At 38.0% G+C, this 286,085-nt stretch overlaps 20 protein-coding genes, 1 non-coding gene and 1 pseudogene across 33 annotated transcripts; 9 read left to right on the forward strand and 13 right to left on the reverse strand.

The window, feature by feature from the left end:
• Positions 1–6,414: 6,414 nt before the first annotated feature.
• Positions 6,415–14,984, forward strand: LOC137948041 (ASI1-immunoprecipitated protein 2-like). Of its 4 annotated transcripts, none has more exons than XM_068793958.1 (10): positions 6,415–6,750; positions 7,238–7,315; positions 9,754–10,770; positions 10,951–11,036; positions 11,183–11,739; positions 11,843–12,259; positions 12,395–13,010; positions 13,111–13,344; positions 13,444–13,568; positions 13,683–14,984. In XM_068793958.1, the coding sequence occupies exons 1-10, from the start codon at positions 6,682–6,684 to the stop codon at positions 14,633–14,635; spliced, it is 4,152 nt and encodes a 1,383-aa protein (XP_068650059.1). In that variant the 5' UTR covers positions 6,415–6,681; the 3' UTR covers positions 14,636–14,984. The 4 variants fall into 4 exon arrangements, with proteins under 4 accessions (XP_068650059.1, XP_068650060.1, XP_068650062.1 ...); XM_068793959.1 differs by having other exon boundaries at positions 6,668–6,750; positions 7,248–7,315; XM_068793961.1 differs by lacking the exon at positions 6,415–6,750 and adding an exon at positions 9,367–9,642 and having other exon boundaries at positions 7,260–7,315.
• A 3,977-nt stretch (positions 14,985–18,961) lies between these two features.
• On the reverse strand, positions 18,962–22,514 carry LOC137948217 (uncharacterized). Its single transcript, XM_068794219.1, has 5 exons — positions 22,426–22,514; positions 21,556–21,685; positions 19,723–19,816; positions 19,424–19,504; positions 18,962–19,296 (listed from the first exon to the last, which is right to left on the reverse strand). The coding sequence occupies exons 1-5, from the start codon at positions 22,457–22,459 to the stop codon at positions 19,150–19,152; spliced, it is 486 nt and encodes a 161-aa protein (XP_068650320.1). The 5' UTR covers positions 22,460–22,514; the 3' UTR covers positions 18,962–19,149.
• Positions 22,515–24,706: 2,192 nt separating this feature from the next.
• Positions 24,707–27,627, forward strand: LOC137948457 (mitochondrial carnitine/acylcarnitine carrier-like protein). 2 transcript variants are annotated; one of them, XM_068794542.1, is made up of 5 exons: positions 24,707–25,064; positions 25,154–25,232; positions 25,685–26,076; positions 26,594–27,101; positions 27,199–27,627. In XM_068794542.1, the coding sequence occupies exons 3-4, from the start codon at positions 25,685–25,687 to the stop codon at positions 27,093–27,095; spliced, it is 894 nt and encodes a 297-aa protein (XP_068650643.1). In that variant the 5' UTR covers positions 24,707–25,064; positions 25,154–25,232; the 3' UTR covers positions 27,096–27,101; positions 27,199–27,627. The 2 variants fall into 2 exon arrangements, with proteins under 2 accessions (XP_068650643.1, XP_068650642.1); XM_068794541.1 differs by having other exon boundaries at positions 24,708–25,064; positions 26,594–27,627.
• Positions 27,628–29,711: 2,084 nt separating this feature from the next.
• On the forward strand, positions 29,712–29,797 carry TRNAM-CAU (transfer RNA methionine (anticodon CAU)). The gene is given in 2 exon segments: positions 29,712–29,749; positions 29,762–29,797. It is a non-coding gene; the product is annotated as a tRNA-Met (tRNA).
• Positions 29,798–31,932: 2,135 nt separating this feature from the next.
• Positions 31,933–32,794, reverse strand: LOC137948662 (abscisic acid receptor PYR1-like). The gene has a single exon (XM_068794776.1). It carries the CDS (start codon positions 32,734–32,736, stop codon positions 32,125–32,127), a length of 612 nt encoding a protein of 203 aa, XP_068650877.1. The 5' UTR covers positions 32,737–32,794; the 3' UTR covers positions 31,933–32,124.
• A 2,574-nt stretch (positions 32,795–35,368) lies between these two features.
• LOC137949083 (RPM1 interacting protein 13-like) lies at positions 35,369–36,872 on the reverse strand. The gene is made up of 3 exons (XM_068795357.1): positions 36,517–36,872; positions 36,228–36,314; positions 35,369–36,066 (listed from the first exon to the last, which is right to left on the reverse strand). Exons 1-3 carry the CDS (start codon positions 36,772–36,774, stop codon positions 35,677–35,679), a joined length of 735 nt encoding a protein of 244 aa, XP_068651458.1. The 5' UTR covers positions 36,775–36,872; the 3' UTR covers positions 35,369–35,676.
• A 1,198-nt stretch (positions 36,873–38,070) lies between these two features.
• LOC137949038 (uncharacterized) lies at positions 38,071–48,386 on the reverse strand. Its single transcript, XM_068795296.1, has 2 exons — positions 48,013–48,386; positions 38,071–38,415 (listed from the first exon to the last, which is right to left on the reverse strand). Exons 1-2 carry the CDS (start codon positions 48,159–48,161, stop codon positions 38,295–38,297), a joined length of 270 nt encoding a protein of 89 aa, XP_068651397.1. The 5' UTR covers positions 48,162–48,386; the 3' UTR covers positions 38,071–38,294.
• A 1,089-nt stretch (positions 48,387–49,475) lies between these two features.
• Positions 49,476–53,133, reverse strand: LOC137948266 (zinc finger CCCH domain-containing protein 56-like). Its single transcript, XM_068794285.1, has 2 exons — positions 51,630–53,133; positions 49,476–50,275 (listed from the first exon to the last, which is right to left on the reverse strand). The coding sequence occupies exons 1-2, from the start codon at positions 52,423–52,425 to the stop codon at positions 49,980–49,982; spliced, it is 1,092 nt and encodes a 363-aa protein (XP_068650386.1). The 5' UTR covers positions 52,426–53,133; the 3' UTR covers positions 49,476–49,979.
• Positions 53,134–53,492: 359 nt separating this feature from the next.
• Positions 53,493–56,994, reverse strand: LOC137947576 (uncharacterized). Its single transcript, XM_068793378.1, has 5 exons — positions 56,599–56,994; positions 55,835–56,097; positions 54,603–54,720; positions 54,129–54,337; positions 53,493–54,035 (listed from the first exon to the last, which is right to left on the reverse strand). Exons 1-5 carry the CDS (start codon positions 56,950–56,952, stop codon positions 53,600–53,602), a joined length of 1,380 nt encoding a protein of 459 aa, XP_068649479.1. The 5' UTR covers positions 56,953–56,994; the 3' UTR covers positions 53,493–53,599.
• Positions 56,995–59,903: 2,909 nt separating this feature from the next.
• LOC137947577 (GTP-binding protein YPTM2) lies at positions 59,904–65,553 on the forward strand. The gene is made up of 8 exons (XM_068793379.1): positions 59,904–60,090; positions 62,990–63,062; positions 64,029–64,076; positions 64,174–64,221; positions 64,337–64,408; positions 64,507–64,662; positions 64,990–65,093; positions 65,232–65,553. Exons 1-8 carry the CDS (start codon positions 60,077–60,079, stop codon positions 65,326–65,328), a joined length of 612 nt encoding a protein of 203 aa, XP_068649480.1. The 5' UTR covers positions 59,904–60,076; the 3' UTR covers positions 65,329–65,553.
• Positions 65,554–66,619: 1,066 nt separating this feature from the next.
• On the reverse strand, positions 66,620–70,354 carry LOC137947880 (RGG repeats nuclear RNA binding protein A-like). Its single transcript, XM_068793703.1, has 7 exons — positions 69,939–70,354; positions 68,876–69,185; positions 68,710–68,778; positions 68,460–68,589; positions 67,618–67,776; positions 67,472–67,528; positions 66,620–67,091 (listed from the first exon to the last, which is right to left on the reverse strand). The coding sequence occupies exons 1-7, from the start codon at positions 70,120–70,122 to the stop codon at positions 66,915–66,917; spliced, it is 1,086 nt and encodes a 361-aa protein (XP_068649804.1). The 5' UTR covers positions 70,123–70,354; the 3' UTR covers positions 66,620–66,914.
• Positions 70,355–72,400: 2,046 nt separating this feature from the next.
• LOC137948935 (conserved oligomeric Golgi complex subunit 4-like) lies at positions 72,401–83,545 on the forward strand. Of its 2 annotated transcripts, XM_068795159.1 has the most exons (3): positions 72,401–73,811; positions 73,896–74,159; positions 82,881–83,545. In XM_068795159.1, the coding sequence occupies exons 1-3, from the start codon at positions 72,567–72,569 to the stop codon at positions 83,508–83,510; spliced, it is 2,139 nt and encodes a 712-aa protein (XP_068651260.1). In that variant the 5' UTR covers positions 72,401–72,566; the 3' UTR covers positions 83,511–83,545. The 2 variants fall into 2 exon arrangements, with proteins under 2 accessions (XP_068651260.1, XP_068651259.1); XM_068795158.1 differs by having other exon boundaries at positions 72,401–74,159.
• Positions 83,546–85,939: 2,394 nt separating this feature from the next.
• LOC137948058 (glycine--tRNA ligase, chloroplastic/mitochondrial 2) lies at positions 85,940–166,931 on the reverse strand. Its single transcript, XM_068793979.1, has 36 exons — positions 166,618–166,931; positions 158,048–158,098; positions 156,955–157,022; positions 156,791–156,872; positions 154,848–154,911; positions 153,897–153,952; positions 146,092–146,169; positions 145,865–145,939; positions 145,692–145,762; positions 145,437–145,553; positions 145,027–145,128; positions 143,939–144,065; positions 142,640–142,723; positions 142,311–142,397; positions 141,788–141,889; positions 140,493–140,556; positions 140,266–140,321; positions 124,873–124,944; positions 124,296–124,378; positions 118,801–118,849; positions 117,343–117,405; positions 117,050–117,139; positions 116,729–116,815; positions 115,255–115,329; positions 115,098–115,156; positions 114,909–115,002; positions 114,157–114,375; positions 108,940–109,034; positions 95,551–95,641; positions 95,280–95,384; positions 95,165–95,203; positions 94,990–95,079; positions 92,019–92,120; positions 91,545–91,626; positions 87,988–88,073; positions 85,940–86,474 (listed from the first exon to the last, which is right to left on the reverse strand). Exons 1-36 carry the CDS (start codon positions 166,867–166,869, stop codon positions 86,376–86,378), a joined length of 3,216 nt encoding a protein of 1,071 aa, XP_068650080.1. The 5' UTR covers positions 166,870–166,931; the 3' UTR covers positions 85,940–86,375.
• Positions 166,932–173,643: 6,712 nt separating this feature from the next.
• On the forward strand, positions 173,644–183,210 carry LOC137948791 (uncharacterized). 2 transcript variants are annotated; one of them, XM_068794962.1, is made up of 7 exons: positions 173,644–173,940; positions 179,231–179,269; positions 180,182–180,319; positions 181,390–181,529; positions 181,723–181,832; positions 182,234–182,343; positions 182,588–183,210. In XM_068794962.1, the coding sequence occupies exons 1-7, from the start codon at positions 173,803–173,805 to the stop codon at positions 182,990–182,992; spliced, it is 1,080 nt and encodes a 359-aa protein (XP_068651063.1). In that variant the 5' UTR covers positions 173,644–173,802; the 3' UTR covers positions 182,993–183,210. The 2 variants fall into 2 exon arrangements, with proteins under 2 accessions (XP_068651063.1, XP_068651064.1); XM_068794963.1 differs by having other exon boundaries at positions 182,246–182,343.
• Positions 183,211–188,648: 5,438 nt separating this feature from the next.
• On the reverse strand, positions 188,649–191,731 carry LOC137948952 (transcription factor KUA1-like). 2 transcript variants are annotated; one of them, XM_068795183.1, is made up of 5 exons: positions 191,334–191,731; positions 189,942–190,153; positions 189,771–189,866; positions 189,568–189,678; positions 188,649–189,219 (listed from the first exon to the last, which is right to left on the reverse strand). In XM_068795183.1, the coding sequence occupies exons 1-5, from the start codon at positions 191,584–191,586 to the stop codon at positions 188,908–188,910; spliced, it is 984 nt and encodes a 327-aa protein (XP_068651284.1). In that variant the 5' UTR covers positions 191,587–191,731; the 3' UTR covers positions 188,649–188,907. The 2 variants fall into 2 exon arrangements, with proteins under 2 accessions (XP_068651284.1, XP_068651283.1); XM_068795182.1 differs by having other exon boundaries at positions 189,568–189,681.
• A 3,423-nt stretch (positions 191,732–195,154) lies between these two features.
• Positions 195,155–196,917, reverse strand: LOC137948965 (phospholipase A1-Ibeta2, chloroplastic). Its single transcript, XM_068795200.1, has one exon. The coding sequence runs from the start codon at positions 196,851–196,853 to the stop codon at positions 195,282–195,284; it is 1,572 nt and encodes a 523-aa protein (XP_068651301.1). The 5' UTR covers positions 196,854–196,917; the 3' UTR covers positions 195,155–195,281.
• Positions 196,918–231,065: 34,148 nt separating this feature from the next.
• On the reverse strand, positions 231,066–232,307 carry LOC137948567 (phospholipase A(1) DAD1, chloroplastic-like). The gene has a single exon (XM_068794654.1). It carries the CDS (start codon positions 232,305–232,307, stop codon positions 231,066–231,068), a length of 1,242 nt encoding a protein of 413 aa, XP_068650755.1.
• A 5,687-nt stretch (positions 232,308–237,994) lies between these two features.
• On the reverse strand, positions 237,995–244,185 carry LOC137948711 (large ribosomal subunit protein mL54-like). 3 transcript variants are annotated; one of them, XM_068794859.1, is made up of 2 exons: positions 244,092–244,185; positions 237,995–238,673 (listed from the first exon to the last, which is right to left on the reverse strand). In XM_068794859.1, the coding sequence occupies exon 2, from the start codon at positions 238,669–238,671 to the stop codon at positions 238,279–238,281; it is 393 nt and encodes a 130-aa protein (XP_068650960.1). In that variant the 5' UTR covers positions 238,672–238,673; positions 244,092–244,185; the 3' UTR covers positions 237,995–238,278. The 3 variants fall into 3 exon arrangements, with proteins under 3 accessions (XP_068650960.1, XP_068650962.1, XP_068650961.1); XM_068794861.1 differs by lacking the exon at positions 244,092–244,185 and adding an exon at positions 243,190–243,200; XM_068794860.1 differs by lacking the exon at positions 244,092–244,185 and adding an exon at positions 242,571–242,666.
• LOC137948568 (pentatricopeptide repeat-containing protein At3g04130, mitochondrial-like) lies at positions 240,928–242,547 on the reverse strand (annotated as a pseudogene).
• An 11,640-nt stretch (positions 244,186–255,825) lies between the features above and the next one.
• LOC137947936 (polycomb group protein EMF2B-like) lies at positions 255,826–275,164 on the forward strand. 4 transcript variants are annotated; one of them, XM_068793796.1, is made up of 22 exons: positions 255,826–255,920; positions 256,739–256,954; positions 257,755–257,923; positions 258,053–258,108; positions 260,495–260,609; positions 260,789–260,948; positions 261,026–261,091; positions 261,175–261,314; positions 261,587–261,649; positions 261,820–261,938; positions 262,581–262,645; positions 263,110–263,162; positions 263,274–263,327; positions 263,417–263,476; positions 268,057–268,103; positions 268,570–268,793; positions 269,012–269,273; positions 269,360–269,408; positions 269,606–269,689; positions 270,136–270,215; positions 270,317–270,406; positions 274,655–275,164. In XM_068793796.1, the coding sequence occupies exons 2-22, from the start codon at positions 256,920–256,922 to the stop codon at positions 274,776–274,778; spliced, it is 2,115 nt and encodes a 704-aa protein (XP_068649897.1). In that variant the 5' UTR covers positions 255,826–255,920; positions 256,739–256,919; the 3' UTR covers positions 274,779–275,164. The 4 variants fall into 4 exon arrangements, with proteins under 4 accessions (XP_068649897.1, XP_068649899.1, XP_068649900.1 ...); XM_068793798.1 differs by having other exon boundaries at positions 261,823–261,938; XM_068793799.1 differs by having other exon boundaries at positions 261,587–261,646; positions 261,823–261,938.
• Positions 275,165–276,320: 1,156 nt separating this feature from the next.
• LOC137948569 (uncharacterized) lies at positions 276,321–278,122 on the forward strand. The gene is made up of 4 exons (XM_068794655.1): positions 276,321–276,410; positions 276,521–276,554; positions 276,646–276,839; positions 277,095–278,122. The coding sequence occupies exons 1-4, from the start codon at positions 276,321–276,323 to the stop codon at positions 277,806–277,808; spliced, it is 1,032 nt and encodes a 343-aa protein (XP_068650756.1). The 3' UTR covers positions 277,809–278,122.
• A 5,185-nt stretch (positions 278,123–283,307) lies between these two features.
• LOC137948572 (zinc finger CCCH domain-containing protein 37-like) lies at positions 283,308–283,646 on the forward strand. The gene has a single exon (XM_068794659.1). The coding sequence runs from the start codon at positions 283,308–283,310 to the stop codon at positions 283,644–283,646; it is 339 nt and encodes a 112-aa protein (XP_068650760.1).
• Positions 283,647–286,085: the final 2,439 nt, after the last annotated feature.

The raw sequence follows: 286,085 nt of genomic DNA on the forward strand, positions 1-286,085 counted from the left end.
TGAGAATCAGTCATATCCTCCTGTTTCTCAACATTAATTGAGGGTGGATTGACGGTCGCCCAATCAGGCTTTACCATGGAGTTTCTAGCATGAATCCACAAGGTGGTTCTAACCACCACAGTAAATGCACAATTGAGGCTCAGTGTAGGAATAGATCCGTTCGACTACCTCTATTGCAGCTTCCTCTTGTATTTCTGCCACATCCTCGAAATGGGGATGATGTACCCCAATTACCAGAGAACATAATTGATGGAGCATAAATTGGAGAAGGAGGAGATGGATCAGGAATCCGTAACAACGTAGCACTGATGTCATCAAAAGAGGGAAGGGCAGAGGAACTAAGAAGCTGAGTCTTAGCCACCTCTAGATACGACTTAATATTGGTAAGGCAAATAGCCGCTGCCAGGGTCCCTCACTGTTTTTTCTTGGACAGCAATTTCGGTAGAGTATAGTTGAGAAATTTTCCATTGCCTCATGTATGGAAGCATCCAAGATGGAAGGCAGCTATGGATGAAGAAATGCATACATTATATGAAAATCAAACAAGGACATTGGCATCGCTCCCAAGAGGGAAAAGATCGGTTGGTTGCAAATGGGTTTTTTTGGTGAAACACAACCCAGATGGGTCAGTTGCTCGCTTTAAAGCACACCTGGTTGCAAAAGGTTATACTCAGTGTTATGGGATAGATTAGGAAGAAACTATCTCTCTAGTTGTAAAATTGAACTCAGTACGTATCATCCTCTTTATTGCTGCTAACTCATCTTAGCCAGTATATCAGCTCGATGTAAAAAATACATTTTTAAATGGTGATATACGTGAAGAAATTTATATGGTCCAACCACTAGGATATGTGGTTAAGGGGGAGTCCGTATGCCGATTAAAGAAATCTTTATATGGGCTTAAACAATCCCCTCGGGCCTAGTTTGATAAATTCAGTCATGCACTTCTACGATTTGGCTTTCATAGGTGCTCAATTGATCACTCAGTATCTGTTAAAGATACTATCAAAGGGAAGATATTATTGGCTGTGTATGTTGATGATATTATCTTGACTGAAAATGATGCTCAAATATACAAAAAGTGAAGAATATTATATGTAAAGAGTTCAAGATTAAATATTTGGGAAAGCTCAAATATTTTTTGGGTATAGAAGTTCTTCAGTCAAATCATGGAATAGTATTGTCTCAAAGAAAATACGTCTTGGATCTTCTTGAAGAAACAGAAATGAAGGGCTATAGACCAGTTGATACACCTATGGATGCAAATGAAAAATTGTGTGCCACAACCGGAGAAGATGATGACACTAGCAAATATCAAAGACTTGTGAAAAAATTGATTTATCTCATGCTAACCAGGCCAGATATATCATATGTTGTGAGTGTGGTAAGCCAATTCATGCACAAACCACAAATTACTCATTGGAAAACATTGGAGAGAATACTAAGATACTTAAAAGGTGCTCCAGGAAGAGGATTGCTATATAAACAACATGGTCACTTCAATATAGAAGGCTTCTCAGATGCAGATTGGGTTGGATCACCCGATGATAGAAAATCTATGTATGGGTAATGTACCCTTGTTCGGGGAAAACTTGGTCACATGGAAAAGCTAAAAGCAAAACGTGGTTGCAAGATCTAGTGCTGAAGCAGAATACCGAGCTATGTCCCACACTGTAAGTGAACTTTTATGGATAAAGACTCTTCTTACCGAATTGGGATTTTATAAAGGAGGCTTTAATGGCTTTAATGGCCTACATTGTGATAATCAAATAGCTATTCACATTACGTCAAATTCAGTCTTCTATGAAAGAACTAAACATATTGAACTGGATTATCATTTTATACGGGAAAAGTTTCAAGCAGGAATAATTTCTCTTAAGTATGTTTCATCTCAAGAGCAATTAGTTGATATCCTCACCAAACCACTAACATCCAAAATTCTATCTTATATAGGTGGCAAGTTGGGTATTTATGATGTATTTTCTCCTCAAGCCTTTTCCTCTCTTTGGAAAAACGTCCAACCACCCTCTCTTCTCCCTTGACGCATTTTCTCCTTCCCTTAATCCAAACTCTCCTCTCTAAAGTCCTTCTCCTTTCTCCATCTTCTCTCTCTTCTCTCTTTCTTCTTTCACGTTAACCTAGAGTCATTCTCACGGGGTTCTAACTTCTACACTTTCTTGAGAGACCGCATGTCTAAGATAGTCGACTTTTTATGAAACGAAAGTGCACTTGGATATTTTGAAACACAATAATCACATTTTGAGTATTTTTATTTATTCCATTCCTTTGCATTCATATAATTTTTTACCATTTAATCAATAAAGTTAATCTAATAAATATCCATGCACCAACTAAAATTTTATTATCAGTTAGTGTTTTATTTATGTAATTTATTAGTTATTATCAAATCAATTAATTATTTACTCTTTTATTTTATATTTTAATTCTAATTATTTACAAAGTAATGGGCTTGGCATTTTCTCTTCTTCCTTTAATGGTTTCTTGTCTTCACATTATTTTAATTTTTTATTTTAATAATTCAACAAAATTATGGAGTAAATACACCATTGACTCTACAAAGATATCAATGAAGGAAAAACAAAGAAACATACTTAAATATTTGATATTATTATTATTATTATTATTATTATTATTATTATTATTATTATTATTATTATTATTATTATTATAGAAATAAAAAAGACAATAATTATATTCATTTGAATTTATAGATTATGGCAAATACCTGGAATTGCAGGGTATCGACGGGAACCTCTCGGTGCCGGAGAAGAGACAGTCCATTGAAGAAGCATCAAATGGACACGACTAAAAACGTTCCAACGCGGGTGTTTCATGGAACCCGGAACGCAGTTTCTGAATCCATTCAACATCCTGCAGTCACCGGTTTCCGCACTCCATGAAAGACTTCAAAATAAGCAGAAAACCATTCTAATTTCCACGCCGAGTCTTCAAGCTTTTTGGCTTACGTAATTACAGAAGAATTGGTCTGAGTAAACTATCTTTTAGAGAAGAGACGATTCACGTCATCTGACTGCTCTCTTTCTGCCTGGCTTTTCTTCCTCTCACTTGTCAAAGTGCCCCAGTTCCCACGTTAAAGATTTAAAGAGACGTTACCTTCTCAAGTTTTCAACAAACAGATGGCGATATTTTGTATTTACTCGATTGCTTTAATCCAGTTTGTTTTTGGTTTTTTTTTTTTTTGGTTTTTCTGGCTGTACTTGGTGAAGAACAACTTGAACAGCTTTACTAGTATTAAACGATTCGTCTGACATTTCATAAATCATACACGGTTCAGTAATTCCAGTTTCCTTGCTCGTTCAAGTTCCAGCTCTCGTGCACGTAACTGTAAACAAACATTTCAAGAAATATTATTGTCTCTTGCAATGAAACTCCCGGAAGATCTAAACCAGCTCCCAGATCTAGTTTAAGAAGATTCATTTGACTCTGGATTTCTTGAGAGAGATCAATTAAGGTCTCGGGAAGTTAAAGTGTCATCTAGGTTGTGGAATATAGTTTACTATAAGATTATAAGGACTCTAGTCTAATATAAGAGTCGAGAACTCTAACAATGTAAGAGTAGTCTTCATCTTTGGAAGCTGGAAATAGCATTAATGGAGTATTAGGTCATTCATATTTCTAAAATCATACTCAAAATCATCGTATATAAGTTTTAAACGGGTTTTAAAATTATAGTAAAATTTTTCACCAAATATAAACTTCATTTGAATGAGGAAGTGTTTTACTCACTTTCTCAAATCCTTTTAAACTTCCTCATTCATTTTTCATTCTCATTCTAGTTAAAGCTCCAAATTCATTTGCCAATTTGTGCTTAAAAGTTCGGAAGAATAAGAATCTCTACTAGGAGTGGTGTAGTTGTCTCTCTGCATGGTTGTAAGTTTTCTTTAAGTTTTCTTTTCCACTTTTATATTTTGATTCTTCCTTGTAAAGTTTGTCTGGAACATTTAATCTAGAGTGTGAGCTGTCTAGAGTAAAAAGTCTAGAGAGAGTTCTAGTTACGATTGAAATCTAGCTTTCGTAAGAAAATTCTACTAGAGAGAGATGTTGGGTGTACAATTATGGATTTCATCGATTGGACCTAAATGAGTCATGGATTCTTTTGTAATTTCACTAGGGAATATCGATAAAATATTTTTTTTACCTCATTTTGTGAATATGTGCATTCATCTTTCAAGGTGATCATTTATTTTGATTGCACAATAAAATGTTAAAATTGATACTTCACACTTAATTCACCACCCCTCCAAACCGACCATTTTGTTAGGTAGAGCTTTCACCATTTTTATGCAATTTTTATAGTATGTTATATTTATACTTTTATATATTATATAAAATCAAACTATATTATTTTATATTTTTTTATATTTATATAAATATATGATATCATAATAATATGTTCTTTACATTTTTTAATTGATTTAAAAAAACATTTTTAAAAATATAAAATTATTATTTAATATTTTTAAAATTTATTGTAATTTATATTATTTTTATGCTTATGTTATATAATATTGGCAACTTGGACACATTATATAATTTCATTTGTCATAAATTCAAACAAGAATTATTGCTAATGTCATCCCTATTTTTATCATCCAATATTAAAATCCTATAATTCAAAAAAGAGTTATTTTTGTTGGGCAATAACCGACCTTGTAACTCTAAGAAAAACATAATCCAATCAATTCACCCTGAGTTTTTGCATGTAGGATTTAATCAAGTTGATCAAGTAACTTGTCCCATCCCAAACTTTTTCTTAAATCTAGGTGTGAATTGTAAATCCAATAAAAATCACAAAAAATTATATAATGCATATTAAAATTATTTTTAATTATTATCCATTAGAGAGAATAGGTGAGATGATGCCAAATAAATAGAATTTACTCATTTTTCAGATATACTAAATCGCACCCCTATAGGATAGGAATTGGAAAAGATGGACAGAATATCTCTTCAAGTCGAGCTTCTAAATTGAGGTACTCTAAATACCTTGTGAACGAAGTCGACTCATCTGTACATATATAATCTGCATATGGACCATTTAAAATGCTTAATTTAAGCAAATTTGTTTTTTTTTTGTGTGGTAAATTGTTCTTTATTTTTCCCGTTTCATTGTAATTTTATATCTCTAGGTCCTGTCAGTGCCTTTTCCAGGAACCATTGAAAAAATATTTCTAGTAAAAATATGTTTCCAGGGGCCACTAGTATATCATGTTTCCTATAAACACTTTTCTAGTTTGCAATTCTTACCAGGAAAATCATATGATATTTCAGGTAAGATGGGTCGGAAAACTGTATGATTTTTGTTTTTTGAATAAGTATAGTAATGTATAAGATTGATTATTGATCTTTATTTATTTCCTTGAAAAAAAACACTACTAGATCCATTCAATTTAAATTAGAAATTTATCAAAAAAATCATGCAAATTTCCTAGTAAGGTACGAATAGGATTTTATTTGAATGTGTATCTAAGGAAAAATATTTTTATTTTTACATAGGATATAAATTTTCAACCATGGGCACTAATGGGGTTTGTTGCAGGAAATCCTTAGACCTAACCAATCACCTAGTGAGGCTTGAATAGTATATAAACAGAATGAAATAAACTATTCAATATCTTTTACACTTATATTCAATATTAGTATTATTGATATATAAAATAAAACATTTCAATTTCATCTAATAAACGATAAATAGGTAATCGGGTGAAATTACTGAATTGCCTAATCAAATAGTTATATTAAAAAAATAATAATAAATAAATAAAAGGTAAACGAGTAAAAATTGGAAGTGATGAATCCGTCATGTGGCATGCTTTTGTGTTGCATCTCTTCTTCATGCCTAGTGCATGGGATGCAACATTATATGTTGATTTAGTCGGTCTCCAACCCGAACCATGCAAAAAAGGCACTTAATAAATGATGTCTTTCCTTGTTTGGGTCCTCTACGGTTTCAGGCCGGTTGACATGTCATGCCAACATCTTTTTTTATTACAGATTTCAGGCTGGAAACTCAATGCCACCGATCTATGCTGTGACCGATAGCGAACATCCACCGTTCGATGATAGAAAAGGTTTCAGTTTCAATTAAATTAGAATAACAGATTTTGCTCGAATGTGAATGTGACTCGTTGACGTGGGACCGTGGGTCCCACCGACGGCGCGAATGTGACTCATGTGCACCTTGGTACGTGTCGTTGTAGAGGCACGCTGGGTGGCTCGTGCGAGACCGAAACGGCACACCGCTGCTTTCCGCCCTTTTGCCACAGAAAAGAAAAAATAAATAGGGTTTTAAAATCACGAAATTGGGCGCTCGAGAAATCCAGAGGTTTTTTTTTTTTTTTTTTTTTCCACCCCCGTTTTAGAGATTTTGCAGCAGCAACAGCACACGCTTCTCTGTACTCTTCTTCCTTTCTCTCTCTCCGTCTCAGATCCGCTAAAAAATTTTCATCACTCTCCGTCGCGCACGTTAACCCTCTGCCAATACCTAATCTGCGTTAGCATCTGCAGCATTTCGCCCTGATTTCCTCTTCTTTTTCTACACCGCTGCGTCTTGCGGAGGCTAACGTCCGGACGGCAAACCCTAATCTGTTGGACATGGAGCGCAATTAATCCGATCGATCGACCGTTCTCTGATTGATTATGACGAAGCGGAAGGAGCGGACCCTAAAGCAGCTGTATCATATCACTCGGAAGATTACACAACCGGAGGCATGTAAAGATGTTGATAATTAGGGTTATCTGGGCTTCTTGAATATTCGATTACTCTCTTTTTTGTTTACCGATTGCCCTTCGGTGTCTGTTCGTTGTTTTTTCTTTATTGGATTGTGACATTCGTCGCGGAAATATTGTGTACGGGTTGGTTTTATTTGGGTTTGATCTTATTGGAAGGGGACGGAATAATTCTTATTGGTACTTTTAACCTTTTAACAGTTTGCTTTCGGGAATTAGGTTTCTTATCAGTATTGTTTATTTTTCTTGTTGAGAGGGGAAGTATGGTGGTTTTCTTTTCTTTTCTTTTTTATATAATCTTGGAGACATATCTTCTTAGGATGGTTTCTCTGATGAATCTGACTGAGCTGATTAATTTTATCCTCTGTTTCTTTAGTTTCTGCTTTGTTATTTGTATTACAGATTCTTTCCTCATTTTTCTTTTCCATTGGAAGGTAACTTACGTGGTTCTTTATTTTCTTTTTAGATCACACCAGTCTTGAGAGGGTGTTTTCGTATACAAGGACCCATGGACGAGGCGGACCAAGAACTTAGGGGAAATAAGGTAAAGATTATTTGAAGGGGACCATATTCATGGTCGAATATGGGTATTAGTCATCTTAGGTTTCAAGAATCTCATAATTAGAATTTTCAAGTACCACTGAATGCAATTCTCTTCCAATCTTGTTGACTGCTTGAAATTCGTTTTAGCCATTTTCAGCTTTTTCAAGACTTACTCCTTCAGTCTCTGTGTCTCATCTAAGGGGACAAAGTGCCTGACTTCCTATTGATAAATAGACAGCTTGGTGTGAATGGCTTTCTTTTTGTAGCATTAGAGTCGTTTATTTTGAGTTACAATCTGGGTTTTGTTGGTTTTCTGAGCGTCCATCGTATCTGACTCTTTTATGTTACCATCTCTGGAGATTGCATAATGATCACTTTGCGGACACTTTATATTTGTCTCATCCAAAGTCTGGTGGCCGTTAGCATGCTAGAAATTTTTTGTTTTCTTTAAATGTAGGGTGAGTTGATTGTCACTATTCCCTTGTAGGTCTTAGTTGTTGTTTCCTGGAGCAGGGGGAAGGTAGATAAAGAGCCTGAGAGGATTGCTTTATTCCTTGTAGACATGTCTTGGGAGTCTAATGGGGATTGATCCACTTTTCTGAGTCCTAGTTCTTCACTTTTACTGGTCATAGTTATCCTTTTTTTCCTTTTAAATTTGTACTTTGAAAGTTTTGTGACTGTTTTCCGTATTTTCTTCCCTTGTGTTTTCAATGAGGTGTATCTTCTTATTTATTTATGAAACTGATCAGCCATTTGATAAAATAGTAGTTCCTGTTAGGAGGGAAATGGATCGGAGTCTGGGAAATGAGTGGTATTAGTTTGTGTAAAAAATCTTTTAGAAATAATTTATCACGACTTGGAAATTTTGAGGTATTGAGTTGCCTATGTATTAGGATTCGCCTTTTATGTGTTATTCATAAAGAGCTCATACCATCCTAAATACAATTGCTCCTTGGATTGTTCTTGGGTTTTTATGCTGGGTGTGAAAAAGATTCCTTTTTAGACAACTGGATCTTGTTGAATACTTTTCTCTTACTCTATTTCTTATAGTCCCAGCAAAAATAATTGATCTGTGTATGAACATTAAAAATGCAAAAATGGAAATTTGGTGCAGAATCAGCAAATTTTGTGATTCTCAGTTTGGAATTATTTTTTTATCGCTCTTTCATAAAATTTTTATCAGCTATTCCAAAGAAAATGTTATATATGGGGTCTTTACCTCTAATGCTTAGTGGCTTTGGAAATAGACAAGACAAAAAGTAAAAGGAAAATAGCTGGACTTCTCTTATACAGTGAGAAATATTTAATAGAGTGGAGGCAAAAATGTGGGTGAAGTCAGGACATACTTTTCTTTTTTAAAGAAGGGCTTTTTTAAAAATTTAAACATAATTGTAATGCATTTTAGCTAAACTTCTTTCTTGGCCTTGTTAAATTGTCTAGATGGCAGGACATGGGGTCATCAAGAGAAATTCTGGAGTTGATTTTAATTTTAAGTCATGATAGTTTTAGGGATGCAATAAATTGGTACCATTGGATATTCCATTGATATTCACTTTTTTGCTTTTTTAGCACCTATGGTTGTTCATACCGTAACAGGGTTTCCCATGGAGACTCTCACTGGTTAAGTTGTGGTGTCATTATTTATAGATAGTATTACGGTATCTACTAAAGGCAAGTTTTCTTTTCTTTGGGGGTTCATTTCACATTTCTTAAATTGCTTCATGATTTTATATCACCATGGGAGGTTTCTATTGAGGCTCTTGCTGGTTAAATTTTAGTGTCATTATTTCTAGACAATAATACAGTATCTACTAAGGGCAAGTTTTCTTTCATTTGGGGTTGATTTCACATGTCTTAAGTTGCTCGAAGATTTGAAATCAATTCATCAAAATGTTGACTTTGGCAAAAGTGTTTTGTAGCTTGAAATGTACAATTTTCTCTTGGACCAACCATACCTGATTTGGAGCTGTTTTGGTACTAGGGTTCTTGAGAAGGAATTTCACAATAGGGAGTTACATTATGTTTTTCTCTGATACAAGTTGTTTCTGGCAGTGACTTCTATTGTTCCTGGGCTAAACTCATTAAGTTATCTTGATGATTGATGTGGATGTTTTCCAACTTTCAAAGATCGGTATGTGGTTTATTAGTTGATTGGTAAACTTCTATTTAGATCATTTCGATGACTACTATGGGTGTAGTATACTCGGGAATGCAAAAAATACTCAGGTGCACTCACAAAAAATGCAAAAATGCATTTGTACATGTGTGCAGGGACAGGCACTTGAACACATTCACATGGAAAGACATCTTGGCTTATATATATGCTAGGTTTTGGATCCACTTTTATTGTCTACAGCAGCATTTTAGGTTTTAACGGTTCCAGTTCTCTGTTATGTCTACTGATTTTATTATGTGCTATTGATTTCTTGCTCCTAATAGGATGCTGTTGTAGCTGAGAAAAGATTGTATAAAGGTTCTGCAAGTGATAATTTTCACATGAGAGCAGAGTCTGGAACATGTGATGTGTGTGCAGCTCCTTGCTCATCTTGTATGCACACCAATTCTACATTATCAGTGATGGAATCTAAGATAGAGGATGAATGCTCTAATGAAGTCTGTGGAGAAAAAGAAAGTAGTCTTTGTCAGAGTAAAGGTTGTGATGACAGGCAAGCCACAGCCAGTGAAACAAGTAACCTTATGAGTGCCAGCTCAAGCCATGGTTCCTTCTCTGAAAATGCTGAAAGCAATGCAACTGTAAAGATTTTTGATACATTTGAAGATGCAGAGGGGATTCCACCATTATCCAAAGGTGGAGGCCTTGGGGAAGATCAAAGAGGCAGATCCTGCGGTGTCTCTTTTCAGGGTGGTGTGCATGTGTCTCCATGTAAGCACACTCCCTCTGTTTTGGGCCAAAGATCAATGTCAAGGAAATATGATCAGAAGGGTCTAGATTGTCATGGCGATAATTTATCATGTGTTACTGGTGTCAGAGACTCTATTACCTCTTCTAGGAAAGAGGATTCTGGTATTTCTTCTGGAACTCCTTACTCTTGTGTCAAGTCAGGCCCTATTGAAATGCTTCCATCCAAATTTAAAATTGGAGATTCAAAAGAGTTGGTTGAATCTCAACGTGAATTATCTGAATCTTCAAAGTTACATGGCCAAGAAACTGGCAGTGGTAGTGTTCAGAAATTTGCTCTTCCCAGTATTGGTGATAACAAATCAAGTCTGGCGAGAAGTACCTCATCTGCAGGAGCATTGATGAAAATCCACCCATGCTTGGAAACTGAGTCTGGTGACAGTGAGAATGTGCCTTCTAAGGCGAGAGAATCTCTAGGCATTCACATTCAAACTAAAGATAGCGTTTCACTCTATGGAGAAACAAAAACACAGAAACTTTCGTCTCAGCTGGGCTCTGACAGTGAACCATCTGGATCGGATATTCTGGAAGATGATGTGAGTTTGCTTTGAGAAGCTATTTTTTGTTTTGTTTTCATCAAAGTTTGTCATGCACTTTGTACCTCTAATGGTCATTCTTTTTATTGTGCTAAAAGTTTCTGCATCTTGTGTTAGTTTCACCATAGGTAGTTATGTCTTTGAAATCATAAAGTTGATGAAAAATAGTTGGTTCAACAGGTCAAGGTCTGTGATATTTGTGGAGATACAGGTCGAGAGGATTTGCTTGCTATTTGTAGTAGATGTAGTGATGGTGCTGAACACACGTAAGTCCTATATTTGAGATATATAGTAATCATCAAAACCCTTTATTTTGGGCTTTTCTTTTAGAAGAGGACGTCACTTGAATTATTTTAAAATATTAAAATAGCCAATTTACATTTGTGAGAATAACATTTTTTTTCTCAATCAGCTATTGCATGCAAATTATGCTGGATAAAGTTCCAGAGGGTGACTGGCTGTGTGAAGGCTGCAAGCTCAAGGAGGATGCAGAAAATGAAAAAACTGCAAAACATGAAAATGATGATGTATCTGGAAAAAATGAATTAGCAACTTATTCAAAATTGCCATCTTTGAGTGGCCAGAGTCAGCACAATGGGCCTACTTTTAATCAAAAAGATAGGCTGCAGCCCAAGTTGTCCAAGTTGCCCAAGCTGGATATGAAACCACAAGAAGCGGAAGGAGGTCGCTTAAAGTCTGTCATGAGTCCTCTATCAGCTAAGAGACAAGCTGACAGTATGGAAGTTTCCTCAAAGCCAAAGAGACAGGCTATTGAAACTATTGTTGCATCTAATTGCAAAAGAACTTCTTTGACCCGAGAGTGTTCATTCAAGAGCTTGGATGCTGGGAAGTCGAAACCTGTCCAAATTCAGCCTGCCAACAACAACCATCTTCAGGAATCTTTTCAATCTCTTGCGGCCTCTAGTCCCAGCTCATCAAGGATAGGCACACGACTTCTGTCACCTAAGGGCAAGTCCATGTTCCTTGTAATGTTTGCCTAAGGTGGTTCAATAACTATGTTTGCTACCTCCCCCAATCTATACTGAAATATAGCTCTGTGGTCTTTTTACAGGTTCACTCTCAATGTCAAATGCATTCAGCAGTATAAACTCAAAGCCTAAAGTCAAGCAGGTCGTAGATGACTTGGGTCAAAAGCAAAAATTGGACAAAGAACTGGGTATTATAGATGCTAAAAAAGAGGGGTTAAACCGTATTCTAAATAAGTCATCGTCGTTAAAAATCACAAGCATGGGTCGTTCAAATGCCAATGACCTAAAGGCTAAGATGCAGACTTCTAATGCCTCACGAGCCGAGCCTGCGAGAGGATTGAAGTTTGCTAAAGAGAAACAGCCATTGGAAGGGAGGACTACTTTGAAACCAGAGCGCCCCATGGTCAATTCTGCACCTACCACTCCCAGTAATCAGTCTTTTCCAAAGCTTGATTCAGCTATTGCTGGTGTGAATAAAGCATTCGAACCTGCTATATCAGGTATGCTGCTACTACTCTTATACTTCAAATAAAAAAATTTATTGGAACTTATTTTCCTGTTTAAATTTGAAATAGATTCATTTTTTGTCATTTGGTCTTATAACATTTCTTTCTTACCTGTGTTCCTGTCCTTAGGTGGAGGTGGTGAAGAGAAGAAGCTGCCAACATCCAATGGTCTGTGCAACTCCGAGGAACAAAAGCCATATCATTTTGGACAAAGGGAGGATGCCAAGCCAAAAGAAATCTCCTCCCTCAGTGGATCCCAGTCGGCCATTTCTACTGGGATTAGGGTTGTCCGATGTTTCAAATGTAATGAAGCTGGACACAGTGCACAGTTTTGCACATCTAGTAATCTTCGTGCTTCAGCACTTAAGGCTCCAACGGCAAGGAAATCAAGGGAAGGTGTACAGAAAAGCAGCAAATGGAAAGATGTAGTGCAGGCTGCTATGTCAAAGAATGCAAGGCATAAGACTACGAATAAACTGCCTGACAAGTTTGATGAGCAGTCCATGTCAAGCACTGATTTAAGTTCCGAAGCAGCTACCAGTAAAGATCAATTGTGTAGTTCTTCAAGCTGTTTGAGAAATTTCTCTTATCTTGAATCAGCACAACCTTCTAAAGAGGTGGACCAGATGCCCTCAATCTCTAGTGAGTGTATGTCTTGGACAACAAGAATGTCAAGTCAGACTTCTGAACTGGGCCAACAACTGAGGATTTCGGCCACCATCCCAGAGCATGACTACATATGGCAGTATGAACCATCTTCTTTTTCAAAGTTATGAATTTTGGTTTGTTGAAGGATCAATATTACTTGTAGTTTTGCTGAGTTTCTGAATTTATATTGCTTGCAGGGGTAGTTTCGAAGTGCAGAGAAGTGGTGGAAGGTGCCCTGAGTTCTTCAATGGACTTCAAGCACACTTATCTAGCTTTGCCTCACCAAAAGTCCCAGAAGCTGTAAACAAGTTTCCTCCCAAAGTGCAGGTGGTGGAGGTGCCTCGCCTGAACTCATGGCCTATACAGTTTCAGAGAAGGGGTGCTTGCGAAGATAATATTGCTCTTTATTTCTTTGCAAAAGATCTAGGGAGGTACTCTTTTGTGCTTATCGTTTATACCCTTTATTCATCTGATGTGTATGCTAATTTCTGATGCCTATTTTGATTTCTCTTCTGGTTTTCATGGGTCAGTTATGAAAGGTGCTATAAGAAGTTGGTAGAGAATATGATTAAGAATGATTTAGCTCTCAAAGCGAATTTTAATGGGATTGATCTTTTAGTATTTCCTTCAAACCAGTTGCCAGAGAAAGCTCATCGTAAGTTAAATGGTCCCAACCTTGCCACAAGCATGCCTGTTGTTTGATCTTAAGATAATACTAAGAATAACATTTGGGAATTTTTTGACTAAGCAAATTTATTGGCTTGTCCAGGCTGGAACAGATTATTCTACCTTTGGGGTGTGTTCAGAGAAAGGAAGGAAAATGGTGCAGAACCCCTTCCATCTTCTCAGAAACATGTCTGTTTGGATGGTTTAGGTGTGGATCACACAGTAGGAGAAAGAGGAACCAGTAGGAATGACACAAGTAGAGAGAAGATCCAGGAGCTAGAGAACGGGGTGGATAATGGACACAACACAGAGATGGATGTTCAGAGGGATCCAATTAAGAATGTAGAATACAGCTTGGAGTTCAGGATCAGCAGAAAGCGGCCTCGCTCAAATTGTTTAGAGACCATGTCAGAAGCTCCTGTTGAAACATCTAGAGCAAGTCAATCAAAGACATGGAAAGAAAAGGCAGATTGTACTCAGGAGTACGATGGGGAAAAAGATCATAAGCAGAAGAGTTACAGTGTATTACCTTTCAAGGATAGTTCTCATGTAGACAGAATTTCTTGCAGGACAAACTCAGACTCTAGCTTCTTAAAAGTGGAGCAGGAAGGAGATCATCTCTGTGGTGTAACCCTGTTTCCGGGGACTTTAAGGGCCACTGAAAGGTCATTCTTTCCAGTGGATTTTGGTCCAGTCAAGGATAATAAGTTGGAATCAACATCCTGGAACATGGTCTCATTAAAAGACGACCCTGCGGAACCAGACCTTCCAAATCTTGAACTTGCATTGGGTGGTGAAAAGAAGTCATGTAAGAAAGAGGTTCTACCCTTGTTTCTTCAATTGATAGAAGAAAAGAGTACCAACAAGAAGACTGAGCGTCTCATAGATGACGGTGTTGATGAAGCTTCAGCGGCTCTTTCACTCTCTCTTGCGTTTCCTGGCCCAGAGAAAAAACCAACAACAGTGAAGCCTGCTTCAAAAACTGAGCAACTCTTACCTGAAAGCAGACATGTCAATACCTCTCTCTTACTCTTTGGTGGCTTTACTGATACCTGATTCCCATAAAAACACATCCCCTTGTAAAGTGAATGACGTATGGATGCCTTGTCAAAAGCATCCATGGGTATTAGCGTGCCCGTCCTCTCATATGTTCATAACATACAAAAAAAATTTCCTTTTTTTTTTTTTTTTTTTCCTCCATTTTACCTTGTACCCCACTTTTCTGGGTTCTTGGTTTTGGGTGCAGAGAGTCACGGCTTTTGTATATAAGAGATGGAAGGCCGAAGTCTTGTACCGTGCGGGGCTCTTTTCACTAGTGTCTGTAAGTCATGTCCAATTTACACATTTTCGTTTGTCACCTTACTTTGTTTTACTTGGTGTATAAAGATGGCAGATTGTAGTACCATTAGAATGAGCAGCATCTAGCTAGGTAGGTAGGTATATTTTGATTTGCTAGCTATCTAGCGATAAAATTGTCTCGACCCACAACTTATTTGTATATACGGGTCAGTCACCAAAGTAAGTGTTGGAGGCTGTATCTGTTTATCTACCTGTGTAATGCGGATGCCTGCTGAAGCTTCCAATGGATCTGTTGTTGAAGAAACACTGAGATTTCATTGTTGGTGTTACCCCAGTGATACGTGAAAAACTGTCCACCTGGTGCTTGTATTTCTCAATATGATACGTAGATTATTTGATACAGTTCAAATTTCATTAAGCATTATATATTTACATATAACAGATTTTTTTTTTTTAAACTGAAACACGTATCGGAAATCTCGAGTTCTGATGGTCTGAACTCTGTTGAACAAGAAAATGTTATAAGCTGCGTAGCCTTTGATTGTGATTTCAGTAGAGGGGTCTACCATCTTTTGCTCTGTAAATCATATGAAGTGATCAACGACAATGTGAAATGATTCGAATTAGAGTGTCAGTACAGCTACTCCTCTCTGGTCTTTGAAACAGGGATTGTCCTGGGTTTAGAGAAAGAGCTGCTGATGCCTGATGAGACGAAGCAAAATCATTGTTAAGGCTTCTGGGTAGTTGACTAGTTGACTAGTTGTGTTCATCTCACTCAAACACAAGTGACATGGCATCCATATTTCATTCATTGTACGAGGGATGTGTATTTATTGGAACCTGGTTTCTGAGAGAGAATCGTAGTTGAAATTACAATAGAGATTCCAACTCTCTTTGACCACATGTAGCTCAATACATGATTTTTACAAATCCAATTGTCTATTAGATTCTAACTCTAGCTATGCCTTTCTATAGGCTCTACAAGTTCTAGATGAACCTATAACAAATTCAATAAAAAAAACGTAAAAATATACTTTTACTTGGAGAGATGGTTCTCCTTGAGAGATTCAAACTTCCTCTTCCTTCACACCACGATGTGAAATGATGAAGGAGTTTTGACTATGTGAATGCAATTATTTAATGAAAGAGAAATGAAAATTTTCAAAGTGTGAGACTTTTTCTTGTACTCTAAAGCACTTTCAAAGGGATTTTACAAGTTTGAGAATAATGGCTAGAGTATTTGCCAATAAATACTCATTAATTTCTCAATACAAGGTTTAGTGGGATATTTATAGCTTCCCTAACTCAAACTAGCTATTATTTGCCCGTTTGCAAAAATCAGCATATTAATTGATCGATCAATCAATCATAATGGTTTTTTTTTTTTGTCAGACAATGACTTATTGATCAATTGACTAATTGATCAATATATTACCATTGGTCCAAAAAAGTTAAGTTGATTGATCGTTGATAAGGGGATGATCGATCAATCAGAACTCCCTCTGGCTATTTATTTCAAGTATGATTGATCATGCTTTATGTGCCTTACTGGCAAGATTATATCTGATCAATCAATCATGTGGGACGATCGATCAATCGATTATGGTTGATCGATCATGCTTTATATTTCTAGCTTGCTTAGTTTTGAATGGTCGATCATTACCAGTGGTTGATCGATAATTCTAATACCAGTTCAACAATGTAGACTTTGAAAACATGAGAATATTTTTCTCTGAGTGCTCTAGCATGTTCAAAATGATGTTCCTAAACATATCTAAGTGAAAATTATGACATAAAGCTCCGATTTTACATTTGTACTTAAAGAGGGAGTTTAAAATACTCTCTTACATAAGTGACTAAGTTTGGACATTTTAACTATTACTCTTGAACTACACTCTTCTCGTTATTTTCTTCCTTGTGGGTACTTCTTCAAGAGACGTCATTCAATGGTGCTTAAGGTCTTGAGTTATGCTTGATTGTTTTGAAGTTTTTAGACCTCAAGATGCATTTATTTTCGAAGGTGAAGTTTCTAAAATACTTAGATTTTCAAGTTGTTAGATCAATTAAGTTTTATTATTATCAAAAGCAACATAAAAGTCAACCTACGGTCAACAACTAAGCTATTCAAACAGTGTGTTGTCTATGATGAAACTACTTCCAATCTTTTTCTTTTGACCGTTCAAATATTTCATAGTCATTCAAACAGTTATGCTCTACCATTCTTTAATGAGACTTTTTAAGTATTATTTGCACTCTCACATCAATGAATTAGTTGCTAAGTATTTTTTATCATAAAAATTCACTTAAAAGGAGATCTTGAGACCAACATTCTCCCCCATGCAAGGGAATATAAAAATTTAAGTGGACAAGTGCTTATCCATGAAGGTACTTGAAAAAATTTCCCTTGAGTTCAATGCACAGATTTATGTTGTTTGTTTACCTCATGATTGAGTTTTAATTGAAATTTTATATGCTTTTTTTTATCCTCTTTTTGACATTAACCAAAGAGAAGTAAAAAAAAATCAAAGTCATACAAAAATAAGATTGACACACAACCATGAAATTGTTTATTTCATTCATAATTCAAAACAAAATGAGAGGGTCTAGAGGCCACATGTCTCAGTACATGAATGAATAAAACAAATGCTAAGACCAAGGCCTTCTGAGAGGCAGTGTGGACAATCCCTGTCAAGCTCCTCCAATATAGTAACAAATTGTTTTGTTATGGTGTCTGAAATGTGGGTTGCAAAAGTGGCAGCTGCAAATTCCCTCCTCTACCCGTTGTTTGTGGTCATCCCGGATGCATTCACTACAAGAGTAGGAATGAACTAAGGAAGCTCCTCAACTGCTCTCTCGTGGGTTGGAGTCCTCTCTTCTATTGTAAGCCTTTGATGTGTAAGCTTCTTAGCCTCCAAAATGGAAGATCTCTTTTCTTTTCCTCTTTCTTCTTTCAATCTCAGCCTTTTCTTCTCCAGCTTTTTTGACTTCTTTGCTGGCAATTGATTTCTCTTTTAATTTATACCTTCCTCTCTTTGTGTTATTTTTTCCCTCAACATCTTTGTTGGCATTCACCTCATCCATGTACGAGCTTGATTTCTTCTTTCTTTTGCTCATGTGAGCAACCCTAGCAAAAAAATCAGCCACCATTTGCAGATTTTTCCGTTGAATTTTCCTATCAATCCCATTTCACTTCCAAGTTCATCTATTCAAATAAATAAAGAGGGATGAGGGGAATCAGAGGCACACAACACATATCAAGGCATAATCACCAATTAAGATGCCAAACAGAGGATTTTCGATCTAAATTTTAACGAGATAACAAATTTCATTTTCAAGGTGAGGAGATTACGAAATTTACTAAGGTTCAAATTCTAATGCCCAAGGGAGATTCAAAATTTTGCCCAATATTGATTGAGTTTTATATGGTTCAACTTTTATGTTCAATATTCAAAGAGAGAGTTTAACTGAGACACGCTGATGGTATAATGTTTTAAGCACAATAAAAAACCAAGTACATATAATTAAATTCTCATAAAGCCATCCATGGACAAAAATAAAAATCAAGGCAAAACAATGTGATTTCAGATGCCATGAGGGGTTTTAAATTTTCATAGTACAATCATTGAGAGATTCTATGGAAAAGCGAATGCCTGAATTGCATCAGGTACATTCAAAACACACCTTTTAGAGAGATAGTCAACTTAGACAAAGCTTATTTATGCTTAGACTTCAACTTAAGGATGAGAATCAATACCAGAAAAAATACATGTAGAGAATCAAGTCATGTGGTTTTATTGCATAGAACAATTGATTCAATTTTCTATGAAATGAAATCCTCAAGACCTTAAATGGAAACCAAAACACATGACCATTTGGTTCCAATGAATGACTATCAAAAAATATATATGCCTATCATGTCTATTAGCAGCTCTTGGCTCAAGAACCAATATGCTATCCCATAGCAAACATTCCTAAGAACCAAGTTTCTTATTTTAAGCTTGGTTCCTATGAAACTGATGGTGTTGTTCTAAGTAGTCTAAATTCCAACCCAAAATATGTAATCCACAAGAATCTCTCTAGAACTTGAGAAAAGACAAGCATTTCAAAACTCACTGAGGCAAAGTGTTTCTCATCCCCATGGCTAGAGCGTTATCCAGAACCCTGCCATCCGAGTGAAGTCAGATGCCAGGACTAGAACTTGACTGTATGGGTTCCTTAAAAACAGAACTTGTCAATTTATCAAATACACGATGCATATAGGTAACAGACATCTACAATGCAGCTTCCACTTCAGAGTCGGTCTCGATTTGCACAATGGGTTCCTTTGGTTCACTATTACCACCTCTCAGGCGTGACGATACATTATCAATTGCAGAATTGAGCTGGCCAATCTTTGCATTAAGAGTCTGCCGGGTTTTCTGCATGTTCAAAATAAAATGAATAGCCTGCTATTTAAAAGAATGAAAAAGATTTTTTTTTTTTTTTGTGGAATAAGAAGCCTTTGGATCTTAATGCCATATTTTTCAAATAAGAGAGGAATCTCACCTCTAAACCTTCATCATAGTATGTTGGTCGTTTAGCCCTACGAAACCCATATTCATCCTCATTCAGTATGGATCTCCTGATCTGCTTAACAAGGAAACGCCTGTCAGATTGAAGGCTCCTGAGCATTTTAACCTTTATTAGTAGAATGATGTAAATTGTTCAGGAGGTCTGACTGCCCATGACATTCAGTACACCCCAAACTTTGGTTCCTAATCAGGGATAACTTAGCAATAGACCCTGATAACAGCAGAAACTATTCAGATGAATGCAGTAGCAAAGATATAACACTAAGATATGACCTGTGGAGCAAACACATATGCAAGTGACCCAAAGATTGCCCCTCCCAGAAGGAACCCAGCAACAAAGTCCCCACCTCCACCTCCAGAACCATCACTGCATGCATGAAGAAAACAAAATGGTATGATACAAATAACATAGTTTCCACAAATATCTTCTGTGAGTAAAGAAAAAACAAAGAGGCTTAATTCCGCACTTGTAGCATCCTTGAAACTTTGTACATCATCTACCATCTTTTCTTTTCAGGATAGGTCAAGCAGGGTTTGGAAATGTTATCTCAATGTGTGAATCAGGATTCGACCCCAGAGAGTGAGAGCACCAAAGCCCTCATTCACCATATATTGTCTATTTCTGTCTGACAAAACCTTCACTTCTTTACATTTCAAGAAAAAAAATATTCACTTCTTCTAAGAAGACACAGCAACTGAATATTCCACCATTACAAGAAGTCAGAAGTATAAGCACATAAAAAAGTTAATGAAGAAGCCACTGAGTAGAGATCTAGTAACTTGTCCCATAGCAAGACCAGCAGCTCGAGGGTTTGCTCGACTACGGATGTTTAAATATTAGGATATCAGAGAGGTCCTTGATTGCATCTCATCAGCTCAGTATATTTTGGGAACAGCATTAGCCCAGAGACCATTCTATAAGAGATGATTCTCCAAGTTTGTATATAGTTCATTGTCACTGCTTTTTCTTTATCTCCTAAGCTACCAAGTTTCATGTTGTCTATTTCTTTCTTTTCTTTCTTTTTTTCCTCTATTCAACAAATTGAATGAGAAAGGAATAAAAAAAAATCTATTCCGATAATGAGTCCCAAACCATCATATGTTGAGTTTTAAAGGGTGTCACACTTTGTATTGACACAGAGATTCTCTTGAGAGCAAGGAAAATTAAAAGTTCACCCAACCCCAATCCATGAATGAAACACTGACTATTCAACAAAAACTATAAAAGCCAAAAAAGTATAAATTGATATGTTTGGCACCAAATTATACAAAAAATGTCAAAGTAGATTGATGGATTCTAGTGATCAACAGGAAATATAGTAATCAATATTTATGGTAAACATGTGAACTGGGCACTTGGCAGCAGCGTACAAAGAAGTAGAGAGAGATGAGAGAGACGAGGCACAGTGTTCATCTGTCTTTTTTCTCTCCCTTGTGAGACACCTTTCAATGGAACCCACTACCACAATGAGGACCGTCTTTTTCCTTGTCTTGTTTTAATATATGACAGTTTCCAGAAACACAAGTGGGGACCCTTTCCACTCTCATTCTTTCCCTACTTATTCGCCTACAAAACTACTTATATGCTATTGTATCATATTACGCATGCTTAAATGTTTATTTCTGTTTTAATAGAACATATTCTAAATTCAGCAATTAATTCTTCACTTGGAAACACATAACATTCACAACTAGCACATGTTGGCTACTCCGATTAAAGTGTCAGTATAACCTCAGAACTGCACAAAACAAGTTTGATGTTCACCACCTCATTAATAGAAATCAATTGCAACATGGTTATAGAAAATGAGAGTTGCTTACGCTAGAGGCATCATGGATTCTTTTATTACAAAAGACACATTCAATCAAGCCATTCGTTTGCTAGCATAAGTACATACAGAAACTGTTAACTTAAGGTCTGATTAAGTAGAAGGCAGTCTATAAGAATTAAAAAATAATAACTCATATGCGATTATTTGGTTCTTGTAATAACTTCCAACTTTTAATTTCCAGAAAGAGCACCTTCCACCCTACCCCCAGTTAATTTCCCTTGCTAATCAAATAATATATCTTATTAAGAAAGTCTGAAAGCTGAGAGTATCATACTTGTACTCTGCGCAAACAGAGAGGCATGGTCTTGATTGGCTCAATTTTCTTCCAAATGCTACTTTCACCGGCCTCCCAAAAGTGTTGAGCTTTGTGGACTGAAGGTCGATTGACTTGAAATGAGAACCATCTGAAAATAAAAATAAGTGAAAGCAAGATAACCAACTATCAAACAGTTTACAGCTATTTGACAAAAGAAACAACCTTACCAAAGTTGATGCAGAAAACTGAAGCATATTCTATATGTTCAAACTCGCCTTAATTTTTAAAAACATAAAAAAGGTTTAAAAAAAAAAAACACATAAATTTTTTCAATGAACGATCAGAATACATTTTCAAGGCTCGTTATCGGGAACGATTGACCTCTTTACTCTTACACGAGACAGGAATTTGATATTTTTGAGGATTCGGAATTTACATTTATGGGACAATGGGAGGCAAAATGGCTCAGAACATTTATGCTTAAATTCCAAATTATTATAACATACTTGCAAAGTATAAAAAAGGAGAAGTCTGAGTTAATAATTGGTAACAAAACCAGATTCAAAATTTCCCTGGAAAAGAACATGAACTTAATTCTAGAAGCCAATTATATTCTGATACGATACACATCGCAGCAATCCTTTTGTACGCGATGCATCATATAGTTCGTAGAACGTTAATCGCTGCAAATCTTCAATATGTGTAATATAAACAGCATGCATCCTCCGGTTCACACATGGAGGAAAAAGGAAAATACACTGTATATAGACAGCGTTCCGTGATCCACAGATCAACTCGAAGAAACACTAAAACCCTAAGCAACATGGAGATCAGGAGAGATTATCATCCAGACGAGACATGGTAGCTCATAAGAAAGAGACGACTTACTGGAAATTGAAACCGCAGAAGCGGAAACGGCCATGGTACCTTGCGCAAGCTGGACAGAGGCTGAAGAGAGGCTACCAGAGTAATTTGCAGAAAAGAAGTGCAGGACTTGGAGCACGCCATAAATACCCTCTGCCTGAATCGCGGGAGTCCGTCCGTCGATCCGTCATTGTAAACGGGTCCTACGACCCGGCTTTCAATGAACAGGGTTCCGAATCCGAACACATTTCTAGGTTTTTTCGTGTCAGAGTTATGTCCGAAGCTATCGCTATTGACCTTACTCGAGTCACATAATATAACAAATAAATAAATCAGATAATAATAAAATAATTACACAATAATTAAAAATAGAAAATCACTATGCTCTTCAAAATGAAAAAAAATAAAATAAAATGTCTAATATTTTAGAGTAATATATGATTATTTACTTAAGAAGTTAATTAATGTTACTTAAAATTAAATAAATAAGTTATCTATAATTAATATTAAAAAGTAATTTAATTATTAAATAAATTAAAATTTTCAATTCGATTCAAAGTAAATAAAATTAAAACTAAATTAAGTTATTTTGTGCAAATATCATTATTAATATTTACGTAAAATATTATTAATAAAAAGTTAGAATAATAAATTAATATGAAAATAAAATTAATAAGACACATTTAAGATTAATCTAGCATGACTCAAGAAGATTTTATCTTGATTGCATGTAGAGGCTTCAACGATGGTAACAAAGTAGTGGCCAATAAAATTAATTAAGTTTTGTAGCATTGCAAACACAATTTGAGTTCATTCTTATTTCTCATCGAGGTGGCAGGGTGCAAATTCCACTTCCCCCACCTGAACAAGATATATGACTCTTATTTTTTCCCACTTCTTCTCTTTTTGTAGAACCTTCCTACAAAACTGTGTAGGGGTGGCACCAAACTAAACTGACTCACAAACTGTTCGAGCTTGGCTCGAAAAAACATCAGCTTAGTTCAGTTTTTACTTGAACTCGGTTTGAGCTCAAACTTCAAATAAGGTTCGTTAAGTATAACAAGCTAAACTCAAGATTTTCTAAACTCATCTTGTTAGCTCGTGAGCCAACTCGTTGGCATAGATTTTTTTTTATGAAAATACCTTTTACTCTAATTGCTCTGATCAATTCCCTATTTAGTTGTTTGATAATTGCTCTTATTTACCTCAAACCTCAAAGACGATCGATCGTTTAACCCTTGTGGGTCCCTCAACATTTAATGTTGTTGTTTGCTAATAGAATAAACATTGTTGATGGAGGTGTTTGTTCTTTCTTTTAGGTCTATTAAGTTGGTTACATTAGTATGCTCCATTGCAAAGTCTTCAACTCCTCTCTAATAGTTTTTTGCAGTTCAATGGTACTAATTCATCATAATATTCTTTTTATATATTTTTATAATTTTAAATACAGGTTGGAACTCAAAACCGACTCGAGCTCAAAACTAGGTTAAACTATTTGGGCTTGAGATTGATTCCAATTTTCGACTCAAAGCTATGCCACCCCTAATATTATGTTACCTACGTGTTACCTCTTTTGCTTTGCTTTGCTTTGGTAACCCTTAAGTGGTGTTCTCCCTTTGATTTGATCAGAGTTTCATACACTCGACTTTATCGCGACCATTGATTGAGCTTTTGATATTTCTAATCAACATTGATTTCAATTGAAACTTTGATTTTGACTATTGATCAATGCGAATGATCTAGACCATTGATTAAGGGTCTCTTGTCCTCAAAGAAGGAACCTTTTTTTTACTTGCAAAATAAAAGAGAGGAGGAAGGGTGAAAGAGTATGGAGAGAGGTAAAACAAAAGAAAAAGGTAGAAGCCTTGAAAATATTAAAAATGGTGAAGGATGGTTTAGGTCACTGGTTTTTTTAAAAACAGGAGCGTGCATTGGTTAGAAATTATGAAGAATTAAATCGCCCAACCGAGCCAGATCGTGCGATTTTATGCTGAAACCGTTTATTTTTAATGTAGAAACCAGAAAAAGGATTTGGTTCTGGTTTTGAGAAAACTGGTGTAGATCCATAAAAAATAAAGGGCTAACTGCTAAGTAGGTGTAATAAATCCTTCAGAATATGATCTGCAGGGTTTTTTTGGAGAAATTATAAGAAAGATAAATCGACGAGGCTATGTTCAAAGAGTTTTTTTTTTTTTTTTTTATATAGAAACATTTTCTAATAAAAAACTGGTAAAAAAATATGATTAATATGAAAGATTGACTAGTTTTGTGATGAAACATTTCATGGAAATCTTACTCGTTCATGCTGATCTGCCTGCATCTAGCGTCAGACGGCCAGGAGTCGAGATTCACCTTGTCGGATCTTCCGCCCCTCGCCCACGTCAGTCGTTTTTTTATTTTCCTTGCCTAGTATTTCTGTGCTTCAGAAAAACTTATCTGGGTTACTTGCGACCGTCAGGCATCTATCCTTAAAAAGTTTCTCGTGGCTAGAGTTCATGACAGTGTCTATTCATGGAGATTCTCCAATTGGAATCAACACAACGCGTCTTGAGTTCTTCTCTTTTAAGGAAAATAAGAAGAGAGACAAGCTGTAGGAGAAAGGATTCGTTTTCGTTTCTGTGACGGGTCCCTGGATGAGTAGAACTATTGGTCCCTATCATTAGGTAACTTATTCGTACTTTTTATTTTCTTTTTCTTTTGCTTTAAAGATTCAAATGTTTGTTCATTTCTCGTTTCTTCGTTTGGTTTTCAGCCGAAGATTGTGACTTTCCGGCTTATAGCGTTCTTCTGTTCCTGGATTGCAGTTCTTTTTGCAGAGAATCTTGCGTACGGTAATTCTTTTTGCTGAGCTCCAGATCTGAATCCTACCTTGAAAATGTTGGTGCTTAAGAAGTTATTTCAATGATTCTATGCTCTTCTATATTCTTCTGTAATCGATGTAACTCCATAGTTTTATTTAGCAGTGCATCTTTGTAATTGCTATTAGCAGAGCTGCTTGAACAATAAAATGTGAGATTGGGTTTTGTTGCCAACAGCACTTACCCTTGTTCTGTTCTGTGTAGTTTTCAGTAAACTATATATAAAAAAATAAAAAAAAATTCTCTCATCTGATGCTCCTGACACTATGCCTGATCAATCATGGACAAGGTTGCTAGATATATGTTTTCTGTTTGTGTTTCAGGGGTGAGCATTGTTCAAGTAGGATTGTTGTTAAAATATCTGCGTGAAATTATATCTTTAAAAGAATGCTTCACATTCTTATAGAAATTTCTGAATGCAACAGATGGGGGATGTAGCCAAAGATTTGACTGCTGGGACTGTTGGTGGTGCTGCACAGTTGATATGTGGCCATCCCTTTGACACCATCAAAGTCAAACTCCAAAGTCAACCAGCCCCTCTACCAGGGCAACTCCCCAAGTATTCCGGTGCCATGGATGCTGTTAAGCAGACAATTGCAGCAGAAGGCCCCAGGGGCTTGTATAAGGGGATGGGAGCTCCACTTGCTACTGTGGCAGCCTTCAATGCAGTCCTCTTCACAGTGAGGGGGCAAATGGAGGCTCTCTTGAGGTATGAACCTGGTGCTCCTCTTTCAGTCAACCAGCAGATAGTCTGTGGGGCAGGTGCTGGAGTTGCTGTGTCCTTTCTTGCATGTCCTACCGAGTTGATCAAGTGCAGGTCAGTGGTTATTAAATATGTGTTTCGTTTCCAAAATCTGATCCATCATTTAGCCTTTTTCTGGATCCTCCATTTAGGAGAATGGATTCTAGTTCAACGTATTTACTCTCTAGGTATACAAGAAGTTTGCTGTACTGGGCATCTCCTATTTCAGAAATGAAAAAACAAGCATAACACTTGGTTGTGGCTTTTGTATGTTTTGGCAGCACATGTAAGTGGAGCCAAATATGGGAGATCCAAGTGGAACATTTGGATTTGCTCGTCTTTGTGACTGTTATTTTGCTCCTCATGGAGGTTCTCTAATCTGAGAGATTGAAAACATGTAGTTGGCCAAAGTTATATTTCAATTGTCAGTTTGGTTCTTCCTGTTGTATTATCTTGCAAGTACTTTGGCATGGTTGGCCTAGAAATCTGTTGCCCTTGCCACAATATCTTTCAGATGCATACCCTACTCAAGGGGGTTCTATACTTCTAAATACTAACTCGGTCTTTTTTATTTTATTCACAATAACCCCAGGTTACAAGCCCAGAGTGCGTTGGCAGATTCTGGCACATCTACTGGTGCAGTAAAATATGGGGGTCCAATAGATGTAGCAAAGCATGTAATCAGATCAGAAGGAGGTGTTAGGGGCTTATTTAAAGGCTTGGTTCCCACCTTGGCACGCGAAGTGCCTGGAAATGCCATTATGTTCGGTGTGTATGAAGCTCTTAAACAGCACTTTGCTGGGGGATCTGACACTTCAGAGCTTGGGAGGGGCTCTTTAATTGTGGCTGGAGGCTTGGCTGGGGCTTCCTTTTGGGCAACAGTTTATCCTACTGATGTTGTGAAGAGTGTGATTCAAGTTGATGACTTCAGGAACCCTAAATTCTCAGGTACCTTTCATGCTTTCAGGAAGATTTCGGCATCAGAGGGAGTAAAAGGCCTTTACAAAGGGTTTGGGCCTGCCATGGCTCGAAGTGTTCCAGCAAATGCAGCTTGTTTCTTGGCATATGAGGTGACTAGGTCAAGTTTGGGATGAATTGAGGTGAAGTTTTGACTTTTCATCTTTTGATTTGTCTTTATTTTTTAACTCTCAAAAAAGAGCAAAAGAAAAACTAATGTCTGATTGACTGCTTACACAGGGTTTATTTATGCATTCTTCATTTTCCCATCTGTTTCATTTCTCAAGTAATTGCCTGTCTTAAGTTATCCTTTTCTAAAGTTTATGAGTTTTCGAATGTTGTTCTTCCAGTGGATATTCATTATGTAAGGGGACTCCCTGTAAGATATACATATTTTTAGTTTAAAGTTGCTCTTGAAGCAGTTACTTGAGTTTGCAGATCTGCACACCTGGAGCTGGCTTCCCTAATATAGTTAAGTCCTGTTGGCTCTGCTGAAGCATTTCTAATATAATTCAGACTGACTACCCCTGGAGCCTTGTTCTATTATTAGTTGAACCACCAAAGCTGCATATTATCCACCCTTCGTGTAGATTCTTCTATTTCCCTTTGCTTTCTTTTCATTAAATGTTAACACTTACAATAGCTATGAAAGCATTTTCTTCCTTTGTTGTTTATTTCACATTTATATTATCTTTTTGAGAAAATCACTACATCAGCTTCTATTTAAGAGATTGATGAAGTAGCTCAATAAGAGAAGACGAGAAAGGCCTATGACACAATGCTAAAAACAACTCTCGGATGGAAGAATTTTTCAAGGTTGCAAATGAAATTCAAGCTCTGAGGGAGAACAATATGAAGAAGCAAATTTGAGATAATAATATAAATACATGTTCAATATGCTTTTCTAGGTCAACTTTCAGGTAGCTATAGTAAATGTGAGACATAATAAAAATACATGATCAATAGATTTTACCTCTTGTTCAATTTTTGGGTAATGCTAATGTCTAGAGAAAACAGGTAGGCAAGTTAGGCCCTGTTAGTGCCTTTTCTAGGAAATTCTGGAAAGACATTTATAGTATAAATACATTTTTAAGGACCATTAATGCCTCTTGTTTCTTGGAAACACTTTTCTAGTAGGAAATTCTTACTAGGTGCAAGAGAGGTAGGGGCAACCACCGTTATTTTTCTGCTACTAGAGGAGGTTGATCAACCCTCACTTGGTGCCTTGCCCCTTCCTGGTCAGGGAAGAGGGGAAAGGGCGTCCTTCCTCTTCGCCTTTGATCCCTATAAGAATAAAAAGCAAAGGTGAGAAGGGTGGTTACCCTTTCTTTTTTCATTTGATAAGGGCTGATTGGCCCCTCCAAGAGTAGAAAAAGGGGGAGGGTGGCTGCCATTCCCACCTCTACTCTCATTTTTGATAGGGCGCTTCCTTTCCCATAGGGTTTTCCAGACAAATCGACAGCAGTGGGTTGAATTGATGGCTTCCCAATGGTTGAGATTCCCAGACCGTGCTCCAACCGATTCACGGTCATCATTGTTTGCCACACAACATCCATTCAGTATCCTGCCCATGAGAACAGAGAAAAAGCTCAACAAAACTATTTCATGATAATTGTGCGATGGAACTAGTAGGAGCATCAGTAACTCGTTTGAACAAGATAAAGGCCACTAATTCCGCGTCTGGAGTTAAAACAAAGAAGATGGGAGATGAGAAGCTGCTGGCAAAGACCGTACCTTATCTGCGGAGAGAGCATCAGTGCATATGTTACTAATCAGCTGAGAATTCACCTGAAATGGAAATGTAAAAATTTTGGACATAAAATTGAGAAATTAGCTCTGAGATGCCGGATCAGGATGCAATGAATCAAGATTCAGTGCTATTGTAATGTACGAGCACAAAAGAATACAGCAGTGACCTGTAGAAGCAGAAATCAAAATAATGTTGTTATGTTGCTGTTGCCATTAAGGCATTACGTTCTTTTCTCTATATGATTCTCTGCTACACAGAAAATATCGTACTCTGCCCTTTCTCTTTTCTTTTATGTGGGTTCCAAAGAGACCCTTAGTGTAACAAAATGAAAGGAAGGAGACAAAAGTAGTACAAACTAGAATGGGAGAGAAGATAGTAATTATAGGAGCCACAGCCCTTTTTTCTCTTTTGATTAACAATATTCTTATCATGCTAAGGAGTTAGAGAATGGAAGAATTACACTCTAAAAAAGAAAATGTGGCAATAGTCTTATGAAATTTGATAAAAAAAAAACAACAAGAGGAGTGACACCACTTTGCTATTCTACAAGAGATGCATTTCTCTCCATAATTACAAAAATACCCTCCAATCTCACAACAAAATACTACTAGAAGAAAGGATATTTGATTGCACTTTCCATAAGACACACTAACACAAGAACTATATTTTGTAGAGCAGTTGATTGGGGTCCAATTTTCTTTCTCTATCCCTATCCATATGTCATGTACTTTTCAAATGTCATCCCCCTTATTCTTCTTTGGTGGTCAAGATAGGGGGAGTAAGCCATGGATGCATTTATGAAATATTGTACAATTTACAACACCACCACATTTGTCTTAGGTTTGAATGATTCAATGGATGCATTTAAGAATGGTTTAAGCTGATGTTGGCCAATGAAACTGATGAGAAACCATAAAATAATTTCGTTAGATAATTAAATTATAATGAAAACGTAAAATATAATTTTAGTAATTTAATAATATATCGGAGTTATCATCGAAATGGGGTGGTGGCGCAGTTGGCTAGCGCGTAGGTCTCATAGCTAAGAGAGTGATCCTGAGGTCGAGAGTTCGAGCCTCTCTCACCCCAAGTCTATAGTTTTTCATTCTTGTCCTCCCTTTGATGTAATAATCTGATTCCATTATTGTTGCAGAGGAAGCCATTTTCGAGATCCTTGGAGATACGACAGATATCTAGAAAGCTCAAGTTTAATCGGGTGAGAACGACAAAGACGATCGATTATGGTATCATTCAGGAGGTAAGCATCCCAAGAATCTCTTTTTAATCTGTAGAATGAGACAAACTGACGGTACAGACAACTCGAAGTGAAAATCAAAGAAAAAACTACTAGATCCTAAACGTTTTCCCATTCTTGTTGTGATCGATCTCTCTGAACAATTTCTTTAGGTTGTTGTCGATCATGCGGACTCGAAATATAAAACAAAAAACTATCAGTATGAGGAGTTTCAATCAACAGTCGTGATCGTATTCCATCCTTGATAATCGTTTTCTTATTCCGAATCTTCACCTTTCACAAATGAAAAAGGCACGCATTGATGACCACTCACCATGCATCACATTTCCACTTCTTCCGGACAATGAAGGGCTTCCTCTACCTTGGAAACAAGCATGTAGCAAAAGGTGAACTTACTCTCAGACAGAATATTTTTCAATAATGGAGACTTTAAGGGGTTACGTCATTGCAGAGCTCTTCCTGGGCCTTGGCGAACCAGCCGGATTTAAAAATTCGCAGACAGCACATGCTAAGAAAAAGAGCTTTTCCCTTTCTTTTTCTCCCTTCCATTAGCAGCATCAGTGCCGCATCTTCGCCGGGTATTAAATAAAATGGTTACTGTTCTTGCCTGTTACAGTGCCGGAGTTCTTGAATCCGATCGATTGATCTTTGATAATCAACGAACAGACTCACCCTTTTCACGCTAGCAAGGCAAGAATTCGAGATAAACAGAGGCACGACCGCCGTCATCACCGTCCCAAGACTTTGATCAGAGACGAAGCGACTCTTGCTTCCCACCTAGAAGAGAGCTCCACCGCTCCTGGCGTCAACTATTCGAGGTCGCGATAGCTTAATCCCTGCGTTATTAATGTAATCATGAGACATCTTCTCAACAGAACGCATGGTTCACGAGGGAGTTTAAGGCGATGTGACCACCAACTGCCGACTGCCTGACAGAGCTGGTGAAGAAGAACCAGGATAGTACTCTGCGGACGGACCCCACGTATCTCCACGAACTGCTCCCAGAACGGGAAAGGGGGGATCCCTGTTCGGGGTGAAAAGACGGCCCGGGAATCAACCACTGCGACCAAAAATCTCGATTCCGACATTGCTGAATTTCGACTGCTCGGAGTCGCCTTCTTTCCGTTCTCTGAATTCCGAATAGCAGCAACGGTTTTGTGGTGTGTACGCTTGCAGGGAGATGCCCATAATCATGTGAAATTGGAGAAATTTCCATTTTGGCGAGTGACGAGATTGCCTTATCAAGGGTTTCGTTCGTTTTGGGAGAATCTTCTGACGATGCCACCTGTGAAAACCACTCGGCTCGATGTACGCTCCCCTCTTCCAACAACAAATTCAAGGACTGCGGATTTGCGATTTCTTCTTGATCCGATAACCTCCTCAATCTCGAGATGACAGGAACTACAGTGAAACCCTAACTATGTCACCGTTATCGCTTCGTTTACAGTCATTGAATAATGGTGTCTGTCGGACTGAAGATGAGGAGAGAATCGGAGAACCATTCTGGGTTCCGAAGCGGGATGTGCAAAGAAGATCCCAGTGACTCTCTGCAGAAAAAATGAAAAAAGACGAAGAAAAATGCTTCCACAAGAGTAAACTCGAAGAAAAACAAAAGGGAGCATTTACGGTGCACGCTGAACGAATTTGAGTCCACACACGTACAAAGCTTTTGTGCTCTACGGAAATTTTCGACAAACACAATACCAGTTTCTCCACCACAAAGAAAGGTCACAGTTGTACAAAAGGAGAGAGCAGAAACGGGAAAACATAAAAGACAAAGGAAATTACGGAGACCTCCATTGTTTTTCTTGAAAGTGACACGAACACCCACCTCAGTCACAGAGGCGTTATTGCCGCCGTTTCGATATTGGTTGTTTGCCCAATGAAAGGAACTATGACACTGCTTTCCTCCAATTAAAGGAGCCACAACAGTCACCAGATCACCACCTCTGTAAATGATCTGATGATGCCCATCATGTTCTCCGGCACCTACTCATAACATTTCTAAATGGAATGAAAACAGACGAAGAAAGAAAGAAAGAAAGAGACAGGGCATGCCAGTCCTTTTCTTTAGCAAAAGGAGGGCTATGTAATTACCCAAGAAAAAAGCAGGAAAAACGAAACCAAAAACTTCCCCCAGTTTTTCTGTCTTCCTCGTCTTTCACGGTTCTGTTTTCCCGTCTTTAGCCATTCCTTCAGCGACGGATTTGAGCTTCTGTAGATTCAGCTTCACGACGGTGTCCGCAAACATCCGAGTATCCTCCTCCGTGTTCCCTTCCGGCACATCAACGACGTACGATTCCAAAGCAACGCACCAGATCTTCCCTTCCCCCTTAAACTCGTTCGCCGTCGTCACCGACTTGTAGTTCCTCAACCGATGCTCCCCTCCGATTATGCTGAATCCCACAACGTGATGTTCTTCGTCCAGTACATCCAACCTCTCCATGCTGGTACTCGCCGGCAGTCCTGAGATGACGTTGACCTCACGGATACACCCCTCCACTATCCGATCGCCCTTGAACGCGCAGCTCTTGATGAAGTGCTTGTACTCCTGAGGCCTGTCGAATTTCCGAACGATGGACCAGACGGTGTCCAACGGGGCGTAAACCCGCTGTGCCAGGAGGGAACAGCATTGCCCCGTCTCGGACATGCTGTAAGTGTGGTAATCGCGGATACAGGTCTTCAGCTCCTCGAATTCCCCTTCCATGATCCCGCTCGGGATCGGGTAATCGAAATCCGCCTTCGATTTAGAGGTCTCCCCGTCTTCCTCCATTACCGCCGAATCCTCAAGCAGGCGAGAGAGAAAGGAAGAGAGAGAGAAAGCAACGGGAGAGAAGGAGAGGAGGGCGATACTTATTGTAATTTTAAGGGAAAAGAAAATAAAGAAAAAGGGAAAAAAAAAGCCAGGGATATATTTCTAGATCTTTATTAAATATTAAAGTAATATAATAATTCCAGTCCTCTCTCCTTGATGCGGATGAGTTGGCTCGGACATTTTCATACTTTGGTTCATTACTGCTGAAGCGCCGAGTTGGGACGAGTCACAAAAGCCCATCGTAGTGTTTTTCTCGCTTGCGCCGTTTGTGGCCCATGAGACCAGCCTTCTGTCCTTATGGGCCCGGGGTGACCAAGTCAAAGATAGCTTTCCCCTTTTTTGGGTCGATTAATTGCTAACTAAGTGTTTTTATTCAACGCCGTCGTCGTCGTCTTTCTACCTCGGAGTCGTCCACCGGAGCTACCAGAGACCGTGCATGGAAGAACGAAGGAGGCGGAATCGCATATAGAAAAAATGGAAGATTAGGAGGAGGCCGGCGGGCGATAATTCTTCTTTCTGTCCTCCTATTGACATTGGAAGACTGGGATTTCACGGTCAAGAGACAAATTGAGAGACCTTTTGACCGTTCTAGGTGGAGAAAGGTGTTCTTGTCTCGAGCTGTGAACTTCCTCCACTGAATCCGAACTCATTCAGTAGCTTTGTAGTATGACAGCGAGCAAAGCCGCCACCACTTTCTTTGGTGAAGATTGGAACTGTCCAGATGGGTTTGAGGAAGAGGGATTCTTCCCCTTTTTCTGTCGGCGACTGTCGAGGAACCCACTGAAGGGTTTTTTGTCTCGTCTGCGTGAAGGGGGTTGCTTTACCGAGTGGGACGTTCGCCATCGCTTGAGAAAGACGGAGAGACACGAGAGACTTCGACCAGACGCGTTTGTAAAATACTCACGAGTAATATAAAAATACTTATTTAGTTTAGGTTATATCGGTGAAGAAAGAGGGAAAGACAATGCAGGTGTCGTAATGGATGGCTGGAGGCGAGGCAGGGTGGCGTGTGGCGTGTCAAATTGTCGGCGGTCGAAAAGGGTTACGATAAGGTCGGCATGAAATTGCATATGGATACGAGTGATCACCGGGGTGGCTTCGAACAGAGCCGGCTTATGAGCGGCTCGAGTTTGGCTCGGTGCCGATTCAATTCCTTATGTTATCTATCGAGTTCTATAGTTCGAACTTTGAAATCAGCTTATTTACCTTAACAAGCCGAGCTCGACTGAAGCCAGGTTCAGTTCATTGGCTCACGAGCCAGCTCGAGGTGAGTCGGGATCGATATCGGATCGGGAGAGGGGGAGTGGGACTGGGACAGGGAGCAAGAGCGAGGGGGGGGGAAAAAAAAATTTTCCCCCTTGTCACCGCCGAGCCCCTCCCGTTGGCCATTGTCGCCGCCGTAGACAGTTGTTCGTCGGCCGCCTCTGTGGCCGTTCATTTAATTTCTTCCTCTCTTCGTCGTCACCGCTGCTTTTGTCGCAGTAGTCATCCCCGACGACATGTCCTCCCCGACACCGTAACCCCCTTCCCTCCTCGTCGTCACAGAAAACCAAAACCAGGGGAGAAATAATCTCCCCCCTCCCTCGCGCGAAAATGATTTCGCACATGCGAGATTATAAAGTAAAAAAAAAATTCCATAAACTCTCATTTCTCATAGCTTTTGAAAAAATTAAAAATACACTTTATAGAAATAAGTTTCTATGAACTATTAGTGTCTCATGTTTTTTTAAAATATTTTTTTAATTGAAAATTCTTATTAAAAATCATATAATTTTCTAACTAAGATTTTCCTACCAATATGGGGTAAAAAACTGTATAAAATTTTTTTGAATAAATATTTATGTTGTAATACTTTTAGCTTGAAGCAATTTTCATTGTAATATTGTGTTTGACATTTTATTTGATTAAAAATTTATCGATAAGTATAATAATATATTAGATTGATTATTAATTTTTATTTATTTCTCTAGAATATGCAATAAAAGGTCCATTTAACTTTCCTAATAAAATTTTAAAATATTTTTTTAATTTTCTAATAAGTCACTAAAATTAATAGGATTTTATTTAAAGTTTTTTTTGGGAATATGTATCATAGAAAAAATATTTTTAATTTTTCTTAGAATATAAATTTTAATCTAGGGCACTAAGGAGGCCATAGTAAATTTATGGCCAAATTCAAAAATTAAATTTCTGTAATGTATAAACAATTTTATGGAGTATTTATGCATGTATTATGTATATAAATTATATCCAATTTTAAGTAGAGGTTATACCGAATTTTATATAAGTATTATATACATAGATTATGCTCAATTTTAAGTAAAAGTCATGCCCCCAATCTTATACACGTATTATATATATATATATATAAAGGTTATGCCCAATTTTATATAAAATATATACATAATTTTATATATAATTTATTTTATATATTTTTTTAAATTTTTTTTAAATATATGTTAAAGTTCGAGTTCGGCTCGAACTCGGTTAAAAATTTTGGGCTCAAAGATCGATAGAAGCTCGGCTTGAAATATTTAAATCAAGCTCGGGTCGGGTTCGGCTTCCCTTTGAAATTGTTTATTTGAGGAAATCCAGGTCCAAAAAAATATGTACAAAGACGATTAATCCAAATAATTAAAAAAAAGATGAAAATCGCCAACCTAAGTCATGTTACGTAATTAATGTCTAAGTGGCCGCTCTATTGTTGTCCTCCATGTCTTCTCTCCCTACTCCGGCATGGTTCGACTGTGACTGCCTGAGACTCCTGTTTTCGTTCATTTCTTCCATAACCCATCTTAAATTGGACCTTCTGGCCGGTATAGAGGCCGCCGACCCTGTAACTCTAGGACAGAATCGAGGTATGGTGTATGAAGACATCTCTACTGCCATCATCCGAGATTATGAATCCGTAGCCCTTATTATCGCTGAACCCTTCCACTGTTCCGTCAATCTTCCGCGTCCCTGGGCGCTCGACGTCCTGTTGTATCTACAGCTTCCATCGCGATCATATTTGCTGTTCTGGTAACTACTTCGATCTTGATCTTCCCCACCACCATTATGGGGAATTGCAGAAACAGGGTTCGCACGAGGCCGAACAAACTCGATGGCCACTGCAACCTCATTGCGAGGGATTTCATACTCTACACTGTCGCCCCGCGAGAGTTGTCCTCGTGCTTCGCGCCTGAGATTCTTCCATTCACGATCATTTTCCGATGCATGACAGTGTTCTGGTTCGGACCCCTTCCAATCTTTACAAGGAGCTTTTATATCACAAACGTAGCAGTAGCACTGTATCAATTGATAATTATAAAAATCAGCACTAGCGGAATAGTTTACGAGCAGCAGAAAAGAATTGGTTTCACTCTACAAAACTTTGGGGGGTTTATAGTGGAAAGAACCAATGGTTTTTCTCTAGTGCAAAGCAGACACGGATCCTTCCGACTCGTTACCTGTTCGCAGTAGCTTTCATGAGGGGTTCTGCTAAAAGAAAATTTGACGCAGTGCTGCCTTGGATGTGGATAGTCTCTACATGCAACCTGCGAGACCACACCATCGAAATATGAATCCACAAGCTCGGTGCAAATTTTGAAAGGTTTCGTTCGGGACAGTCTTCACTGCCACAAAAACAAAGAAAAAAAAAGGTTTCTTTTTCGCCCCCAAACAGAACAGAACAAAAACAAAATCAAGAAAATGAATCAGGAGTTTTTTTATGTTGCTTTCTTCCTTAATTCCATTAACCTGGCCACGTTCCGCAATGACAGAGAGATCTTGATCAGGTTCGTCAACAGAAAGCTTCTTGGAGAGATAAGCGGTGTCAAAGGGATTGAAATCTAAGATAACACAATCCAATTCTTCCATGTCTTTCACTCCCTTCATCCCAGATTTTCTCTCTTTTTTTATTGGCCCCTTCTTCCCAGTTTTGCCCATCCGCTCGCCTTCAGCATCATCGTCCGAAGACCAAATCTCGATCACCATCATTCCCTCCCTTCCTAGCATCACCTATGACCGTTGCCGAACGGAATCGAGCGAACCAGCGACTGCGGAGCTGCGAAGACGTAATGGAATACGGTACGTTTCCGGTAATAAGAAGTAAGAACAGAGGCGCTCCGCAGTCGACATATAAAAGGAATGTGACCATTCTGTCATCCCGTTTAAATTTTAGAAAGCAGCAGAGTCGGTCTAGCGAGTCCGTGCCCGCCATGTGCCGTCCTCCGGTCAGGTTTTCAGGGAAATCGATTTGACCCGACCGAAAATTTTCAAATTTGACTTCGAGGTTTCACGGTTCCGAGACGACGTGGATAAAAAATCCGGTTGAATTTTAGGTTGGAAAGAGGTTTTCCCAAAACGGACATGCGGGACGAATGTTACGGTCTTGAGTTGCTCTGATACTAAAATATTAAGCACTTAACTAATACTATCTACAAGACGGACCTAACTAAAATATTAAGCACTTAACTAATACTATCTACAAGACGGACCTAACTAGATTGGGTCGAATTCAGGCTTAGCATTTCAAGTTTTTTTTTTGGGTTAGTATTTTTAGGGTCGGAGTTCAAGGTTGGGTTAGGTTTTTAGAAAATGGGGCCGTGATTCAATCCATGTGTAAAATTATAATTACTTTCAAACTAAAATTAATGATTTAATATCTATGACAATGCTATAGAATATTTTTAATTTTTAATTTTTTAAATAATTATAATTTTTTATTTTTCTAAAGGCTGAAACAAATAATGACGAAGAGGAAAAAGAGGGATAAAGTATTAAAAATTAATTTTAAAATTTAATTAAATATTATTTTAATAGTACTTAGTGTTAACATATTCTATTTCTTATAGTTTAATATTTTCTTTGAAATTTAAATTATAATCAATTAAATAAACTTTAATATTAAAATTTTAAGCTATTTAAATAGTAATTAATTTTTTATGTTTAAAATTTTTAACAAGAAAAAATTAGTTTTTTGTTGAAAAGATTTAATTATATAAGAAAGAGTCAAATGCAATATAGATTTAGGGCCTGTTAGTGCCCAGCGTAAGTGAAACCCGATCCAATCCAACTTAAAAACCTTAGGTTTGGGTTCCAAGTTTTACCCTATAAAGCAAATATAGGGAAAAAAAATGAACAAATTGAGTTTCAAGTTAAAGACGGGTTTTCCCAAACTCGACCCACGAGTTTTAAGTCCAACATAACATGCTAACAACTCAAAAGGCAGGTCAGTCCAAGGATTATCAAACAACAAACTAGAATTATATCATCTAACTGAAATGAACAAGAAAGATTAGTGTTTAAAGATAAAATTTCTATTTATTTAGGTTTTCTAGAATAGAGTAGGGACATTAGTATCCTTCTATTATTTTTTTATGTTATAAATAGAAGAGAAGAGGGAAAGCTAAGAATTCTCTTCTAATTTTAACATGAATTGTTTTCCCAACTCGTTTCTTCTCTCCCATGTTCTAGCTCCTCTCTCCCATGCCTTCAACCTTTGCTTCTTCTCATGCATTCATGAGTTTTCACAATTAGTCATCATATGAAACATGGAAATCTGTCATGCAACCGGAAGCATCTGGGTCTTCTGCTCCACAACAGTCATAGAACTTGGCAGCATAAGGAGGATCATCTGGTCCCAGTTCATAGTACCTTCAACAAAACGTATAGCAACAGCTAAGTATTAGGGAAAGGGATGCTTCCTTGGTAATTTCCACAATAAAGCAAAGAGGCGTCTGATCTAGCATTTGTTATAAGAACTAGTTCCATTGGAAAGGTTAGCCAATATGCTGATTCTTGCTTCCTATTGGCCACATTTGTCTCACTGAACCCCAGGTAGTGTTTTTCATCATTATCAAACCTTGTCTTAACAATGTTGGCATCATCATCCTCCCTACTATTGTTTGGTATCTCAATCATTAGGTTGGCCTTCTTCAAGATTTTTTTTTTACCATTGAAGCAAAGGCCCAAACCACTTCATCAAGTCTTTCCTCATTTATCTTTTGCCTTTCTGCCCCTACAACTGATATTTACAAAAATTCTTTAACTGGTTCATGAGTTGCCCCCCTAACTAAAATTTTCTGACCATACCAGATGACATGGATGACGAAAGTTAAATGTTACTTGATACTTAGAAACATGCAGACATCCAGTTGCACTGACGACTTAGCGTCTACATGTATTTCCATCTCCAGAAACCTTTTGAGTACCCAGACCAGCATTGGCTTCCCAACCATTTTTTGAACAAATATTGTCCTAACTTTATGACAAAAGAACTTTATATCTATGTTCATAAAGTATTCAAGAATTTTTTTTTAAAAAGTTAAAAATTTACATATACAAACCTCATCAAGAAACCCTTACACAACGGATTTCTCAGTAACATGCTTGAGTGTTTTAACTTTAACCATTTGATGCTTGATAGCCTGCCTACAAGAATGACAGGAGCCCACATTTCACTGTTTGAAGCGGGTTTGAATTCCATGTTTGCCATCTCATAAAGAAACAATAATTTCATTTATTAAAATACTGGTATAATTAAAATACTGGTATAAGGTTGGCTATTTCACATTCTCATATGAATCTCATTAAGTTACAACAAACTAGACTTCATCTTAGGACTCTAATTTTCAATTTTCATTGAATTCTGACTTGTATTTATGAAGTTATAAATGTGTTTGTTCAGAAGGGCAGAATTGTCCGTTCCTTTGTAATTTTTACTTAGTGTGAGATAATTAAAAAAGAGAGCTCGATTTCTGAGCCCTCATTCAAGGCAGCCTCCAGTGCTGCTTCTTCCTCTCTCTCAACTCTTTCCTTTTTCCCCCTTCTTCTCCTTTAATCCTTTCTATATTGCAACTTTACATGGTATTGGAGCGATAGAAGCTGACTTTGGGAGGTTCTTCTACACTTCTTGGGTTCTCTCCACAGTTTTGTGATCCCTACAGAAGGTTCTTCAAACAATCTCTCCACCGGAAGGGTAAATGTCAGACTCTTCCTTATTTTTTCCGGTCATTACCATTTGGTTGATGGTCTCTGTTAATAATTAAGCAGTTATTATGTTTTACGGGCCCTACAGGGTTCTCAATTGGATTTTCTGCTCCATCCATGCCTGCATCACCTTCACTGTGCCTGTGTCACCTCTTGCCTGCTTACATCAGCCCTTGTTGTTGATGTTTTAGATTGAAATTTGTGGTGATTGATAGTAAAATTGGAAGTTGTGAGTATTATTGCTCATTTTGTCCATTGTGGTTGTGCCCTAATTTGGAAGTGTGGACCCACTTGACATTCAGAGGGTGGAGTTTGTTTTCAGATTAAGTGTATCACCTTGGGTACATTTGTATTGTATTTTAAATCAAGCAAACATGTTGTTGTCATTAAGTCTTAACATTCCATTTAGATTATTCAGTAAAGTTGAATGGGTCAAATTACTAGAACTGGTCCAAATTTGTTCTCATGTTTTTAAAGGCAAAAAGGAAGGCCAAATATTTAAGGAGTAATCCTTCTAATCCCATAACTTGAAAATTGAGAGGTAGAAGACAATCAAGTGAGGACTAGGTTGATCAGTAGCATAGAATCAAGATATAGTGATCAGATCTTGAGTTTGATTACACTGACTTCAATCTTGTCTTAGGAAAGCAATTTGTTAGAAAATATGAATCGTATGTCTACTATTTTAACATGCAAAGAGGAGCAGTCACTGACTATTTTACAAAGAGATAAGGATGCTTTGCACGAAATTAGTACTTTCCATCTTTTTAATATGAATGCAAATGATATCGTAAGGAGAAAAATCAAATTCAGGTGGCAAGGTTTCTAGATAGTCTTAGATCTGAGTATAATTCAATTCAGGCACGGTTGTTAACTAATAATGATGTGACTACTCTAGAACAAACATTTAACCATGTCATTCGAGAAGAACGAGTAGTGGCAGGTAAAAGTGAAACAGATACAAGAATCACTTATGCAACTGCCCCTCAACCTCCACTCATCATTTAGTAAGTCTGAGATCCAAGGTCGTGGAGGCAATAGTATTTTTTTTTTTTGATGAAGATGTAATTTTATTTAAAAGAAGGAAGAGAAAACTACAAAACTACAAAAGCGGAGGGCGCAAATCCTTTACAACGAGAGATTGCAGGAAAGCTCCCTCCTTGGCAAGCACATCTGCTGCCGAATTAGCAGATCTCGGAATGTGAGACATACAAGAAAAGGAAGAAACAATATTCAAAATCTCCTGGAATACATCCCAATGCCTCCATGGGGGAGAAGAATTGCACTGGCACCAACCAATCACCACCTTGGAATCTCCTTCGATGTGAATAGGCCCACTACATTTGTCTTCGAACACCCGCAATCCATTAAGAAAGCCATGTAATTCTGCCGACATTGAGTCGGATATGCCTAATGAACCAGCATAGGAAAAACATTGATTCCCAGTTGAGTATGAAATGACGCCTCCAAATCCCGCGATCCCGGGATTTCCAAGAGAAGATCCATCAAAGTTTAGTTTTAGGTAGCCAGTTTCCGGAGGGGTCCATTCCTGCATAGCTGGGATTTTAGCTCCAATGTGCATCCTCGCCAAATTGCTCCAGTTGTCTCGAATGTCAGTGCCTTTGAAAGAGGAGAGGGTTTTTTTTGTCAATAACCAGGTTGATATTTGCCCTATCACTCTATCAACAATTCTAGCCTCAGATTCGCTTTTAGCATCAAACCGCCTTCTATTCCGTTCATTCCAAAACTCCCATGGAACGAAGCTAGCACAAACTGAGATAATCAATTTACCGAGGCCAGGAAGGAGATATCCCAACATCGACTTGCAAAAGCTTATCAGGTCGACAGTAGTACAAAATTGAATCTCCAATTTGCTTAAAATAGAGGTCCACACAGTCCATGAGAACTGACACTGATGAAGAGTATGACTAGTGGATTCATCTTCATTGTGGCAGAAAGGGCATAGTGGATCTATAGATGGGTGACCTCTTCTTCTGAGCACATCAGCCATGAGAATTTTACTTTGACAGGCACTCCACATGAAAAATTTTACCTTAGGGGGGGCACATAGATTCCAGACGAAGTTGATGTCATGCTCCCTTTGCGTCGGATCCCAACCGTTGATGTATCCATATGCCGAAGCAACTGAGAATTTCCCACTTTTGTCAGGCCACCAAATGAGCTTGTCTTCATTGGAAGGCCAAATTCTGACATGATTCAAAGCATCTAAGAGGCTGCTGGCTTCCATGGCCTCCATGTCTGTTAAACCCCTTCGGGGGTGTAGGTTCATATTCCCTCCCTCAAAAGCATCCGCACCTGTAATTTCCTTGTGAGTGGAGAGAAGGAAAAGAGTGCTAAAAGAGTTCCATAAAGGTGCCTGTCCTGTCCACCAGTCATCCCAGAATTTAAGAGATCTTCCATTACCCACAAAAAATCTACAGGCTGATGAGAAATTCTGAAGAAGCAAAAAAATAGATCTCCATATTGAGGATAGTCCTCTCCGGTTTCCTCCAGCCATCCACCATAGCATATTCCAGCCCAACTTGACGCAAACCATATCCTTCCAAAGATTGGAGGAATTTGTGTTGTACTTCCAAATCCATTTAAGCATTAAGGCTTTGTTCATTTCTTTTGATTTTCGAAGCCCTAGTCCTCCCAATCTTTTAGGTAAGCAGACTTCATTCCATTTGACCAAATGATATTTAAAAGAGTCACTTGATCCTCTCCATAGGAATCTTCTTTTCATTTTATCTATGACTTTGCAAACTGAGGATGGGCAAGGCAGAAAAGATAGTGCATAGTTTGGGATGCCAGCAATACAAGATTTAAGGAGAATTAGTCTGCCTGCCTTACTAGGTAACCGCCCCTTCCAACTAGCTAACCTGGATTCAATCTTTTCAACCACTGGGATCCACAGATTTTGGGAAATACGCCCATGAAACAGAGGAAGACCAAGATACTTTGCTGGAAGCGTAGCCGTAGAGCATCCAAATAGGTTTGCCATCTCTTCAAGGTCTTTTGGGCTCACATTAAAACCAATGAGAGAGGTCTTCCTCCAATTTACTTTCTGACCTGATGCAATTTCAAAGAGCCCTAATACTGCTTTTATCCTCCTAGCAATATCCATATCACCGGTGCCAAAAATTATGGTATCATCCACATATTGCAAAATCGGTATATTGAAGGCCTGTTGAGAACTGGTTAGGAGAGTCGTGGAGGCAATAGTAGATGTTGTGGAGGCAGCAGTAGTGGTCGTGGAGGCAGTAGTAGAGGTCGTGGAGGCAATATTAGAGGTCGTGGAGGCAGTAGTAGAGGTCGTGGTAGAGACCCATCTATTCGAGGCCATCAACATAGTGATAGAGGGGATAGAAAATGCATTCATTATGACTGAACAAACCACTATTCTGATAAATACCGAAAAAAGTTTGGAAAGCCAGCATGGGCAAACTCCACTAGGACAGGCAGAGACTATGTTTTATATATTAGTCCACATGACGAAATTTAGAAACTACACCAGAGGCTTGGTCAATTGACCTTACACCTACACCACTACTACTATGATTGAACTGGACTCCTCTTCCTAAGCAAGTGCCACAATGGTGAGCATAGGCATGTCAACACTGAATCCGTCTCATTCTCCCTCCTAGATCATTGATTCAAGAACGTCCACACATATGTTAGGTATGTCTTCTTTGTTTCAGTCTATCTCTCCTTCTCAGTCTTATCATCATGTTACTTTAGTTGATGGATCTACCTCCCTAAGACAGGGGGAGGCTACTACGGACACTATGCCTCAGATATCAATGAATTTTATTCTATTTGTTCCAAACTTTCTTATCAATCTTTTGTCTATTAATCATATCACTAAATCTCTAAATTATTCTATAACTTCCTCTTCTACTTGTGTTTTTTAGGACTTACAAACGAAGAGGATGAATGGTTTCAGACATAAGAAAGGATGACTCTACTTGCTGGATGATGTATCAATTCCAAATATTGTGGTTATTATAACTAAAGATTCTTTGTACCTATGCCACTTTCTCCGTGCCTATGCCACTTGCATTGGGGACATCCATCACCAACTAACTTTCAGTAGTCCTTTCTATCTTTGCCAGCTAATCTTACCATTGATTTTAAGTCATGTCAACTTGGAAAACATCGTCGAGCTAATTCTTTGCTAGTTCTAGTCATACGTCTTGAGTTTTTGAATTAATCAATGGGTGGGATCCATGTCAAGTCTCTAGTCCTTTTGGTTTTAAGTATTTTATTTCCTTATAAATGATTTTAGCAAAGTAACTTGGGTATATCTCTTGAGAGAGAAATCCAAAGCCTTTGATGTATTTAAGAAATTTTTCAATGAATCAAAAAATCAACTTGACACCAATGTTCATTATTTTCGTACGGATAATGACCTTGAGTTTCTCAATCACAAGTTTACTTTCTTTTGTATTTTACATGGTGTTACTCATCAAATTTCCTGCATACATTCTCCCCAACAAAATGGGGTTGCTGCCACAAAAACATGCATCTTCTTGAAGTTTCTTAACCAATCGTATGACATCGTCTATTTTGCAAAGACAAGTTCGTATGCAGGTTTTAAAACCATAGTGTAAATTTTTTTATGTTCTTCCTCGTATCTTCAGGTCTACGTGTTTTATTCATTTGTTCAATACCTCTATGGAGAAATTGTCTCCTCGCACTTTTAAATGTGTTTTTCTAGCCTATTTTCATCATCGGAAAGGATATGTATTATGATCTTGTTAAGCGTAAGACATATATTTTTTATGATGTTACATTTTTTGAGAACGCTCCTAGTTTAAGTCCTCTACTAATTCTCAGTTGTCATTTGATCCTTCTCTAGATAACCCAGTGTCTATTGTTTTTATGGATGTACCAATTGTAAGTTTCTCTCCGCCACTTCAAGTGTGCAATCAATGTTCTCATCATCAATTACCAACACCAATGGCTCCTGATGTTCCAACTCACAAGGCTCCTCCTCAAGAACAATCGTCTTCCTCTTTGCCTACATGTCCAATTCCTCTTTGCCTACATGTCCAATTCCTTCTAATTTAGATTTTCACAGTGTTTCTCTTCCCATATTGAAATATGTCTCTTGATTTTTTGTCACCTTCCTACTAGTCCTTGGTTTTGTCATTATCTTTGTCCCTTATATCTCATTCAGTGCAGGATATTATGGCTTCACCCGAGTGAAAACAAGCTATGGATAAGGTGATGAATGCTTTGGTGTCTAGGGTGGCGTGGAGTCTTCGTAATCTACCTACAAGGGTTGCTTGCATGGGATATTGTTGGGTGTACACAATTAAGTACAAAGCAAATGGGACCATTGATCGGTACAAGACTAGATTCGTGGCAAAGGATATACCCAAACCTTTAGTATTGATGTGTTTGAAACGTTTGGTTTACTCAACTTACCTCAATTCGTATTTTGGTTTCTATGGTTGTTAACAAAGGACAGTCATTATTTCAACTGAATGTTAAAAATGCATTCTTGTATGGTGATTTAAAGGAGGAGGTTTATATAGAAGAATCTCCTGAGTATGTTGTTCAGTGGGAGATAGGGAAAGAGTGCGGGTTACATAAGGTATTTATGGACTGAAGCAAAGTGCCAAAGCGTGTTTGAAAATTTCAGCAACATGGTGATGCAACTTGGTTTTTATAAGGACCATTGTGACCATTCTATATTTTTATTGAAAAGAAAGACTAGGATTGTCGTTTTGGTTGTATACGTGGATGACATTGTTTTATCTTAAAGTGACTTTGAAGGAATTGAGCAAGTAAAAACGTATTTGACCACACATTTTCAAACTAAGGATTTAGGACAATTGAAATATTTCCTTGGAATTGAGGTGGCTCAAAGCAAACAATGTGTTGTTTTATCTCAAAGAAAGTACATCTTGCATATGCCGTAAAGTGTATGGTCTCTTGGGTGCACGACCAATGCATACTCCCATGGAAGTCAATGCTAGACTTCATGATTCTTAAAGTCCTATACTTAAGGACAAGATACAATATAGATATCCAGTAAGTAAGTTGATTTATGCTACTGTTACTAGACCTAATACATTGTTTGCAGTGGGAGTCAATTCATGGAAAACCCAAATAAAATACATTTAGAAGTTGCCCAGAGGATTCCAAAATATTTGAAAGAAAAAAAAAGTAAGTTCATTTTCAAAAAAAAAAAAGAGGATTCTAAATTATTTGAAAGGGGCTCCTGGGAAAGATCTTTTGTATACTCGTAATGAGAAGAATGATGTGTTGGGATATTCTGATGCAGACTATGCTAAGTGCAAGATGAATAAAAGGTCCACCGCTTAGTATTGTAAAGTTGGGGTTAACTTAAGTGAGTTAGACGAGTAAGAGACAAGCAGTAGTGGTTGGATCTAGCATCGCGGTAAAGTATAGGGCCATGGTTCACATAGTTTTTTTTGAATTATGGTGCATAGATGGTTCACACAATTAGTGAGCTTATGTGGGTGAAATCAATTCCTATTGAGTTTGGAATTCATATTCCAAAGCATAGGTTATGAAATATGACAACCGGGCTGCCATATTCATAGCCAGTAACCCAATATTTCACGGGAGGACTAAACACATAGAGGTCGATTGCCCATTATTAGAGATGCTATTATGCAAAGGAAGGTTGTTACTCCATATGTGAAATCCTCCAAACAACTTAGCAATGTGTTCAGAAAACCCCTTGGAAAGCATGAACAATTGGTGTTTTCTGACAAGCTGGGTCTATTTGACATTTACTTTCTAGTTTGAGAGGGAGTGTTAAAATACTGATATAAAGGTATTTTGGTATTTCATATTCTCATATGAATCTCATACAACAAGCTAGGCTGCATATTAGGACTCTAGTTTTCAATTTTCAATGAATTCTGACTTGTATTTATGAAGTTATAACTGTGTTTGTAATAAAGGGCAGAATTGTCCTTTCCTGTAATTTTGCTTAAGTGAGATAATTAAAAGAGGGCTCAATTTCTGAGCCTTCATTCAACGCAGCCTCCAGTACTGCTTCATCCTCTCTCTTGTCTCCTTCTTTTCTCCTTTTTTTTCTCCTTTAATCCATTCTATATTGCAACTTTACATCTTTCAACCACCAATCAAATGAGGTATAAGAGTTTATCTTGTTGCACCATCATTTTCAATTCATTGAGCAAATTAAATCAGATTTCACTTGTTCCCAGTCAATAGTCAGACATTTACATACAGGATGATTATAGTTGCAATAGTCTATCTTCAATCACATCCAGCTAAATGTGATTGGCTATAGTTGATAATCACAAACAGATAACAAGCAGGTAAAGAAGGCTCTATAACACGATATCTGATAAAAACATCTCCCCACCAAACCATCCTACTGTACTACCTATTGTAGAATACCAAAGAAAACCTGTCATTTTTGTTTCGAAACCCAAAAGCTAGCAAAAAATTTGTTAATGTTTCTATTCATCTCAGAGTGGTAAGTTTATCTTACAATCACTTGATGAAAATATTAAAATTGATCAAAGACGCTACATTTCACAGACTATCATGGAAGTGAAACAGATCGTGGTTGAGGTATGCAACAAATTAGGGGAGGTCTCAAGAGCTCCATGAAAAGATAAAGACAAACAAAAACACCAGCCAAACAAAGCACGGCATCGAGAACACGCTAAAAATGAGGACGGGAGGGAATAATAATTGGTGTGTTAGTGAGACTGGAAATATATGTTTTCTTTTCATCCTTGTCAAATTCCAGTTTTTCACAGAGAAAAAGGAAACAGAATTCCAATAGAGAGGGAAAAATTCTCTCCTCTGCCTCTGTTTCTCTCCCTTCCAGTTCTCTACATTGTGGACAACAATTCAATAGAGCAAATATGGAATTTTTTTCTGGGGTTTACAGAGGTCCCAAAACATCTAAATATCGTGTAATCAAACTCGAAATTTTCCAAACATACTGACAATAGCTGCATAAGAAAGCTATTCATTCTAAGTGCATAAGAAGAACGAAAAAGTACTGCTCCATGAAACTACGAATTAAGAGAAAAGGAACAAGGGCAGATTTACATGAATTATGATGACAAAGAACAATACAATAAACTACAGTCATCAAAAAGAAAAAAATGCCTTTACGAATAAAATTAAAAGTAACATATAGTAAAATCAATCATAAGTATGACAAAAATAATCTGTTTTCAGTAACCATAACCACCCAAATCAATAGAAACAACTGGAACGCGGGCGTAAGAAAGATACCTCTTCTGATCGTCGTGTCTTCTACAAACAAAGAAAGAAGGATGGAATCTGCAAGAAGAATTAGTATTGCAAGAGGGATCGTACGTGTCACGGCAACGCCTGCAAATCCTCTCAATTCTTCTCCGCTCCACCTTCTCTCCATTATCCATTCCAGTTGACTGTAGTATCGATATCCTCCACGCCCAATGATCGATCCCCTCGGATGAACAGTTGGTAAACTGTCTGAATCAAAAGATCAAGACAGAATTCCTAGTGCCCAGAATTTATTTGAAGATGTAGCGCTATTGGAATTTCTGCGGCCTGTGAGTCTGTGACAGTGATATCGACTGTGGAAGTTCCTGAATGTTTTGAACCCAACCCGCTGATCGGACGCTCAAGCGATTGGGTGTGATTAAACCGTTTAAGACTTTGGCAATTGTTCTGTATTATAAATATTATTTAGCTCTTTTTCTTGATTGATTCTTGTTGTTAATATATCCTATTTGCAGTTACAGCTCTCATGGATTATGTATATGTTAACTAAATTTTGGTACACCAAGAACACGAAACAAAGTTCAAATGTCTTGATTGTATACCTATTCGAAAGAGTTGCATTTCTATGGAAAATCAACTTGTATTCCTATACACATCAAATTTTTTTTTTATAAATTTCAAGAGGAATTACAAGCTTGTATGGTTTCACTTTGGGGATGACAATGGCAACTCTTGGGTTATTCAGCATGTCTTTTTAAGGGATGTACTTCAACCTCTCAACCTCATTTTGTTGTATGTAAACATGAGTAAAAAATTGCACATTCCTTAAGTATAATATGAGGGGACTTGATGTTTATATGCTTTAAAAGTATTGGATGTTAATAATGTTTTCGAGGTTCCAAGGCATTATATTTTGGATAAATGGACATGAATTGCAAAAGAGAAACCTTCTTATGACTATAATAAAAGAAAATGAATCTATTCAAACTTTCTAGTAGGCTGGAAGAAGATATCATAGGAAAAACAACTATGGCAACCAAAGAGGTCGTCCATCGAATAAGAGGTTGAAGTCATGTCATGTATAGTGAAAAAGAATAGATGTTATCTTCACTATCACTCTTTCGCTCTTTCCTTTAGAATCCATTCAACCCTTGTAATCCACTTGTGCAATCTCCCATTTTTAGAATCTATTCAAACTTTCTAATCCATGCATGCATTGTTCATATTGAATACTTGTCTAAGACTCAAAATAGATACCCTATCCATGTCATTATACTTTTCAATGATCAATTTCTGATTGTAAGGCACATTGACAGCAATTCTATAAAGCAACAACTTCCTTGACATCCCATTCATACAACTATACTTTTTAATGATCAATTTCCTTCTATGCAACACATTGATAAAACAAGAAATAGTATTGATGGTTGATACTTTGAATCCCTCTCTCTCCTGTGAAATTGTTTTACATTTCTTTATAAGAAAATGATTTGAATCGGATCAAACTAACTGGTTTGATCAAAATTGTTTTAAGCAAAAAATCGTTTTCCTTATATGAGAACCGAAAAAGGGTCCGATTCAATCAGGTCGAACCTGCCGCCGGTCATTTTCTCGGTGCTAACAGGGATGGAGCCCTCCCCTTCCATCACCACAGGCAACTCCTTGCATGCAAAGGAGATATATATACGCCCAAGTCATCCAAAGTATATATATCAAAGTTTCAGCATAACTTTACTGGCACAACAAATACACTCATCAATGCTGCAAATTGCAGAATTGAAAAACGCATTCCGTGTGAGGATGAGCTTATACATCTCTAAGAATATAAGAAAAATACCAAAACAATGCTCGGATCTGCTCATACAGAAATCTAACCTTTCAGGTTGTTTTGTTTTATTTCGTAGAATGCACCTGAGTTAGGTCTCACCAGCAAGAAACTACTCCTTTCAAACCGAGTTAGAAGAGCCAACTGTTGCTAGACTTTCTCCATGTGATCAACGAGCTTGATCCCATTCGTTATCTTCGATCCAATCACCGTAGATTCTACTGATCTTGTCTGGCCCTTTCCACTTCTGAAGAGGCCTCTGCCCCTGCCTCAGACTGACACTAGCAGATCTCTGAGAAGGAACACCCATATGGTAAACATCTACTGTATGAGGAACTGATGTACTAGTTGCAACAACACTGTCTGCCGGTGACTTTGAAGCTGGTCCAGCCTGCTTTCCATCCACTGAAGTTGTTGAAGAATCTCTACCCTCCTCCACTAGTCCGCCGCCATATCTATGAAGCTCTGTTGACACAGTCATGAAGAATACATGGAAAAGTTTATTCAGAGAGAGTTATATTAAGGAACTGCAGTATAACAAAAAATATAAAACCACAAATTAACTGAAAGAAATACACTTTCTTGAAAAATTGATTTGGCATTTGCATGTTATCTAAATGCACAGTATCACACAACAGACTATGGATTGCATGCATTTTTTTTCCACTCGGTTAATAGTCAATTTTATCACCATTACTAGGTAGAAACAAAAGCCAGATTGCCTAATGGTAACAGCGTATCTTAGATTTCCAAAGGTAAATGTTATGCTGAATTTGCCAAGAAGCATTGCAAGGTGAAGAAAAACTAGAAGAAAAAGACTAGCGTGCAAAAGGCTCAGGTGCAATCCATCCAGATTCTGGCCATCAGGAGAAGATCCAACAGAAAATTAAGTAACCCTGAGTTTTTTTTTTTTTTAACCACATTTATTGCAACCTTTTCTCTGAGAAGAACCAGACCGAATTTCAGTGATAAGTCATAGTTTAGAGAAGTCAACTTCTCTAGTTTTCAACTTTTTTACCAAATTGAATATCTTTGCACACCAATTCTGCATCCAAGTATCTCTAGTATTCCGACGATCCTTTTTGAGCAAGACGAAATTCTATTGGCAGCCCTAGAAAACCCAAAATCACACTGCAGAGGTTGCTCTTTGCAGATCATTCTTAGAAAAGAAGCCCGAATCTCATTTTCTGAACCATAACTGGAAGCAAATTCATGGACTAGCGAATGAAGCTGAGAACAACAGAATCAAACCTTAAACTTGTTTCAGAATGGAGGCATTATCAACAAAAATTTTGGGCACAAATATAAAAAATACAATAATAAAAAATAGCACAAGGTAGAATCTAAGTAAGCCACTGTACTGTGAAATTCTCAATATATATAGGAAAATGGAAGTAAAATGACAGTGAGCAACAGATACATTATTCAAGATTTATCAGAATGAAGCGAAGATCAAGACCGGATCAGTGTGACACAACATGAAGAATTATCACAAGCAGATGCAACTGAGTAATTCTGAAAATGATCTTTTTGGCGAGGAATAAGATCTTAGAAAAAGAAAAATGCAAGAAAATGAGAAGCTTGAAAGCTGAGTATATTGTTAGCATTCTAAAACTAGATCGGAACCCAGGAATCCAAGCTATCCAATTTGATAATTGTAAACGGAGAGTTTGGTTTTTTAAATTTTAGAGAATTTAGAATAACTTCATCTCCTGAAAACTAGAGTGTCTTGATTTACATTATTTGCAGATAAGTAAACCAGACTATTATGGTTCATCTGGATAAATGGAACCAAGAGAAGAGTTTAAAGATAGCATACCTCCTAGCCCATGAGCAAAATGGCACTTGCTCCCGAACGGACAGTACCCAGTAATCTCCCACTTGTTGCATATTCTCGTTTTCCAATTTGAAGGCTTTTGATTCGGGCCATTCCCACCTCCACCATAACCACTGCCGACAGTGGGACCCAAGCTTATAGCCACACTCTCCCGTGCTTTCGACTGCTCATCATGCAAAAACGTACACATATCGCCATAAGGGCATCCCTCATCAGTGTAAAACTTCTTACATTGGCGGCCTTTGTAAGATCTCTGGGTCTCCCCGCCCAAACCAGAAGAACTCAAAGAAGGTATTTGATGTTCCTCTCTGGGCTCTACGGTTCCCCGCTCCTCATCCTGCGCTGCAACAATCTCTTGCCAATTAGGAGGAGGTTTTCGCAATTCCTCTATCCCGTGAGCAAAATTGCAATTAGTGATGTACGGGCAAGTCCCGGCACGAAACTTGCAACAGAGTTTTGTCTTAAAGAACATCTTGCCAATGGCTTTGGATCGACTCCCAGAATCCCTGTTAAACTGAGAATCTGACTGCGAGTTCCTCGATTTTTTATTAGGCGGCTCGCTTCCGGAACGAGTTTGGGAATGCCGTCCATCGTAATTCGAATTAGAGAACGTGTCAGCGGAGGTCTCTCCATTCCAAGCACCGTAATCTTCTTCAGTTGCCCACACTGCCTGATCAGCTAGTCCTGGAATCCAGTTGTCAGGACCCGGACCGGGCATGTCTGGCATCGTCTGCCCAATACTGCCACCTGAGAATCCTACTTCTCCATTGTAATCCATGGGCGGCCAACAGAAAACCAATCACCGAAAATTCAAAACCGAGGGAAGCCAGGACAATCTAAAACCCTAGCCCAGAATCGTAATCAACCACGAGGAACAAAACCGTTAATCCTTTTAAAGACAGGAACTTCTAATTTAGCAGCATACACCAACGACGGAGAACAAATGTACGAAATTCCAGAAAATCACGAAAATGGAACCCTAGAACGTAACATATTCTACCAAATACTCAAAGAACATATGATATACAACAGAGCTACGAAAACTCACGAACAGAGTCGCGTCAGCTCAGACCCCTGAAAGAGGAGCAACCCACTACGCATCCCTGAAAGCAATCAGTTCACCGTCATGGGAAAACTTAACGACAGCGACCCAGTAGCTCACTGACCGTAAGACGGTTCACCGTGAGCTTCAAAAGACTGTGAGAAGATAAAAGCGAAAGTACGACATTAACAAGATCGAACATAGCTCTTACATCCCGCAGAGGTCGAAACTGGACCGAATCAGGAATTTATCCATAAATAAAAACAATTAAAGGAACACGAAAACGAAAAAAACGGGAAAAAGAGGAGAAGGAAATTGCAGGCGGCCGAAAAGGAAAGAGGGTTAAAGATTTTTCTCTTTTTTTTTTCCACCCTTCTCTGGATTCTCTACCCCCGGAAGAGGTTAAAAGGCAAGGATCTGGGGATCATTCTCGATCGGAAAAGAGAGACGCGATCGTTATGAAAGAGGGTGGGTGGTACGCATAAATAGAATTCTACAAAATACAAATACCCTATGGATAGTGCTTTAATTAATTAATGAGGATGATATGTTGACTGGATTTGACGTGCAGTTATCGAAAACCAGATTAAAATTCCTCAAAACCTATTTTACCTATTTCAGAGATGGTGTGATTTGATTCGTTTTTTATTTATTTATATATTTATCTTGGTTACTTCTTCAAGATTGGGCTCTAGCTGATTTCATAAGGCTGGTTAATCCACTCTCTTCTTAGATAAAAGCTGAGATTTCAGATTAGGTAAGATTTGGTTTTACTGGACATTAAAAAACGATATTCCAGTTACTTACGGAAAAGATTGATATAGATTTTTCTCCTACCAGTAATGAGAAATGTACAACAAATACAAGCTGAATCATCAACATGAATGAATCTGGTTCTTCCTCTGGAACATCAGAGATCCGTCCTAGAGAAGATTTTGGAGCTTTCTATGTGATAAGCAAATGACTCGGCCAACTGAGCAGCATCTTCTACTCCAAGACGAGTACCCCGTTGGCGAACTACCACTGAAGCAACTCTTGAAGCCAACATACCCATACCCTTCAAGTCTGAGGCTCCTCTTAGAATGCCATACAAAATGCCTGATGCATAGGCATCGCCTGCGCCGCATGTATCCACGGGAACACACGCCGTAGGAGGTATATACACCACTTCACCTTTCACACTGATGTAGGAGCCCTTTGGCCCATCAGTAACAGAGACCAATGGCACAAAATGGCTCAAGTACCTTGCTGCCGAAATGGGACTCTCCTTCGAAGGGAAACGGCAGAAGGCTCTTGCCTCATCAATGTTTGCAAATAGGATATCCGCATAGTTTCCTATAATTTCCCTGGAGATCAAATGCACTAGTGATTAGTTTTAGTTATATGAGGGTAGCTTTAGGACAGACTCAGATTGTACTCGAGCTTCAATATCACTTTACCAAAAATGGTCGTATCGCTTCTCAATGCACGATACATCAGATGCAGTAACAGCAACCAGAGCACCATGCTTATGAGCATCCTCACATGCTTTTGCAATTGCTTCGGTAGTATGTGGGAATTCAAATAAATACCCCTCGACCACAAGAATGTTGGTTTTCGAAACCATGCTAGCCAAACACGGGTCGTGATTGATGTTAGAAGATGTACCCTGTTGAACAAAGAAGGAATGATACGTAAGCATGATATGACTTCTGTCTAGAACTAAAACAGAGCTTCCCAGATTCTACCCCTGCTCATTTCTGTTTCTTTTTGTCCAATAGTGAAGATTTAGCATAAGGAAATCAAAACAATAGAGATGCTGAATTCCAAATAAATATGTTAAAAGTTTCAATGACAGCCAATAAAAGAAATTATAAGGTTATATGAAGATTGCTCCAACTCCAACAAGCAGAAACTTCTGAGAAAGCACTAACCTGATATGCAAGCATTGTCCGCTGTGCATCAGGAGTTGTCAGAACGATAACTGTTCCAGTTGTTCCATCCTTGACTGGCATTGAGAGGAAGTGTACATTTGCTCGTCGCAATTTTGCCCTGAAAGTACACAAAAAGTGGAGTACTTTCCAGATCCTAGTTAGAAGCAGCATTTTATCCATACCAATTACCTCAGCAAACTCAAACCTGGATTGGCAAACTTTGTGGATGATCGATTGGTAAATGAGGAAGCATATCTACAACATATATTCTTAATTATCCAAATCTTTTGTAAGCTCATTGCCTGTTTTATTTTAGTTTTTTAGTTTATGATTTTTTTTCTCTATGTAATCTTTCTACTAAAAGTTCTTCTACAATTCCAAAAAATATACAATGGAATTCAATATGATAAATTCAGACAGTTTTTTGAAGTAATTGAGCAAGGACAGCTTTCCTGCGTGCCATCTGAAAGTCTAACTGGAAATGTCATAAACCCTTATACAGGAACGGAAGCATGCACAAATCTGTGGCACCTAATGGATTGAAAGCACGTTTGCAAAATGGATACTTGTTCCCGGTATAAAGAAGGAGATAGTGATGGATTCTCCTAATAAAATTCAGAACAATCCACTACCATCATTATTTTCAAAGTGTCTTTTTGGCTAAGTGGGGGTCTTTTTGTCAACGAGAAGGGGCTTCTTCAACAGAGTGGGAAGCAATTAGTGGAAGAGACAGTACCGCTCCCTAAAAACTTAAAAGACAATGAAAACGCAATAATACAGGTAGTTTAAATTGTACACAAGTTTGAGTACTTTACTACTAAAGTTAGTCATCCTGTGTCTTTATCAAATCTAAGATAGCTTTCTTGTAAAAGTTATCGCCTCTTTCTTGTGAGTAACTTCAAAAATTTCTGACGGTGGTTCCCATTGAAATAGATGGGACATAGATGATACTGATGAAAGAGATGGCAGACCTGATTCCACAGAACCATGAAGATAACAGAACAGGTGAACTTTTGAGATGATTCTTGGATTTGCATATTTAACCGGTTCCAAGAATTTGTCACTATTAAAGGAAAACAAACACTAACACATTTTATCATGTTTTGCATCTTTTTTATTTTTATATTAGATTCATAGCACTTAAATACACGGAATACATTCCAAATATAATTGTGATTGTATTATGAAAAGTCAATTACGCTTTCAAATCAGTGTCTAGTTATGGTGTGTACCTGTAAAACCCACCCAAAGGATCACTCCCCACACTTCCAGCCATGGCAACATTTAAGCTGGGTCCTCCAATGGCAGACCCACCAAGTCTTGCCAGAGCAACAAGAGTGTTCGAAAGAGATCCTCCTGCAGCAGCCTTGTAGCTTTGACCATCCAAGGCTCGCAATAGCCTACCCCTCTCCTCATGGTTAATGATTTTTCTGGTCCCCTTTTCTATACCTAAGCTCTCTAAAAGGGCATCATCAACCATGCCAGAAAAATCGACCTGGAAGGTGAAGCCTAATAAGTTAACCATCATGGATAATATGATATCATAATTCATCGCAGAGGAACTTCAAATGTTACCAGCCCATTCGGTCACCAATGCTCAACTTCAAATATTTCTTTGAAAGAAATGGAATGACTGACCAACTATACTATCATTCTCATTTAGATACGTATAACCTGCTCCAGTAAATGATAAAGAATATAGCAACAGGCCAACAGGGAATAGGCCTTCGTGCTTGGAGAGATAAAAGCCTCAAAACTGTCAGAGATAGTTTTCAAGTGAAAACTTTAAATTTTCCTCATTAGTAGCAGCAAGAGATAAGATACTCTATAATCTGAAATTCAATTGTTTACAAAATTGAGAGCAGTTCGAATAACCAACACCGAAATCGATACCGAAGCCTTAACAAACATATTTACGAGCAGCCAAAAAAAAAAAAGACTAAAATAAACCAAATATAATCCAAGCAGCCAAAGCAAAGAGAGGAGAGAACCGCACCATAGCCTGTCCAAGTCCCAAAACTTCCCATCTATCAGGCACACCCGATGCCATTGTTTCTGCTTCCTCTTCCTCCTCCTCCTCATTTTCGACTCCTATGGCCTCCTTCTCCGTCTCCCCTTCCCCTCCAAACCCCAAAACCCTACATACCCTAGTTCTCTCTACCTTCACAACTTGGTTTACCTCTCGTCTCCACCTCCACAGAAGCCGCTCTTTGGGACTCCATGAAATTCCAGTCCTCCCACCGCAATTGCAAGAAGAAATACAAGATAAGACATGGCCAAAAAGGGGAGCGTCCGAGATTGATGGAAGTTTGTAAGTCACCTGACCGCCACTGAGGAGAGAGAGAGCCATTGTCGCGGATTCCTGCTATGGCGGAGGATTGGGCTCCATTGACAGTCGAGACAGGTAGGAGCCCGGATATAGTCATTGCGAGTTAAATGTTGTTTATGGACTTTTAAAGTTCCCAAAATACCCCCCAAGTGGTCGAGAGACAAATTTTGAGCCTTTCACGTAGAATAAAATAAATGATCAAAATACCCCAGTGTGTTTAACCTCGAGTTGAGCTCGAATCCTAATATTTTAACCAAGTTTGAGCTCTAATTCAGCCGGGTTCCAACTCCAACTTCCATTTAAAACTATAAATATAAAATATAAAAAAAAATATTATAATAAACTTAGTACTATTAAAAGGAATAAATAATAACTATAAATATAAAATATAAAAAAAATATTGTAATAAACTTAGTATTATTAAAAGGAATAAATAATTTTATAATAAAATATATTAATATATAATAACCAGCTTAATAGACCTAAAAGAAGGAACAAACACTTCTATCAATAGTATTTATTCAATTGACAAATCGAGGGACCCAAAAGGGTTGAACGATCGTCTTTGATCAATCAAAAACCGATATGCTCAATCATGCGTATGTTTAGCCAATCAATCTAAGAAATCCAAGTATTGGGTTTTTTGTGTTATTTTCTAAAATCGTTCAAACTATTACAAAATATATTATTCTTATTCACATTCCTCACGTTTAGGTAGGTGATTGCTCTAGTCTCTATGCTTCTCTTTTGTACATTTTTTTAGTTTTTATTTTCTACTTTTGTTGTTTTATGCCTTACCTATTTATAAACACAACAATTAGTTCATGCCTGATTTTATGATAGTTTTTTTTACGATTGTTTTGTGTTTATGTTTCGATTTTGTTCATTGTTCTTCGTGTTAGGTTCTGCTTTTGCCATGGATCTCGTCACCCTTCTTTCTCCTCTTTCCTCCAAATTTGTTATCGACGAAGAGAGAAAATTTTTGAGCCTTGAAAGAGGCTCAACCTTGGACCTCAGAGAGGGAGAATCCAACCAACTAGACTAATTGATTCAATGCTTAATTTTCATTCCAGCCCATTCTCCTCCAAAAAAAGGATTGGACGTTTGAAGCACAGAAATTTCCTCTCTTTGTCGATAGCAAATCTAGAAGAAAGAGGGGAAAGAAGGGTGACGAGATCCATGGCAAGGGCAAAACCTCACATCGACTTTATGTTTTTTTCTATTAATTTTTGTTGTTGTTCCTGTTTTTATTTGAATTTCTTCTCAGTTCTACTATTTTCATTTTTTAGTTTATGAACATTATGCTCCAATTTCATTTTAAATGATTAAATTTTTTAATGTATAGTTTTTAAAATAATTAATTAATGATATACTACTTATAAGTAAACATTAATTTATAACAACATATTTCATAATTTCAAATATTTTAAACAATTCTTAGAAAATAATCAAATTATAAGCATTTAATTTTTAATCACCATACTCATTAATAATCCCATTTCCAACTTTTTTTACTTGTCTTAATTTGGATTTAACTTATAGATTTGCTAACTATGCCCTCAGACCATTTTTAAGCCTTCCAAAAAGCCTTCACTATTAGAGGTCTCAAGACCATGATCACAAAGACAATGGAAGGTTTGGTGTAAAACTAATATAAAGCAATAGTGATAGAAGTTGTTGGGGGCTTTTGATAATTCAAACATATAATATATGAAAATTAATGAAAATGAAACTATTGAAAAGCAAAAAGAGGAAGACAATTTTTTCCTTAAATTTGTTTAAGAAATTTTTATCGGGAAAATTAAACAAAGATTAAATTATTTTTTATCATTTTTTCTAGAGAAAAAAAAGCTAAGACTCAAATGTAGTCAACCTTAGCTGCACTCAACTTTTTTTCTCATTTAAAAAAAAATCTCTCAATTAAAAATTTTCTTCATTATATTTACAATAATGCCATTGCCTCCATAAACGATACCTAAAAGAGGATCAAAATTTAAATAAAGCCGATTTTGATTAGTAAGATAACATTTACAAGCAAGAAAAATAGATTTATATTCACAAATAAATATATATACCCTTACCTTATCTTCTAGTGCCTAATTGTATGCTTTAACAAAAGGTATTCTTCCTAAAGGGACATAAGAATATGCACCATGTCATCCTCCACCGAATATGTTCATAAAGCCCCCCAGACCTAACATAGACAAGTTTTTGGTAGGGTTGAACATGCTCTCTCTTGTTAGAATTTGGAAAAATAAAGGAATTCGACCCAACTTCCATGTCTAATGTGGGTGCCAAATAATTGATAGTAGAATGGAATACGATTCGCTCATTTAATATTTCAAAATCGAACTTGTCGGTTTTTTTCTATTTTATATTTTAAGTAGGGGCTTTAGTGATTTAATATACTTTGGATTAAATATAATAGTAAGCATCCATTAACTTTATTTCAATTATCTTATTCTTCTTATATAGTTGGAGTGACGTGAAGATGCTCCACCTTGTTTAAATCCAAGCATATGAAAATTCATGTGGTCTAGGGTACTCGTTGCAAGCATTGACATATGTGGCGCTGCTGGCGCTACAAAAACCATCGTGCCACATACCCCGCGATTGCTACCCCAACTTGTGACTCGCACGGTGAGCCTCCTGAGTTTCAGACGCAATGACAATATTACCCTTTAAACTCGAACTCTCGATGGCGTGGGACGATGGGTTGGATTCGGAAATCCGACTCGACCTTGAAACCCAGTTTTAACAAGGATGGGACAAGATAGGGTCGAAAGGATTCGATTTCTAATGATTACTGAGTTGTTACGGTGAGACTCGGTCCTGTACCCGTTTGGGATTAGTGTGGGGTTTTTTTTGTAATTTACAAATGTCTTTTATTTTTTAATGATTCCGTAATTTGCTTCCATCTGCTTACGTGCTTACGTAGGTCTCTTATTCATTACTTAATAGCCGACCTTTCCTTTCTGCTCGCTCGACAACATTTTCTTTCTTTCTCAGTCGCTGATTCCGTCCAATTTCTCTCGTTTTCCTTCTCGGCGTGGATCCGATCCGGTCGAGTATCTGTCCCTCAGAAGTCAGGGAGCACGGTTTCTCGTACAGCTGTCCGTAGTCCTCTCATTTTTTCGATCTCGCCATGAATCCGGAATAGTAAGTTTGAAGACCTTATCTGAGTTTCTTCTCTGATTTTCGAATTCCTTTTCGCTCATAGGTAGTTGATTACCTATTAGTTTTAAAACAAATTTATGACCTGATGATCCTAGGTTAGTGGATTTGTTCTCAATATTAAATCTTCGCCGGAATTTATTCGTTTTGGAACTTGTACGACCTAATAGGTCCAACTGAAGTGTATTTTTGTTTTATTTTTTGTCGGTGTTGTGTGTGCAAATGCTCGGATCTGACGGTTACAGCGGGACTGAACTTTCGTTTTGTTTGCATGTTGAACTTTTTCTATGCGAGATCGTTGTGGTTCCTTTTCCTTATTTGGTTTCCTAATTGAATTGAGTAGTTTAAAGTTTTACTGTGAGCTTTCTCTGTATGATCTGGTTGGTCGGATCTGTATTGAGGGAAATTTAGCTCTGATTTGATGGAGCCGGCTGTTATGATGTGATTTGTTCATAATTTGGTTGTTTGTACTATTGATCTTGCTGCGTCAACAAACTCCCTGGCTGTCTGTGACAAAATTTATGGGATGAAAGTAAACTGCCTCATTGGGATGTTCAATGGATTTCAAGAGGTTATCTTTCAACACAGTACGACTGGTCTAAAGTATATCAGTATGATGTAAACGTGGGCAGTGTTAGCTCAGAAGTTAAATCATATGCCTGGGCGTGTATCTTTTTGGGGCCTATTATGAGAAAATGATACAGTAAATCGATAGTTGATGCACTGAGGATTCTTTGTTCTTCTCTTCTTTCTTGATTGTAAAATGTATCCTTGTCAGGGTTTTCAGTTATGGTGAATTGACCTTTGATTCGATAGCCATATTTATGTATGTGCCTTGGGATGGGAGTTGGTCGGATGTTGTGGGGGGCATGTGATATCTCACGTGTGACTAATTTTTAAAAACATATTCCAGATACATATTTATTGGGATCTTTTAGGGTTGCCTTTTTAGGTCTACCATTTGTTTTAGAGTTGTTACAGTTGAGAAATGGAATTGAAGTAAACTTATGGACATGTATATTTATTTGATGTTGTTTGTTTCGTTTGACTAGATGATTCTAATAATTTTGATCTCTAAGTAATCATTAGGCAAGTATCCAAGTCCCTTGGGAGACATTTTCTTAGTCCCTCCACTAGCCTTTTAGATACATATATTTTTGTGGTTCTCTTAACTGCCTGTATCTGAGTACAACTTCTGCTGGTAGATGCATCACACTGGCTATTAATTTTATTGAGCTAATTGCATAATTTATTTTTTTGCACTTGTCTGATTTGGGTAAAGAAATCAATTAAGGTTTTCATTGAAAATGAGGAGTCCCAGATGTGATTTGTATAGTTCTGCTTTGTAAATTTTGTTGCCTACATCTCAGAATCTAGACATTTATGCAAATAAAAAGAGACGACTCTGAATCCTATGTGATTCTATAACTTAACCAGCTCAAGCTGAGTATACTTAAGCAGCCTTTGCTGCCTGAAACTTTTTTATGCATGTTTTATTCTACATGAGACAATGCATTCTCTCAAGAGTACCTTATTCTAGAGCCAATATTCAGTTCCTAAATTCAGTACAGTTATGGCTATCAGCCTGTATCAGCCGATGCACACCCATATTGGCTTTCTCAAAACCAGAATTTATTGCTCAAGCATGATACGTATAGACATGCTGCAAACTTTGATGACAATAGCATTAGATAACTTCAACTTGTGGCAAGCCATGGTGAGAATTGCATATGTAACTCCAAATTGCACGTGTCATATGGAATATGTATTTGACTGATAGAGGAAACTAGTAAACTTTGATTCTAGTTGTTTTTGGTTTTATTAGCCCCTTGATTCTATTATATGTGACAGGTGGTGATTTTGCTTTTACAACACCATTCTATACTCACCGTGTCAGGACACCTGATTTTCTCATCACACCTCTCTGTAGCATTTCTTCTTTTTGATGTTTTCTTATGATGTCTTTGATGACATTTTTCTATTTAAAGCTCCTGTTTCTAGCATCTTAACGTACCTGGGCTTGATTATAGTCTCTTAAGTTAGGGTTAGTTGAGAAGACAATGGCAGATTGGGATTGCATTAAGGCCCATACAGTGTTATAAGTTTTAAATTTATTTTATTATTATTTTTTACTTTTTGGAAGTTTTTTTAACATTACCATTGTTGTAGATGTGGTAGGACTTAGATCTATACAGCCATCAACTCCAAATGTTGATCTTTCCTACTAGACTTTCATGAGGTGATTGACAAGAGTTTAAGGCAATTGCTAGATGTGGTATAGAAATGCGTTTTTACTGAACAATTTGTTAAGGTCATGTGGTGGAAAATCAATATGCACTGCTGATCTGGCTTAGAGCTTTGATGGCCTCACCACAATAACAATCATCCTTGATAGACATTTGCTGGGTTGAAGAAGTTAGAAATGTAAAAACTTAGAGTCTGGTCTGCTCCTTGACTGTAAAAACTCAGATCTAAGTCTGTTCAGTGGATTGATTGAACTGATGACCTGGTGGACCTGCCCTGGTTGATTAAACTAGTTATATCAATAAGATGTCTTTTAGATTACCAGATGAAGCTAGAAATTTGAGCATCATAGCAACTGCAATTTACCCTTTGCATGCGTTTCAATATGAAAAATTAGTTATATGGTGGGAAAATTTTCTGCTATTTGGGGGGTTGGCAAAAGTGGGTAAAAACTTCAAATTACTGAGCAGTGTGTGCATTCCTTTAGACTTCTATATATATTGTGGTTATATCCTTTGCTGAAATTTGCCATGCTAATTTTTTCTTGTTGTCAACCTGTATGAGTTACTTTGTCCATGCTTATCATGAGTTTGATTATGACATATACAGAACTTTCTTCATCAGTCTTTCTATTTTGCAGTGACTATCTATTTAAGCTTTTGCTTATTGGAGATTCAGGTGTTGGCAAATCGTGTCTTCTTTTGAGATTTGCGGTAAGAACTAAGAATCTTAGCTATTTTTTGTTTATTGTTGGTAATTTTTGTAAGGAGTTGAAATATGTCGAAGTCCACGTTCATCCCAAAATTATTAGTCAAAGTTAGGTGGTCATTTCCCAATTAATAACTGCAAGATCTTTCCTAACATTAACCTATGTCAGACTATTTCCACTAATACTTCCCCTTATTTCCAAACCTATACAAACAAACAACAGGTTTGAAACATGGACAACAAAAATGGGTACAAACCAAATAGAATAGTAAATAGGTCCAACAAAATAGACAGCATGCACTGATATCATTTTAGAGTTTGGTCGAGGTTTATCCGAAGATGATTAGCCAAAGGAGGCCATTTTTCAACTAATATCCTCAGGATCTTTCCTGACATTAACCTTTCTCGGACTATTCTCTCCAACAAAATATAACCTAGGCTTTGATCTAAAGCATTGTTTCTATAACATTATCTGTTGAATATGTGCCACATCTTAAATTGTTGTTAACAACACGGAAAGATGTGTTACTAAACCCTCTAAAATATATATATTTTTATTTTGAATGTTGATTATACGCACACAAATACCATTGATCCCTTTGTGAGACTTGAACTCAAGACTTCACACTAGAAACCAACCCCGTGACCTTTGAGTCTTTATCCCAAGCCACTGTCCAAAATAGTTTTTGTGAGGAATTCTGATGCATACTTGTCTTTGCATAGACTAAACTCTCGGTCATGCTTTAGATGAACGACAGGTCATTTTTGTGTTTAAACGAAAAAAAAAAATCGACATTTCAGGTAGAGGTGATTGCTATCTGTTGCCTTGTTTATTCTTGCATCCTTTTACATGCTCTTTTTTTCTCAAAGCCTGTTGCTGCATTTTGCAGTGATCTAGTTTTTCTTTCTAACAGTGATACATGCAGTTATGTTTCTTACCATACTACTCATTCATGATCTATGTGATACAGGATGATTCATATTTGGAAAGTTATATCAGCACTATTGGAGTTGATTTTGTGAGTAATTGTTCCTTACTTTTGGGGGAGTTGGGCACTGGGGGTTTGTGCAGGTGATCTCCTTCGTACTGATGGTATTGTCTGGTTTTCATTATAGAAAATACGAACAGTTGAGCAGGATGGGAAGACAATTAAGCTACAGATAGTAAGTTGCTTGTATTTATTTGCTGAAGAATTTTAGCTAACTGAAACCGGAAGGTCTCGAGTACTCACTTGTTATTAATTTTGCCACAAATAATAACTGATTTTGTGGGTCATAGTGGGATACTGCCGGACAAGAACGTTTCAGGACGATAACAAGTAGTTACTATCGAGGTGCTCATGGCATTATCGTAAGTTTTTTATTTGTTTGGATGCCTGCTCTGTGGCACCTGCAGTCTATTTCTGATTGTTGCTGTGAAACATCTTGATCATTGTCATCTTTTTGCAGGTTGTTTATGATGTTACGGACCAGGAAAGCTTCAACAATGTCAAGCAGTGGCTGAATGAAATTGACCGTTATGCAAGTGAGAATGTTAACAAGCTCCTTGTTGGAAACAAATGTGATCTCACTGACAAGAAAGTTGTTTCCTATGAGACTGCAAAGGTATCACTCTTGCATTTTTTTATAGTTTGTTACAGCCATCCTGTTCTCTGTTAAGACTTTTTGCTAAATATGCTATATGATTTCGTAATTACTCTCAATCCCTGATAAATGTTTTGGAGTCACGCTTGCCTGTAGAATGTTGATGGTTGGTTTCACTGACCCTAGTCACACTGGTTAAAAAATTGAGGCACCATGCCTTCCGTTTTCCCTCCTAAAAGACCATCTTACTGGAAAGAGACTTTCTTTAGGTTAAGAGTCCTCTTTCCCTTAAAAGACTACATTTTCAGAAAGAAAAAAGAAATGATGTGGTCCTTTTGCGCAATACAGGCATTCGCTGATGAGATTGGTATACCATTCTTGGAAACAAGTGCAAAGAATGCAACTAATGTGGAGCAGGCGTTCATGGCTATGGCTGCGGAGATCAAGAACAGGTACTTGAGGGTGTTTCCATTAATAGCTATTTTTTCAAATCCGGTATATACTGTTGTTCTCTTAGTACTTTCTGTAAATTTCTACCCAATATGGAAAATATTGATTGCCGTTTACTCTTTTCTTCTGCGACACTCTAGGATGGCAAGTCAACCAGCAATGAGCAATGCAAGGCCTCCCACTGTCCAGATTCGTGGACAACCGGTGGCTCAAAAGAGCGGCTGCTGCTCTTCTTAGGTGGTAGGGATGTTCATCTCCTAGATATGGTATTTGTTCTGGCATGTAAAAGTAGATGTTCATTTTGTGATTGAAGGGAGACCTCACCTCACCTCATGATTGGTTTCATATGTTGCAAAACTGTCCCCAACGTTCCATTCTTTTCAACTATTTAATATTATTAAGCCTGTACAAATCAGGAATTAGTCTATATTAGTGATGTAGTTTCTGTTACTTTTCAACAAAGTGCCCATATCTGTCTGTGTTAGATGCGCGTTAAGCTGCCCAGCCTCCAGTCTTGTGCCTACAACAGTAGCTCCACCTTTCGTTTGATTGTTTTACTTGCTTTTCATAATGATATGTTGCCATCAGGCACAACGCACTTACTAAGAGGCGCACCAGGATGATGAAATTCAAATTAGAGTCGTCATCTTCTTGACGCGTTGTTAGCTTGATTACCAATACAGCGAGATACCAAAGACGGATTAAATATTTCTTTTTCATATTTTCTCTCTTTTTATCTACTTTATTAGGCTCTTGAAATTTTAGCCAAACAGGCGATGTCAAAAACGCTATCCCATGATGAAGAAAAAAAATGGTGATCCTCTTTAACATAAAAAATAAAAGCGAACCTTAAGGTTGCGTTGACAACCATCAATACTGCCTGCCGTGGATTGGTGCAGATAAATGCTCCACGTAGTACAATGTGAAAGCTTCTCGCACAAAAAATAATTCGTCCACTTGACCAATGTTGATTGCTACAAAAACACAAGCAACAAAGGCATAACTTCTTCCATCCTAAATAAGTAGACAACATTCTCTGGCTTTTTCTTATTGGCATCTCGAGTACATACTATAGTTTCCTTTATTTTATTGGCACGACAAAATCCGTCTCGAGTACCCATTCAAATAGATGCCGTGGGAATAATTAAAACAGAACCTCATCTACACCGCCAGAGTGATCAGTCTTCTAAACATTTGGCTGCTGACCGGTCGAGAGAGAAATGAGCACATCGGAGTCATCTCCCATTAATAGGAGTCCCTGGGGTTCTCATGACGTCTCTTAAAAGGCAGCAAGCTAGCTACGACATATTCTAAAAATGCCACGGTGAGGGCTAGATATCAATCTTTTTTACATTGACAAAAAGCATTACACATCCAGGCAAAGAACCGAGTTCTAAAGCATTTTATATTAGAAAATTTGAATGTCTGAAGGGACCAAAATTTGAGCTACAACCAACCATGTAGCACATTATACTAGCAGACCAACGCCCTCCTATCAAATAAATCCCAAACAATCGGCTAAAAGATCTCGAAAAACTGAAACTTTCCTAATAGCCATTACCGGGAGTGCCAGCGACACAAATAAGCATCAGTATATAATGGATTCTACATCTAATTATCAGTTGCGTAGAAACACTGAGTAGAACACCTACATATACATTAAAACATTCAAGATCTTTTGATACAGGAAGCCTCATTATTCCTGCGGATCCTGCCACTGTTGACAACTCTTCCAAAACCAAAAGAAAACAAGAACGGAACCAACGGAGAGGGAGAGGGAGAGAGAGAGAGAGAGAGAGAGAGTAGACAAAACAGGGGCGATCTCACTTGCCACCAAGGGTAGGGAACTGGCCAGGATCTTCAATTGAAGGTGCAGCCACATTATGCATATTGCCTCCGGCGAACCCACCTCGGAAGCCACGGCCCCCACGTCCTCGACCACGACCACCATAGTATGATTCACCTTCAGCTGGCTTCAGGAATTCGTTGATGCTTAGAGACTGCAGAAAAGGCCGTGTTAATAAACTACAAAAGGTAAATAAAAATTATGCACCATCCAACAGAGCTCCACAAAATGTGCAAATGCAGACTAAGAACAACAGACTATAAATTGTGCTTTCATTGTTGGCTGCACAAGTTGAAAAATCCATAGCCACCTAGTTGTAGTTTCAGGACTCGTAATGCACATTACACAAGGCTAAATTGCATCTGACCTTTCTTTTTTGAAACGGGCATCTAACCTTTCAGAGAAGAGAAAATCTGATCAACAGAAGAAGGCACAATGGCAAGAAGATGCTTCCTACTATTAAAGAACAAGACACAAAGTGAAGCAAAAGCTACCAGTAACAGGTAAAAAAAAGGAGAGAGAAATTCTATAAACCTTTTTGGCTTTCTCCTCCTTGTCAGCAATCTCTTTCCGCTTGTCCTTCTCAGAGCCCTAGGCAAGCAATAAATAGCAGTTCAATCAAAAAACGTTTCTCACAATTTTACAGTGATGCATAAGAGGAAGCACTTGAGAAAATTCACCAATTTAATGAAGATGTCATCAACTCCCTTCTTGTTGGTGAGCTGCTGCATGGTTTCAAACTCCTTGTCAACAGTCACCTTTCTTTCCTCCATCTTCAGGGCCAGCAATGCTTTCCTCTTTTCCTCAAGTACTTTCTGATACTCCTCCAAAGTCATCTCCTATTTACGGGAAAATAGGGGTATCATAACATTCGCCACTTAATAAACAAAACCTTTCTTCAACTTATGAGACTATCAAATACAAACAGCAAAAAGACTTCCGCACTGAAATTACGTCATTCACAACCAACACAACATAAGAGTGCACTGAATGTATTCACCAATGAAGTAAATATTCAGTACACAATGCTTAAAAAGCTTTCATTCTACCAAGGATACAGCAATAAAAGATTAAAATGCGTTCTGATTTCTATTCTAGCATTCCCTTTGATAGGAAACACAAATTGCAGGCATTGAGAGGGAAGCAAGTAAAATTGCACAAAACCCTAAAAGTAAGATGAATTGTTAAGAACAGATGATTCCTTGAAATGAGAGACCCCACAAGATTATTTGTAGCTAAAAAATAAAAAAATAATAAAAGATCTCCTTTTGCTAACTTAAAGAACCAAACCAAAGTAAACCATTCAATCTGAGAACAGTTCAAAAACCTCAATTTTGAAAAGCTTATATCTGACGACATTCAAATTATTAAGAACCAAAAGTGTGTCAGGCTCAAGAAAACTACAGAACCATGACTAAACTGTACCAACATGTCAGTTACTGACAACAGTACACAAAAGCATACATCAATTAGCAGTTGAAATAAAATATGCATATAATAATCCAGAATTCTATATGTTCACCTTATCTTCAGCCTCTTTTTCTTCAGCTTCATTTGCAGTATTCTCCTTGGTACCAGCTGCTGCCACATCTTCATCTCCAAGTTGCTTCTCAGGGCTAGTGTTCTTCTCATCCGTGACTTCCTCGGATTCCCTGGATCACATTCACCACTTAATCAACTCATACATAGTGAAAAGAATTTTCTTATTGAAATGCAAAAGCAACCAACAAAGTACAATAGAAGACATAGGCCATTCAAAGTATTGAACTCACGGAACAATGTCATCAGTGGGAGTTCCCCAATTACCACGGCCAGCTCCATCACGCTTAATAAATTCATTACTATAGGGAACAGATAACAAAGTTCAATATAAAAAAAGCCCATAAATAGATACAAGACAAACTAAGCTCCATAAAAAACACTACTGATAATATGTACCCTCGTCCGGTCCCACTGCGACGTTCAAATTGCCTCCGAGGACGTTCACCTTCGCCGGCTTCTCCATTACTGAAGCCCCCACGACGGCCTCCACGATAGGCACCCCGAGGTCTGTCAGCATAGGAACGAGACCCTCCAGACTGCTTAGTCACGTCTCCGTCCTCAGCCGCACCATAGCCTCCCGAAACTCCATTAAATGCGTTCTCATTATTGGTGGAATCACGATTAAATCCAGAGCCACGCCCACGTCCAAATCCACGTCCAGCACCACGACCTCCTCGCCCAGCACCATCATTCTTTACTTCTCTCACTATGCAAATAGAGGAAAAAACACAAGTAAATAAGAAGAGAATAACACATAATATCTCCCAAAGAACTGCCAAAATCAATATTTCAAGTTCTTACACCCATAATAATATGCTAAAAGACTAGGTTATGACAATCCAAAATTAATAAAACAAACTACCAACCCTCTCTCTCTCTCTCTCTCTTCGGGGTTGCAATCATTATTATGTTAATATAAATAAATACATACTGTTAGCGCAAGTAACTAAACACGAGTTGATAAGGACAGACAGAATAACTGACTGAAGCCTAAATCCAATACAACAGGAAGTTTTGAGTAAATTATGTTTCCATTTCATTAGGTTTCTCATGATGCTGAAGCACATATCAATAATTTCATCAACACACGTTGCATTGATCCTTTCAAAAACACCAAATCCAGCTCATCTCCACCAACTCATCAGAGAAGTATCACACTAAACACAAAATACATATGTAAGAGAGTATTAATTTTATCACAGATAATGGAAACGACAGAATATACGACGAAAAACCGATACAAACTTTGCTCAATACTAACAAATAACAATCTTGAATCAATGCCCCTCAATAAAGCTGCAACAGATTGTATATCCAACGTGAGTAAAATTTTCAAACCAAGCCATGAGGGAAGCACATGAACTCAATCAAAACAAAAATAAACGAAAAACGAAAGTCAACTCGATGAAAAAAAAGTAACAAAAGAACAAAAAAAGTTTACAGAAAGAGACGATAATACCTGCTTGAGCAGGAGGGAGAGGCTTAGCAGGCAGTTTGGCAGGCGCCGGCTTCTGCGAGGCATTGGACTGAGCAGGAGTTAGGGTTTTCTTCGGCACCACCTTCTGCTCCTGCGCAGCCAAGAGCAGCGAGGGGTCGTCGTTATCGTTGTCCCCCAAGAGATCAAAAGGGTTGGTAGTCGCCATTTTATCCCCCGGCCGAAAAGAGAAACCCTAAATCGCTGAGAATCGGATATGTCCTAATTACCAGCCATGGATGGAGATCCGAGTTAAAGATTCAAGCGAGAGAAGAAAGGGAATGACGGCGGAAAACCCTAGCCGCAGGAAAAGCAGGAGAGAAAGGAAGAGGGGATAGTGACTGTGAGCAACAGGGAAGTGGAGAAGAAATGTAAGAGAGCCGCAGCAGTTGGAAAAAAAAGACCTAATCTCAACCTATTTATCTCCTCCGTGGGCTCTCGTGGATTAGCATTCCATTCTTTTGTTTATTGTATATACATTTTCTTTTCCGCCAAAATGCCGCATGTTTTACCTGTTTTGCCACCCTAGCTGTCACTAAATTACGAAGCTGCCATTTATCATATAAATTGAAGCACAAGCATAATGCCCACTCTTCGAACTTAGGGTCCATAACAGCTAGGAACTCATACCTAGATTCATAGTGGGATTTTCAGCTTCCAATTGGCTTATCCAATCTAATTTATTGGATTTATAATTCAAAAATTACTTTCTTGACAAGTATAGCTCTAATTGGCCTTTTTTCCATAGATTGATTTTATAAGGACATAAGCTCTAATCATCATGCATCGATTGTTTGAATGGAAGAAACAAAAAACTAAGGTTGATAGAAGGCACATTGTTCGTATGACTCGCTCGAACGAACAATTCAAGAGAAATAGAAAACTTATTGTTTGAACTTGTTTGAACAAATATTCAAACGAAAAAACACAGGAAGTGATGAAGATTGAATACCGTTCGAATGCATAGTCGAATGACAACATACTCAATGAAGAAGACTATTCGAACTATCCAAGTTGCATTCATAGAACCAAAATTGAACCTATTTACTCCCCACCTCACCCTCTGTGATTCTCCATGTAGGACCTAATATCGGTTTTCTGACATGAAACATCTTTAAGAAGTTAAACTATATTTTTTGCATTAAAATTCTATGACATTGAACTTTTAAGAAGACTTTGTAAAGATAGTTGCCCTTAAAAAATCTAATAAAATTTGGATGGGTTGAAGTATACATTTACTTTTGTTGTGGTTCACTAGGGAAGTATACTACATAGCTCACTTTTAAAGAAAAAACTATTTTTTTCAATAACTTCTATATAGGGCCATAGTTGGTCTGTTGGTAGGAGTCTCACTTGATCTTGAATACTATGCAAATTTGGTTTTCATTGATCGATGGTAAACCAAAATTGAAAGCACGACTCATCTGTCTACAATGCTTTTATTGGTGAATGTATCGACAAAATCATTTCAATTGTCCTCGATTGTATTTAAATGAATGAATGAATGAAATTTATTGCTTTAATCACAGTCTTCATCATCATATGATTCACCATGAGTAATTACAAAAATGTGGAATGTTCCTTAAGTCTCTCAAAACCATGAGAGTGTTCAATGGGAATAGTCCACCATGGCCAACAAGTACACTAGTTCTTCATATTCTTTGTAAGTTTATAAAAAGAATTTTGAAATACTTTTCTATGTATTTCTTGGTAGTTTCCAATGGCCCCGTTAGTGCCTCTGGTTGAAAATTTATATCCTAGGAAAAACTAGAATTTTTTTACTAGGATACACATTTCTAAGAAACTTTCAGATAAATTCCGATTAGTGTCTTACTAGGAAATTACATAAATTTTTTTAGAAAATTTTAAGGAAAATTAAATGGACCTATTAGAGTATTTTTCAAGAAAATAAATAGAAATTAATAATCAATCGTAATTATCATGGAATCCTAAATCCAACACCAGACTTTCCTGGAAAAAAAGGCAATATTAATGCCAAAGTGTTTTAGCAAACTTTTGTGTTTCTTAAACATCTTGGAAGCCTTTTATATGAGTTTCTTAGGTGTTTTCATGACATAAAAAAAACTCAAAGTTCTTAAGGCCCTGTTAGTGCCTTTTGCAGGAAATACTGGAAAATCATTTCTAACTTTTCCTGGAATATAAATTTCCAACCAAGGGCACTAACGGGGCCAATGGTTTTGTTCATGCCAAGGAAAGTTGGGATGAAATGTAAATTCTCAAGAATAAATGTATAATATATGTTAGTACATTTGGATGGAGTTGATATTCTCTAGAAAACAAAATTCAAGGGTGAAATTTCATTTTTCTATGAAATAATTAAGTTAAAGGATTGATTTAAAATACAAAGGAAACTTTAGAATTTTCTATACATTTCCGTAATGGCAGGAACCATTTTCTGAAGTTTCATGGGCCTTTCCAACCGTTTTCTCTGAGAACTGTATTTCCGTTTGGGAAAGGTTCCGGTGGAAATGCATTTGGCACCTAGAAACGAGTAAAGCTGCATTTCAATCGTCCTCCCCAAATCATCCCAGAAGAACTGATGACGTAGATGACTGTGAGAGTTCACTCATACCAAGGAGAGGCGAGAAAACAATGGCGACTGCGAACGGAACGGTCGCCGTTCCGGAAGAAGACGGCGAAGTGTCGGCAATTAATTTCGGCAGTCCCGAAACCATGTCCCAGATCCGCTCCCTCACCGACGTCGGCGCCATGACTCGCTTTCTCCACGAATGCATTGCTTACCAGCGCTCTCTCGATCTCGACCTCGAAAACCTCCTTTGTCAACGTGCCGACCTCGAGAAGCAACTCTTCTCCCTCCAGAAATCTGCCGAAGTCCTGGATATCCTTAAAGCCGATTCGGACCATATGCTCGGTTCCATCCGGTCGACTTGTGATCTCGCGGATCAAGTCAGTGGCAAGGTCCGGGAGCTCGATCTAGCCCAGTCCCGCGTCCAGTCCACTCTCTCTCGCATTGATGCCATTGTTGAAAGGAATAACTGTCTTGATGGGGTTAAGAAGGCTTTAGAATCTGAAGACTACGAATCCGCAGCGAATTTCGTGAAAACGTTTCTCCAGATTGACGCCAAGTACCGGGATTCCGGATCCGACCAGCGGGACCAGCTTCTGGAAACGAAGAAGCAACTGGATGGAATTGTCCGCAAGCGGTTAGCTGCAGCCGTGGATCAGAGAGATCATTCTACCATTCTGAGGTTTGTCAAGCTTTTCTCGCCTTTGGGGCTTGAAGAGGAAGGCCTGCAAATTTATGTGTCATATTTGAAGAAAGTGATTGCTATGAGGTCTAGATTAGAATTCGAGCAGTTAATGGAGATTATGGAGCAAAATTTAGAGCAAAATCAGGTAAATTTTGTCGGTTGCTTGACTAATTTGTTTACGGATATTGTATTGGCTATCGAGGAAAATGATGAGATATTGAGGAGTCTATGTGGTGAAGATGGAGTTGTTTATGCAATCTGCGAACTGCAGGAAGAATGTGATTCTAGAGGTTCTTTGATATTGAAAAGGTACATGGATTATAGGAAATTAGGTAGATTAGCTTCAGAAATTAATTCGTACAGTAAAAATCTCTTATCGGTTGGAGCTCCCGAAGGGCCAGATCCAAGAGAGGTTGAAGTGTATTTGGAAGAGATCTTAACCCTCACACAGCGTGGCGAGGAGTACACTGAATACATGATCTCGAAGATCAGAGGATTGAGCTCAGTTGATCCTGAGCTGGGCCCACGGGCTACAAAAGCATTTAGGAGTGGAAGCTTTAATAGGGTGGTTCAAGATCTCACTGGATTTTATGTCATCCTGGAAGAGTTCTTCATGGTGGAGAATGTGAGGAAGGCTATAAAGATTGATGAGCTTGTGGCTGATAGTCTCACTACTTCAATGGTGGATGATGTATTTTACGTTTTGCAGAGTTGTTGTAGAAGGGCTATTTCAACTTCAGCTATCAACTCGGTGCTTGCAGTTTTAAGTGGGGCTATTAATCTTTTGAGCAATGAATACCACGAGGCTTTGCAACTGAAAATGAGAGAGCCCAATCTGGGAGCAAAGCTGTTCTTGGGTGGTGTAGGTGTGCAAAAGACTGGAACTGAGATTGCTACAGCTTTGAATAATATGGATGTAAGCAGTGAATATGTTTTGAAGCTTAAGCAAGAGATCGAGGAGCAATGTGCAGAGGTGAGTTGTTCATTTTCATTGTCTTAATAATGAAGGTCCATGATTTCTGCTTAATTCATGCTTGAGTTCTTTTAGGTAGTCATATTAGGAGAAGCTAAATTCATGTTTCTGAACATTCTATTTGTTTTTATTTGAAGAAAAGGATTATCAATTTATAAATTTTTCTTCTCTTTTTTATTCGGTTTAGATATCTGATGCTCATACAATTCATCTGTTTCCTATTACGGTAGTGTTTTCTATTTTAAGCTAAATGTAGGTCTGTGCGAGCTGTTCTTTGGTTTCATTTTAGTAAATTGCCTCCTTTGAGAATATTATTTAAGTAAATTGGTACTATCAGTACCATCAGCTTCTCTATTCCAGGCCACAGATAAACAGATTTTTTTTGTTTTGTTTTTTCCAGAAAGTTTTCTAGTTATGTGATGTTCTTCTATTACTCAAGTTAACATCTGTTATACTCTAGGACTTCTTAGCTTATTTTAGCAAATGGTTCTTGTGGTGTTTATTGAGTCACAGACTTTAGAGAAACCCATGCATAGTGAACAAGATGCAGCGTCAATTATATTTTCTGGTCAATTCATTATTTTTAACATATCCAGATGTATTTTTCTGTTGGTCTAGAATTTGCACTAGGTAGAGAGATTCTTGACCTCCTTGAACATTTGGTACTAATATCTTTGGGAGACTTGGCTGGAACCTCTGCTTCCAGTATTTGATTGCTTTCTCTTGGTTCACACAGAAAGTAAGAACCTTTAGAACTTTTTAGTGGAGAAATCATCAATTAGTAGGGTCATTTTTTTTTTTTTTTGAAATGATGCTGAATTTTATTATGAGAGCTCAAATGAGGGGAAGCCTTCCCAAACAATGAGAGATTGTTGGGAGGTTCCAAATTTTGCCAATTTATCAGCTAAAGAATTGGCTGATCTAGGAACGAGGTTCCAATTACAATAAATGGATGACACAATGTCAGCAATACAATCAATGATTGACCAGTGGCGCTAAGGAGGGAAGCTTTCTTTTGAACACCAGCTGATGATAGTCTTTGAATCGCCTTCAATAATCAGCTTGCCATGGAGCCGCTCTTTAAAGATTTGGAGGCCGAACAAAAGAGCACTCACTTCAGCAGTATTTGAATAAGCGATACCCACCGGCCCTACATAGGATAACATAGGGTCTCCATTGCTATCTCTGAAAACACCACCAGCTCCAGCCGGCCCAAGACAGCTTAAAGCACTGCCATCAAAATTGAGTTTGATGTAGTCGTAAGGGGGAGGATCCCAGGTGGCCATAACCGGATTCCTATGAGGGCCCGCCATGTGCGCTATCAAACCCCAATTTTCTCGAAGGGAGACGCCCGATAGAGAAGCAAACTCCTTCCTAGAATGTAACCAGCTTGAAATAAGGCCCACTGCTTGAGATGCTATATTATCCGGGTTGCTAGCCTTGGAATTGAATCTCCGGTTGTTTCGCTCTAGCATCAATTAGTAGGGTCATTGAGAAAGTTATTCATCACATTCCATTATGAGATAATAAATCCTGACCCTAATATGCCTAAGTCTATTATTGAAGAAATTGGAGGGTGGTTGGTTTGTTCTTGTAGTCCAGGATTAGGGCTTCCTTTGAGTGGATGGATTATTCTCAACTTTTAGGAAAATTCTCTAGGAATATTTGTCTTGTTTAGTCTGATCTTTTTAGTCATTTGGCACCATGGATGCAGACTTGGTCTTTTTCATTGAATCACTTCTACGACTGAGAGTTTACATGAATCACCTTTGTTAAGTTGAGTATAAGGCCTATCCCAAAATGACTAGTCTCCTTAGGAAACCTTTCCACAAAAGAGAGCCTACACGTGATGGGGAGTGTTAAAGAATAGTCCCACATGGATTAGTGAGTACAAAGATCTTGAGTTTATTAGTTGGGAAAGAGGCTTCTAAGTTGGCTAGTCACTTTGGGATGGGCCTTGGATTTAACTTAACATGATATTAGAGCGGGTACTCATATGTGGGCCTACACCTAAATTATCCAATTTTAGAGCCATAAAAGAGGGCCTACACGTGAGGGGGAGTGTTAAAGAAATAATCCCACATGGATTGATGAGTACAAAGATCTTGAGTTTATTTGGGAAAGAAGCTTACTAAGTTGGTGAGTCATTTTGGGATGAGCCTTGGACCCAACTTTTCATGGTATCAGAGCAGGGTACTCATATGTAGACCTACACCTAAATTATCTACTTGTAGAGCCACAAAAGAGGGACTGCACCTAAATTATCCACTTGTAAAGCCACAAAAGAGGGTCTACACCTAAATTATCCACTTGTAGAGGCACAAAAGAGGGCCTATACCTAAAAATTATCCACTTGTAGAGCTACAAAAGAAGGCTTACACGTGAGGGGAAGTGTTAAGGAACTGTCCCACATGGATTAGTGATTACAAAGATCTTGAGTTTATTAGTTGGGAAAGAGGCTTCTAAGTTGGCTAGTCATTTTGGGATGGGCTTTGGACCCAACTTAACAACCTTACTAACTGGTTTGTCATTGTTAGTGTGGGAATAATCCCACAGGTTAATGTTAAGAAAAATCATGTGGTTATTAGTTGAGGAAAAACCTCATAACTTCAATTAGTTATTATAGGATGGACATAGACCCAACTTTAAGATGGTACCAGAGTAAGGTGTTTGTGCTGTTTGGCCTAGTTTCTGCCCTATTTAGTTTGTACCTGGTTTATGTTGTCCACATTTTAGGAACGTTGTTCTTTTGTCTAGGCTTAGACATGGGGGAGAGTGGTAGTGGGAATAATCCTATCTATGTTAGTGCCAAGAAAAAATATAGTAGTTATGCATTCAGAAAAATACCTCATAATTCTGACCTGTCATTTTAAGATAGTCTTGGACCTAACTTTCATTTGTCATTAAGGGGGATTTGGTAGTTGGTATCGGCTGGGCCTTGGAAAAAATACCCCACCTTAGCACTTGTTATAGATTCATGACACAATCGATGATCTTTGCAAGCCTCAAACACTTTCTTGGATCTAAATCCCTATAAGTGCATCACCTTGCTGACTCCTTGGCCGAGAACAAAGGTTTCCATCAACATCCCTCTGCATGCATCTCTGACCATAAGAACACCTCCCCCCCTCCTTTCAGATGAAATTTAGCAGTATCTTTTTTTTTTTTAAACACTATGAGAAAAAGTTTGAATTAACAGCAACATTAGGTGTCTCCTATAGAAGCTCTTGAATTCAACCTTTGCTGTTACCGCCTTGATTTTTGTGCAACAGAATCTTAAAACAGAGAAAGAAAGAGAAGAATTTTGCGCATGTTGCCCTAATATCTCATCTGGCTTTAGCTCCAAGTTGAAGACTTTAAAGTTCTTTATCTTTTTGATTGTGGCTACAAGTGCCATCAAGCGTTCAATGCATATAATAGAACAACCTAACATTAAGATGCTATTGAGTCCCCAACTTCTGTTAAAATCTCCTTCTGGTAAGACTTATCATCATTTGTGAAACTTCTAGAGGAGTTTTTGCTCTAGCTAGGTTGGATAGATCTTTCTTGAAAATTTCTTTGGCTTTTGATCTATATTCAGATTGCACCAACTGGGTGGGTCCACACTTGTACATCTTTAGCTCATTCTTTCGTACTTAGTAATCACTTAACAAAACCAAAGATGTGCTCAAAGATCACAAAGGATTTGATAGGTTGATCCTTGATTCCCTTGTTATATAACATTGTCAGGGAGGCTTCAGTTTTTTACTTCAATTCTTTATCATATTAATGCCAAAATATAGTTGGTTATAATTGGCCATAAAGAGGCATCAATCCAACAAGAGGTTTACTGCCTCATTGGCCTATTTCTTGATGGTAAAAGGGCACAAAATATCCTTTGGAACCTGACATTTAGTACTAATTGCCTTAGCCTATGCTGAACTGATTATTTTCCACGAAGTACCTTGAATTGCATTTTAGTTTTGGGGCAGAATTAGGAAGCATTCTTGAATCCAAAGAGTCATCAGGTCTAGTTCAATCTAGTGTTGGGGAATGTTAAGGAATAGTCCCACATGGATTTGTGAGTACAAAGATCTTGAGTTTATTAGTTGGGAAAGGGCTTCCTAAATTGGCTATTCGTTTTGGGATAAACCTTGGACCCAACTTTACATGGTATGAGAGCAGGTACTCATATGTGGGTTTCCACCTAAATTATCCACTTGTAGAGCCTCAAAAGAGGGGTTTTCACTTAAATTATCCACTTATAGAGCCACAAAAGAGGGTCTCCACCTAAATTATCTACTTGTAGAGTCACAAAAGAGGGCCTACACGTGAGGGGGAGTGTTAAGGAATAGTCCCACATGGATTAGTGAGTACAAAGATCTTGAGTTTATTAGTTGGGAAATAGGCTTCCTAAATTGGCTTGTCGTTTTGGGATAAACCTTGAACCCAACTTTACTGGGAAGGCATGGTTGCTCTTCTATGAATCTCTTTAATCTAGTTCAATCCAGATCCTGTCAACCTTTAGTTTTCATGTTCTTAAACAAATTGCACACTTTGGCGTTGTTTAGGCTTGGATAACAGGAAAAGTACCTACTGCAAGAGGCTCTGAGCTAACTTCACAAAAGGAGCAAAAGAAAACATTGTGAGGTGGGACTCTGGAACATTTCAATATTTCACTTAATTTGCAGGAACATGTCAGCCCTTTAAAGTACATGACAGCTAGGAGCTCAAAAGCAATTGAACTTTGCCTTGCCTGGAAGAATAGTCTGGGTATTTTGTATTGAATGTTTTGCCCTTTGGAAGAAGAGGATTACAGCAAATTGGTTCTCTCATAAGATTGATATCATCCTAATCCAATCTTGCCCTGTGTGGGGCATCATGTTGTGGCAGAAAGATTATTTGTGCATTAGTGAGCATATTGTGACCAAGCTTGGCCGATCCGGATATGCATCTGGCATCATGGCAGAATTTGTTGTGTTATTGGGACTTGATTGAGGAGCAATTTTAGTTCAGGCTTGTAGTTTTCTGGTGCTGTTTGTGTTCAACAGCACTAGGAATGGAGATGCTCCAAGCTTCACAAAGTTTTATTAGAGATGGAGTGAGGCACTGGAATATACTGCAGAAGGGCAGTTTGGTAATTTCTCACTGTCTGAACCTCCTAGGAGTAGTCTTATCTTATTCAATATGTTTGATATTTTATGTAGTTCAAGTTTCATGTAATTAGGAGGTGTAATGTACGAGTTAGAAGAGTTTAAGTGAGTAGGGGCATTATTGTCCATGTACATGTTTTAAGCTATAAAAAGAGATTAGGGATCGACCAGAACCCTAATCATGAGAGTTTTGATCTCTCTCTTGCTGCTGTCTCCTCTCCCTTTTCCCCTCTCAACCCCTCTTATTCCATATTTTTGCACGAGGTTTATCCCAGAAGTTGGTTCTTGTCGTCAGCTGTTCCTAGGAACCATTGAACTGCTTATTTGGGCTTACAAATATTCAAGGTTCAACTGGTCATGTTCCTCTCACTTAGCTAGTTGAAGTGTGCTCTGCTACCCATCCCTCCCACAATCAAGTTTCTGGAAAGGAAAGCAGTATCATCCTTAACAGAGTCTGATCCGAAGACTGCTGGGATGTTATTTTTGGCTTTGAATTAAAGTTGTTATAAAAAAACTGTTGATCTCAAAATCTAATATTGCAGAAAATTGACCTTAATATTTCTCAATCCTTTTTTGTTGAATTGAACACCAAGCTTACTGTTTCCACCTTGTAAAGTTTCTCTAAGACTAAAAGATGTACTAGCTTCTGTTGAGATCTATAAAATCCTATTGTGTTGGTTAGTCTGGTAAAAGATTTTTGTTTGATTCTTTATTTTTTTTTCTGATATGCTGGAGAAAAGAGTATCTTACTAAGAGAAAAAAGGCATAAAGTAGTTTATCGAAAAATGTAATAAAGAAAAGTAAAGCCATTCTAAGTTGAAAGAAGTGGGGTTTCTCACCACGAAAAAAAAGGGGTTGAAAGGAGTTGGATTGAGTGTCTCACAACAAGGGATGATAGGAGGTTCCCATTCCTTACAGACGAGTTCGCCACATGGTGTCTGTTAAAGTTAGATCTAAATCTTTCCCTAAAATGACCAGTAGAAGTTAGGAGGTCGTTTCTCAACTAATAACCATAAAATCTTTTCTAACATTAGTTTATGTGGGACTATTCCCACTAATATTCCCTCTCATTTTCAGGTCTATACAAATGAACAAAGGGATTGAGACCTGGACAACACAAATGGGATACAAACTAAATAGGCAATAACTCCAACAGAACAGATGCCCTTGATACCAGTATGTTAAAATTGGGTCCAAGTCCATCTAAAAATGATTAGCCAAGTTTGGAGGCTGTTTCCCAACTAATAATTGGAAGAATTTTTTTAACACTTATCAATGTAGTTTTGTTCCCATTGCCAGGTTCACTTTGTGCAAGGTATGGATAATGTCCAAATGAGCACCCATGGACCATGATCTCATTAAAGCATTTGTGAAGGCACCAAGTAGAGGGGAGTGACCAGGATCATGACTGCTGAGGCCCAATAAAAATCCCAATAAAGTCTTAGCCCTTGAAGGACAACACACATCTCAGCCTCCATAGAATTAGTTACTCCAAAGAGAGCAGAGAAAGCAATGCTGCTAATCTAACAAAATATGGTTGATTGCTACTTGGCTTCACTCTCGAAAAGCCTTCTCCCCCTTCTCGGGATCATCCATCAGAAATAATTGGAGGTGCCTTGCCCAGCTCCACACTTCTTCGAAGCCCCCTATCATTTGTGAGTGGACCCCGCCACCTCCTGGTGTCCTTAAGTTGAATTTTGATAGATCTTCTCTCGGTAATCTTGGCTTAGCGGGTTTCGGTGGCGTGATTCGTGATTTTCTTGGGAATCAGATCATCTCTTTCTTCGGCCCTCTCGGTATTGTGGACTCCACAACGGCCGAGCTTCAAAGTCTTCTTAATGGACTTCATGTTTTTCGTGATCATTGCTCCAGGCCAATCTTGATCGAGGGAGACTTTAAGGTAGTGATCGGCTGGTGCGAGAATGCCTCTTCACCTCCGTGGCGCCATTGGGATGCCTTTTTTGAAAATTTGGCTATTGTCAATCTTTTTGGTTGTTTTTGGTCTCTCATTCTGAGATAAGCAAATTCCGTGGCTATTGCTTTAGCCAAGCAAGGAGCCTCCTTGCAATCTCTTGTTGTCAGGAGTTAGCTCCTCTTTTTTTGCTCTCTTAATGAAATCATATTTCATAAAAAAAAAAGATAGGGCTGGAATATAAGATACCCACCCACTACCTTCTCAACTCTAGTAAATTCCTGGTTTTCAAATTTCAAAGAAAGAAGTTTAATTTTCAGTTGCTGTTTTATAGCTAGCAGTAGCTAGGAAAAGAGAAAAAACCACTAAGAAACTACTCTTGGCTAAGAAACTATTCTTAGTAAAAAGAAAGAGAAATAATGGTGCTCCAACAAACAAAGAAAAAAAATCTTGTATCAATCATCAAAACTTGTTCAAAGTTACAGAAAATTCACCTATTTGTTGACTCAAAAACATCCAAAGACTTGCCAAAATAAGTAAAGTCGCCACAATAGATATTTCCTAAGACTAAACATCCTAATTACTATTGAATAGCGACTTTCTAAATTGAAATTTGGTTTCAGGAAAGAATTTCAACTGCTAATTGAGAAGGAAAGCACTAATGATGGATTTATAAATTGGGCACTTTCCTAAATTGAATTTGTTAATAAAAAGAGTTGCTAATCAAACATTTTCTTAAAGAAAAGTCTCCTAATTGAGACTGTAGACAAACTAGGAAACTATCAAAAGTGGAAACGTGCAGCCTTTCCCTATATAGAGAGGTACCAAAATAGATTACTAAAACAGTAATTTTTCAGGAAAAGAAACAACAGTTTTTTTTAATGATTTTTTTTTTATGAAATAGAAACAACAATTTTCAATCTTCTTTTTTTTATTTTTTTGTATCTTCAATTGTTTTAGATGACTTTCTTCTTCTACAATTGAGCCATGTAATACATCAAAAAGCAATAGTAATCTTCCCTATCGTCTTGTAGAAGTATCTTTCCAGCATATTGCATTTCGGCCATGGGGTTTTGCTAGCTATACCTAGGATCAGATATATTTATTGGTCTACAGATTTCTAGTTGCCCCATATTATTAGCAAGGAGGGAAAGCACCACTATCAAGAGATGATCCTTAATGTTTTCCACCAGCTGTACATTGTGACTGATATATTATGCCTTATGCTCTTCTTTTTTTTTTTTTTCTTTTACTGTTTCCATTATTCATCATGATTCACTGTGTTCAAAGAGATTTCTTGATGTAATTCTTTTGCAGTCTTTGGAGTAAAAGAAAAGGTTCTTTATGCAAGGTCGTTCACAGCACTGGTCTTGAGTCATTCAGTCTTTGGCGTGTTGCGTTCATTAGTAATTCTTTCATTCATGTGCCTAAAATTTTGTCATTGCTATTTTCTTTTGAAACAGACACGAAATGATATTATAATGTTAAAATTCACAATTTCAATTGCTTTTTCTTGGTTATTTCAAATTTCAAAAACATTTATTGTATGCTGACCTTCAGCGCTGACTAATTCTGAAGTAGATGCCTTTTCTGCATTCATGAAGCTATGAAATTATAAAAATGACAATTGTGCCATCCGTCCCTAGTGAATTCTGATTAATTATCCATAATCATCAGGTGTTCCCTTCTGCAACTGACCGGGAAAAAGTGAAGTCTTGCACATCTGAATTGGGTGAGATGAGCAATGGTTTTAAGCAGATCCTAAATGCAGGCATGGAGCAACTGGTGTCAACTGTGACACCACGGATCCGCCCAGTATTGGACAGTGTAGGCACCGTTAGCTATGAGTTATCCGAGGCTGAGTATGCTGAGAATGAAGTGAATGATCCATGGGTCCAAAAGCTTCTTCATGCTGTGGAGACAAATGCAGCTTGGCTTCAGCCTGTGATGACACCGAACAACTATGACTTGTTTGTTCATTTGGTTATAGATTTCATAGTGAAGAGACTCGAAGTTATTATGATGCAGAAGAGGTTTAGCCAGTTGGGCGGGCTCCAACTTGACAGAGATGCAAGAGCACTTGTAAGCCATTTCTCCGGCATGGCTACAAGGACAGTGAGAGACAAATTTGCACGTCTTACTCAAATGGCAACCATTCTAAACTTGGAAAAGGTGTCCGAAATCTTGGACTTCTGGGGTGAGAACTCTGGCCCAATGACTTGGAGACTTACCCCTGCTGAGGTTAGGAGGGTTTTAAGTCTGAGAGTGGATTTTAAACCTGAAGCAATTGCGGCACTCAAATTGTGATAGTATTTTTTCCTTATTTTTAATCTTTTTTTCTATTATTTTTTTATCTTGTTCTCTGCTTCTTTTGTGATCAATTTTTCTGATAGGTAGATAACTTGGGGTCCATTCCCTTACTGAAAGATTTAGGCCCCTTTAGATTCAAGAGAAGACGGAGAGAAGAAACGAGAGAGACAAAATTACTGTTGCATTTGGTTTAAGAGAAACAAGGAGACAAAAGAAAATAAGAGAATCATTTTCTCTTCAGTTATAAACTTTTGGCAGGAATTCAAAATGACAAAAGGAGGAGAATTTGCTCTTTCTTGTTGCTGCTTGTAATCTTCTTTTCTATTCCCTATTTTTGCCTGTTGAAGTAGAAATAGATGTTATTAACTGACCGGAAATGAGAAGTGACGCACGATTGATATTGTGCTTCGGACGTGCTATTTGATTTTTCCTTAATATTCTGGCTTTCCTTGTCGGCTATACAAGTCGATTTGATTGCGATTTTAATTTTTTTGACCCAGATTTGAGGTTGCAATACAAGTGATTCAACAAAATTTAGAGGCAACACTAGCACTAATGAGCTTACAAACTAAAAAATTTGCACTTAGTGTTGGCTAAACAATCATGCGGTTGAATGGTGTTGGAGACTTCATGGTAAACAAGATTTTTAAATTTCAGCAACGAGTATAAAGTTGAAACATCCTCTGATTCATCTCAAGGTAAGGTTCTTCTCACAACCAAAGATTATGAAGCACTGCAGAAATTGAAAAATATGTTGTCCACACCTCCTGTTACTTTAGGCACTACAGTCTACAGGTACATATTCCTTTGTGAGTTAAGAGTTTGAACAAACTCAAACGCAAAACCAAAAACAAAGGCACACTACAGTAAAAGGCACATAAAAACTCAAGATAGAAAATTGACGTGAAAAAAAATAATTTCAAAACCAACATCCAACATGAGACTCATAGTTGAATTAAAAAACGTAGAAATTCGTGTTTTCCGCTTGGAATAAGTTTCAAGCATGACCTTTCCTTCTTCCAATGTCAATATCTTTCTATAGGAAAATAGATTGAGAAACCATTTGTTGGGTTAAAAAATAGACTGACAGATATTTCTTTTAACATATAATTTTTTTATAAAGTCCCCTTTTTTATAGCACAAATTGTCTAAAAAATATGATTTTTTTTTACTACTGCTTATAACTTCTTACTACCTGATCTTTACTGCTCCATATGTTAATTTTTCTTTAAAGAAAACTCAGATTGTTAAAATTCATTTTGACTTGGAAGCTAAACTTGAATATCCAAAAAGATATAATTTGCATTATGAATATTGTAGGATGGTGTAAAAGTTGAGGAAAGACTGATCTAGTAGGTGGAAAAACCTCTGCCTCTGAAAGAAAATTTATCTTTTTTTTGCTGCTGTGCTTCTTCTTCTTCTTCTTCATCTTGGATTGTCCAGGACAAATTTGCTCTAATACTATAAAAAGATGAGAATAGAAAGAAAAAGAGAGAATAAAGATTGAAGAAGAAAGAAGAGTGTGTGAGGTTACACTAGAATCAAGGCAAAACCGAGCTCCTTTCTCTATTAAAAGATTGACAAAGTTATAAAGATACCCCCATAGCTTAAATTCCGATAACTTTTTGAATAGTAGTCAGAATTTTATCAAACTTGAAACTTATACTTCTAACATGACACCTAACATATTGCTATCTCACGAGGTGTATACCAAATTTGATAAAATAACTGAAATACCCTTAAATGGATTCTAATTAGATACCATGTTAATATTCCAGGAACACAACAGAATTATGCTAAGATATGTGGGTGAGAGAGCATGAGAGAGAAAGGAGAAGAAGTTGTATGCATTGATTGTGTAAAAAAAATAACTATTTATAAGTAAAAGTAAACTATTCAAGTCCCAAAGTCCCAATTACACCTGGAGTAGTACTCTTAAAGATAAGATCTCAAACAAGTAAACAACTATTACATAGATAGAAAACTGGTAACACTAAAAGATTTCTTATGTGATGCTTCCTACCATGAGATTCATAAAGGATTCCGTCGTATTAATTTTTTGATTGTGAAACTGCTTGTCATGAGATTCTCATAAAACGTTATCATATTAATTCCTTCAGCTTTTTATATAGCTTATACATCTTCTTTCAAAAAAAAAAATTAATTCCTTAATTGTGAAACTCTGTCATGAGAGTTACAAAATCAATTATTCTCAAACAAAACTAGAAACATCTTGTCTTAGATTTTCTTGATCCCTACACAACAGAAGAATATCAATCTTCTCTAACTAAACTTGATTGCCAGATATCAAACACTCCAACTCTAACATCATGTGATGATTAGAGGATAAAAACAAAAATAATTAAGTGCACATGAATTTAACATGGTGCAGGTGTAAAACCTTATGGAAGGAAAGCTTTCCAGATTTCTTTATTTATCTTTTATAATGTCAAAAAGTACAACTCAAGTACATTTACATAATTACCACTTCATCAATGGTAGATACAATTAACTCCTAAAGGGCATTTCTGTCATTATCTCCAACAATTGGGACAAAAGGTTCCTTTTGTATGCACGTTAAATAATCTTCCAGAGGTAGAGTAACTCCAGCTTTCATTTTATATGGATATTGTAATGCAATTCCAATTACTGCAATATCTCCTCCAGTAGCAAATTGACAACTACCTATTTGATGAATTAAAATGATGAGAACTACAATGCACACAGCAAATTCTGCTTTGTGAGACATTACCTTGACCATGACTGGACGCGCAACTGACGAAACAATGACCTTCTTCCTTTTTCTTGTTGACCACTGTCGAGCACCAGCTTTGCTGAACTGAACCAAATGAGGCGTCGGACCTAAAAGCCAGGTAAACAAGACAAATCTGCTATCCCTTTAGGAATGTCTGCTATGTTCTTGAGAAGAGCAAGCCTGTTCCTCTGGACTCTTTCATCCTCCTGCACAAGCACATCAGTACCGAGAACAAGTTCAATGCAATGCTACAAACAGCTTTAACAAATTAATTTTTTTAAAACTATCCTAACTAACAAATTTATGTGCTGGTAATGGGTGTCTTTTGGTTACGCAGTCATCTAAGACAATTACACGCATTCATTAAGGACTGTAACAGGTCGGATTCAGTCCAGATATAGAACTACAGGATCTATTCCAGATATTTGAAATCCGAATATCCTACAAACTATCCAAAGTCAGATATCTGAATTTGATCTGTCAGATAACATTAGGTTTCGGAAAATATTCGGATGCAAAAACCTATAACAAAAACTAACAAAAAACAATGAAAAAAACAAAAAACTATGTAGGATCTAAGCTAGACCAAAGTCTAATATTAGGTATAGTGTATTTGTTGGAGGTAATGTTATTACTTGGAAAAACAACAAGCAAAATGTTGTTATTAGTTTGAGTGCAAAAGCTGAATACTATGGCAAATACAATGAATGAGCTATTATCGGTGAGGTTTGTCTTGCAGGAGTAAGGGTTTCCAACTAAGGATTTATGACCATGTAGTGCGATAACCAGACAACTACATTCATCGCTAAGAATCTAATGTTTCATGAAAGGACCAAATACATGGAAGTAGATTGTCATTTTATCAGAGATGTAGTAACGAGAGGAGCTATTGTCACTTCATATGTTCAATATGCTGAGCAGCTTGGTGATATGTCACAAAAGCCTTAGGAAAGTATGATTTTGGTAATATTTGTAACAACTTGGGGCTTTATGATATATAGCCCCAGCTTGAGGGGCATTTTGGTAATTCTATATTTGTAAGATTGTCCCTCTAGGAACTAGTAAGCTCAGATATATATATATATAGGAGCTTTATATTCCAATTGAATTCCGAAGTGTATATAGGGAGATATAGGGATTTTAGTGTAAAGAGGCATTTCTGTATTTTCACTTTATTTTCACTAGAGTATTAATAGAGAGAAGCTGAGCTCCAGGCCATGCATACTGCCACACACTTCTCTCAGCTCTCCTCTTTCCTATCTTCTTTCTTCTCTCTCTCTACTCCTTGATCTCACAATTAGCACTCCTATAATGACTGAAGATCCACTTGTGTTTAGTGATGTTGATGGCCATTTCCATCATAATTTTAGTTGGTGAATTTGTTCTCATTCTGATTCAGTACCTGTTAAAACTCAACATTGTAGATTTCAGAAACTTTCTCACTTTTCAGAAGTTGAAATAGTTGTGTATTGTTATTTCTGCAATCATTTGTATTTATCAAGGAAATCTCAGTACCCTAGTAAAGCAGAAAAATTCCACAAGTAGCAGAATGAACGGGAATGAATACTTCCGAGATTCTATCTCTTCTTCACTGTGGCATCAAGTCTTTTTTAAGTTTTGAGGGATTATATACATACTTTAAAGTTACAAAAACCATATCCCATAGCTAAGCATTTTTTCTGAATGCAGGGGTATTACAGGAGATATGAGGAAACTTACCACCATTACAAAGACATGGTTAAAAAAATCTTCTAAAGGTTGTACTAGTTGTGAGGAAGCTTCAACAAAATCATCAATTTCAACACCTGAAAATTCCAAAAAGAAAACAATCAGAAAATTTGGGACACGGCTCAGTGCAGCAGGAAGCATTATAAAGAGAAATATATTAGTAACTAAAAACTCAATAAAACAGAAGATAGTGTGATGAAGCTAGCAAAAAATGAGCAGTCAAACTTGTTTAGATGGAAAAGAAAGTACTATTTTATGCTACATGTTTGTTTAAAATCCTCCTAATTACTATAGGCCCATGAGCAAGGGTGGATAAATGAAAATAAAATAAAATTAAAAAGTCAATATGAGATTTAATTCTAAGCCTCTTTCAATACAGGGCTATTAAGTTACTGATTATGCAATCGTGATTCTCAGAATAATTTATAATATTAGTGTTACTTTGAAGTTGGGACCAGGTCCATTTCAAAATAGCCAGCCGAAAAAGGGAGTGAAACCTCTTCCCGAGTAACAAGTATAAAATTTTTATAACCTTCGATCTATATGGGACTTTTCTAAAACTCTTCTTTACGTGTTGACCTTCTTTGTGGCTCCTACATATTTATGGAAGGAGGCCCAAGTATAGATAACTGTTCTATATTAAGTTAAAGTTGGGTCTATGTCCATCCAAAAATAGCTAGCCGAAGTAAAATAGGCCTCTTCCTAAGTAATAAGTAAAGGATCTTTTTAATTCTGAATCTATGTAGCACTACTGTTAGTCTACCTACAAAAGATTACATCTCTAACAAAACATCTAATGATAAAAGAAAGAAATTAAATATAACTACTACAAATATAAAACTCTCACTTGACATCATTTAAGTCCATAATGTAAAATTCACATATTTAAACAAAAAATATCATTTTTTCTCCATATATTTGAGGAAACTTTACCTTTCTTTTCCATAGTTATATCAGAAGAGGCCATGTAGGAAATTTTTTATGCTTATTAATTAGGAAACCTACATGGCTTTTCTCTATTAATTTCTACATGACCATGTAGGTTTACACAAATTTATAATTCTATGGTTATATCTTTCTTTAAGTTGTCTAGTAGGCTTTTCATAATATATGCTATTGAAGGTCAGGTATAGAAGAGTCTTACATGACTCTCACAGACCATCAATTCATATGGCGGAGTCTTACAGGAGTCTCGTGGGAAGAAGTCTCACAGGGGAGTCCAAATTAAGAGGAGTTTTAGTTAGTTCAGTTTTCTATTTATGTTTAGTTGTTTAATTGTATTAGGATTTATTTTTAAGTATTTGACTTTGGCTATAACTGGGACATGAGTAGTTTAATTGTGATTTGATTCTACTTTTTTCCTCTATTATAAATAGAAGCTCATCATTTCAAAAATAAAAATAAAGGCTCATCGTACTAAGTTATAATCAAGTTAGTGATTTATTGCTCTTTTCTAGAAATTTAACATATGCAATCTGGTATTAGAATATAGAACTAAAATTTCTTCATGCACGTGGGTTGGAAAAAAAGTCCACCCACTGTAAGGTAGTACATGTTCCACTTCTCAAGCAAGTTATCTAAAGTGAAGTTATTGTGTAAAAAAAATCCCACATTGGTTTAATCTTGAAGCCTTTGTTAATAAGTTAAGAAGGGACATCCTAACTTCAGCCAGTCATTATGGAGGAACCAAACAAACTTTAACATAGTATCAAAGCCCACACAAACCTGTTCTTGTTTCGCAATGATTGTAGGGGAAAAGTACAATACCTTGCTAAAAAGTCAAAGAAAAAAAAGAATGATAAATGATTGTTCTCTCATGGAACGTTCGTGGAATTGGGTTGATGCGGCGCCACACATCCATTCGAAGTCTCCTTGCCTCAACTAAAGCAAACATTGTATTATAGAAGGTCAAGAGTTAATCGTAACGTGCGCCGAGAACCTTGGCGATTTCGAATGCGCCAACGTGCGCCTAGCAAGATCAAGTTTTTCATGTGGACAACCATCAAAGAGCAGATCCTCACTTCTGACAACCTCCACAAGAGAGGTTTCACCGCTCCTAACCGCACCAGTCCTCTTTGTGGTGTGTGTGAGGAGTCCGTCCAACATGTTCTTCTTCATTGAGGGTTCTCTTGGCAAGTCTGGATGGTGATTTTTCAGAAGATTGGTATTCAAGTGGGGCTTCATCAGAACCTTTTCGGCACTTGTCAGATGGTGATGGGGACTCACATGCCTAGATTGGGCAAGTTGCTCCTCTCAACATACCTTGCTCACATCCCGTAGTGCCTATGGCTAGAGTGCAACAACCGGATATTCAACTCCAAATCCAGTACCCTGGATAACATCATTTCTTATGCAGTGGGCTTGATCTCTAGTTGGTTGCATACTAGGAAGGAATTTGCCTCTCTGTTAGGTTTATCCCTTTGTGAAAATTGGAGTCTGCTGGCTCATATGGCAGGTTCCCATAAGATGCCGGTCATGGCCGTATATCAAGCTCAACTTCGATGGTAGTGCCTTGGGCTGTCCTAGGCCGGTGGGTACCGGTTGGCGTTGCTGACTCCAACACTGCTGAAGCGAGTGCTGTCCTATATGGTCTTCAAAATTTCAAGGACCGTTTTGACGGAAAGTTACTTAATGAAGAGTACTCCAAAGTCGCCATCAGTTGGTGCTCCAGCTCAAGCTCCCTCCCTAGCGCCAATGGCCTATCATTGATTGTATTGATGGCATTTTGTCCACAATTCATTGTACTTGGAATCATACTCCAAGATCAACCAATTCCTTGGCTGATAAATTGGTTAAAATTGGAACCTCCTAGCAATCTCTCATTGTTTGGGAAGGCTTCCCCTTTGTAATATTGCTCTTCGGAGCCTTTTGATTTAATATTATTCAGCATCATTTAAAAAAAAAAAGCTAGTTGTATGAAGTCAAGAGTTGTTGTGTGTGGGAGGATGATACAACATTGGTTTGGCTTGAAAAAATATCCTATGCTTATTAGTTAGCAAGAGGTCTCCTAACGATAGTTATTTTGAGAAGTGATCCAACTTTAACAATTCACATATTTTTCTCTACCTTTATCCCAATTATTTTCTAAATTTTATAATTTTTTTCTTTTCTAAATCCTATAATTTTGTATATTTTCTTATAACTTGCCTCTTTTGCACCTTCAACACTACTTTTTGCCCATTTAATAAATAGATGAGGATTGTGCGAACCCAATTAAAGGGGGTTTCATGTCGAAACAAACACCTAACCATGCGTTTTGCCTGATCAATACTGCTACTCCATTGACATACATAATTAGATTAATGCTCCTCTTACCTATTGCTATATTTATTAAGAATTTTGGTATATAGGAACAATAGCAATAAAAGAAGCAACCATTATTTAATAACCAAAAAAATAAATATTATAATAATAATGATAATAGATACATTCACAAAGAGATGCATCTTAAAAAATAACTTAGAGAATCAAGTTACTTGGCAAGGAAAAAAGAAAGCACTTATTGGAGTTCCATTAAATCAAAACTGTGACAAGTTCTAAAGGCGCACCAGGGTGAACTTTGGTCTTTATTTCCAAGTACGCATTCCACAGAGCTTTCTCTTCATTGGTTTCAAATGCAGATTCGGATACCTATTTTAAGCAATTTAGGATGACCAGTGTGAGGAAGACTAAATAGCAATGTGCAGGACTTTCACTTATTAGGTCAACATAAGCAATAAAAAAGCTACATAACCATACTCCTTTTAAGAAGACGACAGAATGAAAACCAACTATATCCTACCTGAATGCTCCAGTCCCATTAAATACAACAAAAATTGTATGTTTCACTCCAGAGTCATTAACATTGCATGAGCAAAATAAGAACTAGGTGGATGATTGCACCAGAAAATTGTGATAGACAGAGATCAGGATATTGGTTTCACCAAATTTCTATCCTAGAGCTTCATTGAGTCACGAATAAATATGCAAACTACAAATATAGGTAAAGCTTCAGATGTGAAGCAGCTTAAGCAAAAACTTACCTGCCAATCAGAACCAATGTCCTTCCCACGAATAATTCTGGTGGGTCGAGAGTAAGCTTGAACTACCTTTGCAAAAGACACATCCGTCGATAGCACATCCATCTACATTAACAGACTTCTACACATTGTTAAAAGGTAATATTTGTGCGACAATTTAATAGAAATAGCAGAAAGAAGTGTCCTGACTAAAAAGTTCATGACTGCTGCAATGCTACTTAGAGCTGTCATTAAATTAACACAAAATGGACAAGGGATTTTTAACTTTTACATAAGCCATACATTGTTTTTTTAATAGTGATAAATTTTTTGAAAAAAAAGAGAGAATAGAAAGGCTAAGCAAGGGTGTCAATATTCACAACAAGCCGTTGGAGAAAGACCCCCACTTCTTTTTTTTTTGAGTAAAAAGGTGTGTATATATTGCTAGAGGAAAAGGGAAAGAGTACAATACCTGGCTAAAAAGTACCTTCCTCCACAACAAGATGTTGGAGGGAAACGCCTAATTTAGCCTGTATATCCGCTAGGTGATTAGCGGATCTAGGAATGTATTTCCAATTAGATTAAAATTATAGATATCCTCAAACAAATCCTAGCGACGCCAAGGAGGTTTAGATGACTTCTTGCACCAATTGATGACGACTTTTGAGTTTCCTTCAACGCAAAGAGGGCCCACCAGCCGTTGCTTAAAAAATTTAAACCACCATACAACCCAGAAAGCTCAACAGTAGTTGAGTCAGATACTCCAATCGGCCCAACAAATGAAAGAAGAAGATTCCCATTCTCGTCATGGATGACCCCTCCAAATCCGGCAGGACCGGGGCAGCCAAAAGCACTACTGTCAAAATTTAATTTGAAATGTCCCATTGGGGGTGGAGACCAAGTTTCCATAGCTGGGGGGCGAGATAGGTAAGACATTTCTGCTACAAGCCGCCAATTCCCTAGCAAATTTGATCCTTTTAAAAATTGAAATTCTTTCCGCATGAGTATCTAGGAGGATACTTGCCCCACAATTCTATCAATCAAAATATTCCTCGGAAGGGAGTTTCTATTAAATTTCTGGTTATTTCTCTCTTTCCATACCCCCACTTCTGCGAGCTTATCAGCTAAATATTGGCTGATGTAATTACTTGTGACCAAATACTAGAGCAATCTCTTGGATATGTTGCTTAGGGGGAAGATTGGAAAGATTTTTAGACTAAAAAAGGTCACCAATGGTCTAAAACAGAGCCAGAGAGCAAATTTTAAAAAGTTCAGCAAAGTAATTGTGTCCTTTGGCTTTGTGTAAGGTCATTCTGATCACTTTGTATTTCTACTTCATCAAGACACAACAATTGTAATTCTGATTGTGTATGTTGACAATCAAATATCTCCAGCAGCAACCCAAAGGGCATTGAAGAAGTGAAAAGTCACTTAAAGGGACATTTTCAAACCAAAGATCTGGGGTCATTGAGATACATTTTAGGGATTCGAATGGCTAAGAGCAAATCAGGAATTTTGTCTATCTCCAAGGAAGTATACCACTAATATATTACAGTAGACTGGTCTTTTTGGGGCCAACCTTCATGATGATCAAACCCATTGCTGTTGATAAAACTCAACATAAAAGGTTAGTAGGAAAGTTGATATATTCTACAATATCCTAGACCAAATAATCTCATATGCAATAAACGTAGTGATTCAATTTATGGAGACCCCAATTCACAAAATTTTGAGGTAATGACAGGAACCCCTAATAATGGGTTCTAGTACAAACCTCATGGACACCTTGAGATGTAAGGTCTTTCTGATGTGGATTATGTTGGGATCCAAGGCAGAGAAAAGATCGACCCACTAGCTATTGCATATTTGTAATTTAGTCACATCACATGGATGAGTTGCAAGGTCTAGTGTAGAAGCATACCACATGTAAATGATTATGGAATGAAGTCCCTCACGATAGAGTTAGGGTTTGCTGTGAAGGGTCCTATGATTATGGAATGTGACAATCAAGTAGCCATTTTTGTTGCAAGTAGAAACACATAGAAGTTGGTTGTCACTTTCAAGAGGCTATAATGAGTAAAAAGATTATAACATCTTATATCAAGTTTGTTGATCAACTAGGTGACTTCTTCAACCAAGCCTTGCATCAAGCTTGCTCATGTCTTCAAATCCTCTGGTTTTTTCTAAAAAAAATAACATTTTGGAGAAGACCATTTACAGAAAACCCCAAGAAAATAGCACATCAACACAACCCACATACCCCTTTTCTCTGTAGTCCAGCTAGTTAACTTGGCCAGCAAAAAAAAAAAAAAGGACAAGAAATATAAAAAATAGGCATTTCAAATCCTTCATAACATGGACTTTTGGACTTGTATGACTAATGTGGTACTCGCAAAAGGCACCAGATTCAAGTGGGTGGCCCGTTGCAGGAGCAGTGATCTTCAAATCACAAAATACACATCTATTTGCTACAATGTAATTAACATTTATAAAACTAAAAAAAAAACAAAGGACATAAATAAAAACCAATAGAAAACACGGAAGCAACAGAAACATCCATGGGACCAGCAAGCCCAACATCATTTTGAAGAGGTATTTCATCATTTTAACGTCTTGGTTTTAAGTTAAAATGTAACTTTTCTAGGAGTTCTGCATATTTTTGCTAGTTTATATGTGTGTACACTTAGTAACCCTTCCAGAAAATGCCTAACAAGAATAAAAAATGAAGCCTAAACTCTTATTTCCTTAAATAGAGTTACAACGATTGTTCTTCTCTTCTTAAATAGAGTTACGACTCTGTCTTTTCCAGATATCAAGTATGATAAAGAACTTTCAGGCATGAGTGTTACATGATCATAGAAGTGCAACAAGAATAACAAATACCATAGAGTTGCAGACTTGTACATTTCAGTTCCAGAAAACGAGTTTTTAATTTATTCCACACGAAAACTTTAAAATGAAAAAAGAACTTGTTTAGATGATGAAAGAAACTTACTCTTATAGCAGATTGTGCAGCTAGACAAGGACAGTTAGCACGCTCTGAGAGCACAGATCGAACTATTTCTGCGCTAATATCCCTATCCACCTGCATAAACATCAGTAGCATGAAGCTCATGTGACACCTCAAGACAAAAGCACCTAGCATTTCACTCAAAAGAATACTTGCATACCAGAAGTTGCTCTAGCCTACGCGTCACAAATTGTTGCACCTACCATAGACAGGATTTTGGGTCAGAAATAAAAGCATGCAGAAGACAAAATGAAATAAGAACATGAGTTTCTCACATCATCTATAACATTGTCATTGATTGTAATGGGTTGAACTTCTGCTAACAGTCTCAGAGAACTTCTTAGATCCAAGTTCTTGTTGTTCTCCACTAACACTTGGACCTAAAAAACATATGATGTAACAGTAAGTTACATACTGACGGTTTCAAAAAAGACTATAAGCCAAGAAAAGAGTTCTTTCCTCCCTCAAGAGGACTCTTGATGGAAGTCTTATTCTATTTATAAAATAAAAAATAAAAAGAGATGACAGCTTAAGTTTTTATCTTACAAGCCCATAAGAAATGCGACGCAGGCCAAAAGGGTCATTTGTGGAACTTGGCTGACAACCAACTCCAAACAAGCCAACAAGACTGTCTAATCTGCACAAAAAACTAGAAAGATTAGAAGCTCACTAGTTAAATAAAAGATAACCCCAAAACCTACCTCACTTCAGGTTCAAAGTGGCTGCCTTAGATAGAAGATGAATCACCGATTGTCAAAACAACTTTAAATTAAAAAAGCACTATAAGTCTGTTCAAGGTCTCAAGTTGTACAAAAGAACTTTCTTCAGTCGAATGTGGAGGATGAATTCCATGGTGGTAATCAACTGTGTAGGGGTGGGCATCAGGTCAGGTTACATGGGGAACCCGACCTAACCCAAAAACTCGGAGGAAAGGTTTTCACTTCACCTCGCAGGGCGAGGACTGGGCAAGCAAAAAAAGCCTGCTCAAATTCAGGGTAGGGATAAGGGCTAAGGACTTGAACTTCCAAGACATGTCGAAAGGGAGAGGAAAGAAGAGTGAGGAGAGTGTGCAAAGGGAAAGTGCTGAGGAGACGGAGGAAGCACGCAAGAGAGCCAACAAGGAGGATCGGCATCAGTGTCTCGAGGAAGATGGAGGCTAGGTTCGATTGCAAATCAGACTAAGGAGGTAGATTGGACCACCATGGCGAGGAGAAAGTAAAAAGCGGCAGCTAACCATGCATTGGCAGATCAAATTTTTGCCGGAACCAGAACACTATGCTAAAGATCGAAGAACTCCTAGACAACTCCATTGAGTAATCCACTGCTGTGAAGATATCTGCTTCTATTGGGAGGATCTTCATGTCTCAACTGCAATATGTTACTCTGATGCAAATCACACTCTGGATCTTCCTGTCTCAACTGCAATATGTTACTCTGATGAAAATCACACTCTGGATCTTCCTGTCTCAATTGCAATATGTTACTCTGATGAAAATCACACTTTGGTCCAAGCAGATCTGAGAAGGGAGCTCACAATTCGACTGATCAGTTTTCCACTACAAGAGAACCAAGTGCAAGATTGTCCATCTCCAGGGTTGAATTTCAATAATGGATTATAAGGCACCAATATTAATCTTTTTTACTCCAAATGTTGCCTAGCTTATTTTGTAATTTTTGAATCTGGCCATAAATTTACTATGGCCTCCTTAGTGGCTTTGGTTGAAAATTTATATTCTAGGAAAAACATTTCTTGTTTTTCCTATGATACATATTTTTCCTATCTTCAACCTTTGGGTGCCTGGTGGAGGGAGGATGGTGCTACTCGGCTCCTATCCCCGATATGTAAATCAATTCAAAAGCTCCTCCCAATATTTAGAGATGCAACTTCCTTTCACACAGGAAATAGAAGGACCCTCCTCTTTTGGTCAGATGAATGGTGTGGCCCCCGCCCCCTCTCTGAGGATTTCCCGGGCCTCTCTAGGGTGCCGAGAGATATCTCTTGCTCAGTGGCAGATTCTTGGAGAGATCGCTCATGTAGTCTTACATTTCGCCGGGAATTAAATGACGAGGAAACTACTGCTTTTTGTTCTCTCCTCTCAAGGCTCAGCAACACTTCTATTCGTGAGCATGCAGTTGATAAACTGATATGGAAGCCTAACATTAATGGCCGATTCACAGTTGCATCCGCCTACTCCCACATTAGAAAACAAGATTACAACATGCATGAGCACAAGGCAAACCTGGCATGGAAGCTCTCAGCGCCTAATAAAATCAAATTCTTCGTGTGGACGGCCATTAGGGAACAAATCCTCACCTCTGACAACCTCCATAAAAGAGGTTACACCGCCCCCAATCGCACTTGTCCCCTTTGTGGTGTGTGTGATGAGACAGTCCAACATGTTCTCTTACATTGCGACTTTTCATGGCAAGTCTGGATGAAGATATTTCAGAAGATTGGTCTCCAAATGGGGCTACATCAGGACCTTGTTGGCACCTTTGAGATGGTTATGGGGATGCGCCTTCCTAAGCTGGGTAAGATAATTCTCTTGGCATGCCTTGCGCATGTCCCATGGTGTATATGGCTAGAGATAAACAACCGGAGATTCAATTCCAAGGCTAGCAACTTGGATAATATAGCGTCTCAGGCAGTGGGCCTTATTTCAAGCTGGCTACATTCTAGGAAGGAGTTTGTTTCTCTATCGGGCGTCTCCCTTCGAGAAAATTGGGGTTTGATAGCGCACATGGCGGGCCCTCGCAGGAATCCGGTTATGGCCACCTGGTATCCTCCCCCTCACGACTGCATCAAACTCAATTTTGATGGTAGTGCTTTAGGTTTTCCTGGGCCGGCTGGAGCTGGTGGTGTTTTCATAGATAACAGTGGAGACCCTATTTTATCCTATGCAGGCAGGTGGGTATCGCTGATTCAATTAATGCTGAAGTGAGTGCTCTTCTGGTTGGCCTCCAAATCTTTAAAGAGCGGCTCCATGGCAAGCTGATTATTGAAGGCGATTCAAAAATTGTCATTAGCTGGTGTTCAAAAGAAAACTCCCCTCCTTGGCGCCACTGGCCAATCATTGATTGTATTGCTGACATTGTGTCATCCATTTATTGCAATTGGAACCTCGTTCCTAGATCAGCCAATTATTTGGCTGATAAATTGGCAAACCCTCGTGTAATCAACTCGTTTGAGCTCTCATAGTAAAATTCAGCATCATTTAAAAAAAAAAAAAAATTTCCACAAGAACCTTTAAATAAAATCTTTTTTCTATTAGTGACTTATTAGAAAATTACAAGAAATATTTTAAAATTTTCTTAGGAAAGTTAAATGGACCTCTTATTGCCTCTTCTAGGTAAATAAATAAAAATTAATAATCAATCTAATATATTACTATACTTATCGATAAATTTTTAATCAAATAAAATGTGAAACATGAAATTGCTATGAAAATTGCCTCATGCTAAAAGTATTACAGCATCAATTGTCAAACACTTATTCAAAAATTTTCTATACGGTTTTCTAGCCCATCTTGGCAGGAAAATCTTAGCTAGAAAATTATATAATTTTTTAATAAGAATTTTCAATTAGAAAAATGTTTACAAAAAACATGAGACACTAATAGTCCCTAGAAACTTATTTCTACTAAAATGTATTTTCAATTTCTTCAAGAGCCATGAGGAAGGAGAGTTTAAGAATTTTTTTTTCACTTTATGATCTTGCACGTGCAAAATCGTCTTCGTGGGGGGGAATCATTTCTCCCCATAACTTAGGTATCTTTGGTTCTGGTTTTCCGCCAAGACGACGCGGAGGGAAGGGGGTTAGCGGCGCCAGCGAGGACCTATCGTCGAGGATGACGGCTGCGACAGAAGTGGCGGTGACGGAAACAGAGGCAAAGGCAGACGAAGGGAGGAAGAAATCAAACCGAAGTGATGGAGGCGGCTGGCGAGCAGCTGTCGATAGCGACAACAAATGATGGGAGGGGCTTGGCGGTGATGAGGGAAGGAAGCATCCCCCCCCCTCTCGCAACTACTCCCGGTCCCGACTCAACCCCTTAATGAGCAGGCTCGCGAGCTTTCGAGTCGAGCTCGTTAATTTAAACGAGCTGATCCCGAGTTCGAGATCCAGGTATACCGAATTGAACCGAGCCACTCGCGAACCGGCTCGGTTCGAAGCCACCCCTACACCCTACTAAGCAGATCCCCACACTACTATCCCCCATGTCCTATTCCAAGGCTTGGAGCACACCTGCTCTAACTACTATGCAGCCAGAGAAACCGAAGTTTCCCATTTTTCTTCTCCCAAGGTGTCTAGTCGATGGTCTCACTGCTTTGATGAACAACACTGTTGTCTCCATCAACAAGAATTTCCATAAACGTAAGGATTTATGCAATCAGACTTAGGCTTTCTGGGCCTTGTCATATAAATCAAAGGTCTCCTTCATCAGCAAGGGTTGCTGGCTATTTCACTTGGAGAAGTCGGAGGATCAATAGTTGCTTCTTGACTCATGCAAACTGACTCCCATGTTCCATGTCCCCATTGCACCAAATGGGAAGCTTCCCGTGGAACAATGGTTGTGGATCTTCAACCATCTGCCTAAACTATGGTTTGTTGTGACCTTCACCAAAATCAGTGCTTGCTTTGGCAAGCTACTAGAGATTGATGAGGTTACTCGCGATAGACATCATATGGGATTCGTTGACCCATGCCATGATCTTGTTGACAATGCTTGGGTGAACCTTGAGGTGGGCTCTGACATCTTCACCAGCCGCATACACCCAGAGAATATCATCAGACAGAGTAGGAAGCATCGAAGAAAGGAGTGAGTCTCACCTGAGAGAACTCATCGCCAATTCAACCAGATGAGGGGCAACTCGGTCCCATCCTTGGCACAACCATGGATCTCCAATCGACAACTCAAATCCAAATTTTAAATTTCAAAAAGTATCGGCTGCCAGCCACCTGCAAATGCTGCGACTTCCATCCAATCTGTCAACAGCTCAATGAATTGTCACAGAGGAGCTCATCACGCAAAGCACACCTCAATCAACCCAACAACAACCCCGCCAACACCACTCATGCCAATTGTCCCCAACCCTTCATAAAAAAACACCAAAAATGAGCACCCGGAAAACAAACGTCACACCCCCACGCCCAAAACAATGAGGGACTGGAGGGAGGTCCCACGTTTGGCTAAGTTGTTGGGCAAAGAGTTTGCCGATCTATATACATGATGCCAAGAGCAAGAAATAGAAGAAACAATGTCAGAAAATGAGAGCAAAATAGGCCAGTGGCGCCAGGGGGCAGAAGTTGAACCCGAGCACTAGCCAATGACGGCTTTGAAGTCCCCTTCAATGAGTAAATGTCTAGTGAGGCGGTCCTTGAAGACAATCAGACCTTGGAGAAGGACGTAGATCTCAGCAGTGGTAGAGTTAGCCACCTACAAAGGTCCCGAGTAGGAAAGAATAACTCTTCTGAAGAGTTCCGGAAAACGCCTCTAAAGCCAACAGGCCCTGGGCAACCAATAGCGCTGCCATCAAAATTTAACTTTATGCATACAATCAGAGGGGAGGACCACTCAGTCATGGTTGTACTTGATGGTAAAGATATTATTATTCATTAAAAAAAAAGATATTATTTTTATCACATCTGAAAAGTTGAAGGGTGATAATTACCTTACTTGGTCCAGATCTGTTAGAATATACTTAAAGGGCAGGAATGACCCTCATGTCCCTCAAGATTAGGAGGCTGAAGACAGTCAAGTGATGACTTGGATTGTCAACAGCATGGACTCTACTATTATGAGCCAATTTACGAATTTTGAAACTTCCAAAGTCATGTGGCTGTCTTTGGAAACTCCTTATGGACAAGATAGCAAGCTTTCCAGGGTTTATGAACTATATACTGATTTCTTTGGCTTGAAAAGGGTAATTGAACTGTGACAGAATATTATAGTTCTTTTCCGAGTATTTGGCTGGAGATCAACGTCTTTCATCTATTTACTACAGATGAACGAAAACTCTGAAAACAGCAAAGTCAACTCCTTGTGGAAAAAATTTTAGATGGTTTGGGTGCTGAATTTGACAACATAAAGGCATAAGTTCTAGCCTCTGATAAAGTAACTAACCTCTCTACAATCTTTAATAGGATAAAGAAAGCTGAAAAGTCAGTTGTGCTTTAAGCTGGAAAAGATACCAATGTGGGTGAAGCTATTGCCCTTAATACATCACCTACAACATCTGATTCCACTGATAAGTCCAGAGGACACATAGGGACTGGCAGATGCAGGGGCAGAGCTCACTCAGGCGGAGGATGAGGTCGAAGAGATAGTAAATCTGAGCACAAGTGTGTTTACTGTGGACACACAAATCATTACTCGAATAGATGTTGGATAAAGTTTAGGAAAACTATATGGACAAATACTATTACACAAAAGAGTACAACCCTAGGGTTAGAAACTACAACACCAGTCCCACCTAGTGCTCCAGATGAATTAAAAAATTAATCCAACAACAACAACAAATCTCAGAACATATGGCACAACTATCTATTCCTTCTGCATCCTTGGCACATATGACTACTCCCATAGGTGTGTCTCATTCCCCATCTTGGCTCCTTGATTCCGGCATCATAAAACACATGTCAGATATGTCCTCACTGACAGCGGCTAGCCAATACACCCAAAAAACCGATCAATTAGGTGCGGAAAACTACCGCCTACAAGAGTGGATGGAACCACTCTGACACCCACCCCGCCCATTCTTGACCGCTTCTCACGGGATTCGAACGTGGGACGTGGCGTGCCCAGCTCTAATACCATGACAAGAGGCTGGCCAATACATCCTAAAAGACTAGTCGGTTAAGTGCGGAAAGCCACCGCTCACAAGAGTGGACAAAACCACTCTGACACCCACCCCGCCCATTCTTTACCGCCTCTCACAAGATTCGAAAGCGGGACGTGGCGTGCCCAGCTCTGATACCATGACAGCGGCTAGCCAATACACCCAAAAGACCGATCTGTTAGGTACGGAAAGCTATCGCCTACAAGAGTGGATGGAACCACTCTGACACTCACTATTTTCAAACTTAAAAGAGTCTGTTCTCGTTAAACATTTTAACCTTGTAGATGACTCAGTTTCTCTAGTACATGTAGTGGAAAATGTTACTCCTCCTTTTCGTTCCCCTCAATTTGCAATGTTAATTCCAAAATTTCCTTTAAATTTGTTGTTTGTCAATCAGGTGGCTAAGTCCATGAATTGCTCTCTAACCTTTTATCCTACTCATTGTGTCTTTCAGGATCTCGTGACAAGGAAGATGATTGGTTTCGCTTGTGAGAGAGGGAGACTATACTACCTAAACCCTAAACCCATATAGTACTTTGCATGCACTATACACAACTGATTCACCTTTTCAGTGGCATCTTAGACTCGATCATCCATCACCTACAAAACTGATTCAAGTAGTTTCATGTCAACTAGGCAAGCATCACCGGAGTTCTTTTCCTGTTTTATCTCATAAGACAAATAAACTATTTGAGCTTGTCCACTCAGATGCTTGAGGTCCCTATCTTGAGACTGGTCAGTTTGGTCATAAGTATTTTATTTCGTTTATTGATGATTTTAATAGATGTACTTGAATTTATTTCATGCGAGAAAAATCTGAAGCCTTTGGATTAACAATGATATTCATGATGCACCTTTTGCTTGGAGAACTTCTGGTCCACTAAAGATTCATTTTTTCCTACGGAGTGCTTTATTGAATAAGATCCTAATCAGATCCAGGGTCACTGGTGGAGAGAGGGCAGTCCTCACGGTTGCCTGTACTCGATTAGGAAATTCGTATACAAGTTGCTTCCAACCTTCAAGGCTGTGACCTCCTTCTACCCTAGGAATGGGAGAATTCTCTTCTGGACCGATGAATTGTGCGGTTTCCAATCCCTTTCTGAGGAGTACCCGGGGCTTTCCAGGATTGCTATGGACTTGTCGTGTTCGGTGGCGGAATCATGGAGTAATCAGTCTTGGAGTCTTCTCTTCTGACGGGGTTTGAATGACGATGAAGCTATAGCCTTCCGCTTGCTTCTATCCAGGCTCAGTAGTATCACTATTCGAGATAAGCTGATCTGGAAGCCTAGCATCAATGGTATCTTCTCTGTGGCCTCAAACTATTCCCACATCAAGGAGGATGACCCCAGCCTGCCTGAGCACAAGGCGAATCTCGCATGGAGGCTCTCTGGGCCTAGCAAGATAAAATTCTTCATATGGACAGCCATTAGGGAGGAGTTCCTCACTACAGACAACCTCCACAAGAGGGGCTTTACCGCCCTTGATAGTACCTGCCCTTTCTGTGGTGTTTGTGAGGAGTCTGTTCAGCATTTTCTCCTACACTGCGGCTTCTCTTAGTGAGTTTGCATGGCGATCTTCTAGAAAGTTGCCATTCAACTGGGCCTCCATCAGGACCTATTCGGCACTTCCAAATGGTGTTAGGGACTCGTTTGCCTAGAATTGGAAAGGTTCTTCTCTTTGCATGCCTTGCTCACATCCTGTGGTGTCTTTGGCTTGAGCGCAATAACAGAAAATTTAACTCCAAATTCAGCAACCGGGAAAGTACTATCTCTTGCGCTGTGGGTATGATCTGTAGCTGGCTCCACACCAAGAAGGAATTTGCCCCCCAAGCTGGTATTTCCCTTCGCTGGAATTGGAGTCTTATGGCCCATATGGTAGGTCCTCAGAAGATTTTGGCCATGGCAGTGTGGGAGCCTCCCCCTAGTGATTGCATTAAGTTGAACTTCGATGGGAGTGCTTTGGGTTGCCCCGAGCCGGCAGGTGCAGGTGGTGTCTTTAAAAATCATAGAGGATAAACTGTTCTTTCCTATGCGGGGCCGGTTGGCACTGCTGACTCCAACACCGCTGAAGTGACTGCCCTCATCATGGATTGATGATTTTCAGGGACAGTCTTCACGAGAAGCTACTAATTGAAGGGGATTCCAAAGTTGTCATTAGTTGGTGCTCTAGTTCGGCCTTCCCCCCTTGGCGCCATTGGCCAATTATTTCCTCTATTGCAGACATTGTAACCTCAATTGCTTGTACATGGAATCACATTCCTAGATCAGCCAATTCCTTGGCTGATAGGTTAGCTAAATTTGGAACATCCCAACAACCTCTCATTGTTTGGGACGGTTCCCCCTCCTTGTAATCTTGCTCTTTTGAGCCTATTAATATAACTCAGCACTATTTTAAAAAAAAAGATCCTAACTGTAGATAATTTGAGAAGACGAGGTAATCAACTCTATTGTCCCCTCTGTCCTCTATGCAATGAGGCTGATGAAACAGTAAATCATTTATTGTTACATTGTCCTAATGCTTGGAAGATTTGGACTCATATTCTCGATAATATTGGAATTCAATTTTGGGAAAGCTTATTATATCGGCTCGTATAGCTCATATCCCTTGGGGTATTTGGTAAGAGAGAAATAACATAAGGTTTAATAGCAAGTTCAGAAATGAAAATGAGACTGTGTCAATGATTATAGGGCATATCCTCTTGGCTTCACACCCAATCTGAATTTAGTACCATGAGAGATATTTCCCTTGGGCATAATTGGACTATCAATGCTCATACAATGGTTCCATCTCGTCCTCCCATTATGGTTAGCTGGAATCCACCTCCTATTGGTTATTTAAAGTTGAACTTTGATGGTAGTTCTCTTGGTAACCCTGATCAAGCAGGAATTAGAGAAATTATTCAAGATACAATGGGTATTCAACTTCTAACATTTTCAGGTCCACTAGGAATTTCAGATTCTACCAATGCTGAAATGTCTGGTCTTCTTTAAGGTCTTGCGACCTTTTGGGACAACTTTAATACTCCACTCATTATTGAAGGAGATTCAAGGTGGTTATTGACTGGTATTCAAAAACTAAAGACTCTCCTTAGCGCCGTTGGAGAATTTTTAATCAAATAATGAAGATTACTTCCTCTCTTGCTTGTTTTCGGTCCCATGTACCTAGATCAGCAAATGATGTTGCTGATTCTTTAGCTAAATAAGTAGTTTATCTACAATCTCTTGTTGTTAGAAAAACTCTCTTTTAGTTTGTATCTTTTTTTTCATCTTTTAATGTAGCATCTTATTAAAAAAAAAGAGGATATCCTGGCAATGACGGAGGACTTTCACAGAAATGAAATCTCTTACCAAAACCTTGGCGCTTCTTTCATTGCTCTTATCCCAAAGAACCAGAATGTTGAATCCTTCAAGCCGATTAGTTTGGTCTCTAAAACATACAAGATCATTGCTACAATCCTAGCAAATAGGTTGACGCCAGTTCTACCCCATATTATTAGTAAGGAGCATAACTCATTTATCAAAGGAGGAGTTAGTCTAAATGTGATTATGGTCGTTCATGAGACTAATTTTTTTTTTTTTAAAAAGATGCTGATTTTTATTAAGAAAAACTCAAACGAGCAGATTACAAGGGGGGAAACCTTCCCAAACAATGAGAGATTACTGGGAGGTTCCAAATTTTGCCAATTTATTAGCCAAAGAATTGGCTGATCAAGGAACGAGGTTCCAATTACAATGAATAGATGACACAATGTCAGTAATACAATCAGTGATAGGCCAATGGCACCAAGGGGGGGTGCTATCTTTTGAGCACCAGCTGATGACAGTCTTAGAATCTCCTTCAATAAACAACTTGCCATGGAGATGTTTTTTGAAGATTTGAAAGCCGAATAGAAGAGCACTCACTTCAGTAGTATTTGAATCAGCAATGCCCACCGGCCCTGCATAAAATAGCATAGGGTCTCCACTGCTGTCTCTGAAAACACTACCAGCTCCAGCCGGCCCAGGACAACCTAAAACACTGCCATCAAAATTGAGTTTGATGCAGTTGCAAGGGGGAGGATCCCAGGTGGCCATAATCGGAGTTCTGCATGGGCCTACCATATGCGCGATCAAGCCCCAATTTTCCTAAAGGGAAACACCCGATAGAGAGGCAAACTTCTTCCTAGTATATAACCAACTTGAGATAAGGCCCACTACATGAGACTATTAATTGCTTCAAATGGGGTTCAAGACCAATGAACATGTTTAAGCGGGACTTCAAGAAAGGATTTGTCAAAGTGAATTGGTGTTTCCTTGAATCTATGTTCAATCTCATGGGATTTGGAGAAAAATGGAGATATTGGATAAGTAGCTATTTATCCTCAGCCTAATACTTTTCTTTTTTTGGAATCCTCAGCCTAATACTTTGTTCTATTAAATGGCGGCACTTGTGGGTATTTCAAAGGCTCAAGGGATCTCGGCCAAGGAGATCCGATCTCACCACTCCTATTTAGCATTGTTGTTGAAGGTCTCCCATTGCTTTTTAAGCTGGCCATGGAGGTCCGGTGGCTTAACCCTAAGGTTGTTGATAATAGATAGAACATTCCCCTGGTTCAATTTGCCAATGACACCATTATATTTTACGAGGGAAACCTGACCAGCTTTTGATATCAAAAGGCCTTTCTCCACATTTTTTAGCTGATGTCCCGACAAAGATTTAATTGGTGGAAGACAATTCTATTTGGTTTCAATATGGGCCAAGTTGATTTAGAGCAGTTGGCTGCCATTGTCGGTTGTCATGCCTGTCCCTTTCCTACTACTTACCTTGGCCTTCCGTTTTTCACTTATCTAAACGACAAATCTCTCTGGAATCCCGTCATTGTAAAACTTCACTCCACACTATCTATTTGGAAGGGCAGGCATCTCTCTGTTTCGGTTGGCAATCAATCAGAGAATCACTCTTGCTGAGGTGATTGAGACTAGCAATCTCTAAAGCATCATCTGGGCCAATCTCTTCCAGAGGCCTTTAAATGACCTTGAAGCTATTGAAATCAGCGGCTTGCTCAAGGAGATGGGTCAACTGTACCTAAAGCTTTCCCAGGTGAACAAATTAATCTGGTGCCCTACATCAGACAGAATCTTCACTATGTTGTCATGCTATAATCTGCTTAACTCGACTGCTTCTTCTCTTGCCTTGGCCTCTGACTCTGGCCCTTACAAGATGAAGTTTTGTCTGCAATGCTCTTCATGGTAAAATTCTCTCCATGATAATTTATCCAGATGGGGTTCCTTGTTGAACTCGTCTTGTGAACTTTGCGGGCTGAAGGATGAAAGCATTGACCACATCCTACTTCACTGGCCCTATTCTTGACGGATTTGGAGCTTCTTCTTCGCCATGTTTGAGATGTCGATCTGTACCCCCATGACCTTCTCCGTCCATGTTGATCTCTGCTTGGGTGCCTCTTCCCTCAGCAAAATCATGATGAATGCATGCTTAGCTTTCATTTCTTGGGACTTATGTTCAAGAGAAACCAAAGGTTTTTCAATTGAAAAGCCATTGCTGCTGACAGGACTGACACGCATCATCTCCTGTCTCCATATGCCGGATGCTTCCAGTGATATCAGTGGCAGATCTCTAAGATGCAGTTGCTGGCCTCTCCTTGGCCAAGCCAACTGCCATTGTTGAATGGCTTCCCCCTTGCGAAGGAGCTATTAAGCACAATTTTAATGGCTATTCCCTTGGAAACCTGGGGCCTATCGGCTTTGTGAGTGTTTCTCGAGATTCTTCTAGTGTCATTCTCGCCTCCTATCTTGGTCTTAGAGCTTCAAGCTTTGAGACATGGGCTATGATTTTCAGAGACCCTTTCCAGGGCACACTCCTCATGGAAGGTGACTGCTCGATTGTCATTGGTTGGTGTTTGGGAAAGAAAGACCCACCTTGGCGTTTGTGGCTTTGATTTTTGGAAATTCAAGAGTTGTGCTCTGTTTGTTCTTAGTCTCATGTCCCTAGGTCAGCTGATTATTTTACAAACTCTTTGGCTAAAAAGAGGGTCACCCTCCAATTCCTCATTGTAACAGGTCCCTCATCTTATGTTTATTTGTTTGCCTTAGGTCCTAATCAAATGTGCTCCTTTTGAAAAAAAAAAAAAGTTCAAGGTAGTAACAGGTTTTCCCGAAGCCAACCCATAGGATCAAATCCCCAACACATCCTTCATAAAAACGAAAATGACATACATATTATACATAGTGTTTTGCTTAGTTGAGGGTATTTAAGGAAAGAACTCCAAGTTAAAAAACCATCGTTCACTGAAAACAACTTTAATTGTAGAAAGTCAAGAAGTTATTTAATACATAGTAGCTTTTATTTTTTTAATATTTTCACCTTACACTATTTAATGCTAATTTCATTCTTTATTATATTTTAACATGATATGATTAAATCATGTAACCCATTTTCATAATTTATATTTTCTTCTTACACTATTTAATGGTGATTTTTTTATTATATTTTTTATCATGACACGATAAAATCTTAATGCTAGTGTGATTACATTGGCAAAGCGAGCAGGTTGGGGCGGGGATGGGTGGTCCAAGGATAGCAAGGGCTGGAGACAGGCTAGAGAGAAAGATGAACAGGACAGGGATGGGGTAGGTTTTGTAAACCCGTGCAGGTTTTCTTCGGGGTCAGGTTTTAGAGTAAAAACCCTGACCTCGACCCGACCTCGACCCGACCCACACCCACCCCTACAACTGCATTACCAATAGTTAAACCCCTCCTTGGAAATTTTTTTTCTCTTTATGAAAATGCATCCTTGCAGACTTCATAAGTACTTTGATAAGATCAAAATCTCTGGTCAGACATCTCAGTTTCGTGGACTCATATTTCACACAAGACTAACCAGTTAGCTAATTGACTGGTGAAGGATGGAGTCTCTACACAATCTCGTTTTGGAAATTGCCCAACTCTTAATCAGCAATAATTTTCAGAGCTAGAAAGCGATTTATATGTGATATTGTGGTATTTTGGGCTTTTGTTATCCTTCAGTTTCTTGGTCTCGGCATTGTTATCAATGTTTCAAAAAAGAAAAAAATCTAGATTGCCCAAAAAAGTGTGACTGACCTATCAGCAATTGCCAGAACGACTCCTGCGTCAGTTTTAGGAAGTACATCCCCAGAGAATCTAGGGAGAGTTATTTCAAGCAAAGCTTCAGCAATCTGCAATATCAACACCAAACACCAACCAACTCTGTCAGACTCTAACATCAAATCTGTACATTCTACATTTATTGTACAGTAAAAAGAACAAGTAGCAGAGCAAACGACCCTTTTTCTTCATCTTAAGGCTAAACAGATATGAATATAGCAACCAGTCCAATGAATCCTCAGCATGTTGGTAAAAAGAAACTTACTTAAGATCCAAGTGATACAACTTGTGATTTGCCCAGGATGCAATCAGGAGGAATCATTCAGACAAATAATGAACACCCGAGGGATAAGTCTCTAGATCATACTTTTTAATTCTTTTCTTATAATATTTTCTGGATTTAAGTTACTGGAAAAAACAATCACTTTCTCATGTCATGTATTATCATCATGTTCCCGTGTTGTTTGGTAAATAAAAGTGAAACATAGTAACCTCTGAAGACAATCAGACTTTTATTTGAGAAGATGCATACTGTTTCGTAACCTCCAAACAATCATATGACATAGATATTTCCAGCAACAAAGAAACTGTTCATCACAATGCACAAGCTTGAGAGTATTTTTATCAGACCAGATACACAAGACTTTATAAATGTTTTCCTCTTTAATCAAATCCTTTGTCCACCCACCCTCCCCCCTTTCCTCAAATCTTGTTTGTTAGGGATAGTTGATGTCCTGGAGTGTGATTATTCTCATCTATTTACCTAATCTAAAAGTTTTATGGTGATTCATAGCCCAGGGATCCTGTATGCATGGAAAATAGGAACCTATTGGCCGTCAATCTAACCGGCCTGATCACTCCCCTGAGCGCATCCGGTTTCCTCCTCTGGATGCTCGTTCAGAACAATTCGTTGCCGCCCTTCAATTGGAGAGGCACTGCTATGATGATGATACCTGGCAACAGATGATGAATCTTGTCAGGCTTATGGCAGCCGTTTACAAGGGCTATCTGCCAAGTGATGAGAGTTCAGGAGTTCGTAAACCGCCCTAGAAATGATTGTTGTTTCTTGGAACGTTCAAGTTAGTTCGCCTCAGAAGCATGTTGTAATTAGCTGCTTTCTGTCTTCTAGCAAGCCCGCAATTGTTATCCTCCAAGAAACGATGTGCCATAATACGACTGCTTCCATTGCTCATGAATTATGGCCTTGTGCCACATTAGATAGGAGTGCCATTGATGAGATGGGCCACTTGGGTGGACAGGTCATCCTTTGGAACTCCAACATGTGGACCTTCTTGATGTTTGCCTTAGCCAGTTTTCTATTGGGTTGCAGATTAGTGATTGTTGCTCGGGTGGCATCTGGGGGCTGGCAGGGGTTTACGGCCCTACCAGGTATTGTCAACGCAGTCTTTTTTGGGAGGAGTACTATGGTCTTCTCCAGCTCTTGTCAGTGCCTTGGCTAATTACGGGGGATTTTAATGCAATCAGATTCTGTAATGAGAAATCCCCACTGACCACCCGTATTTCTTCTTCCATGCGAAGCTTTACGGATTTCAACGGTGGTTGCGAACTTGTCGAGATTTTGATATCGGGGAAGACCTTCACTTGGTCGAATGGGCAGAGGCAACCCATCATCTCAAAACTTGACCGATTTCTTACGAATATTGATTGGCTTCAACTTTACGACAATGCATCGGGAAAGGTTCTTAATCGTATGGGATTTGATCATTGACCAATCCTCTAATCCACCTCTTTTGGAAGGTGGGGACTCTCTCTGTTCCGTTTTGAAAACTCCTAGCCGTTGGATGTTGATTTTGATCACCTTTTGGCTGAATGGTGGTTGAGTTTTAATGTTGATGGCAGATTTGATTGATTCCTCCCTCAGAAGTTGAAACTCTTCAAAATCAAACTGAAATCTTGAGCTTCTAATTTGCTCTCCTCTCTTCTCATTGAGAAAGACTCCCTCCTTTCCCAGATCGGTATCCTGGACCAGACCGGAGAACAAAGGTACCTCTCGACTGCTGAATTTTCTTCTCGAATTGACCTCCAGATTTACCTCCAATCTATTCTTCACTTGGAGAAAGTGCGTTGGAAGAAGCATGCCCAGTTCCGATGGTTGATGGAAGGGGATGCCAACACAAAAAAATTCATTCCATCACTTCAACGAGGTGGAGGACTAACCGAGTTACCTCGTTACACATTGGCAATGAGGTTATCTTGAATAGATCCTCTTTTACCGATGCTTTGATCAAGTTTTATGCAGATCTCTATACCGAGGAGTGTCCATGTAGATCGAGATTTCAGCACCTTCACTTTGCTGCTACAACATGTTCAGAGCTTCCTTTCTCAGACATGGAGACTAGAAGGTTGTTCAGGGCTTGGCCTGTGATCGTGCGCCTGGCCCCAATGGTTTCAATGGTGACTTATGTCATAGGGCTTGGCCTATTATTAAGCAGGACATTACACACATGGTTTGGGCCTTTCACAGAGACGGCATTACATTTCGAAGCATGGAGGCCTCTTTTATTGCTTTGGTTCCGAAGAAGGCTAATGTTAAGCAGCCGGGTGGATTTCGTCCCATTAGTCTCATCTCTAGCTCTTACAAGATTATTGCTCGGCTTCTCGCTTGTTGTCTGAAGACATTCCTTCCCTTGGTCATTCATCATGGTCAATGTGCCTTCCTTAGGGGAAGAAATATTCTGGACTCCTCCATGGCGGCACATGACCTATTTGATCATTTCTCCCACTCCAACACTCCTCACTTTGCTCTGAAGTTGGATCTTGAAAAGGCCTTTGTCAAGGTAAATTGGGATCTTCTAGATGACCTATTCGGTCAGATAGATTTTGGTGACCGATGACGATTATGGATTAGGATTTGCATCTCTTTGGCCTCCTCCATCCTTATTAATGGGACTATTTTTTGGCTTCTTTAAGGGGACCCGAGGAATAAGACAAGGAGATCCTTTATCCCCTCTCTTATTCAATATCGTTGTTGAGCTCCTCTCATCTATAATCTACAAGGCTAAGGACGCTGGCTGGTTGGAGCCGATTAGTAGCACTGCCGCTTTTGATGTTCCCCTTCTTCAATACGTGGATGACACTCTTATCTTTGGGGTTGGATTCTTGGATTATATTATGAAGATCAAAGCTTTGCTAGGATTATTTGAAATTGCTTTGGGTCAGAAAGTCAACTGGCAGAAAACCACACTGCTGGGTTTAACATCAACCCAAAGGACCTTTAATCCATGGCTGATATATTGGGATGCTCTATATCCTCCCTATTGACCACATACCTCAGCCTTCCCCTTTTTACCTATCATATCAATAAGGAGCTTTGGAACTTGGTTATTGAGAAGTTGGAGACTTGGCTGGCCACTTGGGAGGGGTTGTCTCCTTTCAAAGGCTGGAAGATTTATTCTTCTCAAATCCTGTTTGGCCGGTATCCCCAAATATTCTCTCTCATTGTTGCATTGTCCTGCTTCGATTGCCAGCAAATTGACACATTGTTGAGAAAATTTCTTTGGCGTGGTACCTCTTCGGACTTTAAATATCATCTTGTAGGCTGGAAGGATGTGTGCCCTTCCAAATCTAGAGGAAGTTTGGGTATTCGGCTCACCAAGGATATGAACAAGGTCCTCCTTTAGCAATGTTTGGCGGGCTTCCACCCAGTGTTGTCTCTTGATTGTTGATGTTTGGGGATCAGGCACTTGGGAGTTCTACCTCCATCGTGGTCTTGATGATTCGGATGCCCTGCTTGCTTCTCGCCTTTTGGAGGCGATCTCCTCCTCTAGGCCTAGAGATTCCCTGGTTGACTCGATGGTTTAGAAGTCGGAGGCCAGTGGTGGCTTTTTTGTCTCTTCTGCCTACTCCCTCATCAAGGGATGGACTACGACGCCTCTTAATCATGATGTGGCTCATCAAGGGAGGGACCCCCCCCCCCCCCCCCCCCCCCATGTGGAGTGTCAAGCTCAATAAAATCCCTACTACTGACTACTGACAACCTTCATTGTCGTGGTAACCACAGTGCGTGCGCCTCTTGCCCTCTTTGTGGTCTTGAAGAAGAGACTATTGGCCACCTTCTTGTATCTTGCCCCTTCTCTTGGTCAGTTTGGATGAGCACTCTCAGTCGGATTGGCCTTCAATTATGTTTGCCTAGTGACCTCCTCTCAGTCGGCCGTTTGCTTCTTGGGCTTTCTATACCCAAATTGGGCAAGATGATCATCTCTGCTTGTGTGGCCTTTATTCCCTGGGGTATCTGGAAGAACACAATAATAGGCGATTCAATGCCAAATACCTCTCCCAGGAGCAGGTCACCTCCTCCATCATTGGCCTCATCTCCTCTTAGCTTCACTCTAGGAAGGAGTTTTCCTCTCTTTCGGGTCATTCGCTCAGGGACAATCGGATGCCATTGCTTAGATGGGCTTCTAACGAGACCTCCCACTATGCAGGAGTGGCAACCTCCTCAACCGGGCTTCACTAAGCTGAATTTCGATTGTAGCTCCCTCAGCAATCTTGGCATGGATGGCTTTGGTGGTGTCTTTCGCGCTTTTGATGGCAATCAGCTTTTGTCATACTCTGGGCCTTTGGGCATTTCAGATTCCGCTTTTGCAAAGCTTCAGGCCCTCCTCAGCGGTCTCACCATTTTCTATGAGCATCTCTCCAGCCCACTCCACATTGAGGGAAATTCTGTAGTGATTATTGGATAGTTCTCCTCTCCCTCCACCCCACCGTGGCGGCATTAGAATGTTTACCACTTTGTTTAGGACATTCTTCCCCACATTACTTGTACTTGATCCCATGTTCCCAGATCTACCAATTTTGTTGCTGATGCTTTTGCTAAGCAGGGAGCCTCCCTCCAATCCCTTTTTGTAAGGGGTGTGCTTCCCTAGTTTTTTGTTTGCTTCTTTTGGTTAATAAAATTATCACTTTCTCAAAAAAAAAAAAAAAAAAAAAAAAAACTGACAGTAATTGAACTATGAGTGAATTAAACTACTAGCGTAATTAAACTAATTCTCATTCAAAAAAAGATGTAAGTGACATGAGATTGAAAAGCAACCAGCAGGTTGTAGGTTTACTAGGACAGCAATTATGCTAGACATTGCACATGTGATTAAAAAAATTCATACTGTCTAACTCACTTGCCGTAACAGATGAATCAAGCTAGAATAAAAACACAAAAAAGTGGAGCACTGAGACCTCTTCTGAGTAGCCATCCCTGAGTGCATAATGGTGTGCCATAATTCCAGAAAGAGAAGTAAATTCTCTCACAACTGAAGTGGCAAGATCAGACATTGCCAACTTTGCAGCCTCATGAATAATTGGGAGAGCTTCTTCCTTTACGCCCATAGCCAGGCTTAATTTCTCAACAATCTTCTCAATGCGCATCATCTTCTCCAACATTGTACCTAGTTTCTCCTGTTACATATCAGATGTTCCATAACATAAAGACAATGAGACAGACATTTAGCAATAACTAAACTAAGTCAAAAACCTCATTTAGTTTTTATATGCTTTAGTTTTAGGGTTAATTGCCTTTAAATAGTTTAATTTTTAGGATTAATTGCCCGTATACCCCTCAAACATTGCCTACATACCCTTTTGTGTTTAAATAAATGGCTGCAGACCCTTATAAAATTAATAGACATTTGTACTCCAATTTACTTCCGTTAACCACAGGTCATAAAAAGACAAAATTACCTATGATAAATTTAGTGAAGATTAATCAAATAGAGACTTCCACAGGATTAATCTTTATTCAAATTTAATGAGGGTAATTGTCTTTTTATTCGTTGTGGTTAATGGGAGTAAACAGGAGAGATATGTGTAACTTTATAAAGGTAAGCAAGCATTTATTTAAACACCAAGTTAAATAAGCAATTTCGTATGTTTGAGGTGTATAGAGGCAATTAACCCTTCATTGTATTTGGTGGTGATAATAAACAACTTACGTGAAAAAGAATTCCTTTCAGTTGGCTGCGAAATTCAGAAAATTTCTTCTGTGTGTCAATATTGTAGAAAAATTTTGCATCCTCATAACGAGCCCTAGATGAAATTTAACAGGGAAGTAAATAAAAAATGACCGAATTTCATGACAGGAGAATAAACAGCAGAATAATAGGTCATATAAGGACACACACCGTAGCACAGCTTCATTTCCTTTCCGCACGACTTGCTCATCTATTGAACCATTAGCCACCTAGAGGAAAAATCTTTTATTTAGATAGAAGAGAAATAAAACAAAGAGTGACTGACTATGAATACACTTTTTTATTATATGAATAAATAAATGCTCACTGCAATAAAGAAGGGCAACAGCTTTCCACTAGCTTTATCAGTAACTGGGAAATATTTCTGGTGCTTCTGCATAACCTGAAAGTGTATGTGAATTGTAAGATGAAAGACACACATCATCATATAATCATCACGAAGCACTCCAGAATTGTAATAAACATGGTCAAACTATACGAATCAAAAATACATTACAGAAAAAAAATATCAGAAACATACTTTACTGAAATTCAATGAAAAATAATGCAACTTTGAGCTATTAATGATGGTCCATAAAAAATTTCCGTGTATAAGGAATACAACAAACAGAAACTTAACCAAACGACCTAACTAAAAACAATGCAATAACATAAAGCCACACAATTTTCTCATGATCACATTAAAATAAATTACATAGACAACACACAATAATTTGGGAAGTGATGCTTTGGTGAGAGGATGATTATTTTTTCGAAAATGATGAAAATTTCATTAGGAAAGAAAAAGGGAAACACAATTACAATATGATCACATACAAATAAAAATATTTTAAAAAAGACAAGTCACATCACATAGACCATTCCTGAAACAGAAAATACAATTAAAAAAATAACAAGTCATATAATTTCAACTAGGATGTGGCAAAACTCCATAAAGTTCTACACCTATAATAAGCATTCATCCTCAGGATCCAGAATTTAATTGAACTTTGATAAATCTGAAAATCAACTAATAAGCTGCTGTTTGAACAACAATGGTGCTCAAAACAATAAGCATGCATTGTGACACTTGCGGCTCAATCTGTTAAAGTTGGGTGATGAGTCCCGATCCGTCTTAAAGTGACTAGCCAAACTGAGGAGGCCATTTTCCAACTAAGCAGCATAGAATCTTTTCAAGCCCCAAACGACATGGGATAATTCTCCCACAAACAACAACTCTCACTCTCAAACAATGAGTCCAGAACAAGGACACGTGTATAAATATAGATTGGTGTACTATTGTACCAACCAATACAACCAATCTGTTATTAATATTGATCTGTAACTACAAATGTCCTGACTTACTCGCCATTAGTTTACATACAAATTTACATATAAACTATGTTTCTATACAATTTCACTCAATGCCAGGTCACTTAAATAAATAACGGTCCCTAGTTAACATCCACCCTTAAGCTTAACTAAATAACAGTCCCTAGTTAACATCCACCCTCAAATTCATGATGCTCTCTATCTGGGAAAAAGCATGTACCCCACAATTAAGACAAAAATTGTTTCACTGAGCAGTCATAAATCTCAACCTTTTAGATATAGTTGAAATCCCATGTCCCATATTGAAAAGCAGCCCCAGAAGTTACTGAGAAAAAAAGTTGTGAAGTTCCTCCATATAGAGATGGTTAAATATCATCCTTTTTTTAACCTGACTCTGGATTCTCTAATTATGGTAGTTGATACAATGAAAATAAAAATGACAAGGGGACAACAGAGGCAGACAAGCGTACCATGATCAATAAGTCCTTAGGAAGTTTCAAAAAGGATTCATCAAACCTTCCCAATATTGGTACAGGTGCCTCAACAAGATTCACAACCTGCAATGTAATTGAAAGATCACCAATTCTCAGGACTTCAATTTTCTCTTTCTCAGAGACAATGAGAAATATAACAAACACCGTAAGGGAACAAAAAAACCCTTCAAAGGAATTTCAGGACATAAAACGATCATGACAAAAATAAAACCAAGCAAAAGGATTAATTTTTTTCAACCACTTATTTTAATCTACTAAATAACTGGATGGAAAAAATTAAGAATAGAAGTATCACACCTCTGCAACCAAGTTATTTTGTAGAACAAGGTCTCCACCAACACCTTCTGCTAAAGAATATGATTGCTGTAAAATGGTCTTCTTCCGCTCCTGTATTGGACAACCCAGTGAAACAATATGAAGTAACTTATCAAGCAACGTAATGGATCATAAAAGCTGTACGATGCGAACCATCTACTCAGGAGCTCAGTGATTCGCCTCACCTATTCTATTAATCAAGACAATTTGTGACCTAATGAATATTTGCAAAGACTATTTTTTTTAAATGAAAATATAATACTCTATTATCATACCTCAACATCAATTGAAATTCCAGTATTGTTCATGATACTCAGATAAGATTCTGCACTTACGACCTGCGAAATTATTATATAAACTTCTCATGGTAATTGCCGAGAATATAATGAAAAAGACAGTAAGAGAAGAAATTGCAAGAACATAACTTGAGGTCTGCCTCGAAAATTGAGAATGTATCACAGGGAACATCAAGCATCTTAAATATATATATTATATTGAAAATGATGGGGAATTTATTTATTATAAAAGCTGGTTTCAAGGAGAAGGGCTTAAAGCCCCAAGGGGTAAACAATCTTTCACAAAAATACATGAACATGTGACCCCAGACTTAGCTAATTCATCTACAAAGCATCTTAAATAGTTTTGATAATGCTCATACAAAGAGTGTAAAAAAGGAAGCAGCTAAGAAAGATTAAATTAAGCAATCAAGAATGAGGAAAGAAATAAGAAATACATTAGAGAGAAAGGAGTCACAATGATAGAGTAGAAGTAAAATGTTGAGTGTTCTCTTCTTTTATTAAAAGGATAAGATTACAAGATGATAGAACGATACATTAATAGGTTGAGTCCTCTTTTTTTATTAAAAGAGACTTAAGATAACAAAATGACAGTACTATCATTCTGTCCAATACAGAAATTAAAAGTGATTAAGTTACATTAGAGTAACACCACTACAAAAGAACACATTTGAGAAGTTGGGTCCAAGGTCCATTCCAAAATGACTAGCCAACTTAGGAAGCCTCTTTCCCAACTAATAAACTCAAAATCTTTGTACTCACTAATCCGTGTGGGACTATTCTTTAACACTCCTCTTCACGTGTAGGCCATCTTTTGTGGCACTACAAGTGGATAATTTAGGTGTAGGCCCTCTTTTGTGGCTCTATTTAGGTGCAGGCCTTCTTTTGTCGCTCTACAAATGGATAATTTAGGTGTAGGCCCTCTTTTGTGTTTCTACAAGTGGATAATTTAGGTATAAGCCCTCTTCTGTGGCTTTACAAGTAGATAATTTAGGTGTAGACCCATATATGAGTAGCCGCTTTCATACCATGTGAAGTTGGGTCCAAGGCCCATCCCAAAATGACTAGCCAAGTTAGGAAGCCTATTTTTTAACTAATAAACTCAAGATATTTGTACTCACTTATCCATGTGGGACTATTCCTTAACAACATTACTTTTGACAATCATAATATATGTTTTTTTAAAGAGTTTGCTTCTTAAGGAAAGGATTTAATTCTCCTTGCCTATTTGCACCAGCTTGATCCTTACTTCTTGCCTAGTATTTCTAAGTTTGTGAGACTTTGCAAGTTTCTTTCTTCAAAAGAACATGCACAAATCCTGCGTAAAATAAATGCAACAAACAGCATAAAGAAAAGCATGCCCAACAGCTGTTTGCTGTCAATGACATTTATTGTCAATTTATATCTTATGAACAAGGCATAATCAGAGTTAAGTACCTCATGAACAGGGCATGATGAATTACGAAGCCCAGAGGTTTGCTTCCCACTATTAAACAAAGTTGAAAACCATCAGATTCCAGATAATGTGAGGCATTATACATCATCCATGCACTTGATGAAATCCAGAGAGAAACTTGTAATATATATATATACAGACTGATCACAAACAAATGCCCTTTTTTCCTTTTTTTTTAGTATTTTTTACATCATTTTTACCTCAGTTAAGACTTTACCTCTTGCATTCTGCCAGAACTTCCTCAAAGTGTTATTACACGGACAGTTTACATGTTGAAATATATGTAAAAAGGGTATTTTAATCTTTTCCCAAGCTCATATGTCCCTCATAGAATAGCTATTAGTTTGACTTTATTTTACAATTATAAGGTTAAATTTTCATGTCATTCAGAGGTGTAATTAGAGAGATATAAGCGTGAAAGTGTAGATGGGCAGATATGTCTTTTTGTAATCTTTTTCACTTAAGTGAGTTTACATGAAGTCCACTCTAACACAGCCTTTTTCAACTTCTTCTCTTATTTCTTTTTTCTTTTTCTTCTTCTATTTTTCCCTGTTTCTCAGATTTTACATGGTATCAAAGTGATTGATCTGATCTCAGTGGGATTTTAAGCACCAATCTTCTCCTCCTCAAGTCTGTAAACTCTCCAGGAAGAGGGATTTCTCAAAATTGCTTCTGATCGAAGGTAAAAGTTAGACCTTTTCCTTTTATTTGTGTCATAACTCTAGAGTTGATGGTTTGTGTTGTCTATTAAATAGCTTTATGAAGTTTTTGTGTCCCTAGAGGGTTTCCCCTATCCCAATTCCATGCTTGTGCAAGTCTTCTAGACTTGCATTCTGCCTATGTCATCCTCCTCAGGGCTGACATTAGCCCTAATTGATCTCTTCTAAAGTTGTTTCTCTCAAATTATGGCATGGTGGACGTATATTCAAATTAATTGTGCTTTAGTGCCTTGGTTTTATGTGTTATATGAGCCCCACCTCATTTGCGCAGTCCTATATAGTGCTCCCTAGTGCTCTTTTTATGTTGGTTGACTTGGTAGTATATTTCAACATCTATTTGTGAAAATTCTGATAGCTGTTGTTAGTGAATGATGGCTCATTCAGGAGAAGTAATTGCACCAGCCAAAGAGTCTAGGAATGTGGGTAGTAAGTTTTGTGATTACCACATAGAGATTAAATAACAAAATTATTTGGGTTGGTCGAAATTTTGATAGGATTTATCTGAAGAATAAGCGGAAATCAAGATGCTAGAGGGATGATCCTCCTGACCCGATAACTAATGACTAAGAAGTAGAGAATAGTCAAGTAATGACTTGGCTCCTAAATAGCATGGAACAAAAATTCAACAAACTGGTGATGAATTATGAGGTCTCCAAAGAAATTTGGAAATTGCTAGAGACTTTGTATGATCAAGAGAGCAACTTATCTAGAATCTATGAGTTGTATTCGAGATGTTTTGGATTAAAGAAGGAAGATTGTTCAATTATTGATTATTTCGGTGAGCTCTAGAGTATTTTACGTAAAATTGAGACATATCATACCTTTACACTAAGGAATCTGAGCTTTGAGCATAGTAAAGACAGCTTTATGTAGCCAAATTCCTTGACAGTTTGGGGCCTGAAAATAATGCAGTTCGAGCCCAAATACACGTAGATGATATTGTTCCTACACTTAGGAAAACCTTTAATCAAGTAATGCGTGCAAAAGTAGCTATAATTTCACAGGGCATCAAGGATAACAAAGAGACAGAAGCTCCCACCTCAAGATCCAGCCAGTTCAGAGTCGCTCAAAGACACCTCATGGACATGGCCGAGGTGGCCGAGGAGGAAGCACAAATACATCTGAATGTGGTTGAGGTCGCAGTGATTGAAATGGTGAGAAAAAGTGCATCTATTGTAGGCGTACTAACCATTTTTCAGACAAATATTGGGATAAGTTCGTCAAGCCAGCTTGAGCTAACTTAACTTTTCCCGAGAGTGAGGCATCCTCTGCTAGTGGTGTAGTTGGCCTTGTTCTTGGCGCACCTGATGAACTTCAATAGTTGGCTCGACACAGAGCACAAATAGTTACATCCTCTGTTTCCATGGCCTAAAATGTTTTCACCCCCACAACTACCATAGCACAATCAAGTATGTCTACACTACATGTGTCTTTAGTCTCCCCATGGGTTATTGACTTTGGTGCATCTACACAAATATTAGGTATGTCCACATTATTTTCATCCCTCACCCAGTCTTCTTCATTCAAACATGTTGATGGTTCCATCTCGCCTGTGAGTGGAGTTGGGATGGTTCAGGTCACTCCATTCTTGTACTAAAATTTTGTTCTTTTTGTACCTAAGTTTCTTATTAACCTTGTAATTTTGAGTGTTGAGGGACATTTTTGTCCTTTTGTAAATTTTCACTTAAACCCTGACTATAAAGAAGCAGGAAGGGCCTTTTTGGCTTGGATTCCAAGGTAGCAAAGCTGCCCCTCTTCCAGAGATCTTTTTTTCTCTTTTATTTTCTCCCCAAATCACCTATTTTCATGGTATCGGAGCAGTAACGCAAGTCTTGGGCAAGTTTCTTTCGATTTTGTGTATCTTCTCTCCATTTTCAGCAATCTCCTTGAAGGTTTTTTCCAGATTTCTGGACTGGTAGGGTAAAAATTTCATTTTTCCCTTTTTTTCTGCCGATCTTAACCTATTGGCTAATGATTACTGCTTCTATTTGATTGAATGTTGGGATTTAGAAGTGTTTAATGATCCCAATTTGAGGAAATTTCTCAAATCTGCTGGCGTCATCAACCTAATGTTTGCGTCATCATCCATATAGCCTACGTCATCCTGATTTCTTGCAATTAGGTCATTCTTTCATCGATTTATGGTCTCAATTGTTGGAATTGATCACTATTGATTCTAAATTGAATGAATTGGGTGCTATATTGCTGTAATTCAATTCGGTGTGGGGCCCACTTGATTTCGCAAACATAGAAATTTGGGGAAAGTGCTTCCCTTTGGTTAATTGACGCTCTAGTGTACTGAATTGTGGTGTTTGGTGATATTTAATGGCTGATTCCAGCACACAGGTTGTTGTTCAGAGGACTATTGAGAGCTCATATGTGAAATTCTCTCAGTCTATTCAGATAACTATGATCCAGTTGAATGGACCGAATTACCTAAACTGGTCTAGATCAGTTTTGATGTATTTGAGGACCAAAAAAATGGAAAAATATATAAATGATGATCCTAAAGATTGGGTGGCAAAAGATAATTTAATAATGACCTGGTTGGTCAACAGTATGGAATCCAAATTTAGTGATCAGATTTTTTGCAGTACTGCTAAGGCAATGTGGACTACGTTAGCTTCCATTTTGTCTCAAGAAAGTAATTTGTTAAGGATCTATGAGTTATATGTGAAGTTCTTTAATATGAAGCGTGGAGGTAGATCAGTGACAAATTATTTCACTGAGATGAGGGGAGTACTACAGGAGATTAGTACATTCCATCTTTTTACTATGAATGTTAAAGACATCCATAAGAAAGAAAATTCAGCCAAGCAGTTATGTCGTTGAGCTTTACCAAAAGTCATTGTGATCACTCTTTGTTTGTTTTGAAGAGACCTTTTGGAGTTGTCGTGTTGATTGTATACATCGATGACATAGTATTGTCATATAAAGCCCAACTTGTTGCCAAAGCAACATGCAAACCATTGGAGCAGATGCCTTTGAGACTTTTTCACCAGTTGCATGCCTATCATTAGCTTGAACATTTATTTTTTTAGCCATTAACAAGGATTGGCCATTGTTCCAATTGGATATTAGAAATATTTCCCTCTATGGTGATCTTACAGAGGAGGTTATATGGAGCAACCTCATGGGTATGTTGCTCAGAGGAAGACAAGGAAAGTGTACATAAAGGTATATATGGCCTCAAGCAGTGTAAGAGTTTGGTTCAAAAATTCAGCCAAGCAGTTATGTCGTTTTATCAAAAGCCATTGTGATCACTCATTGTTTGATTTGAAGAGACCTTTTGGAGTTGTAGTGTTGATTGTAGACATTGATGACATAGTATTGTCAAAAGTGATGTGAAAGGCATTGAAGATGTCAAAACATCTTGCGAACACTTTCAATCCAGGGATTTAGGTTGTCTTAAGTATTTTTTTGCATTTGAGGTGGCAAGAAGTAGAGCAACTATCATCCTGACATAGAGAAAATATGTGATTGATGTATTTCATGAATATGGACTGTTGGGAATGAGGCCTACTGAGATGCCTACGAAGGTAAACCACAATCTCCATGCAGATGATGGTGTTGAGCTTAAAGACAAGACTGTATACAGAAAGTTAGCAAGCAAACTTATTTATGCTACAGTAACTCAATCTGACATATCATTTGTAGTGAGCATGGGCAGCCCATATATGGAGCATCCAAGGAAAATAAATTTAGATACCGACATAGAACATAACATATTTGAAAGAAGCAAGAAACAAAATACCAAGCAATAGCTTACAGAGTTAATGAACTTCTGTAGACGAGATCAGTGATACAATTTTCTGACTACAGAAGCTATGAAAGTGTTTTGTGGTAACCAAACTGTAATATTCATTGCAAATAACCCAGTGCTTCATGAACGGACTAAACATGTACAAGTTGATTGCCATTTTATCCATGATACCACAATGAGTGGAATCCCCATGTCAAATCCATGGATCAGCTTGGTAATATTTTTACTAAAACTTTGGGAAAGAAAGAATTTGGGAATTTTTGTAACAAGTTAGCATATCTTGACATATAAACTCCAGCTTGATGGGGAATTTTAAAATATATAAAAGGGGTATATTAGTCTTTTTCCATGCTCGTATGTCCCTCATAGGATAGTTGTTAGCTTGTCTTTATATTAGAATTATATAGTTACATTTTCATGTCATTTGGAGTTGTAATTACTGAGATATAAGTGTAAGTGTTGAGAGACATATATGTCTTTTTGTAATCTTTTTCAATCAAGTGACTTTATAAGAGGAATTAGGGTAGACCTGACACTTAACGGCTTCTGCTCTCTTTTTTTTTTTTTTTTTTAAATGATGCTGATTTTTATTAAGACAAAAGCTTAAAAGAGCATATTACAAAGGACGGAATCCTTCCCATACAATGAACGGCTTCTGCTCTCTTAATGCAGCCTATTCCAACTTCTTTTCTTCTTTCTCTTTTGTCCTTTTCTTCTTTTATTTCTTCTTATTTCTCAGATTCTACATTACATTTTGATGTGAAAACTTTGCTCAACATGGTAAGCAGTTTAAAATTCGGTTGCTCTTTCTATTGCACATACTAAATAAAACAATTCAAAATATACCATCACCCATAAAGCTTTACACACACTCTGATCTCTTTTATAAATGTAAAAGTACCATCAGACTTGAAATCTTATTCTACAATGAGCTGCCCCAGTTTCATGGATAATTCAAACTTCGATGTTCCACATAAGTACAAAATAGTATTACCTCAAAATTCCAGCAAAAATGAAAGGCACAACAGCATTACCATGTAGTGCCAAGATCCAGCGAATAGGCCTACTAAACATGACCTGAAACACAATGCAATTTCATTAAGTCAAGCAAAATAAACCTTTTCAGCAAAGTAGGCCCACATTATTGATAATGCATAGAAAGGCTTCATTTACAACATCTGCTGGAACATTTATTGCATTGCCATTTTTTGTACATGCTGTTTGGAACCAAATGTGCATACTGATTCCACCAATTGACATGTAAGGTTGACGAATCACAATTCTGAAACATGGCCAACGATAACTGATTTCTGGAACTATAGGGGCCTTTATTTTTATTTTTATTAAATGATCTCTGACATAGCAGCAATACATAAGCTTGACCTCTACAATTTACATCTGATTCCACCAAAAATTCCAGGGAATTTTTATTTTATTTACAGGGTTATCACGCACCAAACTTTGCCAATGAAACACCTAAACATGTACTACAATTTTTTTCCCTCAAGAAAGAAATAGAAAGGAAAAGAAAGATTCCAGACTAATTTGGCAGGTAAGATGCACAACTGTACCTGAGAGTTCCAGCGCATTGATTTTGAAAATGATATCTTAGCAATAACACTTGGTAATTCTTCAGCCAAAACCTACCACCATGAAATGATAGACATTAAATCAATGGATCTTCAAATAAAAAAATATTATATTGGATAATACGATATGAGAGCAATCTTCCATGTAATAGACAACATTGAACAAACAATATGATGATATATAACTGATGCAGTACATTATGATGTGGAAGAGCTAGCTGAAGAATATTTATGGACAAAAGATCACCCCAAAATCACCCTTGTTTATGAAAGAAAAACAAACGAAACTCAATTTAAAGAGACCTAAATTTCCTATTTTAGGCTCAAGTTCCATCAATAGAAAGTCTCTCTAAATTGCATTTTTCTATTTCAAGCTTGCTGAAAATTAGAATTTTCATTAAACAAGCAACTTGTGGATTTTATGGGTTGGTTTTTGTTAAAAGCTCCAATTAAAAAGCCTTTTCAATCAGTAGTTTCCTGATTTTAGTTTGGGTCTTTGTTTCTAAATTAGGAAGTTTAAAGTTAACAACTCTATAAAAAGTTGTTTCATGTTTTGAATTTCTTTTCAGCAAGTAGATATAGATTTAAAAATTCTTAATGAGTCTATTTCCAATTGTGGACAGCATAGGATTTTTCTATTTTATTGATTTGTATGCCTTTAAAAGGCCCTCATTCCCTTCTTTTTTTTTAGAAGGGGGTCTCCCTTACAATGAGGGATTGAAGGGAAAGCCTCTTTTTGTCAAAAGAGTCAGCGAGACAATTGACTGACCTCAGAACATTTTTTTTTTTTTAGAGAATGGTGTGAATGTATTACTGAAAAAATAAATATACATACCTTACTGTACAAAGCTTTCCTCCACAACAAGATGTTGAAGGAAAACACCTAATTTAGCCTGATTATCTGCTAAGTGATTAGCAGATCTAGGAATATAATTCCAACTACATTGCAATTGAGAAATTAAATTACATATATCCTCAAAAAATCCCAGTGTCGCCAAGGAGGTTTGCAAGACTTCTTGCATCAATTGATGTCAACTTTTGAATCGCCTTCGACATAAAGAGGACCTACCATCCGATGATGAAAAAGATTTAATCCATTAAATAAACCAGATAACTTGGCAGTTGTCAAGTCTGATTCACCAATTGGTCGAGAAAAAGAAAGGAGAAGTTTCCTTTATCGTCATGGATAACCCCTCCATATTCTGTAGGGCCAAGACAACCCAAAGCGCTTTCATCGAAATTTAATTTGAAATGGCCTACCGGAGGAGGAGACCAAGTTTCCATGGCCGGAGGGCGGGGAAGGTGAGACATTGCCGCTACAAGTTGCCAATTTCATCGTAAGTTTACTCCTTTGAGATTTTTAAATTCTTTTCGCATAAGAATCTAGGAGGTAACTTGCCCAACAATTCTGTTGCTTAGAATATTATTTGGAAGAGATTTTCTATTGACCTCAGAACATGAGATCAAACAATTACGTTTGTAGCGAAATCAAGAATTTCAAGAAAAAGATGCCACAATCAGCCTTCTTCTTACTACACCAACTAATGGTCACCAACAAATCTCCTTTCACAACCAGCTGGCCTTGAAGCCTGTCCTTGAAAATTCTAACCTATTACCTAAATTGAGAGTTCAGCAAAGTCGGAGTTGGTTATTCCCTAAGGGCCCAAGAAGGAGAGTAAGACTTCACCATTACAAGATCGAAAGAGACCTCCAAACCCTGCTGGCATTGGGTTTCTAAGGGATCTCCCATCAAAATTGAACTTGATACAACCACTGGGTGGAGAAGCCTGTTGCCGCACAGTCGTATGCTTATGGACTGAAAAGTCTAGCAATCATTTCCCAAGTCTGCCTCACACATCCACCTTCATATTGCTTGAATTCTTCAAGGGTGTAAACCTAATAAGCAACCTTGGAAATGCCATTGATTGCATTCAAGCCAGATCATCCAAGGGATAAAAGCTGCACAAATCTTGATCAGAATTCTCCAAGCTTAGGCAAGACAAGCCCCAGAATTTGATCAAGCAATGCCATGAAAGAAGCTGGAGTGCAGAAGCTGATGCCACAAAATCTGAAGAAGAAATTCCTGATCTTCCACGCAAAAAGGCAAAGGACCAGCAAGTGGTTAATAGATTCGTCAAGGAGACCACAAAAACAGCATTTACGGTTTGCAATATGGGTTCCTTTTCTTAGGAGATTGTCAAAGGTATTTTACACAAAATTTACTCATTTTGGTATTGAATGAAGTTCTTGTTTTTTTTTTTTTCTCTTGGATAATCAAGAAAGTTTGGCCGAAACTCAAAGCTCCCATGATTGTAAGCAAATTAAGGGGACATAAGTCAACGTCTTTAATCAGAAGCATCTTTTTCCTTATTATGGGGAACACAAGAATGAGAACTCAAGGACAAGTTCTTTTTAGGAAAGATAGACTAATGTAACACACAACAATGTGAAAGCCAAACTTTCGGAGATGGTGACAAAAATGGTGAACTAGACTGAAGGATGAGGATCTCAATCAGCAGTGAGCAATGCAATGATACTAGGGTTGACGAAGACAATGCAGATTCTGCATGGCACCTTGTTCAGAATAGAAGAGATAGGAGAAAGAAGATCATTAAGGATCTCAATGGCCGAGTCCGACACATCTTCCGCTATGGAAAAACCCATTGGACTATTGAAGAGAGATCTCATAGCCTTGGAGATGTGATCTGAGTAACAACCCAAATTGGAGAAAAACACTCCCTCATCAGTATTCAGCAATTGCATGTTGCAGCTTCATCCAACAACTAAAGAGCACATTCTCGAATCAGGGATCTAGAACACAAGAACTTTGGACTTAAGACATCGCATTCTACTTCAATATCTCACAGCCTCATGGAGTATGGGAGTGCAAGATCCTTCAAGGTCGAAATGGTGAAATCATGGCAAGAATCTCCAACCCTAAGACCACTTCATCAACTTTGGGTGGGACAATTTCATCGATTGTCTCACTCGTCTCATCCCTAGTCCAATACAAACCTCAATCCCTATTCCAACACCTGATCGCCTCCCCAGTAACGGACACCTCCTCTCTACTGAACAACTCTCCATGCCAAACCATGGTGGCTCAACCTGACCCCCACAATACTCAAATCTCTGCAGCTTCTCCTGTAACTATCCAAACGACTGCCACTCCTACTCCTCGCCCCCCTCAACTTGAACAACCAGTTTCAACTTGTTTTGAAATCACCTCACACCCTGAAACCCTAGTTGATGGGCCATTAGCTCATTGCCACTCTCGTATTTGATGACATTGCCAATGTAGACATTTGCTACTGGTTCTCATCCTCAGGTAGTCTCTCTTAGATCCCTACTTGCTCCTTCCTGGGCGACCAAAAGTGGCTTATCTAGCTTGTAGCGGAGACAAACTCAAGTTGCTAGATGCAGACCTTTCATCTCATTACCTCCCCTCTGCAATGCATGAATGGACCACCCTTGACTTTAATGAATGCATTGGGCAATAGATCCATATCCTTGGCAAACCTCAGTCATCAACCAAATTGCAAGCTTGTTTGGGAAGCCAATTCGGCAACATAGATTGGACTATGCCAAAGTCCTCATTTATCCCTCCTTTCTCTGGAGCGGTCCTCAAAATGTCAAACTTAGCATTGGAACGGTGTGCTTCTGGACCACCATTCACCTTGAAACTGCCAAACCTAATATGGGATCTGCCAATACTAGAAAGTGTTGGCAACGGAAGTGGAGAAGAAAACAAACCAAAGATGGATCGGCTAGTGACTCTGACTCAACCCAACCAAGTAACGACCACCTCCCTCAACTCAATGATGACTCGATTGGAGCTACTCACCAAGACCTAGTCACTTCGGCATCTCCTCATTCAAACAACCTGCTAGTTCTGACTCAAGCACTAACGATTCATCTTTTCAGGTAGCAGATGCACTGGCCACCCATCCCTGCAAAGACCTCAACTAGACACCGTCCCCACCCCCTTTTCAAATCGACAAAGACTCCTCTTTTGTCCCTAGCCCATTCCTATACCTTCGGCCCTAATATGATATCCACCGTTACTAGAAAGCGTACGCATCGAAAGCGGAGAAGAACATAGACCAAAGATGGATCAGCTAATGACTCTCACTCAACCCAACCTAGTAACAACCACCTCCCTCAACTCAATGATGACTCAATTGGTGCTACTCACCAAAACCTGGTCACCTCGGCATCTCCACATTCAAATTTGAAACAACCTGCTAGTTCTAACTCGAACACTAATGACTCATCTTTTTGGGCAACATATACACTGACCATCCACCCTTGCAAAGACCATAACTGAACACCATCCCCACCTCCTTTTCAAATCGACAAAGACTCCTCTTTTGTCCATAGCCTGATTGGACTCACTGACATCCAAGACAAATCCCCTCCATCAACCCCCATTCCTATACCAAATCTGGAAAATGAGCCCACCCCGCCTGCACCACTTGTCAGCCACCAAGGATTAACCCTCACACAAAGACATGGAAAATAACCTGATCCTGACCTTGGGGACTGACCTGCAAACCTACTTTGGGAAACTGGAATACCGAAAACCTCTACACCTGAAGAATATCAGCCCCCAATTTCCTTTCTTGCACAAGTGTACTCCCCCCCCCTCCCCCCCTGCAATAACAAATCTCTCCCAAGTAACACCAACGATACATCCCCATCATCTTCTTCTCGAGCCAACAACCTTGGTGTACCTCACAATGATTACCAACCAACACCACCTACTGCCCTACCAACCCCTCAGTTTTGTGGCCTAGCTGCCTCTTTCAAACTTAAAAGTGTTGCTCCTTTTTCGTCGATTGACACAAATGTATGGGGACCCTTGAGCGTCTCAAACATTTTACGAGTTAAGTACTTTCTTACCTTCATTGATGATTTTACTCGTACCACCTAGCTATTTCTTTTTAAAGAGCGATCTGAAATATCATCGATCTTTAAATCCTTTCATGCTATGGTAGCCACTCAATTTGGCCAGAAAATAAAAGTACTTCAATCTGATAATGCCAAAGAATATATTTCTAGTGACTTTGACTCATTTTGTTAAAAAAATGGCATTATCCATCAGACGTCTTGTGCCTACACCCTCAACAGAATGGTGTAGCAGAATGGAAGAACCGTCATCTTCTCGAGGTACATGAAAGTAACATACTTTTACTTGCAATATGTCATCCTTACTACGTGATTTCTTATAAATAGGCTATCATCTCCCGGTCTCAGTCATAAATCCCCATATTCATTATTGTTTCCACATGGTGATCCTTTTTCTCTTCCCTTGAAAGTCTTCGGGTATATATGTTTTGTTCATGTTACCTCACCACAGCGGAGTAAAATAGATCTGAAATCTGTCAAGTGTATCTTCTTAGGATACTCTCGCATGCACAAGGGTTATGTTTGCTACAATCCTATTCTCCAAAAGTCACTTGTGTCTAGGGATGTAGCATTTTTTGAAGACTCTTCATACAACTCAGAAAATGCCCCTCCAGGTCTCTCCTTTGTCCCAGCCTCCTCGACTGGTAGTGCCCATGTTGTGGAAACTATTCAACCCCCTAAAGCATTGGCCGACACCACATATGCGAGTTTGCGGATCACATTGAGGTAAGTTCATCTTCTCCTGTTCCTTTTGGACCACAATATAATACTCAGCCTATCGCCTTAAGGAAGGAACTCAGAACTTGCACTAGGCCCTCTACTTCTCATCTCATATCCAATTTTGTTTCTCACCATCGTCTATCTTCTTCATGTTGCCAATTTATTGTGTCTATCTCCTCCATCTCTGTCCCACAACCCTATCAGGAGACTCTGAGACATCCAAGGTGGGAGGCGACAATAGAAGAGGAAATGCAGGCACTCTATGAAAATCAGACATGGTCTCTAGTTTCTCTTCCTTCAGGCAAAAAACTCGTCGATTGTAAGTGGGTCTATACGGTTAAACATAATCCAGATGGATTAGTTGCTAGCCTTAAGGCCCGCCTCATTGCCAAAGGCTATACTCAATGCTATGGGATCGATTATGAGGAAAACTTTTCTTCGGTGGCCAAATTGAACTCGGTACATATCTTATTATCTTTTGCTGCTAGCTCTTCCTGGCCGGTCTATCAACTTGATGTGAAGAATACTTTCCTCAATGGGGACATAAAAGAAGAAATTTATATGCAACAACCACTTGGATTTGTGGTTGAGGGGGGGTCGGTATGTCGATTGAAGAATTCCCTCCATAATCTGAAACAGTCTCCTCGTGCATGGTTTGATAAATTTAGTCAAGCACTATCATAGGGGTGGCATCGAATCAAGCCGGTTTGCGAGCAGCTCGAGCTCGGCTTGGTTTGATTCGATTTATTTAGATCTTGAACCGAGTGCGAGATCCAGATAAGGCTCGTTTGAGTTAACGAGCCGAGTTCGACCGAACCATGGTTCGGTTCGAAAGCTCGCGAGCCGGCTCATTTACTTAACGAGGGCTCGGGAGGTGGGAGCCAGGAGCAGGAGTCATCTTCGACTCTTCGAATTCGACTTCGATTTCTTCCTCCCCTCGTTTGTCGTCGCTGATCCTTATCACCGTTGAGCCGCCTTTGTCGCAGACTCCCTTACCCCCGCATCGTCTCGGTAGCCGCTAACTTCGCCGCTGCTTCCGTCGCAGCCGTCAGCCCCAACGATAGCTTCTCGCCGGCGCCGCTAGACCCCCTTGCCCCCCTCGTCATCTCGAAGGAAAACCAGAGACCTAAGTTAGGGGAGAAATTATTTTTTCCCCTTGCACGCGTGAAGACATCGTGCGATTTTGCACGTGCGAGATCACAAACACATGAAAAAAAAAATTGTTTCTTGAACTCCGATTGTCTCTTCCTCATGGCTCTTGAAGAGACTCAAATTGTTTGAGGTACTCCCTTGATGCTATCTCCACTAAAGTTTTTCAGAAGAGCAGATTAATAACATTTCAGAACTACTGCTGTATGAATCCATGCTCCGAAGAAAAAACGAAAAATAGGCATACGATTAAGTCATCCAAAACCATTTTTCTTAAACTTTTTCTCTGTCTCGATGATCTAGTTTTCCTGTCCTTGAATTAGAACGATTTGATTGAGTACAAATGGACAAAACTAGCGTTGCTTTTCAAATGAATGTTTTTGTGTTTAATTATTGAATAAAGTTTATGCATAATTATGCAGCCTTAATGAATAATTTCATGCATAGTGTATAGATAATTTTATGTAGGGTTAATATACAGAGGTTATGTCCAATTTTAAGTAGAGGTTATGCCCAATTTTATGTAAAATGTATACATAATTTTATATACAATTTATTTGACTTGTATTTTATGCAAAGTTTTAAATGTAGGTTGGAGCTCGAGCTCGATTACAATTTTAGGCTCGAGGCTAGGCTCGGCTCAAACTCGAGTTCGAAATATTTAAATCAAGCTCGGCTCGAACATAGGCATGTTCAGACTTGGCTCGAATTGATGCCACCCCTAGGCACTGATATGGATCGGATTTCACAGATGTTTTGTAGATCACTCCGTGTTTATTAAAAACACCCGTAAAGGGAAAGTACTTTTGGCCATCTATGTTGATGATATTGTCTTAGCCGGCAGTGATTTCGAGAGCATTCAGAAAACCAAGGAAAAAATATATGAAGAGTTCAAGAAAAAAATCTTGGACTACTTTAATACTTTCTGGGTATTGAAGTGCTACGGTCCAAACATGGGATTATACTATCTCAAAGTATGCCATTGATCTGTTGGAGGAGACAAGAATGATGGGATGTAGACCAGTAGAAACTACTATGGATTCAAATACAAAATTATCTGCAAGCACTAGAGAAGGTGTGGATATTGGAAAATATCAAAGACTTGTGGGGAAACTCATTTATCTCTGGGTAATAATGTCGAATATCTCATATGCAGTAAGTGTGGTGAGTCAATACATGCACAAACCACAACTTACTCATTGGAAAACACTGAAAAAAATATTTTGATACTTGAAACTGGGCCGGATCCTTAGATGATAGAAAATCTACTTCAGGATATTGACAATGGTTGGAGGAAACTTGGTTACATGGAGAAGCAAGAAGCAGAATGTAGTTGCAAGGTTCAATGCAGAAGCAAAATATAGGGCCATGACACATACAGTCAGTGAGCTTCTATGGATCAGGTCTCTTCTCACTGAACTGGGATTCTATAAAAAAACTCTTATGGATCTATATAGCGATAATCAAGTGGCGATTCATATCACCTCAAATCCGGTCTTCCATGAAAGAACAAAACACATTGAGGTGGACTGCCACTTCATACGAGAGAAATTTCAAGTCGACATATTATCTCTCAAATATATCTCCTCACCAGGACAAGTTGCAGACATTCTCACCAAACCATTCACTCATAAAATCATGTCCACCATTTGTAGCAAGTTGGGCATCTACGATATTTTCTCACCCCCAACTTGAGGGGGAATGTTAGAAGGTGCAACCAAGCCCACCATGCCCACACGTCGAAGAGGTAGCATGAGGTGTCATCACACGAGGTGGAAGATTTTGTAATCTTCCTTGATTGATGTAATTGATTGATATAATTTATCTTCCTTGATTGATGTAATTAGGGATCCTAATTGATTGAGGAGTTTCCCTAAATATGTAATGAAAAAAGTATAAATAGGGGTCTTCGTTGAAGGGTTATTCAATCCAGTCTCCCCTTCTCCAAATTCGTCCAAGCTCTCTTAGTCTAAAGGCTTTCTCCTTTGTCTCTCTTTCTCCCTTCTTTACAGTAGCATATATTAACCTCCCTAAAAGCCTCCTATAATGAGTTCAATTTTTTAAAATTGGGCAGTTTCCATCAAACAAATAAGCATTCACTTCAAGAGGTGTGTCAACAAGTTTAGCTCCAAGTAACCCAATCTCACCAAGCAGATCTGAAATATAATTCCTTTGAGTAACAATAATATCTAACTAGCTTCGGGCAACTTTAATGCCAAAGAAGTATTGAAGGGTCCGAAGGTGTGCTTTGATTTTTGCAATTCCATTAGTATCATCACCTGAAATAATAATACTATCCACATAAACTATCAAAATCATACAACCATTTCCTAGTCTCAAAATGAACACTGATTGATCAGACCTACTCCTCACAAATCCAAAACTACTTGACTGAATTTATCAACCAGGCTTTGAGGGCTTTATTTCAGTCCATAAATTGTCTTTTGCAACCTGCACACTTTATCAACACCCCCCCCCCCCCCCCCCCCCCGAGTAACAAACCTCGGTGATTGCTCCATATATATTTCTTTAGTCAAATCTCCATAAGAAAGGCATTTTTTACAGCAAGTTGATGTAAATGTCATCCTTTATCTACTGATATCAAAATCTGCACCGAATTTAACCTTGCCATAAGGGGAGAAGGTTTCTCCATAATCAACTCCCTAAGTGTGCATATAAACCCACCTATGCCCAAGATGGTCGCATCGGCTAGTGGAGTGCATAGTGTCCAAGTACCATGGGAAAGTAATGCTGTCAACTACTCTTCCATGGCAAACTTCCACTTTGGACATAAAAGAGCCTCAGCATGTGACTTAGGGATAGAGATAGAGGTGAGAGAAGAAACAAAACCTTATAGCTAGACAAGAATCTCGAAAGAGACAAACTAAGATATAGGATGTTGAGTACATGCTCTTACCTCTTTTTGAATAGCAATAGGCAACTCAAGATCTGATAACACTAGAGGAGAGGACTCGTCTTCGGAAGAGGAAACTAAGGGGGGGAACCTTGAGAAAGAGATTCAATGGCAGCAGTATCCATGACGGGGAGTCATCCAATGCATCCATAGGCGATGGTAGAAAGCTCGTTGGAGTAGAGACTAGGGGAGAAGATCCTTCTGTTTATCTAAATAGTAAGGCATATTTTCATAGAAAGTGACATCTGCTAAGACAGCACCTACTAGCAATGGGATCTAACACTAAATAACATTTTTTATTGTGAGGAGCCAAGAAATACACATCGAATAGAACAAGGAAACAGCTTAGTTTTAGCTGGACTAGTTTTATAAACATAAAAAACACACCCAAACATCTTAGGTTGAAGAGGAAACAGAGTGACAAACAGATTCAGCACTTCGAAAGGGACTTTATTTTTAAGAATAGATGATGGCATTCAGTTAATTAAAAAACATGTAGTTAAAATAGCTTCCCCCAAAACTTGTAAGGAACATGCATTTGAAACAGAAAAGTTCAGGCTATGTCAAGTAGATGGATGTGATACCTTTCTGCAATCCCATTCTATTGGGGGGTATACACTCAAGAAGTTCAATGAGTAATACCTTGAGATGCACAAACTTAAATACTCTTTAGCATTATTTGAACAAAGAGTCGCACTAGAAATTCCAAATTGAACTATGACTTCAATATAAAAATTTTTGAAAACATGAATTATTTCAGATCTTAACTTGAGTAAACACACCCAAGTGACTCTCCTAAATCATCAATAACAGTAAGACAATATTGATGTCCACTACAACTAGGGGTTGGACAGGGACCCATACATCAAAATGAACTAACTGGAAAGGACTTGAAATACTGAAATTATTCTTGGTTGGTTAAGACACTATATGTTATTCCCTCACTAGCATGCTTCATATTGAACTGGTGATATTGACGCAAAGGATGGAACTGCTTGTTGCAAATTCTCTATGTGTGGTCGCAAATGTCATTCAGATGCAGATGGTGATGACTTTAAGGCAATAAGTGATTGTGACTGATCCCCTTTAAGATAGTACAAACCACCTTTTTCAAGGCCCCATCAATCATCCTCTTCGTCTAGAGGTCCTAGACAACACATATTTGAGGATGAAAGGTTATTGAACAATTTTGACTTGAAGTTTACTAACTGGTAATAGATTGATAGGAAACATTAGAACAAATAACACCAAAAAGTACTAGAGATAGCATTAGCATCAACATTGCCAAACACAGGAGAAGTGGAGCCATCTGCTAAAGAAACTGATTCTAAGTTTTTGAGCATAAAATAACTTAGTAAAGGATGAGGATGTACCAGACATATAGGTTGAGGCACCACACTCTAGAGTCAAGTACCCAAGATGATGGGGGTGTCCAAGAAATAAGTGCTGATATCTGTTTGTGCTAGTGTGGCTACACTAGCAGGAGAGGAAGTAGTTGTCTGATCCATGAGAGTATAAGGACCTTGCAGATAGTTTTGCATAAACCTGTGCAGCACATCTTTGTTCATGAACACAATAACATATGAGGTATTACCTCCTTGCACAGCTTGATTTGTCTATGTAGGTTTCCCAAATTTGTCCCAACATCTGTTAGAAAGATGGTTGGTCTTCCCAAAATGAGTACATGACACTACTTCGTCTGCCTCTTCCACGGCTGCCTCTTAACACTCGACCTCTACTCCTCGTTCCACTACCTTGGCCAGCGTAAAAGTAGTTAGAATTGTTGCACCTAAGGTAGAAATCTCACTTTTCGTTGTAGCACCTAGCACGGATGGTTCTGCTCTTATAAGACTTAAAACAGTGTCTTCAAACAATGGTTTATCGGCACGAACCAAGATCTAAAGCCTGAACTGCCCCACAACTTGGTCCTATTGTGTATGGGAAGTTCCACCCCTCCCCCCTGTGATCTTGCTCTTCTGAGTCTTTTAATATAGTTCGGCATCATAGAAAAAAAAAAATGGTCCTATTGCATGTAACAACCTTGTAACCTTAATTTCTTTTCTGTATCTCTCTAACACCTCTTGACTCAATTCAACAGAGTGAAATTTATTAATTTGCTGTCACACTTTCCAGCTCACCTACAAATTGCATAAGAAGCTTGTCAAATTGCATAAGAAGCTTGTCACCTCTTTCCATTGTATTTCTTTAGTGCAAGCACCAATATAGATTTCTACTTCTTGAGCCCATAAGATGTAATTATCTTCATTTAATTTTGCCATAGCAATTTTCCCAAAGGCTTACCCACTTAGAGGTTGATTGGTACTTATCCTCCTTTAATAGATGAACATCTAAACTTTTAAGCTGCCTTTTTTTAAATACAAAACTCTTCCTCATATTCCATGCTCTAATACCATGAAAATGGAAAGAAGAAGACAGAGAATGAATCTGAGTATGGTGTCTTCATCCCAGAAGGGATCTATCTGATACAGAGGCTTTGGAAGCCAGCCGTTTGATGGATTCTGTAAACTTGGTAAAAATTCGACCTTTAGAGGCCAACAAGCTCATTTGGAGGCCAGACAAAAGAGGTACTTTCTCTGTATCATTTGCATTCAGATACATTAATGGCTGAAATCCGTCTCAAATGGAGCATGAGGTCTATTTTGTATTGCGTCTCTGTTCACCTCCTAAGATAAAATTCTTCATGTGGAGCGCCTGTCAAAGCATGATTCTCTCGGCAGACGTGCTTAGAAGAAGAAGTTACTCCACAATCAACCCCCTGTGCCCTTTTTGCAACACTGAAGCTGAAACCACAAGTCACATTCTGTTACAATGCATCTTCTCATGGAAGGTTCGGACTTCCATTCTTAGTATGATGGGGTTACAATTCTGCATGGCGGCAGATCTGATCTCTTTCAGTAAGTCGCTCATTGGTACTCCCCTTCCGGGTCTCGAAAAAGTGATGCTCTCTGCTTTTGCTAGTTTCATTCCATGGGGGCTTTGGAATGAACGCAATCGAAGGTTCGATGCAAAAAGTGAATCAACGGACTGTGTCGCAGACTGAGTGGTGGGACATATCTCTTCTTGGCTTTTGACTAAGCAGTCTTTCTCCTCCTTAGTATGTACCCCTATCCGTGAAAATTGGAGAAATTTGGCAATGAGGCACTCTAGGACAAAGGTCCAAGTTATGTAGGAATAGACCCCTCCTGAACCCAGTTACCTTGACTTGAACATTGATGGCTCTTCTCTTGGTAAACCCGGGATTTCTGGCTTCAAAGGAGTTATTTCGGATCCTTCCAGTAATCAGCTTTTCTCTTACGCCAGCCCTTTAGGCATATCCAATTCTACGTCAGCTGAGCTTCATAGCCTCAACGGGTTCCGTGTTTTCAAAGACAAGTGCAGCGGTCCCCTTCATATTAAAGGGGACTCAAAAGTGGTCATTGGATAGTGTGAGTGTGCATCCTCTCTCCCGTGGCGTCATTGGGACATCTTTCGGGAGATTCTAGAAATTACCTCAATTTTACTTTGTATTTGGTCTCACATTCCGAGATCCGCAAATTCGACAGCAAATGTACTTGCCAAGCAGGGAGCTACCATACAATCGCTTGTTGTCAGGGATTTGTTCCCTCCTCTTTTGTAATTTCTCTTGTTAATATAAATACATCTTTATCAAAAAAAAAAAAAAAAAAAAGAATAAATCTAAGTAGAGGAAGAATAGAAGGAAGAAGAAAGCACGAGAGAGAAAGAAGAACAATTATGGGTTGCATGAGGAGAGCTCAACTTCCTCTAGTTTATTAATAAGCACGTTAATGAGTACAAAGGACCATAGTGCCCCTCAAGCTACTACAATAAGTAAAAACATAAAGAAATAGTACAGCAATACAACTAATGTGTTTATTACACGAATTTTCCAACATCTCCAACACATTCCAAGTAAAAGCAGCAGTAATATTCCATTAACATCAAGTTGGAGAGAAGAAATGAAGAAAAAATAATTTGGTGGGGCTTGATCCGGACAGGCTTCTATAAAAAAAGAAAATCATAATTGCACATATCCACACACCTTAGTGTTTTATTTATCTTCAAAGATAAACAAGGTAGCTGACTGGCCTACTTATGAAGGTGAACCTACAGAAAAAACACTTCTATCAGCCCTACCTAGCCAACTCTAATCTATACATGTTATTTTTTCCATTTTGTAGCTACCTCAAAACTATGTTCCAGTTTATGCTTCTTCTTTTTTTTATTCAAATAAAGGAAAAAAAAGAATAAAATGGAGGAAATCCATAAATTCATCTAAGATTCCTCCGTTCACATTCTGATACTTCCTAGAGTTATTGACTGTTTGCTGCTTTTTCAAGTTCTCTAGGGCCAACACATAAACACAAAATATCTCAAGGAAAGGAAAGAAAAGAGGAATTCTAGCTCTTGGGAAAGAGGAGAGAAGAAACCAAGGGAGAGAAAGAAGAGGAAAAGAGAGAGAGGTGTAAGGACAAATTTGAACCAAGAGGAAAAAGCTTGAATGTTCTACCCCATGCCTTGAGGTTGTATTTATAGTTATGAAAAAATGTTTACAATGACTATAATGCTCATAGGGTTACATGCTTCAAAAGGAAAAATAAATGAGAGGACATTCACCAGCTTGCATAATTACAATTTTATGTCATCATTATGGAATGTCTCCTTATTTACTAGCCATGCTACCCTTACACATGTGGGTGTCTTTTAACAGACATAATTTTTTAAACTACAACATGATATAAAAAAATATAAAAAAAATAAAAAGAATGAAATTTTAGCAAAAATGACCCTAGACCAAAAGGTAGAAGCTGCCAAAGACAACAAAGATCCATTAGAAGGTTCATTTTGGTGCCTGTATAAAAGAATACACCTTTTTCACCTACTCTAGCAGACCAGTGTAAACGTTCTTTCTGTTGAAGAGAAGATATAGAAGGCTCTTATATGACTCTTACAAGAAGAAGTTTCATAGAGCCATAATTAATATGGTGGAGTCTTACAAGAGTCTCACAGAAGGAGGCCTCACAGAAAAGTTTCAGTTTAAAGGTGTTTTAGTTATGTTAGTCTTCTATTTATGTTTAGTTGTTTAATTATGCTAAGACTTATCTTTAAGTGTTAGACATTGGGAGTAATTAGGACAAGGGTAGTTTAATTGTAATTGGTGTGAAGTTGGATCCAAGGCCTATCCCAAAATGACTAGCCATCTTAGGAAACCTCTTTCCCAACTAATAAACTCAACATATTTGTTCTCACTAATCCATGTGGGACTATTTCTTTAACACTCCCCCTCACGTGTAGGCCCCCTGGACTCTTACATGGATAATTTGGGTAGAGGGCCACATGCGAGTACCTACTCTGATACCATGTGAAGTTGGGTTTAAGGCTTATTCCAAAATGACTAGCCATCTTAGGAAACCTCTTTCCCAACTAATAAACTCAACATATTTTTGTTCTCACTAATCAATGTGGGACTATTCCCTTAACAATTGGACTTTACTACTTTTCTCTATTATAAATAGGGGCTCGTGGACTCAGATTACAACAAGTCAATGAAGTTTTCCTCTTTTTCAGAAATTCAACACTTTCTGCAGGAATAATAACTTCAAAGCGGATAGTTGTCAACTATCAAAATTTACATATAGGCAAAGAGTAAGAGCTCAAAATTGTACCTCCAAAGCAAACCTTGAGGACTCCTTAACACGTGCATAAACATACTCTGTCTTCCCTGCAACAAAAAACAGACACCCTATGAGCCTCAAAAATCTTTATATGAAACACGCATAGGACCACACAACCAAGCATAAAAGCTGAAATAACAGGATTTTTCTGATCCATGGAAGACAGTCTCATAGAACACTGAAATCAAATGCACAAAATTAATTAAAACAATACTGACCATCTGCTTTCCTGATGAGTGCATCTAATGGTACAGAACATTTACGGCAAAAGCCCTCAGCAGCCTGAGATTATTAAAAAACTCAATTCATGCATGCTTCGCAACATGATCAAGAGGAGAATATGGTAGTACCATTAAAACAAGGAATGAAATCAGAAAAAACTTTTAAGGACCAATTAGTGCACTTATGGAATGTTGTTGTGCATAGTCAAACCACTAGAGAGAGTTACACTAACTACATCACAAATCCATTTTATTAATGAATTCTTTATGCAGTTTCCATAAGGTTACACAAACATTAAAAAGAACATTCTCCGGGGATAGTAAATCACCCTGAAAATCACTTTCACGTAACTTTCCCTATGTGACTGATGCAGCACTGTGATTTACATTCAAGGAATAAAAGTTAGACTGCCTTCTACAGCATGTGAGTAACCGAGATTTCGAGAACAACTATGAAACTATAATCTGAACTTAAGATTAATAGGTAAAACGTGAAGGACAGAAAGTCGGTTTCTGAAATTATTAAGAAAAATAGCAAATAGAGAAAAAAACACAAAAGATAATTTCATCCAAGAGAGAACAAACCCAGAACTTTATTCAATGACAAAAATCTAGTTTTTGTGTTACATATGAGGATCTTTTATAGGCAAACAAACCAATAAAATAGGAAGTTCCTATGTTGTCTATAATAGGAAATAGATTCCAATTAAGACTTTCCAAATCTAGATCTACTTGGGGAAAAAGAAATTGAAAATAGGAAACAACTTCTAATCTATGTAGTTGCAAAGTGAATGCTTTCCTAGTTTAGAAACAAAGACTCATATTCAAAACACAAAAGTACCACTAGAAAAGGCTTGGTAATCAAACCTTTTAACGAAAATAGGGAGTTGCTAAAAACACCAAGTTACTTGTCTAGTTAAAACTTCTAATTTTGCCATGCTAATAGAAAATTGCAACTTAGAGAGACTTTCTTAGGACTTTCTCTTCTTGGAAATGTGAGCCCAAAATAGGAAATTTAGGACTCTTTAAATTGGGTTTCTTCTTTCTTCTTCTTTCATAAATATGAGAGATTTTGGGGTGGTCTCTTGTCCTTAGATATTCTTTAGTTAGATCTTCCACATTAATATGTGCTGCATCAGTAACCTACTTTCTAAGTGCACTAAACCCTCCCCCCCAAAGCAATTAGAATCCAGAATAACATTCTCAGCATAGCTAGGATCGAAAAAATTCACTGATCATGACAAATAGGCTGGACAAGAAATCCAAATGCATGGAGAAATGAACAAGTGAACCTTAGTAGGGTTTCCTTGATCATCAAATGCCTTGGTCACTGGCGGACCTCGAATGTCAACCTCATTCTCCATTTGTCTAGAACTAAGCCTCTCAACATGGACCTGCAATAGCCAGCATAACAAGATGGTGTGAATGCAGAGCCAAAACACTCATGAAAGGTTTCTACCCTTGTGATTAGGTATCAATAAATGCAAATTCTCTACAGTAACAAAAAGAAGCAACAGTATGAAAGGAACGGGCTTTTTTTCTGACCACATGTTCATTATGGACACCAAGCATCAGAATATCCCTATAGAGTGACACCATTTTGTATTAATGACAGGAAGAAGAAAGAAATAGAGAGAAAATTAAAGGTTGCATCATGTAACCCTTTGCATGGGGGACCCATTGTACTTCAAGGCCTCCACTGGGTTTTCTGTAACACCAATTCTATTTCTCTTTTTGCAACAAAATTTTTGAATATTATCTAAAAAAACATAAAAAAAGGAAGAAATTCAGAAGTCAGTGAATCAGACCAAATACCACAAGTCGGCGCGGTGAACCACAAGCAAACACTTTCCCATGGCTCATTCTTTGTTTTTCCAGCAATTGCGTAATCAGACTTCCGAGCTGCCAAAACCAACAACTATTGTCACTAGTGGGTTTTTATTTGTGGAAATTTGGTTATGATCTGAAACCATGATGCACCTTTTTTTTAGGAGATAGGTGCAACAAGGGATTCCACCCAAAAGTTTTTTCTTACAAGGACCCCAATGGTTTCACTCAACAACTCTCAGTATTGCTAGAGCAAAGCGGACAGATGAGTATGCAATAATATGAAACACATTTGCCATAAAACCCAGAAATCATACATGCTGACTTGCATCATGAACATCTTGAGGCGGCATTTCTTCAGTTCCAATTTCAAGAACAAAATCCCTAGTGTCGTCTTTTACCTGTCACATAAGTTAAAGCAAAAAAACGTATTATAGCATTCAAAATATAGTCAGAATGATGACATTGATAGCAATGATTTTGTGAAATTGATAGCATGATTTTGTTTTTACATTTCCACATGGCAAAAGTAGCAGAGATTACTAAAGCTAGATGTAAAAGAATGCAATTTAAGTAACATACTAAGCTCTTTCCATGACAGATCTACAAAGAAATCCATTAAGTAAGAAGCAGGAGGTTTAAAAACATGCAATAAACAGGATGCATACACAGACAGGAGATCCTAAATTTGTGCAACACAGCATACTTACAATAATGTTTTGAATTTAAAACTTCTTATAAGGAAGAAGAGACACCATTTAGGAGTGAAAGTCAAGTTGACCCGAAGAAAGCTGGTTTCAGGCCATTTCAGACCAACAGTTAGAGTATCTTCTATACCTAGGAAATATTTCAATGAACCCAGATCTTTGGTTTTAAAATGGTTAGCCAGATTTCCTTCATTTCTTCAATTCCTTTTATGTTACTTTCTGAAAAAATGATATCATCAGCAAACACAAGCAATACTACAACTCTAGATTCTCTTTTCATAACACAATGACTACAAGAGAAACCTGATATTGAATAACAAAATGACCAAAATACCCCCACTTGATATTTAACAACAAAGAAACAGAAAATCCTAGTAGAACCATTATCTTCCAATAAAATCTCATTTGTTTCCAAAAAATAAAATAAAATAATAAAACTAAAACATTGAAATGATTTTTTTTATTTTTTTTTTAAAAAGATGTATATATTAACAAAGAAAATAAAAAATGAGATAGGAGCAAATCCCTAAAAACAAGAGATTGAAGGGTTGCTCCCATCCTGGCAAGCACATCTACTGCCAAATTTGCAAATCTCGGAATGTGAGACCAAAAAACAAGAAAATTGATAAGCAATTTCAAGAATCTCCCTAAAAGAGTCTCAATGGCACCACGGGGGAGAGGATGCATACTCGCACCAACCAATTACCACCTTTGAGTCTCCTTCAATGTGAAGAGGGCCACTATAATTGTCTCTGAAAACGCAAAACCCATTGAGGAGGCCTTGGAGCTCAGCCGACGTTGAGTCAGCAATGATATAAATGCATATATTTGAGAACTTTATAAATAAGTTACAAGAGAGCAAAAAAATGTTATCTGTTCTAGGTTTGGAAAGGTAGGATTGCAAGATACCTTTTTAATCTCCGACTCAAGAACATCTTTGGGATAAATTGTCTGACAAATTTCAGAATAATTTCCCAGAGGATGTCCAAGAGACTCTCTTGTTTGGACCCAAAGTTGTGCACATTCCCGAGCTAAACTGTTGCCAGACAAAAAATTAGTAAGAGAAATGAGAAGTCTACAAGTAACTATAAGTACAAGCAATCATCTAGCACTCTAGACTCCATTAGAATTTCCATATAAAAAATGACAAATATGTTGGCATACATTTTAAAAAAAAACAACCATCAAACTCAGGATTCTGCCTGGGGTTGGGAGAGGGAGGAGGGGGGAGGTTTACTCCGTTTTTAATTGCTTTAGTGAATACTTTGGAAGCTCGATTACCAAAATATGAACTTCAGGAATATTTCAGAAGATAATTCTAGAGTTAGAGTTTGGTAAGAAAAATCAGAAAGGAAAAAGGAGGAGAGAGGGAGAGTCAGCAACAAAAAACAACTTTGGGAAGGACAGAGGGATCAGAGAAGAAGGCAGAGAACCAGAGGAAGAAAAGAGAAATCTTCTATTTTCTTTTGCTCAAAATGATAATGCAATATTATTACAAAGGGAAAGAGAGAGGAGCAAGTATGAGTTATTGCAATTCTTCTCTCATTCTCTTTCCTTCTCTGCTCACACTCTCACCACCTGCCCTCACTGCAATCTATGAATCTCACCTTTTCTCCTCCTATTTCCACCTCACAAGTTTACAGTGACCAAAGTCTCTTTTATGTTGAAAGTAACAGGGTATTAGTGCATTTCCTACTCTTTTTTTGAAACTCATCTTTTGTGAAAATAAAATAAAAATTGGAAACTGTGCATTTCCTACTCTAACAAAGATATAAACAACAGTTGGTTCTAACTCTACCCTAAGTTTGATGTCCTCTTTGTTTCCTCTCATTATCGCTCTCTCACTGTCCATAGCACCTTCCTCACTCACTCACTCTCTTATCATCTCTTGCTCCTCGTTTTTATCAGCAGTCCTGTCCCTTTTTTCCATTTTGTTTTGAAATGTCCGTCCCTTTTTTCCATTAAACATTGCAGTATCATGAAATGAAAAAACTGACCTGCGCATGCGGGTGAAATATCGAGCCCTTTCAGTGACACCAATAAAGCCTCTAGAATCCAAAATATTGAAAGCATGAGAAGTCTTCAGCAGCTGATCATACCTAACATTGTACAGCAGAAGACAACTTTAACATGGACTACTAACCTCTAGATATAGTATAAAAGCTAATGTATAACTATGATAGAGATAACAGCAATCAATCAGAAAGTGATAACTGCACTGATATAGTCACTATGCAGGAAAAAAAATAAAAAACGTGTATGAACATAAAATATAAATTAATGCACCAGATGTTCCTAATATGCATGACAATTTGGGGTCACATTCTTATGCGTTAGTTCCCTAATAATGCACTTTTCAAAATGTCCAAAAATGAAATGAGTACACATTCATTTCTAAGAAAATTACGCGGGAATAGCAAGACCCTGTGAAAGCAAATAGCGAGCTTCCTCTTCAAAAATTTGAAAGTGTTTCTGGATATGATCAACTTTGGCATGTTCCAAATAGTATGCACTCATTTCCTTCCTGCATCACAATAAAGAAAAGAAGCACTTTAAGTCACATAAATATTTCTAACTTCACATCAAGAAAAAAACAACTCTTAAAAGGTGTCCATGAAGAAATCGGCTCTGTAAGAAACAAATTAAAAAGTGGCTCACATACTCATTTTCCAGAAACAGCTCCCCATAAGTAATACCTTCAGCATACTTAATCTTTTTAAAATGATCCACCGCCTGCCAAAAGATATTATGCCACAGATTGCAGTGAAATCCCATTGTCAAACATGTTTTATGGGCAGAATAGAGAGTTTGGGCATAGGCAAAAGTTAAACTAACCTGTAGCAACATTAGAATACGTTCAAGGCCATAAGTTATCTCAACAGAAACAGGGAACAGCTGAAGACTTCCAGCCTGAAAAAAATTATCAAATGGTAATGCTTTAAAGTAGTATGCAGCATACAAGAATAGCCAAGTACATTAACAAAAGGCGAGTAATGATGAGGTGCTTCCATATAATTGACATAACTCAAGAGTTGGCAACAATAGCCAACAATTAGTCATACCTGCTGGAAGTAGGTGAACTGTGTTATCTCCATCCCATCCATCCAAATTTCCCAACCTAATCCCCAAGCACCAAGGACCTAACATTTTTTTAAATAAAAGGAAAAAAAACAAGCATTGTCAACTGAAACTATACCTTAATCCTCAAAACCTGATTGCAAAACATATTTGCTCCAGTTAAAACAAGAATATTCTTCATTTGCATAACTGGGATGAGGACCACAGTAAATATTTTCAGGTGCCATGCACGTGTAATGGTCAGAACCCACCATATTCACTGAAAAGAGCCTCATTACGAAATTGGGACCATATTTTTTGAATAAAAGTTGAAAAAGTATTTTTATTTACAGTTCCAACAAGATATACAGAACAGTCATGTTGAAATATATCCAGGTTCATTATTGAAATATGTCTAGAATCATTTTTGAAATATGTCCAGATTTATTCTTTTATTGTCTTACTGAAATCTCTCTTATATTAGAGGCTAGATTAGCTCTAGGAATTAATCAACTTTCCTTTTATTCATCATCTTATGTTGTATATATTGTAGTCATTGTAGTTGTGTTTAAGCAATTGTATAAGTTTTTTTATTCTTCATTTTTCATCTTGGTGTCAGAGCTTAGGCTCTAAATTCTTCTTCATTTTCATCTTGGTATCAGAGCTCAGGCTCTAAATTCTTCTTTTTTTTTCTTCACCAGCCTTCATTGCTGGTAGTCATCATTGTGTCCAGTCTTCATTACCGGAAAGTTTTTTTTATCCATTTACCCGTCTCTATTTGCCGAAATCCTTTCATCGGCCTTAATCGCTGGACTTGTCTATGTAGAAAGATGCAGTGGGTTTCTCTTTTTCCCTCATCCAGCCATCTTGTCAGAAACTTCCTAGTCCTCTATAGTCACCTCTATTCCCCAGCAAATTCCAATTCAACAAGAAAATCCCACCCTTCCGATTTCTACAGTTAAACTGAATGGAATGAACTTTATGGAGTGGTCTAAATCTGCCAAAATCTTTTCGATGAGTCTTGGGAAGTTTAAATATGTGAATGGAGTTGCAAAGGCACCGCAGAGAACGATAAGTCTTCTGAAACATGGGAAGTTGCCAATGCCACTGTCATGTCGTGGCTGCTACACTATGCAAGGACATATCTATTGCTTCCTACTGCTAGGGGCATTTGTTTGGTTGTGCATAAAACATACTCCAAGATAGGATTTACTTCTCGGATTTTTCAGATCAAATAGCAAGTCCACAAGACAAAACAAGCGTCCTCAAATGTTACAGACTACTATAATTGTGAGGGGGGTCGTTTATAGAGTTAGATATGTACTGGCATGTGGAAATGGAATCTACTGCGAACGCATAAAAAAAAAAAAAACATGTTGAAGAGGGAGAGAGTGTTCCAGTTCTTGTTGGGACTCAATCCTGAATTCGACCAGGTATGTTATTGTGTTCTTGGTAAAGAACTCTTTCCTGATCTTACTGAAACTTTTACTCTCTGAAACTCAAAAAGAGCAATTAGGTGACAAAGAACCTAATCATGAAAAGTCAACTGTTAAAAGATAAAGGGTGGTGATGACAAGAAAGGGCTGAAAAAAGATAAAAGGTTGTGTGATGATTGAAATAATCCTAGATATGCCAGGAAAGCATGTTGGAAGTAACATGGCAAACTACCAACTAGAAGAACAAAAATGGTAAAGGTATGTAGGCAGCTACACAACGTCAGGGAGCAGTTCGTCCTAGTACTTCTAAGACACCTTTATTCAATAAGGAACAATTAGAGCATCTGTATGGACTATTGAGTCAGTCCAAATCTAATCCCAATACCTCTGGTACTAGTTCACTTGCTCAAAAAGGTAATTCTCCTGTCGCTGTTAACTATTCTTCTTATCACACACCATGGATAGTTGATCCAGGTGCTAGTGATCATATGACCAGTCTTTCTCATTTGTTCTCGTCCTATACTCCTTATCCTAGTATTGTTCAAGTGCGTATTGCAAATGAGTCTTTATCTCCAATTGCAAGAAAAATGTTCTATTGTTCTTTCTAAAAATCTAACATTGCACATTTCAAAAAAAAAAAAAAAAAATCTTACATTGCAATTTGTCTTACTTGTTCCTGTTCCTAACTTGTCTTGTAATCTTTTGTCCATCAGCAAACTCACTAAACATTCAAATTGTGTTGCTAAGTTCACTCAATCTCAATGTGGATTTAGAGATATGTGCTCCGGGAAGATGATTGGTAGTGCTAGAGAGGTTGATCAACTCTACTACTTTGACGGAAGTGCATCCAATTAAACAAGCTCAAATTTCAGGCAATTTATTATCTCTTTTTGTTAAAGATGAAATAATATTATGGCACTATAGCAACCTCAATCTATGGAGTCTTCACCCATTCTGTAATTCTGAAGATGAAAGTATCAGCCATCTCTTCCTTCGTTGCCCATTCACGTGGCAAGTAGCGACCTCCCTCCTTAACCTCATTGGAACCTACAAAATGCTTTTGGGGACAAATATTCCTAAATTGAGAAAGCTACTTCTCTCGTCCTTGCACATATCCTTTGATGCCTTTGGACAGAGAGAAACAATTGTAAGTTCAACTGCAAATTTGACGGTGTGGAGGAGAGCATTAACCGTATTGTTGGCCATGTGTCCTCCTGGCTTCACACAAGGAAGGTATATGCTTGCCTATCCGATGCCCCCCTTCGTATCAATTGACATGTTGTGGCTCAAATGTCCGCTCCATCCAAGCAACCAGATAAAATAGAATGGTGACTACCTCCTTTGGGCACCCTCAAACTTAACTTCAATGGCAGTACTCTTGCTATTCTAGCATGATTGGTTTTGCTGGTGTCATTTGGGATTCTGATGGCACTCCTCTCATCACTTATTCAAGGCCATTGGAATCCCCTTTTATGAGGAGGTGCCCAGAGAGCTATTCCTTGAAGACAATCAGGCCATGTAAGAGAGCAGAGACTTCGGCGGTGATAGAATCAGCAAGCCCTTGGGGTCCCGCATAAGACCAATAGCCTCATCTGAGAAGTTTCGAAAGACGCATCCAAAGCCAACAAGTCTCGGGCATCCCAAAACGCTACCGTCAAAGTTTAGCTTAATGCTACCCAAAGGGGGGGGGGGGGGACCATTCAACTATAGTTGGACGCTTGGAAGGACCAAACATGTGTGCGCCAATTAATTCAAAGTGGCATCCCCTTGAGCGCTGAGAATTCATGACAAGAGTGAAGCCAGCTGGAAATAAGGCACACGGCCGACTCAATAGTGTTGTCAACACTGCTGAACTTATGATTAAAACGCATGTTGTTACTCTCTTGCCAAATGCACCAGGGAACATAAGCAAGACAGGCAAATAAGAGGAATTTGCGGAGCTTGGGGAGAGGGGTGCTCATAACCAGACGAATGGTTCCAATTAAATCTTGAGGAAGTCCGAGCTGAACATCAAGTTTCTGAAAAATACCTATCCAGACTTTCAAAGAATAGCTGCAGTGGAGAAGGACATGCTGGACCGATTCATAGCAGGTGTCACAGAGAGGGCAGACAGCATTGGGGCTGGAAAAACCACACCTGGGAAGATTGTCGGCAATAAGTATCTTCTATTTGATGGTTGTCCATATGAAGAACCTAATTTTGTCTAGGGCAGATAGTTTCCAGGCTGCAGCGGCATCATGCTCGGAGGGGTTAGCCGTCCAACCTTTGATATGATAATACACAGAGGCCACCAAGTAAGAACAAATACCTTTTAGAGGTAGCTCGGTCAATGTTCTATTGGAGACCTCCCTCGTGCACAATTCTTCAATGATCTATCTCCCAAGGTGTTTGGTTGTTTTGTGTTTGTGTTTACAATAAACTTGACCAGAGAGCTTGTGAATGTGTCTTTCTTAGATACTCACCAACTCAAAAGGGATATAAGTGTTTTGATCCTACCACCAATCGGATCTGCGTGAGTATGGATGTCACATTCTTTTAAGATCAACCTTTTTTCCCCCAATCTTCTCTTCAAGGATAGCATCATTTGGATAAAGAAATGTTTTGGGAAACAAATGTCCCCTTGATTGTCTCTTATATTTCCTCTTATCCAGAAATAACCACTTTGTCTCCTCAACCATAAATTTTTCCTATCACATATTCCCTTCCTGAACACAAGTCTATTGTGCCAGAAACTAAAAAATCTAATGCTGGAGAAGAAATACTACATGAGAAAAACACAAAGTTGTGTGTCTATGCGAAGAGGCGTAACTGACAAGGTGTGGAGCAACAACCACAAATAAATTGTCAAGATTTAATGCCAAATACATCAAGTAATTCAAATTCTTCCTTGTGTCCAAAATCTTGTGAATTTCAAGACCTTGATGTCCCCATTGCTCATAAAAAAGGCATAAGACCATGACAAATCGTCATATATATCACTTTGTATCACAAATTGTCCTCATACTTTAGAGCCTTTGTTTCTAACTTGTCAAAAACAAAAATTCCCAAGTCTATACAAGAAGCTCTTATTGTTCTCATTCTCAAGGAAATGAAGGCGTTAGAGAAGAATCAAACTTGGGAATTGGTATGTCTTCCAAATGATCTCCTTGGAACACACAGGATGATTCTCGGCATTCACATCCAAAGCTAGGAAAAATCATTCCCTCGGCTTGCTTAGCTCACATCCTATGGGGCATCTGGAAGGAGAGAAACAATAGAAGATTCAACTGCAAATTCAGAAATGATGAAGATGTTTCCAGCCACATCATTGGTCATGTATCCTCATGGCTCCATACACGAATGGACTTTTCTGGCACGAGAGACACCCCCTTCAGATTAACTAGCGTATTATGGCTTTCATGTCCACCTTCCCTCGTCCTCATTCTGTTGAAGCATGGAAGCCTCATATTACTGGAACTCTTAAGGTCAATTTTGATAGCAAAGCACGCATACAACCCGGGTATTTCTAGCTTTGGGGGAGTCATCTGGGACTCCGTTGGCACTACTCTCATCACCTATTCTGACCCAATGGGGATATTTGACTCCACCTCAGCTAATTTATTCCCTATTCTTCAAGGGCTCATTGTTTTTTGTAACCACCTCAGCTGCCCTCTTGTTATTGAAGGAGACTCCAAAATCGTAATTAGATGGTGCTCCAACCTTGCTGACCCCCGTTGGCGACATTGGCCCGTCTTTCATGAATGATTTTTTATTTTTTTTAAATGATGCTGATTTTTATTAAGACAAAAGCTCAAAAGAGCAATTTACAAAGGAGTTAAGCCTTCCCAAACACTGAGAGATTGCTAAGAAGTTCCGAATTTTGCCAATTTATCAGCCAAAGAGTTGGCTAATCTAGGAATGAGATTCCAATTACAATCAATAGAAGATACAATGTCAACAATACTATCTGTTATGGACCAATGGCGCCAAGGGGGGGAGTTGTCTTTGGAACACCAAATAATAACTGTCTTTCATGAATGATTGAAATTGTATCTTTTCTTAATTGTGACTGGTCTCCTATTCCAAGATCAACAAATGATTTTGCTGACTTTCAAGCCAAGCAAAGGAATCTCCCTCCAATCTCTTGTTGTTAGGGAAGTGTACCTTTAGCTTGGCTTCTTGTAGTTTGTTGTTTGCTGTAATAAAATCTCACTTCATTCAAAAAAAAGAAAAAATTGGTATTTCTTCCCAAAGGAAAATTTCCAGTTGGTTGTAAATGGGTATTCATAATGAAATATAAGGCTGATGGGTCAATAGAAAGGTATAAAGTAAGGCTGCTAGCAGAGGAATATATTCAGACATATGGAATAGATTATCAGGAGACCTTTGCTCTTATTACGAAAATGAAGTGTCAGAATCCTGTTGTCTCTTGCAGCTATTATGGATTGGCCATTGCAATAGCTGGATGTGAAGAATGTTTTCCTCAATGGTGAGGAAGTATATATGCATCTACCTCCAGGATTTGAAGGCTTACTTGGAGCAAAAAAAGTTTGTTAACTCAAGAGGTCACTTTATGGTCATAAACAATCTCCTAGAACATGGTTTGATCACTTCACTAAAGCTATAAATAACTTTGGACCTTTAGAGCCAAGCAAATCACACTATTTTTTTTAAACACACTTATTGTGTATGTAGATGATATTATCCTAATAGGCGATGATCTTGTTGAACAGGAGAAGCTAAAGACCTTTATGGCCAAAGAATTTAAATCAAAGACCTTGGATCTTTGAGGTATTTCTTGGGCATGAAGGTGGCAAGAACTAAGGAAGGAATCTTGGAATCTCAAAGAAAATATATCTTAGATCTTCTCAAAGAAACCGATATGCTAGGGTGCAAGCTAGCAGAAACATCTATGGAAGCAAATTGCAAGTTGAGAGCCTCAGTGATGAGGTTGACATTGCTTTTGCAGTGAGTGTTGTGAGTCAATCCATGCACTCCCCTCGTGAAAAGTACTTAAATGTAATTTATATGATTCTTAAATATCTTTAAGGAACTCCAGGTAAGGGATTATTGTTCAAGAAGAGTGACAATGTGTTGAAGAATTCACTGATACTAGCTGAGCTGGAAGTATAGATGACAGGAGATCTACATCTGGATATTGCACCTTTCTAGGACGAAACTAGTGACTTGGAGAAGCAAAAAGCAGAATGTTGTGGCTAAAAGCAGTGTTGAAGCCGAGTTTTCATGTTGTTGCACAACGGATATGTGAGCTTCTCTAAATAAAACGGCTTTTAAGCGAGTTGAAGATTGTGTACAACCAACCAATGAAGTTATACTCAGATAGCAAGGCAGCCATTAGTATTTCCCATAATTTGGTATAGCACGACAAGACAAAGCACATTGAGATCAATCGGCATTTTATCAAAGAGAAGCTAGAAGGAATATTGTGTATTGCATATATTCCTACCAAACAACATGCTGCAGATATCTTCACGAAGATTCTTGTTTTTTTATGAAAGATGATTTTATTAAGAGAACCAGAGAAAAAAGGGTGAGCTATCCCCTAACAGCAAGAGATTGCAAGGAAGCTCCCAGCTTGACCAAACAATCGGCCACAGAATTTGCTAATCTCGGGATGTGAGACCAAAAACAATCAAACAAACTGACAATTTCCATAATTTCAGAAAAGGTGTCCCAATGACGCCATGGAGGCATTGAGGAATGCTCACACCAGCTTATCACCACCTTAGAATCTCCCTCGATATGAATGGGCCCAGCGCGGTGTTCGCGGAAGACACAGAGTCCATTAAATAGCATCGTGGAATCCGCAATACCGAGAGTGCCGGAAAAGGATACGATCTGGTTCCCAAAAGAGTCACGAACCACTCTGCCAAAACCAACTAAACCAGGGTTGCCAAAAGAGGAGTCATCAAAGTTTCATTTTAGGACACCGGCAGACAACGGGGTCCACTCTGAAACTACTGGGGGCTTAGAAGATGTATGGAGCTGGGCAATCTTCACAAAGATTCTTCAATCACAGCAATTTAACTTCCTAATTGGCAAGTTGGAGATGATCAACATTTATAAACCAGCTTGAGCAGGAAAGTTGAAATATGTACAGATTCATTTTTGAAATATGTCCAGATTTATTGTTGAAATATGATCAGATTCATTGTTGGAATAAGTCTAGTTTCATTCTCTAATTATCTTGCTGAAATCTCCCCTATATTAGAGGCTAATTAGCTCTAGCAATTAACCAACTTTTCTTTTATTCATCATCCAATGTTGTATATGTTGTAGACATAGTAATTGTAATTTAACCAATTGTAGAAGCTTTTCCTTCTTCATTTTCATCTGAAAGAAAATGCACAACATAAATGAAAAAAGAGTACTACCGGACTTTCCCAATTGTCTTCCACAAAACGTATATCATGATCATTAACGTTGATACCTGGCAAACAGGAAACTTTTAGATAAACAAGCAACGCAAAAATAAAGAAGTATTCTCCAAGAAGCTGATGAGGAGGTTATGAGAAAATTGATTATCCACTTAATGCCAAAATGTTTTTTTCCTTCTCCTCAATCCTATCCTATGATTTCAAACAACTACAAGAAAATTCTTATAAAAGCAACCTAAACTAATGGATAATTAAAATAGCATAAAAGTGTTTATAAAAAAAATAAAAGCAACTTAATGCTTTACTGGCTGGGGCAAATTCTTGAAGCAATATCCGATGAATGTAGTTCATTCATAACTTCTGTATAGCTTTTTTGCCTATTCTGCTTGTACAGAATTGTCCCACGATTAAGCTTACGAGCAGGGTTTTTTATAAGACTGATAAAAATAAGAAAAATAAATGAATAAATAACACAGGTAGAGATTGCTATAAGTTGATTATTAATGAGTTACCTGTAAATGTCAATCGAGAAAGGGAGAGAAGTAACAGCAAGAGTTTTAAGTACACAATTATAAGAAAATACATGGAGATATTTGTAAGAGAAAAAAAATGAAACCGAAAATGCACATTGTGGATCCATCATTCAAAAAACTACATAGGCAGAGTTCCAACTATATTAGAGCCAAAAGAGGAAACATTATTCTCCACTCTGACCTATCAATTTACTAGCTTCATTGTTAAAATAATTAGAAAAAAAAAATTCACTGCTGCATCAGCTTGCTTCAAGTGTTTCCTTGCAACTTTTTTCCCACCTTTCCATTTTCTTCAGGATCCGGCTACCTACTACAGCATGTCACCTATTGCTTCCTACACTCTTCCTACACAGAAATAATAGGAAAAATTCCTTGCAAAACAACCACACAAGCATTCAAAAGTTAAAATTCTTACCCAATGCTGAAAGGCTTTGAATAAAAAGCTCTTGTGAATTTCCCGGATCAGGCTTTAATATAACCTGATGAATAAATTCAATATATCATTCTAAATTGAACACATTATACAACTTTTAAGTGTAGACTTTCTCCTTGCCTTAGTAAGTGCTGAAGAAAAGCAGTGAGGACAAAACAAGAAAAGAGCTCTGCGAGAAAGGAAAGAAGGGAGTTGTCTAACTGATCACAGAAACACACCCTCTTCCCCACTCTCCACACACACAAAAAAAAAAAAAAAAAACAAGAATCAGAATTGCTATGGTTTTAGTCAGTTTAGAAATAAAAACATAACAAAGACAAAAGAAACAAAGAAGGAGAGAGTTAGGAAATAAAGATATCTAACTCTCTTGAGATGACCAGCATACTTCCTAAAATAGAATTCCCCTTACTTCAAGTTTCAGAACAAAAAGGTGACTCATACGCACAGAACAGATAATATTCCTAGTATACTTTGACTCTCTTAACATAAGAATCCAATTTAGAAAGTGAACTAAAACATAAAACAAAGTATCAACTTATTTCTAACTCCTATACGTATACCAAGAAACTAAGTAAAAAATCACCTTTCAAAATGTAAACTGAGGACTTGCTTCTCCTATCATGCCATTATGCCCACTCTGTCTGGACCTTTCTTTTAAATAAAATTGGGCTCCAATATTGTGCTGCTTCAAATTTGTCATCTACTATCCTCTCACTCATCGACACCAGACTCCCAAAGTTAGGAAAGCTGATTATATCATGTAGCATTGGACATATCCTATGGGAACTATGGAAAGAAAGAAATAGGAGGAAATTCAAATTCAAATCTTCCCCCACCGAAGTTCTAACTGATCGAATTAAGGGCCAAGTATCTATTTGGCTTCTAAACCGAAAAGATTCAGAAACTTCAACAGCACAAACTTCAGAGAAAATTGGCAGCTAGTTGCTGGGCGCTCTCAGCCCTCTCGCCCCCCAATCATGGCTATTTGGACCCCCCACAATCGGGCCACTTCAAGCTTAACTTCGATGGGAGTACACTTGGTTGCCCCGATCCTGCAGGCTATGAAGGAGTTATACATGATGTTAATGGCGATCTCCTCTTCTCTTTTGCGGGCCCTCTTGGAAACTCTGACTCCACAATAGCAAAACTTTCGGGATTGCTAAACAGAATTTAAATTTTCTCAAATCGGCTTACGTGCCCACTCTGCATAGAGGGCAACTCAAAGGTCGTCATTAACTGGTGTACAAAATCCATCAGGCCTCCGTGGCGTCACTGGGATATGTACTCGAAAATATGTAATTTAAGTTCCCATTTGAAATGTACTTGGAAGCATATTCCTCGCTCTGCCAACCACTTGGCAAACATCCAGGCTAACGTGGGCATTTCACTCCAACACCTTGTTGTGGAGGAAGGCCCTCTGCCCTAGGTTTGTTTGTTCTTGTACTTCTCTACTAAGGACTTGCAAGATTTTTTTTTCAAACGAGAACTTACAAAAAAATAAAAAAATAAATGATGCCGAATTTTATTAAGAGAGAGGTCAAACGAGTAGATTACTGGGGGGAAGCCTTCCCAAGCAATGAGAGATCGCAGGGAGATTCCGACGACTTACAAAATTTACAACACTTCAACTGCAAATCTTTTAAAGTTCCACTACAGTCATTGTATTACTCAAACAACAGGACTTCAGACCTTTAAATAGGAATCTTCAACCTGTAATTTCAACTAAACTTGGACTAACTCTAACAAGTTCAGAAGCCAAAACCATTATATTCTGCATAAATCTGCCCTAATCTCCTTATATCTCAGTATCTACTATTTACCATGAATTATATGGTCTCATGGTCTTCTCTTAAAATCAATTAAAAGTAGACCAAACCAAAGAAATAAAACACAGAATTAAAACAGGAACAAAAATAAAAACTGACCTGAAATTGAGTGTGTCGTTGAAGCCTATTTGGATTGTCTCCATAGCGGCTGTCATCTGGTCGAATGCTAGGTTCAAGATACCTTCCAAGATGAACAAACTCCACATATTGAATGGACACTAAAACCATATGGATTAACAAATTTTCCATAAATGCATACTTACGCAACATTCCAAGGTTCTGGACCAAGAACCCTTAAGAAAGTCAAAGGATTCATAGTTCCTGCTCCAACCTAATAAACAAAAGTGGAAACCACTGATTATTTGAAAAAAAAAGGCATTAAAGTAAGAAAAATGCCAAAGAATTTCAAATCTAATCAACTTCTAAAACCATTTTCCACTAATGGATTTCTGTGCCATGGATTTCTAAGTACATCTTAGAATAGAACCATAATGAAAGAAGTATTTCCAAATATACAAGGCAATAAAAAATGTTAACAGAAACTAAAATACATTTCCAGTCAAGCCTATGTAGTTGTAATAAGGCTATGATAACAATGATGATTTTAAGTATTCTAACTGACTAGTACATGACAATGTAAATGTTGTATCAACACAAGTATTAAGTGGACATATCTCAATAACAGTATCATCCTCTTTCTTTTTTCAAAATTCAACACACATGAAAGATGTCAAAAAAATTTATATATATTTTTCTGACAATCAGCTAACAATTAGTCAGAACTGTTCAACGTTAGTGCCTGAATTCACAATTTTGAATGGTCGTACTGATTCACAAACTTGTCAACTAGAGATATCCTCAATTGACAAGTGACTTTTTAATCAATGTTATATTTGCAAGTTAAGTTTGAATTTCTCACATGCAATGAAAAGAACAACCACAATGGAAGAACTTCACAGTGCCAAAGAAAAATGAAAGAGACTAGCACATTTTGGAATAAGAGGCTAAGAAATACCTTTGATACCTCAGTGTCAAGCATGGGGCCCCAAGGTGGAGAAACAGGGGACATGTAATTGCATCCAGCACAAACAAAGTGTATGTACACACGCACACACTAACTAACTAACGAACTAGGTAGAAACATAATATTCACATATAAGTAATATCGGAAACTACCACAACATTGTGAAACATGGGGTTCAAGAAAAGCCAAAAGAATTCTAACCAACCGAACAAAAAAGCCTCTGGAGTCATAAAGCACATGAATACACGTACAAGTTATTGGCAAAGAACAATTAAAGACATTCAGAGAGTACTAACAATTAGTGAGGAAAACTAAGCTATTTAAAGTAGTACCTCTGTGTTGCTACATTGCATTATGGCACATCCCACAGAAGCCCAATACTCCTAAACAAAAGAAAACATCATCAATAGAGAAATACAGAAAAAATGATTACTGCTTTTATTCTTCAACAAAAATCCAAAACAGTAAGAAAAGTGCAATCTAAAAGTAAATTGACTTTAAATTTTTTCTTTTTTTCTTTTTAGAAAATGGGTGTATTCATTAACCAATCCAAAGGCAAACAGCTACATGGAAGGGGAGAGGGGGCACTTTACAATGAGGGATTGGTGGGAAACCCCCTCTCGAGCAAGAAAACCAGTAAAACAATTAACTAATATCAAAACATGATTCTAGGTAATTACATTTTCTGCAGATCTAAAATCTCATAGAAATGCCGCCACAAATGCCAAGGTTTAGAGCACTTCTTGTCGCACCAACTAATAACCACTAACTTGTCTCCTTCCACAATGAAATGGCCATGAAGCTTCTACTTGAAGATTCTCAACCATGAACTAAGGCCAAGAGCTCAGCAACAGTCGAGTTGGCAACATCAAGAGGACCGGAGAAGGAGAGAAGAATGGCGCCTTCACTATTTCTAAAAACACCACAAAGCCGACTGGCCCAGGATTGCCAAGGGAGCTCCTGTCAAAATTGAGTTTGATGCAAACAGGACCAAGGGGGAATTCTTTGGAACAGACAGCTTGGCAGCCTGCTCCCTGTAGTCCTTCAAGTAACCACCTGCAAATTGCTTAAACTCCTTAAGGGTGCAAAGCCATGAGATGAAGTTGTTCTGGATATGGTAGGAAGTGGCTGCCAGAGGAAAGGAGCACCCCTAGAAAAGCTTCTGATTTCGCTCTAGCCAGATCATCCAAGGCACAAAGCAAGGCAAGCTTTTAAGTATGAGCTAGCCCACCTTTGGCAAGACAAGGCTAAGGCACTTGACAACGAGGTTAACAGAAGAAGCTGGGATTTCGAAACTAATGCCAAAGAGGCTAAGTCAAACGAAATCTTCCATGTGAAGGGGCAGCGCATGATGTCATCTCAAAGGCAGCAAAGCCTACAAGAAGCACTGGCGATCGAGGTTCCTCTCTTCATAAGGTTATTCAAAGTAAAAAATTTGCCCTTCAGAACACTCCAAGGCTAAAAATTTGGATTTAGGAGGTGCAAAGAGACTCTAGGCCATAGTAGAACAATTCCTACTAGTAGGCTGATCACAATTTAGGAGCCTAAAACAGGAAGCAACAGACAACTCAATGTTTGGCTCTGGGGTCCAAATAAGGTTTTACATGCTTCTTTTGATATAAAGGTTGTTGAGAGAGAGATGGAGAGAGGAGCAGAGAGCGACAAGGTGAGGCAAACTGAAAGGGAGAAAACTGGAATGACAAGGGAATCAAGACAACCCCTGCCGATTGGGAACTGGCCTAGGCAGCCTGCAAACTCCGGGGCGGATGATGTTCGATGGACTCGGACTGAGAAAGAGAAGGGGAAAGATGCTGTTGTGGATTCGACAGAGGCTGAGCTACCAGGTTGGCAGGTGGTTGAAAGTAGAGCAACAAGGCGGAAGCTCTCACTAGAATGACGGTCGAAAGGTGACTCTGCTTCCACCTTTTGTGTTGGCTCCACCTCCATCTCCATCACCAAGGTTTCTGACCGATCTGGTTAGCTGATTTGTATCCCTGCCACTACTAGAAATAAGCGGCCTTTTATTTCTATCCCCTATGAAGCATTTGAGGCTTTCATTAAGCAGTTCGACTCTGTCACCCTTTCTCATCCAGTGGAAAGAAACACCAAGGAGCTATGGACTGGCCGTGTCGTTTTCACGTCTCAATGTTTACGTACAAGGGGACTAAAGAGTGCAAGAGTACCCAATGTAGGGAACGGACTGTCATGGGAAGAGTCTATCCCCCGGAAGCTTCTAACTCAGGGTTTGGATGGGATCAAGTTAGGACCTCCATTCTCCGGCTATTCTTTCCTCCTTCTACCTGTTCTTTGGGCACACCTCAAGCAGCTTCCCCCTTCCCTCCACTTCTGAAGTCTAGCACAGGGAACCCAACACATTAATACCCAACTCCGAATACCAGCCTAAATACCTCACCCCCTCACCAACCACTTGATACACCCACCATCTAGACCTGGAAGTGAACTGCTATCTCACTCCCTTATCTTTTCTTTTCATCAGCCCACAATTGACATCAACCCAATCATTTACTGGGTAACCAAAACTCTTCAACTACCCTATAGTCCCGCCCATTCCTACCTGGATAATTATAATTGGCTTATTCATTTTCACAACCAATATGATAAACAACTTGCCTTGGCTATCCCAAACACCCCAGAAACTCCAATCAACAAAATCATTAACCAGCCCCCTTTTCGCCCTGACCTTCTCCTTGGTCGGTGGATCAACATCTTTGGACTCTCAGCTGAGTTACGGCAAATGGAGGTTTTTCTTCAAATTGCTGATCGTTTTGGTCAGTTTATTATGTTGGGGGATGCCACGGCCAGAATGACCAGGCTAGACATGGCAAACTTATTCATCATCCATTCCCAGGTGAGGTACAACTCCTCGCTCATCAAAATTTCAATTGGTCCCCACATCTTCCAGATCAAGATTTGCTTCATGGGATCCGGCACCAGATCATCTCCAAAAGCCGGGCCAGTCACGGTGGAGAGCCAGCCCAAACCTCACATGTCTTGCCCATCGGGTATTGACCACCCTTTACCTCACTGCCCTTAACCAATCAGAAACCTCCCACCTGGCCTTGTCAACCGAAACATGCATACTCAAATTCAAATGCCCCACCTACCCACTGGCAAAAAGCATCGGCTGCTGAGCCTGATCCCATACTAATGAGTCTATCGCCCTACCCAGACATCTTCCCTACCAACTGTACTACACATACTGACCTTTCAACCCATCACCCTACCTATGTCCCGAATCCCGGACATGGAGAGGATACACTATCTTACACCACCAATCCCAAAGCCACCTACCACATAGACCACAGATCTGGGTCAACATTTCTAAAAAGACACTTTTGTCCCACCTATCAGAACGCTCCAAATCCTATCAACTTACAACACTTCCAGCAAAGGCTCAACAAACCGATATACCCTCTTCTTTCCTGGGTACACCCTCCCTCCCTCCAATCCCTTGTTGTAAAAGGAGGTCTCCTTTAGTTTGTTTTTGTTTTTTGGTTTCCTTCAATAAATTATCACTTATATATAAAAAAAAAAGGTTGTTGAGTTTCTAGACTAGGTTAACAGCAACAATAGTTTCCCTATTGTTTAGCTTCTTCTGAGACCCTGATTCCAAGAAATGGACCCTCCATTACCACTAAGCATAAAGTCGGTAACAAGGATTCAGGTCTACTTGTTGTTGACCATATGTTGACTCCATTCTTGATTTTGATGATAAACAAAACTTAATAGTGCAGCTTTTTCAGATCTGATTTGCAGTTTGGAACTCCTCGAAATTTCATTATCTAGGAAAAAATTTACTTGGTCCAAAGGACAAAACCCCCCTATTCTTTCCAAATTAGACCGTTTTTTGGCAAACAATTGGCTGCACCTCCTTCCCAACACATCCGGCCAAGTCCTCAATAAAATTGGCTCTGACCACTGGCCAATCCTAATAAATTCTCGCCCCCCATCCTGGGGACACTCTCCATTCCAATTTGAAAACTTCTGGTTCCTTAATGATTCTTTTGTCCCCCAACTGAAAAAATGGTGGGAAGAATTCAATCATCACCCAAACCCTAGGTGGTCGTTTCCTTTGAAGCTCAAAGATCTAAAGCTAATGATCAAGCCCTGGGCTCGTAGCCTCACTGCTACTGCTGTTGCTGCATCTGGGAAAAATTCCATCCGGCACCGCCTATCTGAGATTGATCTACTCGAAGAGAAAGGTCACTCTCTCCCCCTGAACTCATTCTTAGAAACCACATAAATTCTGATCTCTCAAATCTCCTTAAAAATGAAACCACTCACTGGAAGCAGCGGGCCAGATTCCGTTGGTTGAACGATGGGGATGGCAATACAAAGTTCCTCCATGCCATTGCCTCAGCTCGACAGAGAACTAACCGTATATCCTCCATTCTCAATAACGACGAGGAGATTAGGGATAGCATCTCCGTTGCTAATGTGCTTGTGAATTTTTTTACAGATCTCTACACAAAGGAGTGCTTCAACCGCCCTACTCTCGACCAAATAGAGTTCAATCGTATTTCTGCGCCTGAAGCTGCTCTGCTGGAGAGACCTTTCTCTCCAGAAGAAAGTTGATACGGTTGCTCTTGGTCTGCCGAAGGATCGAGCCCTGGTGAGATGGAGGATGAAGCCATGGTGTGGCCAAACACCAAGGTGGAAGACTGTGCAAGTTCAGTGCACCGCAATAGAAGCAACGGCCAAGGCCAAGTGCAATGGCGCGGCCCAGAGGGGCGCACACATATGGCTGGCCCGGCATCAACTTCAGCAAAAGAAGACATACTTGAGCTTGCCAAACGGATGGCCAAGCAACAAGGTGCACAACAACCCCAACAGCCAGCTCAGACACAAGGCAGCACGCCAGTAGACACTTCTGGCGGGGCGAAATGGGGTTGGGCGCAACCAGGAATCCTTGCAAGGCGAAATGGGGTTGCTGGCGCACGGCCAGGACTCCAAGCGGAGCGAAATGGGGTTTCCTCAGGACGCTAGGCGCAAGCGCGCGCGGCAGGACTCCAGGCGCAGGCGCCCGCGCGTGAAATGGGGTTTCCTGGCGACCAGGTCGCCAGGCGCCCGCCTGACCAGGGCGCCCCTTGACGCCAGAAACCGAATTTTTGGGATCTGACGGTTTTCTGAGCGTTTTTTGAGATTTCAAAAGGCAAGAGGAGAGACTATAAATAGGGAGGCCTCTCCCATTGTAAAAGGGTCGAAAAATCCTTGGCCTTCTTTACTCTTTTAGTGTATAGAGAGAGTTTTTAGCCTTGGCCTTCAAGAGTGTTTGACCACCCTTTGTAATCTTGTATTGTCAATACAAAGTAGGCTTTTCTCTTCTATATCTTGGTCTTTTCATTGTCCCATTTGGCTTGTAACTTCTTGTGTGAAGTATTGGTTGGAAGATCCGAAGCTCAAGGAGGCTGACTAGTTCTTGGGAAGAGCTAGGCCGCACGGGGTAGATATTCCACTTGGCTAGACGGACCTAGCCCAAATCTAACCGCGTGACACCTGGGGCCAAATGGGTTCAACGGTGAATTTTACAAAAAGTCTTGGGACGTTACCAAAAGTGATGTAGATGCCTTTGTAAACAATTTTCATCAAGTAGGAATCACCCACAAATCCATTGGTGCCTTTTTCATTGCCCTGATCCCCAAAAAAAACAACCTAGCCCTCCCTCAAGACTTCAGGCCTATCAGCCTGACCACAAGCTCATACAAAATTTTAGCCCAGATTCTCCCCAACCGTCTAGAGGTTGTTCTCCCCTGTGTTATTAGCCCATGTAAAAGTGCATTTATCTCTGGCTGTAATATCCTGGACGACTCAACTATGGCAACCCATGAACTTCTTCATTCCTTTAAAAAATCAAACCAACCGAGAGTTGTCATCAAATTAGATTTTGAGAAGGCCTTTGACCGGATCAACTGGAAGCTGATTGACCATCTTTTCGGTGAAATGGGCTTCACCACCCGCTGGAGATTATGGATGAGAAGTTGCATTTCAAATGCCTCATATTTTGTTCTAGTCAATGGTAAGTCATGTGGGTACTTCAATAGCACAAGGGGTATTAGGCAGGGAGATCCTCTCTCTCCTTTTATCTTCACACTCATTGGGGAGCACTTGGCTGCCATGGTCCGACTGGCTAAAAGGTCAGAATGACTCAGGCTTACCTCCTCTGATCTAGCTCAAGACATTGCCCTCCTTCAATATGCAGATGATACAATGTTCTTCTGCAGAGACTCTTTAAGCCAAATTCACAACATCAAAGACCTACTTAACTTATTTGATATCTCATCGGGACAGAAAGTCAGTTGGGCAAAATCATCCATTATTGGCTTCAACATCAAACCAAATTTGCTTTGCTCAATGGCAAGCTATCTTGGATGTAAAATTGAGATGTTTGTTGGAACATATCTAGAACTCCCCCTGACTCCTCGTCTCCCTTCCAAGGCTTCTTGGCACCCTGTCATTGAGCGATTGGAAGGGCGTTTGGCCTCCTGGAGAGGGAAATTCCTTTCTAAAGTTGGCAAATTGGTTCTGATTAAATCCTATTTACATGGAATTCCCAACTACTATTTGTCCATGTTCCGATGCCCTGTTTCTGTCAGAAATAGATTCGAGCTTCTAAAAAGAAGATTTCTGTGGAGAGGGCCAAATGGGGAGAAAAAATATCATCTAGTAAAATGGGACAAGGTTTGCAAACCTAAATCCCTCGGAGGTTTGGGTATTCAGGATACTACCACTACAAATTCTGCTCTTCTCCTTAAATGGATCTGGAAAAAAAAAAATTTAAATAGGGTGTGAATATATATTGCAAGATGATGAAAATACATACCTAGATGGCCTTCCTCCACAACAAGTTGTTGGAGGGAAACGCCCTGTTGAACTTGTTTATCTGCCAAATGATTAGCAGATCTAGGAATATAATCCCACTTACAATGCATTTGATAAATTAAAGTACATATATCGTCATATAACTCCCAATGCCGCCAAGGAGGTTTTGCCGAAATGGATCTGGAAATTCAACCTCTACCCTGCCTTAATTTGGAGAGCTCTAGTAGCAGCAAAAGCTAACAAGCATTCGGGCTGGTGGACGAAGGGGGGACAATTCTATTCTCTCTCCCCTGCTTAGAAAAAAATCGTCCGACTTCTTCTAGATTTCAAGAAAGTAGTAAAGTGCTATGTCAAAAATGGTACCTCGACAAAATTTTGGAATGATTGGTGGACTGGCCAATCCAACCTCAAAATTAGCCATGAATCAATCTCTAGCCTTTCTGGTAATTCTAATGCCTTCATTTCTCACATATGGTCAGACAGTGGGAACTAGAATTTAAATCTCAAAAGACATATTTCTGATCCTGAAGCCATCTAGCCTCCAATCTCCTCGCAAGCCTTCCACCAGTGAAGCCCAATAACACAGATGATACTTTAATTTGGACACCTTGCTCAAAAGGGTCCTTCTCCACTGCCTCAGCCTACAACTTCCTATGCAACACATCCGCAACCCATTCAAATCACCCTGTGGCCTCAGCATGGAACCTCCTTGACCCGCCATGTGCAAAAATTTTCATTTGGACCGCCTGCAGAAATAAAATCCTCACCTTTGATTCTTTAATCCGATGGGGTACCCAAGTCCAGGACCCACTATGCCCTTTCTGCAAAATTGCTCCAGAAACAGCCAATCACATCCTCCTATCATGCCATTATGCCCATTCGGTCTGGACCTCTCTCTTAAATAAAAGTGGGCTCCAATACTATGCTGCTGCAAATCTATCATCTACTATCCTCTCACTCATTGAATCCAGACTCTCAAAGTTAGGAAAGTTGATTATATCATGTTGTATTGGTCATATCCTATGGGAACTATGGAAAGAAAGAAACAGAAGGAAATTCAAATTCAAATCCTCCCCCGTAGAAGTTCTGACTGATCAAATTTCGGGTCAAGTATCTATTTGGCTCCTAAACCAAAAAGAATTCAGAAACTTTAGTAGCAAAAACTTCAGAGAAAATTGGCAGCTCGATGTTGACAAAATCTCCACAAGAAGGTGGTTTCAAACCCTGAGGGGCCTCTCTTCTCAATACAAAATTTCAAGAAGAAAGGGTAGAATCACTCATCAAGCATATAGAAGCTTCTGGAAAACCCAGGATAACCAAGCTATGTGACAACCTCAAGTAGCATCTCCAGATGAGTTAAAAGGCATCCACAATACAGTCATCAAATACACTAATGTGGTCCCTCAGGTAGGGTTTTCGAGTGTCCAATGTTCTCTTTCCTCAAACAACCCCTGCAAGCACCAATCAATCATCAACAAGATGCTAAACAACTTCTTCACGTAGCTCTTTCTGAAACCGTATTAGTTATTCAAGCAAAAATGCTTCCAAAACTTCCAAAAGGCCAATGACTACACGCCCATTTCTTTTTCCCAATTGCATAATCGCAAAAAGATTGAAACAACATCCCCCAGTCATTCTCACTCTGATACTACCCATAAATTGGAATCCATTCATCGCTAACATCTTAACAAAGTGCTGTATTGAGTGTCTCGAGATTTAAATCTGCTTGGCAAATTCAAAGGGTTAATATGCCACTGAAACAACTTTCTCCCGCATCCAATCACAAAGAAGTCTCAGTACTAAGTTGAAGCCAATTATCTAGAGTTCTCGTACCCAAAATCAATCACAGAGCAACAGCTCAAAAAATAACTGGAAAAATAACAAACTGAATCACTTGATCACGAGTTTCCGAACAAAATTAGCAGGTAAAAAAACGCCACAATAAAGAGCCTAAATTAACTCCACTCACCCCTGAATTATAGCATAACTATACTTCAATTATGTTCAAAATTCAGAAATGAGAAGGCAAAAGTTTTCAGAGTGGCAAATTGTTTTTACTTACTTGTAGACGCTGAATGGCCTGTTGGAATGTAGGCACGGATGCAGACGCTTTGGAAGGTTCTTTCTTCGTTGGCTGTTGAGGTACTGTAGCAGTGCTCGCCGAAACTCGTATTTTCTCCAATGGAAGCGAATAATTACGATGGAAGAATGCAGAGAACCAGATAGGATTTCTCTTCGCGCCATGAAAAAGCGGAAGATGAAGTTTATGTGATTTGATAGAAGATAGAGCGATAGGAAACACGAGCATTGCCATGGCGATGAGACGTGAAAGAAATCAAGAGGAAGGCCGCAGTCCTCTCTTAGCCAGTTACCCTATCCAAGAGCGCGAAAACCGCGAGGACACGAACCAGAGTAGATTCTCAGTGTACGGGTGCGATAGGTTTAAACGTCTATTTGGAACAAGAAAACAAAAAACAAAATGATAATTATTATTCTAAAAAATAGTTTGTGAAAATAAGATATTGATCAAATTTTTCGTTTTTACTAATAATTGTTTAGAATAATAATGGTTAAGTTCTTTTTTCTTTTCGTTTCTTTTCCATTCCACGGGGTTGCAAACAAACCCAACCCGACTAAAAAACGGGGGAAATGTGAAAAATGTGAAAATAAATAAGAGACTCGTCTCCAAATGTGAAAGAGTTAAAAGTCCATTCTTAAAACATTCATAAGGTGAGAAATAAAAATGTTAACCTTTGTATTAGGATTTTAGAACTTCAAGAAGAAAACAAATTGCTAAAATTTCGCAAATGGTTAAACAATGAAAAATCTTGGACTTATCCCATGCTTTAGAGACATTAACTTTAAGAAAACCACTCCTATGGATAAATCAGGATATGAAAAATAGAACTTGGAGATAACATCTATAAGACTAGAAGAAAGAAAATCTAGGAATTTTCATAGGATGAGTATGACAAAGGTTACAACATTACCTTTGCATAATGATCGACACATTACAAATGCAGAAGTCCAGGACGTTATGCAGTTGAGTGCTCAGCTAGGAGATCAAAGCTAGATGAGGTGAAGCAAATTTGGATTCTCAAGAGAAGTCTAAATTTGTCTTCAAATATTAGGACTATGGGACCCAAAGAAATTTGAATACCCTAGGCTATTTGATCTCCAAGTAAGGATTGTTATCTCCGAGCAAAGCTATATATTAAACAAAAGTGATCCCAATAACTTATGGGATATGAATTGTAAAAATAGAACTCTAAATTTGATATTCATGTATTTTGAAAAAATTTAGGTAGAACTTGTTTTTTAGGATTGATTCGATGATAATTTCATCATTTAATCTCAAATATCATCCCTGCCGAATTTATATAGGCTTAAATTTTATATGCAAATTAAAAATCTTGTATAAACTAGAAATTTAGTAACCATTGCTTTAAGGAGCATTAGATTATCATTCGCCAATGACATGTCAAAGAAATATTATGTTAGTTTCCAACCGAAAATCTGAATTTAGTTGATATAAGTTGGAAATAATATTGGTTGTTCTTAGCAAGGTTGTGCATCTTATGTAATAATGTGATTAATCTTGATTCATACCTCTTGATTAATTGAGTAGTCATGACTCATGTTAACATGGGCACTCTAAACTTGTGCTTTGAAATATATGTCCAGCTCAACTACTAAAAGGGATTCACATAAATCTACCCATGCCCAAATAGAACAATTAGCATTAAACGGAAAAGGCCTACTCACTAGAGACATATTAAAGAATTGAATTAAATTGAATAGCTTTGCTAGTTCATTAGTTGATGCATTTTCTACTTTCTCATTGCTTCAAGAAAAACCCACAAATTTGAGAGATTTATGCATCATGTGTGTTGGAGTGTTTAGCATAATAAATCAATAATAGAAGTTACTTGTCGGGAATAGCTTGCCTCATGAACTGGTTGAATTCCATCCTTGATCCTCACTCCAAAATTGTTGCTTTATTTTTGCCATTTAGCCTCAAAATAGATGAGATTGATTTAGAGGGTACTAATACTAGTGAATTAAAGCAAGTTTATCACTACCCAAGGGTTTAAGTTAAATGATCAATAATTGATATGCAAGGAAACTAGGTGTCTCCTAAGTGTAAAATCCTAAAATTTGTAACTTGAGCATTTACTTGATTTCTGGTCATTTTGGATTGAAAAGAGTTCAAGTTAGTTATGAAGTCTTAGAGCTAAAACTAATCTTACTTCATTAACCAATATTGAACTAGTTCTTGTGGAATTAAGTTAACTTAAAAAATTAACATTCTACATTAATTAAATCTTGTATGACACTAGCTTTTCAAATTAATCGAGGGTTGAGAAATTAGATGAGTTTAAAACCTCATGCATAGATTGTTGAATCTGTAACTCTAGGTGCCACATGTGAGAACTGCTGACTTGGAATGCAATTCAAATCCATGGTCATTAGTTCAAATTTGGAATAAACTATTCCCACAACAAAGTGAATTTCAATTGATCATAACCAATTTAGCCACATTGTTGACATATACTTAGTTCATAATCAATGATTTGCTACTTTTGCAAATCATGATGCCTGATGTGTTTGGTAAACTATATGTTTACTTTAGGTATTTCTCCAAAATTATAATAGTTACACATTGAGGAAAAGGTTAATATCTTAGAGAAATGGAATTCTTGAAATTATATGCCTCTCTACTAAAACTAAACAAGTCTAATGTAATAGAAATTGATTAAGACATGTGTAGAAGATACTTTCAAAACTTAGGTTCTATTTCCAATAGAGCCTGTGTAGTCCAAAATTGGATTCCATGTGAAATATGATGTGTGGCTGCTTAAGAGATCTGAAATACATTAGGAAAACACATACTGGAAATTTGATTTCTTTGTCTCTGGTCCCCATTGTGGGGATCTTGTAAGTTTTGTCCATCTTAATATTATGGTTACTAAAAAAACTGAGAAACAAACTGGTATCTTTCTTTTTTTATGATAAAATACAAAACAAATTGTAGTTCTTAACTTTCTTCTTCACAATATGCGACACAAATTTGAACCGATCTAGTTTCCTGCCAGATGGAAACAACTTTACTAGCTTTGACAAAATCTCCACAAGAAGTTGGTTTCAAACCCTGAGGGGCCTTTCTTTTCAATACAAAGTTTGAAGAAGAAAGGGCAAAATCACTCATCAAACATATATAAGCTTCTGTAAAACCCAAGATAATCAAACTAAGTGATAACCTCATGTAACATTTCTAGATGAGTTAAAAGACATCCTCAATACAATCATCAAATCCACTAAAGTGGTCCCTCGTGTAGGGTTTTTGAGTGTCTCTTTCCTCAAACAACCCTACAAGCACCAATCAATCATCAGCAAGATGCTAAACAACTTCTTCACATAGCTCTTGTTGAAACCTTATTAGTTATTCAAGCAAAAATGCTTCCAAATCTACCAAAAGCTCATTTCTTTTTTCCCAATTGCATAAACGCAAAAAGATTGAAACAATATCCCTAGTCATTCTTACTCTGATACTACCCATAAATTGGTATCCCATTAATCTCCAACATCTTAACAAAGTGTTGTATTGAGTGTCCAGAGATTTAAATCTGCAAGGCAAATTAAAATGGTTAATATGCCACTCCAACAACTTTCTCCCACATCTGATCACAAAGAAGTTTTAGTACTAAGTTGAAGCCAATTATCTAGAGTTCTCGTAGCCAAAATCAATCAGAGAGCAACAACTCAATAAATAATAAAAAAATATCAAATTGAATCATTCAATCACGAGTTTTTGAACAAAATTAGCAAGTAAAAAATGCCACAATAAAAAGCCTAAATTGACTCCACTTACCCTTAAATTCCAACATAATTGTACTTCAATTATGTTCAAAATTCAGAAATGAGAAAGCAAAAGTTTTCAGTGTTTCAAATTGTTTTACTTACTTGTAGATGTTGAATGACCTATTGGAATGTAGGCACAGATGTAGATGCTTTGGAAGCTTCTTTCTTTGTTGGTTGTTGATGTACTATGGCTATGCTTGCCGAAAATTGTTCTCCAATGGCAGTCACTTCTAGATGGTACAAAAAAGCTTAATGTGTTCATTGTAAATCTAATTTGAGTATTATTAGTAGTGGAGTGACCTTACATATGAGTCGACATTTGAAACATTGTCTTAGTAAAAAAGTGACAATAAAAAAGCAAAAAACCATAAAAATTTAACCAGTGGGGTCTATTGTTGATAATAGTTCACATGACCTTCCTTTTATGGATTTTTTAGGCAAATATGATCAAGCTAAAATGAGAATGTTTATTACCCATTGGATTCTTATGCATGAACATCCGTCTATGATAGTAGAAGAGGAGAGATTTCATTTTGTAATGAAGATGGCAAATATGAATTATGAAAACATATCCTATAAGACCATTAAGAAGGAGTGGGTGGAGGTGTATGAGGGAGATAAATTTTTTTATATAGAAAAAAATTAACAAGATTAGTCTTACTGTGGATCTCTGGAAGTCCCAAAATTAAAAATCGAATACATGGTTATTGCTAGGCATTTCATTGATAGTAATGAGAAGTTATAAAAATGGGTTTTGAGTTTTGCACCTCCTCATGGTGTTGACATAGTAGATGCTATTTACACGTGTTTAAAAATTTGGAAAATAAAAAATAAAGTATTTAACATCTTAATTAATAATGTTGTATATAATGATGTTGGCCTAAGAGTTCTGAAAGATGATTTTCAAGAATAAAAAATTGGTTTGTGGTGGAAAGTTATTTCATGTATATTGTTGTGCTCATATTTTAAACTTATTAGTTCAAGATGGTTTTGTTGAAATTAAGGATATCATTAAGAATGTGTATAAGAGTATCAAATTCATTAATTAGTATGAGACTAGACTTCACATTTTTTTTAAAAAATTGTGCAGAAACTATAACTAAGTGCAAAAATGTTGATTATTGATTATCCAACTTGTTGGAGCTCTACTTATGACATGTTGTCTTTTGCATTAAAATTCAAACATATTTTTCCTAAATTTCAAAATAGAGAGCCAACTTATGATTGTTTGCCAAGTCTTGATGAATGGGAAAAAGATTGAAATGGTGTGTGATATTCTAGAAGTTTTTAATGCAATAACTAATATCATTGTTAGGAGTGATTGCCCTACTTTTAGTTAGTACGTTAGTGAGGTATATATGGTAAAATAAGTTTTGAATTTTTATTTTACAAATGAAATATTTTCATTAGGTTGATGATTTGTAAAATTAAAGAGAAATTTGATAAGTACTTGGGAGAATGCAATTTGTTGATGGTTGTTGCTTCAATTTTAGATCCAAGGAAAATTAAAATTGATTGAAATGTGTTTTCCAAAGAGATATTATGAGGTAGAAGTTAAAATGGATATAAACTTAGTTCGATATACCTTATTTGAGATTTATGATGAATATATATAGCCATGTGTAATGTGAAAATTAGTAATGCAAGGATTGTTTTGAGTTTTAACTCTATGGATGTTTCCACAAGTTGTAGTTCACATTCTTTATCAAGTTTAGGTTAGTCAAAGTTAATGACTTACGTAAAAAAAAAATAGAAATAGTAAATTCACAAAAATCGGAATTGGATAATTACCTCGAAGAAGGTGTATATATTTTGGAGGTAAATTAACGACATAATTTTGATGTTTTAGAATTGTGGAAAGTAAATAACTTAAAATTTTGTGTATTATCGAAGATGATAGTAGACATACATGTAATTCCCATGTTTACCGTAGCCTCAGAGTCAACATTTAGTACTGGTGGTAAAAGTTACAGACCCATATCGTTCTTTTTTGGCACCGAATACAGTTAAGTTTTGATTTGTGGTTGTGGTTGGGTTCGGGTTTTTCACGGTGCTATGAAAATCAAAAGGTGAATTACTTTTATATAATTATTTATTATGATATTTTTTAGTGAATTTTTTGGTTTTAGAATTTAATTTTTTGTTTGATGATTTCAATTTGAGAAGAAGTTTGTGGAGATAATGCTACCAGTTATTTGTTTTTTTATTTTTTTCTCATTTTGGTAATTTTAATATTTTTACTATATTAAGTAATTAGTAGTGGAAATATATTTTTTATTAGATAATATTAAGTTTTATTCTTTTATTTTTGTCATAGATGGAGATTTTGCCCATGCAAATAAGGACTAAGCATATTGTTTTCTACTATGAAGAGAAAGAGCTGGAGTTTATAAATTTATACAGGATTTATAGTTTTTTTTTGGGTGATCATAAATTCAATATTTTTCTTTCATTTAAAATTTTATGTATTATTATTGAACAAAGTTTATGCATAATTTTATGAGTATTTATGAACCATTTTATATAGAGTGTATAAACAATTTTATGCAGAGTTTATATCTAATATTTATGTACACAAATTTATGTCAAATTTATGCATAATGTTATGTATAATTTTTTTATATATATTTTTTGCAAGGTTTTAAATATAGGTTAGACCTCAAACACAACTTGTGCTCGAACTCAAACTTAGTTAAAATTCTTAGGCTCGAACTCGATTCTAATTTTAGGTTTTAGGTTTTAGGTTGAGCTCAAGTTCGAGTTCGAGTTTGTACTCAGATGAAACTAAGCTTGGACGTATCTAATTAGAGGATTTCCTTAGGGTTTAAGATCAAACTTTGAACAATTCATACCATGTAACATTTAAGGTTTACTATAATTTTGACCAGCGGCTTTGTATGTCGACGTCATCAAACTGTATTTCACGTAATTTTACATAAAATTATTTTTATACACAAACGTTTTACCCGTGAACCTGTCTTGCTGCTTTTGTTTGAAGCGTAAAGTGTCGAGCGAGACCTCCGTATCGTTATTTCGGCGTTTTCGTGGACCGAAACGGCTCACCCCTGTCCGTCCATGAAAAGACAACCTGTATCGGCGATACAGGGTTTTCGTGTTCCTACACGGCAAAGCATGCAATATCACTTAAACATGACTACTATAAGGTTGAAATTCAGAAATTCGATTTCCTCTGTAAATCCGAATCGGTACCCTGCGCACTGAGAAGGGGAATCACCGTACAAGTCGCTGCCACGTCCCGAGGGAGTTTCGGGTGCCTCAAGACACTATTTAGCATTTTCTTGTTTGTCTGAAGATGGTTCCTCGTTTATTACCTCGTTGTTAAATGGGAGAGTTCCGTTTCGTAGCTGCTTTTGCTTGAGACGGGATGGCCGAAGATGAAGTGCTCGTTGAAGTGGAAGCCGTTGAAGCCGTCTATGGCCATGACTGCCGCGTGATCCAACACTTCCCGCCGCTTCTTCATGTCCATATTAGGCCTCGAACCGCCGAGGATTCGTCCAAACAGGTAATCCTTTTCTTGCCTTTCTTAATTAAAGAAGCAATATCTCTGATAGCGCGACAGAAACACATGAATTTTATGTTGAAAAGAGTTAGTATTAGGGCAATTATCGAGTCATAGTATTGGACTTCCTGTGAAGGGTGCGTAAGACATGAGTCATTGTTTTTGCCCCCTTCACTCGTAGTCAAGGGGATATAATTTTTTTTTTTTTAATTCTAGAAGCTGCCTTTGCTTTGTGTCTTATATCTACATTTGGAGTTGGGTTCGTCCAGACCGTATATAAACGTACAACTACCATTCTGTTTCATATAATTTTGATCATTGCTGTTGTGCAAAGTAGAGTAATTCTTCTTACAGTTTTCAGCATTATAAACTAAAGACTGTTGATAAACCTTTTGATCTTCTGTGTCTTGCATAATCATGTTGAACTACAGCACTCATATCCAAGTTCAAGCAGCCCGAGTTCCCGGAACACAGCTTCTGTTCTTTTCAGTTTCCCATCGTCAACTAAGTAAAGGAGATTGTGTCTTAAAAAAAAAAAAAGTGAGAGTTCCGGAAGACAGTTTCTCTTTCGAAATGTTTTTAATTTCCCACTTCTTTTTCAAAAATAAATTTCTTCACTTAGTAGTATTCCGAGAAAATCTTGGAGTCGTAACTGATGGTATGGGCAATTATCTAGAGAAAAGATTGAAGTTATCATTTTTTCTCTAGGAGATGGTTTCTCCCCTGATCTTGATAGCTGCCATATTAGACTCTTACATTCTCTTGGGTTGTATGGGAAAGCCATATCCTCAACTTCAAATACAGTTTTAAAATCTGCATGTGAAGCTCTTGGACTTGGAGTAGTTCATTCAATGTTTAAAATATCATGGTTTATGTAATCTTCCCTATGCTAAACACAGTAATTGCTTATTTTATGTAGAATTTCTACCTAGAATGTAATACGGAGGAGAATCATCCTTTTCAAAAAAAAAAAAAAAAAAGGAGGGCAATCTCAAAAGTATATTTGTTCAAGTAGAATTATCTCTTTGGATTTTTTTTGTTTTTTTGAAAAGCGATGATTTTATTTCAACCGAAGAGGAACAACAAAATTCAAAAGATCAAACTCCCCTAACAACAAGAGATTGAAGGGAGACTCCTTGCTTAGCTAAGGAATCAACAAGAGAGTTTGTTGGTTGAGGTATATGAGACCAAATACAAGAAATTGAAGATACAATATCAGAAATTTCAAGAAAAAAACATTTCAATGACGCCAAGGGGGATCCGATGGGGAGGAGCACCATCCGATAGCCACTTTGGAGTCATCTTCAATGAGGAGCAGGCCGCTAAGATGATCTCGATAAATGATGAGGCCATGTAGAAGGGTGGATAACTCAACAACAGTGGAGTGAGCAATGCCCAAAGGACCGGAATAGGGTATGAGAGTGATGCCATTTGCGTCATGAAACACATTGCCAAATCCCACTTTGTCAGGGTTACAAGAGCACTTCTGTCAAAATTAAGCTCGAGAGTTCCAACTGGGGGAGGCTGCCATTCAACAATCCTTGGAGTCTTGGGAGGGGCAGACATTTGGGCAACTACTTGCTAGTTTGTGTGTAAAGGAACATCCGCTAAGCACTCAAATTCTTTCCTTGTCGGAAGCTATGCAGACACATGACCGGTAACATGACAAGCAACTTCCTCAGTACTACTGAATTTGTAGCTGAATCTCCTGTTATTTCTTTCTTTCCAGAGAAACCAAGGAATGTGAGCCAAACATGCAAAACGGAGAAGCTTTCCCAACTTGGGAATATTGATTGCAAGTGACATTCAACTCATCCCACAAAGGTCACTAGGGAGACAGAACTGAATGCCTAGTTTGCCAATAAGGGAGGACCAAACTCACCAGGGAAAGGAACAATGGAGAAGGAGGTGGTTGATGCTTTCCTCCTCCATGCTGCAAAGGTGCAAAGAGCGCAAGGGATTGTGTTACCACACTCTCGGAGAGTATTCGCAGTAAGTATCTTATTAAGACAGGTGCTCCAGTGGGAGAATTTGATCTTGTATGGAGCCAAAAGATGCCAAGCAATAACATAACCATATTTAGCGAGGGAACCCGACCAGCCGTAGCATGCCAGAGGAAACAGAGAATTTGCCAGTCTCCTTAGGTAGCCAAATCATTTTATCTTTCACATGCCCATGCACCTTCACCGAGCTAATACCTTCCACCAAATTGCAAGCATCAAGAGCCTCCATATCATTGAGCCCTCTCTGAAAATGGAGATTCCAAGAATTGTTTCCCCAAGCTTCAGCAATAGACATATCTTGACATGTTGAGAGCTGCAATAGGGGGTGATAGGCATCAAGAAGAAGCCGATTCCTGCTTCACTAGTTAGTCCAGAATTTTAAGGTAGATCCATCCCCAACAAAGGAGGAAAATAGATCGCCAAATGGGAGATAAACAGTGATGCCTGCCGTCAGTGATACACCATATGCTCGGTGTTTCTCTTCGATGGAATTGGTGTCTTCTGGCCCATATGGCAGACCCTCATAAGATTCCAGTCATGGTAAAGTGGGAGCCTTCCCCTAGTGATTACATTAAGGTGAACTTCAACGGAAGTGCTTTGGGTTGCCCTGGACCGGCCGGTGTAGGGGGGGGACTCTTCAAGAATCATAGAGGAGAGATTGTTCTTTCCTATGTTGGGCCAGTTGGTATTGTTGATTCCAACACTGCAGAGGTGACTGCCCTGCATTTTGAATGGAAGATTTTCAAGGACCATCTTCAAGGAAAGTTGTTGATTGAGGGGGACTCTAAAGTTGTCATCAATTGATGCTCCAGTTCAGCCTCCCCCCCTGGGCGGCATTGGCCAATTATTTCCTTTATTGCAGATATTGTAACGTCAATAGAATCACATGCCTAGATCAACCAATTCCTTGGTTGATAGGCTAGCTAAATTTGGAACATCTCAACAATCTCTCATTATTTGGGATGGTCCCCCCTCTTTGTAATCTTGCTCTTTTGAGCCTTTTAATATAACTCTGCTCTATTTAAAAAAAAAAAGTGATACACCATGTGTTAGTCATCCGGAGTTTTGCAGCGACCATAAGCTTCCATATGGTGGCTGAAGCGGTGTTGAGTTTCCAAAGCCACTTAAGTATCATTTCAAAAAAAAAAAAAGTCACTTAAGTAGAAGAGCCTGACCCATATCCTTAGTGCGCAAAATGCCAAGTCCCCCTAAGATGCTTGGGCATGTAGACCTCTTTCCACTCTACCGGGTGATATTTGAACTCATTACCAGCACCCCTCCAAAGAAAACACCTTTTATTGACCTCAATGCAATGGAAAATAGAGGCGGGGCAAGGCATGAACGACAAATAGTAGTTCGGGATCCCAGCAAAGTATGAATTGATGAGCGTGAGTCTTCCAGCCTTTGATAGTAATCTCCCCCTCTAGGTGTACAACGCCTCTCAAGCCTTTCAATGACAGGAGCCGAGAGCCTCATACGAGGCTTGCTATCAATCATGGGGAGACCGAGATAGGTGGTGGGGAGAGTGACAATTGTACATCCCAAAAGATCAGCATTGGCTTGCGGCAAAGTTGGATCAATGTGATAACCTAGAATAGTTGTCTTGCGCCAATTAATCTTCTGCTGTGAGGTAAGTTCAAAATGGCCAAGGAGGGCTTTGATCCTTATGTCTTGCTCAATAGTGCCTTCTCCAAAGTAGATGGTGTCATCAACGAACTGTAACAGAGGGATATCAAATTCCTCCTGGGGGCAGCGACGCTAAACCATCCAAAGCACTTTGCTGAATACACCATAGAGGAGAAGTACTCGACATTGAGGTTAAAGAGGAGTGGGGATAAAGGATCACCCTACCTGATGCCCCTAGTGCAACCAAAAAACCCATAGATTGCACGCTCTTCTTCCTCGTTCCCGGATTCTTCCTCTCTCTTGCACATTTGCTTGATCATCTCTTCTCTCTCACTCCTCTCGTTCTTGCTCTCACTCCTCTAGCACCTACATCCTCTCCCCCTCAAGTACAATATCTTTTAGGACTTTTTGATGTTGAAACTGGAAGAGTGGATCATTGTCCACTAGCTCCTACATCCTAATTGTTGTTTAATTGTGTGAGGAGACTTATTGTCAAATGATACTTATGCCTACACAATTAGCTGCATGCGTTGGCTAAATAGATTTTGGTGAATGCATTTGTTTTCTTGTAATTGATGTGGGGTCCAAAATTTCCTAGTGAAGCCACTCTTTCTTGCTTGAAACCTAAGGTGTCCTTATTCAAGTATGTAGTCATAAACATGACTTAAGCAAATAAAGTTAAGCAGGTACAATATTTTTTTTTATAAGGATGTATTTATATTAACAAGAGAAAAATTACAAAGGAGGAGGGATCATATCCCTAACAATAAGCGAAGCAGGTACTGTAAGAGAGCCTGTGAAGCTAACTATGAATGACTAGAGCCAACATTTAAGCATGATGCATAGTTGACAAGATCTGTCTTTTTAATACGGCACTCTTCTTAGTGAAGTTGTTGGTTCATGTATATCTTGAGAATGGCGTTGGGTGACATTGATCATGGGCCACAATCTTTATTATCATGAACAAGAAACATGAATATGTGTTCCACTCACATGTATAGAAATTTTGTGAGGAAGAAGGTTAAGTGTTGCTTCTCTTTTTAAAGGGTAAAAGGCAGTTAAGAGTAGACTGCTAAACCAAACAAGAAACCTTTTTAAACTTGTGACTGTATAGTCGATTTATTGATATTTCCCTCTTTTGAGTTAGGGATAATAGCTGTCCAATTGATTTTTTTTTTCAGTAGGGATACAGCTACCATTTTATGATAGAATCCCTCGGGCTTCTTAATTTTATAGAAGTTAATTAAAGGAGACTTTTATTTATAAGATCATGTTCTACGAGGATGAATGCAACTGTTCCAGTATGTGTAAAAGTGTTGACACATGGTGTTAGTATTAAAAATGACTGTTCCACTACAATTGATATTGGATGCTTTATCATATATACAAAATTTCATTCTTGTAACGAGCAAGATGCTTAACCATTTTAACCTAAAAAAAAATGCTAACTATTTGACTGCACATCTAATAGTGCTGACACTGTGACCAACATATTTTTCAGTTCTGGCAGACACTGTCTGGTCTCTCATGCATTGCTAGACCTTGACTACGTAACCATTTAGCTTTCTACAATGTTTCCTCTTGGCAGTTTGAGTAGTATGGGAGTATTTTCTCTTTGTTCAAGGTGCTTACTGTTTTTCTTTCTAACTATCTTTGTTTTGCAGTTTGTTGAAGCAATTCTAGAGATCCAAGTCACTTCTCAGGTATTAACTAATGGAAAAATGGAAGAAGTGACTGGGGAAATGCGACTTTCTCTTTTGCTATTTTCATTTCCATGTTTTGCATTCATGGTTACAGTTCTTTAAAATCTATACTCTATGGTTGTTGCTTTTATTATTTTATTCAAGGACATTTGCTGACTTTCATGCATTCTTTTCATTTTTTTTTTTATCTTTTTGGTGCAAAGCATTTTTTCTGCTGATCTCGTGACAATTTTTTTACTCTCCATAAGATTTTCCTTTTCTTTTTTATTAGTTTGTCTTAATTTTTCTTGTCCTTCGTATCTTTTCTGAGAGCATTGCTCTCTAAGTTTCTTCGACAAGGTGTTTGAAGGAGAGACTACGTTATGATTCATCATTTAGAGGTCTTGTTTAGACATATTCATGAATTAGATAATGTTTCTTTTGTCATGTCCCAGTGGTGTGGTATCTTATCAGTTGGAAATTCATATTCCAAACAAATAAGATTGAGCTCAAAGTAATGGTGTACACTGGGACAAGCCATGGTTTCAATTAGCCATGTGCACATGTTCTTGAAGACTTGAAAATTGAAGATTGGGTGGTCAACTTTGTGCTAAACATTCTTAAACAAACAAAGAAAATAAATAAATGATAGGCATCACTTGACTTCTACAGTAATAGTTCAGACTGTGGTCAATTTCTTGGTGTGGTGGTACTGTCAATTAGCATGGACGGAATAACATCTAGTTTCTTTTTTCTTTTTTGCTTTTTTTTTTATTATATCTGGTTTTGTGATTAAAAAAATTGAATGATCAGCTGTTCTCTTGGTATTTAAACCCGGGCAGTTCTTGTTAGTTCTAAAGTGTTATTTGTTTTGGCTGAAAGGGTGTGAATGGATGATTTTAACACCACCTTAACCTTTTGTACTTGTTGCAGTACCCTGATGTACCCCCTCAAGTAAAACTTTTAGAATCTAAGGGTCTTGATGAAAAGCGACAAGCAAACCTGCTTATGAGCATCCGATGCAAGGCTCAGGAACTCTCCTCATGTCTAATGCTTATAGCGCTTTGTGAGGTACCTGCTTCTTTGACTTCTTCTTGACATATCACTGTGAGGTTTTTCATGGTAGCAACTGCATCGTAGGATCCCTCAAGTATTTTCTTCTTGAATATTTTTATTATTTTATCTACTGTTTCTATCATCATACCATTCAAGAAAAAAAACTTCGATCATCTTCACTTACTAAATACCTCTACTATCACCATCCCTTTCCTTGTTTTTGGACGCTGTTGCAAACCTATACTTGTTTTAGGAGAGGATTATTTAACACTACCCTTTACAGTCCATATACGTGGCAGTTTAATGAGAATCTAGAAGTAGGTTACTTCAGCAGTAAATTATGTTTGTCAAAATGACTGTCTTCGTTCCTATCTCAAATCATCAAATGTGACAGTCAGGTGCTCATGGATGCTATTGGCTTCCTTGAGCACAAAGGAGCAAATTTAGCTTCCTCTTAAGTTGGTTGCTGCCTCCCATCTCCATTATCATGGAATTGGCAGAGGCTCCAGTAAAGTAGTTAAGGATTATCAATGGCCATATTGGTGGGTTCCTAATGAGAGGTCTTCAGTTCAAGTTTCATGGGTTTCTGAGTATCTTGAGGGTGTGTCTGTAATCAACACTTAAAAATATTGGTTAGAATGACCATGGGTCACCAGATATACACTGCCATCTCATAGTAGATCTATTTGGAGCATGTCACCTTCTTAAAGTCCCTTTTGCTGTGACAGATCTATTGCACCAATTGCGTTTCAATATGGTGGTTGATGCATGGTTTTGATTTACTGGCACCCACAAGTAGCACTGGCAGGTGTTTGCGTGTAGGCATGAGAAAGGGGATGAAAAATATTTTTTAGAATAAGTAGCTGTGGTTGTGTTCTATAATGATCTGATCATCACAATTTTTTTTTTTTCCTTCGTTTTCAAAAAGATCTTTCTTCCCCTTCATTTTCCAAAGAACTTTTCCTTCTTCAGATCTTTTGGAGTGTTCCAAGCTAAATTTTTTAAGGGTTCTTTGAAAACTAAACTACATCTATCATATGGAAAACATCATTAATTTTTATGTTCTGCTCATTCTTTACCTGTAGGAAGCAGTGGAAATGCTTTCTAACATGAACCACCCTGATGGAGATTGTCCACTATGTCTTTATCCCTTGGTTCAAGAAGATGGACAACATGATTTTGTGCCTTTCATGAAGTTGATGTCTTGTTATCATTGCTTTCACAGGTCAGATCAAAATCTTTAATCTTTGTCAAATTTGCTTTTATGAGCATTACTGGTCTCTAGATATCTGCAGTTTCTGTATATTTAAGGGATTCTATTTATATATTGATGATAGAATTGCAAAACATATATTCTTGTAGGACAATTTCAGGGAAACTTTATCCTCTTGACAGTTTACTTTTTAAATTACTTTTAGTGAATGCATTATGAGGTGGTGGAATTGGCTCCTAAAGCAACAGGGACGAAATTCAGGTGATGTGATAGAGGCAACTTTGCCTGCCTCTGGAGATACAGAAAACTTGAGAGGTACTACTTCAATAAACAGGTACCTTGTTACATGAAGTAAGATGGATGGAAGAGTGTCTTGGGAGTTTTCTGTATAGTTTTCAGTCAGTGGTGCTCTGGATTCATGCGCTTCTTGAATGCCACTCTATTGAAATTTCATTGAGCAATTTGCATTAAAAAAAATTATTGAGCAGTTTTTTTTTTTTTTTCCGTGAGTTTTCCATTAAGAAAACAAAAAGATGGATAACCCTGCGTGGAGGGTAGAGAAATTCTATTTGTCCTATATTCCTCTATATGCCCATGTGGTGGTTGAATCTAGACTTCCATTTTCCTAGCCCTTTCGATTTTAATTCTTACAATGTTGTTGCTACTATAATAAATCATGGTATCTCTCATCTTGTAAATGTCTGACTACCTCTCAGATTCTCATGCAGATGAAAGTTCAGGAAGTTGCCCAGTCTGCCGAAAAGTTTTCCATGCTGGGGATATTGAACATGTCCTTGACTTGGTTCAAGGTGGTTCAGCTAAGTTGGTATGTCATTGCTGCTAGGTCTGCCAGTAGATAATGATTTTTCTCATGTTTACCATCAAATGAACTCTCTGTGGCCAGAGAAAACAAATTGGATTTTTGGAAAGGGCTAAGTCAAATGATAAAATCTGCTTCTCATATATTTCTCTAGAAAAATTATCTTTGGCCTTTTCGAAATTTTTGGCTTCATTTGACAATGAGCAGTTCTGAGTTAAATGAGAAATTAACTTTGTCTTTGTCTCGTTAGAATTCTGAGGAAGCTGAAGCCAAGGAGGAACCGATGGAGGTTCTCCACTCAGAGGCAGAGAATAACAGAAGACAGAGATTTGAAGCTGTGTTAAAGCTTCAAAAGGAAAAGGATGGTCTGATCGAGCCTAGGAAAATTAATGTTTTATTGCCGGGAATGTTTCTCCCGGAGCCTCCTGCTCCTCCATCAGAACCACCTACAGAGACCAATCCTGAAAGACAAGACGAAGGTTGTACACCGAGTGGCCGCAGTTTGGAAACAGATAGTTCTGCGTCTTCAACCAGACCCAGTACCAGCAATAATACGGCGAATAGAAGAATGAAGGGCAGGAGCAGTAAACCCAGGAATCAAATGACTAAATCAAGCAGAAGTAATTGGATTAAGAAACAGTGTTCTCCTCCATAGTCCTCGTGCAATTTTTGCTTGCATCTTCTGTAAAAAAAGAATTATAAATAGCATTGAGGTAAAATATTCATCTCTGTTCTGACGGGGAAATTGGTTATTTTACTACGAGACTTAATATTGGTTTACTCATATTTAACCAAGTCCATTTGAACTTGGATTCAACCGGTCGTTCCAGTCCGAGTGTTTTTTTATAACAATGCTATGGCTAATTCATGAAACTGAATAAACTACATCAGACCTGTATAATGCTACTATTTTCTGAGCATTTAAGTCTCTATATTAACTTACTGTATTTGAAAGCTGAGATGCGTAAATAATTTTGATGATAATAAAAGGTACATAAACATTATTTTGAAAACTTAAGGTTGTGTTAGGAACACAAAAACACGGAGAGAAAGAGAAATGGAGGAGAAATATAGTTTTTATTTGTATATACATGGAAAATGAAACAGAAAAGAAACTTAGAAATATTTTAACATTTTCTCTCGAGTTTCTATTTTTTTTTTCTGTCCAAGTTCCATCATTTTGTGAGAGAAAATTTATGAATTTTTATTTTATTTTATTTTCTCTTAATGATTCTCTATTGCCGAATTACAAAAAATACATTTCTCTTTTATTTTCTTTTCTTTTCAGTGGGTCCCCCTTCCCCCACCTCCTTATGCTAGAGGAGGGAAGGTTTAGTACATCAATAAAGGAAATACCAAGTAATGATCTTTCTTCCATTCCTGCACAATATAGCCACCTTGTAGTCTTTTTTATCTCTTTGATTCATTCCTTCCTCACAGTCTCTCCTTTGTATCTTTCTCCCACAACAAAGTAGATACCAAGCAAGGATCTTTCTTCTATTCCTGCACAATATAGCCACCTTCTAGTCTTGTTATCTCTTTGATTCATCCCCTTTTCTTCCTCACTTTCTCTCCTTTGTATCTTTCGCCCAAGAGCACCATCATGCCCACCAAAGTCTAACATGCAAACTAGACAATGATAAAAAAAAAAAAGGTGAATCATTCATTAGCAGTTGAATTACAAAGATGACTTTGAAGGCTATGGGAATTTTGCCTCTTGAATGAGGTGAAAGCTGTCAAGGGCCTCTGAGGCTGCAGCAGAATATTAGAGGGACCATTGGACTCATTGCAGGAAGAAGAGAGAAAAAAAAAAGGAAATGCACCTGCTATAAATTTTGAGCCCAAGAAAGACAAACATGGAATAAATATAGGTGAACCTATTTGAATTTTAAAGTGCCAGGGTTCAAATCTTGTCCTCGAGTGGGGTTTCAATAAGTCTACAAAGCATCTTTAAGATATTCAGGATTTATATTGAAGTGGACACTCTTTAAGAATGAGATAAAGCAATGAGCTTAGAAGATCATTTTCCCCTATAATGGGCACTTCAGTTGTAAAAAGATACACAATTGCCTAAGCTATTACCAACAATTGGGAGAGCAATTCAGGTCAGACCTGAAGATATCTGAGCAATCTAAGCAAAATTTACCTTGCAAATCTGAAATTTCCACTATGTCAAGAGAAAGAAAGGAGGAAGAAAGAAAAGATTCTGAAATTTGAGTACAATTGTGCTCTCATTGTTTTTCTCTTATTTCAAAACTCAAAACTAGTGCATCTATTCAACATCCTTCCTTATAACTTTCTTTAAAAAAAAAATCCTAATTCTACTATATTTCACTCTTTCAATCATCCGTGATCTCTAAGAATTCTATATTTAGCCTCTCTTGAGCTAAGTCTTCTAATTAGATTGAGGCATCAATCTTCCAATTCTCTTAAACAATGGCTATTCTATTTAATTTAGACTCCCCTGGCCTCCCTTAACTAAGTATGTTTTAGAAAACTGGCAAGGCTTGCTTGAAGTTGTCCCCTTCGTTACCCTATCTCGCAAATTTGGCATGCTGAATTGGCTGCTTCACCCCTCTGGCTGAGACATTGGGATTTATTGTGGGCGTATTGCTTGCACTTTAAGCATTGGAAGTGAGACTTGTCTTTCTCTCCTCCTTTTGTGTACCTACTTGGCCATTGGACTGTCTACACTTCTTTTGTGAAGTGTTAGACGATTTGTTTCCGCTGCTTCACAGTGTCAATCGACTCTACAATGCCTCCTCCACTATTGGTTCTATTTTCTCCAAGAGTCTTCGCTCATGTACTTGCAGAGAACCCACAAGCTTGCCCACTGAGATCTGATGAAGTTTGCATTGTAAAGAGTCGACAATCTAATCAAAGCTTCAGTTCTAACGAGTCTACAAGTACAATGATCGCCTCCTTGAAACCCTATTTTTTTCATTGTTACTATTTGGTCAACTAGATGAACTATCCAACCCTTTCTTCCACTATTGGGTAGCTTGAGTTGACTCAACCTCTTGGTGACAAGGGATAAGCATAATTCCAATATCTAACATGTATGAGAGTGAAATTTATTTTGCTTCCTCTGCCTCTCCACCCGTAACTCACTCACTGCGACACCCTCCCAAGCCAAACCATCCAGACAATGCGCTCTCAATTCTGTCCGCCTTGCCATCTCCCACCGTCGCACCCGTAACTCACGACTCAAGCTTCCCTCCCACCAGCTCCGAAACTCTCTGCAGTTCTTCCTTCAACCTTCTCGTTGATGACGCATTCCTCACCACCGACCAGCCAATACGATTGTCACCTCCACCTTCTTCAGCCATTGTCATCACCCCTCGTCCGTTCGACTCCTCTCCCTTCACCGTCGCTGAAGACCATCACTTCCGACGACCATTCTTCCTTCCGTCGTTGTCCCCACAGACCCATCGCAGAAATCTCTACATCTCTGCCAATGTCGCCACTGCCGTCAATTTCCATTTTCGTCGCCGCCATCATCTCGTTGTATTCCGACTCAAATCCCGTCTTGCCAAGCGAAACCATTTCAGGCATCTTCCTCCTCCGCTTCTCCTCTACCTTCGCCGACATCACCATCTCGATCGCCATCGAGCTTCACTTCCGTCGTCGTCTTCGTCGTCATCGTTGCCGTCGACCTTCACCACTGCTGCCTGCCACCGCCGGCAACCACCCTTACCTGCGCCTCACTAGACTCCCCCCGCGTCGTCTCAGCAAAGCTAAACCGAAGTCCAAGGATTCCCCCCGATGCCCCTGTCTGGAGCATCTACCTTTCGCACATGGGCGAACACACAAATGCGAATTTCACACATCCAAACAAAAAAAAAAAACTCATTGAAAATCCTCTCCGACCGGACAATGCGTTCTTTCCAATCTCGTCAACCACGACCATTGATCTTCCACATTTCTTCACCTGACAATGCGTTCTATTCGATTTCATCCGCCCCAACGGTTACTCTTCCACCTCTCTATCATCCAACCGAACCGCTACCAATGTGGTTGTCCTCCCCGTCCTTTTTCTTCCAAGAACCCTTAAACAAATCTCTTTAAATATCCAGTGCCAAGTTCACAGTTTCAATGCTATGAAACAAGATTGGTCTCTCTAACAATGACCTATCTTGAGGGAGCATGATAAGGGATAAACATATTCCCTTCAATTATTAAATAAAATCCCATTGGATTTATCTCATGTTGTATTTATATTTTCATGTAAAACTTATATTTTTTATTCTAAATTTTATAAATATCACCCTTAATCAATTGTAAAGGTATGGTTCAGTTCATCCTCTAATGTGTTCAATTCAATATCTAATGTTGGTAACTAACCTTGAGTTAACTCAAGAACCTCTCCGACATTGCACAAATGTCCAAAATATTAGGTTTTTCCTTTTAAAAACTCTTTTTAAGCCCTCTTTCTTCGAGGATCATGTAACTCTATTACCAAATATTGGAAGAAAAAAAGAAAAAAAAACTAAGAGCATGAGATATTGAAAGGAGGAGAGAATTCTGTAATGCAAGCACAATTGTGTTCTCCCTATTTTGTTTTCTTATTTCAAAACTCAAAGCTAGTACATCAATTTATAGGCATCTTGCCTTGCAAGAATTTAAATCCGATTAAAACATCTAGTCTTGATATTAAGGTTACAAGACTCAAACTTACTTTAAACAAAAACTCCTAATTATACCATAATTCCATCTAGTCTTGATATTAAGGTTACAAGACTCAAACTTACTTTAAACAAAAACTCCTAATTATACCATAATTCGAAGTTTGAGAACCTTTTGTGAAAGCTTTGGTATACTAATAAATACTCAATAATTGCTCACCAACTAGTTTGGGAGCATATGTTTAAGATTCCTACCCAAAACCACCAAAAGGCTATAGAATTGTTGATCGATCAACAAAAAAGTATGATTGATCCACCACATACAATGACTAACTTTTTGAGTTTTCTAAGCCTAATGATCAATTAAGGCATTAATCAACAAGTTTACAACTTGTTATAAAACAGGTTGATTGATCATGCCTCATCTAGTGATTAATCATGCTTTATAAGACTGATTATGCACTGTTCTGTATAATCAATCATGCTATAGTGGATGATCGATCATGCTTTATAAAATCTGTTAGGCTATATTTTGTATAATCGATCAAACCTTTGTAAGATGATTGATCATGTCTACTACTAGTGTGCAAAAATGATTTTTAAGCATGATTTAGGCCCCCTTTTTTAAGGGAAATAAACTTTTCAAAACTTTGTATGAATCGATAAAACATGATTTTAGAAACAATTGCATGTTCTAAGATTTCAATGCTCACATATACCTTAGGATTGAAATTTGGCCAGCTTAAAAAGTTAAAATTTTTCAGAATTTTCAATTTATCTCGACTCTAGTTCTTTAAATCTTCAAGCTTCTATCTCTAAAGCTTGGTACTATTTCAAAAACTTTTCTTCCAGCCCTCTTTCTCCACTTCCTAAAGCCTAGATGGTGTAGTTCTAATATTACATGTTGAAAATAATTTAAAAATTAAGAGAAAAAAAAAAGAGAACCCTGAAATCGGAGCACAACTACGCTCTCCTTGTCTCTCTAATTCTATGCAAGCGGTTGCCACCACTCAGCTGAATGCGTTTAAGTTGAACCATTTACCACTCTACTTAGCATGAATCTTTTGAGATTTCTTCTCATTATCTTCGCTGCAGATACGTCTTTCCTGAGCTAAACCGAGAAGCTTGCGTCTTTGGTGGTGTACAAATACTCTCTTATATATCCAGAAACCCTTTGAGAAAGTTACGGACCAGACCTGATACCTGTCCGGGCCTCATACCCACTTGGGCATAACTATTATTTTCGCAGAGAACTCCCAGTCATACTCAGGGAACTGTCATTCTGACTCCTCAAGTTTTTCATTCTTGACAGATGGTAAAGGACAGTTTAGACCAAAAACCAGGCACGGCATCACCGTTATCTCCCTGTATTCTAGAAGAAAAATAACATTTCAACCCATTGGCATGGCTCCTTTTGTCCGAGTCAGTGATCCACCCAGAGGCATCCGATCTTAAAATATCTGCCGATATGATATTTATAGATAGCCCATCAAATCATTCTTTTCAATTGTATGATTTGATTCTCCTATCAAATATATTTGACAATCCATTAATGGCAACAGAAGCCTCAACTGATGTTGTCCTTTTCAACAGAAGCCTCGTTCTCTCATCCTGGTACACTAATACTATCACAAAAACTTATTCATCCATGTTGACATGAAAAAATGAAAAAATGAAAACCACATGAGCACCTGAACAGAATTTCTGATATGTATGGAAGGAGGCAAACGGTAGTTCATTATCTAAACAACGGATACATTTGCTTGACACTTTATTGCCATATCTCAATAAGCCAAAAAACACTACATCTCTGACAAAGCTTCCACCAAGAGGCAAAACCACCAGAATTCTTTTTCTTTCAACTCTTGATTCTTTTACAGTTCATATCACTTGAGCTTTTTTTCTTATTTCAGGGAAGTAGAAATTGAACTAGTACCAGAACATATCAGATGACCTGAATGGCGCCTGAAAAATTAGTGGTACCCCGGGATAATTTGTTTGTGTTCAGTGGCCGTGGTGGGGCAATGGAGAGTTCTAAATCACCACAATCTGTTGATGGAGAGCATGAGCTTGCTGCAGAAAGGAAATGTGGGTCAGACTGGGTTGGTGGGTTGAAGGATAACTTGAGAAAGTTGGGTCCATAGATAGTGGTTTGAGAAACAGGTATGGTCTGGGCAGAGAAATCAACAGTTGGGGTGAGAGATAGGGTGGGGAAAACCGGAGAAAGTCCCATAGTTGCCTGCTTGTTTACATCCACCTGTTCAAACATCAAATGACTGAATGAGTAAACAATTAAAAGATAAAAACATTACTTCTCCTCAGTACAATTTCCCTTTGCAGAAAGAAATGTCCACTGCCAGGTCCCACTTATGGACCTAGAGGTGGCAAAACAATCAGATGATCTTTACCACAAACCAACCCGAGGAGTAACTCCCATGTCTGAGGTGCAGCCAAAGATGGGGGACCTTGACAAATTTTTTTAGATCATTGAATCACAGCAGCCATCAATGTAATCAAAATGATGTAAAGAAAATAGACACAACACCATATAATCCATGTCAAACATGGAATCAGTAAACAATAAGTAGTCATGAGACTTATGTACCATGTAATTACTGCTATGAAAGCTGGAAAGGCCACCAGTCCTGGCAAATGTAGTTGGATAAGCCTCAGAGGTCCTAACCAATGTCTGGGCTGCAATTCTAGCTGAAGTACACTGCTGTAAAGCAAAGGAAATATTTAACTAAATATGGAAAAATTGAACCATATATGGTGCTGTTTTGTATTTTCATTTTCTCAAAAGCTTACACTATTATTATTATTCTGATGGTGAAGACTACTCTCTTCTGGAGTTTCCTGCATTCTCACCAGATTAAAAGCAGGAGTGGTTTCGGAAGTTGAAGCCTGGAAATATATATCGAGTTAGCAAATAGGAAATTTCGAAATTCCATAGAGAGAGAGAGAGAGAAAGAGTCTTACAATATCTCTAATCACCATGTCGAAAAGACTAGACCTGCGCTTCCTTTTATTTTGAGTACTTTGCCTGAGAAAGTACTTCTGAGCATGGCTAGCTACTTGTGTTGGTGTCTTAGTTGTAACAAAGTTCCGTGAAATTCCTCTCCAATCCCCTTTACCAAGCTTTTCCAGACCAGCCAAAAATGTCCTGTGCTCTTCCTCTGTCCAAGGCACGCCTAAAGAAGGAGATAGTTGTGTGAGAATAAATTTCAAAACCACCAAATGTGAAATAAAGTTCAGTACTCTCTTTGCTATCCTTGTCATCATCCATGAGTCATCATCAATAGATGGAAAAGAAAAAGAGGCTGAAGATAACCGTGCTGAAGAGAGGGCCTGAGAAACTAAAGAGTGGGAGATGGACAAATTTGTCTCAGCAGCACTATCTTAAATAAAAAATGCATTAATATACCACATCCTGTCTATAGTTCATAAAGACTAGCAATCAAATCTGCCAATCCTTAAGGAATAAAATTATCGCGATCTAGTTCTAAATGGTTTTGAATCCACTAGATCTCCTCAATTACCTTTCTATGATACCTATACCCTAGTATGCAATTCACTCCAGATGTTTCTCGGCAAAAAGCCCAATCGATCTTCAAGAAAGTTCAAAATTAGTAGGCTATCAGGAATGTCAGGAATCAACATCCTGTAAAGACCCATGCAGAGCTGTCTCAAGAGGTCATAGATCTGGATGTCAAATAGTTTTGGCACAAAATAATCTTCTTTCTACTGGATCCTCAAAATTTTGGGTTTCACAGAATATGAACATATTGCTATCGGAATGCAAAGCAGGAGCACGAAAACAACAGAAGCATTCATACAAGGACGAATTCTCGATGCAGGAGCAACCATGAACAAGATTTTAAAAGAAGACTATATATTAAATTAAGTGGATTATAAAGAAGAAACCAAGCCATTTAAATTGCATGGAACACTTAAACTATTTGATATAATCCGGGGAGCAATCAACGGGAAGATTGAAAAGCTGATTTTGCAGGCTACATTCGGCATTCAGAGAAAATGATACCCAGAAAAGATGATCAAACATGTCATACGAATAAACATGGCATGAATTACAGCTTAAATTTTACAGAAAAGAATTACTATAGCCTCTATTGGAGCACTATAAACAAGATACCCAGAAAAGAATAACTATAGCCTCTATTGGAAATTCAATCTTCTTTAGTTTTATAACAAGACAACATTTCATCGAGAAAGGAGGAAGAATAGAGCACACAGGTTGAATTACCAGACAGAAAACAAGAAAAAAATTACAGACAACCAACAACAGAAAAACTGCTTGCAGACGATGAATGATAGACCAATGTATCAAAATGAAACAAACAACCAAATTACCTTTCTTCCTTTCATGCCCGCTTCTTCTTGAGGAATGGACAGGGCCATCAGATAAATACCCATTTTCCCCAGCTCCATTATCGGAAGCCACACACCCAGAAAGATTCCCCAGACTCTTACTCTTCCTCATCACGTCTTCTCTTTCACCCGAAATCCTCACCCCAAAGAGCTTCAAACCCTTCTCGTTGCATGTCCTCGAATTGTGCCCGTTGTTCCCACAGTGGGAGCATTTTCTGCTAATGTCCTTCCCCATGAATAAAAACCAGCACCAATCCGATACTACCTCTTTTCTTCTTCTACCCAACCCTCTCTGAAAACACGTAGACGGAAGACGAAAACAAAGCTTCGGCACAACGGGTAGCTCGGAGCTCGGCCAATATAAATACAGAAAGTTGTCCGGGGATTGGCCTTAATAATCCCATCTTGAGCTTTTTCTGTTGAGAAGTCGATACGATGTCTCATAAATGCCCTTGAGACTGGATTGGGAAATCCAACTAAAGAAATGGATTTGCCGTATGTATGGTGGCCTGTGAGGAGGCCGACTTCCGGATTTGGAATACAAGCACTTAATAAGCCCAGGAAATCCGGCTCTGTATGAAACTAATTCCCTTCTATTTTCAGACATTCAAATATCTGGAAATTCTCCATTCGTTATAAAACCATCCATGTTCTCCGTTTAAGTTTTTGTAATCTATAAAGCAGTTTATGTTCAAACTTCTAACACAGCCTGGATTGTGGAAGATGGAGATAAATTTCAGGGCTATCTAAACTTCTAACTTATGAGATTATATATCTTAAATTATTATACAACATTTGGTTTTTACATGTATATTTAAAAATATCAAATATAAAATAATCAAAATGTTCCCAAATATCCTTTTGAACGGCAAGAGAGATTGGCTTCTGCTGTTGTCATTAGCTTGGGTTCAGGTCATACAAAGAAGAAAAATAGATATTTCTCATAAGAATATAACAACAAGGGTATTTCTTTTTCTTCGGTTCAGTGTTCACTTTCAGGTATTTCATCTCCTGTATTGCAGGGCTACTATGTTCAATTCAAGGCGAATAACAGAGACTGAGCCGCCAAAAAATTAGTGCGGAAATGGGCGAAGAGTCAGAAGAAAGTTATGGCACGCGAGTTTCTGCGCATTCGTCCGACAAGCAGCCACTCGGGCTGCATCCCGAAATACCTAACACCATCCGCTGAATCGATCGCAGATCCTGTCGTTTCGTCGTGGATTTGTTATTTTCGGAAATATGAAGCCCAGGAAAAAACATGGAAAGGATAGTGGTGGACGAGTCCTATGTTGGTCGCCGAATAAGCGTGGAAATGACAGCAGCGGTGAGAGGAAAGTTCCTCCAGTGAAAAGGGAAAAGTCACATATCCTGAAAACAGATTGACAAACTTTGGAGGGACTGAAGAGAGAGAAGATGTTGGAGAAAACGGTAACAAACTTTGAATATTACTCGTAGAAAATTCTTGTCCAAAACATAGACGTGGCAATGGGAAAATTTATTTGGTACGAAATAGGTGAAACACTATCTTAACCATATAATCATAATTAACGGTTATCTCAGCCAACCGATCATGATTGAACGGCTGAGATAACTGTTTCACATATTTCACACCAAATAGCTTTTTCGTATTGGATAAGATGTGGTGACAATGGAACCTTGTGGGTTGAATTGAATTTGCCTTGTTTATTAAATTAAAAATTGGGTCCACCTAACATTTTCCTTGCTTTTTTCTTCAACCTGATTATAAATGTCACTTTAAGAGTTGTAAATTGAAAACTTGTACCACCCCACGAATGAGTGGTCAAATTTGTTGCTACTGTTAGCCTAGCCGTTACCATTATTCCCTTACATGTAAGGATAGTGAGTAGTTGTAATAACTCCCTACTCTTTTGATGGAAAATAGAGGTTTTATGAATGACGGATCTGGTTTAGTAGATACAATTTGTGATTAGACGATTAGAATTTGATCGCCATCGCTGAAGTTAAACGTTCGTTCATGTTTCTGTTAAATTTTATTTATGAATTTAATAGAGAATTTTACCAAAATAATAGTTTGGAAAAACTTATTTTTGAAAATAACGACGGTATCAACTTATTTGCAAAAATACCGAACTTCGACCAGTCCACTGTATGTGTGGAGAGTCAAATGCGACATGTAAACTTTGATTGCTTACGCGTGGCCATGTCATCAGTGCAATACTGTAGATTAACACATCGTCTGCCACGTCATTATAGTTGACATGTATTATGCCATGTCAACTGGCATGTCATTACATGATAAAAATTTGAATAAATTTAAAAAAAATTAAATACACTTTTTATTACCTAATATATAAAATAATAAATTATTAAAAAATTAATAAACAATTAAAAAAATAACTCTTACTTATTTAACCCCATTTAATATCAATTAAAATATTCATTAATTAAAAAAAATTTATCGTTACACTTTTTATTTCTTCATATTTTAAAAAATAAAATAAAATAAGTAAATTAATTAGATTTAAAATATTTAAAAATTTAAAAAATACAAAAAAGTTATTTTAGAGTTTAAAAATACAATTTGTTTGTATACTTTTTATCACCTTATTTAAAAAATAATAATATTTAGAAATTTTAAATATTTATAAATAGAAATAATCCAACTCTTACCCATTTACTATGGATTTAAAATATTTATAAATAGAAATTTTTTTACTTTTAAGTCTTACCCATATATTATCCATTTAAAATATTTATAAATAGAAAAAATTTTACTCTTAAGTCTTACCATATATTATCCATTTAAAATATTTATAAATTAAAAAAATATACAAAAAAGTTTTTTTAGTGTTTAAAAATATAATTTATTTGTATACTTTTTATCACCTTATTTAAAAATAATAAATTATTAAAAATATATTATTTAATTAAAAATCTTACAAAACTTTACAATAATTTTAATTTGGCAGAAATTTCATTAACATAAAATCAGAAATTAAATAGTGAATCACAAAAAAATAATACAGTAATTAAACACCTAAATTCAAATCAACATTATAATTAAATACAATAATTAGATTCAATTAACAAAAACCCTAAAAAATTACCCTCCTAAATCAGCTTCTGAAATTCAAATTTGGGTTTGGAGGGTGAGTAGGGCTTCGGTTTTGAGAGAAGGGGCGGCGAGAGAGTGAAATGATAGGGTATTAAGAGAGGGGGCGGTGAGAGGATGAACAGAGGGGAACAAAGAAGAAAAATGAGAGATGAGGCTGAGACGATGAGAGAGCAGTTGAGAGGGGGCGTCGAGGGCGAGGGTGAGGGCAAGGCCGAGCGGCAGCAGTGGTGGCCAAGGCCCGAGTGTTGGCAGCAGGGGAGAGACGGCAGCAAGAGCGAGGGCGAGAGGAGAGGAGAGGAGATAGATCGAAGAAGAAACATTAGAATGAAAAAATTATAAAGGAGGGCTTACATGGAGTGAGCTGACATGGCGAGAGATGACGGGGCAAAGAGAGAAATTGATAATGACGTGTCGGATGACATGTCAGATGAAGTGTAAAAATAATGACGTGGCAGCCCATGTCTTCAACTATCATACCGCACTGATGAGATGTTGACACGTACGCAGTCAAAGCTTACATGCCGCTTTTGACTGTCCACATGTAAAGTGGACCGGTCAAAGTTTGGTAATTTTGTAAATAAATTGAGGTTGTCGTTGTTTTTATAATTAAGTTTTTTTAAACTAGTATTTTGGTAAAAAGTCCAATTTAATAATGCAGTAGAAATTCATTTTATGTTTATAGCTTACAAGTTACCAACAGCACCTTTTACGTTATATTTCTCATTTGCAACATATACATTTGATTAATTTACAAAGAAAACAAACCATTTTCAGTTAATTTTCCTTCTATCCCTCTTTTGTTTTTCGGGTCGTCTAATTGAGAGTTCCAGGGTTCAAGGACTGGTCAGGCAAGGAGCAGTTTGAAGAGTACTCGGAACTTGAACTGGTCTGTCCATATTTAACGTCAAGTCTTTCACCTTGTTGGTGTAAAGCCTCTTCATGTTCGACTGCTGCTCGTTCAGAAGCCTCCATATGGGTCTCTTGGCGTTTTCCCTGAAAGGGCACTCCGACCCCAGGAAGCCGTCCACCAGGTGCAGGTACGCCTCCAGGTCGTGGCAGCACGCCACGTCCGCATCCGGTTTCAGAAACGGCGACGTCTTGCTGTCCAACCGGAGCTCACTCCCAACGTGCGAGTATCCCAACGGCGTGTCCTTCAACACGTCCGACCCTTCCCCGATGAACACCCCGGGAACCTTCGTGATCACGTCGCGGGTGTTCACCACACGCAGCACTTTCACGCCGTTGTTCGACACGCGTGAGCCGAAGGCCTTGTTTCCGACCCGCGGCCCGCCGAAGGAGATGACAGCGATGGGCGGAACATCGTCCGCGCAGGTGCTGAGTTCGTCGGCGACTAGGAGGGCAAGCGCGGCGCCGAGACTGTGCCCGGTGACTGTGATGCTCAGCTGCTCGCCCTTGTATTGGTTCATCAATCGCTTTACTTCTTCGATGATGGCTTCTGAGAGGCTGGGGATGTGGGCACCGGCGGTCTTGTACAGACTCCAGAACCCGCACTCGACTTTGGGTTGAAACCGGCTCGGTTCGGCACCAGGAAGCGGCACCAGAGCCGCCCGAGCGTTCTCCGCCCATTCGAGACATGTTGCCGTTCCTCGCAGAGAGATGACTATGTCTCGCCTCCCCATCCGTTCGATCTCCCTCTGGTTGTCGCACACCGCGACGTAGCCTATCCAGCTCGACCGCTGAGTCATCCATCCCAGGTCGGGCGCTATCTCATCAATCCAGCTCGGCAGGCCGAAGGAAGACGTGGCGTAGAGACTTTTCGTTACTCGAAACGACGAATCCGGGACCGAAACCTGCCGAGGCGACGGCGGGAAATCCGTCGCCGTCGCAGGATTCGAATGGAAGGTGTGGTAGGCGCCTTGGACGAACTCGCCGTACCGGATGACCTCTCGGCGGAGATTCTCGTCGAGGGGGTCGAGCAGGCCGGCCCAGTCGTTGCGGCCGTGGTACTCCTCCCAGCGGGAGCCGAGGTGGTTCCGGGGCGAGTACTCGGCCGTCTTGGAGAGAAGCCTCTTCAACTTATTGAGATTTCGCGGCGACATTTCCTCTACCTTCCTCGTCCCCGGCCAGATCCCGTTGAGATTCAAGCCGTCAAAGACGCCTCTACTTCTCTTCTCCGGCGAAGAAGCCGTATCGATGGATTCGTTATCGGAAAGATCACGGAGAGGAGGCGGCGAGGATTTCTGGAGGAGCTTCTCAAGATTGGCGAGGTGGGTTCGGATGGACTCGTCGAATTTGGGAGCTGCGATGGTCGGCTTGTCGAGCGTCTGCAGGGAGGCCACCGTCTTCCTCAGGGGATTCAGAGGCGAAGCGCGGGAAATCGAAGTACTGCGCCGCACGCGAAAAGCAGGCTGTGTTGGAGCCGAGATGATTGATCCGATCTGCATTTTCCGACCTCAAGCAAGCTATCGAGGAAGAAGAAGAAGCAGCAGAAGAGAGCAGGACAACAAGAAAAATCTGAAATCCAAGCGCAGGGCTGGAATTGAGAGAATGGCCCTGTTCTGGTCTATATATAGAGCGAAAACTTGAAGCCCCCGAGTCACCATAAAATGAACTTCCTTAAATGACCTTGACCAAAATAACGGCATCCATTGCTTTATCTTCATAAATGACGAAACTAGCCCGGGGATAGTGGGAGAAGATAGTGCTATGCACTAACGCCCTTCATCATTCTTCCCCGGAAAAGGTTTCCCATGTGGGTGTGTGACCACCAACACGTGTTCCATAAGAACAAATTATGTACACAAGAGGGTAGATATAGGAGCGAGGATCGTGTCGGAGGAACCACTTGGTTAGTGCTTAGCCCCACAATCTGTACCACATTGAGAGGGTTAGAGTGGGCCACCACTGATGTGTTTGGTTGCAACAACATTGTAAGTGGGGAATTTTGCTTTTTAGAGGGCGTCTTCTATTGGCACGAAACAATGTGGGTGGTTGTGGAAGACTTTTGTCGAGCTCGAACTTATAATTTTTTTACACTTTTTCGATTTTTTTAACCTACTAGATTCACTTTTAATCATGGCAAAATTGAAATATATAATATGGGGATAGTAGTTATATTATCCATGAAATAATCCTCCCATTAAATAATAAAAAATTGACACATACTTGTCATGCTTGAATTTTCATTAAAATTCAATTTTTTTAAGGGCAATGGGACATGAGAGTCATTTACTAATTTCAAAGGGGCGAGGTGGAGAATTTGTTGTGTCCTGTTATCTTGGGTCCTAAATGTTGATATTTGAATGGTTCGACCGTGTGACCGTGACATTCTCATTTAGCGACCCAAACTCGTCCCTTTTGACAACGACGACTGTTTATTTTTTAATTTCTTTACAATTCTGCTCTACGTTCAACCTCAACGGCGAGGCGAGGCTGCACTGCTTTGCCGAACTTGTGAAAACGCAGCCATGGTTCAAAAAAGGAAACGAAGAAGAGCAGAAAAAAGGTGCGTGGTCGGTCCCTTTTTGATGTTCAATCCTTACAAGCAAGCTCTGAAAGGGTCTTCGTTTTGAACAGAAAAAGTTACAGTTTCTGAACGGTTTCTTCTTGTTGTGTTCCTGTTCGTTAAACAGAGAAGATGGAACGAAGGAAGTTTCGAGGGAAGTACAGAGAAGATGGAACGAAGGAAGTTTCGAGGGAAGTACAGAGATTAGATATGTGAAAAGCCTTGTCAAATGCTCATACGATTGGCTAGTAGATAGAGGAATACGGAACGACTCAGATAAAATAATGAAAGTCAAAACTCGTAGAAAACTCATCGTTCAACATCGATCACCAAGCCCATCTTGGATTTTCTGCAGACATGGAAACAGGAGCAGGAAACCCAAAACCTTCAGTAAACTACGCCATCACGGGTTGAACGTTGAGGATTCTGAGTAATCCTGCGAACGGTTTCTTATTGTTGTGCTCCTGTTCGTTAAACAGAGAAGATGGAACGAAGGAAGTTTCGAGGGAAGTACAGAGATTAGATATGTGAAAAGCCTTGTCAGATGCTCATACGATTGGCTAGTAGACAGAGGAATACGGAACGACTCAGATAAAATAATGAAAGTCAAAACTCGTAGAAAACTCATCGTTCAACATCGATCACCAAGCCCATCTTGGATTTTCTGCAGACATGGAAACAGAAGCAGGAAACCCAAAACCTTCAGTAAACTACGCCATCACGGGTTGAACGTTGAGGATTCTGAATAATCCTGCGAACGGGTCACTCCCTCATCTCCCCGCGCTTTGGTTGAATAGGGTGTGACGTCAAGGTATTTGGATACTGTTAAGGTTTAAACGATGACAAACGAGTACGGAAGCTTGGATTTGTGAAGGGTTCTCACTTGTCAACACGACTGTCATAGATTCTACAAGTTTCTTTTCATTCTTTCCAGCGTCGAATTCGTGTTTAGTTGGTGGGACGGGAAGCAGGGAACAATATGGAAAATACTCTCATGACACTTTTAAATACCTAAATTTTGATAATAACAAATCAAATATTTTACACAAATTCTTGAATGAGATTTTTTTTCAAAAAAAAAGTCTCCAAATTTTTTTGAAAACGGATTTGAATCCTTGAATGAAGAAAAACAAAAGACTTGAATCCCACTTACAATAGGTTTCAAAATTAAAAATGATATCGAACCCTCCCATCTGACTTGAACCCATAAGGGAGCACGATTTGAATCCAAGGTCTGGAGGAAGCACAAAAAAGAAGGATTCAAACCCAAGTGATCGGAGTTGAATCCTTAAGGCTAGTAGAAAAGAAAAAGATGTAGAACCTTAGTTAAAAAAAAATTGGAATTAAAAGCGGATTCGACCACTATTAAAGAGTCATATGGTACGAGTATAACCCATGGGTGGATTCGGCCTCACCTGGATGAAAATAACAAGAAAGATGCAAATCCAACTAATAGAACAAATCGAGTCTTATACGAAACAAAACCCAAAAGAGTCGAACCAAGGGGAGGATTCAATTGCAAAATTGTACCATTGGAAGAAATGGATTCACGCTCATGGCACAAGATTCGAACCCATGTTGTCAAAATCCAAAGTTTCATAATGTCAAATCTAGATTCAGATGTCTTATGTCTCAAAATTTTGTAATTGACCTACCAACATGTTCAACAGTAAAAATATGATTTATTGATTATTTTTTCAAAAATTTTGGAGCTTGTTTTTACCTATTTTTATAAAATACCAAAGATAACCTTATCTATTTATAACAATTACTTTTTTTAAACGTTGGAAAAGAGCTCTCTCTCTCTCTCTCTATATATATATATCAAACTCGTCTCAAACTTCAAGATATCCTTGTTTATTCAAATTTCAAAGCTCTCAAGTGCTCCTATAGTGATTTATAAATTCATATGTATTGACTTTAACAGGCTATAGTGATTAAAATGCTCTCAAGTGCTCCTATAATAGGCTATGTTTTTTACGTCAATTGCGTAAATTGTAAAACTTCCCATATAACCAGCTTGACCAAAGTTTTTGAATGCATTTATTCAAAAATTGATATAGTGGGGCTACTCAATTTGATATAATGCATTTTTATACGCTTGACTTTATATTTGTCTTTCGATAGGCTTAATTGTGCTTCAACTAGAAGAGCAAGTCATTCTTGCAAGTAAACAAATCGAGATTTGTATAAGTTGATTAGAAGTTATTAAAAAATCTCTCAATGTGGTCTAGGTGCATGTACATGATAATAAGTCCCAATTTTTTTGGGGGGATGAAGTAATTAAACCTCTTGAGATTCTTTACTATAGAGGCCATTTAGTTGATCATAGTAGCATTAATTTGTGAAAGCACATTTTTTAAAGGAAGTGGCATTAATTTGTGATAGTATTAACTAATTTGTAAAAGAAGCAAGACTATAATGCAAATGAAAACTTGCCTTCACTGAGCTCTTCTCTTCGCGACCTCTATTTGTTCTTGTCTTTTTAATTGGAATTGCAATCCTAGCGAATAACCCTCAGGGTCTATTTGGAACCCCTAAAAAAGAAAAGACATGATAATAAAATCAGAATTTAACTATTATTCTTCCCAAAAATAGTTAGTGAAAAGGAGAATATGCGACAGAGATGTATTTAGGACACCATAAGTACGTTTGGGTTTAAAAATATTGAACTCCATCCCACTATTGAGAGAAAATAGAACTTGAGAAGCAAATGAAAACTTGCCTATTTTTAACTCTTCTCTTTGCAACCTCTTTTCGTTCTTCTCTTTCTAATTGGAACTGCAATCCTAGTGAATAACCCTAAGAGTCTTTTTAGAACCCCTAGAAAAGAAAAGAAAATAGGAATTTGACCATTATTCTTCCAAAAAATAGTTAGTGAAAATAAAATAATGGTCAAATTCTACATTTCATTAACTATTTTTGGGAATAATAATGATCAAATTTTATTTTATTTTATTTTCCATGGGGTTCCAAACAGAACCTAAAACAATAGCAATTCCATTCACGGTAACGTCTTCATCTCATATAAGGGCTTTCATAGAAGATGCATTCCTTAAGAAAAGTTGTATTAGTAGCAGTTTAGTGATGACAAAATTTCAATTAATTACTTTAGAAATAGGGTCAAGTAAACTACTCTTTAATATTGTGCTTGAAGTCAATTGTCATGGATTAAATGTTACTCATGCCAGTGCGGTAGTGAAGACTCCAAAGAGCATCAATTAGTGCTTCCTTTTTGTTAGTGTGAATCATACAATTTAAATGAAAACATGCTAAAAGCTGGTATGAAGAAGTCAATCACGTTATTGTTTAACTAAAGCAGGCATCTTCTTTACTACCGAAAAGAACAGATTATCTTACTTTCGGTTTAGGAGATTTTTGTTGTAAATTATAACTATCTCTTCGGTTTAGGAAATAATCTGTTCTTTTCGGTTTAGGAGATTTCTGTTCTTTATCTCACACGAACGTAGGGTACCCTACCCTAATTAGCACTTACAAATACGTGTTAAGCGTAATCAAGCACCACTTTGATATCTAGAAATAAATTGGAGTCATAAAGCTAGGACAACTTTTCACCTGTTTTCATTAACCTAGTATCTTAAATAGGGGTACAAATTTTGTTTGTTTATCCTATTTTCTTTTATTATTATTAAATAGAATATAAATATAACAAAAACTTTTACTTGATTAGGTATTCGGATAATTCTACTAGATTACCCATTTACCATTTATTTAATGGAACAAAAATGGGTAATGGTTATTTTTTACCCCATGAACCGATTATCCAGTTATATATAGAGTTAATATATGATTGAGATAAAACATGATTCAAGTGCTTTTGTAAGGATTTTATAATATCTTATTAATGATTTTGTTTTACACCAGAATGACATTGTTCATAGGCTTTTGTGTATATGATTATGTACTTTTATGATTTAATAAATTTTAAATTATTTTTTATTTTCTATTTCTTGACATAATTACCGATTTTTTTTTTGATAAATATGTAAATAAATGTATATAAAATAACATATTTTGTATATCAATATACCTATACCAAATAAATTATATATAAATAGAACGATATATGAAATAGTTTATTCCTTTCTGTTTAGATCGAAGATCCAACTTCTGTCACCTGATGCTATGATCGAGTTAAAAAAATAATATTTAGAACTTCGGAAAGACATCGAACCCTCATCAACTATTCCACTAATCAAACTCACTACATCATTGAAAAGAAAAAAAACCACGTTATGCATCAAATAGTAAATGGTTAAAATCGTCATAACTCATGCAAATAAGCTTTTCAGTTCACTAACCCACCATATAATGGTCAATCTTTCTATTTTGCCCACTAATCCAACAAAGAGAACTCCCACGTGAAGAACTCCTCCTCGTTTAATTTTTTATTGTCACTTGAGCTTAGCAGCTCTGTTGGAGTCACTTTCATGGCGAAGAGTCAAGAACCTCCTCTTTTATGCATTAATAAATCAAAAACGAATTACAAAGCTCACGTTTAAATTATTCATTCATTAATAAAACATAGAATCTGGTCTAAATCGTCTCCTACCTACTCGTTGACGCTTTTCCTCGAGCAATACGCGTACGAATTTTAAGTCTGAAACAGGAGCTCAAAGATGGAGGGAAAGTAAACATGTAATTTGTCTGTTGCTGTTCTCTGAGAAGAAGAAAACGACGATTTCTGGGATTCTGAATTTGATGGGGATTTCCGTCTTTTTTCTGGGCATTTCTGTACGTGATTAAGATATGGTTTCTCTGGTCGGAATGAGTGACTGAGGGAACGCCATTGCATTGTGTCTGATCTTCCATGACGGTGACTGCATCATCACCGGTTCAAGTTTACTTGGTCGGAGCCAGGAGTTAATGTTTTGTTTCAGTAACTTCAATTTTTTTGGTCTAGATCAATCCCAGACCAACCAGGACCAGACTGAAGACAGAACCGACCTTATTCATTATTTTGGTAGGTTTAGAAATTAGAAAATACAGACTTGAGAAGACTAGAAATTGGGAGAGAGAGAGAAGGCGAACATGCAGCCTCTTGCTAGGGATAAAAGTTTCCACATAACCTACTTTATTATGACCAAATTATAACACTTTAACACATGTTAACACTCGCCCTTGACTTAGACCAGATATATCAAATAATCCCAGCTTGTTATATAAATGAATAAAGTTTTTCTTACTCAAAGCTTTTGCAAAAAAATGTCATTAAATTGCTCATATAGTTTCATGTAGGGGTGGCATCGAGCCGAGCCAAGCCCGAACCTGCTTATGTTCGAGTCAAGTTTGATTTAAATATTTCGAGCCGAGCCTCGTCTCGAGCCTAAAATTGTTATCGAGCTCGAGCCCAACGAGTTCGAGCCGAGCTTCGAGCCGAGTTCGAGCCTCAACATATATTTAAAACTTTTCAAAAAATATATTCGAATAAAATGTATATAAAATTATGCATACATTTTACATAAAATTGGGTATGACCTCTACATAAAATTGGGCATAACTTATATATATAATATGTGTATAAGATTGGGCATAACCTCTGCTTAAAATTTAGCATAATCTATATATATAATACTTGTATAAAATTTGGCACGACTTCTGCTTAAAATTGGGCATAATCAATATACATAATACCTACATAAACATTCCATAAACACTCCATAAAATTGTCTATACATTCCATAAACACTTCATGAAATTGTTTATACACTCCATAAAATAATCTAAACACTCCATACACTGCATAACATTATAAATAAATTCCATACAATAATCAAACACAATAAATAAACTAAAATATCACTATAAATTTACAATCACCCAAATAAAAACTATAAATCCTTTAAATAAAATCCTATTACTATTACAGACTTATTAGAAAATTACAAGAAATATTTTAAATTTTTCTTAGGAAAGTTAAATGGACCTTTTATTGCCTTTTCTAAGGAAATAAATAAAAATTAATAATTAATCTAATATATTATTATACTTATCGATAAATTTTTAATCACATATAATGTCAAACACAAAATTGCTATGAAAATTGCCTCATGCTCAAAGTATTATATCATCAACTGTCAAATACTTATTCAAAATTTTTCCATATGGTTTTCTAACCCATCTTGGCAAAAAAATCTTACTTGGAAAATTATATGATTTTTTAAAAAGAATTTAAAATTAGAAAATATTTTGAAAAAATATGAGGCACTAATGGTCCCTATATTTCTATTAAAAATGTCTTTTCAACATTTATTGAAAAAACCACTAATAGTCTCTAGAAACGTATTTATACTAAAATATCTTTTCAATTTATTTAAGAGCCATGAGGAAGTGAAAGAGTTTTTTTTTCCTTGTTTATGATCTCGCACGTAGGGGTGGCTTTGAATAAATTATATATAAAATTATGCATACATTTTTAAAAAATATAATGATAGGGGAGGTTCAGGATTGAATTTCAATAATGGATTAAAATGCACCAATATTAATATTTTTTACTCCAATTGTTGTTTGGCTTGTTTTGTAATTTTTGAATCTGGCCATAATTTATTATGGCCTCCATAGTGCCCCTAGATAAAAATTTATATTCTAGGAAAAAATAAAAATATTTTTCCTATGATACATATTCCCAAAAAAACCTTTAAATAAAATCTTATTACTATTAGTGACTTATTAGAAAATTACAGGAAATATTTTAATATTTTCTTTGGAAAGTTAAATGGACCTTTTATTGTCTCTTCTAGGGAAATAAATAAAAATTAATAATCAATCTAATATATTATTATACTTATCAATAAATTTTTAATTAAATAAAATATCAAACAAAAAATTGCAATGAAAATTGTTTCATGCTAAAAGTATTACAAAATTAACTGTTTTCTATACAGTTTAAAAATTTTCTATACTGTTTTCTACCCCATCTTGGTATGAAAAATCTTACTTAGAAAATTATATTATTTTTAATAAAAAAATTTTATTAAAAAATATTTAAAAAAACATGAGACACTAATAGTTTATAGAAAATTATTTCTATAAAATTTATTTTTAATTTTTTCCAGGGGAAAACGTTTTTTTATTTTTTTATTTTATGATCTCGCACGTGCGAAATCGCACGTGCTAGATCATCTTCTCGCGAGGAAGGGGGAGATTATTTCTCCCTAATTAGTGGTTTTTCGCCGAGACGACGCGAAGGGAAGGGGGTTATGGCGCCAGGGAGGACCTATCGTCGGGGATGACGGCTACGACGGAGTCAGCAGTGACGGAAGCGGCGACGACGGAAACAGAGGCGACGGAGAAGAGAGGAAGAAATTGAACAGACGGTCACAAAGGCAGCCGGCGAGTAGCTGTGACGGCAGTATAGACGCCGGCGAACAGCTACGACGGCGGTAGAGGCGGCGACAACAACCGATGGGAGGGGTCGGCGGTGACGAGGGGTGAGGAAATTTTTTTCCCCCCCTCGCTCTCGCTCCCGCTCTCCCGCTCGCTCGCTCGCTCGCAATCTTGCCGATTCATACCGATCCGACTCATTTCGAGTCGGCTCGCGAGCCGACGAACCGAACCTAGCTTCGGTCGAGCTCGGTTCGTTAAGGTAAACGTGCCGATTTCGGTGCTCGAGCTCGGCTCGAGCTCGATACATGATGAATCGAACCGAGCCGGCTAGCGAACTGGCTCGGTTCGAAGCCACCCCTAGTTTCATGTATGGAGTAGAGATCTTTGCACTCAACACTACCTCTTTAGTGAAGTCATACTCGACTTCAATATGCTTCGTCATTTCATGAAACATTGGATTATTTACAATAAAAAGTATAGCTTCATTACCACACCTCATCTCCATTGAAGCAATAACTTGAAAGACGAACACTTCCATTAATGACTTTGCCCACATCAATATACATGTCATGTAAGCTATTATTCTATACTTAGCTTTTGTACTAGACCTTACTACTACAATTCGTTGTTCACTTGTCCATGTTGTTAGATTTCCTCCAAAAAATGTATAGAAGCAATTCATTGACCTTTGATCTACTTTATACTCAACATAAAGGGCTTGAGAAACCTTTAATCTTAAGATTTTTATCACATTTGTTTATTTATTTATTTATTTTTTAAATGATTCATCACATTTATTTAACAATCCATTTCATGATGATTGTTTCAAGAATCTTTTAAGATCTTATAGACTGCACCACGATGAACAACTCAAGGTGACTCTGTTAACTAACTCATTGCATTGACAACAAAAGAGAAATTTGGTCCAAGTTATTGCAACATATAATTACTTGCCCACCAATTTATGATATTGAGTTTTGTCTATAAAAAATGGGCTAGCCTCACTGTATAAATCAAGTTTGCTTTCTATAAATATATCCTTTGCTTTAGAACCTAGCAACCCGATTTTCTATAAGAGATTTGTCTCATACTTCATTTGGGGTAATGATATCCCAGACTAACTCCAAGCTACCTCAATACCAAAAGAAATACCTCAACACTCCTACATTCTTGGTCTGAAAATGTGATTTCAAATATTGCATCACTTCTTCTATGCCTTGCACATCACTTCATAATAGGATAACAACATCTAAATGCACCAATGAATCAATAATACCTATCTTTCTTTTCAACACAAACACCAAATAATCACGATTAGTTATGGAAAAAATGAACTCCAGTACAATCTTGCTAAACTTCTCAAATTAATCAATAGACTATTTGAGACCATAAATTATTTTTTAAAGTCTATGTACCTAATTTCTCTCCCATTGAGTAACATTTCCAGGAGGTTGCTCCATGTACACTTATGAAGATCATCATATACGAATGCATTTTTACAAGCTATCGAAAGTAAGATGCAAAACAAATTAAGGAAAGCCATAAGAGAGAAGGTCCCAATATCACTATGTGTAGCACTTGATAACTAACCGAGCCTTGAATCTACCAATAGTGCCTTCAGGATTATATTTCATAGTATAGACGCATCTACAACCCATCACTATGACATCTTTAGGTAATTTACACAACTTCCAAGTACCCAAGAAAGCAAAACAACCAAGTCCTCATCAATGGCATTCTTTTAATCATAAAAAGCCAATGCTTCTTGCATAGACTTAGAAATAGACACTTGAAGACAAAGAAGAGGCAAAAGTATAAAACCAACGAGACAAATGAGAAATAGGAACAAGATCATACAGGGATTAATGCATGCTAGGCTTATGCTGGATAAGTTTACACAAAACAACAAGAAGATCGAGATCATCAAAAATAGGAGCAACACTCACTAATGTACAACCAAATATAACAATGACTACAAGGTTTGGGAAGGAGAAACCGGAGCAGCTGATGAAGTATCCACTTGTTGATCATCATGTGAAGACAATGATGCACCTTGCTCCCCTTGAGTAGAGTGATCATCCAAAGACATAAGCCAAGGTATAGGTAGAGAAGAATGACCAACACTGGAATACATCGTTGAATATGTAACGAAGAATAAAATAATTTAAAAAAGTGCGAAATTCATAGATACAAAATATTTTTGAGAAATTGGATCATCACATTTGTAACCCATTTTAGTATGAGAATGCCCCAAAATGATTTGATTGCACATGGTAAGAACTGATCTGTTGGAACTCCACAACCTATAGAAAACATGTACCACAAAACTCACATACGGAGGTCAAATAAACATAATGAGGTCTAATAATTTTAAAAGAAACTTGGACATGTAGCACAAAGAATAGAATCTAATTAGTAAAATAACATGTAGAAAGAATGAGTTCTCCCTAATATAATTTTGGAATATTTATATTGAAAAGAAGGGTACGACCAACATCAAACAAATGTCTATGTTTCTTCTCTACCACCCCATTCTGTTGATGGGTGTAAATGAGATATTTTTTACATCCAATGTCATGCAAGGAAAAATTATTGTCAAAGAAAGAGTTCATGAATTCCAAACCATTATCAGAGCAAAAAAAATAAAATAATAGGAATGCCAAATTGTGTTTTAATTTCTCAATGAAACAAATACATAAAAACTTTAGATTTGTCATTCAACAAATAAATCCACAAGAGTCCATGAAAGTCATAAATAAATTTAACAAAATAACTACAACTATGAACATTGGGAATTTGACAAGGACTCTTTTATGGTTGAATGAACCAATTCAAAAGGAGATAGACTCCACTTATCTGCTCTATTTTTATCACTTTTGACATGATAAAAATGAAGGACCCTATTGACCAATTTCACAGCTATGGCTTTATGACTTCTGGAAAGGTGGTGAAGTCCCATGTATGAATTCCCTTTATCGCCTAAATTTCCTTCTCCATTGTTTTCTTCCATTTTTTCTTAATCATGAGAAGCTTCTTCATACGTCATTGGATGACATTCTGCTTGCAAGTAGAATAAGGTGGATTTTTTGCCATTTTGATTGGCTTAGTGACACTGCAAACATTGTATAGACAATGCATCCTCATAGGGGCTCCCCCTAAAGATATTCTTTGTCTTGAGTTTGACGTTGATATTGTAGCTATTGGGACTTTGGTCTTCATTATGATCAACAACTTGTTTCTTAGAGCTATCATTATCTTTATATATGAGGCCTTTGGTACTCTTCTCTTCTTCATCCCAACGCTACTTATCTACTTCATTGAAACCTTGTCCCTTGAGATGATAACCTTCTTACTAATTGGATTGTATAGCTTATAGGTCTTCATGCTTGAATTATAGCCAAAGAATATGCACTTTCTTTTGTTGTTGTCCAAATTATTTCTCCTTTGGTTTAGTATGTAAGTACATGCAATGCAACAAAATATTTTGAAATGGTCGAAAGATGGCATGAGACCACTCCAGGCTTCAATCAATCTCTTAAACCTCACAGGTTAAGTTGCACAATGATTAGACGCACAATCTATAGTGTTTGCTCACAATTTTTTTTGACAATTGCTTACCCTTCAACATGCTTCTCACCGTAGTAAGTATTGTGCAATTCGTTCTTTTCACAATTCTACTTTACTGTGGCGTACAAGCTATTATAACATGATGTTAATGATTCCATTCTCTTTGTAGAATGCCTTGTAGCCTTAGAAGTTTATTAACCTCTTCTATTTGATTTGAGTATTTTAAGTACTCTCCACTATGCTTTTCTGCCATCACGTTGAACTCCTTGAATTAATCAAGAGCCTCTGACTTCACCTTGAGAAAATAAACACATGTATATCGACTAGTATCATTAATAAAAGTAGAATACTACCTGCCAATAATCAATTAAACCTCCAATGCTATTGTGCTCGAGCATTAGAGGCTTTTTTTTTTAGGACTTGCCTACTTGTAAACTCTTACAATGCTATTTTCCTCACATATACCCTTCACATGCTTGATCTGGATGGGTAATTTCACATAAATCTTTCACCATCTTCTCCTTTGATAATGATTTGAGGTAAGTGAAATCTAGATGGCCAAACTGAAGATGATGGAGCCACATACTACCCCTTGATATGGATCTTACACATTTCACCGAGTTCGTTTGAATGCTCAAGATGAATAGATAATTCATTGCCACACTCATGGTTGCCCATATTGTTGAGATGCATTGAATATCAAGTGATACATCTTAAATGTTGGCATTACAAGTTACTTCCCATATAAGGGCCTAATTTCGTAACCCTTTTAAAAATGGACTATTAGGCATTATGTATTACACATTGGTCAACATGAATATATAATGTTATGTTATATTGGAATTTGAGCTCAAGCACCCTCACTAAAAGAAATATAGGTTTTGTCAAGAAAAGCGTTGGACACTAATTACATATCTTCCAAATAAATAAATAAATAAACTCATCTTTAAATTTTAGGGGAGATTCCAAGTATTTCACATCTATTTTTCATGTTTATTGTCGTCGCCTAGAGGAGAGTGAGTCACTGGAAGTCAGATGTGGTAAGGCATCCTTGCACGAGCTGTCTTTTCTATTTTTTCCCATATGATACACTAAATCAAACTTGGTCATCATTTCAAGATTCTTCTTAAAAATGAAGATCTGACCATTGGAAATGAAGATTTGGCCTTTAATAGATAATAGTTGGGGAACAATGGTGTTACTTAAGTGTTTTAGAAATGAGTTAATATTGTTGAATGTCGTAGGTATAAAGTTAAGGTTTAGATTTAGATATATATATTTTTTTTCAATATTAGTTGACTTTAAGTAAATGTATTACACTAAGATCATTAAATATGTGATATTTATTATGATTAAAAATTAATTAAAGATTATGAATAATATTATATTTAAGTTTGTTAAGATTAAATAAAAAAATTGAATAAATTATAACAAAAAAAATTAATGTACTATTTAGTTTTTTATTAATATATATTATAAAATTATAGTTCATAGTAAAGTAAATAAATTAATTAAAATTTAAAAATATCTTAATTATTAATAAATAAATTATAATCGAATTTACTATGAGTTTTAATTTATAATATTATAATCGATAAATAAAAATATAAAATAAATACAAAAAAAATATAATTAATAATAAATATAATTAATAGACATCTATTTTAATTGAATGGGCCAGGACAATATTAATTTCGGCATACTCGTAACCCCAACAATTGTATTATGGAGGTAATGTATGAATATGAGAGATATAATGGATACAACAGAGTTAGAACCTCGAGTTTTTGCAATAGTCCTTCTCAATTATGTGGGAGAAACTCATCTTTGTTTCAGTCGCGAGTTGATGACAATTTATATCATAATTGCCTTCCTCTTCGAGGTGGGTCAGTGTACGAGTACCTATTTTATGGACTATAATACCAACAACCTTATAATATTGACCAATCTTTCATTTGATCCGCATTGGTTTTTATTCACTTTATAAGTTTACATGTTGACTATTCACAATGATATGTTTTTATACTAATTTGTCACTTTCAACTTTGTCACTCATTAGTCCATTTGTTGTACCATGTTGTGTTTACTTTAATTCTTTTTAAAAAAAAAGATTATATATGATATATAAAGGATATTCTAGATCATGTTCTAGTATTTACCTAATATTAATACTATACCAAATTAACTTTAAATTAAATTTATGTCATATATTTTAAATGATTATATTATACATAAACTACTCCCAAAAATATTTATAGTAAGTAGTAGTATTATAATAAATTTATGATAAACTTAAGTTGTTGACATATTTCTAATTCTCCTTTTCTAAACAAATCATATTCTAAGTTATACCTTAATCCAAATATTAAGCCATTAACATTGCAAAACGTATCTCAAATGTTTTTCGAATTGGAAGCAAATGAGGTGAATTAAATTTTAGTAATTTTTAAAAAATTAGAATTTTTTACCCCTGTATTAAATTGTGACCTGCGAAGTTACATTACATAACTCCATATTAGATAGAACAAATTTTTAGTTCGAATCTTTGGGTTCAACATGTCCACAGTCCTCTCTACCTCCCTCAATGCTCCAAAATTGCACAGGGATTCCTCCTTTTTGTAAGAGACATTTGCCGCCTAGAAGAATTAAGCATGCCTTTCATTTGCCAAGTACTCCAGACTCCATTGACGACTCTTTATCTTCTTCTTGAGATTTCTAGAGCTAGCTTTCTTCTGAGCTTTTTGGAATTGTCTTCCTAATTCTAGAGCCAATTTGCATGCCAACCTCAACACCTCATTTGGTAACAATTAACACTTTCACTCGTACTAAAGCTTTTGAATCATTTGAGAGCTCTTAGAGGGAGATGCATTACTCATGAAAGTTCCACTAAGAAGGTCATTTATAAGTTTGCATTTCCCTTTGTTAGTATGATTCATACAATTTAAAATTAAACTTTCACACCCAAAAAACAAGTGAAGACGTCAATCATGTTTTAATTTACTCCAACAAGCATCTTCTATTACAAGTTCTACTAAATGGGTCTTGTTAGGTCTAGTTTGAGTTTTAATGCAGATAACTCTACTAATGAAAATTTATATCTCGAAAAAGTAACGAAAATGCAACCTTTGTGAAGAAGCAAGTGACGAAATCAATCATGTTATAATTTATTCCAACAAGTATCTTCAGGTACAAGTTTTGTTGAGGGGGGTTTTGTTAGGTTTAGTTAGAGTTTTGATGCAGACAACTCTATTAATGAAAATTGATCTAGTGAAAAGTAATGAAAATACATCCTTTGTGGAGCTTTTCATGTGTGGCAAGGCATCGAGGGTAGGTTACAATGTTCTATAAATAATTTTATAATTTTTTATGTCTTTTTTTAATACGCCTTTACAACAATGTTAGTGCTTGGCCTCAATGTTTGTAGCAAGGGGCATCTTGTGTTAGTGGGATTCAATAAGTGGAACAATAACAAATGTGTTTGTAATAAGTATGCATCTATCAATTATCAATACCTAAATGAGGGAAAAGAGGGTGGACTAACTTGGCTGCACTCAGCTTTTTGCTTCTTAATAAAGTTATGTGTTTATTAGAATGTCAATTTTTATATTTACAAAAATACCATTATTCTAATTTTATCATAGAAAGTAACAAAAATAAGAAAAAACTCAAACAAAAAGAAGGAGTTTTTACATCATTCAGTTTAATTCTGATAACAAAAAGTATAGAGTAAAGAGATCTAGAATAAAAAGAATAAGTTTTTATGTCATTCAACTTAATTTTGATGATTAAATTAAATTTGGATGTACATAACTTAGAGGGGACTTAGGTCCATATTCCTTTTTTTGAGTTTCATCTTAATATGAGGTAAAATTAGAGTCCTCCAATCAGGTGAGATGCACATGAATGACAAGCCCTAATTTTGTCTCATACTGAGATACCTCACAAAGTCTGAAGGAGGGCATTGAAGTTAAAATCATGTAAATTTTTTGTGCACTATTAAAACCTCCAAAACAAGTTAAACTTGTATGGTCCAACAAGAACCTAGAGGAGGAGGGGGGAAATATGTTTATTAAGTTTTCAACCCAATAAATTCAATCATTTCCCCACTACACCTCAAATTTGTATAGTGGTTCACAATCATTATTTTAGATTACTAATTTTCTCCCAGGGAGCCCTTGTCTTGGAATTAAATGATTCACTAAAAACCAGTGAAATGACATTTATATATTTTTATAGTAGTTCATAATCAATATTTTAGATTACTGCTCTACTCCGACGGAGCCATTGCAACCATCCACTAAAAATCAACCAAACAATATTTATAACAAAAAATCCACTAGTGATGTACGTTACTAGCCCAACACTTGGGACTTACAACCAACTTATACTAATCTTGATTGGTTTACAAATGCAAAGGATACTTGCTTAACTAGTTAAAGAACAATAGAGCATTTTGATGGGCAGATATTACAATAAAAATAAAAGCATGGTTACGGCCTATGAATTTACTAGCAATTTAATAGCTCTAATGTATTAGATCTTAAAATAAATGCACTCAAAAACTGAGTGCAAGTTGGATATATGAGAAATTTTTCAAACCAGAGACTCAATATGAAAATCAAAGCCTATTATGATGTAAAAATATGTGACCAAACTTCCATTGATAAAAAAACCAAGAGAAATTCTTAGTTTTAAGTGAAAAACTTTGTCAAAAGCATTTCTTCTTGAACTCATAATGACATGCAAATTACTGTGGCAACACTTTGGAGCTTTCGATTTCGTGTAAGCAAGGATATCTTCAAGTTTGGAACGAGTTTGGTATATGTAGCATGATTTCCACATTCAAAAAACTAGTCGTTAAGAATGAAACTCCCGTACGAGGAAGACCAACATGTTTATTTTTTTATTGTCATTTCCGCTCAGCAGCTTTGTTGGATTCACTTTCATGGCAGAGAGTCGTACACCGCTCGGTTTTCATAGTTTCTTCGGGGAAAGGGCATGATCAAAAGCTCAAAAACCAAAAACAAGATACAACTCATAAACACTCACGTGGGCAGCATAAATATTGTTTTTGTCGTGTAGAAGCCACAGAATCAGGTCTATACCGTTTCCTTCTCTCGTTGAAGTATTTCCTCACGCAATCGGCAAAACGCGTAAGAATTCCAAGGTAGGAAAAAGAGTTCAAAGATGGAAGACAGAAAACCCGTATCATCTTTGTTGCTGAGCTCAGATATGATCAAGACGTGGATTTCTGGGTTTCTGAATTTAATGAGTGGCTGGGGAACGCACTTGTTTGTTTAATTCGCCGTCTTCCGAGCGGAAAAAAAGAACCTACTGTAATGGAGCTCCAGTGATGGTGACTGCATGGTCGCCGGAGGGATCAATGGAGCTCGACTCAGGGTTATGATTAGTCCTTGTCCATTAGAATCTTTTGCGGTCTCTTCGTTTGAGGCCCCTTGCTTCAATGGAAGAATGGGTGAATAGAAAGGTCTTGAACCCATCTTCTACATCTATTAGATGTGTGAGTTTTCCTTGGTCGTATGGGCTTGGGCCTATCTTCTAACAATATTTATTGATTTTGAGATTTGTTTGAATACTTGCTTTCTGAATTATGGAAAGGTAGTTTCTCTAGGTTTAAACCATTTTGGGCTTGATCTTTATATCATTTTATCAAAATTTGAAAATTCTTACTAATAACCAAATCTTCTAAAGCATTCAAAAGCCTTGATCTTTGAAACTCATGTCATTAATGATGCTGAAAATTATTGGTATATTCACCATAGAATTGGTATAATCAATTTGATTCGTAATTGTCAAATTTGTCTTTCAAAAGGTATATGTATACTTTGGATAGTTAGACAAGTTACCCTTGCAAATTTTGTACAAGTTGATTGAGAGTTGTAGAATCTGTTAATTGGTACTTGGGTGCTTGTACTGCTACTAACCACAAGTCCCAAGGTGTTTGGGTTAGGGTTATATTTGAGTCTCTTGAGCCTCTAAGTTGTAGTCATTGTTTTGTTAATTATAGTGAAAATTTTAATTCCAAGGCAAGGGATCCCCAGGAGTGTAGTAGCAATCTAAAATATTGATTGTGAACCAGTATAAAAATCTTTGTGAAGTAGTTGATTGATTTCTACTTGATTATTTCATGTGCAATTAATTTACACATTAGCTATAAATTTTTGTTAAACAAATTCAACCCCCCCCCCCCCCACCCAGATTTTTCATCGTGGGACTAACAAGTGGAATCAGAAGAAGCATACTCTTTAAACTTGGTCAAACCTCAAGTTGAGTATTATAACTCCTTTCAATCTTTTACTGCTCGTATATATGTAACAAAACCTCCCCTAACTATTCTCATTGGAAATATAGAATACAACACTTTCTTCTAATATATGAATTAAATTCTCATGAAATCGAAAGGTGGCAAAAAAATAGAAATATTACCAAGGGAATATACTAATGAGGAGAAAAAGAGAGTATCCTTTAAACACAAGGCCTTAAACCTGTTGTTGTATTCTCTAAGTGCCACAAAGCACTTTGGAGTCATTGGTGCAACTAGTGCCAAGGAAGTCTATGGCAAACTTAGAGGTAACCCATGAAGGTACTACTAAGGTCAAAGAGACCAAAAATAAAATCCTTACATATGAGTGTGAGAATGTTAGAATGAAACCAAGTATTCTAATCAGATATTAAAAATCAAAGCACAGAAATACTTAGTTTTCACTAAGGGGAGGGGAGGGGAGGGGAGGGGAGGGGAGGGGATGAGTTGATGTCTCAGTTGAAGGAATTATGAAACAAAGGTGTACACATATGATGCATTGATAGAGGAACTATTTCAAACGCATGTTGCTTGACTATGGACTATAAATGATTTTCAGATATATTGTTCGTTATTAATATGGATAACAAAAGGAAAATTGATATGCTTAGTATCTTGAGTGAGAAGAGCTCTTAAGGATTAAAACACAAATGCAAAGAATAGATGGGTATCGTCGTTATTTTGCATTGAACCATTCATGGTGGAGTAGGATCAAGCCAACAAAAGAGTGGAACCCTCCTAGTCCACTTGATTGGGATCAATATTGTGTCTTTTAGAAAAAAAACAAGTACCAATAGTAAGAGAAAGTTTCCTTTTGTAGGATCCAGTTGTAAGAAAGATCATTTTTTAGCTAAACTATTAGTCAAAGTTAAAGTTGAAATACAACCTACAAGTGATACATAGTGAAATGAACATTTGTGACAATATCATAGGTACAATGTTAAACATAGCTGACAAATCAAAAGACTCTTAGGCCAGATTTGACATGGAAGAAAAGGGGATTAGAAAGGAGTTTCACTTGATAAAGGATGGTGACAAGACACTCAAGCATGTTTACAAAATCACACATAGTATCCTTAGGCAAGAAGAAGGGGATTTGTGCTTAGCTCCAGACGATCAAATTCCTAGAACGGTGGGGTTCAATCATAACATAATATGTTAAGGATGACCCTACTCATCTTTCAGGCATGAGGACTCGTGATTGCCGTGTAATATTGTAGCAGTTGCTCCCTATCCTAGTTTGCTAATTATTTGTCAAAGAACGTGATGACTCCTATAATCCAATTTTGTTTATTTTTCAAGGAGTTGTGCTCCAAGACACTGAGGGTTGATGGCATGAACAGGCTATAGACTACCCTTTGTAAGATATTATGTTAATTGGAAGTAAATCTTCCACTTGTACAATTTTGATATTGTGGTGTATCTAGAGATTCACCTACCACAAGAGGCACTCACGTGTGCTCAAGTGCAATACTGGTGGATGTACCCAATAGAAAAGTAATTAGGAGTTATTTTTTGTAGAGTTGCATGTTTCATACTTTTACCATATTTATCCTAACTAATTTAATTTAAATTGGTTTCTATGCAAATTGAAAGTTACAGTACAAAACAAAACTCGACCTGAAGGTTCCATTACTGAAGCATAGATTGATATTGAAACATTAACTTTTTGTTCAATATACTTTGCTGGGGTGTAAAGTTGATTCAATTGGCCTAATCAAAATTATGAAGGAGATCCTGGGTGAGTGATGGATAAAATGTCATGTTTTTCAAACAGCACAGGAATTGGGTGGTAGTATAGAGTTGAAGATGACCCCAAGAAAATATGGAGTTAGATAGGAAGGAGGGAGTGGGGGTGAATATGTTTGTTATTTTTGCTGCTGATTTTTTACTTATTTTTCTTAATCACAATTTTAAGTAATTCAATATATAATTTTGATTTCAAACTCAAATTTGAAACACAAAACAATTACTCGTAAGGAACAAGCAAGAATTTATTACGGTCTTAGTCCTATCTTAGATTGTTAATCCACTTCCAAAGTATTTATACCTTAGAGTTAATTCACTATGTTTGGGTTGCCTAATAGGCTTACATCAATTGTCTTCATAGCCAATTGCAATGCTACCCATATAGGAATTTATATCACTCAATTACCAAATAATAAATTATAATGCACACTCTTCTAAAGATTCTACAATAGCAAATTAGGTTATATAATCTAGACTCACAAAAGGATTTTATAGTGGTTAATTATCAATGTAGATTAGAAAGGTATTTTGCAGTAGCTCACCAGGTACATCAGCCTAGACTTACAAAAGAATTTTTGGCAACCCCAACCCACATAGAGACTTCTGGTTTGACCCAACTTAGCCACATAGGCTTTTCTCAAGCAAATAGAGAGGAGGAGGAGGCTCTTGCTTACACAAGGTCTGATCCAACTTAGCAAGGGATACTTGCTTTGCAATTCAGCCCTTTATAACATCCTCTTGATTAGGTAGATTTCACAATTCAAACACAAAAGAATAGATGCACTAATCTTAAAAACCTATTCTATGTAATAGAAACTCAGCAGGTCCTTAATTGACCATATTTCAAAATTCAAAAGCTTGTAATTAAATTATTTTTTTTTTTCAAATCTAGAGGACACATTTAGAGTAGCTCAATATGATAAACGATTTCAAAGTTAAAAACCCCGCGAGTAGATATTTTAACCATTTTGAACATATCAAATATAAGAACCCCAATTCACATTTACTTGACCAAGTGTTTCCAATTGATTTAAAAACAAGAGCAAAAAAGCACTTGGATTTTTTTAAAATAGCTCCAACAAGTAGTGATATGAACAAGATAATTTGATTTCAAGTAATGGAATTTTTGTTGAAATGCGCTAGACCAAGTATAATCGATTGATTCTAAAATGCATGCACAATAACATATTTGGGTTTTTAAAAAAGCCCTTTAAGTCAAAATATTAGAATGGATTACATACTTTTAAAGTATGAAATCAATTACTCTAGTATGAAACATGTTAAGCAAATAAAGATTTCAAAGTAAAAACCCAAAAGTACTTAGCTCTTTGGGGAGTTTTCCTTTTTGAAAACATATATTCAATCTCCAAATAGCTTTGAAGGTATAATGGGAGCCTTAGGAATTCAGAGGTTTCATGTTTGGGGTGACAACAACTTTAATAGGCAAATTCTCAATGTTAAAAAATTGAACCCCTGACCTCAAAAAGTGACGTCTTATATATTTTTAAAACTTGATGAAATCTCAACTAAAAATCTTGATAAATTAATACCTTAAAATTTTCAAGATGAACTACTAATCACATAGATAAGTTACTTACATAAATTGGAAACTTATCTTGTCTGATAGGAGCCTTCACTCTCATTTCGTAACTTGTTTGCAATAGGCTATTTGGATGGTTGTGACCAATCGGATGGTTTTCAGTGAATGCCTCCTCTTTTAGACATTTGACTTCTATGGGGCTTAGATATTTCAATGGTCTATTCGACATATGCTTCCCAAGGCTTTCTTTCCCATCTCCATCATAACCTTCATTCAATTGGTAAGACTTATTCTCTTTGTTGTTTTTCTCCTTCCATTCTTTTCTTTTCTACATAATTTTCTCTTCTTAGTTTCGACAACTAGCACCTTACCGAATGGAAGGCTTTGCTCGCTTGTTGTGCTAAGCATCCATCCAAGCCATTCAAACATTGCCATTGATACAGTCTTCCCAAGAGTTTTCTCTCTCCAATCTGGTTGATTAGTTACTACTAGGTCATTTGGATGGTGTGCTTTTTGGCAACTTAGGGAGTATTTGAGCGGTCACATAGAAAACTTACTTTGACAAGTGGAATCTATGAAAAATGATTTGTCCAGCCCAAGAGAAGTATAATGCGGTGTTAATTCATAGTTCCAAACCTTTATCATAATCAATTTAATTGGTAATACAAACCTATGAAATTTGTATATGCTTAACTTTTTAAGCTTTTTTATATAATATAAAGTTCCAAATCACGAGCTATTTAATATGAAAAAGTTAATAATATATTATATTATTCTATTTGTTGTAGCATGATGGTCTTGTCATATAAACCTAAAAAAATCGACCACATTTTTAATGAAAATAATTTAATAATTTATTTTCATAGTAGAATATCTATTTTATGATATCGTAATATAAAATGAAGCACCAAATTTGTCATTATCACTATATTATTATGACTGGGGAATTATTAATTAAGAACAAAAATTATTTCACAAGTATCATATTAAAGTCAATTGTAATCTGATAATTTATTTGTATCTACAACCACTAAAATTCAAATGAAATAGACCATGAACCCTGAAGCATTTGTTATTGTCCTTTTGACTTACTTGTCCTCCTTTTGTTTGTTGTCCTTTTGATGCATAATTTAATTACATCAGCTTTTATACCTCGCAAGCGTATGAATCGTTCATGTAATCTAGCAGGAAGTGAGGGTTATATCCACAGGGAGGACTGAATTTTGTGTATTTTTTAGTCAACTAGCCTAACCAAATATGATGAATTAATCTAAACTAACCACTAATTATATCCTAAATTATCAAACCATCATCTGGTTAACTACTTCCACAACAGGAAACATCAACTTTGGATTTTACTGTGATACGTGCCTCTCTCGAGCGCCACGTAACCACGAATCCGGATTCTCAATCCTTGCGTCTAGCCCCTCTCGGGCGCCTGGAGTTAATGACAGAGATCGGATTACAATAGAATGCAGATAATCAATTTCCTATTGTGATGATACTAAAATTATCAACTCTGGATTTTATTATGATTCGTGCCTCTCTCGAGCGCCACGTAACCACGGATCCGATTTCTCAATCCTTGCGTCTAGCCCCTTTCGGGCGCATAGAGTGAAAGACAGAAATCGGATTAAAATACCAAAATCCAACCTAAATTATAATCCTACCCGAACTATTTAATTTAACCAAATATCGGGAAAACAAATATTCAATAAACATTAATTGTCAAATCACATTTAATAAACATTCAAAACCTAAGTTCAAACTATAGAAAAATTAAATTCAAAAATGATGGATTACTCCCCTTCTCCTTCCTCTCGCTCGGGCAGCAGACTCGTTCTCACGGGTGCTGCAATTTCCCAAAATTGATGGCTTCGGGTAGCAAGAGCGAGTGGTCGGAGGTGGAAACGACGCCGGCGAAGAAGGATAGAAGCCGACAGACGGAGGTGACGACCGGCGGACGACGGAATGAAGCCGAAATCCTCTGACCGACTCTCTTGAGTCTCGGTCTGAGTCGAAATAGCTTCGGAAATGGTCAAAAATGGGTAATCGACGCCGGAGGATGGTCGGAATGCGGAATCGACGCCCGAGGAGCCCTCTCGGGTCACCTCTCGGCCTGGCGAGCAGAGAATGGCAGCATCGAACTCGCCGCGATGAAGACTCTCTCGAGCTCTCCTCGGGTCTGTTCTCGGTTGCCGGATGGTGGTGGACGACAGTGACGAACGCCGTTCGGAGGGAGCCTTCTCGGGTCTCCCCTCCGAACGGTCGGCGGCCTCCCCTGTTTCTCTCTTCTTTCCGATTAACGGCCCCCCTGTTTCCATCGACGTCTCTCGTTTTAATACGATTTGCCCTAAAAAATCACCTCCCTTTCACTTAAGGGTATTTTGGTAAATATTTCCTTCTCCACCAAAATTCTCCTGAAATTCCATAATTAAATTCACAAAAATCATTTCAAGAAGAAATAAACCGTAAAAGGAATGAAATATCATTCAGGAAAGAAAAATATGCAATATAAGCAATGATTATTGTCAAATTCAATAAATGCACGTTTCAAGTGAAAACCGATAAATAACCACCACCTATAACACAATTATAAGGGTTATTCAATTATAATTAACCTAGTTCTCATGTCAGAATCTGGCATCTATCACACCCCCAAACCTATGTCTTTGCTAGTCCCTAGCAAAACAACAACATAACAAAAATTAAGCCTAGGAAAACAAAATGCCACTTTCGTAGGGAACACGATTGCATTTAGAGCATGCAACAAGGCGTTAAACCCCTACTTTACAGTAGTGGACGAGTTGTGTCTTGTGAGGGTTTGCATGGAATTTACCCACAAAATTCATCTAAATCAACAATATAAAAAGAAAACTGAAGAAAATTTACTCCTCATTAGCATATGACTAATACTTAGTATCGTAAAATATCTGAAAATCATATGAAATCCTGCTCAATTTGAAAACCTGTGTAAAATATAGCACATTATCAATCCAAATACACTCATTGTTACTCCACCTGAACCAATGTGACCCATAAACAATTACTTCAACAGAACAAAGAGGCAACAAATAACAATAAAATCCTAGTCATATCACAATTAAGAGAAAATAGTAGAGTAAGCCTGTTGTCTAACAATCTCACAAAAGAAATATACCAATTTCAATTTTGACCTGCAACTTCTTTCAAATTACAATTCATCATCAAAGTTAAGGAAACTCATTGCTTCCAGATTTAAACCCATTTTACGCTATTACCAGCGCACTTTTGCTATTACCAGCGTAATTTTTGTTTCACTGAATACTTTTGGTATTACCACCATTTTGTATTCGTCTTCACTACACATGCACTTATTTTTAAGTAACTGACTGTTCCGGTGCATGTCCCTGGGTTTGCCCAGGCTGTTTCTGAAGTTATTTGTCTTTTGCAAGCAAGAGCATTTCCATTTGCATTCATACATTACAACAAGGAATTTCACTGAGGTATAAAAAGGAATGAGTTCAAACAGGCATACAAGACTATTCAGACTAACATAGATCAACACTAGATTTACATGTTCTCTTTTGCAACTAAGTTCCAAGTCTAATGCAATGGTAAGTTATCCCATTGAATTCTTATGGATCACAACAAATGATATCAGATTTCTAATAGGCATATTCTACACAGTTTTACAAAAAGTTTTGAAACACATTTGAGCAACTTATTTTAACTCTACTAACATTAACCACATACTAAGAGGAGTTATTTGAAAACCACGAACAAAAATCAAAAGAAAATCATTGTTAAGATATAAAAGAGTCGTTCCCCCCCCCCCCCCCCCCCCCCCCCAAACCTAAACCTGACATTGTCCTCAATGGGGAAAAGTTAAAACACTAGAACGACTACAAAAAGAAAGGGTTAAGCTCCCTCAGGGCTCCTAAATCCATAGGTGGGACCATATGTGTTTGGCCATCAATAATAATACCGAAGAGTCAATAAAGACCCCCTGGAATGATACATAGTCTCCCTCGAAGAAGGTTTACTCGTATCAGCCGTACCCATAGGTAATCATCCGTAGATGAAACCGCTATCCCACATCACACTTTGAAGAAATCTCCGTGTGACTGGCCACTGAAGGCAGCAGGAATCACGCGCTGAGCACAAGTCTTTGAGTTACTCACCATAAGGTTTTCATTCAATACTTCAAGATCGAACTGGTCAATCCCAGAATGGTTGTTTGAGTACAGACCTCTCAAACTAGGGACCAAAAGTCTTGTCATCGACTACCGGAGCCATTTATGCTCTCAACCGGCAAGAGAGTACCCTGAGTCCATAACGGGGTTGGCTTCGCCGGGGGACCTCCAATTAATCAAGACCAGAGTACACCAAAGGTTATCCCAATAAGAATGAATAAACAAAAAATAAAAACTGTAATGTACAAAAGGATAGAAACGTGGGGATTGCCCACAATGTGCTAAATTTATAGTCCTAAGCAAGACTCTGACGCAATCAAGATGAATGGACAGGTTCCTCCAGGAAAATCACCATCACCTCCTCCGGTGTGGGAACATTCTCAAGATACGGTTTGAGCCTCTGACAGTTAACTTTGAAGGCTGACCCGTCTCCGTGATTGTGGATCTCAACAGCGCCATGAGGAAACACCTGTGTAACCTCAAATGGACCGGACCACCTAGATCTCAGCTTCCCTGGAAACAAATGCAATCATGAGTTATAAAGTAAAACATTCTGCCCAACAGTAAAAGACTTGCGAAAAATAGATTTATAATGTAAAAGCTTTGTTCGCTACTTGTACAATTTGGCATTATCATAAGCATCATGACGTATCTCCTCCAACTCATTCAATTGCAATTTCCTCTCCTCACCCGCTTGAGCCAAATCAATATTCAAAGCCTTAATGGCCCAATAAGCTCTACGCTCAAGCTCAACAGGTAGATGACATGCTTTTCCGAACACTAGGCGAAATGGAGACATCCCAATAAGAGTCTTAAGCACGTTTTATTTATTTATTTTTATTTTATTTTATTTTTTTATTTTTATTTTTTATTTTTATTTTTATCCTAACCTAAGACCATGGAAAACAAAGAAATACACTTAATACGTGCCTCCCCGGCAACGGTGCCAAAAACTTGATGCATAATTTAATTACATCGGCTTTTATACCTCGCCAGCGTACGAATCGTTCATGTAATCTAGCGGGAAGCGAGGGTCATATCCACAGGGAGGACTGAATTTTGTGTATTCTTCAGTCAACTAGCCTAACCAAATATGATGAATTAATCTAAACTAAACACTAATTATATCCTAAATTATCAAACCATCATGTGGTTAACTACTTCCACAATAGGAAACGTCAACTCTGGATTTTACCGTGATACGTACCTCTCTCGAGTGCCACGTAACCACGAATCCAGATTCTCAATCCTTGCGTCTAGCCCCTCTCGGGCGCCTAGAGTTAATGACAGAGATCGGATTACAATAGAATGCAGATAATCAATTTCCTATTGTGATGATACTAAAATTATCAACTCTGGATTTTACTGTGATTCGTGCCTCTCTCGAGCGCCATGTAACCAGGGATCCGATTTCTCAATCCTTACGTCTAGCCCCTCTCGGGCGCATAGAGTGAAAGACAGAAATTGGATTAAAATACCAAAATCCAACCTAAATTATAATCCTACCCTAACTATTTAATTTAATCAAATATCGGGAAAACAAATATTCAATAAACATTAATTATCAAATCACATTTAATAAACATTCAAAACCTAAGTTCAAACTATAGAAAAATTAAATTCAAAAATGACGGATTACTCCCCTTCTCCTTCCTCTCGCTCGGGCAGCAGACTCGTTCTCACGAGTGCTGCAATTTTCCGAAATTGATGGCTTCGAGTAGCAAGAGCGAGTGGCTAGAGGTAGAAACGACGCCGGCGAAGAAGGATAGAAGCCGACGGACGAAGTTGACGATCGGCGGACGACGGAATGAAGCCGAAATCCTCTGACCGGCTCTCTCGAGTCTCGGTCTGAGTCGAAATAGCTTAAAAAATGGTCGGAAATGGGTAATCGACACCGGAGGATGGTCGGAATGCGGAATCGGCGCCGGAGGAGCCCTCTCGGGTCACCTCTCGGCCTGGCGAGCAGAGAATGGCAACGTCAAACTCGCCACGATGGAGACTCTCTCGAGCTCTCCTCGGGTCTGTTCTCGGTTGCCGGATGGTGGTGGACGACGGTGACGAACGCCATTCGGAGGGAGCCCTCTCGGGTCTCCCCTCTGAACGGTCGGCGGCCTCCCCTGTTTCTCTCTTCTTTCCGGTTAACGGCCCCCCTGTTTCCGTCAACGGCTCTCATTTTAATACGATTTGCCCTAAAAAATCACCTCCCTTTCACTAAGAATATTTTGGTAAATATTTCCTTCTCCACCAAAATTCTCCTAAAATTCCATAATTAAATTCACAAAAATCATTTCAAGAAGAAATAAACCCTAAAAGGAATGAAATATTATTCAGGAGAGAAAAATATGCAATATAAGCAATGATTAATGTCAAATTCAATAAATGCACGTTTCAAGTGAAACCCGATAAATAACCACCTATAACACAATTATAAGGGTTATTCAATTATAATTAACCTAGTTCTCATGTCAGAATCTGGCATCTATCACCTTTCTAGATAATCTTTTGAAGTTTCTAACGAAAAAAAGTTATCCTCATCATCCAAGTCAGTTTCATAATTGGAGTCAGTCATATGGGAGGAGATTTCACACTAGTTTTTCAATGGTTAACACCTTTATTGCTCTGGTTTCATTTATAGCTATAACTTTGGAGATCCAATCCTTAGGTCAGCTTCTTAGAATTTTGTCTACCTTTTGTTTGCCAGTAAATATTGTATCTAAAAGAGCTGATTTACTATGAACACTATTGAATCTTTCTAACACTTATTTTTACTTCACAATAGGCCGTAATTTTCACATTGTTTGTCAAATTTGAAACCTCCCACCTTATCTCTTTAGGGAGTTTTTAAATGTCTTTTATTTTAATATCTAATTTATTAGGTTATTGAATTATTAGTAGATTCACCTTAGGATTGGGTGTAATCTTATTTTTGAATTTGGTTGTAAGATCTGTTTATCAAGAAGCTTATATTGTGTTCTAAGTAGCTAAACAAGTATCTTTTGCATTTGTAAACCAATTCAGACTTGTATAAGTTGATTGGGAGTCACTGAAAATCCTTTAATTGGGTCTAAGTGCATGTACCTAATAGTTGCAAGTAGTTATATACCTTTTTTAGGTTATTAGCAATAATTTTTGTTTTGTTGAATTTTAATAGATGGTATAATTTTAGGGCAACAACTCCTTCATGCAGAGTATTGGTATTTTACTCTCTACTTTGATCTTTGATCTCGATCTTGGTGCAATCTTACCGATTCCAGACGTCTGCCGACAATACAATGAACCAGAAAATCAACGTTTGTGATCTTTCTAAATAGGACACTTAATCTATAGTGAACCAGTAAACATTAATCAATCATCTTGCCAGTAATATATTTCGGGAAGATCATGATTTGATTTTTTCAGCTTTAAGGCAACTAAACCAAGTTCCAATTAAAGCATGTCTTGTTGATTATACGAGTTGCTTGAGCAACTTTGAAACAAAGATACGAGTTGGTGATTATACAAATTGCTAATTATATTGTTCAGGAAAAACACGAGTTGATGATGTTATTCATTGGTATCGTATTTGTATGATATCTGTTGTTGATTTATCATAATTCAAGAGACTTGGCAATCTCTTTTCTTTTTTCTTCGGTTACTGTTTTCTCTGCTATAGAAACAGGAGGGGGAGAGGTGTTGGTTTATTTTCATTATTGTTTATGCCTTGTTGTCATTCTGAGTTCTTCATTGGAGTATTTTCTCTGTCGCAATAATAGGTTTTTGCCAAGAAGAGAGGTGTTGTTTTTGCCTACTCACTCTATCGCACTAGACTCTACTGAGTTATATTGGTTTAATCTGTGAATCCGTAAAGAACCATACTGTATTTAATTTGTCAGGTTAACCGAGTGTGTCAGGATAACTCAGACTTGAGTTAGCCTGACTCGGTCCACTTGCTCTCTGCTTCTATTATACTGGCTCGGGTCCCAAGTTTTATATCGATTCCTCTCGTAACTTGGCTATATTCTTCTGATACCTGACTCGGCTCGACTCAGTCACTTGCCTCAATTTGACTCAATCCCTTGGCTTCGGCCTAATTATTATCTTGGATTTTTGGCAGTGTATTACTTGGTTCCAACTTATTACTTGGTGCACAACTTCCTGGTGGACTTGTTATGGATTCTTTCATGTATCCTTATTATTTTTAAGGACGTTCATTATTTACCAGTTATTCGCTGTTATACAACTGCACATTTGGTATATGTTATTTGGGCATTGGCCCATTTTCGTCGCTGCTATTGTGTCTCTTTGATTGAAACATTATTACAAAAGAAGAACTCCTTGGTTGTTTGCCTTGGGTTTATTATTTGTTGACTGTTGTCGACATTGGTTCATAAATTGGAGATTTGAGTTACATAGGAGAATAAAGCACATGGTGACCCCGACTTATTCACATTATCTTCCAATTGATTCCCCCATTACCCTTTTATTATTTGGCAACCTTTCTCCAATCGTCCTTTATTTGACTCTCACTTACCCCTCTGGCTAACCCTTTTTTGGAGAGTTATTTTGGTTGATCCTTTTTATTTATATCGGTGTTTTTTAAGTACTTTCAGACTTTTTATTGGTACCCTTGGGTTTTTTATTGTCGTCTTGTGAATAACAGAGATTACCCTTTTTAGTGATTGTTATCACTATATTTGTTCAAAATCATTTGCGGTTGGTTTCGACTTATCACCCATTTCTACCATTTGAGAGTTTGTATTTGGTGTCATACTTATCCTTGGGACACCGAGATGGAGGAGCTCATTACTACGTCTATATTATTGATTTCAAGTTGGGATCTCTGCCACCCAGCTTGAGGGGGAATGTTGGAACATGATGTAATTAAGGTGTCATTAATGTAATTAGTTTATGTTTCTTGTCTCTTCTTCACTATTACTAGAGTGAAGAGCATAATTATAATATTGCACTTTTATTCATTTATAAATATAGCATAAGGGGGAGGGTTTGGACACAAGTCCATAACCTCATTCTTTCTCCCTTTTCTCCCCAACGTGTGTTCTTCGTCTTTCTCCATGATGTAATCCATATAGTCCTGAAAATCAACACTTCAAAATAGAATTGTAATTTGAAATAGTACTTGTAAACCATTATAAAAATCTAAGGTATAGTAGTGACCGATTATCTTTGTTGTTTATTTGTCATTACTTTAATTGTAGGAGTGTAAAAAATTCAAATAAATGTAAAAAATTGATAAAACTGTATGATTGTTTACCCATGTTCTTCTAAGTTGAACTAATCCTTTTATTTTTACTATTTAAACAAATGTATCGTTTATCATGCCATTTATGTGTAAATTTAATTTAAAAAGGTTTCATTTGGAAAGAAAAAAGGTAAACTTTTTTCTCATTTTTATTGACCTATCTTCTACAATGTCTTAAATATGTCAATGGACTCTTCTAAATTATTTACATGTAAGTCAAAAATAATAATTATAAAAAAATTCATGTGTAATCAACATTAAAAAATTTATAATTGATTATATAGTTATATAAGCGAGGTCATCTAAGTTGCCGTAACTATTTAGCAAACAATATTAAATAAGTTCTAATATCTCTCTACGGAAAAAAAAAAAAAAGGTAAATTAAAAATCACTAAAAAATAAATTTTTAGATCTATAAAATGGTATCTTTCACTTTTATTTTAAATAGTTGAAAATCTCCGAGAATGAACTATGACCCAATTAATCTAGATCCGTTGAATAATAGTTTATCATATTCTCTATCGACTTCCATAGGACAAACCCCGAAAACTTAGGGTCTATTTGGAACCCCATGGAAAAGAAAAGAAAATGCGAAATTTAACCTTTTTTATTCCCAAAATTAATTAGTAAAAATAAGAATTTGAACATTATTTTATATTTATTCACTATTTTTTAGAATAATAATGATCAAATTCTCATTTTCTTTTTTCTTTTCTTTTCTAAGGGTTCCAAACATAACCTTATAATGACCACCCAATGGGAACGGGTACCGCTAAGGAGATAATCAACTAAACTTAACTCCCAATTTCAAAATGACCAACATTATTATCTAGTAAAAGTCCCATTCGTGGTCCCGTCAAGAACTAAGTTGAGCCAGATTGGAGCGAGGGTGAGCCAGTAGTAGTTTAGGGTCATGCTTGCCTTAAATTACCTACATCAAGTCTCTTCAGACATGGGAAAATGATTCCTCCAAAGTAGTCAAATCTGATTATGATGGACGAGCACTCGTTTGTAAAATAAAATGCCATTTTTTGACTGCGCCAAAGCTTCCAAGTTGATAGCGGCGATGCCTCCGCCTGGCCGGTGCCCAAGTTCAAGTATTTTCTGACCATCACGATATCCATGTGCTGGATGCGAGCCGATCGGGCTCCGGGGAACTCCACTCTCCTCCAAAAGTCCGACCATTTTGCTCTCCGACCACCTTTTTAACGTGGTCAAGACTCTCTCCGGACCTCCCCTTTGGAATCTTTTTATTTCAAATTTTTGTGCCAAAAATGTGTGAGGCAATCAAGATATGGGATCTCCACAACTAAGGGCCACGGGTGGATGGAGATGGGGTTGGATTTCTAAACCTGTGACGAGTTTTTTTAGGACATATTTTCATTAAATTCATAAGGTGGAATGAGTTAATTCAATCTGATCTATGTTCGCTCCTATTCAAAACCAAAGACTCGTTCAAACCCGGAATTATTAGACCAATCGGTTCGAAGGAGATCCGGGAGTCAATAACCCCATCATTAATTAAGAACATGCAAAGACTCGATTCATATATTCAAGCTCATGATATAAGTGTAATGATTTGGTGTGTGAATATGATATGTATCAGATTTTGGGGTCTGTGTTGGAACCCTATGGAGAAAAAAGAAAAAGCTAAACCTGTGACAAGTTTTTTTAGGACATATTTTAATTAAATTCATAAGGTGGAATGGGTTTTTAAAAGGCGGAATTGAATCCAATCTATGTTCACTCCAACTCAAAACCCAAGACTCATTCAAACACGGAATTATTAAACCAATCGGTTCGAGGGAGATCCGGAGTCAACAACCCCATCATTAATCAAGAATATGCAAAGACTTGCTTCATATATTCAAGCTCACGATATAAGTGTAATGATTCGATGTGTGTAAATATCATATGTATCATATTTTAGAGTCGGTTTGAAACCCCATGTTGAAACCAGTTGCGTTAAAACCTCGAGGCATTCGTAAGAGGCATAAAAGAACATTATATAAGGACCGGCCCGGTCGATATCTCAATACCCCAAGGGAAAAAAACAAAAATTTAATCATTATTATTCTAAAAAATAGTTAGTAAAAAAATAATTTAATCATAATCTTACTTTTATTAATTATTTTTTAAATAATAATAATTTAATTTTTATTTTTTTTCTTTTGTGAGGTTATAGGAGAAGCGTTATTGTAGGACGGAAGAACAGTTGACCACGTGAATTTACCGAGTCAAATCAGTGATCCCAGAGGCGACGTGTGCATCCAATCATTTGATCAATTCGTTAGGGTACGGAAAGGCGATCATTGGGCGAGGATTGTAGTACGGACCCGCCAAAAGGTTAAGATTAGATTAATAAGAGTAGGATATAGGTAAGACGTGGACGTCCGTAACGTAGAGCGAGCGAATGTGAAAGCAAAATAGCATAAGATTATAGAAGAACCTCCTTTGCCCACGTGTCGTATCTTCGGTGCTCTGCCACAGGTGGAGCTTTCAACTGGTCAACCACGAACCACTCCCTTGACTCGAACCCGTGTAAATAGTAACATCTACAAATCGGTTCACTTTTGGACATATATACCCTTACACCCTTTAATTAATTCTAACAATTTTCTTTATTTATTTATTTATTTTAATTTTTTTGCATGGACGGGCAACAGCCATGATCTGGGTGGGGTGACTTAGAGCTAAATGTCTTCGTCAATTCATGAAGTTACAAAGGTTAATTTGGGTGATTTGGAGATAAAGTTTGGTAAACGGGCAGATGGCGAGGCCGTTGATGGTGGTAGTAGACTCCGTCGTCCCCGAAACTAAAGACAAACTCGACTCTGCACAGTCTCCCGCCGCAAACCAAAAAAGTCGGTGAAACTAAACGATTAAAATCTGGTTAAATTTCAAAGCCACGTATCAATCAACCCTGCCTAATTTGGTTCTTGAAAACGATCGGGATTTTCCAAATCTTTTGGTGCTTCAAGAAGAATGACCAATCATAATATGCCGTCACACACCGAAAGAAGAGATTCATCGTATTTTTCTTAAAAAAATGGCTTCATGACTTTCACAGTTTCGAATACTAATTGGTTCAGCTAACTGCGCTGCTGCTGCTGTAAAGTAAGCAGCAGCAGGAGGAGTTAAAAAATTATCATTCTTGCGGCAACAGATACTGGCTCGAATGCATACATGACTTTGAGTCCAGCTTCCGGCGATCAAATCAAGAGGCTCGTCTTTCTGTCCGAAGATTTTCTTCTCAGGGTAGATAACTCGGCCTTGGCAGCCACCTTGAACGGACAGGTCGAGCTCGAGTATCCGCTCACCAAGTTCAGGTACATGTCCAGGTCGTGACACTTGGCCACATTGCCGGCGTGCCGGCTGAGATCTGGACAGTCCAATGTGCTCAGCCGGAGCTCCTGCCCCACGTCGACGTAGTCCCAACGAGTGTCCAACAGGCTCTTCAGTAGCTCCACGGGGAGGTGACTCTTCGTCTGGCACCTCTCCGGCGACTCCTCCTCGTCGTCGAGCACAATGCCGGGGACTTTGGTGATCACGTCCTGGGAGTTGACGATCCGTAGGACTTTGCTCCCCTGCCGTTCCATGTGCCGTCTGAAGCTTTCGTTCCCGACGCGTGGTCCGGCGAAGGAGTAAACAGTCACCGGTGGCGACTTGTGGCGGAACGTCATTGTGATATCGTAGGCCGTTAGCACGGCCAACGCCGCGCCGAGACTGTGGCCTGTTACGGTTATACTTATGGGCTCGTCTTTGTACCGCTTTAGCAATCTCCTCACCTCGTCTCTCACGGCTTCACACAGACTCAGCCGCTTTAAGCTCCTCGACGTGAACAGACTCCAGAAGCCGCTCTCCACCATTGGGAGGCATCCTGAGGCGGAGCTGCCGGGAAGCTGAGTCAGCATCGACCGCAGATTTTCCAGCCACTCCAAGCAGGTGACAGTCCCCCGGTAAGCGATGACAATGTCTCGCCTGCCGAGCCTGGAGATGGTCTTGGGGTCGTCCGCGACTGCCACGTACCCAATCCAACTGGACTGTATCGACATCCAGCTCGGTGCTCGGTCGACCCAACGTGGCAACTGAATTCCTGACGTGGCATGCAGGTTACGCGTCGGAACATAGCCAGAGTCCGGCATGCCGGAATGGAGCAGCAACTCTTGTTTCCGGTAACGACTCGTCGCATAACTGTCGGACGAGACGTCGAACTCGAAGGCATCATACGCGGACTGTGCAAACTTGCCATAACGGAGTATCTCCGCCCTGAGGCTGTCGTCAAGCGGGTCAAGCAAGCCTTCCCAGTTGTTGCAGCCCTGGAGCTCTGTCCACCTCTTAGCCAGCGTCGAACTTGATGACTGAGTTACAGCTACCCTGGAGGCGCTGACAGGGGACGTGTATCGAACAGTGGGGAGACGGGAAGGACAAGCCTTTGTAATAGCTAGTCTCATATTTGCTTAGTAAAACGAATGCACTACTCACTCGCTATAAATCGGGCTCCCCGGATGACTTAGAGCGAGTGAAGGGCTCAAGAAGACTACTATCTAGCTGGTAATTCTGTTCTATGCATCTACAATGGAGTAGATGTGGGGTTTTATAACCAGAGAAAGAGAGGAGCCGAGAGGAAAAAGATTGGACGGTGCGAGCGATGCAAGATAGGATTGATACGATGAAGAAAGATGAAAGCGAAGGGAGAGAGAGAGAGAGAGAGTAAGATCTGTAACTTGAAAAACTGGCTGTAGACAGAGTAGTGCGGGTAAGTAGGCCATGATCAAGAAATCATAATGCAGTACAAGGCTGATCAAGCAGGTCAGGGTCATTTTCTCGACCCATAAGTATCGTCTTCATTTGACTGACCTCGCCGCAATTGAGTTTTCCATTTCGAAACATTTGATGTACTTTCCGACTGTGTGAACTGCTGCTTTCATCTCTCTCCCCATGAGCTTCACTGCCTCTTCGAACGTACAATCTTACTGCTGCAGTCAGGAGCGGAGCCAAGATGCTACCTCTTTTCGAGCTTTCTTAGGATTTTTGTCTTTCCCTGTTTCTAAGTGGGATACGCTAAAAATGTCTTACGTGGCTACTCTTATCAATAAATCTTCTTCCTAGTGGAAGGTAGCGGAGCAATGTCAAACCTATTAAAAACTGGGTCACTGTTCGATATTCTTTTCATCTTTCTCGTCGTATACATGATAATAGTTTGATCGTGAAAATATCTGCAACTTAAAGCTAGTAAGAGAAAAGTGAGATTTTCCTTTACTGAATCTACCACTTAAAGTTGCTGAAACTTCTTCTCATTGGTGTTATGATCTTCGTCTCTCGCTTATTCTCTCCCACATATATGGCATCTTATCGCATCCGTAACAATCTGCCTTTTTCTGAACCAAAATCGGCGAATGAACTAATACGAATTTCTTGCTTTCATCCTGGCTCACTTGTTTGCTCTACTTTCTGTTTTAATGCCCGAACGATCAACAGGCAAGAAGATAAGGCCTAGGCTCTCTACCCAATTCGAATTTTCAGAAACAGTTCTCTCTAGCAGTTCCCCGTGAAGGACGCAACTTGTTCTCGTTAGGGGCACCGTGTAAACTATCCTAGGCTCCCTCATTTCTCCCAGCTCCTCTCGTCCAGCTCTCGTTAATGAGAAAGCAGATAAGGGCATTTTGCAGAAGCTCTAGTGCTCTTCCGATAAAGTTTGTTACTACCCCATTTCTGAGCTTTTCACTCTTTTCAGAACTTGGAGGTTGCATGCGCACAACTCGAGTTGAACGGAGTCGGGAACGAGTTGCACTCAGGATTCGAAGAGTACTGAAGATTCTTAACGGAAACAAGCAGCAGTCCAGATTCGAAGTACATCGGATCCTTTCAAATCTGTGAAAGCCGTCGTTACAACAGTGCGCAGAGATAGCGACAGCTCACAAACCCGAACGCTTCCTCTCCGAGATAACATTTTACTTAACTTTCTGTCTCTCGTCGCCATTTCTCTTCTCCCAGAATAATGACTTCGCCATTGAAAACTTTTTTGACTAGAATGCCACGAACCAGTCGAAGAAAGTATGAAAGAATATCCACAAATTTCAGCAGTGGAGTACTGTTATCAAGCGGTGCGGTCAAGTCATTCAGCACAGAAAATTATTTTATCAAAAACAGACGAAAGAAGATCACTTTAGTAAGCTTAGATAATTCTGGACGAGGTAAGTGGAGAGGAGCACAGAAAAGGCAGTTCGAAGAGCGACTCTTGATCTTTAGTTTCCCCCTGTCGTCCGATCTCACTTCCTTCATCGATTAACCCGGAAGGGGTAACGCTATACTCTGAATTCTGACTCAGGTGATTGGAGTCTGTGCCACCAATGGCTTTCATGACTGACGACTGAACCGTCTCCGGGTGGGTCCGAACTGGATTCGGTTTGCGTCAGCTCGGGTCACCGCTGTCCACTTCGCTATAGAAGAAGCCAATCATTTCATACAAGTAAATAACATTTATACCCTTAAAGTTGAGCTAAAGAGAACTGTCACTTTGTGGACAGTCATGGCAAAATAGTCAATTAAAGACTAATGTGCTAGAATAACTAACTCTTGCAAAAACCTGAGCTAAGGTGTGAAATAAGTATAAGGAAAGTATTAATTTTATGGTTTGATAGAGGAGACAAAATAATAGACCAAAAGTTATTTTATTAAAATCACTAAAAGTTATATGAATCACATTATTTAATTTAATATACCACATACCCTTAATATACTATTCCCTCATACCTTGGAAGGACAAACATGACCTTGGCAATAAAGATGTGCATAGTGTTTGTGGGTGTTTAATTTTCAATTACTTTTAGAATTTATACATGAACTTTTGAACATGTTATATAGAATAAATTGGGTCAAGTGAGTAGGTTAGGACAACAAATAGATGTGTGTGGGGTTTCTTCAAACATGTCTTAACACATAAGAGGGGAATTGGAGTTGTCTTAACTCAATGAAAAATATATATACCTTGCCATTGCTCTTCACCCGATAATGTTTTTTCTTTGATTTCGTCCGCCCCAACCACTACCAGTGTCGTTGTTCTTCCACATCTCTTTAACGAACGACGTATTCTCTTCGATTCTGTCAGCACCAGTTGTTGTTCACATTTCTTCACCGGACGATGCGATTCCGTCTACCCCAGTTGCTACCAGTGCCGCTACTCTTCTACATCTCCTCACCGAACGATGCGATTCCATTAACTCCATCCGCTACCAATGTCATTATTCTTCCACATCTCTTCACCAGATGATACATTTTGAATTTAGCTTCATTGCTCTTCTACATCTCTTCACTGAACGATGCGATTCCGTCCGCCCTAGTCACTACCAGTGTCGCTGCTCTTCCACATCTCTTCACCGGACGATGCGTTCTCTTTGATTCCATCCACCCCAACCGCTACAAAGTGCCGGTCCTCTTCTACATCTCTTCACTGGACGATACGATTACGTCTGCCCCAGCCACCACCAGTGTTGTTGCTCTTCCTAACTACTAATGTCATTGCTCTCCTCGTTCTTTTGCTTCCAAGAACCCTCAAAACAAATCTCCTTACATAGCCAGTACCAAGTTTACCGTTTCAATTGCTACGAGACAAGATTGGCCTCTCTAACAAGAGGTTTATCTTGAGGAGGTATGATATGGAATTAGCATAATCCCTTCAGTTATCAAATAAGAACCCATTGGATTTATCTTATCATGTAAAGTTTTTCTCTATTCTTAATTATATAAATACCACCCTCACTCAATTGTAAAGGTGTGGTTCAATTCAACCATTTGTTGTATTTATTTTATCATGTAAAACTTATCTTCTCTATTCTAAATTGTATAAACACCACTCTTACTCAATTGTATAAGTGTAGTTCAGTTCAACATCTAACACCCACCCATATCATGATCAAGCCCCCATGAATCTTAGCAGGGCGTCTGCAAACCCCATCCATTCCCACATGTCCTTACTCTGTACCTAAGCCATATCCCTCATAAGTGGTCCCTAAAGTTTTATCGGTTTAATTCTTTTTTACCTTTTATATTGTCATTTGAACTAAGATAAGGGCATAAGTAAACAATATAATTATATATACATTTAGTCATATCAGACTTTCAAGGCTAACCTCATCTCTGCCCTATCATGTGCAAGCTTTTTGGGAGAAACTCATATCTGGCAAAATGAGAAACTCATCCTCACCTCAAGGAGCAACGAACTTCGTCCTTAGTTTTAGATGGGTTAATGCTCTGTTTCATCTAATATTTCTTTGCCCATTCCGTTTCCTACTGATCTGCATATCGTGCATCCAGTCTGCCCAGATTTCCGTCATGAACTGAATTCAAAGTGATTTTGTTCATACAGACTTAGGTGAACTGGAATGGCTTCAGTAAACTGCGACTTGGGGGCAAGCGTTGATGATGTTAACTGGACGATAAACTTTTCATTATTCAAGATGGGGATAAATAGCTTTTTATGAACAGATCATCAAGTTCCCCGAACATTAGGTGGGCAAAGACTAGCTTTTTGACATTACTTCTCCTTCCCATTGACTAGAGATTCTCAGATAAGTTTTTTTTCTGAGCTCACAACTGTCTGGCTCAAGAAGTATCAATGGAGTTTGTTGTCATCCACTTTTCTAAACAATTCTTTGGCCAGTCTTGACTCGTGGGTACTCGTGTTCACCGTACCTGCATCATATCGCCATACTGTAGAGCTTCTCTTCTTCTTGCTAGAACTAAATGGGCATTGACGGATGGTGAGGGGTGAAAGCTTCAATTATTTGGATCCGGAGAGAGAGAGAGCTGACGCACCTCTCATTGTTCTCACGGCTACCGGAGGAGAAACATCATTTGACGGATGGTGACGGATGAAAGCTTCAATTATTTGGATCCGGAGAGAGAGAGCTGACGCACCTCTCATTGTTCTCACGGCTACCGGAGGAGAAACATCATTTAAGTTTCGATCTTGGAGAAAGTTCCCACCAACCACTCAATCTATATCCACCAAAATAATAGAAAAACTAATCGATTAATTAAATAGGAAAAACCATTTGGTGCGAAATATGTGAAACAGCTATCTCAGTCATTTGATCATGATCGGATGATTGAGATAATGTTTCGCACCAAATGGGTTTTTGTATTGGATCAGTTATTCATTTATATGAGATTTAATTTGCATTCTATATAATTTTAAATGCAAAATTTAAAAACTTTTTTATCTAAAAAAAATTCATGTTAAATCAACTATTGTATTCTACATAATTGTCCCACATTTGAATTACTATTATTACAAAAATAGTTAATTAATTCAGTTTGTTCATTTCTTCTTCTTTTCCCTGATATCGAAAGTATAGGTTGGTTCCTCTCCTTTAATTTGTTGACAACACCCTTTGTTTCTATCAACCTTAGTTGATCAAAAGATAGATCTTAAGGCCCTTACAACCTTGTATGAATTTTGATACTCATTCCTTCAAACTCATTCAGATACTACCTTATCAAATGGCAGTAGGTGTGAGCACTAAAAAGCTTAAAGCAGATGAACAAATCCTTCTTAGGGAAGGAAACCTTCTTAAGTCGGGCTGCTGCTTCATTTTCTGCTACATGCCCAGGTCGAAGAACTCACTGCATCTTTCTCTCATAATCTCCAGGGTCTCCAAAGAGACGCCATGATCGACCACTTTGAAGAATCCTCCTATGTTACACTAGCTTTAACCATCTCTCCGCCATGATTCTTTGGAGATACTTGACATTATTATACATTGGGGAATAATATACCCAGTAAATCTTATACATTATACCTGATGAAACGTCTCAGATTTTGGGGTGGGCAACATATTCCTGATATAATTAAGTATTATTTTGTCCAACATAGGCTAATAAGACAACAATACTTGACAAAGAACCTGGACCTGGAAGATCTAAAGGGCGTGAAATGTTTACAGAACACCCGATGATTTAAATTTCTGGGTTCAGTTCATATAATCATAAGGAAAGAATCAGACAATTTTGAGTGAAATTTTGCTTTTAAGTTTCTGAAGTATAATCATGGAAGAACTGAATATATACAGTTGTCTCATCAAGAGTGAATAATGAGCTGATTTACTCAATGGCAGCAGACGGTGGAATCATCCCCTGCATCCAATGCTTTGGACAACAATGGCACAATTGAGACCGAATTGCAACTGAAAGAACTGGATATGCAATAAAACAAGAAAACAACAAGTACAGATACTCAAGTTTGGATCGGTAAAACCATTTAAAATGAGCTACTTTAAGAAGAAAGAAGTTCTTCAATGGGTGCAGACAAGATCTTCGCTGCACCATTTTACCAGTCCTGGTCAGAAGGAACAATTCCATTCATACAGTTCAATTGCCTAAGTGCACCAAAAATCGAAGGGACCTCTTCTTACATGCCTATGATCAATTCTTGGCCTTCAGAGTATTGTTTTCCTTGATCCGTTCGCGATTATCCAACTTCACAAAGCGCCTGAGGTCCTCACAAGGAAGAGTCTCTAAATCCTTCCTCTTTAGTTCACTTAATGCAGGGCGTTTATCAAGCAGGTGCCATAACCAATCCGGATATTCGGAGTCTGGCAAAACTTTTGGATCAGTACCATCTTTCAGGATATTGGCACCAACAACTGTTGTCGACTTGATTTCCTGACTGAGCGTAGAAGCCTTTGGAGCATCAGCAGCAGCACTTCCCTTGCCACCTTTTTTTGCTTTGCCACCTGCTGCCGCATATCCTCTAACACCAACAACCTCCATAGAGACAACTATGTGTCTAATTGCTCTACTGCAGCGCATTGCCATTTCTGGAACACATTTACTACTTAGTAATAGGCTAGAGCAAAGACCAGCTTTTTCACTACACAGTTATCTTTCTGAAAGCTTATGATAGTTTCTGAGAGTAGAAAAATTATCCCAACCAAATGAATAAATTGGTTTGCTATTTTTCTTTCTTGGTGTCAATTAAAATCCATAGTGAACTTTTTTTAAAGTAAATGAATGGATGAGTGAGTGAAGAATTAAATCAACAAATAATAACAAATTCCTTGAACCTTGAAATTAACTGCGAACATTGTTTCAATGAGCAATTCGGACCAATAAGTCCTTTTCATTTCATAGGTAATAAATACAATCATAGAGTTAAAAATTTAAGGTAATGGTTTACAATAAGTGGATATATGAACCAGTCAAAGAACATGTATTTGGTCTACCAATTACTTACACATGACAAATAAAGCACTTGTTTCAAAATGAATGAATGAATGAAATGATATTTTAAACAAAGAAAAGATTCCAATCACAACCCATGTTTTGTATCTACCTCCTTTTTCTAGTTGCATGGAAAACAATTATTTATCATCAACTGGTAGAAAATAAAATGAGAAGGTTGAAGCTAGCAAATGTAAGCAGAAATGAGGAATAGATGAAGTGTAGATGATATTGAAATTCAAATAGAAGAACTATTTGGATCGCTAGTACTGGTAGATGACAGCGGCTAGCCAATACACCCAAAAGACCGATATGTTAGGTGCGGAAAGCTACCGCCTACAAGAGTGGATGGAACCACTCTGACAACCCCGCCCATTCTTGACCGCCTCTCATGGGATTCGAATGCAGGACATGGTGTGTCCAGCTCTGAGACCATGACAGCGCCTAGCCAATATACCCAAAAGACCAATTTGTTAGGTGCAAAAAGCTACCGCCTACAAGAGTAGATGGAACCACTCTGACACCCACCCCGCCCATTCTTGACCGCTTCTCACGGGATTCGAACGCGGGACGTGGCGTGCCCAGCTCTGATACCATGACAGTGCCTAGCCAATACACCTAAAAGACCGATCTGTTAGGTGCGGAAAGCTACCGCTTACAAAAGTGGACGGAACCACTCTGACAGTAGATGCCCCAGCATCAGCATAAAAAAGGTCACATATGTCATCAGACAACAGAATGTTGGAAATGCTTTATACAATTGTAATTTGTACATATGTGGTTTTTTGCCTTATTAAGTATTTACATGGCTTTGAAAGGAAAATCACAGTTTGCCAATTTTCATTTAAACAAAAAAGAAGAGAAAATCACATGCATCTAGCAATTTAACAAAACCAATTTTCTTTGAAATGCTATTGGCAAATTCCAAGGCCTGATAACTGGTCCTATAGAGACTAACAACCAACAACTAAAAGGCATTGATTAGGAAGCAGGCCAGAGGTCATGACAACTGCAAGAAGAAAAAGACCTTAGCCCCTTCAGTAGCTCATTCCCCAGGCCTTAGCTAGAAAAAAACCAAAATAAAACTTGGATCATATTGCGACACAAGCAACTATCAACATACCACTTTCCTTTGTTCTCCAAAATAAGTTGAATGAAACATGAACTTTTACTTTCTTTTTGAGTAGTAATCAACTTCATATGTCACGTCATTCCATGTACTTCCAGAAGCTAGCAGTTCTGCTGAGTTATTAATTTCCAAATAAAGATACGACATTCACATATGCAAAGAACTCAACTCTCCACCACTGCCTAGCACAAGTTTCTGGTTTTAATCCATAAGAAACAATGGCAATACAATCCCCTTTTTAGCCAAAATAGGAACACTTAAAAATACTAACGTGCCACGCATGCAATAAAACAACTTCTCCAAAACAATAACCCGTTCCTCCTCTGAGCCCAGCCAACAGCAGCAATGACCCATGTCATAGGTAAAGCTTATAGAGACTCTATTAACCTAAAAAAAAAAAGTTGTATATCAACATTTTAAAATGTTTGGGATGCAAAAGTTAAACTTTTATAAAAAATAAAAAACACCCAAGAGTTGTTTCATTCATTTTTTTTTTGAGGATGCATCTTTTTCAATTGAGTAAGATAGTGTGAACTAAAAGATGACATCTAGGGAAGATGTGAATGAAATTTGCCAATAAAAACTTTGTAGCATCACATTGTTTCCATTATATATCAACAAACAACAGTAAACCCCACTTATAGCATGTTACAGCACGGGAGTAACAAAAGAAGGTTGCAGAAAGAAAGTTCCAAAAGAGTATGGCTAAGCCCATTGGTCCTTTAACTGAAGTTGTTCTTCATTTGCTTCACACAATTTTTAATATTTTCAACAACAACAAACATGTTCTTCTTCTGAACTTCTTCCAGAAGCAAATTGCATATTTTATATATAGCTGTTATATCTTTACTTATCATCTCACAGAAAGCAAGTAAGCCCACTCACATTCATCCACATGGCAAAGCCCATGAATTAGAAGTGTGTAAGTTCCAAGGTCAAGACAAATGTGGTGCTTGTTTACCATGTCATCCAATAATTTCCTCAATTAGTCTTTTGTTTGTCCAGTTCTCAAGCACAGTTTAAGTAAGGGATGATATGTTAAAAGATCAGGCTCACAAGACATTGAACTTTCCATCTCCTTCAAAACTTCAAAAGCATTTTCCACTTGTGAATGGTGGCAAAATATAGAAATCAAAGTATTGTAGGTCGATACACTAGGGGAGAGCCCATTATTGCACATCTCCTCTTCAAATATACGGACAGCCTTGCGTCAGAATGTGGATAAAAAAATTATAAAAATGTGTGTCAGGTTTACATCCAACTGCCTTCTTCCTCTCCAAGATTTGCAAGGCTTCTTCTATTTCCTCTGATTTTGTAAGTGAATGCATTATAGAAGTAAAGGTCACCATATTTGGAAGACAACCCTCAGCTTGCATCTCATCCAATAAATCATAAACTTTACGAAAATTAAATTGGTCACAGTAACCTTGTATGATAGTTGAATAGTTAATAACACAAGGTCAAGGAAACTCCACTGTACCTCATCAATTCTTCAGACTTTGCACAACCAATGGATGAAAATAGTAAAGGTGTAAGCATTCGGAGGGAAGTGAACCTTGAGCTCTAGAAAAAATTCATGTGCACGCTCAACTTTTTTTTCTTTACAAAGGGTGTCAAGCATGATAATTCATAGACACCACATCTTTCTTTACACCTAAGAGCTCCAAATCATTAAATGTCGTAATGGCTTCTTCCCATCTCCCTGCCCCGGTAAGCCTTCTCATAATTCTAGTAACTGTGTTAAGAATTACAAGACCATTTTCATGCATCTCTTCTACCACTGTCCACATCGTATCCATTTTCTTCATCTTTCCTAAAATATCAACCATCTTATTATATGCTTCTGCACTGTGATTATATTCAGGCTGTGAAGCAGCCCATCTGAAGAGACCTATAGCAGACTTCCAATCATCTTCAAATCTCTTGAGCAAATCACCAACAAGATGCTTTGAAGGTTGGATTCTACAACAAACTTCATTTCTTAAGAGAGATTGAAGAACTTTATCCTCATGTGCTCCGCGATGGAATTTTGGAATGATGCTGAGGATTTTATTTGTACAATCATCTTCTTTGAGAGAAAGATATGGAGCTTTGACCAAAGTCTGTGCCCTTTGCATATGAGTTTTCATTGGAGAATATGGATAAACAACCTCCTTCAAAGGCACAAGAGAAGGAGAACATGCATGATATTTGAAGCCAATTAATATACCAGCAAATGGACATGATATTGAAGTACATATAAAAACATCGCCTTTACTACGCTTTATCCAACTTGTGCCAATTACAGAGCTGCGGTAACATGAAATAAGGGAAGGCAATCTACAGTTTTGCATCCTAAAGTATATTGGAGTGTTAGCTTCTTCACCTGTGAAGATGACAAAACAGGCTTTGGCTTCCTATCTCCAAAAATTGATAATAACAACTCCAGCAGATTTATGAAATGAATTTTTCATTTGGCAACATCCATGCACCCCCTACACTATCATAAAAAATTATGATCTTATATGTTCAACTGTACTATGGACAGATATGTCATGCAATGGAATTGAGTATAAAATCTAATGAAATGAAGAGATAAATATATGGTTCATCTTAGGGCAGATGACTGTACATAAATAATTAAACAAAAAACATCTTGTTGAACTTGAACAAATATTTGGTTTATCTTAGAGAAGATCGCATCTGCAACCAAGTTCACACGGCAAATATTATTTGATCATCCACAGTCCAATGGCATTCCGTACCAATAATAATCAAAGAACTTCACAGCTAAAAAATGGTAAAACATTCCAGCAGTATAAAAGGCCATGGCAATGCAGTAGTAAGGTAACTGTGAAAATACAAAGATGGGAGGAATTAATAATAAAAAACTCAAACTAAATGCACAAAGAATATGTTTCAACCGTAAAAAATAACAAACCCATGTAAGTCACTTTTGTTATGTTACAGTAAACGGGGTAAGCCACAAAAGCTATGAGACTCACCTTTTTACTACCTGCAAAGTAATATAAGGCAGGATACGTTAATATTTGAAAACCAAGTGAATAAATCGGCTCAATAAAAATGGAAGAAACCAAGTTTTCTGCATAAGTCAAAACCAAGCAAGTCAAAATGTATATGCAAACAGACAATCAACATAGCTATAAGTGGAAACGTCCAGAAGCAGACTTTGGGAGGGGAGCAAAAAAATTAAATAAAGCTGCTGCAGATGGTTAGAGAAAACTCCTAAACCTCTAGATCTCATAAAACACAAGTGACAGAGTCCAAAAAGGAGGAAAGGAAGATTCCGAGAGGCCTTATAGGAAAATTTAATCGGTCTCGCAGAAAAAAATAAAAAGACATGCATCGCCTGAAGTATCAGCTCATGAATATTTTCATATTCAATTCAATTACCTGAATTTTAGTAAGACCAATTCCAGTACATACTTTAAGTTTGTTTTCCTTTTTCCTTTAAAAAATACTCATCCCAAAGAAAAAACAGAACGGTAGGGCGAGGATATCCATGGCCGTGAGCCCTGCATGTGGTGGAAGACAAATACTCATTCCTAGAATCTTTACAACCAGCATGTCCTTTTGGTTAATCATCTCGAAATGAAAAAATAAAATGCGGGTTACGCTTCATTGTCAGCAATTGAAAAACCATTCATGAGAAACTGCTTTTTTTCAGTTGGTCAGGTTTTCAGACTGTGGGTCGCCCATGATTATCATTTTAACCATGTGGGGCGACCCTAATCAGTACAATTTGATCGCATGCTACTCATGTATAAGTGGGCGAAGAGAAATAGCTAAAGGCAGGAGATGAAAGACAACAGAAACCATAGAAGGAAAAACAATAACTGGCTGGCAGGGAGCATACACCATGGAAGGATAGGAAAGAGATACTCACCGGAGAGAGATGACGACGGCGGACAACCGGCGCAAGATAGGATGTAAAGAGAACGGCAGAACCGGAACGGTTAACAAGAAGACTGTGAGGAGAATCCTAATAACCAAACCGGAAGGCAATATTGTTAAAACCGAGCCGCTTCCCTATATTCAATGAAAGGTTTTCTATCAGAAGAACCAGCAAAACAATCACTATTAAGTCGTTTCCCTATATTCAATGAATATCCAAGTTCACGAATCATATCATACAGGAAAAAACACCCTCAGTTTCGACATCCTAGACAAGATATTTTTTTATGATGAGCAAGGTCTTATTCACATGGACTATTTACTACATTGGTCTAACCCTGCCATGATCTTTGAAATCTTCAAAATCAATCTCTTTAGTTAATATAAAAAATATTTGATCCAATCTTTGTGTTAGGTCTCATTCTAATCCTCCTAGGGGGGGGGGGGGGGGTGGAAATGAAGTGGAAAATTGAATTGAAGTGAGATGAATTATTTCCACTACAACTCATGTTTGGGTGTTAGTATAGACGAGTTCAAGTGGCTGGAAAACAAATTCCAGTGTTAGTGCCCACAAATGAAAAATATGATATAAAAACAAGAATAAGTAATATTTTATAATATACTTAAATAGAACATATACCTAAACATATAATTAAAAAAAATAAGCGTGGTTACTATACTTATAAGTGATTTAACGTGTAGTATTAGAATATATTAATATCTTAATTAATGAAAAATTATATTATATTACTTAATGATTATAATTTATTATAAATTAAAACAATAATTATGGCTTAATTAATTATAAAAATTGGATAATTAAACCAATTAATGATTATAATTTATTATAAATTAATATAATAATTACGTGTGACTAGAATAAATTATTTAAAATAAATAAAAAAGTTAAAATAACATAAATGAATATAATAAATAAATAAATTATTCTGTAATAACATAAGATATAGTTTAAAATTAAAACTCACTATTTTAATAAAAAATAAATAAATACATAATAAATAAATAAATATATTAATTTATCAATAACATAATATACATTTTAAATATTATTAATTAATAATATATTAACAAAAAATGAAAAACTAATGGTTTAATTAATTGGATAATTAAACCAATTATGACGATGTTTAATTTTTCCTAACTTAGAAAAAATTAAACATCGTCTTCGTCTTCCTCTACGGCGGGTTTGGCAACGGCGACGGCAACGGGCAACGGCGATGGCGGCGGGCAACGGCGACGGAGGCGACGCTCCGACGGTGCGCCAGAGGGAGAAAATAGGGAGGCCGAGAGAGAAGAGAAGCCAGGAGGCCGAGGGGCTCTGGCCTCCCGTGCTCTGCGACGGAGGTCGAGAAAGGGAGGAAGGAAGGCCGACGAGGGGGGAGGCGGAAAGAGAGGGAGGCCGAGGGGCTCTAGCCTCCTGTGCTCTGCAACGGAGGTCGAGAAAGGGAGGAAGGAAGGCCGACGAGGGGGGAGGCGGAAAGAGAGGGAGGCCGAGGGGCTCTGGTCTCCCGTGCTCTGCGACGGAGGTCAAGGGGGGGGGGGGGCGCGGAAAGAGAGGGAGGCCAAGGGGCTCTGCGACAGAGCCTCCCGTGCTCTACGACGGAGGTGGGGGCAGAGGGAGGACGACCGACGGGGGTGGGGGCAGAGGGAGGAAAAAATATTTTGCTGAACGATGGGGGGGAGGGAAGAAACAACGCGCGTCGCGCGCAGAAAGCTGATAATTCGCAAAATAGGTAGGAAACAGGTTTCCCCCGTTTTTGCCTGAGCGAATGAAATGGTGTTATCTCACTTCAATTCAGGTCATTCTGGACTAACGCCATAAGTGGGATGAACTAAGTAATGCGAGGGGAATTCATTCCACTTCATTGTGGACTAACCCCCCTAAAGGAAGTAGATTCATTATGGACAAAAGTAGAGTTCTTCTTCTGACTCCCATTAAAAAAGAATGAAGATGTCTACCCTTTAAATGCTAGTCATTGAAGTATGCATCCTACTCACAACCAGATGGCTCAATAAGAACTCTCCCAACTCATAAAGGACTTATAGAGGCCAACTACTTTCCCAAATGGGTGTGTGAAGCATTCTATGTCAACAAACATTTGGACCAAATAAGAGACAAACCAAGGCTACTAGTCAACTACCAACCTCCAAATCACTTGTCGGTTGATGACTAGTTCCCCCTACAAACTTGAGAAGTTTTTTTTTTTGCAACACTTCAGGGAAGCCAAAACATTCGCCAAGTTAGATCTCAAAGCAAGATTATGGTAGCTAGGTACTTGATACCTTTCATCAAAGTATGATTTTTCTTCATAAAATATATATTTTTTTAGAGAAAGAATCTCATAAATTTCAGACTCTTTAGTCTGACCGAACTAAGGATTCTTTTTTCTTTGGCCAGCAAGACCATTATCTCTTCTTATTTTGATATTTCCCTATAGAAAAACTCAAATTGGGAATTGGTTTAATAGGTAAGAAAATAAACTTATAGATCTATCTTTTAATATATAACTCTTCGTATAAAGTCTTGTTTTCGATGGCATAAAATGCCTCAAAAGTTTAAGTTTTCTACTACTACTTATACCGCTCTTGCAATCTGACCTTTGCTGCTTCAAATATCAATTTCTCTTTGTAAAAAACTCTGATTGCTAAAATTCAATTTTTTGCAATGGAAAGTAGTCCCGAAGATATTTCAATAAATATATAATTTTGAATATGAAAAGTTCATTATGGAGGTATTAATGCCAAGAAAATAATCAATATTAGGATAGGAAAAAAAATAGAATACGAATCCAAACTACTAGAGATGATAGATCAGAAAATGATCACATAATCTATGTGGGTTGACCGAGTCAACTCACTTAACCCGCTACGATACCATGTTGAATTTATAAAAAAAAGAAAAAATTTTGTTGAGTTAATATAATATAATATAATTTGAGTACAATGAACCTCTATTTATATTAAAGAAAACAAGTAGAACCCAATTACAATTATACTACACTTAAATCGGTTACACACAAAGTTAAACACTAAAAGATAAGTCCTATAACAATTGAACAACTGAACATGGATAGAAGACTAACATAACTAAAATACCTTTAACTGAGACTCTTCTGTGAGACCTCCTCTTATGAAACTTCTATAAGACTCCACCTATTAAAACTTAAGATTCTATGATATATAATCAAAGTAGAAGAAGATTAAGGGGTGACAAGAAGAAGGAGAGTTACAGAGAAAAGGTTTAGGAAGAGAAAAAGAAGAGTGATGGACTTTGAGAAGGAGAAAGAGGTTGGAGAATTAGGGTTGTGGAACTTCCTAACCTTGCCCCTAAAGCTTTATTTATAGATGTTAAAAGTACCAATATTATAAGTATACCCTTCACCCTAGTAAGAGTGAAGAAGAGACAAAATTCCTAAACTAATTACATCAATGCCACTCCAACTTATTCATATCTTCCAACACTCCCCCACAAGTTGGGAGGTAATGGCAGTGATCCCAACTTGAAACAAGTGAAATAGATGTAGTAATGATCTCCTCCATCACGACGTCGCATGGATAAGTATGAAACTGGACACATATTCAAAAGGTAAAAATGGGTGATAAAACATAAGTCGAAACCAACCTCAAAGGATTTTGAACAAAAATAGTGATAATGATCACTAAAGTGGGTAATATCTGTCATTTACAAGACGACGATAAAAAACCTAAGGGTACCAATAAAAAGTCTCAATGGACTTAAAAACACCCATATATATAAAGGACCAACCAAAGCAACATACCATCCCAAAGGGGGTAAACGAGAGTCAGATAAAGGATAGTAGGAGAAAGGTTGTCAAATAATAAAAGGGTAATGGGTAATGAGGAAGTTAAGAAGAGGAAGTCGGGGTCATCATGTGTTTTATTCTTCATCATATGAACCAATGCCTAAAACAGTCAACAAATAATGAACCTAAGGCAAGCAACCTAGGATTTATTTTTTCAATAATAATATCTCAATCAAAGAGACACAATAGTAGTTGCGGTAATGAGCCGATGCCCAAATAATACATACCAAATATGTTGTTATATAGCTGTAGATAATCAATAAATAGTAAAAGTCCTTAAGAGTAATAAGGACACATGAGATAATTTGTAGCAAATCCATCCTTGAATAAGGAAAATGTACAACAAATAATAAGTTAGAACTGAGTAATAAGTTGCCAATAAGTTGAACCGAGTGTTGTTAATCTCCTAAAAAATAATAGTTGAACTGAGTGCTGCCGATTCCGAGAGCAGTTGCAAGAAAATAGAGAAGAGTGATTAAAATAGTATTGGATGTTGTTTCCACACTTACTGCATCAACGATTAATTCAGACACCAAACTGAGAATTAGCTATAGTAAACCAACTAATAAGCAGCCAATGACATAAGTATCCAGTTATAGCCTGAAAGGATTTCACCGAGTGATAGGCTAAGCGAGGTTGCTCACTTCATAAGGGGTTAAGTACACTTTTTTAGTAAGTTAAGCTAAAAAGTGTAAATCTCTATGATTTCAGAGAGGTTTCTTCATTATCGAACTCTCATTCAGAATACAAAAATCCGTCGGGTTGATGAGAAACCCTATTCGAAAAAGAAGAGGAATAGGGAATTTACAAGTATGCCCTTGGACCAAAGAAAAAGACAAGTATGCCCCTTTACATATACATATTTACATTAACACCCCCCCTCAAACTTATGAAGGGGCAAGTAACATAAGTTTGCCTATGACATGATGAAAACGAGGAGCTGGATGCGATTTGGTGAAGACGTCCGCAAGTTGAGATGTGGAGGAAACATGGGGCAAGGTGAGAGAGCCTTATAAGTAGTGATGTCGTACAAAGTGACAATCAATCTCAATATGCTTCGTACGCTCATGAAAAACCAGATTCTTGGCAATCTGAATGACACTTTGATTATCACAAAACATAGGGGTAGCAGACAGTTGAGGAAAGCCAAGTTCTTCAAGTAAGCGGTGAAACCAAATTAACTTAGCAACAGTGGTTGCCATAGCCCGATATTCTGCCTCGGCAGAAGAGCGAGAGACAACGGATTGTTTCTTACTCTTCCAAGCCACCAAAGAATTGCCAAGGAAGATACAATACCCAGTAGTAGATTTGCGATCTGTTGGATCACCAGCCGAGTCAGCATCAGAATAACCAGTGAGAACCAAATCAGAGGTGGAAGACAAAAGTAAGCCATGATGCACAGTGCCACGTAAGTAACGTAAGATACGGAGAACGGCTGTCCAATGAGTGGTACGAGGGGCAGAAGCAAACTGACTAACCATATGAACAACATAGGTAATATCAGGACTGGTTACTGTCAAGTAAACTAGGGACCCAACTACCTCTCTGTATCGGGTAACATCGGACAACAAGTCACCATCTGTAGGGCTAAGGCGATGATTGAGTTCAATGGGAGAATCCATAATCCGATCATCTGTCAATCTAGCACAACTGATCACTTCAGAGATGTATTTTGATTGAGACAAAATATAACCTTCAGGAGAATAGGTAATTCAATACCCAAAAAATACCGTAAATATCCAAGATCCTTCATTTCAAAGAGAGAGTGAAGTTGTTGTTTAAGGTCTGCAATGCCAGCTTCATCATCACCAGTCATAATCATATCATCAACATATAGAAGGACCACAATATGCCCCACAACAATTTTACGAATGAACATGGTAAAATCATAATTGGAAGCAACAAAGCCAAGGCGGATCAAAGAGGAACTGAACTTCGCAAACCAAGCTCGGGGAGCTTGTTTGAGACCATATAAAGCCCGTCGAAGATGGCAAACATAACCAGCAGAATGAGGAAGGCCTGGTAGTGGCCGCATATATACCTCCTCGGTCAAATCACCATTTAAAAAAGCATTTTTAACATCCATTTGATAAAGATGCCATTTTTGAACAGCTGCAATAGAAATCAAGGTGCGAATGGTCTTCATTTGAGCAACTGGAGCAAAAGTCTCATCATAATCAAGGCCTTCAGTTTGGGAGAATCCTTTAGCAACTAACCGAGCTTTGTATCGCTCAAGTGCACCATCAGATTGAGTTTTGATTTTGAAAATCCATTTACAACCAATAGCATGCTGACCTGGAGGAAGTTGAACCGACTCCCAAGTACCTATTTGGTGCAGGGCAGTGAGCTCATCATTAATAGCTTGGAGCCAATTTGCATCGGATACAGCTTCCTTGTATGACTTAGGCTCAACAAAAGAATGAATCTTAGACAAAAAGATCAAATAGGGGGAAAATAGCAAATAAGAAGATGGACTATACCTCTGAGGGGGACGGCGAACACGAGTGGAAACACGAAGGGTGGCAAGATGCTGATCACCAGAGTTCAGAGAGTCGAGAGGAAGAGGCGCCACAGGAGAAGGTAAGTCAGTACCTGCATGTGACTGTTGTGAAGGCATAGTAGAGGAGACCTCCGAATGGAGGAGTGAATCAGTGGATGGATGGTGAATGATTAACTGGTCATCACGGGGCTCATCAGACACAAAGGGATCAATGTGTAACAATTTTGTATCATGCAAACCAGGAGTAGACAACAGAATTCGAAAGTAACAGAACTATTCCAAAAACTTAACATTACGAGAAACAAAAAGTCTACCAGACTCAGGATGATAACATCGGTATCCTTTTTTACCAAAACCATAACCTAGAAACACACAATGCAAATTTGGCAGACAATTTAGTGCGACAGGAAGGGGGTAATAAAACAAAGCAGGCACAACCAAAGACTCGCAAGTGATCATAGGTAATATGAACACCATACAACCGTTCAAAAGGAGAGATACTGCCAGAAACAAATGACGGAATTCGATTAATCAAATAAGTGGCAGTATGAAGGGCTTCCCTCCAAAATTCAGAGGGGATAGAGGCAAGGAGCAGTAAAGAGCGAGCGGTTTCAATAAGATGACGATGTTTACATTTTGCAACACTATTCTGTTGAGGTGTTTAAGGACAAAACAACTGATGAATAGTACCCTCAGACTTCAGAAAATCATTCAATAAAGATGAAATATATTCACCACCCAAATCAGAGAAAAAAAATTTAATGTGAGTGGAAAAATGGGTTCGCACCATAGCAAAAAATTGAACATAAATAGAATAGAAGTTTGATTTTCGATGCATAAAAAATATCCAAGAGACACGAGTAAAATCATCGACAATCAATGCATAATAGCGAGCCCCACCTTTAGTGGATACAGGTGCAGGTCCCCAAACATCAGAGTGAACAAGATCAAAGGGAGAGGAAGTAACCAAGTGACTTAATGTAAAGGGTAAATGACATTGTTTGCCAAGATTACAACCAACACAATCACGAAGAGGGGAAGATTTAATAGTAGAATCTAACATATTGTGTTTGATCATAAACTATAAACGAGAAGCAGAAACATGTCCTAAATGAGTATGCCATAAGTAAAAAGAGTTGTCTACAGAAAGTAAATCTTGCAACATGGATTGAACTGAAAAACTAGACACCTGCAGAGATACTGGCAATTTCAAATCATCAAGCAAGTAAAGACCACCTTCTCTATGGCCTATCCCAATCTGCCTCCCTGACTGGCGATCCTGTATAAGACAATGATCAGAAACAAAGGTAATGGTGAGACCTAAATCAGTAAGTTTGCCAATTGAAAGAAGGTTAATAGCTAGATGGGGAACATAGAAAACATCGGACAAAGACCAAGTAGGGTGAGTGACAGTTCCAACCGAGGCTAGTGGCATGGGAGAGCCATTAGCAGCTTGGATGTTAACTGGGTGAGAAGGCCTAACACAATCGTGTAAAAGAGACAAGTGGGGTGTCATATGGTGTGTGGCTCCAGAATCTAAGATCCATTTATGAGTGTCACTAGAGCCAGCCAAACAAGACATACCTGTATGAGATGCAAATTGAGTACTGAGAGTAGACGACTTGCCAAGAATGCGAGTGAGCTCAACAGCTAATGATGAGAGATCAGGCGTAGAATCACTGCTGGTGGGAGCTGGGGCAGAAAGGGTATCTGAACAATCCAGAGACCCAATGGCAGCAGATGGACGAAGACCTCTATGCGGTGGTGGACGACTGAAGGCATGATGTGGTGCAGATTTGAAATGGCCTTGATTGTGACGACTAGAGGCATGATGTTATGAAGGTTTGAAATTGCCTTGAGTTTTATTGTTGCTTTGCAATGAGGGACACTGGTGTTTCCAATGACCTTTACCATGACAGTAGGAACATTCATCTTGTGGAACTGGCACTTTTGGCTTCTCTGATGACTGATGAGTATGAGAGTGTGTTCCAGAACCAAGTATGCCCCCTGATGACTAAGTATGAGAGTGTGTTCCAGAGACAAGTACTTGTGACATATCTGGTGATGATGTCTTACTGGAAGAAATCCCACCCAAAGACCTCAATCGTGTTTCTTCAACCAACAATTCAGATACAGTTGCAGACAAGGTGGGTAGCGGAGCTCTATGAATCATAGATCCTCGTATCATTTCAAAATCACTGCGAAGAGCCATAAGAAAGTCGGTAAGCTTGCGATCATCACATGCTTTGGTATATTCAGGGAGCTTCCGAAAGGAGGGTGGATCCATCATATATAGTTGATCCCATAGAGGTGTCATAAACGAGTAGAATTCTTGAATTGTACGATCACCTTGCTTAGCAGAACGAAGTTCTGTCTCAATCTGATACCTTTTGGCAAAGTTTGTCTGTTCATACAGAGTTTCCAAATAGTCCCATATTTCTTTTGCAGTCTCATACTTCAACAGTTGCAAACTGCTAGACTGATCCACTGCGTTGTTGATCCATGTGATGATTTTTGCATTATCAGTCAACCACTTCTTATTTTCTTTGATGAAGTCAGTGGATGTAGGTTCTGGAGCAGTGATACTTCCATCAATGTAATCCCATAGGTCTTTTCCAACTAGAAAATTTCGCATCACAAACTTCCAAAGAGAGTAATTACTCCCATTTAACCGGACAGAAAGAACCTTCATATCATGACTAATTGAATCCATAGATAGGTAAGTCCAGACTGAAACCAGCTCTCAACCCAGCCACTATAATCAACTTCCCTAACAAACACAAATCTATATCACGCCTTCTCAAAAAATAATAACACGAGAACTTCAAACAACCACCAATAGAACTATTTCTGAAACCCACTCCAAAACCCCAAAATCAACAAATTTCAATGGTAAACCTACTGCAGGAATTTTAATATTCCACGAGTCCATAATACCCTTCACGTACAGAAATCGCACAGGTGAATACCAGAGGTCGACGAGACAGAGCAACTCAAGCTACAAATATCCGAGAAATAGAGGGAACCAACCTTTGAGGGTGCCGAAAAGAGGATTCAACCCATGACAGAGGTTGTGCGGGGCGGCGAGGCATCTTCAAGCACCAGGGATCACCGGACGAGGAGCAGATGAGCGGCGCGAAAGCAACAGACGAACAGAACGAGCACAAACCGAGCAAAATAAAAAAAATTCGAGTGCGAGAGCAACCAAATCACCTTAGACTGAAAAATCGAAGCAAAATCGCTCGATTTTCCGCTCTGATACCATGTAAATCTCTCTGATTTCAAAGAGGTTTCTTCATTATCGAACTCTCATTCAGAATACAAAAATCCGTCGGGTTGATGAGAAAACCTATTCGAAAAAGAAGAGGAAGAGGGAATTTACAGTATGCCCTTGGACCAAAGAAAAAGACAAGTATGCCCTTTACATGTACATATTTACATTAACAAAAAGCTCATCTTCCCTCCAAAGTCATAAGGATTCATTTTGCTTTCAAGCATTGAAACACCCAGGACCTAACCACAAGCAATGATGCACATCGATTTGATCTTTATTTTTTCGAAACATGCCAAAGGTGAGAGGAAAAGAATGTGAAAAATAACAATACCCATGGCACCAAAATTAACAAAAGCATAAACAAAAAAATCATGAGATTTGCAAAAGATGAAGCTTGAAAATTAGAGCTTTCGTCGTTAACTTTTAAACACTTAAAATCACAGAAAGACATTTAAAAAAAAAAACTAATGGCCTAATCAATCTTTTGAATGGAGCAATAGGGAGAAAAAAAGGGTAAAATAGAGAGAGTGATGGAATGACAGAGGGAGAAAGAATGGAAAAACAAAAGCATGATGGAGGGAGAAAGAGTGAAAAACTGAGAGAGGTGAATTTGGGGCGTTGTTTGATCTTCTTTGAAGGAGAAAGAAGGGAGAAACTAAGGGTCTATTTGGAACCCCATGGAAAAGAAAATAAAATAAAAGGAGAATTTGATTATTATTATTCCCATAAATAGTTAGTGAAAATAAGATGATGATCAAAATCTCTTTTTCACTAACTATTTTTGAGAATAATAATGATCAAACTCTCATTTTTTATTTTTTTATTTTCTGTGGGTTCCAAATAGACCCTAAGAGAGGTGGTATTAATGTTAGCGTGTTGGATGAAGATTGTCAACTTGAAAGATAAGGAGAATAAGAGAATAGAAAGGTGAAGAAAATTAAATGGGTGAGGGCCAGGGTCAAAATCGGGGTCAAGGATAATTTTTTAGTGCATTGCATGAGCTTCTAGATCTAGATATTTACCATAATCGAACCTTGTTTTTCCAATTCCAATCTAAAACCTTTTATTTTGAATCCAAATATTCGACTAGGATATGAAAAATCCAAAATTTTATTTGACATTTTGAATCCAGGATAAAATATGGAACCATTTAAGCTGAGGTCTTATCACTCTCATCCTCCTCACCCGGAAACTAGGTGTGAATCCTATCATTTCTTTATCTACTTGTATGATTTGAATGAATACCTAATAGGTAAAATGGGTACTTTGCAAAAAACATGAGAGGAGAATTTCTCATTGTAAGCTACACTTTCTTTGAATACCATGTTTTATAAGTGTAGGTGATAAATTTATAGTATTTATTCAATTTATCATCTTTTGTTATTATCATTTTTAGGCAATGCCAATTGACCCATTATTTGTACAAAAAAGGGTGCGCTTCAACATTCAACGTGTGTCAGTATTTTTATTCACCAAAGTGATTATTTTTTTAATTATCCTTAAAATAGTAAGTAGTCTCTAAAATTGTTAATGGAGACTGTTAGACAAGATTTTGTAACAAGCTAAAGCTATATACTCTAGTTTGAGGAGGAGTATTGGAAGATATAATTAGGTTTTACTTAAATTTTTCTATAAAATAATTTTCCTTAAAAACTATATTCTTACCCAAGCATAAGTAGGAGGGAGAACCCTGTTCTTTGCCGACACAAAGGTGGATTGGGAAAATTGCTCAAAAACATAAATGAGAAAATTTAGAAATAAATGGGGTAAATTTGATAATAATTTTATTTAAATTAAAATTGAAAAATGTTTTTGAACGCTTTTATCTGAAGATCAAAAAAAGATTGGCAATATCTTTTGAACTCGTCATTTTAGTGCACCTCTGACTTGTCAAGGCTTTAATTCTTCTTGCTTTTACCCAATTCCAATAACCAAGTGCTGCCTTGTTTTTTCTATTCCAATCTTATCTTAATCATAAGCTCGTCTGTAGTTGACGAGTTCTCTACTTCCGAGTTCCCACTCGGTAGAGTAGTACCCCTCGTGCTTCTATATTTTCGGTTTACATCCCTGGATGTCAGCTTCTCCATCGCGACTATAAATACTGAGAGTAATTTCTTTCAACCCCTCGGACATTGCTTTTGTCCGCCCCGGCGGACTTGCTGCAGGTACTCGACGGATTTGAAACCTCCAGCTAGGGCAAAGGTACGGTATGCCTTCTCTTTTTTATCGATCACGTTTCCAGACGTAGTATGATACTGGAGGCCACCACTGGAGCTGTTTTTACATCTGTTTTTTTTTTTTTTTTGTTGGGGAATTTCTTTTGTTTAAAACTTTGTTTTTAGATATTTTTTTTACGCTTGTTAATGTTTTGGGTTCTGGGTTGAATTTTTTATTTTTTTGATTAGTGCTTCTGATTTTGAAGTGAAATTTCTGGGTTGGGTTTGCGGTTGTTGTTTCCTGGGGTTTCAGTTGCAGAGTTCGTCTTTCCGTGAAATGTTTTAGGATTCTGCTGCTTTCGCTTCAGGGTGCCTGATTTTGGTACAATTGGCTGGTTCGGAGTATGGCTCTGTTGTTCAGCTAAACTGCGCGGATAGAGAGGCTAGCTGCTTCTATTTTACTTTTATAGCGCAAGCTTTTGTCACTTTTTGGTTGAAAGTTGGAATTATGAAGGCATCGTATCCCATCTATAGTTTTTAATTGGATCGGTGACAACTTTTTGAATCCTCACCACAACTTATGTTTTGGTGTGGGGTTTTAAGTGGTATTCCAGCCAAGAGCTCGGAGCATCTCTATTTCTGGTCATTGAGTTGGCAAGATTAGCTTCTGGAAAGTTGACTTATTTTTCTGCTTCACATGGCTTTTCCCATTTACTATAAGTTTATTCGGAAAGTGTTTTCTTTTATTAGCGGTTTTAGTGATACAATATATGACTTTGGAAAACTCTTTCCTTGCTACAGCTGCATTTTGCAGGGTATTTTTTCTTGACGCTGTTGGGTTTACAGTTGGTTCTTTGTTTGCAGAGCTGTAATTATTTGCTAGTGTCGTCTGTAAAGATTGAGCACAATTCAATTATTTAAAAAGGTCGCTTTGCAGTTGGTTTGGAATAGGAAATTCCATTTCCAAGCCATAATTCATCGACTTACTCTTGGGAGTGGAAGAGAGCTATGAAGTTATTGTCTATTTGGACATTGTTGTACAAAAATGCCAGGCTTACCTTTGGTGGTTCATGAAAGCTCGTATGTTTTTCTCACCCAATTTTTATTACTAGTTATATTACCTTTGATGTTGATTCTTTTAAACTTTTTCTTGTAAAACACAACTTTATTATGCTCGGTACTTTAAAAAAAAGAAAAAAATGCTTGGTAATCTGGTTATAGTTCAATGGTTTATATTTTTTATTCGTCTATGGTTCATAAAAACAATAATTTCGTTTCTTACTTTTTTAAGTCAAGTGTGGTGTAGTTTGGTTCTGTGGATCAAACATGTACTTGGAGATCTACCTGAACTTCTTTTCTAGTATGTGACAACCTTTAGGAAGACCCAGTTTATATTTTTAAATCAAGTCAAATCCAGATTAACTTGATAAGATCCAATTTATGTGAGCATGTCCATGGTTTAGCTTCTTCTTCTCCATATTTTATTTTGGTTCTTGTGGTTTTTTGGCCCTCCAATGCATGAGGCCATGGAGAGATCTTTGAAGCTTGTAACATGCAAGAATGATACTTCAAATAAGGCAAACATACAATAATGTTTGCTTGAAAAAGATTTGTGGGAGAAACAGTTTTCCAGCATGGACGAGTATGGTTTTGTGTATGCACCGGAACCAAATCCATATGTTTGGTATGAGGATATGTATTTTCAACTTAACCAATAGTTGGATGGGTTCGGGTCAACCCAAGTAAAAGCAATTCAGGCAATCCTCTTCAAAACTTTGTAATACCCATTAGTTCATGATCAAATACAGAGGCATATTTGGGCTATATTACTACAAATCAGTGAATGGATGTAAAATTGGGCATATTCTCGCATGTTGCAGAAACCTTGGTGGCAATTGCAGCCATTCTAGGTCTGTTGATCAAATGTGCCGCCAAGATTCTCGTGTCCATTTATCTGCAGAAGAAGCAATTGCAGCAGAAGAAAGTCTTTCAATTTACTGCAAACCTGTTGAACTCTACAATATTCTTCAACGCCGTGCTTTACGAAATGTAAGTACTTTATGCACTAAAGCAGTGGAGCTTTTTAAATCAGAAGTATGTCTTCCTATAGTCACTGACTTGAATTTTTGCTTGCATTGGCCTTGAGGTTGAACTGCAATTTTCTTTTTTATTCTGCAGGCATCGTTTCTTCAGAGATGTTTGGATTACAAAATACAAGCTAAACGCAAAAGGAGGTATGTAAAATTTCATGGTTATTGACTTTATGTTATTCTTACAATTTCTTTTTCTCTTATCCATCTGACTGGTACGCTGAATTACTTTTCATTTTTTTCATTTTGGTGATTTTTTTGGAAATATTATTTTATAGTGTTTTTATGTCCATAATCTAGATTATGGCTATTTAGGGCCTGTTAGTACACTTAGAAAGTTGGACTGTAATGTGGTCCTATTCACTTAAGTGATAAAATCGCGTTAGTGCATGTGAGTAGTTTGAATTCAGTTTATCCAAGGAAATTAAATCACCTCGTTCCTTCACAAAATAATGGAATCTGAAATTCCATCTCTCTTAAGTGAAATCCACTTTCCATGGCTGATTCCATATCCCCCTTCGACGAAAGGAGGGTGGCGGCTGGGGGAGATCCTCTGTGTCCACTGTTTTGTCTTCTTTGATCTTTTGAGGGAGAAAATCTCCCGCCATGGTGGTCCTCCTTTTTTAAAAAAAATTAGTGATTAATCAATATAAAAATAAATTGGTTTATATTACATATAATCTTTATTAACTTAAAAAATATGTTTGAGAGCAATAGTTTATAATTGTAATAATTTATCAAATTTTAATTATTTAAATAAGATAAATATTCAATAATGTATGTAACTAATTTATGCAATTAAATAATATATATATTTTATATACATATTAATTAAATTAGTTGATGATATTTTATAAAGTAGAATATTTTTTATTTTCTGAATTAATGCGTTTGGAAAATTTGTGACTACTAATTTAATGATAAATAAATAAATAAATAAAATAATTTTTTTACAAATTTAATTCAAAATTATGTGTTATATAATAAAAAAACATTTTTATAATTTAATATCATTATAAATTATTATAAAAATAGTATTTTACTTTCATCTTTATAAAAGTTAAATTCAAGTTTTATATAAAAAAAATATTTTATAACTTGGAGACTTGGAGTAGCCAAGTTTTCATTTTCTTCTAGTTATCTCATCCTAAATCCATTTTATAATTAATTCCATAACAGTTTCTATAAGATTACGCTAATACAAAAAAATACATTCCGTTAGACTTTCTATAGGATACACGAACACATAAACTTACTTGCTCTAAGGAAAGTAAATCACCCTGGAATTCACATATACTTTCTCTTTCTCTAGGTGATCTACTTTCCAAGTGCACTAACTTCCCTTAGTACTTTAAACTAATTATCTTATGAAGAAACATCACTACTTATTGAATACTATTCTCCTATATATGTATTGGCCATTCCTACTTTTCATGTCTACACTCTTAGTGTCCTTTCCTCCGTTCATTTGTTTTGTGCTTCCTAAGCAAGTTTCTACCTTGTGTTTCTTCTGAGATATCCTACCAACTATTTCTTTCGTCAAGAAATAAGGAAAAGAGGATTGAGTGAGAGAAAGAGAAAAGGAAGAAAGGAGATGCTGAAACAGAGTGTGAGAGGTGCTCTCATTAGGGCTGAGAAATTGACCGTCAATTCCCTTATTCAATTTAGTGAAGTTTAGGGACAATTACACTTTTACTCTTACAACACTTAACTCCTTATAACTACCCATCTACATCTCTAAACAACATAAAAACAGGACCATAGACTAGGGGTGGGCACTGGGTCGGGTTTCATAGGGAATCTGACTCAACCCAACCCAACCCAACCCGAAAACCCCAGGTTTGGGTTTCACCTAGCTGATAGGGGGTGGGGGCGGGGGAAAAAAATTCGATGCGTTTCAGGTTGGGGACAAGGTGGGGATATGAAACGGGGTAGGGATGGGGCGGGTTCAAGTCGGGTTTATGGGGACAGGGCATGGACAGGGTCTGCAGGGATGATGATCGGGGTCAGGTTTGAGGTATCGGGTTTTAGAGTCGGGTTCGAGTTTTGGGAAACCCAATCCTGATCTATACCCTTGCCCACCCCTACCATAGATACATCTAAACATTCTGAACATGATAGTACCTTACATGTACAGACCATGTAAAATGACTAAACTAGTCCTTACACTACATTTAACACCTTTCAATATTCTTTCCAATACCTAGAAAGGCAATTATTGACTATGTAGATCCTTAAATTTTAATGCATTAAACAGGTGGCCAATAAACTTAAGGCATTGATGGCTTGATGTTGAGTTGTGAACAAACAAACAGTTAAGAGTGGATGTAATCTTCTAAGTGTACATGGTCCTAAAGACAAGCCTGAAAAGCATACTGTAAATCCCTTTTATAATTTTTAGTGTAACTGTTTATGCTTTTTACCCTTGTGTTTTGATTCCTTGGTCATTAGTTATTTACATTTTTTGGCATGGTCGCTTTGACTCTTCTGGCTTAGAACATTAACTTGACCACTGGGTTTACTTTCACAGAATAAAAATGACAATATCACTCTCTGCTGCCATGAATAATGGAGAGCAAGTGCAGAAGATGTTTCCTTTGTATGTCTTATTAGTAAGGCCTATTCTCGGTGTTACTATTGAAGAGGTACATAACTGTGAACTATTTTCTCTTATAATGACTGAATCGGTACATAACTGTGAGCTATTTTCTCTTATAATGTCTGAATTGGTAATCTTTGATTTCTAAAGTCTATCCTTTATTTCCTTCTCTGGAAAAAAATACCTTTTTGCTAGTTATTGTGCTCTGACGTTCTTGTATGACAGCATTTTTCAATTTATAGGCTCAGTCGAGCATTTATACTGAGTGCCTTCTATGATGATGGGAGGAAGGATCATACGGAAGCTACTTTCGTCCTTCCCGAGCTAAAAAATCTCTTAGTTGATGGCAAATCAAGCAGCCTTTCTATCTTGCTTCTCAGTTATGGTGGGGTTTCTGTGTAAAAGCACCTTTACTGAGAGTGTTGTTTATGATAAAATGCTTACTTGATAAAATTTTTCTAGGTGAACTAAAAAACAGTTCCGATGAAAATGATTTCTTGAAGGATCAGGACATTGGTTCTTTTCGATGTAAGATAAAAATTTTAATTAGTCTATTTGATTTTCAATGCAACGTGAAGGCTTTTAACTCATAACTTGTATTTCTGTGTCAGCGAAGTTGGAAGGAAGCTGCCTTTGGGGCAGGCTGCAAATGGAGTTACTCTATTCATCATGGAATAAGTCCGCAAGCTTTAACTTGGGGAATAGAGCGGAGACTTTATTAACTGTTGACATGCACACCAGTTTCCTGAAGGCATAGTAGATGCAAATAGACCTACTTCTTGTTCTAGAAAATTTTCTGTCACTAGTTACTTTTTATGTTATCATGCATGGTTCAAAAAAAAAAAAAAATGCACGAGAAACCCTTTCCTGTTTATTAGTTCCATCTAAGTGCGGTGGCTTGTGCCAGATTTGGTACTTATGGCCTGCTTGTACTTATATTTGTATTACATTTTTTGTGATTGCTCAATTAGATTTTCAGTTGTTGAGAAGATTTCTGATGAATTTAGTGCTATTATTTTGCAGCCTGGATGCATGAACGAGGACAATTGCATAATGTTTCAAGGCTCCCATACTTCAGGAAGCGTAGTGAGTTTCTGCTTCTGCTATTTCAACTTTGAAGCTTTTCAAAAAAAAAAAAATCATATTTAAACAGCCTTATGCTTTTGGGCTTTGGTGACTTCTATATCCGCTATCATTTTTCATTTTCATTTTGTGGGAAGATTAGTATAGTCATCAAACTTCCTTTCATTTCAAAGCAGTTGAAGCGAGTGCAAGTAAGTGTTTTTGCCCAAGAGATTGGAGCAGTGGAGAGATCTCCATATGACTCTTACTCATTTGAAGATGTTCCAAGCTCATCCTTAGCTCATATTATGCGGTAACATGTTGTCTTTTTCATTTCCTTTTTTCAAAATGTCTTTGATAATATTCATTAATAACCTTGGTGTTAGCGGGTTTGTTGGGGTTCCTCCACAACATGCATATAAAGTTTTTAACATGACAAATACTTCTCTATTTGTTTATATAGCGTGACACAAACACTGCACTACTAGTTTTGAAAAACATGACAAAAATGCTGTACTATTACTTTCTGAAAGACATTACAAATGTCAGTATCTGGTCATCACTTTTGTCTGTCCAGTGCATGTCAAGGGAATGAAAACCATCTTTACGAAGTCGGAAAATTGTAACAGTGGAAAGTTGTTATGATGTGATAATTTCATTCACTCTGTTGGTGCTTAGCAAAATGATCAACAGATGTATGTGTAATGAGTTTGACCCAAGGTCTGTTTGACTTACAGCTTTTATCATCTTTTCTAAATGATTGAGCTGTCAAAATGTAGAGCAGATCATGGACATATTCTCATGTAGGCAGCTAAGTAGGTTTTGTTACTTACAATAGAGATTCTACACCCATCTGAATTTGTCTGCTATAAGTGTCTCATCCAAGTACTTGCAAAGAGCAATCGATATGTCTATCTGTGGTTTGTTTACCCTATTTTCTGATTTTTTTGCCTAGGTTGAGAGCAGGTAATGTCACATTCAACTACAGGTACTACAACAATACATTACAGAAGACAGAAGGTGAGCAATTTATTTTCAGTAATCTATTTTTTATATCCAGACCTGTTTTTTCAGTCATAGAGATTTCTATGTTGAATGTTATCTTTATTAGAGTTTAGTACATAATGTTACTGTTCTTAGTTTTGGATGTGTTATCTTCTCTGTGCTATCCAGTTTATAACTATGGTCTATATAGAAAATGAAAATATCCTGTGGAGCTAAAACTTTGACGTGCATGCATAAAAAAAAAGTTTGTCATTGTCAATGAAATGATAACGTTTTTTTTTCACAATTCATAAAATTAACATTTTGTGTGTCCTGAAATTTGAAATCTGTTTGGAAGCTTTTTATATTTTTTTCAAGCTGTTCAGGAGCTGTAATTTCTGTTTTCCATTTTTCATGGAAAAATGATGTTCCTTTCAGGTCGTTGTTTTCTAAGTAATGTACTTAAAAACTTCTTTTGTACTCTGTTTTCCCTGCAACAGTAACGGAAGAATTCTCCTGTCCATTCTGTTTAGTGCGATGTGGAAGCTTCAAGGTAGTGGCTGTTACTTTTATTCCTTATTTAAATTGCTTGTAAAATTCAGGCTCTTTATCTTTTGTGTTGTTGTTAATATTTGTACCATTATTTCTTATTTTTCTTATGTAGGGATTGCGGTTCCATTTGACCTGCTCTCATGACTTGTTCAGTTTTGAGTTTTGGGTTGGTAAACTTCTAGAGTCTCTAATGACAGTTGACAGCTATGCATTTCTCACACTCCAAGCTAAAAAGCAGGGTCATTTATTCTCCAGGTGACTGAAGAATATCAGGCTGTGAATGTATCTGTGAAGACTGATATTTGGAGGGCTGAGGTTAGAAGCTTTCTTTTACTACTTTGACTTCCTTGATAATGTTGAGCTGCTTATTGCCTTTTGTTCTGTGCATCAGCTGCACATTGCATTACAAGTTCATGAAAGTATTCCGAATAAAGCTTGTGAGAATCTGGGTCTTGTTATGAATGTCAAACTTTCTGAGAGTTTTGGGGAGGCAAGTTGGAAAAGATTAAATGGTTTGAAAACTTTTCTTTTTCTTTTTTCTGGAATACGAGCTTTGTTGAGAGCGAAGAGAACAAAAAGAGGAAAGCAACCTTCAGGAGAAGAGAAGAGGAAGAGCAGCAAAAAAAATAATCTAGAAATTACAAAACAGGAAAAAAAAGCAGCTTGCCCCTCTGGCAGCTAAATTTACTTGCAAAGATGTGCTTAAGGCTTTCTAGTAGATCTTTCATATGCATTGAAACGACATAGAGAGTCCGCAACATCCTGAATGTCCTCAAAGAAAGAGAATAGCAGCCAAGGGGGTCAACTTTGCACAGCCTTCACAAACAAAAGCCTAAGAGGCCCCTCAACAAGGAGAGGTGTGTGGAACTTGTTATGGAATTACATCAGAGCATGTCTAGGGTGCTAATCTTGGCTTCAGTGGAAGCAGTGATCCTTAGGGGAATCAAGCAAGTGGTGAGTGATTTTGTCTCATGATTCCTAATAAGACCACCCAAAACCTTGGCCCTATGTTACCCTAAGAATCACAGCCAAAAGTAAGCATTAGAATCCTATTGGAGGAGGGCATCAGGTTGGAGATACCAGAATTTTGTTGGGAGAGAATAATTTGTCGAATTCCCTATTACATTGAATCCTTGGATAATTCCTAAATTCTTGTGAATGACCTGCCTTAGCGCCATGAGTTGTTGGATGATTTTCTCAATGACCCCACCAATGTTTGTTGGTCTATCTGAGACCATCTAGAGGCTTGTTTTTTTTTTTTTTTTTTGCAATATACCACTAGATAGTGGCCAACATAATCTTCCACTAGGTCTTACATAGCCAAGGAACTGACCAATTAAGTATTTCGGGATTTAGCTCCTCATTGAAGGCTAGATTGAGAACATGTACACGAGAACCTTTTGATCAAGGAGCCCTCAAAAAGAAGGTACAAGGGCAAAGAACAAGTAGGTGTAGGTGTGGGCACGGGTTAAACCCCACCTCGACCGTGACAGCGATCGTAACCCCGAATTCTGTCTCCAAAACCTGAAACTGAAAAAAACCATGTCGGGTTTAAAAAATTAAACCCGTCCCCGATGTAATAACATTTCCTTCAGCCCTGAATCTGACTTGGACAATACTACACTTAGACCATGGGTCTCATCCAATCGCTCGCTTTAACATTGGTCACAACTCAAGAAAAGTTTAAAATATAAAAAACAAAACAATCATTGAATGTTGAAAAGTAAAATTAATTAAATAATAAAATTTACAATTTGTGCCAATTCAAAATATGATAAAAACCAAAACGATCAATAAAGAGTTTAAGGTAAAAATAATAAAAAGAAAGCTGTGAAGCATTAAATTTCTCATTAACTTCTAACATTTAAAGTAGTTTTCTTTGAAAACGTAAACATTTTTATTGAAATTCCCTGGGATATGTAAAAGATTATTTGTATTATGTGTGTCTTTTTAGTTTTTTACTAGAGACAAATTTGGTATTCGACTCCATGGGTTGAGTTTGGGGAATCCCATCCCCGCCCTGAATTTGAGCGGGGTTTTTACCCTTAACCTTGCAAGGTGTAAACAAAATCCATCTTCAAAGTTCTGGGTGTTCCTCGTGAAATCGGACTTGATGCCCACCCTTAGTTAGGTGGTTAATTGTTTAATTAGCATGACTGAACTCCAAAACCTTTTGATTAAGGAACCCTCCAATAGAAGGTAGAAGGAAAAAGAACAAGCAGGTGGTTGATGGTCTAATTAGCACTACCAACTTGTAGTGGAGGTTCGCATTTTGGATCACTCCTCTTTCAATGTATGAACTATAAGAAGCCTGTTGTTGGCAACACACCATTTGAAGAAGAGAACTTCGGTTGTCCAAAGGCTTCTACATGAGGAGATTGGAGGGTGCACAAAAAACCTTAGCTAGTTCTCGTAAAGGCCACAAATATGTCGCGTGTGGACATTATTTTTGAGTTAGCTTGTCCTCTGTATGAAAGCAGTAGTTAGAATCAAGCATGGGTGAGAAGTTGTTTGGTTGGTAGGGCTACTTGACCCAAGAGATTCATCCTCCACTTGGAATGTACTCGAGTACTTTCACATTGCTATCACCACAACCCAAAACAGTTTGAACTAAGTCTATGCTAGAGAAGTACCTTCAAGCCAATAGTCTTTCTAGAACTTAATAGTAGTGTGAAATTTCATGATCTCACAAGAAAAAGAGAGGAAAAATGGGAGGAGAGAGAGCTAGAGAAGAATTTACTCATTTGAATTGGGGGAGAGAAGCTACTTAGGGTTCCCTCTTCTCACCTATTTATAACATAAAACACCGATAAAAAAACATTAATACCCCTATTCCCTTTACACCTTTCGAAAACACATTCCAAGAAACTTGTGTAAACACAAGTAACATCTTCAAACACTCCCGCTCAAGTTAGAGGTTACAACTTCAGCTTGTTACATTGCATATATAAGAAAAGAGTAATAAATGTTTCCCATTGGAGTCTTCCAAGAGCTCACAACTCTTCAGTTTCAGCTCATTCTGCCTCAACTTGTTATGCAATCGGTCCTTCACACAAGTTTTTCATCTTCCATTCTCCCCCTTTCTTGGATGTCTAAAGAACTTGACTCTAGTCATCATCTCTGATAAAAAAAAATTCACCATCACTATGAGACTTGTTGGAATTTGTGTTTGTATCGATCGGGCCATCCTTGTATAAGATCTGTGGGGTTGCTTTCCTAAAAGGTTCGAGCCTTTTAGCCCAATGGTTTCAACATGGTATCAGAGCAAGGTAGGTCCCGAGTTCGAGTCTCGCTCCCACCTGTTTCTAAAAGGCTCGAACCTTTTAGCCCAATGGTTTCAACATGGTATCAGAGCAGGTTGGTCCCGAGTTCGAGTCCTGCTCCCACCGAATTGTCCCAGGTATTTCTGGTGAATTTGTCCTGGGTTTTTCCAGGAGTTTGTCCCGGGTTTTTCCGGTGAATTTGTCCACGGGTTTTCCCGTGCGGGGGAGTGTTGGAATTTGTGTTTGTATCGACCGGGCCATCCTTGTATAAGATCTGTGGGGTTGCTTTCCTAAAAGGTTTGAGCCTTTTAGCCCAATGGTTTCAACAAGACTCTTCGTTGTATAAGTGCTCTTAAAAAAGGCCTCCTTTCTCCGTACTTCTCCTCGAGCTGGGGATCCATGGCATTAAGAGACCCAACTTGCCAGTAGCATATGTGAGAAAAGTAACATCACTCCTAACTAGACAACAAATCTCATACTCCAGCAAACAAGGGGACGACATCTATAATTTGAGCTTCAGGGGGAGGGTTAGGACACAAGTCCAATGGGTGTCTCTCTCTTTTTCTCCATGAGCTAAATCCATGGAGTCCTGAAAATCAACAACTTACTAGTATATTTCTCCACAAATTTAGTCTCCCAATCTCTCCTATATAATTCACATGAAGTTACTATAAATAGGATGCCTTTCTAAACAGATGCACTTTCATTATCTATGTGATTACTTAAGTTTGACCTAATTTTGAAACGTTGGATCATCTTATTTTTGCCCTAGTATAATTCCAAAATGATGATAATAGATACAATTAATGGAAAAGTGTTCCTAGTAGGACCACATGGCAAAAAGTGTAACAGGTTAATAAAACAGAAGCCAATCGTTTTATTTTTTGCCCTAGGAATTGTCCTTTATGTTTCCAGTCTGAAAGTGAAAAGAATGTTTTGGTGGAAATTGCTGAACTACTCAATGGAACATTTTTCTCCTATTAAAACAGAAGCCAATCGTTGTTATACGTCTGAAGAGATTGCAAACAACAAACTCTTGTGGCAAAATTCGCAAGTGTACTCCTAGAGTATATTGCTGACATTGTGTCCTCAATTCATTGTAATTGGAATCTCATTCCTAGATCAGTCAATTCCATGGCTGATAAATTGGCTAAAGTCGGAACCTCCCAGCAATCTCTCATTGTTTGGGAAGACTTCCCCCCTTGTAATCGTGTTTGTTTGAGCTTTTGATTTAATAAAATTCAGCATCATTTAAAAAAAAAGTGTACTCCCAGAGGCTCCATGAGGAACTCTTCCATAGGTCAACTTTTATTCTTCAGTACTTTAAATGTACTGGTGGGATGCTCACTTTATGTTTTCAGGCAAAAAGTTTATCTGTGAAAAGTTCAGAGTTTTCCTGCATCCTTTTGTCTGTAAATGCAAGTCTCCCTCATATTGCATTTTCACATTTTTTCAAAACCTTAGTTTTTGTTCTGTTTCACCTCATACTTTTCAGTTTCCATTCCCTTCATTGTGAACAATGGTGGGTTGGTGTGACCATTTAAATCATTTTTTTGAAAAAACGTTTTAATACTTATGGACTGTTTTTTTTTTTTTTTTGAGAAAATTCTTATGGACTGTTTTCACTACCAGATTGTTGCAGATGGAGTTGACCCAAGGCTTCAAACATTTTCCTATGGGTAAATTTCCTGGTTCATCTTCCTTTAGTGACTACATAAATTTGTGAACAAGTAAGAAGAAAGAAGGTTGGAGAGAGAGAATGAGAGGGAGAGAAAGCGAAGAAGAGATAATTGAGAAAAAGACTGAGATTGGGGGCCTGGATGTCCCCCAGCTTCTATTTATAGCTTAGGGTTCGGAGGGTTGAGTACAATTTACATTGCCCCTACTTTAAGTGAAAACCCTAATTCTCTATATCTCCTATTCTACTTGTCCCCTCTACATGAAATTTGGTCCATTGCCATAGTTTGACAGACATGTAGAAAAATATTATATCAAGATATATAAATAACGACAAGGTAAAATGACCAGAATGCCCCTCTTCTTGTTTTTTAACAGTTCGTTTTCTAGGAGATTTTTTGAGCAGATAAATTGCATATATATTCTGACAATATCAAGTTGAAAATTCTCACTCAATTTTGTGGGCAGGTCAAAACCACGGAAGCGTAGAAGGTTGAAGAATGTGGTCCAAGATGTGAAGCATGTCTGTCCACATATCATGAAGTTGGACTCACCTGTAGAAGGCAGGGAAGCTTCTCAAGAGGGTTCTCTTGAAAAGGAGGCGGGTGCAAGCTCCCCTCACACGCCTATGTTGACATATTCAAAAGATGCTGAACCATCTAATGGATTCTCTTTTAGAAGATGTGAGACTGGTTGGTACTTCACTCATTATTTGGTCGTAATCCCTCATATTCTTCTTCATATTATTTTTTATTTCATTTGATTTTGGTATTATTGTACTATTTTTTGTTAATATTATTGTCATCTACTATTTAAATTCCCTGTATCAGTGCAGTACACACTAGTGAGTGTTGAGTATTTATTTCCCCTTTCTAATGAAGGCTTACAAAATTAAGATGATATGGTTCAGATGGCAAAGGAGAGAAAACTCCAAAAGCAATTCCCAGTGAAGCTCATCTGCATTCAGAAAGGCATAAATCTGAAACTCAAATCCAACAGTGTCCTGAACCTGTTACTTCCAACAGTGTACCTGGTGCCTATGCTGCTACTGCTGTTGGGTCCACTGGTACTGATTGTGCTCATCCAGCATCAGGCAGTAATATCACAACTCCTACAGTATTGCAGTTTGCAAAGACTAGGAAAATATCAGCAGAGCGAGGTGATCCGAGAAAGTAATGTATCCCATTCAAATACGTCTGTTGGACTTCCAGTCACATGAAATGGACTCTTTTAACTAACATAGTTATACACTTTCCAGTCGGGCTCTTCTACAAAAGCGTCAATTTTTTCATTCTCACAGGGCACAGGTAAACATATTTTTGTAACTTTTGACTATATGTTCCTTTTCTGTGTCCCACTTGTCTAGGGCCATCTATTCTAAAATATAAGTTTACTGTATTTGTTTATTTAGGGGTCTGAACAATTCTTAGATAGAAATTGGATTCTTAGTTGTGAATTCATCAGTAACTTTCTTGAGAAACTGAAGTGTCTACTGTGATTGAAGCCAATGGCATTGGATCAAGTACTTTCTGATCGTGACAGTGAGGATGAAGTTGATGATGACATTGCAGATTTCGAGGATCGTAGGGTATGGTTAAATTTTTGACTTGTTGTTCTTATTATTCTGTACGTCTTTAAAGATATAGGGATTTTAAATCACTAATTGATGAAATAGTGTAGATATGTTTCTTTTCTGTTATTATGAGGCCTCTCATCCTTTTAACCCTCACCTCCAAAAAAAAAAGTCAAAGAAGAAAAACAAGAAGAAAAAGAGAATGATAACTAAGGCTGGTTCCCTTCTGTATCTGGTTGAGGCTAAGGATGAACAAGGGTATGAGCCATCCCTTGGAATCACAACTTTAGATCTGGCAAGTGATCTTTTATTTTGAGATGGTTCTTTATGTAATCAACTTGACATTTTTGGGATGATTCTCCATGTAATCAACTTGACATTTTTGGGATGATTCTCCACATAATGAACTTGACTTTTTTGGGATGATTCTCTATGTAATAGCCCTGACTTGCATGATGTAGATGCTTGATGATTTTGTGGATGTGACCAAAGATGAGAAGCAGATCATGCACCTATGGAATTCATTTGTGAGGAAGCAAAGGTACCACATTTTCCTGAGTCATTCTGTTATATCATCATTGCTCTCTGACTCTTTTTCTCTGATCTTATATTCTGACAAAGATAGGCTTTTAATGGTTGCAGGGTTTTGGCAGATGGGCATATACCGTGGGCATGTGAGGCATTCTCAAAGCTGCATGGACCAGATCTTGTTCGAGAACCAGCTCTAATTTGGTAGGCTTAATTGAGTTTATGCATATCAAAACATTTTCATATATAGACCATTACGGTGATTATTCATACCTTCTCTAAGCCAAAAAAAGTGTCTAATTTTTTTTTTTTAAATGCGAAATTTTTTGAAACTTTTCAAGAAATAAATCCTAAGACAGAGAAGGGGAAAGTGAGAAGAAGAGTGGAGTTATGAGAGGAAGATTGAAGGGTCTTTTTTTACTCATATTTACATGACCAACCTATTTCCTTAAATAGGAGTTCGTTGTTTGTAGAGTACAAAAAAGAGTATAATAATATTTATTGAAAGAGATTGACCAAGCTAACATAACATATAAGACTCTTAGTTTCTAAGTTCACTCAGTGTCAACCGAAAAAAGCCTTCTAAGTGTACTTAAATGAACTGTAACTCGGGAGTAGACTTTGAATTGGGGATGGAATAACAATCTGATTTTTTTTTGTTTTACTATTTGCTTTATGTGGCTGAAAATAGATTTTATTGAAGAGGAGGATGGAGGACCCCTGGAGGATCTAGATCAAAGAAGATAAAACTGGCTATAAAGAAACGAAAAAAAAAAAAAAAAGGTGAAGACTAGTGAAAAGATGGCTGAAGCAAGTGGGATCATGTTTCCAGGTGTTGTTGGACTTTGACCCTAGAGAGCAAATCAGCTAAATTGCTTCTTGTGGAGTATGCGCTTGAGTATTGTCAAGTTAGGAGACAGTTTCTATTATCTTGGGGAACAGGGGAGCGTTGGTTGGAGTGGGGAAGAAAAAAAAAAAAAAAACCATCCAATCACTAGTGCCAATCTCACTCAAGTGTGTGCAGACCAGAGAAAGATTGACAAAGGAGTCTCAAATCTTGAAGAAGGCAAACATCTCCTTTTCAGACTTTCAGTTACTTTAGTGACTCCTAAGAGGAATCAGGAGTTGTTGTGCCTAGGTTACAATGGATTATTCCCCTACCAACCTTCGGGATTGGGTTGCGTGTAGAGCAACCACTAAAATTCAATTTAGATTAACCTGCACTAGGCAGGCTCCATTTACGATTATTACCTAAGCATTTTACTAAAAAGGCAGTCCCTAGTCTTCTGTTATGTCTGATACACGTGTTAGGAAGATAGTTGGAAACAGGCTTGCTGGTGTAGTAAAGGATGTGGTGTTTTGAATTCTCAATCTCTGCCAGTGGTAAGAATTTTTCTAGTTGAAAACACATGGCGCAGAAAAGAATGCTGTGTGTCGAATTCTCAATCTCTGCTAGTGGTAAGGATTTTCCTCTAATTATGCGCCAAAGGAAGTGGGTTACCTTTGGGGGGAAGTAGGGAGTATTGAGGGAAGGAAATAAGTGGTGCGGACAGGAGGTGATGAGCAGGTGTGCGAGGTGGTCAAAATTCTGTACTCTCCCAGAGATACTTGTGCAAAAATGTGCCTCACCCTCACTAGAAAGGGTAATGGAGAGAAGAATGAAATGAATTGCTTACAGCTGGGGTTTTTCTTTCCCTATAGGCCTGATGGAAGTCTGAGTTTCAATTTGTGATAAAATCAGCTTAAGGGTATTTTAGTAATTTTGCATGATCAGACATTTTATATTATGCCACTATCTTGTTCAGCATGCTTGATTTAGTCTGTCTACTTGTCAATGTCCTCAAAACCTAATAAATAACATTGGGAGTTGTGCACGATCTTCAACATAGCTCATTCAGAGCTTCCTCTTTTTCTCTTCTCTCTCTCTCTCTCTCTCTCTCTCTCTCTCTCTCTCTCTAAGTTTCACATTTTTTACACAATTATTAGCTATCCATCAATAAAAAGGAGTCATAGTCAAAACCTGAGGTGTTTGAGCAAGCTAGAAAACTAGAGGGAAGAGCTCGGCACAGGGTACCAAACTAACTGTCAAGCATGATTATTCTTTGATTTCTTTGGGATTATTTGAATGGTGGATTGAGGCCGGTTGAATTCCAAGATGACTAGAAGGTCTATTGTTTAACATTATGAAGACAGCAACACTTCTTAAGACTACACTCTCTCACGTTCAGGTTTACATATAATGGATTTTAGACATGGACATACAGAGAGCACATGTTCAATAGAGCATAAACTGGGCTGAGGCCCAAACACATTCTGCATTGATACTAATGTGATTGAGTTCAATTCCGTCTCAAAATGACAAGCTATTTGGGAGTCTTATTATTCTAACTTTATTGTAATATTGCAAGATTAGATAGAGGAAATGAGAAGAGAAGGAGAAAAGAAAGAGACGAGAGAGAGAGGGCAAGCAGCAATGAAAGCTGCATTGAATGAGAGCTAAAAAATATAGCCCTCTCTGTTAATAATCTCACTAAAGTGAAAGTTACAATGAAAGGACATGTCTGCCCTTCATAACAAATACTCTTATAACTTCACAAATACAAGTTAGAATTCAACAAAAACTGAAAACTAGAGACCTAGTATGAAGTTGTAACTTTATGAGAGACATACAACTATGCATAATGACCAAAATATCCTTACATAGGTGTTTTACCATTTATGAACCAACAAAACTTAAGATATACCTCTATAGGACTTTTCCCATTTAGCATCAAAGATTTTTTTTGAGTTCTTAAATTCTTGATTGCCCTCTTCATTGACCTATCTACCCATTTACTAGTAGTTAGATGAACAAACGGCTAATGGAATACCTTTTAAATGTTTTGGATGGAGTAGATAGCATAATAATGATAGAGTTATCAAAAAGAGTAATGAAACGGCTCTTAATGGTTTCAATGCTTTTTTTTTTTTTTGAAGATGTATTAATAAAACGAAAGAGAATTACAAAATTTGAGGGAGCACGTCCCTTACAACCAGTGATTGTAGGGTAGCTCCTTGCCTGGTAAGCACATCAGCCGCCGAATTTGCGGATCTCAGAATGTGAGACCAAATACAAGGAACAATTGAGGTAATATCTAAAATTTCTTTAAATGTATCCCAATGCCTCCACGGAGGAGAAAATGCATTCTCACACCAACCTATCACCACTTTGGAGTCACCTTCAATGTGGAGAGGCCCCCTACATTTATCTCTGAAGATACGAAGACCGGAGAGGAGACCGTGCAATTCAGCAAGATGTAGAGTCTGATATACCAAGGGGTCCGGCATAAGTGAAGAGCTGATTACCGGAATGGTTTGAAATAACTCCTCCGAAGCCAGAAATACCAGGGTTGCCAAGAGACGAACCGTCAAAATTTAACTTTAGGAAACCAGGATCAGGAGGAGACCATTCTTTCATGACCGGAGGCTTTTTCCCAATGTGCATCAATGCTAAGTTTCTCCAATTTTCACGAATGGAGGAGAACCCAGATAAGGAGAGAAAACTTTCTTGGTTAATAGCCAAGTTGATATTTGCCCAACCACTCTGTCCACAACTCGGTCTAGAGATTCGCTTTTTGCATCAAAATGTCTTCTATTTCGCTCATTCCAAAGACCCCACGGGATAAAACTAGCACATGCAGAGAGCATCATCTTTCCAAGACTCGGCATAGGGGTACCCATGAGAGATTTACAGAACGAAAGCAGATCAGCCGCCATGCAGAACTGAAAACCAATCTTGCTCTTAATGGTTTCAATTATGAACCATTTGCAGGCCTACATGATTTTCTAGTCTTAGCAAGACTGCCTGTGTTTCAACCTTACTATCTTGGATTAGGTTGTTGGGAGCTCTGACTTGCACCCACAAGACAATCTTGTTCCGAAATAGTAAAATGGTTGATGCCTACTGGTACACTCATGGTAGGCGGATTACTATGAGTTGTTGTACATTTTGGCAAGCAAGCGAACTAGCCTGCCTAATGGATGGAAATTTTCGTTTCAATGAAAATTTTAGCATAACTTAACGGATTCCTTATTGAAAGAAAAAGGTCTGCATAGAACTAAGCTTGAGCAGTGTATTTTTCAGATGAAATGAGTGGCATTTTCTTAAACAAAATGATCGCAATAAAAGTTTCCTCAAAATTTCTGTTATAGAAAGTGGCTTCAAAATGTTGAATAAGTAAAGAGAATCATTAAATTTTTTAGAAGATTTCTGGGGATATGGTTATCCTTATTTGATGCTAGTTTTCTTGTTTAAATATATTACAAATAGTATACACTTTTTTGCAGCAAATATGTCAGTAATTGTGATGAAAGCATTGATGCCCTTCAGTTCATCATCAATCAGATATTAAAGTGTTTAGATTGAAAAAAGAAATTGATATGAGGAGTTGACCTTTTGTATGATTTATGCAGGTGCTGGAGGCTTTTCATGATAAAACTCTGGAATCACAGTCTTCTTGACGCCCGTAGCATGAACAACTGTAATTTAATTCTTGAAAGTTTCCAAAACAAGACTGCAGATCCTAACCTAAGTTGAAGATGACTTCAATAGTTGGGCCTTGTTAACAACAGAGATCGTTTCAATTCACTAATCCTCTGCCCCTTGCTGCATTCTGCATGGGGTCTGATTCTACAGTAAAAAAAGGAGATGGGATTATCATTCTTTGTAGGTACCCTCTGTTTTATTTGCCAGTCTAATTTCTCTTCTCATGTATATTCGTCTATCCAAGCGCTGCTAGAGGGCCAGGGAATTTCTTACTGGGCATTAGGAGATTTCAAACTTTGTATCGGAGATCATATTCTTGTTTCACATTATTTTTTTTTTTTTTTGTTATGATCTTGTATCACATTTTATACAGGGTTCATTCAAGTTTTAGGAGGATTTTATTTTAAATATTAATATATTTATTTTGTTCTTTTAAAGCTTTTTAATTATTAATTTAATATTCCATTCTTCTTATCTCTGACAAGTAAACACCTGGGCTGGGCTCGTATTAAAAATAGCTTCTTACGAGCATCTCACGTTAAGATTGTACTTCTGTAAGCAGCCAAGTGCAAGTTACATGTCGTAAGGAGAGCAACCAAATCTGTAGTTTGCGAGTTTTTATTGTGGTTTTCGTGACACGTGTGCATATGAAGCGCGAATATAGCTTGTTGTCGCGATCCGCGGGAGAAATTAGAAAAATGCATCCAGGCCGTTGTCGTGTGTAAAGACTTCTCACGAAGTGCCCTGTCTCCGTTTCATCCACGTGAAGCTGTCGGAATTATCCAATCCGACGGCTAAAATATGCCAATCTGACAAGTTGCCGATGTACGATTTCAAGATCAATGGGTGCCACAAGAACTGTGCCCACCACGGCGAGAAAGTGCGCCGCTGGGAGCCCGCCAAATTCAATTACAAGGGGATCACCTGCCTGGATTTCCGGCAAGGCAGTTGCCCTTGGCGATTCTTGTGGATTCGCTGATGGCGTGTTCGAGTTTTGGCTCCACCCCGCCAGGTACCGCATGCGCGCTTGCAAAGCCGATCGCCACTGCCAAATAAAGGTTTGTTTCTTTGCTCATACTCACGAGCAACTGCGCAGTGGCACCAAGTACAAAGGTCAATGCGAGAGGGCCCAGTTGGAGTGTCGCACGTCGCCACCGTCATTGCCGAAGAACGAGGTGGGATTAGCGGGAGAGTCGGATTTTTTGGAAGAATTAAGAGGGATGAAGATCAGAGGAAGAAGCGGGAACAAGTTTCGGTGGCGATACTTCCAATATGCCAGACATCAATTGAGTTTCAGATTTGCTGGATTGCTGGATTGAGTGCAGGAATCAAATGGGTTGAGACAGCCGGAATCAATTCTGTAAAGGCGATTTGATTCAGATTTACTTTGCATGCACAAATTTACATATGTATAGAATTTACATATGTATACAAATTTACTTTGTATAGAATCGCTCGCGAGCGAGCCCGGATAAATGACACACACCTACGCGCCAAGGGGAACCTCGAAAATTTAAAATCCGTGGCGGGAATTTTGAATAAGAGAGGGGAAGGTAGTGATCTATTTCGTGTTTCCCCAAGGTTTCAACATCCATGGCTCCAAGGAACGTAGAAATAGAGGATCGATCGAATACGAATTTCAGTGGACGCAGTCTCACTTCTGCAGATGATTTCGATTCGGAGGTACACTGAAGGCTTTCCGATTGTTTCATTATCCTCCCTTTCCCCTTTTCCTCTTTTCCATTTTCAAACGAATTTTGAATCTTTGTAACTTTTGCGTTTCTTGTTTGCAGATTGCAGGTTCGTCTGACTTGCTTTGGCTAAAATGTCTGTGTGATAGCGTCAATTTTGTTATTATTATTATTATTATTATTTTTTTAGCTTTTCAGTTTAGTCTGTCCATTTGTTTTTCTTTCAGCGGCTCCCGATATTAGAGTCTGGTTTCCAAGCTATGAATCTCCCGAGGTCGAAATTAGTGATGATCTTGATGAGTTCGACAGATCGGAGGAGATTAGAAGAAAAAAGGAGAGGTTAGACGAACTTGAGAAGTCCAAACAGGAAAAGTGGATTTGCCAGGTAGTTAAGGAGCAGACACAGGATCTAGTAAGCAAGGTGCTTGTCAATTCTCATCGCATTGTTTCTCTTTCTAAGTGATTTTGAGCTACTTTATGGAAGATACTATTTCAATATGAAGTAACTTTGTTGCTTTAAAGCCGTAGATCTGACAATCACATCTGTGTGTGTAAGGCGGATTGTTTAGTGCAGCGTGGTTTGTGTTAAGAGAGGCTTTCTTCTTTCAGTTGAGAAGTATTTGGAGCAAAGATATTCCTAATTTTGATTAATCAATTGTTACGTGGTTAATTGCAGGAACTTCCGAAGGTTAAAATTACTGAAACACATCTTACACCATTTTGTAGCAGCATAAAAACTTTCTCAGGATGCGCCTCAATTCCTCCAAAGGAAAAGGAAGATTTAAGCTCGGAGAAGAAAATTCCATTGGTGAAGAGAAATACAGAGATATCCACAAAAGAACCTGAAAATTCTCTAAAGTTACCTCCCGCAAAAGGTGACGTAGAAGAGAAAACACGGAAAGAGAATACTGAATTTGACAACGGTTTTTCTTTTCCTAAAGAAGCTGTTAGAATTTCTCCAAAACAGTGTGTTGCCAGCTGCAAATACGAGGAGAATTCTAATGGTTTTATAACAGTGAAGAAGATGGAAAACGCAAAAGCAAGGAGCGAAGACCTTTTAAACCAGAGGAAGGGCAAGGAACCATTGGCAGAAAATCCTACGGCAGTAATCAACAAAATTTGCCGATCACAAAATCATGGAAATTCTATAGGTATTCGAATTAACAGTCGCAGTGATGATGTCCCTGACTGGGCGAAAGATGAAGAACGGTTTGGCGGAGAACAGAATCAAGACAAAGAAATGGTCTTATTGGGAAGAAACGATATCTTGGAAGAAGGGTTGCCGGTTATTGGTGGCAAATGGGTATGTCCCAGAAAGAACAAGACATATATGGTATGTCCACTGAAACAGCTTCGACTGGAGAGATGGGTTCATCGTCTGCATCGGTGATCATGCCTAGCTCTATAACTCCAAAGTCTAAAACGATTATCTAGATGGCTTTTAATCAATGCAGACAATGTCCGCAGCCCTTTGATCTACCAGTGAGCCTAATTTTTGGAAACTCGGATGAAATCGATCGGGCCGGAGAAGCTCTCCGTTGCTGATTCTACACAATTAGGGCATAATTCCTAACACTTGTAACAGTACATGGTCCAAAAGAAAAACCTGAAAAGCATACTGTAAATCCCTTTTATAGTTTTTAGTGTGCCTGTTTATGCTTTATACCCTTGTTCTGATTCCTTGGTCAATAGTTATTTACATTTTTTGGCATGGTCGCTTTGACTCTTCTGGCTTAGAACATTAACTTGACCACTGGGTTTGCTTTCACAGAATAAAAATGACAATATCACTCTCTGCTGCCATGAATAATGGAGAGCAAGTGCAGAAGATGTTTCTTTTGTATGTCTTATTAGTAAAGCCTATTCTCGGTGTTACTATTGAAGAGGCACATAACTGTGAACTATTTTCTCTTATAATGTCTGAATTGGTACTTAACTAGGAGTTCTTTTCTCTTATAATGTCTGAATTGGTAATCTTTGATTTCTAAAGTCTATCCTTTATTTCCATCTCTGGGAAAAAAACCTTTTTGACAGTTATTGTGCTCTGATGTTCTTATATGACAGCATTCTTCAATTTATAAGCTCGATCGAGCATTTATATTGAGTGCCTTCTATGATGATTGGAGGAAGGATCATAAGGAAGCCACTTTTGTCCTTCCCGAGCTAAAAAATCTCTTAGTTGATGGCAAATAGGGGTGGCATCGAGCTAAGCTGAGTCCGAACCTGTCTATATTCGACTCGAACTTAATTTAAATATTTCGAACTTGATCTCGAGTCGAGCCTAGCTTCAAGCCTAAAATTTTTATCGAACTCAGTTCAATAATTTTAACCAAGTTCGAGCCAAGCTCGAGTTTCAACATTCATTTAAAACTTTTCAAAAATTACACGTCTAGAGTTCGAGCTCCAACATACCTTTAAAACTTTTCAAAAAATATATGTCAAATAAATTGTATATAAAATTATACATATATTTTACATAAATTTGGGCATAAATTTTACATAAAATTGGGCATATATTTTACATAAAATTGGATATGACCTTTACATACAATTGGGAATGACCTCTACTTAAAATTAGGCATAAGGGTGGCATCGAATCCAGCTGAGTCCGAACATTGCTATGTTCGAGTCAAGTTTGATTTAAGGATTTCGAACTCGAGCTTGAGTCGACCTAGGCTCGAGCTGAAAATTGTAATCGAGCTCGAGCCTAATAATTTTAACCGAGTTTGAGCTCTAGCTTTAGCCGAGTTCGAGGTTAACCTACATTTAATACTCTACATAAAATATATGTCAAATAAATTATCTATAAAATTATGCATACATTTAAAAAAAATGATAGGGGAGGTTCGGGATTGAATCTCGATAATGGATTAGAACCCACAAATATTAATTTTTTTTACCCTAAATGTTGTCTAGCTTATTTTGTAATTTTTTAATCTGACCATAAATTTACTATGGCCTCTTTAGTGCCCCTGATTGAAAATTTATATTCTAGGAAAAGTTAGAAATATTTTTCCTAGGATACATATGTCCAAAAAAATATTTAAATAAAATCCTTTTACTATTAGAGACTTACTAGAAAATTACAAGAAATATTTTAAAATTTTCTTAGGAAAGTTAAATGGAATTCTTATTGCCTCTTATAGGGAAATAAATAAAAATTAATAATCAATCTAATATATTACTATACTTATCGATAAAATTTTAATCAAATAAAATGTCAAACACAAAATTGCTATGAAAATTGCCTAATGCTAAAAGTATTATAGCATCAACTATCAAATACTTATTCAGAATTTTTCTATACGGTTTTCTAGCCCATCTTAGTAAGAAAATCTTACTTAAAAATTATATGATTTTTAATAAGAATTTCTAATTAAAAAAATATTTCCAAAAAACATGAGGTACTAATAGTCCCTATATTTCTACTAAATATGTTTTTTCAACATTTATTGAAAAAACCACTAATAGTCTCTAGAAACGTATTTCTACTAAAATGTCTTTTCAATTTGTTTAAGAGCTACGAGGAAGGGACAAATAGTTTTTTTTCTTTTTTACTTGTTTATGATCTCGCACGTGTGACTTTCACACGTGCGAAATCGTCTTCGCGTGGCGGGGCAGAGGGGGGAGAGAAATTATTTCTCCCAACTTAAGTAACTCTCTTTGGAGAGGGGTTTCCACCGAGACGACGCAAAGCGAAGGAGTGGCGTCGGCGAGGACCTGTCATCGGCGACGACGGAAACAGAGGCGAAGAAATCGGAGGGAAGGGGATGTACCGGCCGGCGAGATGTCCCCCCCCCCCCCTCGATCCCACGACTCACCAGCCCGTTAACGAGTCGGCTCATGAGTTTTCGAGCCGAACCTTGATTCGGTCGAGCTGGACTCGTTAACTCAAACGAGCAGTATCTGGATCTTGAACCGAGTTTGAGATCCAGGTATAACGAATCGAACCGAGACGAAACCTAGCCGAGCTCGAGTCGCTCGCAATCCGGCTCGGTTTGAAGCCACCCCTGATGGCAAATCAAGCAGCCTTTCTATCTTTGCCTCTTAGTTATGGTGGAGTTTCTGTGTAAAAGCACCTTTACCGAGAGTGTTGTTTATGATAAAATGCTTTACTTGATAAAAAATTTCTAGGTGAGCTAAAATACAGTTCCCATGAAAATGATTTCTTGAAGGATCAAGATATTGGTTCTTTTCGATGTAAGATAAATTTTTTAATTAGTCTATAGTTTCCTGAAGGCATATTAGGTGCAAATAGAGCTACTTCTTGTTTTAGAAAATTTTCTATCACATGTTACCTTTTTATGTCATCATGCATGGTTTAAAAAAAACAAAAAGCATGAGAAAACCCGCCACCGGTGCCCTGCAAGTTCAATTACAAGGGCATCGCATGCCAGGATTTCCGGGAAGGCTGCTGCCCCAAGGTCGATTATTGTAGATTTCGAGTTTTGGCTCCATCCTGCCAAGTATCGCACGCGCCCTTGCAAAGCAGGTCACAACTGCCAAAGGAAGATTTGTTTCTTCGCTCACACTGACGAGCAATTGCACAATGGCACCAGGTACGAAGCTCAATGCAAGAGGGTCCAACCGGAGTGTGGTGCGGCACCACCATCATCGCCGAAGAACGAGGAGGGATCAGCAGGAGAGTTGGATTTCTTGGAGGAATTACGAGGGTTGAAGATCAGAGACAAGAGAGAAGCTGGAAAAAGTTTCGGTGGCGATACTTTTGATAAGCTAGACATCAATTGGGTTTCGGATTTACTGGATTGAGTGCAGTAATCAGATGGGTTGAGACGGCCAGAATCTGTTCTATAAAGGACAATTGATTCAAATTTGCTATGCATGCAGAAGCAATATTGCTTGTGCATGATTAGTAAATTTGAATCAAATCGCCTCTACGGAATGGATTCCGGCTGTTTCAGCCCATCTGATTCTTACACTTAATTCTGCAAATCAGAAACCCCCAATTGATGTCTGGCGTATCAAAATCATCGTCACCAAAACTTGTTCCCACTTCTCCCTTGTCATTGATCTTTAGCCCTCTTAATCCTTCTAAGAAATCCGTTTCAGAATCTGTTCTCCTACGACGATGGAGGCGTCGTGCCACACATGGGGTTTGATTCTTCTGTAAAAAAAAGGGCGATGGGATTATCATTCTTTGTAAGTACCCTCTGTTTTATTTGCCAGTCTAATTTCTCTGCACATGTATATTCCGTCTATCCAAACGCTGCTGGAGGGCCAGGGAATTTCTTTCCTGGGCCATTGGGAGATTTCAAACTTTGTATCGGAGATCAAATTCTTGTTTCACATTTTTTTTTTTTTTGTTATGATCTTGTATCATATTTTATACAGGGTTCATTCAAGGTTTAGGAGGATTTTATTTTAAATATTAATATATTTATTTTGTTCTTTTAAAACTTTTTAATTATTAATTTAATTTTCGTTCGTCTTATCTCTTATAAAGTAATCACTGGGCCCACCGTGTATGAGGCCCGTATTAAAAAGAGATTCTTTCGAGTATCTCACATTAAGATAGAGTACCACAGTAAGTAGCCTAAACAAGTGCAATTTACTGGAATTTAGTTTTCCATTTCTTGTCTTTGAGAAGTAATGAAGTATCAAGAAGTAATCACCTGGCGTATGAGGCCCGTGTTTAAAAGAACTTCTTACGAGCATCTCACATTAAGATAATACCACAGTAAGCAACTTAAACAAGTGCAAGTTACTGGGCCGTCAGAAAAACACATGCATACCGTTGCTGCATATAAACTCGAACGATTGCGAAATATTCTTATGAAGTGCCCTATCGCTTTCTCCAATGTCGTCTTCTTCCGAACTCCACTTTCACATCACGTTTAAAGATGGAGACCCAACCGACATCCTTTCCGTTAGTATTCAGGTTCAAACTCTAACGGTTACTTTCTAGCTCCACTCTGCACTAATGGCTCCTATCAATAACCATATATTGCCACCAATTTTCCTCAAAGTTACATGGAGAGTGACAGATCTCTTGATACGTGCAGTTTGGGATACAGGAGGATGGATTATTTATTCTGTTCTTTCATCTTGTTGTTTGTATTCTTCAGAGTTGTGATGAGATTCCTCTTTTTGTAGCTGGTTGAATTGATCAAGATCTCTCTTCGTGCTTGTTCTTGATCAAGATCTCCATCTCTTTGTTGGTCGTTTCGTACTTTCATGGTTCATTGCTGGTGTAAATAGTTATGCTAAAAAAAGTTGAGCGTCTCCGTTTCGTCGACGTCAAGCGTTGGACTTCTCCAATCCGATAAATAAAATCTGCCAATCCGATGAGTTCCAAATGTACGAGTTCAAGATCAATCGGTACCACAATAATGATACATGTGACTGGACTCAATGCCCCTGCGCCCAGCGCGTCAGGAAAGCGCGCCACCGGGTTGTCAAACGCCTAACCAATACAACCAAAAAGACCGGTCTATGAGGTGCGGAAAACAAGAGTACCTAACCCATCAATGGTGGACGAAACCACCCCGCTTTGACACCCACCGTTCCTGTTCCCGTTTCGAACGCGGAACGTGTTGCCCAACTTTGATACAATGTCAAACACCTACCTAATACAACCCAAAAGACCAACCACCTAGCTCTGACACCCACCGTTCCCGTTACTTACCACTTTCGCCAGGATTCGAACGTGGAACATGGTGCCCAACTCTGGTACCATGTCAAATGCCTAACTAATACAACTCAAAAGACCAATCTTTTAGGTGCGGAAAACATAGTACTTAACCCATTAGTAGTTGATGGAACCACCCGTCTCTAACACGGGTTCCTACAAGTTCAATTACAAGGGCATCGCCTACCCGGATTTCCGGGAAGGCTGCTGCCCCAAGTGCGATTCCTGTCGGATTCGCAAATGGCATGTTTGAGTTTTGGCACCACCCTGCCAAAGTATCACATGCGCCCTTGCAAAACAGGTCGCAACTGCCAAGAGAAGATTTGTTTCTTCGCTCACACTGACGAGCAATTGCATAGTGGCACCAGGTATGAAGCTCAAGGCAAGAGGGTCCAACCGGAGTGTGGTGCGGCACCACCATCGTCACCAAAGAACGAGGAGGGATCAGCGGGAGAGTTGGATTTCTTGAAGGAATTAAGAGGGTTGAAGATCAGAGACAAGAGAGAAGCAGGAACAAGATTAGGTGGCGATACTTTCGATATGCCTGACATCGATTGGGTTTCGGATTATTTGGATTGAGTGTAGAAATCAGATGGGTTGAGACGGTGGGAATTTGTTCTATAGAGGCAATTTGATTCAAATTTACTGCGCATACACAAACAATATTGCTTATGTGTAAACTCAGGCATGCAATATTGATTGTGCATGCATAGTAAATCCGAATCAAATCGCCTCTACGGAATGGATTCCGGCTGTTTCAACCCACCTGATTCCGACACTTAATTCTGCAAAATAGAAACCCAATTGATGTCCGACGCATCGAAAGCATTGTCACCAAAACTTGTTCCCACATGTCTCTTGTCTTTGATCTATAGCCCTCTTAATCCTTCCAAGAAATTCGTTTCACCCTTCAATCCCACCTCGTTCTCCTACGACGATGGAGGCGTCGCGCTACACATGGGGTCTGATTCTTCAATAAAAAAGGGAGATGGGATTATCATTCTTTGTCGGTACCCTCTGTTTTATTTTCCAGCCTAATTTCTCTTCACATGTATATTCGTCTATCCAAACGCTGCTAGAGGGCCAGGGAATTTCTTTACAAGCCATTGGGTGATTTCAAACTTTGTATCGGAAATCAAATTCTTGTTTCACATTATTAATTTTTTTTTGTTATGATCTTGTATCACATTTTATACAGGGTTCATTCAAGGTTTAGGAGGATTTTATTTTAAATATTAGTATATTTATTAAGTTCTTTTAAAGCTTTTTAATTATTATTTTAGTTTTTCATTCGTCTTATCTCTTATAAAGTAATAAAGTATTAAGAAGTAATCACCTGGGCCCACCGCGTATGAGGCCCGTATTAAAAAGAGCTTCTTACGAGTACCTCACATTAAGATAGAGTACCACAGTAAGCAACCTCAACAAGTACAAGTTCCTGGAATTTAGTTTTCAGGAAGTATTGAAGTATTAAGAAGTAATTACCTGGGCCCACCGCATATGAGGCCCGTGTTTAAAAGAACATCTCAAGAGCATCTCACATTAAGATAATACCACAGTAAACAGCTTAAACAAGTGCAAGTTACTGGGCCGTTAGAAAAATGCATGCACGCCGTTGTAGCGTGTAAACTCGAGAGGTTCCGAAATATTCTTATGAAAAAACCTATCGCTTTCTCCAATGCTGTCTTCTCCCGAACTCCACCTTCACATCACGCTTACAGTCGGAGACCCAACCAACAACCTTTCCGTTAGTACTCCGTTCCATTTCAGGTTCAAACTCTAACAATTACTTTCTTGCTCCACTCTAAACTAATGGTTCCTATAAATAACCATCTCTCGCCACCAATTTTCCTCAAAGTTATAGGGAGAGTGACAAATCTCTTGATACATTCAGTTACAGAAGGATGGATTATTTCTTCTGTTCTTTCATCTTGTTGTTTGCATTCTTCAGACTTGTGATGAGATTCCTCTTTCTATAGCTGGTTTAATTGATTAAGATTTATCTTCGTGTTTGTTCTTTATCAATATCTCCATCTCTTTGTTTGTTGTTTCGTTCGTTCATGGTTCATTACTGGTGTAAATAGTTATGTTGAAACAAATTGAGCGTCTCCGTTTCATCAACGTGTAGCCGTCGGAATTCACCAATCCGACAAGTTTCTGATGTACGAGTTCAAGATAAATCGGTGCCACAATAACGACGCCCAAAACTGACCCCTACGCCCATCGTGGCGAGAAAGCGTGCCATAGGGTTGTAAAACGCCTTGCCAATACAATCCAAAAGACCGACCTGTTAGGTACATAAAGCAAAATACTTAATCCATCAGTGGAGGACTGAACCCATCTCTCTTCGTGCTTGTTCTTGATCAAGATCTCAATCTCTTTGTTGGATGTTTTGTCCGGTCATGGTTCATTGCTGGTGTAAATAGTTATGCCGAAACAAGTTGATCATAACCATTTCGTCGATGTGAACTCGTTGGAATACTCCAATCCGGCTAATAAAATTTACCAATCGGACGATTTCAGGATGTACGAGTTGAAGATCAATCGGTGCCACAATAACGATGCCCATGATTGGACTCAATGCCTCTACGCCAACCGCGGCGAGAAAGCACGCCACCAGGTTGTCAAATGCCTAACTAATACAACCCAAAAGACCGGTCTGTTAGGTGCGGAAAGCAAAATACTTAACCCATCAGTGGTAGACGGAACCACCGCGTATAAGAACCGTATTAAAAAGAGATTATTACGAGCATTTCACATTAAGATAATACCACAGTAAGCTGTCTAAACAAGTGCAAGTTATTGGAATTTAGTTTTCCATTCTTCTTGTCTTTGAGAAGTAATGAAGTATCAAGAAGTAATCACCTGGGCCCACAGCATTTGAGGCCCGTGTTTAAAAGAACTTCTTATGAGCATCTCACATTAAGATAACACCACAGTAAGCAGCTTCAACAAATGTAAGTTAATGGGCCGTCAGAAAAATGCATGCACGTCGTTGCCGCGTGTAAACTCAACCGA

The sequence above is a fragment of the Aristolochia californica genome, unplaced genomic scaffold (genome assembly GCF_029961685.1).
Source record: "Aristolochia californica isolate CCGP_79_NKW_82.1479 unplaced genomic scaffold, dmAriCali1.0.hap1 SCAF_13, whole genome shotgun sequence".
NCBI lineage: Eukaryota > Viridiplantae > Streptophyta > Magnoliopsida > Piperales > Aristolochiaceae > Aristolochia > Aristolochia californica.

What these genes read in the sequence shown, in the direction of transcription:
- LOC137948572 (XM_068794659.1), top strand. Translation starts at nt 283,308, where the DNA reads ATGGCATGTTTGAGTTTTGGCACCACCCTGCCAAAGTATCACATGCGC.
- LOC137948217 (XM_068794219.1), bottom strand. Translation starts at nt 22,459, where the DNA reads ATGGCCGTTTCCGCTTCTGCGGTTTCAATTTCCA. An exon ending in TTCTGCGGTTTCAATTTCCA is followed by an intron (nt 21,686 to 22,425) that starts GTAAGTCGTCTC and finishes TTTTATTTTCAG; the next exon opens with ATGGTTCTCATTTCAAGTCA. An exon ending in CATATGTGTTTGCTCCACAG is followed by an intron (nt 19,505 to 19,722) that starts GTCATATCTTAG and finishes CTTGTTAAGCAG; the next exon opens with ATCAGGAGATCCATACTGAA.
- LOC137948567 (XM_068794654.1), bottom strand. Translation starts at nt 232,307, where the DNA reads ATGAGACTAGCTATTACAAAGGCTTGTCCTTCCCGTCTCCCCACTGTT.
- LOC137947577 (XM_068793379.1), top strand. An exon ending in AGACAATTAAGCTACAGATA is followed by an intron (nt 64,222 to 64,336) that starts GTAAGTTGCTTG and finishes TGTGGGTCATAG; the next exon opens with TGGGATACTGCCGGACAAGA. An exon ending in TTTCCTATGAGACTGCAAAG is followed by an intron (nt 64,663 to 64,989) that starts GTATCACTCTTG and finishes TGCGCAATACAG; the next exon opens with GCATTCGCTGATGAGATTGG.
- LOC137948662 (XM_068794776.1), bottom strand. Translation starts at nt 32,736, where the DNA reads ATGGAGGAAGACGGGGAGACCTCTAAATCGAAGGCGGATTTCGATTAC.
- LOC137949083 (XM_068795357.1), bottom strand. Translation starts at nt 36,774, where the DNA reads ATGCTAGGAAGGGAGGGAATGATGGTGATCGAGATTTGGTCTTCGGAC. An exon ending in TCATTGCGGAACGTGGCCAG is followed by an intron (nt 36,315 to 36,516) that starts GTTAATGGAATT and finishes GTGGTCTCGCAG; the next exon opens with GTTGCATGTAGAGACTATCC. An exon ending in ATGAAAGCTACTGCGAACAG is followed by an intron (nt 36,067 to 36,227) that starts GTAACGAGTCGG and finishes CAATTGATACAG; the next exon opens with TGCTACTGCTACGTTTGTGA.
- LOC137947880 (XM_068793703.1), bottom strand. Translation starts at nt 70,122, where the DNA reads ATGGCGACTACCAACCCTTTTGATCTCTTGGGGGACAACGATAACGAC. An exon ending in CGCAGTGGGACCGGACGAGG is followed by an intron (nt 68,779 to 68,875) that starts GTACATATTATC and finishes TGTTCCCTATAG; the next exon opens with TAATGAATTTATTAAGCGTG. An exon ending in CCCACTGATGACATTGTTCC is followed by an intron (nt 68,590 to 68,709) that starts GTGAGTTCAATA and finishes AATGTGATCCAG; the next exon opens with GGAATCCGAGGAAGTCACGG.
- LOC137948457 (XM_068794542.1), top strand. Translation starts at nt 25,685, where the DNA reads ATGGGGGATGTAGCCAAAGATTTGACTGCTGGGACTGTTGGTGGTGCT. An exon ending in ACCGAGTTGATCAAGTGCAG is followed by an intron (nt 26,077 to 26,593) that starts GTCAGTGGTTAT and finishes CAATAACCCCAG; the next exon opens with GTTACAAGCCCAGAGTGCGT.
- LOC137947936 (XM_068793796.1), top strand. Translation starts at nt 256,920, where the DNA reads ATGCCAGGCTTACCTTTGGTGGTTCATGAAAGCTC. An exon ending in TTGGTGGTTCATGAAAGCTC is followed by an intron (nt 256,955 to 257,754) that starts GTATGTTTTTCT and finishes CGCATGTTGCAG; the next exon opens with AAACCTTGGTGGCAATTGCA. An exon ending in CTTCAAACATTTTCCTATGG is followed by an intron (nt 268,104 to 268,569) that starts GTAAATTTCCTG and finishes TTTTGTGGGCAG; the next exon opens with GTCAAAACCACGGAAGCGTA.
- LOC137948058 (XM_068793979.1), bottom strand. Translation starts at nt 166,869, where the DNA reads ATGGCAATGCTCGTGTTTCCTATCGCTCTATCTTCTATCAAATCACAT. An exon ending in CATCATGCCCTGTTCATGAG is followed by an intron (nt 117,406 to 118,800) that starts GTACTTAACTCT and finishes ATAATTTCGCAG; the next exon opens with GTCGTAAGTGCAGAATCTTA. An exon ending in ACCATGTCTTTGTAATGGTG is followed by an intron (nt 86,475 to 87,987) that starts GTAAGTTTCCTC and finishes GTGCTTGTGCAG; the next exon opens with GAGGATGAAAGAGTCCAGAG.
- LOC137949038 (XM_068795296.1), bottom strand. Translation starts at nt 48,161, where the DNA reads ATGGATAATGGAGAGAAGGTGGAGCGGAGAAGAATTGAGAGGATTTGC. An exon ending in AGACACGACGATCAGAAGAG is followed by an intron (nt 38,416 to 48,012) that starts GTATCTTTCTTA and finishes GTTTTGTTGAAG; the next exon opens with GTACTATGAACTGGGACCAG.
- LOC137948266 (XM_068794285.1), bottom strand. Translation starts at nt 52,425, where the DNA reads ATGGATTACAATGGAGAAGTAGGATTCTCAGGTGGCAGTATTGGGCAG. An exon ending in TTTTGCTCATGGGCTAGGAG is followed by an intron (nt 50,276 to 51,629) that starts GTATGCTATCTT and finishes CTGTGTCAACAG; the next exon opens with AGCTTCATAGATATGGCGGC.
- LOC137948952 (XM_068795182.1), bottom strand. Translation starts at nt 191,586, where the DNA reads ATGGGGAAGGACATTAGCAGAAAATGCTCCCACTGTGGGAACAACGGG. An exon ending in ACATGGTGATTAGAGATATT is followed by an intron (nt 189,867 to 189,941) that starts GTAAGACTCTTT and finishes ATATATTTCCAG; the next exon opens with GCTTCAACTTCCGAAACCAC. An exon ending in ATCAGAATAATAATAATAGT is followed by an intron (nt 189,682 to 189,770) that starts GTAAGCTTTTGA and finishes TTTGCTTTACAG; the next exon opens with CAGTGTACTTCAGCTAGAAT.
- LOC137948711 (XM_068794859.1), bottom strand. Translation starts at nt 238,671, where the DNA reads ATGGCAATGCGCTGCAGTAGAGCAATTAGACACATAGTTGTCTCTATG.
- LOC137948965 (XM_068795200.1), bottom strand. Translation starts at nt 196,853, where the DNA reads ATGCAGATCGGATCAATCATCTCGGCTCCAACACAGCCTGCTTTTCGC.
- LOC137947576 (XM_068793378.1), bottom strand. Translation starts at nt 56,952, where the DNA reads ATGGCTCTCTCTCTCCTCAGTGGCGGTCAGGTGACTTACAAACTTCCA. An exon ending in TGGGACTTGGACAGGCTATG is followed by an intron (nt 56,098 to 56,598) that starts GTGCGGTTCTCT and finishes TTCACCTTCCAG; the next exon opens with GTCGATTTTTCTGGCATGGT. An exon ending in AAGCGATACGACCATTTTTG is followed by an intron (nt 54,036 to 54,128) that starts GTAAAGTGATAT and finishes TTTGATCTCCAG; the next exon opens with GGAAATTATAGGAAACTATG.
- LOC137948791 (XM_068794962.1), top strand. Translation starts at nt 173,803, where the DNA reads ATGGCCGAAGATGAAGTGCTCGTTGAAGTGGAAGCCGTTGAAGCCGTC. An exon ending in AGATCCAAGTCACTTCTCAG is followed by an intron (nt 179,270 to 180,181) that starts GTATTAACTAAT and finishes TACTTGTTGCAG; the next exon opens with TACCCTGATGTACCCCCTCA. An exon ending in TGCTTATAGCGCTTTGTGAG is followed by an intron (nt 180,320 to 181,389) that starts GTACCTGCTTCT and finishes CTTTACCTGTAG; the next exon opens with GAAGCAGTGGAAATGCTTTC.
- LOC137948041 (XM_068793958.1), top strand. Translation starts at nt 6,682, where the DNA reads ATGACGAAGCGGAAGGAGCGGACCCTAAAGCAGCTGTATCATATCACT. An exon ending in GGAAGATTACACAACCGGAG is followed by an intron (nt 6,751 to 7,237) that starts GCATGTAAAGAT and finishes TTTTCTTTTTAG; the next exon opens with ATCACACCAGTCTTGAGAGG. An exon ending in ACGACTTCTGTCACCTAAGG is followed by an intron (nt 11,740 to 11,842) that starts GCAAGTCCATGT and finishes GTCTTTTTACAG; the next exon opens with GTTCACTCTCAATGTCAAAT.
- LOC137948569 (XM_068794655.1), top strand. Translation starts at nt 276,321, where the DNA reads ATGGCTCCAAGGAACGTAGAAATAGAGGATCGATCGAATACGAATTTC. An exon ending in TGACTTGCTTTGGCTAAAAT is followed by an intron (nt 276,555 to 276,645) that starts GTCTGTGTGATA and finishes TTTTTCTTTCAG; the next exon opens with CGGCTCCCGATATTAGAGTC. An exon ending in CACAGGATCTAGTAAGCAAG is followed by an intron (nt 276,840 to 277,094) that starts GTGCTTGTCAAT and finishes GGTTAATTGCAG; the next exon opens with GAACTTCCGAAGGTTAAAAT.
- LOC137948935 (XM_068795158.1), top strand. Translation starts at nt 72,567, where the DNA reads ATGGCGACTGCGAACGGAACGGTCGCCGTTCCGGAAGAAGACGGCGAA. An exon ending in TCGAGGAGCAATGTGCAGAG is followed by an intron (nt 74,160 to 82,880) that starts GTGAGTTGTTCA and finishes CATAATCATCAG; the next exon opens with GTGTTCCCTTCTGCAACTGA.